At 38.0% G+C, this 228,291-nt stretch overlaps 10 protein-coding genes across 17 annotated transcripts; 4 read left to right on the top strand and 6 right to left on the bottom strand.

The window, feature by feature from the left end:
- The first annotated feature begins 37,922 nt into the window (after window positions 1-37,922).
- LOC120418266 (uncharacterized) lies at window positions 37,923-91,323 on the top strand. 4 transcript variants are annotated; one of them, XM_039580585.2, is made up of 8 exons: window positions 37,923-38,315; window positions 38,710-38,739; window positions 74,661-77,777; window positions 77,929-78,013; window positions 85,212-85,433; window positions 85,500-86,020; window positions 86,123-86,289; window positions 88,011-91,323. In XM_039580585.2, the coding sequence occupies exons 3-8, from the start codon at window positions 74,688-74,690 to the stop codon at window positions 90,142-90,144; spliced, it is 6,219 nt and encodes a 2,072-aa protein (XP_039436519.1). In that variant the 5' UTR covers window positions 37,923-38,315; window positions 38,710-38,739; window positions 74,661-74,687; the 3' UTR covers window positions 90,145-91,323. The 4 variants fall into 4 exon arrangements, with proteins under 4 accessions (XP_039436519.1, XP_039436517.1, XP_052565259.1 ...); XM_039580583.2 differs by lacking the exon at window positions 38,710-38,739 and having other exon boundaries at window positions 37,923-38,318; XM_052709299.1 differs by lacking the exons at window positions 37,923-38,315; window positions 38,710-38,739 and adding an exon at window positions 74,171-74,297.
- A 13,875-nt stretch (window positions 91,324-105,198) lies between these two features.
- LOC120418249 (ATP-binding cassette sub-family B member 10, mitochondrial) lies at window positions 105,199-110,294 on the top strand. Its single transcript, XM_039580563.2, has 7 exons — window positions 105,199-105,706; window positions 105,772-105,978; window positions 106,037-106,521; window positions 108,967-109,385; window positions 109,443-109,542; window positions 109,606-109,830; window positions 109,896-110,294. The coding sequence occupies exons 1-7, from the start codon at window positions 105,367-105,369 to the stop codon at window positions 110,163-110,165; spliced, it is 2,046 nt and encodes a 681-aa protein (XP_039436497.1). The 5' UTR covers window positions 105,199-105,366; the 3' UTR covers window positions 110,166-110,294.
- A 602-nt stretch (window positions 110,295-110,896) lies between these two features.
- LOC120418240 (uncharacterized) lies at window positions 110,897-130,340 on the bottom strand. Of its 2 annotated transcripts, none has more exons than XM_039580548.2 (5): window positions 130,182-130,340; window positions 116,712-117,098; window positions 114,175-114,385; window positions 112,392-112,580; window positions 110,897-112,333 (listed from the first exon to the last, which is right to left on the bottom strand). In XM_039580548.2, exons 2-5 carry the CDS (start codon window positions 116,964-116,966, stop codon window positions 111,207-111,209), a joined length of 1,782 nt encoding a protein of 593 aa, XP_039436482.1. In that variant the 5' UTR covers window positions 116,967-117,098; window positions 130,182-130,340; the 3' UTR covers window positions 110,897-111,206. The 2 variants fall into 2 exon arrangements, with proteins under 2 accessions (XP_039436482.1, XP_039436481.1); XM_039580547.2 differs by lacking the exon at window positions 130,182-130,340 and adding an exon at window positions 123,082-123,314.
- Window positions 130,341-132,264: 1,924 nt separating this feature from the next.
- Window positions 132,265-172,082, top strand: LOC120418241 (potassium voltage-gated channel protein eag). Of its 3 annotated transcripts, none has more exons than XM_039580552.2 (18): window positions 132,266-133,050; window positions 138,348-138,718; window positions 156,081-156,201; window positions 156,273-156,385; window positions 156,496-156,627; window positions 159,698-159,804; window positions 160,436-160,579; window positions 160,696-160,792; window positions 162,758-162,912; window positions 163,092-163,283; window positions 163,422-163,580; window positions 163,828-163,900; window positions 166,373-166,572; window positions 166,694-166,844; window positions 166,909-167,218; window positions 167,288-167,492; window positions 168,048-168,326; window positions 168,449-172,082. In XM_039580552.2, exons 2-18 carry the CDS (start codon window positions 138,640-138,642, stop codon window positions 169,280-169,282), a joined length of 3,351 nt encoding a protein of 1,116 aa, XP_039436486.1. In that variant the 5' UTR covers window positions 132,266-133,050; window positions 138,348-138,639; the 3' UTR covers window positions 169,283-172,082. The 3 variants fall into 3 exon arrangements, with proteins under 3 accessions (XP_052567063.1, XP_039436486.1, XP_052567062.1); XM_052711102.1 differs by having other exon boundaries at window positions 168,048-168,224; XM_052711103.1 differs by lacking the exon at window positions 168,048-168,326 and having other exon boundaries at window positions 132,265-133,050.
- On the top strand, window positions 149,480-150,845 carry LOC120418247 (uncharacterized). Its single transcript, XM_052711105.1, has 3 exons — window positions 149,480-149,871; window positions 149,944-150,405; window positions 150,471-150,845. The coding sequence occupies exons 2-3, from the start codon at window positions 150,243-150,245 to the stop codon at window positions 150,665-150,667; spliced, it is 360 nt and encodes a 119-aa protein (XP_052567065.1). The 5' UTR covers window positions 149,480-149,871; window positions 149,944-150,242; the 3' UTR covers window positions 150,668-150,845.
- On the bottom strand, window positions 172,065-173,431 carry LOC120418245 (cathepsin O-like). Its single transcript, XM_039580559.2, has 3 exons — window positions 172,866-173,431; window positions 172,457-172,804; window positions 172,065-172,403 (listed from the first exon to the last, which is right to left on the bottom strand). The coding sequence occupies exons 1-3, from the start codon at window positions 173,339-173,341 to the stop codon at window positions 172,097-172,099; spliced, it is 1,131 nt and encodes a 376-aa protein (XP_039436493.1). The 5' UTR covers window positions 173,342-173,431; the 3' UTR covers window positions 172,065-172,096.
- Window positions 173,432-174,408: 977 nt separating this feature from the next.
- On the bottom strand, window positions 174,409-176,968 carry LOC120418244 (tryptophan 2,3-dioxygenase). Its single transcript, XM_039580557.2, has 7 exons — window positions 176,760-176,968; window positions 176,294-176,448; window positions 176,098-176,231; window positions 175,175-175,534; window positions 174,866-175,115; window positions 174,715-174,808; window positions 174,409-174,656 (listed from the first exon to the last, which is right to left on the bottom strand). Exons 1-7 carry the CDS (start codon window positions 176,786-176,788, stop codon window positions 174,497-174,499), a joined length of 1,182 nt encoding a protein of 393 aa, XP_039436491.1. The 5' UTR covers window positions 176,789-176,968; the 3' UTR covers window positions 174,409-174,496.
- Window positions 176,969-183,005: 6,037 nt separating this feature from the next.
- On the bottom strand, window positions 183,006-184,213 carry LOC120418265 (uncharacterized). The gene is made up of 2 exons (XM_039580582.2): window positions 183,652-184,213; window positions 183,006-183,593 (listed from the first exon to the last, which is right to left on the bottom strand). The coding sequence occupies exons 1-2, from the start codon at window positions 184,114-184,116 to the stop codon at window positions 183,075-183,077; spliced, it is 984 nt and encodes a 327-aa protein (XP_039436516.1). The 5' UTR covers window positions 184,117-184,213; the 3' UTR covers window positions 183,006-183,074.
- A 2,176-nt stretch (window positions 184,214-186,389) lies between these two features.
- On the bottom strand, window positions 186,390-187,692 carry LOC120418246 (uncharacterized). The gene is made up of 3 exons (XM_039580560.2): window positions 187,414-187,692; window positions 187,237-187,338; window positions 186,390-187,184 (listed from the first exon to the last, which is right to left on the bottom strand). The coding sequence occupies exons 1-3, from the start codon at window positions 187,552-187,554 to the stop codon at window positions 186,879-186,881; spliced, it is 549 nt and encodes a 182-aa protein (XP_039436494.1). The 5' UTR covers window positions 187,555-187,692; the 3' UTR covers window positions 186,390-186,878.
- Window positions 187,693-187,837: 145 nt separating this feature from the next.
- Window positions 187,838-222,560, bottom strand: LOC120418243 (zinc finger CCCH domain-containing protein 13). Of its 2 annotated transcripts, none has more exons than XM_039580556.2 (6): window positions 221,837-222,560; window positions 199,859-200,112; window positions 197,308-197,534; window positions 190,510-190,848; window positions 190,302-190,435; window positions 187,838-189,651 (listed from the first exon to the last, which is right to left on the bottom strand). In XM_039580556.2, the coding sequence occupies exons 2-6, from the start codon at window positions 200,051-200,053 to the stop codon at window positions 188,108-188,110; spliced, it is 2,439 nt and encodes an 812-aa protein (XP_039436490.1). In that variant the 5' UTR covers window positions 200,054-200,112; window positions 221,837-222,560; the 3' UTR covers window positions 187,838-188,107. The 2 variants fall into 2 exon arrangements, with proteins under 2 accessions (XP_039436490.1, XP_052567064.1); XM_052711104.1 differs by lacking the exon at window positions 221,837-222,560 and adding an exon at window positions 208,005-208,020.
- Window positions 222,561-228,291: the final 5,731 nt, after the last annotated feature.

A 228,291-nucleotide genomic window follows, 5' to 3' on the forward strand; every position in this document is an offset into this window, starting at 1 on the left:
CAAGATTAATATTTCCTATACTTTTTCGTTGGGAGCAGATGGGAATCGAACCCAGGACCATTCGCTTAGAAACCGAACACCGTAACCAGTCAGCCACGGCCGCTCCTTTACTGAGGTAAGGCTATAATCCTGCTCTAAAAATGAACTTTTTATTAAAAGCTCGAAGACCCACCTTCATGTAATCGACTCAGAATCGAAAACTGAACAAATGTGTGTGTGTGTGTGTGTGTGTGTGTGTGTGTGTGTTTTTTTTTTTTTACAAGGTCGGAATCTGCTACCAGACACCTGAGAATTGATTTCTCAGGTAGTGTGGGGTTGGGAAAAATAATTTCCCGACCCACTAAACCAGTTCTTGAACGCCATGCCCTTTTCCCCCCGGGACCACCTTTCGGTATAACTTCGGGGGGAGGCGTTGCATTTTCTGCACTAGTCTACTTACAGGATCCATGCCGGGTGCTAGAACCATTTCCTGTTCTACATACATATGAGTCCATGCGAGGGTTTAACCGCGCCCAAGAATCACGTTGCTTTTGATCGGCTAGTCATATGCAGCCCTCTCCTTGGACCATCGAGACGTGTACCGATTTGGTAGACCCGACATCATAACGTGCTCTCCTTCACAGCCACACTCGTGGGTTTTCGACTAGGCTTCTAGTCGTTCCTCCTCTGATCGTCTCTCCATTTCTGCTGGAGAGCCGAAGTGATCTGCGTCACCGCTCCGACGACCGCATTTCACTTGGCAATGTCGCTGCACATTCTTTGCACCACATTATCTGGGCTGGTGTCTGCTCCGATAATGGCCAGCATTTCGCTTCGCGCTGCCTCGAAGCGAGGGCAGGCGAACACCACGTGCTCCGGTGTTTCCTCGCAATCGACGCAGTCCGGACAGAGAGGAGACTCTGCATGTCCGAACCTGTGCAGGTACTTCCTGAAGCAGCCATGGCCCGACAGGAACTGTGTGAGGATCATCTCCGTGACTTCTGATCACCCACGCGGATACAGACGGGATCAGCCGATGCGTCCATCTGCCTTTCTCCGTAGTGTCCCACTCGCGTTGCCACCTTGTCAGCGATTCGGCTCTCGCGGCTTCCCGGATACCTCTCGTGCCTCTTCGGGTGTAGCACACGGTGTCCTCCTCCAGTGTGATTCCGATGGGGATCATTCCGGCTATGACGCCAACTGCTTCCGACGAGATGGTCCTGTACGTGCTTGCAACCCGCATGGCCATCAGTCTCTGCGTTCTGTCGAGCAGCGCTCGATTTCGCTTCGTCCCCAGCACCGTCCACCATACCGGTCCGCCGTACCTAAGTATGGACGTCGCGACACTTGCCAAGAGGCGGCGCCTACTGCTCCTGGGTCCAGCGTTGTTCGGCATAATCCTCGACAGTGTCATGATCGCCTTAGCCGCCTTCTCGCAGGCGTAATCGACGTGACTGTTGAAGGTACTTGAGCGCTCTCTTCGAGTGCACTACGTGTTCCCCAACGTGTATCTGGGCCTGCTGCACCTTTTTGTGGTTACTAACCAATATCATCTCCGTCTTGTGGTGTATGCGATCTGCAGCTTCACCTCAAGCATCCAGTTCTCGATCATTGCAATGGCCTCCGTAGCCAGAATTTCGACCTCCTCGACATTTTCGCCGGTTACCGTCAGCACTATGTCGTCTGCAAAGCCAACAATCTCTACGCCGTTGGGTAGCCCCAGTGTCAACACTCCGTCATACATTCCGTTCCACAGTGCTGAACCCAGAATGGATCCCTGCGGAACTCCCGCGGTAACAACAACGGTTTTTTGTCCATCGGCAGTGTCGTAGACCAGCACGCGGTTCTCGAAGTAGCTCTTCAAGATCATGCACAAATAGTCAGGCACCTTCATTTTGTGCAGCGCTGCTGCTATGGCCGCCCAGCTCGCACTGTTGAACGCGTTCTTGACGTCAATCGTGACTATTGCGCAGCAACGGCCCCCTCTGCGTTTTTTTCTTCCGCGCTTCGTCGGCTTTCTCGACCACTTTCCGGATGGCGTCCACCGTGGATCTCCCTTTACGGAAGCCGAACTGCCTCGCTGCTAAGCCATGCTCGCTCTCCGTGTACTTGGTCAGCCGGTTAAGGATGATCCGTTCCAGAAGCTTTCCGAGGGTGTCCAGCAAACATATAGGCCTATACGATGATGGGTCCCCCGGTGGTTTGCCTGGCTTTGGCAGCAACACGAGCTTTTGAACCTTCTGCAGGACTGTTCGAAACCTGTCCGGGAATGCTTGAACCGCCGATTTCAGGGCGAAATTCGGGGTTCCATCCGGGCCGGGTGCTTTCTTCACCTTCAATCTCTTCGCTACTGCCACAAGTTCTTCGTTGGTGATCAGATGACCTTCGGCGTTACTACCCCCTTCGTCGTTGTATGGTGTAGGAGGCCGGGTCGTTGGATCATGTCTTGGGAAGAGCCCTTCCACAATGACCTTCAGCTTGTCGGTGTGTGTGTGTGTGTGTTTTTTTTTTTTTTTTTTTTTTACAAGGTCGGAATCTGCTATCAGACACCTGAGAATTCATTTCTCAGGTAGTGTGGGGTTGGGAAAACAAAAAGAGTTTTCCCGACCCACTAAACCAGTCCTTGAACGCCGTGCCCTTTTCCCCCCGGGACCACCTTTCGGTATAACTTCGGGGGGAGGCGTTGCATTTTCTGCACTAGTCTACTTACAGGATCCATGCCGGGTGCTAGAACCATTTCCTGTTCTACATACATATGAGTCCATGCGAGGGTTTAACCGCGCCCAAGAATCGCGTTGCTTTTGATCGGCTAGTCATATGCAGCCCTCTCCTTGGACCATCGAGACGTGTACCGATTTGGTAGACCCGACATCATAACGTGCTCTCCTTCACAGCCACACTCGTGGGTTTTCGACTAGGCTTCTAGTCGTTCCTCCTCTGATCGTCTCTCTATTTCTGCTGGAGAGCCGAAGTGATCTGCGTCACCGCTCCGACGACCGCATTCCACTTGGCAATGTCGCTGCACATTCTTTGCACCACATTATCTGGGCTGGTGTCTGCTCCGATAATGGCCAGCATTTCGCTTCGCGCTGCCTCGAAGCGAGGGCAGCCGAACACCACGTGCTCCGGTGTTTCCTCGCAATCGACGCAGTCCGGACAGAGAGGAGACTCTGCCTGTCCGAACCTGTGCAGGTACTTCCTGAAGCAGCCATGGCCCGACAGGAACTGTGTGAGGTGGAAGGTGACCTCTCCGTGCATTCTGTTCACCCACGCGGATACAGACGGGATCAGCCGATGCGTCCATCTGCCTTTCTCCGTAGTGTCCCACTCGCGTTGCCACCTTGTCAGCGATTCGGCTCTCGCGGCTTCCCGGATACCTCTCGTGCCTCTTCGGGTGTAGCACACGGTGTCCTCTTCTAGTGTGATTCCGATGGGGATCATTCCGGCTATGACACCAACTGCTTCCGACGAGATGGTCCTGTACGCGCTTGCAACCCGCATGGCCATCAGTCTCTGCGTTCTGTCGAGCAGCGCCCGATTTCGCTTCGTCCCCAGCGCCGTCCACCATACCGGTCCGCCGTACCTAAGTATGGACGTCGCGACACTTGCCAAGAGGCGGCGCCTACTGCTCCTGGGTCCAGCGTTGTTCGGCATAATCCTCGACAGTGCCATGATCGCCTTAGCCGCCTTCTCGCAGGCGTAATCGACGTGGCTGTTGAAGTTCAGCCGGTCATCCACCATCACCCCGAGGTACTTGAGCGCTCTCTTCGAGTGCACTACGTGTTCCCCAACGTGTATCTGGGCCTGCTGCACCTTTTTGTGGTTACTAACCAGTATCATCTCCGTCTTGTGGTGAGCGATCCGCAGCTTCATCTCGAGCATCCAGTTCTCGATCATGGCGATTGCCACCATAACCAGTACTTCGACCTCCTCGACATTTTCGCCGGTTACCGTCAGCACTATGTCGTCTGCAAAGCCAACAATCTTTACGCCGTTGGGTAGCCCCAGTGTCAACACTCCGTCATACATTCCGTTCCACAGTGCTGAACCCAGAATGGATCCCTGCGGAACTCCCGCGGTAACAACAACGGTTTTTTGTCCATCGGCAGTGTCGTAGACCAGCACGCGGTTCTCGAAGTAGCTCTTCAAGATCATGCACAAATAGTCAGAAACCTTCATTTTGTGCAGCGCTGCTGCTATGGCCGCCCAGCTCGCACTGTTGAACGCGTTCTTGACGTCAATCGTGACTATTGCGCAGCAACGGCCCCCTCTGCGTTTTTTTCTTCCGCGCTTCGTCGGCTTTCTCGACCACTTTCCGGATGGCGTCCACCGTGGATCTCCCTTTACGGAAGCCGAACTGCCTCGCTGCTAAGCCATGCTCGCTCTCCGTGTACTTGGTCAGCCGGTTAAGGATGATCCGTTCCAGAAGCTTTCCGAGGGTGTCCAGCAAACATATAGGCCTATACGATGATGGGTCCCCCGGTGGTTTGCCTGGCTTTGGCAGCAACACGAGCTTTTGAACCTTCCACGGGTCGGGGAAGTGTCCTTCGTCCAGGCATTTCTGCAGGACTGTTCGAAACCTGTCCGGGAATGCTTGAACCGCCGATTTCAGGGCGAAATTCGGGATTCCATCCTGGCCGGGAGCTTTCTTCACCTTCAATCTCTTCGCTACTGCCACAAGTTCTTCGTTGGTGATCAGATGACCTTCGGCGTTGCTACCCCCTTCGTCGTTGTACGGTGTAGGAGGCCATGTCGTTGGGTCATGTCTTGGGAAGAGCCCTTCCACAATGACCTTCAGCTTGTCGGGACACGTTTCAGCCACCATCGATGGGCCTCTGATCTTCGCCATCGCGACACGATATGCGCTCCCCCAAGGGTTTGCATCAGCGTCTTGGCATAACTCCTTGAAGCAGTTTGTTTTGCTGCATTTGATCGCTTTCTTGAGCGCGGCTTTTGCAGACCGGTACTCCTCTCTGCACTCCTCTCTAGTTGCTTCGGATCTTGCTCTCTGGACTCTTCTTCTGGCGCTGAGGCAACTTGCCCGAAGGGTACCGAGTTCTTCATTCCACCAGTAGGCTGGACGACGACAGTTCCTTGGCTCCAGTCTCCGCGGCATGGTTGTGTCGCATGCTGTCACTAGTTGTGCTGTTAGCACGTCGGCACTCAAGTTTTGGGGACCATCACACCAATGGAGCGCTTCCACGAAGAGGCCCTCGTCGAAGTACTGCAGCTTCCATTTCCTCCCGTAGGACCGGCTGCTCCTTTCTGGTACAGGGGCTCGTCTCCCGATGCTGTACCGGATCGCTTGGTGATCGCTATGGGTATAGTCTTCACTTACCCTCCAGTTCATGTCGGCCGCCAGCCGCGGGCTACAGAACGTAACGTCGATAATGGACTCACGACCGTCTTTGCGGAAGGTACTGCTGGTTCCGCGATTCGCCAGCCTAACGTCCAGCTTTGCCAGAGCTTCCATTAGGCTATGCCCCCTAGCATTGGTGCATCTGCTACCCCACTCGACTGCCCACGCGTTGAAGTCACCTCCGATGACGATCGGGCTTCGTCCGATCAGTTCGTCGGTCAGACTATCCAGCATCTGCTGAAACTGCTCCAAGGTCCATCTTGGGGGAGCATAGCAGCTACAGAAGAAGGTTCCGCTTACTTTGGCGATCACGAACCCTTCAAATGCTCTCGAGACCACTTCCTGTATGGGGTACCGCCCCATTACGTGTATCGCCGCCATTCTTGCTGTATCCGCTACCCAGTTTCCATTGTCGTGGGGAACTCGGTACGGTTCTGCAATAATTGCCACGTCGCAACCCGTCTCCGCGGTCGACTGCCACAGCAGTTGCTGTGCAGTGTCGCAGTGATTGAGGTTCACCTGGGACACCTCCATTACTTTTTGCCCGAGGCCAGCTTCTGATATACCGGGCAATTAAAGCCACCCGTCGTGTGACTATTGCCATCTCCTTCTTTACAGAGCATGCACTTCGGCTTATTTTTGCAGTCTCTTGCCATGTGGCCTTCTCTACCACACCTTCTGCAACTGCTGGTTCGATCGGGACCGTCGCAATTTCTCGCCTGGTGGCCGAAGCCCATACAGCGGAAACACCTCGTCATCTGCTGGGTCACTCGAGGAACAGGCTTCAGTGGGCATACCGACCACCCTACTTTGACCTTGCCGGTTTCCAGCAGCTTAGACGCCGAAGGCGTCGATAGTCGGATCGACGCAATTTGCGTGCCGCCGTAGGCTTTCCTCAACCGGATTGCCATCGGTGTCGTACGGTCATCCAGAAGAACGATCAGCGCATCTTCTAGCTCTTCCTCCGTCGTGATCTCGTCCAGGTTCCTGCACTCGATCGTTGTCTCCGGCGATAGCGCCCTTACCTTCGACTCGTAGCCTACGGCTTTCTCGACGAGGGACTTAAAAGCTGAGCTCTTGACCGCGGGATCATTCTTCAGCTCAAAAAGCATCGCGCCGGTCTGGGTGCGCCTGGTTTTAACCACTTTCTCGCCAAGCTCCTTGAGTTCCGGATCTGTTCGTACTTTCCGGAGGAGGTCTGCGTACGAAACACCTTCTTTCACCTCGACCACCAAAGCCTCGCCTTTTTTACGCTCCCTGCGAAACTTGGGTTTTTGGGTGTCCTCGTTCTGCTTCCCTTTTTTCTTCCGCTTCTTTTTCTTGACCTTCTCCCATTCCTCCTCCTTCCCTGGGTCTGGTTCTGGCTCCTTCGCTGGGTCCGGACTGTCTCCATTCCCCTGCTTCTGCTTCTTTGCATCCTCCTCCTCTCCAGGCGTTTCCCTGTCCCTTTTTGTGCTTGGGCCGGGCGGCGTTTTAGGTGCTTTCTCCCGTAGCGCTTCCTCCTCCAGTTTAGCCTCCAGCGCTTTTTCGGCTTTTTCAGCTATCAGCTTCAGTGAAGTTCTCGTCACCACCAGCGAACTGTTTTCGCGCTCTGCGGCATTCATGGCTGCCTTGACTCCATTCACCATCTGCTTGATTCTGGTGTGGACGTTGTTTTTGTCTTTGATGAAATCAAAGAGTTCGTTGACCCTCCTCCTGACCTCCTGCAACGCGGTCCTTCCGAGCAGGACTCCATCCTGAGGGGTACCGCCGGCGAAGTTCAATACGGAAGACTTGGGAGTTTCCCCTCCAATAACTCCTATCTGCTGACTCGAAGCAGCCGCCTGGTTCAACACTGGGGATCTCATCACCTTCCCGCTTCCACGGAACGCGCTCGCCCCTCCGCTTGCTGTGTCGCCGCCGTTTGACTCGCCTCCTGCCATTTCGACGTTTGCGTCCTCCTCTACCTCCGTGTTTTCCGATGCTTGGGGCGCATCGGGACCCTTTTGTTGGTTTGTTTCACTTGTCTTCATTTTGAATCCCACGAGTCGCTAGGGAAATACGGTCCGCTGCGCCAGTGCCCTGCCGTGACGCAGTAAGGGCAAATTACGTGTGGGGTGCGCCCCTGTGCCCCACAGGCTCCGTTATCGACTGGGAATTTGTTGAACCCCCCCAGCCATGCATCCCTCGACACGGGTCGCGTCACATCTTGGATTCGGGGTTTGGTGAGGTTTTGGGCTAAAACACTTATAGCGGCGTTCGATCGCTTGACAGAGGTGTTTACGGACCCATGTGGTTTTTTCGAAGAAATTAAACAGAGCCCTTGTTCAATTCCGCCACGTCCTAGACATTCTCCCGCTGCTGGTCCGGGGGCGATGCAATGAATGTATGCAATCGCCGACAGCTATCCGCCTACTGCAACCCGCCCGGTAGCTGGCAGCTAAGCTCCGCAGGGACCCTCACCTGTCCCCACGGTTCACGGGTGTGAGTGTGTGTGTGTGTGTGTGTGTGTGTGTGTGTGTGTGTGTGTGTGTGTGTGTGTGTGTGTGTGCCAAAATTCTTCCCAAGTTTTCTCAGCACTGGATGAACCGGTTTTGATCAAACCAGTTGCATTCAACTTGGTTTAGGGTCCCACACATCGCTATTGAATTGTTTGAATTTTCGATAAGAAGTTCAAAAGTTATGTATAAAAATGTTTTTTTCTACATATATTCGGATCTCAATCCAATGCATGTAAACAATGTCCAAATCTATCATCCAACCCATCGTTGACTAGGTAATTGAAAGACCTTTCCAACGAGTCCAAAACATTGAAGATCTGGCAACCCTGTCTTGAGTTATGACCTAAGTGGCCATAGTGATATTTATGTACCTTATTGAAGCCAGATCTCACTTAAATGTATATAATCGATGTACGGATCCATCATCTAACCCATCGTTGGTTAGGTAATTGAAAGACCTTTCCAACGACTCTAAAACCTTGAAGATCTGGCAACCCTGTCTTGAGTTATGACCACTTAAGTGATATTTATGTACCTTATTGAAGCCAGATCTCACTTAAATGTATGTAATCGATGTCCGGATCCTTCATCCAACTCATTGTTGGTTAGGTTATTGAAAGACCTTTCCAAGGACTCCAAAACCTTGAAGATCTGGCGACCCTGTCTCGAGTTTTGACCACTTAAGTGAGATTTATGTACTTTTTTAAAGCCGGATCTCACTGAATGTATGTTATTGATGTCCGGATCCACTATCTAACCCATCCTTTGTTAAGTCGACGCTGTCGTGCTAGCATGTCGCACCCGCCATTTCGACGTTCCGAGAAAAACGCGTTTCAATGTTTGACCTTGAATAAACAAAAACGAGAGCACGCAATGTAAACAACAAAAAATACGTTTTGTCTGGTTGACCATTATGTGCATTGCCCCTAAGTTTGGTTGTATTTGGTTACCGGAGTCCCGAGTTATAATTACAAATGACGGTAGTATCACTTGTACGTGCGTCAAACGCATCCTGTCCTGAAATCCCTTTGGCCAATTGTCGCACTGACATCAATTTTCAGAGAGTGACACGACAGCACGACAAGATTGAAACCTTTTTTCATATGAAAAGTGACAAAAATTTTCGGAGCTTTTTTGGTTTTCGTTGAATATCTTAGGATTGAAATCGAATTTTGGGCTCTGTGAAGGTCAAAAGGTAAGGCATTGTGGGCTGCACAAAATGGTGTTCTTAACTCAATTTGGCCCAAAATGCACGTACGACAAGTTAGCACGACGGCGACGAAGTAATCGAAGACCTTTCCAACGAGTCCGAAACATTGAAGATCTGGCAACCCTGTTTCGAGCTATGACCACTTAAATGATATTTATGTACTTTTTTTGGAGCTGGATCTCATTTAAATGTATGTAATCGATGTCCGGATCCACTATCTAACCCATCGTTGGTTATACAATCAAAAGACCTTTAAAACGAGTCCAAAACATTGAAAATCTGGCAACCCTATCTCGAGTTATGACCACTTATGTGATATTTATGTACTTTTTTGAAGCCGGATCTCACTTAAATGTATGTAATCAATGTCCGGAACCACTATCCAACCCATCGTTGGTTAGGTAATTGAAAGACCTTTCCAACGAGGCCAAAAATTGAAGATCTGGTAACCCTGTCTCGAGTTATTCCCACTTAAGTTATAAATGTACTTTTTTCTGGATCTAAAAAAATAGCTGAAATTTGTGTCCAAACCACTCATATTACCCATTGTTGGTAAAAAGTGAGGAAGGTATAAACCACATAGTTGGATTTAGTTAGTTTTATTTTTAAATTTCGAAAAGGAAAATTAAAATATCAGATTAACTAAATAAATTATGGATTATGGAAAAAATAGATTAATTTCATGAATTTCCTTTGTAAAAATATCGTAAAAAATCTTTGTATTGCAACGCCATTATTTTGTTTGAAAAATTTTCAAAATTGTGGGCAGTGATTTTTTCAACAATTTACTCATTTCTTTAATAAAAAGAAGCATAGTTAAAGAAAATAACAAATACCGTCATCAGGGGTGACATTGGGTCTGGGGGGTGAGATTGGGTCATAGAAATTTCAGAATTGTTGTATGACCCAATCTCAACCCTAGACCCAATGTCACCCCTGATGACGTTAATTGAGTTAAATGTTTTACATAAAACAATATATTTTTGTGGGATCTTGAACATTTTACTTTTAGATAACTTTTATTTGATTTTTAAGTAGAATTAGTTATTGATTCTTATTTCAGTATTTGTTATTAGCAACCCTATGATTTTTAGAGCGAGTTGTGGCGCTATAACCACGGCAAATAGTGTCCAGGGCATTTGTGGAAATACGATGCCCCATCCTCGAGGGTCCCGGAGCACCAAAACTTCTTAGCATGGTGGCTCCCAACGATTAATTGCCTAAATAAACAGGAACGTGAGCGGGGGATCCCCACGTTTCTTCCTCCCCTGTATATTCAGAAATGTATTGCTGTTTGAACATTCGTGTTCAAACTCAATCCAATTCAACGAATCATCTTCGCGGTTAACTTTACGCAGTTGGCCTGGCCGTTTCGACGTTTGTGATGTTTCAATGCATGTTAATGCAATGGCGCACTGCAAATGTTGATAATGACAAGAAGATGCTAGGCGTCAATCAACCTAAGGCATTCTCCAGGATGCCCTCGAAAGACTGGCTGCGCTAGGGTTTGATTAGATTAGATTAGATTAGCAACCCTATTATTTTCCACTAAAGCTTTCTAATAGTTATCATTTATTTAAAAAAATGCCAACAATTGCAGCACTTGCCTTGTGTTTAGAAATACATTTTAGAAATACATTTGAATGCACTCCATTTATGGTATTTTTATGTTTTTGGAAATGTGTACTCTATTTTCACGAGCACCATCTGGTAACAGAATCCCCATTCAATCCTTTGGACTCCTAGGTTCGAGCAGAAACTTGCATTAGAGACCACAAAACTCGAGTGAGTTTTAAAAAGTCGTAAGAGCCACCGTCACCTCCGACTCTAATATTCGGTTTTCCTCAAATTGTAACATAATTTCATTTATTTTTGGTTTGGGGCACTTGAAAGACGTGAACATGAACAATCCTTAGCATTTTTGAAATTGGGTTTTCGTATGAAGGTCAAATACCGAGGCAAAAAAGGGTTTGTTCACCCTTTGTTGGCTCTTTGGTCTTTTTGAAAACTAATCCGTGAAAAGACCTGGGGGTCGTTAAGTAGTTGGAATTGTCAGTTTTTGGTTTCAACTGGTTAAAGTTCCTCAGTGTAACATTAGGCCGTCCAAAAAAATGAAAAGTTGTCAAATCTTCGGTGCTCACCCCTAGAATATCTCCAAGCTGTGAACGTGATTTTTTATCAAACTTATTTTTTCAAAAAAAGAGTTACCCATTAGAGCTTTATTTGTTCATATCGAGAAGAGCACAGAGCAGTGCTTATAAATATGTCGTTTACGTCACATTGTGGGAAAATCTCATGTTTTTTCATGAAATGTTATTAACAAATATATTTTGAGCGAGCAAAATAAAAATTTCCAAAATATATGCCTTTCCGTTTGTAATCATTTTAGGCAATGTTTTATGCTAAAAACGATTATATACCAAGAATTTTGAAAATTCGTCACTTTTTGTTCACTAAAATGCAAATATCTCTGCTTTGCGTGCACATAAATTGAATCTTAAAAAAAGCAAAATGATCTCCGTAAAATTTCCTATAAGTTGAATGTAAATGTATTGGTGTATAATTTTTTGGCTCGTTTTGGGGAGTGATTTTTGAAATTTGTTGGCTAAAAAATTGTTTCAATTTTTTCTCCCTAAAACACCCTGCCATGCCCAAACACAAGCTTTTATGGACTATGTCTGTACAGGAATTTGTTCAGGGGACATTACACTGTAACTTGAAGCCCAAGGCGAACAAATTTGAATGACTTTAGTAAGATTGTTACTCTCATTTATGAAAAATACTCGAAAAATGCACTTTTTTCATGCAAGCTCCACGCGCGAGTTGTAAACCATTTTTGGGAATTTTTTGTTGTATGAAAACATTGTTCCTGCCATCCTAATCTATCATTCTAGGGGTGAGCACCGAAGATTTGACAACTTTTCATTTTTTTGGGACGGCCTACACGGAGAGACCGGCCAGGGCAAATCTAAGAAAATCTTGGTTAATTTAACTAAAAGTATGGGTTAATTTTTTACACAGCTTTTTTTCAACTATCGATTGTTGATTTTGTTAACTCGAAATTGCTGACCACCAGTTGCTAAAAGTAACTAAAAAAATAGTTAGAATTGCTATTTTTGTTGGTTAAATGGCCGAAAAAAATTCTAGCAGTCGACTGCTAGAATATTTTTTTCAGAAAATTAACTATTTTTTTTTTGTTTTCAGCTGAAATATTGTGGAATATTCTTTAAAAAAACAGGCTGGATCATATATTTCAACTATTTTTTAACTTTTTTTTCGTTGTATCAACTGAAATATTTTTGCATGCAGCATATTATTAGTGGTTTATAACAAAACATTTCTTAATTAAACATAATTTATGTTAGTGTCTACACATATTTTCTTAAATTATTTAACGATACAGGCTGGGCCGAATTTCTAGCTATATTTTTAACTAATGTCTAACTTGAATACAGAAAAATATTCGTACATGTAGTCGATAATTAGCTGTTGTTAGCAATATTTTTATTGAAGTTGCAGTAAATTTTATAATAATGCCACACAAATTTATTTGATGTACTTGTACGTATTTGTATTTTATTTTATTTTATTATTAGTTTAAAACATGTTAAGTTGTGTTAATGTTTTAAAAAATTATAATAAAAAAGCATTCTACAAATTTTGATAAACATATTTAAAAAAGATGTTTAATTTCTCGCGAGTACCTTTAAAGTAGAAACCGATCAAAATTTTAACCAAGTTTTAAGGTTATATTTTTGTTGTATACAATTAAGTGTTGTATTCACTTACCATCACTGTGAAATCATCCGATATGTCGTCATCATCTAAAACGGTCTCATGTTTAGTTATTTTTCTTGTGGTTTGACACAGAACCAAAGCGAACCTTTTGCTGCAAATAGACATATGAAATTCATCATTAATTTAATTAAAAAAATCTTAATTTCGGCTCTAAACTGATAAAAGGAACGTAAATAAATGTAATTATTATGAGGCAACAAGAAATATCAATAATGCTACTTTCCACGCTTGCATTAATTTAACAACTACTTTTGGCAACACACTTTCATTGCATTTGATTCAATTTATTCAACTTACTCCGATTCCTGAAAACAATATTTTGAGTTTTACTTACCAGTTTATTGAGCAGTCTTTTTCAACAGCATTTTTAAAATATTAATATCTTCACGAAGGTTTTTGATGATTCAGTTATCTAATTAAAATCACAATAGATAAATTGTTGTGTAAAATTAAAACCATACTTACTTAGATTAACCAACATTTTGTTAAATTTGCCCGTGCAAGTATTGTCGTGCAAGAGTTGGCCAGTCTCTTCCTTCCACTGCCCCTCTCTTTCCTCCAAACATTATCATAAAGTCCCCTGGCATCAGGGGTCCCCATTGCGAATGTCCTCATATTGCTCTTCATAGTTTATCACCTGCAAATAAATCATCAACAAACTTACTCACCAATTGCACCTCCACAGTTGCAGCAGTGTGCACTTCGATTTGCCGCTTCAACTTAGCCAAATAGTGTGATTTTCACCTTTCACTTCTTCTTACTTCACAATCAACAACACAAACTCAACAAATCGACCGCTCTCGTTCAAATTCTGACTTCAAATGACAGACGTAAACAAACCCAAGTTCATCTTTTAAATATTCAACCAATTGTTAATTATATTCAACCAACAAAATTTTTGATTTTCCTAAAACCAAAGCTAACAGTCGAGCACGTTCATTCGAGTTCGGGAAATCTGTTAGCTTTTTGCCTCTAGCATTTTCAACAAACAGGTTCTTAAATTAATACTGAATTTTAGTTATTTCAACGGAATATTGGCAGTAAGAAGTGCGTTTTTGTTAAAATTTACGAAAGTAAAATCAACAATTTTAATTGTTAAAATTTCTGAGCACAGTCTCTCCGTGTAGTGTAACATTATTGCGACATACTAAAGTGAAATAGTCAATCAACCAATGATCGAAAAGATAATTTATTTAAAAAATATATTACTGCTAAGCCATAGCTGAGTTCAGATATCAAACGCATATTCATATTTTTGTTACAACTTAACCTTAGGTTAGATTAGGGCCAACATTTGCTTTCCCATACGAAGGAAGGCGTGACCGGACAAATCTCGTATGGAAAAATGATAAATTTTACCTAAGAAAAATGATTAATTTTCATCAGAATATGATGAAATTTACCTAAAAAAAATGATGATTTATCGCAAAAATGTTGATTTTACAAGAGAATGTGTATTATTGAATTGAAAAATGTGTAATTTGCGGCTGAAAAGGTGGAAGGATAGGTATCGAACTGTCATCCATTTCAGAGAACGTAAATAAAACATTTCCAGAGTTTTTTTTAAAGGACCTATAAACTATTGTCTTTCATATGTTTATAGGACCTATTAAAAAAAAACTCTAGATTTGATTCAAACGAATATTCTTTTTCATTACTTTCAGGGTACTTCGTGGGCGGCAATCAGTTAGCGGCCAACTGCTTGATCGCTCTGAGGACCCAGGTTGTTTTTTTTCTAGCAAATATTACTTTAAAGGTTAGAAGGAACGCCAGTTCTTGGACAACTTTTGTTCAACTTAAATAAATTTATGAACTCGACAGGTTGCTCGCTATCGACCTATTTAGCGTCTGCAAAAAACGGATCATGTAAGTTACTGTATTTTTCCTAAAGGTGCTTCCAAAAACTCGAGTCATGGTGTGTAGCAGAACATGTTTATGTATATAATTCTAGTCGTAGTATCAATATGGTGCTGCTTTCCCGTTTAACCTTAAGTTATATCGTAGGAATTCAATAATTATTCAATTAATTATCTGTTTTTAAACATTGCACAAGATTGAAAATAATTTCACCAGTGCTGCTAAGTCAGAGCCTTCGTTGGTGGAATCAAACCTTTTTCACGCATTGCAGTCGGCAAATTTGGAGAAGCAGAAGTCTGAAAATTATTTAAGGCAGAGTAAATTAAATAGCATTAGCATTAGCATTTTAGGACGCCCTGTCCACGGATGGCTCCACAACGCTTATCCCACTGTTTGGTCTGGTTGTGTTAGACCCTCATCCGGAACAATAATCCAACACGAGAGATACCATGTCTTCATCTTTTGATGAGTGTGTAATACAGCCCAGGGCATAAGGGTCTAAGCTATCCTTTGGGGAACGGAAGGAATGTTAGTAAACACCTATCTAAAGTGCGCAAGGATCCCTGCGTCACCTTAGTGGTATAGATGTTTGTAGGGAGGTTTTGGACTCAATGTTAGTAGGAGAGGTAGGACCCTAGGATATACCCCGAAAGGTATTGCGGGCGAATCAAGTTAAGTTAGTTTTTTTAATTATTAAACATATACTTGTGACAGTATAGTGTAAAAGATGCATGATTTATATTTTTTATATTTAAAGCCACGGTAGATACAACGCGACGAAGGCGTGCATGATTAAATGGACTGTAGTATTACTAAACTAACCTTTCTCTCATGTAAAAGCAATGCTGATTAAACACAGTTTAACAAAAAAAAGCAAAGCAATCCACTTTAACGACCCCCGGGTCTTTTGTGGTCTCTGTTGCAAGTTTCTACTCATTTCTAGGCGTCCGAAGGTTATGTGTGGTGAGTCACCCAAAACCTCTTTTACACAAATGGACCGACGTTATACTTCCCCATCCGATAGAAGGCGTGGTCAGGCAAATTTCGTCTCGAAATATGCCACCGGGACCGTCTGGGATTGAACCCAGGCCATACTGGGGTGAGAGACTACCACGCTAGCCACTACACCACCGGACCCGGCACAGTTTGCTGTTAAACTCAAGCTACCAACTGTAAGAGTAAAGAGAAGTTTATATTTTCCATTAAATTATTGAGTGTTTAAGCGAAATTCGAGGTTATAAATGATTTAACGCCTAATTGGTATTTTGATTTTAAACTCGTACAGCGAACATTAATTATTTATTTGTTTTATTTAAATGTAGTAGTTAAGAGTTCATTTAAAACGACTGATTTGAAAAGCATGATTAGTTAATTTTTCAACTTTTTGTGTAAAGGGATTAATTAGCATATTTAATATTTTTAAATAAATACAATAACAATGGAAAGTCCTCACTAAGTTTTTAGCTCCATCATCTGTGAGATTCTTCTAGTTTAAAATGCAAAAGTTGAGAAAATTTCTGTCTAGGTATTAAAATATTGTTGATTTAGAATTGATTCAGTCTTAGACAGCCGGCTGTGGAAAGGCTGAATCACAGTTGAAACTTGTGTGAAAATTATTTTGGTTAAAAGGAGACAATTTAATTAAAAAAAAACCGCGTTAAGTCAGGCGGATTTCAGGCAAAGTAAATTAATTTTGCATAAACTGTACGACTTAGGATTGAGCCATTTCATTCATTAAATACAAAAAGTAAATGCACTGATATAGCTAGATATTAGATTGTGTGTTTGCTTAATGCCAATTTCGTTTTGAAATTGTATGCATTCCAACTGAATTGTTTTAACAGTTAAAGCAGAGAGAAGGGAATAAATTTGTGCGAGTGTAGAAAGTTTGATAGAAAATTCTGACAAATTTTTCATAATACGTGCATTTTAGATTCGTCTGAACCGAAATATGAGCGTTTGAAATCTGAAGCGTTGTTTTCTGCAAAATGGCACCTTCGAGTAAGCCGTTATTCAACGTCAGTACAACATTGAGTCCAAAAAGGAGAATAATACAATGAAATAATGAAAACAAGATACCATTGTTAGTTCAACTGCCTACCAGCGATTCCACCGAGACAGGACCCAGGGAGACGACTCCTACATCTGGACTAAGCTAACGACCTAACCTCTTGGTTAGACCAGGACCAACATTTACTTTCCCTTCTACCCGAGCAGGGGTAAATAACACGGGAATACCAAATTTTGGTATTACTTGGGCAAATAACAGGGACCAAAATGTGCCCTTGGTTGCCCAGTAATAGATGGTAAAATACCATGAAATCATACCAAAGTCTTGTATGTTGAAGGGCACAACAATACCAAACCATGTTATTCCAAGTGTAAAATAATACCTCAAAATAAAACCATTTCAATACCAAGTTGAGGTCTTCTGGATTTTTGAACATTGCTTGTATACCAAAACTTGGTATTGCCATGGTTTAATTTTTAGGTATTCCCGCGCCCTTGGAAAATCAGATTTTGGTATTCCTGTGGTCTTTCACATACATGATTTTGGTATGATTACATGGTATATTACCATCTATTACTAGGCAACCAAGAGCACATTTTGGTCGCTGGTATTTGCACAAGAAATACTAAAATTTGATTTTTTCATACCATTTTTAGTGCAACAGTTGCAGTTAATGAAAAAACGGAAATGATCCATATGCAACAGCCAAATCTACTCACCTGATGATTCCATGTTGTTCTTAGTGATATTCTTCACCACATTGAATGCATTTGTCATTGATGAACGGCTTGTGCTTGAAGTTCTTGAAGATTCTAAAAAATAACAAGATTGAAAAATAAGTGTTATTAAAATGAAACTGGATTGAAATTCAATAATCTTTCGATTAACTCGTTTTTCAAAGTATTTGGTTATCCCAACTTAGAGAAATTTCAACGTTTTTAAAAAAAATCTTAGGGGGTATATAAAAAAAATGAAAATCAGCTTTAACATTTTTGGGTTTCAAGTCATGTTAACGCAAAATTAATTATCTCATCGAAAAAAAATTCCCATAGTTTCAGAAGAATTTGATGAAACCTTTCAATACCAAAATAATACCAAAATGTGGCATCCTGACTTAGAATTTTTTTCACAATTTCATGTCATTTCTTTAGGGGGTATATCAAAAATGTTTAAAATCAAGTTTTAAATTTCCGGTTTTCAATGAAAACATTCGCTTTGAGATATCATTTTAGCGCAAAATAAATTATTTTGTCAAAATTGGTCAAAATTTTCTCATAGTTTCAGAGGAATTTGATAAAACACTGTAATACCAAAAGAATACCAATATGTGGTGTTCGACCATTGACAAATTCTGCAATTTTGCAATATCAAAACAATACCTTAAATTGGTATGATAGCACATTTTGCTCTTGCATAATCTTTAAGACAAATTTTAAAGGGTCCAGGAATACCAAAATTTGGTATTGATACCAGAGAAAGGTATTATTACGCATTTCCCTTGTTATTAACCCATGCTCGGGCTGACAGAAGGCGTGATCAGACAAATCTCGTCTCAAAATTTGGCTATGAAAACTGTGTCATAATATCTGGTTTAAATCGATTCAACATGTTTGAGTTTGAACACAAACTTCTGAAGTCAAAATTAGGAATTGTTTCAAAAATACATGTTTTCATAAAATCGGTCAAATTTCAAAAAATACCTTAAGAGCGAGTCCACGAGCAAAGAATACCCATCTCGCATCGACCTCACCAATCTGCCTGAAATTTCCAGGGGTTGTTTGTACATATAAAACTAGCATCTGGCCAAAATATGAGCACTCTAGGTAAACGTGAAGTGGGGCAAATCGGGACACAAAGTTTGAAAGTTCAAAAACGTCAGAAATCTTAAACATGCTATAACTTCGGCAAATGAAAGTTAAAAAAAAATTAAGAAGCTGCTTTGTTTCTGGTGCCATCTAGTATCCTTGGAAACGAACTTGATTTTTAATAAATGTGAATCGAAGATTTTTTTTAACTTTCATTTTTTAAAGGGTTAAAATGGATGAAAATAAACATTTTTATGCATGTTTCTATTGTGAAATTGTCTCAGAAACACGAATATGATAAAATTATCACCAGAAAATGGGATCTAAGGGGTCCCCTAGGCAAAAATGTACAACCAAAAAATTCACTAAAAGTAAAAGTGTCTATTTAATATGTTAAACTGCCTTACCCAAAGCATTCTCAGTCTCAGATGGTAGTCTCAGATGTCCCCTACAAGCTACAGGTCGAACCGAGTTGATATCTGAATGGAACACTTTTTTATTTGAGTTTGAAAATTATGCTATTTTTTCACTAAAATGCCAATAACTCCCTTTAAATTTAACCAATTGGGGTGCTTCTCCCTGCATTTTGTTGCATTTTTTAAGCCCTTTTAGATGCATTTTGAATTTTGAAATTATATAGAATTTTGCCAAATTTATAGCATTTTAAAGATTTTTGACGTTTTTGAACCTTCAAACTTTGTGTCCCGATTTGCCCCACTTCCCGTTGATCTAGAGTGCTCATATTTTGGCCAGATGCTAGTTTTATATGTACAAACAACCCCTGAAAATTTCAGGCAGATTGGTGAGATCCAAACGACGTCCCATACAAAGGGGTATGCCCTGTTCGTGGACTCGCTCTTAAAAAGCAGGTTAGCGACCTTTCTCGATTGAAAGTATCTGAATTGACAGCTCGTTCCACAGTTAATTCAGCCAAACACATTAATTTTTTATTTTTATTTTTTTTGAAAATCAAAGAAAGTGATAATAAATAGTTCTCTTGCAAGTCTTTTATTTTTCGCATGCTGAAATTAACAAAAAGTTTTAGGAACAAATTTTAGTCTTATTTTTTCTGAGTTCCAGGGGCACCAACTTGCCCAAAATATTGCAGGAAGAGTTGATACACTTTGTGTTTTAAGTCAGTACATTTGTTTATTTTCATTGTTCTGCTTTTTGCAAGATGACTTTAAAATGCAGTTTTCTCTCCAAATAATGGAGTATGGCGTCATCCAGATAAGCCAAAATGTACCTTCCCTCCCCCTATGTCACTTTTTGTTGGATTCCCCTTTCTTGATTTCAATGTTTTCAATTATTATGGTTTTAATACTTTTTTGAGTTTTATTTTTCAATGAGGTATCGTAAAACGGTACTCATTTAAAATGATCATAATAACTAGATTGTTTGAGCTAATCATTCTGATATCGTTGTATTACCTATTAAGGATAGTAGTCTCATGTAAAGTTTTTTATATATACGGACCAAAATACTTCATGCATTATAATGTTTAGAGAAACAGAAAAGGATCAACCCCTTTGTTCAGTGGACCCTGATTTTTTTTCTGGGAAAAAAAAGCATAGCAATCAATTTTGTGGTCTCTGTTGCAAGTTTCTGTTCATTTCTAGGCGTCCGAAGGTTATGTGTGGTGAGTCACTCAAAACCTCTTTTATGCTAATGGACCGACGTTTTACTTCCCCATCCGATAGAAGGCGTGATCAGGCAAATCTCGTCTCGAAAAATGCCACCGAGTCCGTCTGGGATTGAACCCAGGCCATACTGGGGTGAGAGGCTACCACGCTAACTTTTTCTGGGAAGCCCAGGCTAATTGCAAGAAAATACAACTGCATACAATTTTTGATAATTTAACTGAAAAGTTTACTTTAATTGTTAGCCCTCCCTCTTGTTTATGGGTCTTTTATAATTATTATTAAATTAAAATTAAAAGTCACAATTTTATTATAAAACATAATTATCTAAATAAAAATTTAGCATTACAAAATCTAGCGTAACACTATGGTCTAGCAAACACCCCTCCCCTCTTCGTCACATTTTTTCACACCTTTCGAAACCCCCTCCCCCTAAGAACGTACGTACTTTATGCATAACGCCAAGATAAATAAATCTGTAATTATTGATCCAAGACATTTCACTGTAGGTCATCTGTCAAATGGACATTTCACCGAAGAGAAAAATAACCACAAAGGCAGATTGGAAGATATCAATATGGCAAAAGCAATAGATTTTAAAAGTTCACTAGACTTTTATGTTTTTTTGTTATGTTTCCCGTTTATTAAAGCATGAGCAATCCTTTGTTTTATTTATTTTATAAAATGTGTGTGGAAACTAAATAGGGAAAACGAATAATTCCCGTAAATTGAAAGATACTTAAAAAGTGTGTAACAACAACCACAGAGCACCAGCCACTGCCTGTGCACTGTTCAACAGATTTTAAAATGTTTTTATTACTACCCCAAACGGCCACCTTTTAAGGTGAAACGGGACGCCAGTTCTCAGACAACTTCTGAAATTTAAATCAATATTTGCTATCGACCTATTTAGCGTCTGCAGAAAACAGAACTTCGAAAGTTATGGCATTTTCTTCAAATTACTCAATTTGTCAATGATCGCACACAATAGTTTGGTATTACTTTGGTATTATCGTGTTTTATAAAATTCCTGTGGGAAAATTTTGACCAATTTTGACAAAATAATTATTTTGCGCTAAAATGATGTCTTAAAGCGAATGCATTCATTAAAACCGAAAATTTCAAACTTGTTTTTTAAACATTAATGATATACCCCCTAAAGAAATGACTTGAAATTGTGGAAAATTTTCTAAGTCAGGTAATCACATTTTGGTATCAAAGTATTTAATCAAATTCCTCTGAAACTATGAGAAAGTTTTGACAAATTTTGACAAGAAAATTAATTTTGCGCTAAAATGACTTGAAAACCAAAAATGTTAAAGCTGATTTTTAAAATTTTTGATACACCCACTAAGAAAATTTGTAAAATCGTTTAATTTCTATAAGTCGGAATAATCAAATACTAACACGGGAATACCAAATGTTGGTTTTATTTGGGCCAATAACAGAGACCAAAATGTTGCCCAGTAATAGATGGTAAAATACCACGCAGTCATACCAAAACCTTGTTTGTTTTGTGTACCTAGGTCGTGCGAGCTGTCAGTTATGGTCAAGGTACTTAGAAAATTATGGTATGCCAGATATTAAATGATATCATGTAAATTTTGTCATACTTTATTTCAATGTTTTTTAACCCTCTTACGCCCATGGTTACTCCAGAGCACCACTAATTTTTGTCTTCAAAATTAATTTCTCTGCAACCATGCATTTTTTCAACCTGGTTCAATCTGCATTGATTTAAAGAGAATGTTAGCTTATTACGATTAAAATGTCATCCAAATTGGTTGATCCAGTAACGAGTAATAGTGAAAAACGTAAAAAATCTCGAATTTGCTCTGGGCGGAAAGTGGTTAAAAGGGCTGAATTTATTCACTATGAACTTATTTATGATCATATTTAAATGCTTTCACACAGTTGTTCTTTTGCTCCACCATTTACAACTGAATGAATTTCGCAAAATTAAAACCACGTTTAACGCAGATCGCGGCCATCAAGAATCTGAAACAAGTCCAGATTTGATTCACAAATTACAAAAGACTAAATAAAATTAAAATAACTCACAAAACATCGATTTTTTCAAACAATTTCTTTGATCGGTTTAGAATTGTCAAACGAAATAGTTCAAAGCTAGCTCGAACCCGGTACGCACACGAAGCTTGACATAAACAAATCTGACAACTTCCAATTTATAAAAATAACAATTTATTAAAAGCCTTAAAAGCTAATAAAATTTAAAAAAAATCAAAAAATAAATTTGGTTTGAAAATCTGCCATACCATGAGCGTTTAAAGCCTTGAAACGCTGGTGCAATTTTGACAGTTTGAGGTGGTGTGAAAACGGTGACAGAGCTCGCACAACTATACCAAACCGTGTAATATCAAGGGTAAAATAAGGTTGGTACAAATATTTTTAAAAGTTTTTGTCAACCCCCCCCCAACCCCCTTCAAAATTGGCTCGAAAAATCAAGGGGCAAAAAAATATTTTTACAATAAACTTCAAAATTTCAATGAAACTCAAGTGCAACCAGCTGAAATCAAATTATATTACATTCTTCTGCGTTTAAAATCATTTTAGCATGTTTGGGTTTGTTGAAAAATCTTAGGATTTTTTGAAAATTTTCGATGCAAAATCTTTTTTTTCGATACAATTTTTGTTTTTGTCAGATCTTAGATTTTTTTAAAACTAATGATTGCAAAATAACTGAACTAGTGTACTGTAAAATGCATTTTAAACCACTTTTTTCATTTAAATGTGAAGACTATGGCTTGTTATTTAAATTTTTATATTTATTTATTTTTTTATTTTTTTGCCCCCCATCCCTTGATCTCGGCCAGGGCCGAGCGACAAAAACTTTTTTAAATATTTGCATCGGCCTAATAGCACAAAAAAAAACAATTTCAATTCCAAGTTGAGGTCTTCTGGATTTTTGAATATTCTTTATGTAAACTAATGTCAAAAACATAAACAATGACTTTTACATCCCGCCGTTTGGCATGCATGATTTTTAAAACCCGCCAAACAAATCGCAGCAAACTGAGGGTTGCGAAGCGAAAAACTTGTATTTTTTTTTGTTTTTGACGGAAGTGATGCAGTATCGTCGGAGGATTTATTTTCCGGCTAATTCACATTTAGCCAGATCGGAGTTTGGAGGAAATTCTGCTGCCCGGAGGCCAGCCAGTGTCGCAGCATTAAGGTTAGTTGACAGAATTTTCCCTTTTAATTTTAATTTAATTTAATATTTTTAACAAATTGCTCATTTGGTTCACAGGCCGTCAAAAATCCGAAACGCAGAATAACCCGGACCCCAAATACGATTCGTTTTGGCTGTCCAGATAGGAGACTATTTGCATTCTAAAAAGTGAGAGTTGCTGTTCCACACAAAATGTTTATATAAAATTACTACTCAATTTAAAATATAAGAAAACAATACTACTTACTATTCAAGTTGTTTCTAAAAAGATCTCCTACGTAAAAGCGTTGTAACACCGTTCTATAATGTAATTAATCTTTGATTAACAAGAAAAACTCGTAGAATCCTATTATTTATGTGATTCTAAACCCTGAAATGAATCGCGTTCAGTTTTGAAAAAAATCCGTATTTATTTTTAATTTGAAGCCGTCAATCAGTTCTACGGAAATCTGAATGAATTCTCTGTATTCAATCCAGATTTACAAATATTTTCACCACAATTGATCAGCCAGTAAAGGATTATTTTTACCTAAACAAAATGTATCTCAAAATGTATATAACAATCATTGATTAATGACGATTTCAACAACGTTCACGTCACGTTAATGTAAAAATATATGTGGGTAAATCCAAGGTAAGTCCGTTAAATTGTCATCAGTTCCTTTTTTGTTTGGCGGCAGCCAAATAAAAGACAAAAACAGTATTTTTCATTTTTCAAGCATTTGCAACAAAGTTTCAAAGTTCTTAAAACGTGAATCTGCTAATTTTTGAGGGCATTATGCATCGCAAGCGAAATTAATTCATCACATGCGAAAAGAACATTTCCTGCGTCTCTCAGCCCCAATCCAATCATCTTGTGGGGCAAACCCTCTGCATTTTACAATTTTGCACCGGATTATTTTGCGTTTCGGATTTTTGACGGCCTGTGAACCAAATGAGCAATTTGTTAAAAATATATAAAAAAGGAAAATTCTGTCAACTAACCTTAACGCTGCGACACTGGCTGGCCTCCGGGCAGCAGAATTTCCTCCAAACTCCGATCTGGTTCACATTTAGCCGGAAAATAAATCCTCCGACAAAACTCCACCACTTCCGTCAAAAACAAAAAAGAAATTACAAGTTTTTCGCTTTGCAACCCCCAGTTTGCTGCGATTTGTTTGGCGGGTTTTAAAAATCATGCATGCCAAACGGCGGGATATAAAAGTCATTGTTTATGTTTTTGACATAAGTTTACATAAAGAATTGCTTGAATAACAAAACTTGGTATTGCCATGGTTTTATTTTTAAGGTATTCCCGCACCCTTGAAAAATCATATTTTGGTAAGATTTCATGGTATTTTACCATTTATTACTGGGCAATCAAAGGCACATTTTGGTCGCTGGTATTTGCACAAGTAACACCAAAATTTGGTATTTTCATGCCATTTTTTAGTGCAGCAGCCCGAGCATGGGTAAATAACAAAGGAAATGCGTAATAATGCCTATCTCTGGTATCAATACCAAGTTTTGGTATTTCTGGACCCTTTAAAATTTGTCTTAATGATTATGCAAGAGCAAAATGTGGTATCATACCAATTTAGGGTATTGTTTTGATATTGCAAAATTGCAGAATTTGTCAATGGTCGAACACTACATTTTGGTATTCTTTTTGTATTACAGTATTTTATAAAACACAACTAAAAAAGTAGTAATCCAGCTGCGTGTAAAAGGCTGGGGTGTAAAATAAATATTGCATTATTTTATGCAATTTTATGTGATTTTACACCCTGAAATATGTAGCCCATCAGTATCGGAAACCTACTTGACCGAAATGTCAAGCTCATATATGAGTTTATCCTTACAGATTTTCATCGGTCTGTTGGCCGAGTGGGCTAAGGCGCCAGTCCTTACTGTTGGTGCTGGGTTTGAATCCCGTCGGTTGCAACGTTTTTTTTGTGTTTGCAAAAATTGTACATGCAGTGTGTAATATTAAGTGTTTATTTTGACGAAGGTGATGTGCATGCTTTTGCATGCGATTTTACCATCGGATTTTTTGCTGTGAATTCCTCTGAAACTATGGGAAACTTTTGACCATTTTTTACAAAATAATCAATTTTGTGCTAAAATGATGTCTCAAAGCGAATGCCTTCATTGAAAACCGGAAATTAAAACTTGATTTGAAACATTTTTGATATACCCCCTAAAGAAATGACTTGAAGAAAAAGTGGTTCCGGAACTAATCAGTGCAGTGGTCAATTGTGTTGTTCGTGATGGAATTGCTCAAGTAGTGGTTCCAGTCAACCGGACGAAGCAGTTCGCGCCGCAAACGGCCAAGCTGTACCGATCGGCGTTCATGCTGCGACAAAAGATGCTGATTGCCATTCAGAACTTTGAGAACGCATGATCGAGCTGATCGGACCCAACTGGAAAATCTTCTACCAGAAGTGCTAAACTATCATCAGGACTTCCTGGACCAGTTTATCAAAAATTGCATGCTGACTGATCCGGACCTGCTCAAGAACATCATCAACCTGTGCAACATTTGGTGCTTCTTCCGGTTATCACCACGGTCAGCTTTCCCCAGCAGCAACAGGAGAAGCAAATCGTCGTTGGAAGCGATTAAAATCCTAAAACTGAGAATCTTTACATTGGAAGCCGGAAGAGAAGTTCGTGTTTAAAAATTTCTTGAAAAATGAAATGGACCAGGATTCGATTCCAAATTTGGTGAGCCCGTTCTTTTTTTCAACACAACCACTTTATCACTTATTCTATCATACTCTCATAACAATCAAGACAAATACGCCAACCTTATTATAACGTGGTAGGGTGTTCCCTCAGTCGTTCGCTGTGAGTTGTGGATTGCCTGCTTCTCTATAAAGGTTCGACTGGGGGGGCATGCTTATTAATTTCTCGTCGCTCCATACCCTCAGTGACGTGATGGGAGCAAGGGCGTCTATGCGAAGTGTCCCTACACCCGCTACAAATTTCCGGTGCTTGGGGAGGGAAACTGGAAACCATTTTGATTTATGCGCCGGTATTTGTAGCATTAAAATTCGTGCAAAAAAACTTATCATACATACATACATACATACCCCCTAAAGAAATGACTTGAAATTGTGGAAATTTTTCTAAGTCAGGATGCCACATTTTGGTATTATTTTGGTATTGAAGTGTTTCATCAAATTCCTCTGAAGCTATGGGAAATTTGACGAGATAATTAATTTTGCGCTTAAATTACTTGAAACTCAAAAATGTTAAAGGTGATTTTTTTTGATTTACCCACAAAGGTTTTTTTTTAAATCGTTGAAATATCTCTAAGTCGTGATAACCAAATACTTTGAAAAACGAGTCAATCGACAGATTATTAAATTTTGGTGAATTTCAATCCAATTTCATTTTAATAACACTTATTTTTCAATCTTGAAATTTTTCAGAAGCTTCAAGAACTTCAAGCACAGGCCGTTCATCAATGACAAATGCATTCGATGTGGTGAATAATATCACTAAGAACAACATGGAATCAGCAAGTGAGTAGATTTGGCTGTTGCATATGGATCATTTCTGTTTTTTCACTAACTGCAACTAAAATTAAATTATTCGCTCTACAGCATTGCCTTGGCGTTCTCGATTGCGAGATTCCTACTCAAAACTAGGTGTCCGAAGGCTTGATTGTTGAGGCAATTGCAAACCTTTTTTACACCTAAGCTTGCATCCATCCAGGGATTCGAACTGACGACATTTGGATTGTGAGTCCAACTGCCTACCAGCGACTCCACCGAGGCAGGACCCAGGGAGACGACTCCTACACCTGGACTGAGCTAACGACCTAACCTTTAGGTTAGTTCGGGACCAACATTTACTTCCCCTTCTGACAGAAGGCGTGATCAGACAAATCTCGTCTCGAAAAATGCCACCGGGACCTTCTGGGATCGAACCCAGGCCGACTGGGTGAGAAACAAAATGCCCAGCAAAATGAAGTCGATAAAGTAGTTCGATGAGAAAAAGTGGAAAACGTGGTCTAAAAATAGCGACGCCATCCCCAAAGAGTATTGAAAATAGAGCGCGGACTCGGAACAAATTCCCAACAAATTCATGGTACCACCCAAGGGTACAACCGTAACGCCTTTGATGAGGCGTTACGAGCTTGAGGCGTTATGGAAAATTTTGATTTTGGTCTCAGCAATCTCTCTTGATTTTTCAAGTTTACAGTTCGCTTTGACTTGAGAAAAAACATTGTTTTGTTTTGTTCGGTGGCACGGACCGGATCCGGGGGGAATCTTGCCGATTACAGCCTTTTGTGACTAAATTCTTGGGAGAACCGTTCAAATACCCGGAATAACGCTTTGAGCCCGGTGTCATCACGGTGCTGGGTCATACGCTGTGCCGCTCCAAGGCCCCAGGGATGATCACGGAGCAGAAATTGAACGGTATCTCGCGAGGTGTTTGCGAGGCGCCAGCTGCAGTAGATGATCAACCAGGAGGAAAAGGTGAGGTGTTGAGGGTGTTTCGAGAGTATTTTGATTATAGTTGTTCCGTTTCTTTAGCAGCTTCAGGTCAACACATTGAACGAGGCAATCTGCACATGAAGTTACCAAGTGCCACAGATGGCTTCGATATAAAGGCGCCGTTGTAATGGTAATTGGAACACCTGTATATTTCGGAGAAGTTTTTTGGAAAGCGAGTTCTAACGCTGTGTTCACATGCCGTTGTGCACAGTTCCGCCTGCTGAACCTCGGCGGAGGTCATGAAGGATACGATCTAAATCATGCAGACCGTGTTCTGTCATTCGTGTCCCTAATCTGCTTCCGAAATCGTGCCCGTGATGCACACCTCTAAAAGAAGCGAACAGATTTGTACACCGTAAATTCCGAAAAATCCGCTTGAAATATAGAAAATGCATTTGAAATCAACCGAGTTTTATTATTTTGTCTAAACTAAGCAATGATGTTCAACGTTGAATATCATGCCAAATCAATATTGTCTTTCTGGTCCGACTTGCTCATCAGCCAATTTGTGGTCAATGGTGCAGATTCCATCTGAACGAAAATCTAATTAGCTGCGAGCCAGTTTGTATATGATCTTAGGTCGATCCGTGGACTGCGAAATGTGGAATCGATTCCTGGATTCGATGTTCAGTCGGCAGAGGACTTTCAGAAGTTTAGGAAGAAGGACATTACGTGCTGACCACACGATCCTGAAAGCCAAATTACACACGGTTATTACGATCCGGCTGGTGCAGGCGCTGGTTGCGAGTGGTTTAGAACTAGTACGCAAATCCCCACATAGAGCTATCGTTTTCCAACTTCTTACAATGCCGGTTCTACGGGCTCGTGTTTTTCAAAACAGAGAAAACTTTTGACAGTAAGAAATGTCAGTCAGGAAAAGTAACGCCTCAAGTCACTGAACAAAAATTGAGCACCTCGATTTTTATTTTCCAGACTGCTGAGACGTGTACCGCGTGTACCACGTTACGGGGTCAAAAATGAATAGCCAGTGTACCCTCTCATTTCCCTTCTCTCTGCCATCCCTCTATAGGAAATCCAAAATCTGATTTTCCAAGGGCGCAGAAATACCTAAATATAAAACCATGGCAATACCAAGCAAAGCAATGTTCAAAAATTCAGAAGACCTCAACTTGGTATTGAAATGGTTTTATTTTGAGGTAATATTTTATCCTTGGAATAACATAATTTGCCCTTCCACATACAAGACTTTGGTATGATTTTATGGTATTTTACCATCTATTACTGGGCAACCAAGGGCACATTTTAGTCCCTGTTATTTGCCTAAGTAATACCAAAAAATGGTATTCCCGTGTTATTTACCCCTGCTAGGAAAGGCATATTCATAAGAAATTTGAGTGATATCAACTTGAATGCACCGATTTTCAGCGAATTTTCTGAAGAAGTATCCCATAAAATCGAGAAAAAAAATCTTCTAGGCAAAAGTTGCTCTAGACCCCCCGACGAAATATTTGCGTATACCCAGCGAAATGTCGGTAAAGAGCCCTTTTTCCAAAGTGCCAAATATCACACATACTGAATATTTATCTTATTTTTCTCGAAAAAATAAACTGTGCCTCGCCTTGGCAGGACTTGGCCATTACCATAATATGTTTGTTTTGTTAGTAACCAACTTCTATCATAACCCGAGCATGGGTAAATAACAAGGGAAATGCGTAATAATACCTTTCTCTGGTATCAATACCAAATTTTAGTATTTGGACCCTTTAAAATTTGTCTTAAGGATTATGCAAGAGCAAAATGTGGCATCATACCAATTTAAGGTATTGTTTTGATATTGCAAAATTGCAGAATTTGTTAATGGTCGAACACCACATTTTGGTATTCTTTTGGTATTACAGTATTTTATCAAATTCCTCTGAAACTATGGGAAAATTTTGACCAATTTTGACAAAATAATTAATTTTGCGCTAAAATGATGACTCAAAGCGAATGCCTTCATTGAAAACCGGAAATTTCAAACTTGATTTTAAACATTTTTGATATACCCCCTAAACACATTTTGGTATTATTTTGGTATTAAAGTGTTTTATCAAATTCCTCTGAAACTATGGGAAAATTTTGACCAATTTTGACAAAATAATTAATTTTGCGCTAAAATGATGTCTCAAAGCGAATGCTTTCATTGAAAACCGGAAATTTCAAACTTGATTTTAAACATTTTTGATATACCCCCTAAAGAAATGACTTGAAATTGTGGAAAATTTTCTAAGTCAGGATGGCACATTTTGGTATTATTTTGGTATTGAAAGTTTTCATGAAATTCCTCTGAAACTATGGAATTGTTTTTATAAATTTTGACGAGATAATTAATTTTTAATTCACTTGAAACCCAAAAATGCTAAAGCTGATTTTCATATTATTTTGATTTACAAACTAAGATTTTTTTTTTAAACGTTGAAATTTCTCTAAGTCGGGATAACCAAATACTTTGAAAAACGAGAAAAAAGATTATTGAATTTTGGTGAATTTCAATCCTTATTTTTCAATCTTGTTATTTTTCAGAATCTTCAAGAACTTCAAGCACAGGCCGTTCATCAATGACAAATGAATTCGATGTGGTGAAGAATATCACTAAGAACAACATGGAATCATCAGGTGAGTAGATTTGGCTGTTGCATATGGATCATTTCCGTTTTTTTTTACTAACTGCAACTGCTGCACTAAAAATGGTATGAAAATACCAAATTTAGGTATTTCTTGTGCAAATACCAGCGACCGAAATGTGCTCTTGGTTGCCCAGTAATAGATGGTAAAATACCATGCAATCAAAGCAAAATCATGTATGTGGAAGACCACAGGAATACCAAAATCTGATTTTCCAAGGGCGCGGGAAAACCTAAAAATAAAACCATGGCAAAACCAAGTTTTGGTATTCAAGCAATGTTCAAAAATCCAGAAGACCTCAACTTGGTATTGAAATGGTTTTAATTTGTGGTATTATTTTACCTTTGGAATAACATGGTTTGGTATTGTTGTGCCATTCCGCATACAAGACTTTGGTATGATTTCATGGTATTTTACCATCTATTACTGGGCAACCAACGGCACATTTTGGTCCCTGTTATTTGCCTAAGTAATACCAAAATTTGGTATTCCCGTGTTATTTACCCCTGCTCGGGAAGGAATATCATTCTCAATCCAACAATTTCTTATGAAATGATAAAGAACGACAATGGAATTCAAAATACTTTGTCAGGCAATCCACGACTCCCTCATCCAGTCCATGTATATTAGGGTGCCCAGAATATGAGACTTTTTCTCAAAACCTCGCTCCCCAAGCTGAATATTGTTCCTTGAGCTATTTTAGGACACTGGGTCAAATATGAGCAAAATCGGTCAACATTTATCGATTGATACTTGTAGGTGCTGTTTGTATGGGAAAAATCTACAGGGTGCGCTACACCCATCAAAATATTCTCAAATTTAATGCTCTACAACTTTACAACTACAACATTTAATTTTCAAACGTGCAAGTCGGTGCAAGTCCTATCAATGCTTAAGTAGAATTTGTAAGCTGTAAATACGACACAGTTTCTTATTTTTAAGTCCTAAATTCAAAATTTATCTAAATAGTTCCATAACAGTTTGTATTATAAAATGAGGTCATATCGGCAAAGTGTACGGATTTTTGCTCAGCAAGAGTTGGTAGCCTTAGGCATATCTGTACTCATTAACCTCGCCCTATTAGCTGAATATTGTTCCTTGATCATTTTAGGACTCTGGGCCAAATACAGTATGTAAAAAAGTATTTACACCCCTTGGGCACTATGCACATTTTGTGATGAAACATGTAAACAATTCCTAGTACTACGTTTTGTTCAGAAACTCATGCAGAACATTTTGCTATAAAAAGCTAATGAAAATATGATTTCAATAAAAAGTTATATAACAAATACTATTACAGGAATCAAAAAAGGTGCAAAAAAGTGTACACCTTTCGAAAAAATAACATAAATAAAGTTATTCCATAAATCCAGTCTCCCAACTCCAAATAGGCATCCTTGACTGATTAAAAAAATAATTTGGATTGAATATAAAGTATACTAACTACTTAGTGTAAAAGTTTATATAACTCTGGAAATTCTATATAAAACTTATCTAAACTTAATTTTGAAAACTTTCAATTCAACTAAATGTCAATATATTACCATAAAATTGCTAAATAAACATTCCGGAGTGGGTATAACACCGTTTTGGGGGTCTTTGTATCGATAGAATAGATTTTTCGTTGAAATATCGTACCAACCCGGAATTACGTCGTCAGAAAATCCTCCGGCTCCTGAACCGATCCACAATTCACAATTCAACCTATGTGGCATCGGAAAGGGCATAAAATTTCCGATCTTTTGATACCCATACATCTAGGTTTTCTATAAAACCCACGTTTTTAAATACAAAATGAGCAAAATCGATCATCATTTACCCATATATACCCCGAGGGGAAGTTTGTATGGAAAACCCAAGTTTCTTACGGTTTGTTCTGCAGGGTGCGTTACTTCCATCCAAAAATTCCTAACAGTGAGATTCTTAATGAAAATTCAATGCTCTACAACTTTGTACAACATATCTAAGCTATAACACTTGATCCTGAAAAGTTATTAGCGATTTAAAAAAGTCATTTTTGCATGAAAAACATTTTTTTCGCCAACTTTAGGCTCGGGTATCAGTGGGTTAATCTCATCCAATTTCGCTCAAAATTTACACAGATGTTTAAAATAACCCAATAAATAATTTCCCGCTTGTGGAGCAGGGGGTCATTTTTTCTGGGCACCCTAGTGCTTGAACCAAAACTTATGATTTTTTTAGGGAAATTGTTCTGAAAACCATTCTCTACAAACAGGTTGATTTGAAAAGGTTTAGAAAAAACACTTTTTAGTACTGTACAATCTGTAGATTGAAAATTCACTTAATACTAAAAATATTTTTAAATTAAATAGACATTTTTAAAATGGAATGGAGAATGCATTTTATATTGTTTTCAGCTGATTACACTTAAAATTTCATTGAAATTGTGAGGATTAAATAGATTGCCCCCAGATTTTTCTGAGTTCGTTTCTGAGAGGGGGAGGGGGGGAGACATAGATTTTAAAGAACAATTGCAATAGCCTAATCAATGTTGGAATATTCTAAAATAGAATACAAATATTTTTAAAAGTTTGTTTATGATTCTATGCTACTGTATTGACATCTGAGTGAATAAAAAGTTTGCAAAATAAAGTTCAGATAAGTTTTGTATACATTTTTGCTTGCTCATCTTTACAGTGTAAACTAACAGGTTTTCATTTCAATATATAAACTACTGTAAACAACTTAGTAAACTTTATATTCAAACTAAATTCTTTTCTGAGCCGCCATCTTGACACCAAGACTCGACTTTTTAAAGCAGTTTAATGAAAATTTACGTAAGGCCATTGCAAATAATTTTTAAGCTTTTTATTTTCTGGGGTCAACTTTGACTGTATTTCTTACTAACATTTCCTCTATATTATGTGAAAATAAGTATGCAGTAATGTTTGGTGTGTGCCAGGATTTTTCTACAAGATAAATGCAAATTAAAATACTAAATATGAAACAAGAAAAATATAAAACAAGAGAAGTAAAGTTTTTCGTAGAACAAAAGTTGCTCAAAATGACCTCCTGAACACGGGAGAAATTAAAAATTTTCGGAAAAATATTGGACAGGGAACAATGATAAAATTGCTTTCACAAGTCGTAGTTTCAACCAATCAGGCTCATATTTGGGAGAAAGGTGTGTCTACTGCCATGATAGTGGTTTGTGTTATGGACGCTCCCTTGCAAAGTTATTCATAAATGTTTGATTCTGGGATGTAAATGTAAATTATGGACAAAAATTACTTTTTCTCTCGTAGGCTGCCATTTACACCAAAACTAACATTTCTTCAAATTTCCTTCGACGTTCCATAGGGAATGAGTTGGGCTACAATGTCCTTTCATTAGGTTTGACCAAAATTAAGAATATACCCAGAATCCAGGGCTGTCTCATTGTTCCCCACTCCTTTCAGTTCATGGGTAACAATGAGACACTTTGATTTTTCTTCATTAAACTTATCAAAATCTATGTAAATCTTTCAAAACATGAAATGTAAGTGACTGGATTGGATGGATTGGATGAACTTTGAATTCAAAATAACGATCTGTGCATAAAACGTAAGTTTGAACATTCAAAATATTGTTTCCAGATTAGTCACTATTTTTCATATACATATTTTATTATTATTTGCTTATATTGGCAATTATCGGCAAGAAATATTACACAACCTAGGACATAAAGATGAGAGACAGAATTAAAGATCGCGACAACAGTTTTTTCAAACCTTTTGCACATGGTTGATAGATCCAGACAGGGCGCTGGCAGTTGTAAGGAGATAGTAGGTGAAGAAGCTGAGGGCCATTCATTCTAAGTGTAATATTTGGTTGAACTAGCTTGTTAGGGGTCTCCCATTAACCAACACAGAAAGTGTCGGAAAATGTTCCACATAGTTAACACACGATAATTTCTTTTCGTATTTCGTCATTTATGGGTCTCTCCTCTTTCTGTCCTCGGTTAGTTTAATATTTCTCGCCGAACGTTGCCAATATAAGGCGTCATCCATAAAGTATGTCACGCTCTAGGGGGGGGGGGGGGAGGGGGGTCTGGGCAAGTGTGACATTGCATGTTATAAGTATAGGAAAAGCGTGACAAAGGGGGGGAGGGGGGGGGGAGGTAAATTTTGGCTGATTTTTGCGTGACGTACTTTATGGATGAAGCCTTAAGCAAATAATTATAATTGCATTCCGGAGATCAAAAACAATATTGTATATACATATTTTGCGGCAATTTTTGGCAGAAGCGAAGAGTACACCAAAACCAACATTTTCAATTAGGTGTGCAAAATCTGAGTTTTTTTAGAAACCCTTGATGTTTATATATATATATCAAAAGATGGGGAGTTTTGTGCTCTGTGCGGAAAACTTTTTTATAATAGTCCTAGTTTTATGCGGTATCTAAAAAATCAGGCTCGTATGGAAATACCATATCTTTTTGCCTTTCTTACAATTTTTTATTTTAACCAATTACTTTCAAAACTGATGATCAAATCTTATTTGAATGAATAACCTGGACAAAATAATTAATTATTTAATTTTCGAGGATCTCTCTACAAAATGTTTAGAATTTATTAGAAAATCTTAATTGTATGTGCAGAATTTTCTTTAAACGCGTTGCGTTCAGCAGTTCCCGTAACTGCGTAATCGCGGAAAATTTCTAACCTAACGTCACGTTCCAAGTAGCTTTATTAAGCAACTAGTAGGTGTAGCCGGTACGGTAAAGAAGAGACGCTGCTGAAGCGATTTACTGCGAAAGAGAGCTCCACTGGCTGGGGAGAGCTTTCGGTTGGAATGTTCATAAACTCATGTCTTTCTTGCACACCATAAGAATGCTAATCATCAAAGTATCGGGGGAGACCGCGTAGTAAACGGGCAAGAATCTTCCGTTTTATGTTTTTCACTTCGGATTTCGCCGAACTGCGTCCGAATCCGAAGATGACGACAATGCTCAGAACGCTCACTGAGAGGGAGAGAGAGCTTTTTTTGTATTATTTGTAATTTGCTATTTAGCATACACAGACAGAAAGGAAACAGGTTTTTGGCATGTGATCAGAATGCAAAAAATATCAAATCTATCTTAAAATGGTCCATTGACAGTTGCAATGTCCACTGCGGAAGCTGCAAGAAGAAGAATCAACTTTTCATTTGTTATATTCATTTTCTTGACCGAACTAAACACAATCGCCGTGGTATCGAAATCACGAGAGAACAAAGAGAAAACGCGATTTGGAAACGGATATGGATGGGGACTCTTCGGTTTTCTTCGCAGTACCAGAGAATGTGTGTGTCGTTGTGCAGTGGAGTGCGTTTAGTACTGGCATCGTAAAATTTTAAAGTATCAAAATTGCTGTAAATCTATTTTTTAATAAAATGGGTAAATAAATGTGACACTTTTTCTTCTGACGTCTTATATATTTGTACGCTTTAAAACTCAACAATATCGAAATAATCCCAGAAGTAACCGTAAAAAAGTCTAGATATCGACTCAGAATCACATTCTGAGCAAATGTCTGTGTGTGTTGTTGGATGATGATCAAAATAATTGCGCTCGATTATTAAAGAGTGGTTTTTGTAAGAAAACCCGTCATGATATACATTTTTGGAATTATTATTAAGAGGCAGTATTAGTAGATTTTGTTCGGTTTGTCCTAGAGGTCGTATCGAGGTGCTCCGATTTGGATGAAACTCCCTAACTTTTCACCTATGGGAGTAAGAATGTTGGAGGCTGTTGCGAAAAGATATTTGAGTGTTAAAAAAATATTTTTAATAGTAAGGCCGTTGCAAATATTTTTCAAAGTTTATGTCACCCACCCCACCCCCCCCACCTTCAAAATCGGTTCGAAAAATCAGGGGGCAAAACAATATTTTTTTAAAAAACTTCAAAATTTTAAAGGAAATAGAAGTCTAACCAACTGAAAACAATTAGAAATGCATTTTCCTGCGTTTAAAATCATATTTAGCATGTCTGGGATCGATCAAAAATATTTTAAATTTTTGTGGAATTCCAATGTACAGCACCGCAAAAAGTTTTTTTGCGGCGAAACAAAAAAAAAATCTTTTCAATACTTGGATACTTTGAAAACTAATGAATGCAAAACAACTAGGCAGGTGTGAAATGCATTTTAAAACACTTTTTCATTCAAATGTTGAGACCATGGCTTGTTATTTAATTTTTCATTTTTTTTTGCCCCCCCCGCCCCCCCCCCCCCTCGACCCCGACCAGAGTCGAGGGACATAAACTTCAAACAATATTTGCAACGGCCCAATTTGCATAAGCTATGGGAAAAAGTCAAACCAATCTCGGATGTTGATGAAGTTCTACGAAAATGCGAGCAATTTTATGATCATCATCAGGTTCACATTTTTATACATTTTTTAGGTAATATTACTCAAAAAAGAGGTCCTAATATTCAACCTACCGAATTTTCAACATTCCAAAATTCAACTAATCGAGCATTTTTTTCTGATCAGCTTTTCAGTCGCCTGTTTATTTATCTGTCAAACTCATGAAAATCTCTAATAGCCACTATTGGAAAGTGTAGCGCTACTTTAAGAACAACTAGTTTTACTAGAGGTACGTGAAGACGTTCAGATAAAACCTTTTTTTTAATTTTAATATTAAACTTGGATTTCTCAGAAGCTTCAATAGCAACAAAGCTGTTAACAACAATTCTTGACTTTTTTTTGATAAGGTCCTATAAACAAATGTAAACATTGAGTGTATCCCGCTTACTCCGATGGACATTGACATAAGGTGTGAAAGGGATACACTCAATGTTTACATTTGTTTATAGGACCTTATCAAAAAAAAGTCAAGAATTAATAAAAAAAAAATGAGGTGAAATGGGTAGCTTGCCTCGAATAAAAAACTTCTTTTTGTTTTTATTCGTTCCTACCAAACTCCCTGTCACTAAAAATCCATTTCTGAACTCGACAGATAGCTTGCTTTCGTCCTATGTTTCGTCTGCAACACATAACTATCGTGAATTATGCTAATTTCCAAAAGTTCTCGTTTTGACTTAAAAATATGAAACCTCAAAGTTTCTTCTTTTGTCTTGTTGATTTTGTGCAACAATACGACAATTGAAAGATATTTTAAAAAGCATTTAAATAGAGAAAAAGCTTGTTTTTGCTATTATAATTTTTTAACATTAGGCAATCATAGATAGCCCGAATCGGGAATCAGAACTAGAACAACAAACAACAAAGGCTTTGAGGGGGAGCTTCTCCCTCGTTATCCTTTTCGATTACGGCTGGTGGCTGTACTGCTAAACGCGTCTTCCGCCTCTGTGGCAGTGTCAAAATGAAAATACAAACATACAAACACAAGCAAACGGCACAAGCCATTTTTGCTGGTATCAGTGGTTTCTCTCTTTTTCTCTCGCGTGCCGAACCCCTCACACACACCACACGAGGAAAATGTGAAAACGTCACTTTAATACAAATTTCGCTCGGCAGCATTAGCGTAGTGTTAAATGAGCGTTCTGTTGGTGTAGAGATCTCGCTCTGTTGCAGCACAAAATCGTCCGTTTTGTTGGATGGATTTTGTAGTACAAATTACGGTTTCGAACGGATACGGCCGTATTGCTTGTTTTCGCGATTCGCCTGTTCGCTAGTTGGACGTTTTATTTTCGAAAAGTTGGCTCTCGGAGTTTGTGCTGACGGCGATGGGATTTTTTCTTATGTACATGTGCCGTGCGTTGTTTGCATGTACATAAGCCAAGTGTGCCGAGTTGAGCACGTCGGGAGAGAGAGTGCGGTGAGAGACGATCGCGTCGCGCGGTGGCTTAGGGTGTGAGAGAGTGTTTTGGGCCATCCGCGGCACCAGCAACAGTGGCCAGTTAGCAGCACCTTTTGTACATAGCTGAAATATATCGGTATGTAAAACTTCCTTAGTTCAAACCTAGACAACCCAATAGAATAACAGGTTAATGAATTGAGTACTGATATCCACCAGCGATTTGATAACAACAAACACAAACACTAAGCCAACCAACTCGACCGAAAAGGAAAATGGGGTAGGACTTTCCTAACCTGCAACATTTCCTTTTTAGTCTTCATTTTCCCCGATTGCCCTTGAATCCTTTAGTACATCGAAAGAAACGCGTACCACGTAAGAGGTCTTATTGATTATTTATTTGTAGGTCAATACTAGGATCGCAATCCTAGTTAGTAGCTTTCATTATGTAACTTCGAACCCCCAAAGTCGCGTTTTCCTTTTATTATATTTTCTCAAAAGTTTTATTATGATTCTTGTTGTTATTCTTCTCGCTTCCCCGTTTCCTTTCGGCTGTGTAGGTAAGCTCTTCGATGGCTAGAGTGTATCGCAATTCATCGTGCTTATATACCACATAGTCGTCGTGTGTCATGTCATTAAAATGCCTCCATGTACCCCAATAGTAGTCATGCTTTTAGTAGACCACAACAACCAGTGCCAGAGCTGTATTTCATTGTATTGGAGGAGAGTCATGGTAGGCCGAGAAGTTTTCACTCGTCACCGTTGGTAGCCCTGCTGCTGCTGCTTCGCGTATGTGATTTTTTTGAAAGGTTGGCAGCGCCGATCTGTTAGCGCCGCCAGCTGAGATGTCCGTATTTAAGGGCCGGCTTTTCAGTGCTTCGCTGCAGACGGTTTTCCCAGCACTTGCGTAGTGGTAGCCGTGAATGCTAAAGCCTTTCCCAAACATAAGGGAAAGAGAGTTGCGGCTAAGCAACTTTGCCTGAACGGTGCTTACTTTTCCGATCGTGTGTGCCTGTGTGTATTGAGAGTGTTGTTCGTGTTCGGACGAGGTCGCTTTGTATGTGGAGCAGCATACTTCTTGTTCTTGCATCTTCGTTGTGCTGCATCTCTGCACTTTTTTTTTTCGTTGCACATTTTCATTCAGGTTGTGTTTTCTTCTCTGCGTTTGGTTTCGTTTTGCGTAGTTACGAATGGCAGATGAGAATAATTCTCCTCTCGAGGTCTGCATCTGTACTCTGTTGTTTGTATTTTCTCTTATGTTTTGGAGAAGTTTCTACAGCAATTATATGACGCCGAATGAAGTTTGATTTAAAATTCTGTTTAAGTGTTGTAGTTATGAAGAGATCGCACTTTTTTAGCACATGCCTATCAAAAAGAAATCTACCTTTCTTTGAGAGCGTTCTTTTATTACGTAACGCAGCGGTTGTCAACCTGGGGTACATGTACCTCTGTAGGTACCACGAGCGGTCTCAGGGGGTATTGGAAGACAAACCCTGTAATGGCATACATTTGAAAAATATCCACAACACATTTTTTAAATGAAGTGTTTGGTTCTCGAGTTTTCGCAAATCGACTTCTCATTGCACTTTTTGACTTGTAAAATTGCTTTCTGCTTACAAAATGGGGGCTATTCATACACAAGTGTCATGAAATTTTTCGAAAATCTGTCGGTATTATCATGAGATTAGATTTTCTGACCACCAAACTTTGGCATAGTTGTTAGTCAGGTTTGCATAGAAAATAATTTTTGTTTTTCATTGTTTTATTTTATTTTATATGTGTTCAAATTTAAGGTAGCTGGTTGTAGTGATAGACATACGAATTACTAAGATTTATTTTTTTAATAGCTAAAATGAAAAAAAAAACGAAAAAAAATAGCTCCGTTTTATGGTTTTTACATTTTTGCCTTCCTCGCTGAGGAAAGGATATAAGATCACTCGAAAATTGAACTTCCGAAATACACCTCTTAGATATACCTTCACGTATACATATCGACTCAGAATCATTTTCTGAGCAAATGTCTGTGGGGTTGTGTGTAGACATGAATTTCTTTCCACACGCATATCTCGAAACTGGCTGAATCGATTTTGGGCGGGTTTGTCTTAATATGACTGCTTTTAAAATTTATTCTGTTTAGTAATGTATTTAAAAAGTTATGCTAAGAAAAAGATTTTTGTATCAAAAAGCCGGCTCTTTTTGTTTACGTGCGAAAGTCGCGCCAGATGCAAAACGCCCGGTTGCCACATTGCTTCAAATGAGAGTCTGCATTTTTTCTGCAAAAGTCTGTAGCAGGTATATTTTTTTCATAAACTTATTTTCATTATTACTTTGTAAATGTGAGGAAGGCACCAACCACCTAATGGTGGATTGAGAAATGTTTTTTTTTTATTATTGATGTCTTTGAAACTGTTGATCCTTTTTTTTAGTGTTACGTAAATATAAATATTAATAATTTCCATAAATTGAATTCATATATTTTACTAAAAATATCAAAGATTACAATTCAAGTTCTTTTGATATAAGTCGTGGCCTGTACTTAAGCAATGAAAGAATGGACCAAAAATGTTTAGAAAAAGAAGCAAAATTTATTTAACTAACCTTTTTCTAAGGGTTAAAAAGGTCAGACTTTTTCTTCATTTATAAAATAACAAGCCTTACCCGTCAAACTTCGTTCTGCCTTTTTTTCGCTTGTTTACGTTTTTTTATTTTTTTATTATTCAGCCTCCTGTGATCAAAATATGATTATACGTAACATTCTCCATACAATTTGCCGATGCTCCGGAATCGGTTCAAGAGTGGCCAAAGTGTCAATTGGTTAGCGTAAGAACCTTCCTTGAACTTATACGAACCCAACGCAATAAAGAGCACCTCGATCCGACGCTCCGTGTTGAACTGATTCGCGTTCGAACAAACCCGTCGAAATTTTTTATATATATAGATTGAAAACAATTATAAGTAACTTGAAAACAAAGCACATCATTACAATTTCATAAGTACTTTTTGATGGCAATTTTAAATTAAAAATCAAAAAAGGGTTTTGAAATCTTTAAGTATGAATTTTTGACAGTTTCAAAAAAAAAAATATTTCAAAATGGGTAGAAACCTTCAAATTTATTGCCATTTTCAGTAGATGAAATATCTTATTAAATTGGATGTGATTTGGGTGTTGTGAAGAAGTGACACTTTGATGAGAAATCTCGGTCACCGAACGGAGTTTTTTGAAGCCATTTGTTAAATTTTGGTCAGAAATTTCCTTCAAGAGAAAAATGGGTGGATTTTTATTGTTGTAAAGTTGTGAAAATTGCTGAGGAAAATGTTGAAGGAATTGAGTAGTGAGTGAAGGGGGCGGGAGTAGGCAACGTTTGCTGAGATTGGCGGCTCGATTTCTGATCGGCTCAAAATACAGGCGGCTCGAAAAGTCGCCGGATTCGTGACGAAATAGTGAATGTAATCGCTGCCGGTTTGACGGATGATGCTGCTTTTCGGGTGAGAAACTTCCAATTGGAAATATGGAGCAGCCGTGACTGACTGGTTACGGTGTTCGCTTTGTAAGCGAATGATCCTGGGTTCGATTCCCATCTGCTCCAAACGAGAAAGATCAGGAAATATGAATTTTTGAAACTCTAAACATGAACGAAACATCAAAGTCGCTCGAACCGGGGTTCGATCCCCCTTCCTTTGGATTGGTAGAATTAGGAATACTACTACTACAAAATATATACGTGCTGGGTCTTTGTCCATTTGACAAGGACTCGGAAGTGCTAAATAACGTAAAAATAAAAAATATAAAAATTTAAATGACAACCCATAATTTCAATATTAGAATGAAAAAAGTGTTTTAAAATGCATTTTACACCTGTCCAGTTGTTTTGCAATCATTAGTTTTCGAAATATCAAAGTATCAAAGAGATTTTTTTTTCGCCGAAAAAGACAAATGACAAATCTTTTTCTTATGAATTTTTACCAACATTTTATCTTGTAAACTTCAAACAAAGTAAAGCCGATGCAAATATTTTTCAATGTTTTTGTCACTCGGCTCTGGCCGGGATCGAGGGGTGGGGCAAAAAAATAGAAAAAATTAAATAACAAGCCATAGTCTCAACATTTGAATGCAAAAAGTGTTTTAAAATGCATTTTACACTAGTTCAGTTGTTTTGAAATCATTAGTTTTCAAAAAAAAAATGCATTTTAAATCAATTTCAGCTGATTGCACTTATATTACCATTGCAATTTTGAAGTTTTTTGAAAAAAAATGTTTGCCCCCTGATTTTTCAGGCCAACTTTGAATGGGGGGATACAAAAACTTTAAATAAAATTTGTACCACCCTAATTGGGGATTTTCGAATAAAACATTAAACGCATTTTTGTTGAGATCCACTTCACGTAATAAAATTAAATTCGCACATATTCAATCTGAAATTCTGAATCACATTGTCACCCAAATATTTTCAGTAACAAATTTTAATGCAACTTTTTATAAAGATCCATTTGAAGAAAAAACTGATTCGATTTAAAATTTCTTATAATAAACAAGCCTAACCCGGCAAACTTCGTTCTGCCTTTTTTCGTTTGTTCCCGGGCAGACGGTAATAACAAAATCAATAATATTTCAATAACAAATCCTGTTAAAATAACAAAAAGTGTTATTATTTTATCCTGAAGTTCAACATAAAGAAGAACAAATAATAACAGTTTCTGATAAAATAACAAAATTTGGTATTGAAGTGATATTATATTGAAAATGTTTAATAACACGCTAATAAGAGGAAATGTTATACATTTCAAAAAATCTCCTAATAACAAAATTTGTTATTCGTTCGGTATACTGACTTAGGAATAAAATTACCATAAATCGCACAAATGGAAAAGTTTCCATAACACAATCTGTTATTATTTTTTCTTTTGTTAAATATGTTTAGATCTTTGGGATAATTTTGTCTAATTTCGTCGGGGTCATTATCTTGGCCATGAAATGGGGTCCTTAAGCTAAAATTATTTTAAAAAGTTGAAATTTTGAAAGTTGATTTTTTTAATTATTTGATATACCCCCTAAAGGACTTTGTTTAAAATGGTTAGAACTATGGGATAATTTTGACCAATTTCGTCGGGGTCATTATTTTGGCCATGAAATGGGGTCCTTAAGCTAAAATTATTCTAAAAAGTTGAAATTTTGAAAGTTGATATTTTTAATTATTTGATATACCCCCTAAGGGATTTTACTAAAATTGGCTAGAACTATGAAATAATTTTGACCAATTTCGTCTGGGTCATTATTTTGGCCAAGAAATGGGGTCCTTAAGCTAAAATTATTCTAAAAAGTTGAAATTTTAAAAGTTGATTTTTTTAATTATTTGATATACCCCCTAAAGGACTTTGTTTAAAATGGTTAGAACTATGGGATAATTTTGACTAATTTCGTCGGGGTCATTATTTTGGCCATGAAATGGTGCCCTTAAGCTAAAATTATTCTGAAAAGTTGAAATTTTGAAAGTTGATTTTTTTTAATTATTTGATATACCCCCTTAGGGACTTTGCTAAAATTGGCTAGAACTATGAAATAATTTTGACCAATTTCATCGGGGTCATTTATTTCACCATGAAATGGGGTTTCAAGTTAAAATTAATCCGATAAAATTAACTTTTGAGAGTTAATTTTTTTTTAAATTTTGTTATATCCCGAGCAGACGGTAATAACTTAGGAATAACATTTTTTGATATTTGAAAATACTAGGCCAATAACATTTTATGTTATTTATAACAAGATTTGTTATTCGTCGTTATGATTTTTTTTGTTATTGGATTGTTATTGTAATAACAGACCAATAACATTTTTCGTTATTCTTCGAACAAATCTTTGTTATTATTTTTTTGTTATTTTAACAACTAATCCGATCATCCCAATAACAGTTGGAGTTATTCTTCCATAACAAAAAATGTTATTCCCAAGTTGTTTTGGCTTCCAAACAATATCAGACCAATAACAAATCTTGTTATGATAACATAAACTGTTATTAAACCCTTATGCAAAAATGGATTTTTCAAGAAGATTCCATAACACTTTCTGTTATTTTAACAGTATTTGTTATTGAAATGGCATGAATTTTGTTATTACCGTCTGCCCGGGATTCCCTAACGGAATTGATTTATTTATTGAGAATTTTTGAAGTGTGAATAACAAAAACTGTTATTATTTTCACAGAGCCAGGAAGTCGGAGCTGACGTTGAAGTTCGAGCTGGAGTGAGACCTCGGAGACTGCATCGGATTCAGCAAATTTTCAGCAACTTTTACTTGGAGTCGGAGTCTCTGAAGTCGGGTATTTTTGGAGAGCTGAAGTCGTCGTTGACGTCATATCCTGCATCCAGAGTCGGAGTTGTCTTCAAGTATGGATTCAAAGTCGCTTGGAGGTACCCAACTCTGCAGCCCTGACTAGTACAGAGGAGTTATGGCAACTGCAGGTTTATTTGCAAATTACAAATAAACCAAAACAATAACTTTTTTAGTTATGGAGACATACCAGTTCAATAACATTTTTTGTTATTATGCTGCTCCACCTCTCCGCACAAAATAACAAATCTTGTTATTCCTTCATGATTCCTTCTGTGTTATTTGTTTGTTATTGCAATAACAACATAATAACAGTTTAAGTTATTCTTCGAACAAATCTTTGTTATTGATTTTTGTTATTTTAACAACTAATCCGATCATCCCAATAACATATTTCAATCTTCTCACAATATCAAAAACTGACCTTCCCAAGTTATTTCCGTCTGCTCGGGTTGACGTTTTTTGCTCATCCAGCCTCCTGTGATCAAAATTTGATTTTACGTAACCTTTTTCATACAATTTGCCGATGCTCCGGAATCGGTTCCAGAGTGGCCAAAGTGTCAATAAGTTAGCGTATAAACCTTCCTTGGGCTTATACGAACCCAACGCAACAAAGAACATTTCAATCCGACGCTCCGTATTGAACTGATTCGCGTTCGAACAAAACCGTCGAAATTTTTTATATATATAGAGATAGATATTTTGAAATTTAAAATGATAATAAAACTCTTTAGACGAAAAATGTTATGTATGAATACTAAGGGCCAAGGGGTAGCAGCAGCTTTAGTAAAACGAAAAGGGGTACTGGCCAAGATAAGGTTGAGAACCGCTGTTGTCGAATAATTACAGAATACAGGAATGTTACTGAAAAGTTAGCTTGACTTGAGACCATTTTTTCAATGTAAAAAATACGAATTATTTTTTTTAATTTGGAGAATTTTCGATAGATATTTCATCTACTGAAAATGGCAATAAATTGGAAGGTTTCAACCGATTTTTTTTACTATTCTGTCAAAAATTCATACTTAAAGATTTCAAAACTCTTTTTTGATTTTTTAATTAAAATTGCCATCAAAAAGTACTTATGAAATTGTAAGGATGTGCTTTGTTTTCAAGTTACATATAATTGTTTTCAATTATTTTATAACCCAAGTAGCATTTTTTTCCAGGAGTTCTACAAGAGCTCTTCAAGATAGCTACAGCATAGCAGTTTGGACCGCGGTAGGATAAAACTCTCTTCAAGTACTCTTCCAAACTCCTGAAGAAGTTTTGAAGAGAATTTTATCCTACCGCGGTCCAAACTGCTATGCTGTAGCTATCTTGAAGAGCTCTTGTAGAACTCCTGGAAAAAAATGTTACTTGGGAAATGAAGAAAAAGTCTAACCTTTTTAACCCTGAGAAAAAGGTTAGTTAAAAAAAATCACTTCTTTTTTTAAACATTTTTGGTCCATTCTTTCATTGCTTAAGTACAGGCCACGACTTATATCAAAAGAACATGAATTGTATTTGATATTTTTAGTAAAATACATGAATTCAAATTATGAAAATTATTTATATTTATACAAGCATAACGCGGCAAACTTCGTCCTGCCCTTTTTAGGTTTCCTGATGTTTCTTGCTTTTTTGCTTATTGAGCCTCCTGTGATCAAAATTTGATTTTACGAAACTTTTTCCATACAATTTGCTGATTCTCCGGAATCGGTCTCAGAGTGGCCAAAGTATCAATAAGTTAGCGTATAAACCTTCCTTGGGCTTATACGAACTCAACGCAACAAAGAGCACCTCGATCCGACGCTCCGTATTGAACTGATTCGCGTTCGAACAAAACCGTCAAAATTTTTTATATATATATAGATAATATAAGAAGATAGATATCTTGAAATTTTAAATGTTAATAAAACTCTTTAGACGAAAAATTTTATGTATGAATACTAAGGGCCAAGGGGTAGCAGCAGCTTTAGTAAAACGAAAAGGGGTACTGGCCAAGATAAGGTTGAGAACCGCTGTTGTCGAATAAAAAAAATAAAAAAAAGTTTAAAAATTTAAATAATAGGCCACGGTGTCAACATTTGAATGAAAAAAAAGCGTTTTAAAATGCATCATACACCTGTCCAGTTGTTTTGCAATCATTGATTTCCAAAATTTCTAAGTACTGACCAAAATTTTATTTTTGCGAGAAAAAAAAGTTTTTTGCAGTGCTGTACATTGTAATTTCATAAAAGTTCAAAATATGTTAAAACATGTTAAATATCAATGCAGAAAAGGGCGACTTAGATTGTTCTCAGTTGATTAGACTTCTATTTCCATTGAAATTTTGATATTTTTTTGAAAAAATATTTTTTTGCCCCCTGATTTTTCGGACCAATTTTGAACTTTGAAAAATAACAATCAAAAATCAAATTATTCGCTCTACAGCATTGCCTTGGCGTTCTCGATTGCGAGATTCCTACTCGAAACTAGGTGTTCGAAGGCTTGATTGTTGAGGCAATTGCAAACCTCTTTTTACACCTTAGCTTCCATCCACCCCGGGATTCGAACTGACGACCTTTGGATTGTTAGTCCAACTGCCTACCAGTGACTCCACCGAGGCAGGACCCAGGGAGACGACTCCTACACCTGGATTGAGCTAACGACCTAACCTTTAGGTTAGTCCGGGGCCAACATTTACTTCCCTTCCGACGGAAGGCGTGGTCAGGCAAATCTCGTCTCGAATAATGCCACCGGGACCGTCTGGGATCGAACCCAGGCCGACTGGGTGAGAGGCAATCACGCTTACCCCTACACCACGGTCCCGGAAAAATAACAACGACCTAAAACAAAAAAAAAATTGAAAAAAAATATATTTTTTTTCTATGCAAACCTGACTAACAACTTTGCCAAAGTTTGATGATCAGAAAATCTAATCTCAAGATAATACCGACAGTTTTTTTTTTAAATTTCATGGCACTTGTGTATGAATAGCTCCCATTTTGTATGCAGTGCAATGAGAAGGGACCATCCATAAACCACGTGGACACTTTAGGGGGGGGGGGGGTATATGGTGATTGTCCACGATCCATACAAAAAAGTTTTTTTTTGTATGGACAATTGTCCACGAGGGGGAGGGAGGGTAAAAGATTACCAAAAAAGTGTCCACGTGGTTTATGGATGGTCCCGAAGTCGATTTGCGAAAACTCGAGAATTAAACACTTCGTTTAAAAAATGAGTTGTGGATATTTTTCAAATGTCCGCCATTACAGGGTTTGTCTTCCGGTACCCCCTGAGACCGCTCGTTGTATCTCCAGGGGTACATGTACGTCAGGTTGAGAACCGCTGTTCAACAATAACAACTTTTTGGGTTTATTTTAAGAAGATTTTAGGGTACCGTGAAACTTCAACGTATTGTAATTGGCATGCCGCGAAATTTAAATTTTTCTGCCGTGAAAAATCACTAGCTTTACACATTACTGAAGTTTTCCTTTATGATAGAATCGTTTCTGACATTAAGGTCACACCTGACTTAAAAAAAAATATACAGAGAATTCATTAAATCCTAACTTTCTTAGCTTTTCTGCAACCAAGCAATTTCGTCAACATCTTTTGATATCCCGAAAGCTAGTTCCATAAGTGGTACTAAATGCATGATGATTTCAATTGGATTTTAATCACACTCCTTCGCATCTATCGCTGATCTACCTCGTTCAGCTATTTTCTATACTGCTTTCTATTTGCGTCGCGCGTCGCTTGCATAGCCATTTGCGAAAAATGCTCTTCCACTTGTCTGTCTGGGCGGTGGAGCTGCTGCTGATGGAGACCAACCTGGGAGAGAGATTTATTCGAAGTACTTTTTTTCGTCTCTCTGCTGTCGGGGGACGGTAGCGATAATCGCAATAATGCCAGCTCAACACCAACATGAAATCAGGAAAAAGTGTAATCTGCATGAATGAGGCGCTGTTGTTCTCTGCTGGAGAGAAAGAGAGTAATGTGTTTTAATTTCATTCCGTGCTACTAGCCGATTTTCATATTCTAAGTACATGCTAAAGTGAAGAGAAAGGGGGAGATTTTCAATGGCTCAGTTGAAAATGGCACACAGCAACTGTTTATAGGGGTCTCTGAGCATTTGCTCGTGTGTGAGCTCGTTGACACTAGGGTGATCCGTACTACAAAAAGTGTCGAGGATCGATCCGTGAATGTAAGGGTTCAACCAGAAATGACTTAAAATTCAACAGTAACGCAAGCATTCCAAATAACATCAAATATTTTTTTCGTGCAAATATTTGTGGATTTTTCGGAAGGACACTTAACATGTCAAACCAAATTTTAACACGAGTCGTACATTTATGGATAGACGAGTTCCTAAAAATAAGGTTTGCAACGAGTTGAACACTACATTTTTACAATTTTGAAAAAACATTCTTTGAGTTAGATTTTTTTTTCTAATGAAACGTATGTTTCCCCACTTTTATGTTATTTGCCGTCAAGATAAACTCCAAAACAGTATCGAATGCTTTTTCCCATACTAAATTTCCTACATTCCCATACTAATTTTAGGTTGACCTACTAGACCTTAGTCAAAAAGAGATCAAATTTTATCAGTGAAATGAAATTTAACATTTTTCCTGCTGATTGAATTTAAACTGCAGTATGTTGACGATTGTTTGTGTCATCAGGACAAAACTTCATAATAAATAGCGTGCAATTAAAAGTTTGATTTTAAGTTTCTTCAACATATTTTAAACAATTTTAGGCTTAATTATCTAAATTTTAAAGCTAAAAGTTTGTAAATCTCAAAAAGATAGAACCCACAACAACAAAAATTTAAGAAAAAAATGCCGGCAAATCAACACAAATGATTGCTGAAATTATTCCAGGACATCGTCCTCTAATTAAACAATAGAAACCGCTTTCACAATCAACGCGCAGAAGATCCACTTTCTTTGGTGCCACACAAAAAATAATTTCTCACAACGCGAGCGAGGGTTCCCGTATTGTTATTGTTGTTGCTTGGTGGTGCTTTTTGTTGTTTCGCCGTTAGTTGTTGTTGTTGCTGCTGCCGCAGCGAAGATGTGTGAGTGTATCGGTATATAACTCGTCAGGCACTCGTCAACCATATTGATTTGAAGCTCGTGGTCGCACGCCGTGAATGCAGCGTAGAAAATATTTTTGTGCAAACAGCGTACCGAAAACCAGACCGGCGATGGATTTGGTGATTTTTATTTTTTGCGGGTCTTCGTGTTCAAATGGAGCTGCAGGACTGACTGGAGGTCGTTTCGTTATCAATAGTGGAAGTGATCGTTTGATATTGAAAGGAGTTTTAAACGGAATGCGGCTGTAGTTGGGATCGGTAGAATGTTGCTGTACTGTTAGTTGTCATTTAAAAATAATATTTTCACTTTTTTCATTTCCTAAGACTATATCTGGAGCAACATGAGAAAATGGTGGATAAGCATTTCGACAATTGAACTATTTTGCTAATTCTCAAGCTTCAAGAAACTTTTTCACAAAACTTGAAGTGTAAAACAATAGCTGGTCTTCCCAGCTACCTATTAAAACTTCGAGGTTTGCTAAATTGTTGGAATTTGCATAATAGTTGCAGCTGTCAAAATGCTTATGCGCCCTTTTCAAATGTTGCTCCAGATATACGGAATTGTTAAATGTGTTATGTCTTTGATTTGACGTACCGTTAACTGGGGTGACTTTGATAGCCCGGGGTGACATTGATAGAAATTTGGTTTGGCCACTAATTTTGATACACCCAATGTAAGAGTCACATTTTTGCATATGTGTTCGATTATAAGCTATCCCTTAATGCTTACATACTCAAAATTCTCAAAAATGATTGGATATTAATTTTTTGCCGGGCATTTGAAAAACCTATCAAAGTCACCCCGGGCTACCAAAGTCACCCCAGTTTACGGTATTAAGATAAAATGGAATTTCCATTGGTTCCATTACTAGGTTTTTAGTTCTTCAATCCTTTGTCCACTTTAAGCAATTTTCTATCAAACTTTCGACTTTGGCAACCTAGTGTTTCTATCTATACAATTCAATGTTTCAAAATGCAGAAAATTTCAAGCTAAATGAGCACTCTCATCGAGTCTCATTTTTCCTAACCTTATTGTGGAATTCGATCAATTTGACCATTTGACCAAATTTGATCTAGTTCAGGGGTGCCCAACCTTTTGGCCCTGCGGGCCAGACCTGATTTCTCTGAAGCAGTGGCGGGCTGGAACTAATGTTGGTAAAAGTTCAAAAAAGTTTAAAAAAAATCATAACATTTATTTTATTAGGTTGTTTCAAGTTAACAATTAAATAAACTTTTGTTACACATAAAATTCATATACCTTGATTTTTAGTAAGAAAAATAAAGATTACTTTCAAAGATGTGTTAATCAAATTTATTTTTATTTTGTTTTGGTTAAAATTGTATTGTAATTGTTTTTGTCGATTGAAATTCAATACCCTGATATCATTAACTATAAAAACATTCAAATTGCGTCGTTGCAATTTTTTTTCAGTTTAAAAAATCAACGAGACAAGCTAAAATTGAAACGAAATTTGGATTCAAATCTTCTTTACGAAAAAAAAACAATTTTTGCGTTGTTGTTCACCTTTATTCAAATAATTTACAAAGCATTCCAAAATGATTTTAAATACACGAAATTAAAAAAAAAGTGTAGAAAAATATAAATCTGATAGTTTTTAATTCGTCATTCTTCAAATTTCATAGAATTAGTGAAGTTCATGAAAAAATAGCTATCTGATTTCTTGACTCATTTTGAAACATTTTGTAATATTTCTAAAATGTTTGCAGCGATCTTTATTTTTGATCTAAGCTTTTTTCCAGCAAAACTTTATCATTGAAAAGTTGTTCTGCAAAATATTCATTATTGTTGCTAACTCATTTATGAAACAACTATTTTAATAAAAATCCTCAAAAATATAACAATTCAATTAGAAGTTAAAACAGCCAAAATTTTAAGAAATTTAAATATAGTGTCTTTTGTAATCTTTTTGCACATTTTCAAGTATAATAAATATCAATATAGAAAAAATAAGAATTAAATTCAAACATAAAGAATTTTTAAATGTGAAATAAAATCTTTTAAAAAAATACAAAGGCAAATTACTTTTGATCATAAGATTAATTTTTAAATTTTTACACTACGGTCACGGTCATAGAACTAGAGGAGCGGCCGTGGCTGACTGGTTACGGTGTTCGCTTTCTAAGCGAATGGTCCTGGGTTCGATTCCCATCTGCTCCCAACGAGAAAGTATAGGAAATATTAATCTTGAAACTCTGAACATGAACGAAAAATCAAAGTCGCCCGAGTCGGGGTTCGATCCCCCGTCCTTTGGATTGGTAGGCAAAAATGCTAACCACGGCCATCACGGCTTGGTGAGCGATGCTTGGAATTAGGAATACTGTTACTATCAAACCATATACGCGCTGGGTCCTTGTCCATTTGATAAGGGTTCGGAAGTTCTAAATAATGTTTGAACCCGATTGGTGCAAACGTTCTTCAGGGCGGGGCTTGTCGATAAAAGCTGAGGGACCTCGCGCTCGGCTAGCCAGCGTAGAAATGGGTCACCGAAGCTCGGCAGAGCTAACACCTTCCAAATGCCTATGCGAGTTATTTGCATGTATAGAATGTTAAAATTTCAAAATACATGGAAACAACTCAATTTGTAAGGAGCGACCGCGTGGTCCCGTTTGATTGTTTGCACACACACACTTTACACTACAGTCATAGAACTATTTTGAAAAGCCGTCGCGGGCCGGACAAAATGGCTCCAAGGGCCGGATCCGGCCCGCGGGCCGGACGTTGGGCAGGCCTAATCTAGTTCAAACAACAGTGCTTCGTAATCGTCGCGTGTAGTTGTGATGGGTGGTCTGGAAGACGCCCTACACCATTACCAAAAATCATGATTTGTTGAGTTCCAAATCCCACTTTTCATACGATTTTTGCAGTTCAATCCATATAACCATTTTTATGGTTGTAGTACCTGAACTCAAAAAATCGTATGAAAAGGGGGATTTGGAACTCAAAAAATCATGATTTTTGGTAAGGGTGTAAGCAAGCGATACGGCCATTGACATAAGTCAGATTATAGGGTAGATTGTTATTCTCAAGGCAAACTATCGGGAGCATTGGTTCAATTTCATTCATTTTTCTATTGGATGTAGAAAACTTGAGTTCTGTATTCCTGAAATATTTTGGTTCGCCTATACGGGTTTTTTTTCTTCCGGTACCTCTTCAGAGAGCTTGTGGTACCCCCAGGGGCGCTAAGTGAATGCGACGAAAGCTTATTTTATAAAAAAAAAACTACTCATGAAATAAATTTGACATAATTGGCATTTATGCCATGTTCAACATGTATCGTACAAATCATTTACAGTATGTAAAAAAAAGTATTTACACCCCTTGGGCACTATGCACATTTTGTGATGTAACATGTAAAAAATTTAAAGTTTGACAGGAACCTAGTACTACGTTTTGTTCAGAAACTCATGCCAGACATTTTGCTACAAAAAGCTCCTGAAAAGATGATTTCTATAAAACGTTGTATAACAAATACTATTACGAAAATAAAAAAAGGTGCAAAAAAAGTTTGTACACCTTTCGAAAAATTAACATAAATAATGTTATTTGTTGACAAATCACCATAAATCCAGTCTCCCAACTCCAAATAGGCATCCTTGACTGATTAAAAAAATAATTTGGATTGAATATAAAGTTTACTAACTACTTAGTATAAAAGTTTATATAACTCTGGAAATTCTATATAAAACTTATCTCAACTTAATTTTGCAAACTTTTAATTCAACTAAATGTCAATATATTACCATAGAATTGCTAAATAAACATTTTGGAGTGGGTATAACACCGTTTTGGGGGTATTTGTATCGATAGAATAGATTTTTCGTTGGAATTTCGTACCAACCCGGAATTACGTCGTAGGTAAATCCGCCGGCATCCGAACCGGGACACGATTCACAAGTCAACAAAGGGCATAAAATTTCCGATCTTTTAATACCCAAACATCTAGGGTTTCTTTAAAACCTACGTTTTTAAATACCTGGGCAAAAAGTAAGTTTGATCCACGAGAACAAAAATTACGAAATTCCATACATTTTTGGCAGGTTGCTCAAACGAAACCATAACAACGTTTTTGCTTAGGTATTTAAAAACGTGGGTTTTATAGGAAACCTGGATGTATGGGTATCAAAAGATCGGAAATTTTATGCCCTTTCTGATGCCACATAGGTTGACTTGTGAATTGTGGACCGGTTCAGATGCAGGTGGATTTTCCGACGACGTAATTCCGGGTTGGTACGAAATTCCAACGAAACATCTATTCTATCGATACTAATACCCCCAAAACGGTGTTATACCCACTCCAAAATGTTTATTTAGCAATTCTATGGTAATATATTGACATTTAGTTGAATTAAAAGTTTGCAAAATTAAGTTTAGATAAGTTTTATATAGAATTTCCAGAGTTATATAAACTTTTGTACTAAGAAGTTAGTAAACTTTATATTCAATCCAAATTATTTTTTTAATCAGTCAAGGATGCCTATTTGGAGTTGGGAGACTGGATTTATGATGATTTGTCAAGAAATAACATTATTTATGTTAATTTTTCGAAAGGTGTACAAACTTTTTTTGCACCTTTTATATTTTCGTAATAGTATTTGTTATATAACTTTTTATAGAAATCATCTTTTCAGGAGCTTTTTGTAGCAAAATGTCTGGCATGAGTTTCTGAACAAAACGTAGTACTAGGTTTCGTGTCTTACCACTGGTCGTGGCCGGCGCTGTGATTGGCTAGCATGATAGGGACATTTGAAAGTTGCGAAGTGGTGATGATTGGTTCCTACTCTTCATCTGTGGTCCACGGAGCAATTCTTGGAGGTCCTGGTCAATAACAGAGTAGCAACTACGGGTAGACACCAATGCTATGCTATGCTATGCTAAAACGTAGTACTAGGTTTCTGTCAACATTAAATTGTTTAGATGTTTCATCACAATATGTGCCCAAGGGGTGTAAATACTTTTTTTACATACTGTATAAAACCGAAATGACCAGCCAAAGTGATAAGTAGGACCATTCCACAGTGGGCAAAAACGGGTGAAAAAACGGATCTTTTGATGCCGTCAGTTTCTGCCTATCGAAAGTATCATTTTTAATGTAAAAAATTACGAGGAATCGATTGGTGGTACTCTCGTTAGCGGCAAATTTCGGGAAGTGGTCCATTTTACCCCATTTTGCCTTTTTTAGGGTGTTTTTCTCGAATATCTTCAACTGCCGTGGTTTGCCGCACTTCTAAAGTATCTTATTTTATGTAAAATATCACGAGAAATCGATTGGTGACACTCTCAATGGCGGCAAGTGACGACAAGGGCCCATTTTGCCCCATTTACCCCTTTTGTATGTGTTTTTCTTTAATATCTTGAATTTCTGTTGTTTCCTACAGTTTTAAAGTATGTTATTTTACGTAGAAAATCGCGAGGAATCGATTTGTGACATTTTCATTGGCGGAAAATGACAGCAAGGGCCCATTTTGCCTCAGTTACCCCATTTTATGTGTTTTTTTGTCAATATCTTTAATTGCCGTTGTTTTTTCACTTTGAAAGTATACTATTTTATGTAAAAAATCACGAGAAATCGATTGGTGACACTCTCATTGATGGCAAATGACGGCAAGGGCCCATTTTGCCCCATGCAACCCTTATTTATGTGTTTTTCATCATTATCTTGAAATGACATAATTTCCTACAGTTTAAACGTTTATTATTTTATGTAGAAAATCACGAGAAATCGATTGGTGATGTTCTCATAAACGGCAAAGGCCCGTTTTGCCCCATCTACCCCATTTTATGTATTTTTTTTAATATCTTGAATTGCCGTGGTTTCCCAAAGTTAAAAAAAAGTTATTTTATACAGATAATCACGTAGAATCTATTGGTGGCGTTCTGATAAACGGCAAACGACGAGAAGGGCCTATTTTACCCCATTTACCCCTTATTTATGCGTTTTCTTTAGTATATTGAATGGTCGTGGTTTCCTAAACTTTAAATAAATGTTATTTGATGCAGAAAATCACGAGGAATCGATTGAGAACACTCTAATTTGTGGCAAATGGCGACAAGGTCCCATTTTGCCCCATTTATGTTTTTTCGTGAAGATGTTTTTTCGTGAATATCTTGAACGTACTGTGCATTGTACAATAACATTCTTGTAAACTTTATAGGAAAACACGTCACGTTTAATATATTGACTAAAAATACATGAAATGGGGCAAAAAAGGCCCTTGTCGCCATTTGCGTTAGTTAGTTAGAGTTGTTCCCAATTCCCAATCGATCTCACGCGATTTTTTGTATAAAATAACTTTTTTATAACTTTGGGAAACCACGGCAATTCAAGATATTAAATAAAACACATAAAATGGGGTAGATGGGGCAAAACGGGCCTTTGCCATCGTTTCCCGTTTATGAGAACATCACCAATCGTTTCCTCATGATTTCCTTCATAAAATAATATACGTTTAAACTGTAAGAAATAATGTAATTTCAAGATATTGATGAAAAACACATAAATAAGGGTTAAATGGGGCTAAATGGGCCCTTGTCGTCATTTGCCATCAATGAGAGTGTCACCAATCGATTTCTCGTGATTTTTTACATAAAATAGTATACTTTCAAAGTGAAAAAACAACGGCAATTAAAGATATTGACAAAAAAACACATAAAATGGGATAACTGGGGCAAAATGGGCCCTTGCTGTCATTTTCCGCCAATGAAAATGTCACAAATCGATTCCTCGCGATTTTCTACGTAAAATAACATACTTTAAAACTGTAGGAAACAACAGAAATTCAAGATATTAAAGAAAAACACATACAAAAGGGGTAAATGGGGCAAAATGGGCCCTTGCCGTCACTTGCCGCTATTGAGAGTGTCACCAATCGATTTCTCGTGATATTTTACATAAAATAAGATACTTTAGAAGTGCGGCAAACTACGGCAGTTGAAGATATTCGAGAAAAACACCCTAAAAAAGGCAAAATGGGGTAAAATGGACCACTTCCCGTCATTTGCCGCTAACGAGAGTACCACCAATCGAATCCTCGTATTTTTTTACATTAAAAATGATACTTTCGATAGCCAGAAACTGACGGCATCAAAAGATCCGTTTTTTCACCCGTTTTTGCCCACTGTGCATTCCTTCACTTAGTACTACTCCCTTCTGCAAAGTATTGTGCTTTATTATCACTTCAAACAGTTATCTGGGATTTTCTTATCACATGATACCGATAAGCACCGGAGCAAGTATTTTCCAACACCCGCTAGCAAATTGTTCATTTTACCACCCAGCATCCCAAATTGACACGTTGTAATCCTTGGTGTGATGTGCCAACCAGAAATGCCAATCATGGCATCATTGAAAGTATTTTCCTTCCGCAAAGCTTCACTGATTTTTGGTGCAAGCTCATCCTACCTGATATATCAATCATGGTTTCGTTAATTCGTGTCATAAATCGTTTAACCATGATGGTGTAGAGCTTTTTCGCATTAAAGGTAGAAGGTAATTTTGAACCGCATACTCCTTTGTTTGTGGAAATAGATGAAATTTTCATTTAATTGTAAAATATTAAATATCGCAAAATGAAAAATCTTTCGATCTCATCCAAACCTCAATCTCCTCACCGGTACGAAAACAGTGGATCCTTCCGTTTCCTCCGGCTGTCAAACAGGAAAAAACTTTTCCTTAATCGACCGTGAATTACCTGTTTGCGCTTCATCTTTATTAAAAAGTTTTTCTTCCCTGCTGTCCCTTCACTCCTGCTACTCCGCTTTATGTAGGTGGAAAGCCCAGACACTAATGGTACCTGTTGAATTAACAAATTGAAAAATGTTATCAAATATTTGCGCAAGCTGTATTCTTCCGACATGATCGCACGCCCTCGCCAGGAGGGGTGAAAATGTTGCTCGAAAATCCGAGAACAATAAGAATTAGGGGGGCGCGATGGAAATCAATCAATTTAATGGTATTTCAAACGGCGTGTCGCCCACCGTAAGAAAATGGAAGCTTTTTCCACTGGTGTTTTTTTTTCGCGTCTCGACGAAGGAAAGTATTGTAGCAAATTTATTTGTTTTTTATTCAAATTTTCCAGTTGCTGTTTTTCTGCGTTGGCAGCAACCCAACTTAGGGGACACACGATCCCTCTCATGGTTAGGGAAATATTTTCCTTCAAGTTTCGTTCTCTTGCGCTACCTTGAAATCCTTTTATTTGCACCAACAGTTTTATTGGTCTAATTTTTGATTACACCTTTTTTTCGCCGCCTGGCACCGGTTCTGATAATTTTGTCATAAATCGATGCTGTGCTGTGCTCTCTTGTACTAAGCTGGTTGGTTTTCCTATCTAGTTAGCATAATAGAGCACTGAGGCATCGAAATGTTGCCTCCTGAATAACATTATCTTAGTTTTTCACGTGATTATTTTAAGTCCAGAATAGCACAGAATCACAGAATGATAAACTCGGCGATACTATAACGATTAAAATATTTCGTATTTTTTTTTATTTGCAATCCTTTTTCACAGAGTTAAACAAAATACCAAAAATCTCGCGGCTGAGTTTTGCGAATATCTTTCCTATTGAATGCTAAGTGAAATTCTTTTGATGGAGATGATTGCATCGCTGGTCAGACCAAATTTTAAGAGAAAAGTGATTTTTTAAGCTCAAAAAGTCGAACATTTTTTTCAAGGAAATTTTACCTATCCTTTGCTGTCTTTGTGACGAACCTGATTTTCAACAAATTAATGTTCATTGGAGATTAAAGAATCTCTGAAGGCAAGAAACATTTTAAGCATGTCTCTACAGTCCATTGAAATTCCAATTCGATCAAGTTAAACCCAGATCTCAGGAGTCTCGCGAGCAAAACAAAACATTTAAAATGTTTTTTTTTTTATTTGCAAACCCGCTTTACCCAAACTTTTCTTGATCTCACATGGTAGTCCCAGATGCCCAATTTTTTATGTTCGGATTGATGCATTTGCTAAGGCTTCATCGGATGGGGAAGTAAAACGTCGGTCCCGGCCTTGGTTGTTGTTAGGCCGTTAAGGGGTTACATACATGTAAATCGGCAAAAAAAAATCACAGGTTGGTTTGAGCACACGCTTAAACTTTGTTTAAATCTGTTTTCAGGGCATTATGAAATACATTTTCAGCTATTAACAAAACAAATTTGAAAACATTTGGTTGTATCCTTGCCAAAATATAGCTATTTGAAGCAGTTTCAAAAAACAGGTGCCACGATATCTCAACACTGCTTTGACCAAATTGGCTCAAAATTTTGGTGAAGACTCATTAAACCGGTTCCGTGTGCATAACGAAAGCCGATTTAAAAAACGTTTATTTAAAAAAAAGATAAAAATATTTTTGTGTTTTTCATATAAAAATTCGTCAGTTTTTGATTTTTGTATTTAAAAAAAAACGAATTTTCAAAATCGGGCTTCGTCATGCACACGGAATACGTCTTGAGAGTCTTCACCCCAAATTTCAGCCAATTTGGTCTATCCCATCTCGAGATATTGTGGCACCCGGAAATCAACTCGGTGTTCCGAGAAAAACGCTCACAAAGTTCGACAGACCGCTTTGTACATGGCAAAAGTTTAATCTTAAATTGTCTTGTACTCACTTAAATCGTGGCATATCTCCATGAAACTTTCAGAGGTGATTGGAATTCATATTTGTAAAGGATTTAATAAATATTCGGAATCATGAAATATTGAGATTTTCTACATGTATGTAACCCCTTAGGTCATTCCAGGAGTGGGAGTCGTCTCCCTGGTATAAAGACAAACAACACACCTTACCAAGCCTGCTCCGGTGGCATCGCTGGCGGCGGTTGGACTCGCAATCCAAAGGTCGTCAGTTCGAACCCTGGGGTGGATGGTTTCTTGGAGTAGAAAGAGGTTTGAATGCCCTCCCCATTCAAGCCTTTGGACTCCTAGGTTCGAGCAGAAACTTGCAATAGAGACCACAAAAGACCTGGGAGTCGTGAATGTGGATGGTTTGATTTTTGGCTTCATCCATAAAGTACAAGATTTACCCCCTCCCCTTCCCCACCTTTGTCTAAAATTGAAATACATCAATTTACAGTCATGGAAATTCATCAGAAATTGCGTTTTAAACATTTGAAGACTAACGAAATAAGTTTCGGTTGATATTTTCATTAAATATTAATTTAATGAAGATTTTTTAAAGTCTGTGCACGTCAAAAAATTTCTAAAACAAGCACAAATGTCTGTAAAACACAGACAAATCTGTGCATCTGGCATCCTTGGGATGGCGCCTAAGTAGATCATACTTGAGGAACTTATCATTTTGAAGCAGAAACTTAAAACCGACTTATCTAAACATGTGTAAGTTTTTCCAACCTTGCAACACTGAGGAAAATCAGTTCCGAAAATCGTGAACAAGCGTTCATGAAAAAGGGAACCACATAAAAAAGTGATGAATTCCATTTTACGTTTTTCAAAACCAAAACCCATGAAATTTGAACTCTTTGTTCGTGGTTCCCAAATTTATGAACGCTTGTTCACGATTTTCGGAAGTTATTTTTTCCATGAAACTTAAAAATCAGTAGGGGAGTTTGGGGTAATATGGACAGTGGGGGTAATTTGGACACCCCTTTAAAAATCACCTTTTCTTCGGATATAAAGTTAAAATGGCAATTTAAGTGATAAGGCTAGTACTAGTAATGGCCTAGGAGTATGGACAAACCAAAATAGTTGAAATAGGTTAAGTAATTTCGTTATAATATGTAAAAGTTTCAAAAGGCTGGTTGGCACTGCCTTAAGTTCTAAAATTTGAGGGTTGGGAAATAAGGTTTTGCAGGGATTATTTAGCAAAAAAAGTGGACAATATTTGTTTAAAAGGGTTGCTTGGACGATGCCTGAGATATTTACGTATAAAAATTGTGCATTTTATCAATTTTTATCATCAAACATTGCAATTTTTGATAGAACATGCTATGGGGGTAATTTGGACATGGCTTGTGGGGTAATGAGATTTAATTCAATTTAGAGGGATTTAAAATGTCAAAACACTCAAAAAGGAATGTGAGCAATGAGACTTTCACAAAAACCCTATTATTTGAATGGACCCCTCAATATTTGAATTGATGAAAATCTGACTTTTGCACATTTGGCGTTCAACTAGAATCTAATGTTGATTGTTTTTAATTATTTTCTTTGACATTTCTAATTTCTATTCTGTTTTACAATAATATTTAAATTTGAAGGACTACGGAATGTAAAATTTAAAAAATTAATGGTTTCAGGTTAATTAGTTCCAAATAAAGATTGATTTAGATAAATCTAAACGATACCTATAATCACTAAAAACTAAACTTGTGCCTAATCCAGAATCAATGTTTAAATCATTACAGAATGAATGATTAAATTATGTATACTACACTGAACTATTTGTTATCTTCCTATTGAATTATAGTTCTATCACAAAATCATTATTTAAACCTTTGATGAAATATTGTGAGCAAAAAAACACTTAAAAATATAAAGCAATTGCAAAACCAGGTTGAAGGTTAAAAAACATGCTCCAAAAATCAAATGTTAAACTTATTCTTCAACATGTGTCCAAATTACCCCACAAAAGGTGTCAATAGTGGATCAATCGGACCGCGCACTGGACTCACAATCCAGAGGTTGCCGGTTCGAATCCCGCGGCGGGCGCTCTTAAATTCTTTGTGTAAATATGGGTATTCGGCGCCGTTGCTCCGTGCCATACTTTCATACACTAAGGAGCCCAGGGCGGCGAAGTCCTTGTAGATAAAAAGGAAGACACTACACGGAGAAAAAAGATTTCCCAAAATCGTGAACAAGCGTTCATGAAAATGGGAACCTCGAACAAAGTGTTCAAATCCCATGGTACGATTTTGAAAAACGTACCATGATATTTGAACACTTTGTTCGTGGTTTCCATTTCCATGAACGCTTGTTCACGATTTTGGGAACTCTTTTTTCTCCGTGTAGTGGTTGGTACTAGCAATGGTGGCCGACAGCTATAAAGTCAACTTCTTTTTAGGTGTCAATATTACCCCACAAGGCATGCCCAAATTACCCCACAAGGCATGTCCAAATTACCCCATAGGGGTGTTCATATTACCCCCACACAAAAATGTGGGGGTAATTAAATTTGGACACCTTTTAATTTTTGCGATAAAAATGGGTTTTTCTTCAAAATTTATCGAAATGAATGAAATTTTTCCATCAAATATGGTCTCTATTATCCTCTGGTGTCATCCACATTGCTTTAAAATATCCATACAGCCCGTGGCAGAGTTATTTCCTTAGGGTGTCCAAATTACCCCACACTCCCCTAACTGATGCACTTTTGTTCCTACCCTAGCAGACGGAAATAACTTGGGAATAACATTTTCTGAAATTTGAAAATACTAGGCCAATAACATTTTATGTTATTTATAACAATATTTGTTATTTGTCTTTATGAATTTTTTGTTATTGGATTGTTATTGTAATAACAGACTAATAACATTTTTAGTTATTCTTCGAACAAATCTTTGTTATTATTTTTTTGTTATTTTAACAACTAATCCGATCATCCCAATAACAGTTGGAGGTATTCTTCCATAACAAAAAATGTTATTTTTGGAATAAGATGTTTTGGCTTTCAACCAATATCAGACCAATAATAAATTTTGATATGATAACATAAACTGTTATTAAACTCTTATGCAAAAATGGATTTTGCAAGAATATTCCATAACACTTTCTGTTATTTTAACAGTATTTGTTATTGAAATGGCATGATTTTTTTTATTACCGTCTGCCCGGGTATAATTCATCTCCAGGAACAACAACAGGAAAGCATTTATAGAGTCACGTAATGCCAATGTTAACCACTTTTGGGATCATGACGGGTCAAATTGAACTGCTGAACCGAAGTTGCCACCTATATCCAAAAGCATGTCCTTCCTAAGACAAATGTGTGTACAAAGCCCCTCCGAAAGGCGTCATAAAATGACATTAAACCTCGTGTGCGAGCAACCGCCCCAACAAGTCACGCTCTACAGTTTGTCCTAGAACGACGACGACGCACATTCAGCTTCACCCCCTCCTGCCAAAAAGCTTACTCGAAAAATGCTGGAAAGAGCAGGGAGATGTGGGAAGGGGAGTCACGACCTTCCCAGGACGTGTTGCGTCGGCGATGACTCCGTCGCGTCCCCTCGTCGTGTCTGCTTCCCTCCCATGGACCATTGAGCAATACAGCACTGCCGTCATCCCCTTTTGGTTGGTCTCGGGCGGGATATTCCACCCTCTCTCCCTCTGTGTTGGCTAGACATACGTACGCCACTTTTAAGGGGATGCTCTTTTCGGCCTGGAAACACACAGGCAGCATCCATCCCATTCCCAACAGTACAAATTCAACTCGATTGATGGAAACGTAGGTCGGGTCGTGTGTGCAAGTAGTTGTGTACAAGCCTTGGGTTGTTTTCTGGGACTACGACACCCCTCTTCGTTTTGTGCGTCGCAGGGGTGGTGTGCAGTGCAGACTGTGTGGATTTTGCTGGTGTTGGTGCAAAGGCTGGTTGGGGATGATTCGATGGCAGGAGAAATTTATGCTTGGAAACAGGATGTACGTACTCGCTTTCTCCATCGGTTTGGATTTGTGTGCTTTTATGTGGTTCTAGTGGATTCAGGTAGATTAACATTCAAATCCATTCTATATTTTTTGTCAAGACTTTTTCAACCACCCTTATTGTGTTTATAAATACATTTTTATGTTTCAGGTTACATTTATGTTTTTTTTATCAAATTGGGGCAGTCGATTAAAAATTTTAATATGTAATAGTTATATAATTTATTATTATTTAAAAATGAAATCATGTGAGGAACGTTTAGACTTTAAGAAAAAAAAACAAAAATTAAACTTGTTTTAATTTTATAATTTTCTGATTTTTAAGGAAGCTGGCTTGAAGCTTTTAAACAATAAATTGCGGTTTTTTATCCCTAAATGTCATTAGACCAGTTTCATCCCCTTGTCTATGTTCAAGAAACCTTATGTTGCATTAAGTTTATGTCCCTCGACTCTGACCAAAGAGGAGTAAAAAATAAATAAATAAATAAGGAGCCATGGTTTCAACATTTTAATGAAAAAAGTGTTTTAAAGTGCATTATACACCTGTCTAGTTGTTTTGCAATCATTAGTTTCCAAAATATCTAAGCATTGGCGAAAAAAAAGTTTTTGCGGTACTGTACATCGGAATTTCCTAAAAATTCAAAACATTTTTAATCGAGCCAAATATCCTAAACATGATTATCAATGCAGAAAAGTGCATTTTAGATTGTTTTCAGTTGATTAGACTTCTATTTTGTCCCGCTCGTGCGGATCAATCGGACCGCGCACTGGACTCCCAATCCAGAGGTCGCCGGTTCGAATCTCGCGGCGGGCGCTCTAAAATTCTTTGTGTAAATATGGGTATTCGGCGCCGTCGCTCCGGTAGCCGACAGCTATAAAGTCAACTTCGTTTTTTGTAGACTTCTATTTTTAAGGAAAATTTGAAGTCTTTTGAAAAAAAAATGTTTTTTCGAACCAATTTTGAAGGGGGAAGGGGGGGGGAATAAGCTTTGAAAAATATTTGCAACGGCCTAATATAAAATAAATAAATTATTTTACGTAGATTCGGTCATAACTGCTATCCGATTGTGAGTTTCGAGGTTGTTTTTTAAACAATGTGAGGTCGTTGCAAATATTTTTCAAAGTTAATGTTATCTTTTGAATTTTTGTCAAATTCCGATGTACAAGTGCTTAGATATTTTCAAAACTAATGATTGAAAAACAACTGGACTGATGTAAGTGCATTTTAAAACACTTATTGTATCCTAATGTTGAAACCATGGCTTGAAACTACTGTTTGTTTCTGGCAAAAGAAGTCAAAAAGCAATGTATTTTTTTTTCTTCCGACGTTCGTGTCTTTTTAAAGATATGTATTCAAAATACAAATTTTGTTAATTGCTTAGAGCTTCCATTTTAATAAAAAAAATGCAATTTTAACATTAAATACTGTGTTCTATAAAGTTTTCGTTTATTTTAACTGTTTGTACAAGTTTTTTTCAATAAAAAAATTAAATAAAATTTGGATTAGCCTAATACCTTGAAAATGTTCAGTTCTTAACACTTGTAGCCCCAACGGGGTCAAAAAAGTGGGAAATGCAACTTCACTGGCTCATACAACCCTTGAAAAGTTTAGTTTATTTATTTATAAATAAAATAAAATAAAACTTGGAAAAAAAAGTTCGAAATGTCTTTATTATTATAACTTAAGGTAGACGCATCTGTTTTGGATCTACCTTGTTGGAGGTGATACTTGACATTCTTCCGGATAGATAGAGTTTTCGCCGAGATACAGCCGGTTGAAGTTGCATTTCCAACTTTGTTGACCCCCTTGGTGCTTCGCGTTAGTTTTTACCCCGTTGGTGCTACAAGTGTTAATTTATTTTTCGTCATATTTACATGACGAATGAGTCATTAAAAATTTTGACTGGAAATCCTTTGTGGTTGAAGATTCTAGTCATTGAGTTATGTAAAATTTTATTGAACAGAATAACAACCCCACAATATAAACTAGGTAAACTTAGGTTTCATTAAACGTATCCTAAATCTTAATCCCGCTAAAACTTATTTCAAAACAAGAAGTTTTTCTCGACAACTTCCCAACTTTCAATCTGTTCCCGTTGAATAAACCTACTCATTTTATTACGCGTTAAAGTGTCATTATGATCCCTCCTGGCTTTTAATACAATTACCGGCAGCTCTGTTCTGCCTGATTGATTCTACAATGACCGGAAGGTTCCCCAAGAAAGAAACACGAAGGACACCCATAACAATTACTGCAATCCCATGTTATCTTAATTAATTCTTGCAGCGGTACTTGACTCGTTGGTGGCGGTCGCAAGTAACTTTTTTTTTGGGACACCAGACAGAAAATAGCAGTTTCCCCCCAAAACAAACCAAGTACATCGTGGTGGGTAGAGAATAAAAAAAATGGGTAGAAAAGAAGGGGACAAACCCCATTCTACGGGAAAATGGGGCAAACGAAGAGAGAAAGTCATTAAGAGAAGCCATCTTCTTTTTTTCTCATTAACTGAATGCCCAGCCGGTTAATTTAAAATAATGAAATTCAAATCTTGGTTGGGGTCTCTACTTTTGCTCCACCATCTTGACAAGGACACCTTGCGAATGGTCATTCCGCGCACAGGACCACCACGCGGGAAAGCCATCACCGGAAGAGGAGGGAAAATGCCAACGTGTCGTGGATGGAGTCATGGCGGACGGTAGCTTTTTTTCTCTCTCTTTTTGGTTTTGTTTTCCCTCCGTGGCGCGTGGTAGAGGAAAAGATGTGCGTGCGTGGAAGCGACACGCAGCATAAAATATGTTCACCCTCTTCTTTTCCTCCACCAGTGGCTCACAATTGGTTACGGTGACATTATAAAGAGAAAGTTAGCATGACATTTTTAATACTAGACGTTTTTTTTACGTATATTTTTTTATTCTGCAAACGATTATTTTAAAACATGAACCAAACTAAAAATAAAATGTTGCAAATAAGTGGCTCCTATTTAATTTGGTTCGAGAAAATCATATTATTCCATCGGGCACCATATCGTCGCTTGTGTAATATCTTGTGACACGTCCTATCTTTTTACAGCAGACGTGTCACATGTTAGCACACAAGCCACGATATGTAGGCATATCAGCACCATGACGTTCAACTAAAGCTTGTGAAACCTGGTTTAATCTGAAATCAAGTAATAAAAAACATAATTAGATTAGAATTAGATAAACTCTATGAATCGTTGAGAGGCAGTTTATGTAGATTTTGATCGGTTTGTTGTAGAGGTCGTTTCAAGGCGAACATTTCTCGAGGATTCCGAATATTTCGAAATTGAACACAAAATTTACTGTCTTGATGGCAAAAATGGGCATAATAAGTTAACTAAGTCAAAAAAAATTTACAGAAAAATTAAGAGAAAATCTGCGATTGACCTAAAAGTTAACACCGTAGGCTTATAATTCACGAAATTACCTAACTTTTGTCTAAGAGAGTATGGGTATTGGAAGCAGTTGCAAACAAAAAAAAAGGCCGGATTTAAAAATATAAATTTTGAACCTTTCAAATGCAATAAAGAATATTGGATTTCACCAAGTTGTATAAAATGCGAGCAATTTTAAGATATTAAAGTGTTATTTGGATCTCAAACTTAAAGCAAATCCCGAGCAGGGGTAAATAACACGGGAATACCAAATTTTGGTATTACTTGAGCAAATAACAGCGACCAAAATGTGCCCTTGGTTGCCCAGTAGTAGATGGTAAAATACCATGAAATCATACCAAAGTCTAGTATGTGGAAGGGCACAACAATACCAAACCATGTTATTCCAAGGGTAAAATAATACCTCAAAATAAAACCATTTCAATACCAAGTTGAGGTCTTCTGAATTTTTGAACATCGCTTGAATACCAAAACTTGGTATTGCCATGGTTTAATTTTTAGGTATTCCCGCGCCCTTGGAAAATCATATTTTGGTATTCCTGTGGTCTTCCACATACATGATTTTGGTATGATTTCATGGTATTTTACCATCTATTACAGGGCAACCAAGATCACATTTTGATCGCTGATATTTGCACAAGTAATACCAAAATTTGGTATTTTCATACCATTTTTAGTGCAGCAGTTGCAGTTAGTGAAAAAACGGAAATGATCCATATGCAACAGCCAAATCTACTCACCTGATGTTTCCATGTTGTTCTTAGTGATATTCTTCACCACACCGAATGCATTTGTCATTGATGAACGGCCTGTGCATGAAGTTCTTGAGGATTCTGAAAAATAACAAGATTGAAAAATAAGTGTTATTAAAATAAAACTGGATTGAAATTAACCAAAATTCAATAATCTTTCGATTGACTCGTTTTTCAAAGTATTTGGTTTTTTTTTCAAGTCATTTTAGCGCAAAATTTATTATCTTGTCCAAATTGGTAAAAAAATCCCATAGTTTCAGAGAAAATTGATAAAACACTGTAATACCAAAAGAATACCAAAATGTGCCATCCTGACTTAGAAAATTTTCCACAATTTCAAGTCATTTCTGTAGGGGGTATATCAAAAATGTTTAAAATCAAGTTTGAAATTTCCGGTTTTCAATGAAAGCATTCGCTTTGAGACATCATTTTAGTGCAAAATTAATTATTTTGTCAAAATTGGTCAAAATTTTCCCATAGTTTCAGAGGAATTTGATAAAACACTTTAATACCAAAATAATACCAAAATGTGCCATCCTGACATAGAAAATTTTCAACAATTTCAAGTCATTTATTTAGGGGGTAAAGTATTTTAACCATTAGTGGACCCCCTAGTAGAGCCGAAGCACATTTTTCACAAATTTTCAATATTTTAAGCACTTTTTCATAACCCTTTGTACAAAATAATGGAATCTGGAGTGTTTTGAACAATTTTGAGAATTTGTTTCATCAGTTTTTTGTTTTTGAGCAGAAAAATATCCATTTGAAAAAAAGTTTTTTTTTGCCTGTTATGGACCCCCTTTCCCTATAGTGGACCCGGGTCCATAATCCGATTGTGGACCCGGGTCCACTATAGGCAAACTGTTATTTTTTATACCAAATTCAACTGATATTTGATGTTTTGATGCATGGTGTAGGTCTAATCATAGATATAATGAATAAATGTTGGATTTTGCTCACTTTCCATCATGAACAATTATGTTTTGTTAACAAATTTGGCTTTAAACAACAAAAAAACCTAACAGACATTCAAACACATTTATTTCCGAAAAAGATCAGAGAAACCGTTTCAAAAACCACTGTAAACATCCAAATAATTTAAAAAAGTAATTTTGATGCAATTTTTTCCATATTAATTACATAAATGATTGACCGAAACTAAACAATAGTTTTGTTTACAATTGCTGATAAAACCACGCATGTTTATTTAAAAATAATGTTTTGTTATTGATTTATTATTATAAAATATCATTTCAAACTGCAACTATGATGCTTTAGTCAAGTACCATTAACTAAAGTTTTGATTAATTATAAATTCTTTCGGCTTCAGCATATTTGGTACTTTTAACATAAAAACAGCTATATTTATACTCATAATTGAAAAAATATGCGTTTAGGTTAATTACAACAAGCATTCATTGTATGTTTAAGAGAAACTTTTGCTTAAATACACAGTTTTCTTTATTTTTGTAAGTTAAATTAACAGGGGTCCACTTTTGGAAAAGTTTGGCTTTTCGTTGTCCTATATTGGATCCCCCTAATTTTTGCTCGAAAATGAACAGTTCTTCGCTTTATTTTAGTAAAGTTCCTTAAACTTACATTATTTCGACCTGCTGAAGTTGAATAATCAGTCAAAAAATGATTGGATAGTTAATTCAATCATAAAATATAAATGCAGTTTTGTTGTGAAAATGCTAGTGGCCATGGCTGATTTCAGATGTCGAACTCAAAACACTTATTTTTTCTGAAAGGACACGTCAATGTCAGCCAACATTGTTTTAAATGATGCTGAACATGCCAAATAAAAGATTTGTAGACAAAAACACGCTTGAAATTGTGATTTTATTGAATTTTCATCAAAAACCCTTCAGAGGGTCCACTATAGGAAAGGGGTCCACTAATGGATAACGTACCCTATATCAAAAATGTTTAAAATCAAGTTTGAAATTTCCGGTTTTCAATTAAAGCATTCGCTTTGAGACATTATTTTAGCGCAAAATTAATTATTTTGTCAAAATTGGTCAAAATTTTCCTATAGTTTCAGAGGAATTTGATAAAACACTGTAATACCAAAAGAATACCAATATGTGGTGCTCGACCATTGACAAATTCTGCAATTTTGCAATATCAAAACAATACCTTTAATTGGTATGATAGCACATTTTGCTCTTGCATAATCCTTAAGACAAATTTTAATGGGTCCAGGAATACCAAAATTTGGTATTGATACCAGAGAAAGGTATTATTACGCATTTCCCTTGTTATTTACCCATGCTCGGGTTGTCGTAGAGGGCTGAAATCAAATTCTTTTTGTTGCATTTTAAGACAAAGTTGAAAGTATTATCCAAATCGAGGCATCTCGATACGACCTGTGACACACACTAGAAAAACTCGCTTTTGACCTGCCAAACATATGAGATTTGTCCAAAAATATCAAAATAACTGATTTCGTATAGCTCTCTCTGGTTTGAAAGTTTGTATTTTATTAATTAACACCCAATTCATATGATATTTTTGACTTATGTACTAAAAAAATAATCTTCGGTTTTGTATTGTTTTGTTGAAATTTGTAAGTAAATGTAACACCGACCAACAAAATTTCTGTGCAGGCTCAACTCGAGGGGAAGCTTGAAGTTTGGGGCCCCCAGAAATGCGTGCACTTTGAATTTTTCAAAAATATTTGGTCTGGGTCGAATGGCTTTTCTTCAAAGTTTGTATGGAGAATTAGTGCTGTTCGCTACTCCCACATATTGCATGCAATTTTTGAATTGTATGCAACAGCGACGAATCGCCTTAATTCTTCAAACAAACTTTGGAGAAAAACCATTCGGCCAAAACTAAGTATTTTTGAAAAATTCAAAGTACACGTGTTTCTGGGGACCCCAAAGTTCATGCTTCCCCTCGAGTTGTGCCTGCGCAGTCATTTTTGTAATTTTTTGTAGGTCAGTGTAATTTAAAATTTTTGTCCCTCATCAAAATTTTCCCAAAAATCAGGAACTTGAATTGATGAAATGTGACCGATATGACCAGTTATTAATATTTTGCAAAAAGCATCTAGAATTCAATGGCATCAGTTTTATTTTAATTAATTTCAGATAACTATTAAACTTAACATGACACCAGCTCCAGGTTCCAAAAAAAAGTTTATTATATTTTTTTGCGGAAAATTTTGTTTTTAGTGGCCAAAAAATCAGAGTTATGTCTACCTGATGTTTGAGTATATATTTCAATTATTCATAAATAAATCATCCAAGCCAAATCAATTAGCTTGCTATAATTTGTAACCTTTTAAATATTGTATATAATGTTAAGAAACAAAATATTATGAGTATATTTTCCGCAATGTTTCACGTGCGGCCTACGAATTATCTTAAAGTGGCGAATTATCTGCATTGATTGTCCTTATTCAATTTAATTGGTGTTTAATTAGCATTTAGTAGTTCTGCTGCAAGATGTTACATTTGCAGTTCAGAAATTTGGAAAACCTTTTAGCTCAAATAAATTCAAAAGCCAAGCAATTGCAACCAATTGTTGGAATCTTCCCGTAAACCGTTCATTTTCTATAACAAACTGATTTCAACAAAATAATTATAAAATATTTCATATTAAATTTTCATGAGTTGGGTGTAAATTAACGTTCACACCAGAATGCTACACCTTAAAATGTCAAAGGTTACTTGAGTTGATGCTTTAGCTTAAAATTCAATCAAACAAATTTTATTTATATTATTTTAATATCCAGGTGTTAGTTTTATGTTAATGCTCAAGCAATCGAATCTGAATGTTAAACTATGTTTAAAAAAACAAAAAAAAAAACATAAGAAAATCATGCAAAATCAAGTATTTGTGTACTATTCTGACTTCAGAGATCTTGAAATTCTAAAACAAAGTTCTCTGTTTATGCTCTTGCCTCCACCATTTTGAATGATCTACTGAAAATGTGGCAACACCGGGGGATCCGACTCCACCGAAAAAAAAGCAAACATCACCAAGGGATGAGGCTGTTGCTACTGCCGCGCTTGCTTTTCAGAACATTTTCCCCTCTGCTGCTGCAGAACCTTTCCATCCGCAGCTTTTCTTGCGTTGCTCGTGGTCGTGATCACAACATCGCTTAAGTGTTTGTGTTTATGTCTGCCGTCTGGCATGCAGCATAAAGCGGTCCAGTGAGCAACATATTGAGCATAAGTCAGTGTTCTGGGTGCATCAAACGCACTCTCTCTCTCTCCATTTCACACACACACACGCACACAATTGCACGCACCGGCATTGCGAGAGCATATCATTTCAAGCATAAGTAAGCAAATATGTTTTCAATGCTTCTCTCGGCTGCTGCGATTTGATTATTTTGACGCGACGCCGGTCAGAGTATGAGTGGAAGCGCCGCGCCGATGCCTGCTATGTTAAGCTCGCTTTATGATGAAGTGTGTGTGTGTGTTGCTTATGCTCTCTCACACCCGTGCCATTATCGTCAGCACCGTCGTCGTCAGATCGGGCATACATCATAAGCTCTCTCTCGGGCAGAGGTGTTTCGAGTGTGTACGTGTGACTTATGTTTATGCTCGAAAATTTGTACGTAGCAATCAATGAGCTTAAACGAGCGCGCGCGCGTGTGTGTGTGTGAGGCCAGGCCACCGAACCAAACCCAGCACAACAGTACAGAGTGGTTGTCTCACTGCAGTATAATTTTGATTTAAAGATGGGCAAAACTAAAAAGGCAGGAAAATAAAAAAATACACCGTGGCTATTTTTATTAATTTTCATTTATACTTTCACATGTAGTTAAGATTTCGTTCTAGACCAATGCAAATAAAATTTGAAAATGTATAAAACATTTCAATGAAAAAAGTTTTGCAAAATTTATATACACAAGTACAGTTGTCTTGCGTTCGTTAGTTTTCAAAAAATCTAAATATTTCATAGCTGCTTCAAACATGCTAAAAATTAGGAAAAATGCAGTTTTAATAGTTTTCAGATCATTGTACGTTTATTTCCATTGAAATTTTGAAGATTATTTGAGCCAATATTGATGTGAACATAAACTTTGAAAAATATTCACAACGGATTTGGGCCGTTGCAGATATTTTTTGAAGTTTATGTCCCTCTACTCTGGCCTGGGGAGGGCAAAACAAATAAATATTGAAATTACAAACCATGGTATTAACATTCGAATGAAAAAAAGTGTTTTAAAATGCACCTTTACACCTGTCCAGTTGTTTTGCAATCATGGGTTTTCAAAATATTCAAGTATTGAAGAGTTTTTTTTTGCGATTTTTGCGGCGCTGGAGTGGACATTGGAGTTCCACAAGAATTGAAAATATTTTTGATCGATCCCAGACGTGCTAAATATAATTTTAAACGCAGGAAAATGCATTTCGAATTATTTTCAATTCGTTAGAGTTCTATTTCCCTTGAAGTGTTTTAAACAAATATTTTTTTGAACCCTGACTTTTCGAGCCAATGTTGAAGTGGACATAAACTTTGAAAAATATTTACCACGGTTTTACTGAAAAGAAACTTTTTGCACTGTCAGATGAACCATACTTGAACATAATATTTCGATCTTTATCAAGTAATAAAATAAAATATAAAATCATGTTATGCAACCATACTCTCCTTTATTTTTGCTACCCTTCACAGATAAATGTGGGTGCACATGATTGCTCAATACGATTCCATACCAATTATACTCGAAATTTACTATTTTATTTGTTGGTCAGGAAATAAAAAAATCAATTCGATTAGAGTGTGTCTAGGAGGTCTAGGAGTCCAAATTTATCATACTTTGACAAACTGAAGCGTTTACTGACATCAACTTCTAGAGTGTAGAGTTGGAGCCTAACATTTTAAAAGAGCACTTAACTTTTTAAACAAGGGTGTATCCCTCTCACTCAAATGAAAGTTTACATAAGGTGTTAGAAGGATAGAATATTGTTTACAAAAGTGGTGCGCCTTAACACTGGAACGCCCAACGCATGTCCAACTTCCACGGACGCCCAAGCCTCCCAAAAAGGTGGAACGGTAACTTCAACTCGCTGGTTCTCGGGCATTACTGAACCAATCGGGACAATTCATGTTTCCAGTGATTTGTAATTTGATCACAAAAATGACAGATTTGATCAAATTAAATTCTGCAAAGTTCTAGAATCATCTAGATATCCTAACAAATCACTGGAAAGAAGAATCATCTTGATTGGTTGAGTTATGCCCGAGAAACATTGAGGTGAAGTTACCGTTCCAACTTTTTTGGAGCCTTGGGCGTTGGAATGTTAATGAAATGGAAGGCACGAGTTGTGCTATCACTTAAAGGAGAGAAATTCTAAAAAGGACTTGTCTCTCCTATGTCGACATATCAGTTAAAAGAATTACACCATTGAAAATTTTAACGTAGTCCGCTACGTGTTATTGGCCCTGAATGAGCATTTGAAAAATTGAAAATATTATTTCGATAAAACATGGGATACGCAATTTTCACATACTCATGAAGGCGCGCGGTAATCTATAAAAAAAAACATATTAAATATGTATTAGCTTTTCCAAAAGTGTATTATGATTGCTTTTACATATTCAGTATCAATTGAACAGAATTTTTTTTATGATTTTGCTCAAATTAGTGGCAATTCTCATATGTTCGGCAGGCAACAAAATCTTAATCTTATGTTTATGTTGAAACAAAACTTTTGCCCACTCGCCCCTTCCCACAGTGCGCCTCAGGCCTAGTCGTCCCCCACACCACCACCACTACCATTAAAGCCAGGTCGTCGTCGTGGTCACACCACACCACACTACACCATTCTATCCCGTTCCGTCCCGAACGGAGGCCAGCCGCGAATCGACTACGACTACGTCCCTTCAGTGTGGTGTGAGTGCACGTTCAGGTCGGAACGCGGCTCCGACGTCCCATAGCCGACCAAGAAGAGTAGAGAGTAGTACTACGTGAGGCAGGAAAATCAAGTACTGCCAACTTTTAAATTTATAATTTGCAAATTGTGGGATATTCACTGCTTCTCCTGTTGGACGAGCTTAGTGTTCGTGAGTGTGTGTGTTCGTGCATGCAACTTTGTTCGTGGCTTAGCATATGCTGCTGCTCGATTGTGGATCGTGGATTGTTGTGGCCCAAAAGGATAAGCGAGCGATTGGCTAAAGTTTCCCGATTATGCTTTCCTGCGCCACTTTAGTGCGAGTATGTTTATAAATTCATTAAACCTTGTTCCGTGGGGTTGAGTGTGTGTGTATGTGTGCGTGTGTGCGATGTACAACGCTGTGTGTAATATTCATTTTCCGTTTTCTCTCTTTCTCTCTGGCCTTTTTCCACAGATCTAGTGCCTAGCTGTGCTTCTCAAAATGGCAACCCGTGAAAAGAAGCCCAGATCAGTGAATTCGGACTCTCCCACCCCTTCCCTCGGAGGTAGCGACTCGGCCCCCTCGACTCCCACAAGCAAAGGCAAAGGTGCTACCAATACGAGTGCTGGTAGCATGGGCAACACGGGCAGTGGTAGCGGCAGCGGAAGTAGTCGCGCATCCTTGAGCAGGCAAAAGTCCAAACAGTTGCTTCAGAATGCATCGGAAGACACGGCGGTCCAGTCTGGGGCCGCAGCGACGGATGATGTCACAGATGCTGCTCCAAGCACGACAAACCGAACAACTCGGGCCACAAAGGACGATTCCGGTGAGCAAAGCTCGAAGGAAAAGTCGACCGCCGCCGATCCAAAGGACTCGCCCAAGGATTCAAAACCGGCGGCCAGCACTGCTCGGAAGGGCGCCGCGGGCAAGAAAAAGCCTATCCGGGGAGGAGGTAGAGGCACAGCCAAAACCACCATCACGGCACTCAAAAAGACCACCCTAATCAAACGCAAAACGAGACCAATCGTTGGCAAACCAGTACTGGGCAAGAAAGTGCTCGCTCGCAAGCAAATGAACGCCAAAGGCAAAAAGGAGGTGACCGTGACCGTGAAAGAGCAGGAAGACAACAAAAACACCAGCCTGCGCAACGGCAAACCGCGCGCCACCGACAGTCCCGTGTCCCAAAAGTCACGCAAAACGGTCGTCACACCCAAGGACAAATCGCCCAAGGATGCGACCTCGTCGACGCCAGAACCGACGTCCGCAATCAAGCTCGAACGTCGCCGGTCGGATTCCGTGTCCAAGTGTTCCGACGTGACGGATGCCAGCAGCATGCTGGAAACCAGCACCAAGGACAACGAAGACGACAAAAAGGACGACACCAGCCTGTCGGAGATCAAGCGTGAAATCATGGAAGAGCAGGAGACCAAGTCCAAGATCCTCGACAAGATGGCAGAGACGTTCAACGAACGCAAGACTCCCATCGCCGCCGTCGTGGGCAAGGACGAAAAAACGGTCCGCCGAAGTGCCCGCCAGCGAAAGAGCACCGCCCGCGATCGGGACGATTTCGTTACGCCGAAGCTCAAAGTTCCCGCGGAAATCAAAGCTGAACCAGTGGACGCGGACGAAACGACCGCAGCCGCAACCGCCGCGCCCCTTTCCATCGATACAACGGAGAGCCCAACCGGCACGAAAGAAAGCACCGTGCCCAGCGAAAAGGACGCCTCCCTGAGCCCGGAACTGGTCAGCGAGGGTGTGTCGGAGATCAGTGTTAAGGAGTTTTACAGTGAGCCCGCGTTTCTGGAAAACAATCTCGGCATCGAGCAGGACCCCAAACTGGGCGAAATTGTGCAAGTGCAGGAAAAGATCAAACTGGATAAGGGGGGAAGTGAAAGTGAGGTGGTGGCGACGGCGGCCAACGGTAGCGAAGAACCGCCCGCGGCAAGTGAAACGGTCGAACCAGCCATCGTTGTGGTCAAGGAAGAAAAGATGGAAGTTGAGGAAGAAGTTCCGACAAAGGACGATACAGTGAAAGCTAGTGAACCCATGGAAGTGGATAAAGTGAAGGAAATTATCGGTGCCGTCGTGGAATCGCCACCCGTGGCGAAGGAAGAAACATCCGGCAACGAATCGCCCGCGTCGGACTGGTCCAACGAAAAGGACACGACGACGTCGTCGACGCTGGGTGGTAAAGTGAAGAAGAACGATTCGCGCTCGGATTCGGACGGCGAACGGCCACCGTCGTCCAAACAGAATACTCCGCGTGCGACGGCCAAGGGGGGCACGGCAGCGCCTACTGCTGCTGGCGCAACCTCCAAGGAGCCAAAGCCCAAAACACGCAACGTCAAGGATAAGAGCAAAGAAGACGAGAAAGCAAAGGAAGAAAAGCTTCGCCAGGAAAAGCTCCGCGTCGAGGAGAAAGTTCGCGAGGAAAAGCTTCGAGCCGAACGGCTCAAGCAAGAGGAAGAAAAAGAAAAGAAGATGTTGGAGAGCAAAGTGGCGGATGTTGTTGAAGTGTCCGCAGCAGCACCGGAAGTGGACGGAAGTGACTCAGCTGGTAAGCAGGATCCGCCCAATCCCGTCGAGGAAGTGGTTTCGGTTGTGGAGAAGGTGCTCGCTCCGGTGACCGTCACGACCACCCTCAGTCTCACCTCGGCCGATTCTCACCTGGTTCTTTCGGTAAAATCTACCGAATCGATCGACATTGTCGACAAACCGGACGTGGCCAAACTTAACGCGCTCGCGCTGGAAAACCTTCCAGCCATCACGTTTGTCAAGAAAGAGGCGGTCAAGGACGACGCAAAGCTGGACAACGTACAGCTCAAAGCGGAGCTGGAAATTGTCCCCATCAAGGAAACTACGGTGGTCGTGGAGGAGATACCCGTGGAAAAGGAACCCGAAACGACGTTGCACATCATTTCGAAGAGTGAAAGCGCTGCAGCGGCCGTTACGGTTACGACAGTCGCGGCGGCGGCAGCAGAGGCCATCCCAGCGACCCCACCCGTAAGCATCATCAAAATACAGACTGAAAAAGATTCGACAAATTCCGCTGTTTTCAAAGAAAACCTGGCGGAAAAGCTCGAAGTGAAAGCCCCAGAAGCGGTTAAAAATCGCGATTCGATCGAAAAAGTTCCTCCCGTGAACGAAACCAAGACTGCAGAAGCTGTACTACGAGTGACGGAGGTGCTTCCGGCAGCGGTCGCGGCCGGTTCGTCGACGGTTCTCCAAGAATCGGAAGACATTGCAAAGCAAAAGGAATCCCATCTGAAGCATCTCGGCCTGCTGACCCACCAGGCGGCCAGCGAGGAAAAGCAACGGCGGAAGGAGCTGCAGGACCTGCAGAAGCCGGGCTCCGGTGGCAGCGGCTACAGCTCCTCGTCCAGCAGCGGCAAAGGTAGCGGAGGCAAGTCAAGCCGAAACTCCGAATCTACCGGAACGCTCAAAACTGTGATAAAACTTAATCGAGGTGAAAAGCGCAAACGACTGCCACTGAAGATGACCCTCCAGAAGGGCAAAGGCAAGGGCGCGGAAAAGGACGGAGCGAACGGTGGCGACGGAAACGGTGACGCGTTCTACATCATTCAGAACGAGGTGAGATAATGTTCCTTTCCCCCACATAACTGTGCACAAAGCAGGGTAATAAAGTGGGATGTTGCTCACCTGTTGCAAACCACCCCCCATTTCGCTATTCTCCTTACTTATGGCTTTTTCTTCTATTCTTTCTCCTTCTCCTCCCGCACAGACCGATCATCAGAACCAATCGATGACCGACTCGACGGGGGCGACCGCCCAGGGACGCAAGGGACATCACCGATCCCATACCACCGGTAAGTTTAGACAGCATCGCCGACAATCTTTTGCTTTTCTTTCGGTTAATCGGTAGGGCGTTGTGGGGCGAGAGATAATTAAAATAAAGCGACACCAATTTATTCAGTGCTATCGTTGGAAATCGTGGGCTTCGCAGGGGATTTGATAAGTTGGAAGCTGAGGGCATAAAACTTAACAATTATGCGGCTGATGTCGGGATGGATCATTCTATGATTGGATGTTTTACATAATTACTTCGGTGGAATGCACAGCCATACTCTTTTAAAAATTTAAAATTGGTTCAATCTATATACATAAAAAATTCGACTGTTTTGTTCGAACGCGAATCAGTTCAATACGGAGCGTCGGATCGAGGAGGCTGAATAAGCAAACAAGCTAAAAACGTCAAGAAACGAAAATAGAAAAGACGAATTTTGTCGGGTTTTGCTTGTAATGTATAAATCAATAAGTTCATCAAAACAGCGTAATATACCGCGCGTCTCCATCAAACAGTTTGAATTACGCACATTTGTAGAGACGCATAATACTGCACTCAAAAAGGATTTTTTAATTGGAAATTTATCTTTCATTAAACTATTTTGAGCCTAGTTTAATAAAGGAGGGAAAATGCCGTGTGATTCACTATACAGAGATTCCACGTCAAACCTTCGTTTTTTCGACTTTTAACAATATATTTATTATGAAATCAGATCAACATTTTTGTTTTGTTTAGATGGATGAATATAATTTCAATTACATTAATATTGTTTAAAGTAAAGTTCAAAAAATTCTCAGGAATCTACACTAAAATTCCCGAGAAGCGAGAGTTAAAAGAGTACTTTTTTAAAGTCCATATGCGCCATTGGGTGCAGATAGCATCTTTTGAAAAAAGTAAGCTAGTTTCATTCAATCTGCGTTGCACCTGTTTGAAGTTATGAAATAATGATCAAGTAAGGCCATTGCAAATATTTTTTGAAGTTTATGTCCCTTGCCTCTGACCGAAGTCGAGGGAGGTGGGGGCATTTAAAATTACTTAAATATTACCAAAATAAAAATATTAGCTGAGAGATTTTGGAAAAATCAGAATGTTGAAAAGAGTTCGCAGAATATTATCTCCAAATAAAATGTCAGCATTAGTAAAATTTTGGCAAAGATAAACGCAATTAAAGATTCATTTACATTGATTCAAAGTCCTAAACAATTTTCTAAGTTAAGTGGTTGTAGATATCCCATAACCAAAACAGCATCCCCCTTATTTTCTAATGCGAATTTCTCAGGAACTAATTTAACATTAGCAAAATTTTCTGATCTTTTCGAGAAACATATCAAAATGGCGTAATATTGAAAATTCTGTATAGTTCACAATTCTTTCCAAATATTTTTTTCAACCCTGAGATTTATTTATTTCAACCTAGAGATTTTTTTACGCCAATTTTTACTGACTTGACCAAATTGAATGAAATTTGAATTGGAATCAGTAAACATCATAAATAACACTGAGCAAGAAGAATAATTGCAATTCATTCAATAGTTTTCGAAAAATTTCTATTTGAAGTAAAAATTTAGTTGTGCTCTGGTGCAACCATCGGCGTTAATATTTTTAGCATTTTTTGCTTTCTGTTTTGTCTCCTCACCTCCAAAGGCTATAAAATCACTCGAAAAATGAACTTCTTTATTCAACCTCGTAGACCCACCTTCACGTATACCTATCGACTCAAATTCTGAACAAATGTCTGTGCGTGTCTAGATGTAAGGAGCGGCCGTGGCTGACTGGTTACGGTGTTCGCTTTATAAGCGAATGGTTCTGGGTTCGATGCCCATCTGCTCCCAACGAGAAAGTTAAGAACACATAAATTTGAAATGATGAATATGAACGAAGAATCAAAGTCGCTCGAGGCGGGGTTCGATCCTCCGTCCTTTGGAATGGTAAGCAAAAATGCTAACCACTAGGCCATGACGACAAGGTGAGCGTGGACTGGAATTAGGAATACTGTTACAGAGAGCGAGTTGTGGCGCTATAACCACGGCAATTAGTGTTCAGGGCATTCGTGGAAATACAATGTCCCATCCCAGAGGGTCCCGGAGTACCAAACCTTCTTAGCATGGTGCTCCCAACGAATACAACCAAATCTCGGAGCGTATGGTGGTGTGTCCCCACGCTTCTTCCTCCCCTGTCGATTCAGAATTGTGTTGTTGTTCGAACACTCAGTGCTCAAACTCAACCCAATGACGAGTCATCTCTGCGATACGGCTTTACGCAGTAGGCCTGGCCGCTTTAACGCTTGTGATGTTTCAATGCATTCCGATGCAATGGCGCACTACAAATGTTAATAAATGACAAGAAGAGTGCTAGGCGTCATCTAACCTAAGGCACTCTCCAGGATCCCTTCGAAAGATTGGCTGCGCTAGGGTCTGATTAGATTAGATTAGATTAGAAATGTCTGTGCGTGTCTAGATGTGAGTCCGTGCACCGAAAAATAAGCACACGATTATCTCCGGACTGGCTGAACCGATTTGGACCGTGTTGGTCTCATTCGATCCGTCTTGGGGTCCCAAAAGACCCTAGTTAATATTGTAAAGTTTTGTAAAGTACTTCAAAAGTAATGCTAAAAAAACGATTTTAGCCAAACTTCGGAAGATTGTAAAAAGGGTGGTTTTTGTCAGAAACCCCGTCATGCTATATATTGTTAGAAAGGTAATCAAAAGACCTTTCCAAAGATTGAAGATCTGACAATTCTATCAAAGGTTATAAGTACTTTAGTGTTTTGAATACACTTTTAATGAAGCCGGATCTCAGATATTTCGATAAAAATAAGTGTTATTTATACACTTTTTTAAGACTGTGTAGTGTATTCACTTTATAAATGTGAGGAAGACTCGTTATCGTAACTCGTAACGTTATCTTTTGTAAAATTTTGAAGGGAGAGAAAGGAATTTGCATTAGTCTAACAAGCCATAACGTAGCACACGCAAAACGGACATTAGGTATAAATTCCTAATTTTTAGTATTTTTTGAACTTATGTTCTAGCTTGTCAAATTATACCTAAAAATTAGTATTTTTTTCTTCCTAAAATGAAGTACTTCTTCAAAATTCCTAAATTTTAGGATTTTTTTAGTTCAAGAATTGTGATTCACGAATTGACATGTCAATGTCAAAATAATTTCGCGGCTGTAAGTTTGTGTTCCATGGTGCTGCTGTTAATTTTCAAATTGTGGGAAGTGGCAAGGTAAGTTTTGTGCTGGGAACCGATCGGGAATGCATTTTGAGTTGGCCGACGAAACTTTCCACGTGGCCACCCGGATCCGGTGCAGCCCCGGCTGGGTCGGCAGAAACGCAAAGCCGTACCCGACCGGCCAAAAGTTGTCGAACAAGTTCAAACAAGTCGAACCGCGCAGGGCAGATGCAAATCGAGCGGAGTTCCAAAGTGGGACCGCCGAGGATCGACGCGGGCCGTGTTGGCGACACTCTGTCCCTCGCAGTGTGCTGGACCCGAACTGGACGCTCCCCTTGCAGAACAGGTTCGGCTCTTCAAAATCCGACGCGTGGCACAGTTCTCCCAGGATGGGTTCCGCCGGGGCATCGCTGGATTTAGTTATGTAGCTTTTATTTTTGTTTAAGGGAACCACTTTTTGAGTGCCAAGGAGAACGGAACCCGGAGCATCTTAATTAGAGGAAGTGTGGCTCGCGTGTTTGTGGAAGAGGAGGAGGAGGACGGAACCTTCAACTCCCGGCGGGATTAAAAAAGCCGCGTTTTCCCTCTCGTGCCCTAGAGGACGGATGTTTGCGGAAGAGCTGGAAAGGGGAAGTATATAGGAACCCCAACCGGGGGAATTGTGCGACCCAAAATTGTATCCAGTTTGAGGTTGGCGGTTTGGTTGGGCGTTGCGGGTGTGTGTCTGTGCGTGTGGGTATGTATGCGTGTGTGAAAGTGCGTTTGTGCTCGTGTGTGTATGAGAGAGTGATAGGGTAGAGGAAGAGAAAGACAGAGAAAGTGGGAGAGAGAAGAGGAGAGGGAGAGAAAAAGGAGGGAAAGAGACAGAAAGTGGGAAAGGGAGAGAAGGAGAGAGAAAGAATGAGAGGGAGAGAGAAAGTGGGAGGGAAGATGGACAGAAAATGTGGGAGAGAGAGAGGGAGAGATAGGGTGAGGGTAGAGGAAGAAAGAGAGAGAGAGAGAGAGAGAGAGAGAGAGAGAGAGAGAGAGAGAGAGAGAGCAAGAGAAGGGGGAGGATAAAATGTGTTTATAAGAGAGAAAGAGAGAAATGGTGTTAGAGAGAGTAAAAGATAAAGAGAAGAGAGAGAGATAGAGAAATGGTGTTAGAGAGAGTAAAAGATATAGAGAAGAGAGAGAGAGATAGAAGAAGAGAAAAGAGAGGGAGGGGAAGAGAGAAGGAGAGAATATGTGGTAGAGGGAGAGAGAGGGAAGAGCGAGAGGAGAGGAAGAGAGAGGGTGTGAGAGAGAGAGAGTAAAAGTAGTATAGAGAAGAGAAGAGAAAGCAAGCGAGATATAGAGAGGAAGAGAAAGAGAGAAAGATAGAAGGGGGGGGGGGAATTTTTAGAAATCTTATATTTCAAACATTCTCAAACAAAAAAATCTAATATTCTGAAATTAAAAATAATTAAAGATTTTAATATTGAATAAATATGAAAATATTCAAAACCTTTTTTAGGTAAATTATTAAATTATTTAAAATATTAAAATATTTAGATATTAAAATATTAAAATATTAAAATATTAAAATATTAAAATATTAAAATATTAAAATAATAAAATATTAAAATATTAAAATATTAAAATATTAAATTATTAAAATATTAAAATATTAAAATATTAAAATATTAAAATATTAAAATATTAAAAAATTAAGATATCAAAATATTAAAATATTGAAACATAAAAATATTAAAATATTAAAATATAAAAATATTTAAATATTAAAATATTAAAAAATTTAAATATTGAAATATTAAAATATTAAAATAATAAAATATTAAAATAATAAAATATTAAAATATTAAAATATTAAAATATTAAAATATTAAAATATTAAAATATTAAAATATTAAAATATTAAAATATTAAAATATTAAAATATTAAAATATTAAAATATTAAAATATTAAAATATTAAAATATTAAAATATTAAAATATTAAAATATTAAAATATTGAAATATTAAAATATTAAAATATTAATATATTAAAATATTAAAATATTAAAATATTAAAATATTAAAATATTAAAATATTAAAATATTAAAATATTAAAATATTAAAATATTAAAATATTAAAATATTAAAATATTAAAATATTAAAATATTAAAATATTAAAATATTAAAATATTAAAATATTAAAATATTAAAATATTAAAATATTAAAATATTAAAATATTAAAATATTAAAATATTAAAATATTAAAATATTAAAATATTAAAATATTAAAATATTAAAATATTAAAATATTAAAATATTAAAATATTAAAATATTAAAATATTAAAATATTAAAATATTAAAATATTAATATATTCAAATATTAAAACATTATAATTTTAAAATATTAAAACATTATAATTTTAAAATATTTAAATATTATAATTTTAAAATATTCAAATCTTTAAAAAAATATTTTTAGGTAAGAGCATTTATAAAAAAGTTGAGTTTTATGTAAATAAAAATATTATTATATCATTTAAACTATTGTTTTCTTCTGCCTGCATATCTCTTGAATAATATCTAATTTGATCTTTGATTATTCCTAAATATAAGTTATTTTGGGTTCCTTACTTTTCTAGAAAATATCTAAAATTTAGGCATTTATGCCTAGAATTTAGTAATAATCATGGTCCGCCATCTTGAATTATACCTGAATATCAGTAATTTTTGATCCCTTACTTTTTCCAGAAAATACCTCAAATTTAGGTATTTATTCTTAGAAATAAGGAATATTCGTGGTCCGCCATCTTGGATTATACCTAAATATCAGTAATTTTGGATCCCTCACTTTTCCAGAAAATACTTCAAATTTAGGTATTTATGCCTAGAAATTAGGAATAATCGTGGTCCACCATCTTGGATTCTTCCTGAATATAAGTAATTTTTGATCTCTCACTTTTCTAGAAAATACCTGAATTTTAGGTTTTTATGCCTAGAATTTAGTAATAATCATGGTCCGCCATCTTGGATTATACCTAAAAATAAGTTATTTTGGATCCCTAACTTTTCCAGAAAATACCTGAATTTTAGGTTTTTATGCCTAGAATTTAGTAATAATCATGGTCCGCCATCTTGGATTATACCTAAAAATAAGTTATTTTGGATCCCTGACTTTTCCAGAAAATACCTGAATTTTAGGTTTTTATGCCTAGAATTTAGTAATAATCATGGTCCGCCATCTTGAATTATACCTAATTATAAGTAATTTTGGATCCCAAACTTTTCCAGAAAATACCTGAATTTTAGGTTTTTATGCCTAGAATTTAGTAATAATCATGGTCCGCCATCTTGAATTATACCTAATTATAAGTAATTTTGGATCCCAAACTTTTCCAGAAAATGCCTAAAATTTAGGTATATTGGTTCTTCAATTATACCTAAAATTTAGGAATTCTCGTACTAAAACGCGACTAGTAATTTTATTACTAATAGCCGATTAGTAATAAAATAACTTATTGCAGTCAGGTTCGATTATACCTAAAAATTAGGAATTTATACCTAGTGTCCGTTTTGCGTGCACGTCTCTGAGCGAATATTCCTTGTGGCAAATCAGCACCACCCCCAAAAACGACCGGATCTAACCTTTCGATCTTCGTCTACCGAGAAGAAACAATGCCACGAAGTGGAAAGCTTAATTTCCTATCAAAATATTGAATTTATAGGGTATTAAACGCTGACCTTTTCTTCCCTCGTCAGTTTCGTCCACTTTCCCCGAACTTGAGTTGTTGTCACGTGGAGCGATTTTCTTCGATTGCGCAAATATTCTTTCTAAAGGGGAAGAGTTTTAGAAAGCGTTTTCGAATGAGGGTGGTAAAAAACCTATAATGAGTGAGGTGGTCTGGCAGGAGAAATTTAAGAACAATGTTTCAAATCAGTTTCGGGGGAGGGGTTGAAAGTGGTGATGATTTGTTGATTTTTCATCCCCGTCTAGCTTGGCGGATGGTGCCTCTCATTAATTTATGTAATTGCCTAACTAAGTTGTTTTTCTCTTCCTGTTCCGACAGATGGTGTAAACCTACCGGAAGTGGTCACCGAAGCGGTTGTGGAAAAAGTTGTCCAAAAAGCCCCGCTGGTGATTCCCGAGAAGGCGTCCTCGTTCAACGTCCACCCGGAACGGCTATGCATGGACCAGTGTTTCTACTGCGGGGGCAAGTTTGGCCTGTACGACACACCGTGCCACATCCGGGCCATGAAGTCCACCGAGCGGCAGCAGAACATCCTTGCCAGTAAGTGTTTAGTTGTTTTGAGGATGTTTCCTAGTTTCTAACTGTTTTGTGATTTTTCAAAAACAGGCGAAACAAAAATCAAGATCGACAGCTGCCTGTGCGATGCCTGTTTCCGGCACGTGGACCGAAAGGCAAACTGTCCGTCCTACCGCAAAAAGACGGAAGCCAAGTCGCTGTCCCTGGCCAAGATGCAAAGCAGCTTGGAATCCGGAGCGGACCGGCAGAGCCAGTACGAATCCAACCAGAAGGCGGGAGAAAGCTCCGGAACTGCACAGCAGCAACCTTCCCCGCAAAAATCGGAAACCGGCGGCCAGGAACTGCTGGACCAAGCCGATGCAAATGTGGTCCAGGGAAGTTGCCACGTGGCAAACTGCGCCGCAAACGCGTGCCACACCATCCGCCGGAAGTGGCTGGTCAAGATGAAGAAGACCATCTGCAAGATACTCGAGATTAACCTGGACCAGTCGAACGCGGCAATGACGCTGATTCCGATCTGCGATGGGCACTACGAGCGGATAAGCCACCTTATGGTGTGCGCCATGTGCCAGCGGCGGCTACCCAAGAATCACATCTACTACATAGTTAATGTGAGTTTCCCCCCCCCGAAACCGACAAACTGTTGAACATTTCCAACTCTAACTGATACTCACTCGTTCTCTTTTCATCCCACCCACTTTAAAAAAAAACAGGAAATTCCACAATTAGAGCGACTCATCCAGGAGCAGGGAATCGCCATAAAGCTCGGCAACTCGACGCTGGTGGTGTGCAAATTATGCAGATACTATGCAAATTTACTGCTAAAGCCGCCGGATGCAAAGTCCCAGAAGGCGCAGTTTATCAAGAACTACAACCGAAGGTGAGTGCCGATGAAAGTTGCCGGGAAAGTTTTAATTGGTCGCTTAGCGGGCGTTTGGGGGGTGTTAATTTCGGGCAATGTTTTGGCTAACGGAACACGTTAAACGAAATCTGGTGCATCAAGGTTCTTAATTTTAAGCAAATAAAAATCTGTATATCTACGGAATCTTTCGATTTAATTTTTGATATTTTTTTTTACGAAACTTGCACACCAAAGTAAGAAATTTATTACAATCAAATAAATATTTTCAAAATTAAGCAGTTGTCAAGTTTTTTGCAAAAATGTCATTTTAATGTTTGTATAATTTTGCTTGAACGCAATTTTAGCCATCCATTTAAGACTGTCTATAGAAAAGTGCTTTGAAAATATTCGGAAATTTGTATTTTTTAAACATGCCCATTTATACCGAAAGAGATTATCTAAGCCGGAAAATGCAATTTAAACTGTTTTCAGTTTATTGCACTTCTATTTCAAATAAAGCTTTTTTTAAAATCATTTTTTTGCCTTCTGATTTTCGAGAAAATATTTTCAGTTTGCAAGGTTTTGCCCATGCTGAACTGTATCTAAAACGCATCTCAAAATTGAATCATCCACATCCACGACCCCCAGGTCTTTTGTGGTCTCTATTGCAAGTTTCTGCTCGAACCCAGGAGTACGAAGGCTCGAATGGGGAGGGCACCCAAACCTCTTTATACACCAAGGAACCTTCCACTCCCATTTTAGTCAAATTTGAATAATTTCATGGCCATCATGGTTTTAAAATTCTAAATCACTTTAGCGCAGTTTAGGGGTCATAATTAAGCGCGACAATCATAAATAAGGCAACGATTAAAAATGTTTTCCTGATTCGATTATCGGAAGTGAAATTTTTTCGAGGCTTTCGGATAATCGAGTCTTTAAATTTACCAAATAAAAAAAAATATTTAAAAAACCTTATCAAAAATCCATCAAACTTTGAACAAAGTTGAGGTGCACGAAAAAATTTTTGGCCGAAATTTTGGAATTTTTTTAGTATCATATTTTTGAAATATGTTGAGTTCAATATTTGGTCATATCAATGTTAGGGCCTTAAAGGAGACATCTGGAGCAACATTTGAAAGGGGCGGTACGACATTGCTCTTACGGCCTTTCGTCCCATTCAAACGCGTGTAATGAAAGGCCGTAAGCGCAATGTCGTACCGCCCATTTCAAATGTTGCTCCAGACGTTCTCCCGCTTTAATTGATGTTCATATCAAATTCGAAGCTTTACGATTACGATTTTTTATACACAGTATGTGATCAGTGTACGAGAAAGCTATATTTAGTGATTAGTAAATTAGTTTGGTTAGTTTGGTAAAGTAAAATTGCAATTGAGTTATAAAGTTATTACATAGTAAAACTCTACAATCGAAATGAGTTAACACCGTTACTGTTTACCGGCCGACAACGTTCCTTAAAACGTGATTGAGAATCTGACAATGCTCAAATGTACCTAACCTCAGAGCATTCTCTAAAATTTAATATCCTAGCTAGCCAGTGCATCATTTTGACGCGGAAACTTATTGACTTTGACGCGTCAGTGAAATTATGTGGTTTGTTTTCGTGTTTTCTCGGCTAACTAGACGATTTTCTTTAAGATACCACGCGTCTCCACCGCAGAAATGGAACGATGGAGACGCATGGCCTTGCACGTTCTCGAGTAGTGGTGTTAACATTCTATTTTTTTTTTTCCTTTTTTTAGGTTGCTACAGTTCTACGAGCGCGACATGGAGCCGCAAGAGCAGATCGTCACCAATCCCGACATCATCATATCGGACGGTGAAGAGGACGAACCACTCGAGGTGGTCACGGTGAACGATTCGATTTCGCTGCAGCGTCGAACCCGCCACGCACGCAAATCCACCGACCTCACCATCATCGATACCGGCAACTGCAGCAGTCAGGTGGGCGATCTGGACGAGGTTACGATCACGCCAGCTCCCAAGCTGTTGGCCAACATCAGCGGAAACAGTTCGATCGTACTCGACACGGATCTGTCCTTTGAGCAGCCACCGTCGGCGGAGAAGCGTCGCAAGAACGACGATGGGTTGGACATGACGAAAGCCCTCAAAGCCAACCCAAACATTTCCATGCGCGAGCTGTTCCCTGGCGAGGAAGAGTTGGGCATTCACATCAACATCCCGTTCAACACGGCCGCGACGCGGACGCCCGAAGGATGGGCCAAGGTGACGACGACGTTGCAGTACGACGACTCGACGCGGTCTATGTGGGAGGAGCTGCAGAAGCCGTACGGAAACCAGTCAAGCTTCCTGCGGCATTTGGTGCTTCTGGAAAAGTACTACCGAAATGGCGATCTGATCTTGTCGCCGCAAGCCAAAAACAATGCCGTTACGTACTCGGAGGCTGTGCAGAGCCGGTTGCGGTCGTTTGATAACGTTCCGACGCCTCCGCCAGTATCGGTCATCGACAAGAGCAGCATCATGCAACAGCAACTTGGAAACGCCCCGATCACCATCACCCCAGCGGCTAAAACGAGGACAAAGTCCTCAACGGAACCGGTCAGCTTGCTAAAGTCGAATAATCCTCACCTGACCGGAGGAGAGTCCTCAACGAGTTCCATGAAGCGAAAGCTTTCCACGGATGGTAAGCAAAAGTCCAGCAGCTCGGGCAGCGCTAAGACCGACTCCAAAGTGATCAAGCTAGATGAGACAAGTGTTGGGCCCAGCAACAAGGCGACCAATCTGGTCCCACCCGAACTGATAAGCATCAACGCAAAACAGAACGTCACAATCACCACAATTCCTGCAAACACAAAACCGTCGACGGCCCAATCGACTCAACCGCAGCAGCAATCGCTTCTTCAGCCACAACAGTCACTGTTGCAACCCCAACCCCAGGTTAAGAAGTCTCCGGGACCCGTCGGAACGCGAGAGATTATAAAGCTTCCGGATCAGCTGACCGAAGCCGAACGGCGAGAAACCTCAAAGCCTTGGCGCCCAACGCTCATTCCGATTACGCCCGGCAGTGCCGAGGCCATCAAGTCTGGTCCTCTGTACCAGACGGCGGACGGCCGCAGATTACCAAAACTTGTCCAGGTAATGTCCGGCGGCAAACCGTACCACATCTCAATAAACGACTACAACCGCATGTGCATCTTGCGGCGGGAAAAGCTGCTCCAGCAACAGCAGCAACTGTTCCTCCAACAGCACAAGCGACTCCAGCAGCAGTCACCGCCCAGTTTGACGGCGATCAAAACGACCAACCCAAAGCCCTCGGAGAACCCGCCGAAAATGGTTCAAATCCCCAACCAGATCCTGGAGCAAAACTCACTGATTCCGATCGCAAGCAACAACAACAACAATAACAGCTCGGCGAAAGCCAATGGACCCAGCAGCGAACTGCAGCAGCTGATCAAGACCCGCAAACCCAACAGCAACACCAACAGCGCACTGGTTCCACCTCCGTTGGCGGCCAACGCGGCGAGTGCCTTCTTCAAGAGCGCATTGGGCGGCGCCAAGCCAATTTCGTTGCCCAACAGCACCAGCGTATTCTCGATGCCCGCTCCGAACCAACAGCCGGTCCCCGGGGAAGCCCCGACGCCGCCCACTCCCTCCCAACTGGATCAGCTCATCAAGCTGAACAACTTTGTCAGCCAATCGCAGCTGAGTGCGTTTGTCGCAGCGGCGGCGGCGGCCAACACGGCACCCTCCCTCCTCGGCGGCGGTGGTGGCGGCGCAACCAGCGGCGGATCCATCCTGATGGACTCGGCTGCCGCCCAGCTGCTAAAAATACCAAAATCCCTTACTGTGATACCACAACAGAAACAAAGATCCTTGTCACGTGTCTCCTCGAACGAGGACCAAAGCAGTGCCTAAGCGAAACTGAAATCAATGATACAAGCAACAAAACAAAACTGCACACTAAACATTTATTACTAAAAAAAAAAAAACAAACAAAACAAACGTTAAAAATTACAACTAAAGCGAGGAGAAAGTCACTCGAGTTTTTTTCTAAGATATATCTTGTACTAAAACCAAGCAAAACCTTTACGAACTTACCTACTACAACTGGAAGCAAAGAATTTAATCAAAACAGCAGCAGCAGCAACCGGTTCCGGCGAGTCCCGGGACCAATCAATTGCTCTAGTCACTTTGGCTTGTCTTTAATTACACCCACACACAAACACGCGATAATTTTCCTTCCTGCGTTTTCGTTCCCAACATGATTGCAATTATTGATGGAAGAAGCACTGATCGAACGCCGGCCAACATTCCACCAACACCGTGTGTTCCGAGCATTCGCAGAACCGACGCCGCCAAAAGAAACACTCATTTCTACACCCAGCCAGTGCAGCAAAAGAGTAAATGATTTAAACATTTTCTTTCCGAAGAACAAGAGGAAGACAAAACAGACCTGCCCTCGCTGAGGGGGCAGACTTTGTACGGCTTAGTTGCGAAGATTTTAATTTAGTGTCACATGATTATTATTATAATTATACTATCACTACAAGATAACTTATTAGCGCGAGGATATTTTATTGTAACAGTAACAGCTAATGTACTACATACACACACATACCAACACACACTCATATAAACACCGCATCGCATTCAAAATAATTTGCAGTAGCGCGTAAGGTTTTTCTTCGTTTCCTATTCCTATTATCCCACTTTACGTTTTTCCTTTGGCACAAAGGAAAATGCAACACTTACTCTTAGGCAAACCCAAGTGGGGTCTACCTTAAAATTACTGCTAAATTATTGAAGGACTACACTACACACTTCTCATTTGGCCACACATTCATTTCTGCAAACTATTTTTGTAAGAATATAAACAACAACAAAAAAACATTGAAAAAGTAGAAATAATGCACTTATCTACGATGTAAGTACCTCCCGGTTGAAGATTACAAAAAAAATAATGTGTTGGATTTACAAACAAAGAGAGAGATACGATTAATGAAAAAAAAAAACGTTATAAAAAGAAACATATGAGATAGTTGACTATTATTTAAAGGATTTTAGGAATCAGAGAAATAAGGAAACATATTTTATCACACTTATCAGTCTAGAATAAGAAAAGTACATGAATAGACATACGCTTTGAATTAAACATGTATAAATTTGAAATAAACTTCAAGGTATTCACATGAAACATAATAGTGTATTTTTTGTGTTGATTTTGAAAGAACCCGGAAACAAAATAAATTAATGGATCTGGATGTTAATTTATAAATATTGATTTGATTTTTTTATTATTTTGAGCCAACATTTCTAGAATACAGTACTTGTTCGGTAACTGGGCTGAGAACGTAGCTCAGTCACCGAATGCTGCTCGCTAACTTGGCTGAACGAAAAATAAAGAGGGTACCACCGATGCATAATATTTCGCAAATAAAATATAAAATAAATTTTACTCACATTTATTTACAATGCTTACTTTTCATATTTCTCTAATTGTGACTTAAAGTTACATAAAAGTTTGATAAAAGTTTTTTTTTTAATTATTAAACATGCTTTTGCATCCATTAACCCCTCGGTCCTTTCGGTTTGTTTTGGTTTTTTGACGTTTGTCTGCCTTTTAACTGGGCTACGGCCCAGTTATCGAGCGTCCAGTTAAAAGCAGCCCAGTTAAACAACGCCCAGTTACCGAACAACTATTGTAGCTTTATTATGACATAGGGGAGTTTGGGGTAATATCGACAGGGGGGGTAATTTGGACACCCCTTTAAAAATCACCTTTTCTTCGGATATAAAGTTAAAATGGCAATTTAAGTGATAAGGCTAGTACTTGTAATGGCCTAGGAGTATGGACAAACCAAAAAAGTTGGAATAGGTTAAGTAGTTTTGGTGTAATATGTAAAAGTTTCCAAAGGCCGGTTGGCACTGCCTTAAATTCTAATATTTGAAGGTTAGGAAATAAGGTTTTGCAGGGGTTATATGGCAAAAAAGTGGACATTTTATGTTTAAGGGGGTTGCTTGGACGATGCCTGAGATATGTACGTATACAAATTGTGCATTTTATCCATTTTTATCATCAAAAATTGCAATTTATGATAGAATATGCTATGGGGGTAATTTGGACATGGCTTGTGGGGTAATTTGGACATACCTGAAAGTCTACCTGTCAGGCAACAAAAAAGTAGCTTTCATGGTTGGATGAGTTTTTAAAGCGATTTAGATAAATTTATAAATTGCTCACATTCCTTTTTGATTGTTTTGACATATTAAATCCCTCTATAGAGGGATTTAATATGTCAAAACAATCAAAAAGGAATGTGAGCAATGAGAACTTTCACAAAACCCCTATTCTTTAATTTAGATAAATTTATTCCAATATTCGAATTGATGAAAATCTGATTACTGTACATTTTGCGTTCAACAAGACTCTAATGTTGATTGCTTTTAATTAATTTCTTTGACATTTCTAATTTCTATGCTGGTTTACAATAATATTTAAATTTGAAGGGCTACACTGCCGTTCTACGCATAATTGTCCCATGTTCAAAAAAGTGCAACTGAGAAAAACGCGATTGAAATTTTTCGACCGATTTCTGTGTTTCTACGCATAATTGTCCCGTGGGTTCCTATTCGCCCTATGTGTCCCTAATCGCCCCAGTTAGCAGTTTATCACCCTTATTTGTGATCCTCTTGCTATACAACAGGTAAACAAGGCATAATGCTTAGTAAAACTAATGATTCCGTGTAAGAAAATACTTGGTGGGACAATTATGCGTAGAAGTTCAACGATGGGACAAACAGACTTGGTGTTGTTTTTGATGAGTTTCCGAACAAAGTACCAGATTTTATGTGTTTTTCTAAAAGTACACATCAGACTAAACTTAAAAATGGCATAAAGTCAAAATCGTCAAAAACTGACATGGGACAATTATGCGTAGAACGGCAGTACAGAATGTAAAATAAAATAAAATTTATTTTCAGTCTAATAAATTCTATATAAAGATTGATTTATATAAACATAAACGATACCTTAATCACTAAAATAAGTAAAGTGTGCCTGATCCAGAATCAATGTTTAAATCATTTCAGTATTAATGATTAAATTATGTATACTACACTGAACTATTTGTTATCTATTGAATTATAGTTCTATCACAAAATCATTATTTAAATTTTTGATGAAATATTGTGAACAAAACAACACTTCAAAATATAAAGCAATTACAAAACCAGGTTGAAGGATAAAAAACATGCTCAAAAATCAAATGTCAAACTTATTCTTCAACATGTGTCCAAATTACCCCACAAGTTATGTCCATATTACCCCACAAGGCATGTCCAAATTACCCCACAAGGCATGTCCAAATTACCCCATAGGGGTGTTCATATTACCCCCACATAAAAATATGGGGGTAATTTGGACACCTTTTAATATTTGCGATAAAAATGGGTTTTTCATCAAAATTTATCGAAATAAATGTCATTTTTCCATTAAATATGGTCTCTATTCTCCTCTGGTGTCATCCACATTCCTTTAAAATATCCATACAGCCCGTGACAGAGCAATTTCCTTAGGGTGTCCAAATTACCCCACACTCCCCTACAAACATAAAATTCAGGCTAAAACCATAGAATAGAGATAGGTAGAATTGCCACTTGCCGATTCCCCCTTGTAAACGTCAAGGGACACTGCCGACAGCGCCACCACTGCTCGAAACGGGGAACTTCAGTCGAAATGCGCACTGTGCACTTTGATGGAACTGCCCTGTGCATTCTGGAGGGTGCGTTTTGTTTGACAGTGACAGATGGAAAAAGGCTTGTTGACGTTCAGTTGGCGATCAAAAATGTGAAATGGTGCTTGGAAGCTGGGTGAAAAGACGAGACTAGTGAAGGCGGTTGAACGTTAGGATTGGGCGCAAATTGCGGTTTAAGTTGGAGTGCGGAGGCTTTGCTGGTCAGGTTGGTCGACGAGAACCGAGTGAGTGGAACAAAGTGGTGAAGAAGATGCCACTGAGAAACAAGATTTTAATCCGGAAGAAGACTGCGTCATACTGCGTACGTTCCGGAACACGGTGAAGACTTCTAGTACTTTCCGCCTAACCTGCCCGGGCGAATCTCGTGGGTGCCTGCTTAAAGGTTCTCGGCAATTTTTCAGTGCTACACGATTGAAAAATTCCTGAAGAAATACCCGGAAGCCACCCTGCTAGACGTTACCCGCAAGGAGAAGCGCCTGTCGAGCGCCATGACGAAAATTTGATGCAAATCATGGTCGAAACACGCAACAGGCAAGGCAAGGCGGACAACGAGCAAGAGGAGGAGCCCGTCGACGTCAAGCACAACTCGGGAACCGTTGCCGGCGTGGCCGGGTTTCTTCCTCAGAACCTTCAAGCTGGAACACCACGACCACTTTTCTTCACTCCGAACGGCAAAATAGTCTTTTCCTCTTCCGGTTCTTCACTTGGTTTGACAGCGACAACGAAATGTCAACGTGACAAAACAGATGTCTTGGAGAAGTGAAAACGGGTGTCAACATATTTGGCATAATCTTGGAATTTAGAAAAAAAGATGCTGATGCGAAATAAAAATCATTTAATCTTATTTAAAAAAAATCCTAGTTAAGGGATGCACTTATCTTGAATTTTCATAATTGTTTTGATTTGTTTTCCATGTTTTTTAAAATCATTTTACATTTTTAATGAATAATATATATGGGCCAACCAGTTCTCCACATTCTTGGCAGTATTATGCGCAGGGTGTTGTAGTTCCCCGTTTCGCCGCTGGCATCAGTTAGGCAGCACAGTTTTGTCCCCCAGTCGGTAAATGAGTGGCAATTCTATCTTTCTCTATTCTATGCTAAAACTCAAAATTTGAAGCTGTGATCCAGTGCTTTATCAGGAAAGATTAGCGACTTCTCGGAACTAGCTTATGGGCCAGTACGCAGCTCTTAAGAGCGAGTTTTTCACCAATGTGTCACAGGTCGTATCGGGGTGCTCCGATTTGGATGAAACTATCAACGTTTTTTTTGTTTATGGGGGTTATCATTGAGATACGGAGGTGAATCACTTAAATTTGAAGGCCACATGGTTTTTGTACGAACTCTTAATCAAACATTTTCAAATTTCGAATTCAACGTACAAGGGTTCGAAAGAAGGGTCCAAATGACTCGTACAATTATTTGTTGTTCATTCTTAAATACTTAGTGATTTTGCACAATTTCACGGAAAACTATCATTAATTGATATAAAACCAAAATTGCAATCAAAACGTACCTTCATCAGGGGTGACATTGGGTCTGGGGGGTGAGATTGGGTCATACAAATTTCAGCATTTTTGTATGAACCAATGTCATAACTGAATACGGTATTCAACCTTTTTTTCAAAATTGATTGATTTTGAAGGAAATTTAAATACATTTATTAATATCTCTTTTGTCAACGAAATGTTGAAATCTGGAATTTCATTTTTTTAGCATTCACTCTGAACGGTTCATTCAATAATACCACATACCACAACATCACAAATAAAACAAGCCATCAAATTTTTAAATGCTCTGTTCTTCTTTCCTCAACAAACCACTCTATCAACGCGTTTTCTCGAAAAGGACTGTTGACCAAAGAAAAATGAAGGTATAAAATCCCCACCAAATAATGCCATTGCATTTTAGTCGCAACAGATGTTACCTTACTGATTGTTCCCCTAGCGTCACCCACCGCAAGGGACAGGGAAAAAGAGCTTCCGGAGCCCGCCGCTTGTGATGTTTTCTGGCCTGTCGGCAAGACGTGCAGAGTAGGGTGCCCAGAAAAAATGACCCCCTGCTCCATTGATACCCGAGCCTAAAGTTGATGAGAAAAATGTTTTTCATACAAAAATGACTTTTTTAAATCGCTAATAACTTTTCAGGATCGTGTTTTACAGCTTTGGTATATTCTACAAAGTTGTAGAGCATTAAATTTCCAATGAGAATCTCACTTTTGGGAATATTTGGATGGAAGTAGCGCAAACCGTAAAAAAATGGGTTTTCCACACATTTTTTCGATTTTCCCATACAAACTTCACCTCCGAGTATCCGATTACCGATTTTGCTCATAAATCGAGTCCTAAAATAACTCAAGAAACAATATTCAGCTTGTGGAGCGAGGTTTTGAGAAAAAGTCCCATATTCTGGGCACCCTAGTGCAGAGCCAACTCCCCAACAATGATTGCTCTTATCTGGCTCTGCTCCGTCTGTGTGAAAGATAAAAATGAGAATATAACGATGTAATGTTTAAAGTTTCCAACGAAGATAATGTGGAAACGGAAGGACTTTGAAGGGATTGGAGAGGGTTGTAAAAGTTAATTTTAATGTACTCGAAAGTTTAAATGAACTCATAATTGGTAATAACATTAACTTAATATTTAAGTCTGACTATGCTAATCTTAAAATGAGCATAATGAGGGCCATATGCACTAGCGTTCACAGGGTGGGGCAACATGGGGCAACTGCCCCACCATCCTCAGATATTTGTTAGTCAGGGGGCGTCCATAAACGACGAAATTTTCTAAACGTCCATATAATTGCCCCACCTTCCTCGAGGGGCTAGGCACGCTACTGGTCATATGTTCGTATTTCCTTCACTGAAAAAATCCAACATGGCAATTTCATGTGCTTTTTCACGTGAGTGTCTCCAAAAATCAACACAGTAAATTCACATGCTTTTCATTTGACCTACACATGTTTTACACGTGGAATGGATGTGAAAACAACGTTAGTTCAACCCATCTTGATCCACTCTTTTTTCATGGGATTTTCATGTCTAATTCACACGAATGGAGCATTTCCATTCGAACAGTTTTTGTTTTTTTCTACAATGTATTTCTTATGGAGCAAACTGTCAAAAACTGCTCGACTGCGGGTGCTCCATTGCACTTCGATTCGCCCCAATTGACTTACTTACTTGCTTTACTTTTATTGGCGCTACACCATTAGCTTGGCCTGCTGCACGATTCTCCGCCAACAAGCTCGGTCCATGGCTGCATTTCTCCAATTTCGCGGCGCACCCACACTTTCTAAATCGCTCTCCACTTGGTCCACCCACCTCGCACGTTGCACCCCCCTACGTCTTGTTCCTACCGGCTCCGACACAAACACCAACTTTGCAGGATTGATCTTCTGGTTCCGTTGGCTCAATTGGTCGGCTCGTTCCGGCATCCTTGCAACATGACCCGCCCACTGCAACCGGCCAGCCTTCGCGACTTTCCGGATGCTTGGTTCGTTGTAGAGTTGTGCAAGTTCGTGGTTCATTCTCCGCCGCCATCCGTCGTTCTCATATACGCCGCCAAAGATGGTCCTTAGCACTCGACGTTCGAAGACGCTTAGCGGTCGTAAGTCCTCTTCGAGCATTGTCCACGTCTCGTGCCCGTAGAGGACGACCGGTCTTATCAGCGACTTGTAGATGGAACACTTCGTATGTAGGGAGAATTTTCGGGACCTTAGGCTCTTGTGAAGACCGAAATAGGCACGACTTCCAGTGATGATGCGCCTCCGAATTTCCCTGCTGCAGCTGTTGTCCGACGTCACCAACGATCCGAGGTATACAAACTCCTCCACCACCTCGAATTCGTCCCCGTCGATTGTAACGCTTGGTCCAATGCGAGCCCTAAGGGACTCGGTTCCTCCTGCCAGCAGGTACTTTGTCTTCGCCACATTCACCCTTAGCCCAACCTTCTCTGCTTCCCGCTTCAAGTCGGTGTACGCATCCGCAACCGCCTTGAACGTTCTGCCAACAATGTCCATGTCGTCGGCGAAGCAGATGAATTGGTTGGACTTGCTGAAGATCGTGCCCCGCATATTGAAGCCCGCTCGTCTCATAACACCTTCTAGCACGACATTGAAACAGAGACAAGAGATCCCATCGCCTTGCCGAAGCCCCCCAAGTGAAGTGAACGAGTCCGATTCCGCACCCGATATCTTCACACAGCACCTAGCCCCATCCATCGTCATCTTGATCAGTCTGATCAGCTTCCCGGGAAAACCGTTCTCGTCCATAATTTTCCATAGCTCTTCGCGATCGACTGAGTCGTACGCGGCTTTGAAGTCGATGAAAAGGTGGTGCGTGGGGACTTGGTACTCGCGACACTTTTGGAGGATTTGTCGCACAGTGAAGATTTGGTCGGTTGTTGATCTCCCCATGACGAATCCGGCTTGATAACTTCCAACAAAACCTTCCGCTATTGGCGATAGGCGGCTGAAGAGGATCTGGGAGAACACTTTGTAGGCCGCGTTGAGGATTGTGATGGCACGGTAGTTCTCACAATCTAACTTGTCCCCCTTCTTGTAGATCGGGCATATTACTCCCTCTTTCCACTCCTCCGGTAGCTGTTCTGACTCCCAGATCCTGACTATCAGTCGGTGCAGACAGGACGCCAGCTTCTCCGGGCCCATCTTGATGAGTTCAGCACCGATACCATCCTTACCCGCTGCTTTGTTGTTCTTCAGCTTCTTGATGGCATCCTTAACTTCCCTCATCGTGGGAACTGGCTCCTCTCCTTCTCCCGCTGTACCGATGAAGTCCTCTCTCCTGCCGCCTTGGGCCCCTGCCTCTGCTTCTGCGCTATTCAGGTGTTCATCGAAGTGCTGCTTCCACCTGTCAATCACCTCACGCTCGTTCGTCAAGATAGCTCCATTTTTATCCCGGCACATTTCGACTCGCGGCGTGAAGCCGTTGCGGGATCCGTTGAGCTTCTTGTAGAACTTGCGCGTTTCGTTTGAGCGATGCAGCTGCTCCATGTCCTCAAACTCCAACTCTTCCTGGTGGCGCACTTTTGCTCGGAAAAGCTGGTGCTGCTGCCTTCGCTTCTGTCCATACGCCACCTCGTAATCACGGAGATTGTACTGCAGCATTGCCCTCCGTGCTGCATTCTTCTCCTCCAAAATCGCTCGACACTCCTCGTCGAACCAATCGTTCCGTCGTCCTCGTTCCACAAATCCGATGGTGCTTTCTGCTGCGTTGGTGATGGCTGCCTTGACGCTCCTCCAGCAGTCCTCGAGGGGAGCTTCCAACAGCTCACCCTCCCCTGGCAACGCAGCCTCCAGCGAATGCGCGTACCGGGATGCGACTTCCGGTAACTTAAGCCGCTCCAGATCCAACCGCGGAGGGCGGCGGTACCGAACGCTTTTCGCCAGGGAAAGTCGTTGGCGCATTTTCACCATCACCAGATAGTGGTCCGAGTCGACGTTGGCGCCGCGATAGGTCCTGACGTCGATGATGTCGGAAAAGTGTCTACCGTCGATTACGACGTGGTCGATTTGTGATTCCGTTCCTTGTGGTGATCTCCAGGTGTACTTGTCTCGGAGGTTGTGCTGGAAGCAGGTACTTCGTACGGCCATGTTTTTGGAGGTGGCGAAGTCGATCAGTCGCAGGCCGTTTTCGTTCGTGCGTACGTGGGCGCTGAACTTTCCTATCACCGGTCTGAATTCCTCCTCCTGGCCAACCTGAGCGTTAAAATCTCCAATAACGATTTTGACGTCATGTTTTGGGCAGCTGTTGTACGTCCAGTTCAGCTGCTCGTAAAATGCGTCCTTGTCGTCATCTTCGCTTCCTGAGTGCGGGCTGTGCACGTTTATGATGCTGATGTTAAAGAAACGGCCTTTAATCCTCAACACGCACATTCGGTCGGTGAGCGGGGTCCACCCAATCACGCGATCGCGCATTTCGCCCAGCACTATAAAGGCTGTCCCCAGCCTCTTTTTTTCGCCGCGGCTCTGGTAGATTGTACAGTAGGGTGGGTACGGATTTTGAAGAGTTCTCAGATCAAGTTCTGGTGTGGTTCCCCTTGTAGGGCATACCCATAGGGACTCTCACGCCAAATTTCAGCTCATTTGGTTGAAAACTGGCTTGTCTCAAGCGGGTTCAAGTTAACATGGAAATTACTATGGGAAATTTTGAATTTTCGTTCATTCGCTCCTACAGGCCTGGGGAAAACATGTAGAAACTTCTAGGATGGTCATAAATGAGCGGAATCGTCTGGGGAACAACATTCCCGAAGAGACCAGGTCGATTCGTTCAACCCCCATCGGGCTCAACGGCAATACATCCGGGGTTTTCGGAACCAACGGTTTTCTCCAGAAAAGCATCAAATTTTCCTTAGCATGCTATGAATGCTAGATGAACACCGCGACGCCACATGTCAAACAGCTACCACGTGGACTAGCATCGCCTATAAAATATTACTTTTTATTACTTTTTGAACTATAGAATTATCATTTATGGTGATCCTGATACTATTTAGCTGTATTCTAAATCTCCAAATAAGAAAAAAAACTGTTATGGTGCAAATTGTACAACCACGTGGTAGCTGTTTGACATGTGGCGTCGCGATGTTCATCTAGCATTCATAGCATGCTAAGGAAAATTTGATGCTTTTCTGGGGAAAACCGTTGGTTCCGTAAACCCCGGATGTTTTGCCGTTGAGCTCGATGGGGGTTGAACGAATCGACCTGGTCTCTTCGGGAAAGTTGTTCTCCAGAAGATTTTGCTCATTTTTGGACATTCTAGAAGTTTCTACATGTTTTCCCCAGGCCTGTAGGAGCGAATGAACGAAAATTCAAAATTTCCCATAGTAAATCCCATGTAAACTTAAACTCGCTTGAGACAAGCCAGTTTTCAACCAAATGAGCTGAAATTTGGCGTGAGGGTCCCTATGCGTATGACCTACAAGGGGAACCACACCAGAACTTGATCTGAGAACTTTTCAAAATCCGTACCCACCCTATTGTACAGCCAATCCTTGGGTACGCTTGTACCTCTTCCGCGCCTATCCAGCCAACCTCCTGCAGCGCTACGATGCTGAACTTGCGGACCCTCAATATGTCGGAAAGTATGCGGATACTCCCGTCAAATTTGAGAGACCTGCAATTCCACGTCCCGAGCTTCCAATCGTGGGACCTCAAATGATGTCCAGTTCCGTGCCGATTGGTCCGGCTCGCATCGTGTGCTTCCTGCACACACTGACTTATCCTTTGATTTTCAAGTTGAATTCACGTTGATGTCAAATGTTATAGAGTTATCTACGTGCGCATGTATTGCGTGTACGTACACGAAAAAAAGTGAGGTTAAATTTTGTACCGGCCAGCAAAACAAATGGTGTGCTAGTGTGTGTGAGATCGGGCTTAGATAGCTCTATAGATATTGCAGTTGGAATGGTGAAAATTAGTTCCAAGCAAGATGGCTACATGAATAGTATGAGAAAAGAGCTCGCACCTTCAAATTATTTTTTTTGCTAGAAAAGTGTACTTTAATAGTTAAAACTATACTGCAAAACAGAGGTAATCATTTTCTATTTACATCTCTAACAAAATATACGCTAAGCAGAAAATTTTCTGATGTTTTCAGGTTCGGAATCAAAATTGATTGATGAGCCTGAAAGGTTAACTTGAATTCCTGGGAAACTTGCTGCGGACAGAACAGTTTCCATCGTCCGCATCCTGCCACCGCTGCTTATAGTGGCTTCCTAAAGATTACAGCGGATGACGACAAAGATCCAAAATTTATCAAGGTGTTCCGGAATGTGCACCGGAGCCAAGGTTCGCCAATCGCCCGAAAAGTGAATTTTAACGTGTGAAATGTGAAGTGAAAAAGTAAAATGTTGGTTTATTTGTGAAGGAGACCTAAAATGTAATTTGCATTTAAAAAATAAAAGCGAATAATATATGTAATGTATGAAACGTTTTTTTCTTCAAAAAAACAAGCCACTCTTTTTTAACTTTTCACTTGAAAAACAAAAGAAAATCATTTGATTTGAATGTGCAATCCATTTCATTTTCATCAGCTATTCATGCGATGACAAATGAAGCTAAAGTGTTTTTCACTTGGTTTGAATATGTATCATGGTTGAAATTTTATATGTGATTTGCACATGATATTCACATGCTAAACCGTATGGGGCAGATTCACGTGTGAGACATGTGATATTACTATGTGCCGTCAACTGGGGTGAATTGGGACACATGGGGCGAATTGGGACAGCAATTTTAACCATGTTAGAGCACAATATTTTGATTTTTCTGGATTTTTTAAACACTGCTGTCCCTATTCAGACTGTAGTCCCGAATCACCCCAGATGACGGTGCCTTTCTTTCAGTGATTAAGTAAATCAGCTTTTTTTTCTTCATAAAATTATTTTTATTAGGTCCTTTTCGGTACTGGGACCTGGTTAGGACCGAGTCGGCTTTTGTAATTACATTGTTCTTAATGCTAAGAGTAATTACAGAGGATCTTGTGTGTAAATGTTAGTGGGAGGGGAGCCGATTACCCGCGGCCTACTCGGGGTTAGTAGGGAAGGGATTGATGTTAAAAGACAAGTCGTGGGAAGGGAAGGGGGATTGTGTAGGGGTCTTGGTTGGCTCTGCTGGCCTTTGCTTTTGTCCTCAGCCGCAACTCGGTGTCCAGCTGCTGGGGCGATCTTGCTTTGCTTCCGGTGCAAACCAGAAACGACGGCTTTGTGTGAAGGCGAGTTATACTAACTGAAGGAAAACTAACTGGAAGAAAACTAAATAGATATTTTGGAATCTGAGAGGAACTGATAAAGTAAATCAACTTATAATCAGATATTTTTTTTATAAAATCATTGATTCATTGTACAAATTCTTCAATAATAAAATTTTCCGCAAACGCAACTTTTTGTTATTATTCTTAACTCTCTCCTATGTCTAACAAATATTCAAATGTATTCTAAAGTTCTGAATAATAAGTTCTCTGCACAGCAAAAAATCCGATGGTAAAATCGCATGCAAAAGCATGCACATCACCTTAGTCAAAAAAGACACTTAATATTACACGCTGCATGTACAATTTTTGTAAACACAAAAAAAAGTTGCAACCGACGGGACTCAAACCCAGCTTCAACAGTTAGGTCTGGCGCCTTAGCCCGCTCGGCTATCAGACCAATGAAAAATGGAAAGGATAAACGTATATGTGAGCTTGACATTTCGGTCAAGCAGGTTTCCCATACTGATGGGCTACATATTTCAGGGTGTAATATTGCACACAATTTCATAAAATAATGCAATATTTATTTTACACCCAGGCCTTTTACACGCAGCTGGATTACTACTTTATTTGATGTGTGTAGTTTCATTTATTTAAAATCCTTTTTTTGGAAAACGAACATAATAAAAACCGAAAACTCACCCACACATTAAGCGACCTTTAGTAGAGCCATACGTAGCCAAGCGGTAACGCTTCCGCCTCGTATGCGACAGATCGGGGTTCAAATCCTGGCTCGGACCAACACAACTGGTGATCGTTTCCCTTCTCAATTCGATTGCTCATTAAAGGGAAGGCTATCACAAGTTGGACCTTATTGATGGGACCGTGGTTTATTTTTTCAATGCATTCTTTACATTTAGATAATTCCTTAATTTGTTTTAATATTAGGAGGGAACTTTACAATTGATGTAACCTTATATTATTTTGTAGGTATTTTAAAAGTTTCGATAATATATAATAATATTGCAAATTTAATATTTAATAAAATTATGCTTGAAATACATTACACAACTGCTTTATGGTTTAAAACAGGAAAATTTCGTCAAAAATTTCATGAAAATTTTTTGGAAGGAACCTTGAATTTTGACCGTTTCACTCAAGTGGAAAACTGTAAAGATAGCAAAAATAAAGGAATTCCATATAAATTGAAAAGTCTTTTTTTGCACTCATAAACCACCCACCAACATTTATTGAACTGTTAGTAAAATTGGAGGAATAATTGTTGAAAAAGCTCTTTGCAAGGTTTTATAATTTAAGTTGCAATTTATTGAAAAATAACATTTCTTTTTCCAAGTTTTCATCACTTTTTTTTTAAATATTTTTACAAAATACATGTGTATTCCAATTTTTATTTTCAATAGGGGTTCGTGGCCTTATTTTTGTTTTTTTTTTATTTTGGGTGTAAATGCTATGGAGTAATCTTAAGCACCCATGCGTACCCACGTGTATCTTTGGGGGTAGCAAATATTATATATAAAAGGAGGTGCACATGGTAGGTATTTTTTTGACTGGCTCGTCGTTGTATGGGAAATTTTAAAAAAGATCAAATCAAACCAGAAAAAACTTTTTTTTGTGTCTTTTGGGCTTCAAAACAACCCCCTAAAATTTGGGAGCGAATGGTTGCGTCCACACTTTGCGCATGATTTCTAAGCATAAAACACGTTTTAGGCCAGTTTTGAGGACGCTGTATCTTTTTACAGGAGTAAGATAGCACAATACTTTCTTGGGGGAAAGTTTATGAGAATTTTCTCAATTTTAACGCTTTAACGATGGTTTAAAAATTTAGAGGAAAATGAAAATTATAGAAATCAGAATGTAAAACAGAAGATTTTCCATGATTTTCCCGTACAAAACTGAAATGCAATACTCTAAGTGTGGATGCAACCAATCGTTACCAAATTTTGGGGAGTTGTTTAGGGGCCTAAAAGTAACCGAAAACAACATGTCCTGAAAAATTGACCTTCTCGAGCCATCTTATTACCGTCGGTGGTGTAGTGGTAAGCGTAGTTGCCTCTCATCCCAGTTGGTCTGGGTTCGATCCCAAATGGTTTCGGTGGCATTTTTCGAGACGAGATTTGTTTGATTACGCCTTCCGTCGGGCGGGAAAGTAAACGTAGGTCCCGATCTAACTAGGTCGGGTATGGTCGTTTGCTCAGTTTAGGACGTCTCCTTGGGTCCTGTCTCGGTAGAATCGCTGGTAGGCAGTTGCAGAAGCTTAGGTGCTTAGTGTTTCATGTAGTAATCTCGCAATCGAGAACGTCAAGGCAATACTGTATAGCATACTTTGCGAGAATTTTTTTTATTTTTTTTTACTCTATAAAACAAGCTTAAAAAAAACTTTTTAACGAAATCCTTGCATTCATCTGCACCGCGGTCTATCATAAACAAATGCCCGTGTCTGACAGCTCTGTTTGTTGCGTCCACCCCCCGCCTCCTGCTTTTACCAGCCATCACCCACAGAACCAGTACCAAAACATTACAGCTCTCTTGCCTTGCTGCTGCACGAATATCACAACATTTCATCAGTGCGATTCTCGACGATGCACGGTCAACACGGTCCGGTTGTGCATGATTCTTGTTAGTTGTGATTCTAGTTAACCCGCGGACCAACATGATGAGCATAGTTATTCTGAATGGCCACCGCCAGCTGCTGCCGGGCCTGTGTCGCCGCTCCTTCCGAAATGTTCAGCTGGCGTTACGTCACTACGAATCCATGCCACGGCGGACCTCCGCTGGTCACTTGCGTGTGACACACACATTTCGTAACGCCACCCCGCTGAACCTGCGACGATTGGTACGGGGAGCAGCGACAAGTTCTTCCGCGGCAAGCGATAATGCACCATCATCACCACCTGTTGGGAAACAGGCAAAGGCCACAAAGGTCGCGTTGAAATCTACGGACGTGAAACGACTGCTGGAGTTTGCGAAACCGGAACGATGGAACATTGCGGGTAGGATGGTGATACGAGGCTTCTGGTTGTAGGTATATCTCGATGACCGATTTCGATACTTACAGGAGGAGTCAGCTGCCTCATGATTTCGTCTGCCATTACGATGTCCGTACCGTTTGGTTTGGGGAAGATTCTGGATATTATCTACTCGACGTCGGCTGAAACTGGCATAGCAAAGGAAAAGCTTGACCAATTTTGTCTTTTGCTGGGCGGAGTATTTCTTCTCGGAGGGTTGGCCAACTTTGGAAGAGTTTACCTGTTTAGTAACGCTTGTAAGACGTTTAATAGCTCGATAAACTAAGAATTGACATGCATTCTTTCATTAAACAGCTCTGCGAATAACGAAAAACATCCGTTCAAAAGTATACAGCTCCATGCTGAACCAGGAAGCGGGTTGGTTCGATCAACGAGGCACCGGTGAGCTGGTTAATCGATTGTCCTCGGACACATACCAGGTTGGAAATTCTCTCAGCATGAACCTCTCCGATGGACTGCGTTCCACGGCAATGATCCTGGCCGGGGCCGGCATGATGGTTTACACGTCACCCCAACTAGCCCTTGTCGGGATGTGCATTGTGCCGTGCGTGGCAGGAGTGGCCGTCGTTTACGGTCGTTTCGTGAGAAACATTACGAAGGAACTCACCGACAAGTTCGCCGACGTCATGAAAGTGGGCGAAGAAAGGCTGGGCAATATTAAGACGGTGAAGATGTTCTGCAAGGAAATGTACGAAAAGAAACTGTTTACGGAACAGCTGATTGATGCTCTGAACATTGGCTATCGGGAAACGAAAGCCAGAGCGACGTTTTATGGAATGGTGAGTAGAAATTCGATATTTGTTTACTTCAAAAACTTAGATACCAAGCGTCTCCACTGTAAATTACAACTGCTATAATATTAATGGAAACGCATTTTCACAACTATCGGGTGAGATTGCAAATGGTCCTAACCGTCTTTTATGAACAAAGTCGTTTCAAATCGGTATTCAATCAATTTACAAAAAGTATTAACTTTATTATCAAAAAAAAAAAAACAAATCATTTTTTTCGCTTTATAGCATTACCTTACCATTGTAGGGGAAGGTGGGGCAAGACGACCATATGGGGCAAGAGGAACAATCGCTCGTAGGGCCGTAATTTTTACAATTTTGATTATTTCCACTATGAGGAATTGTTGCTAGCAATGCAATTAGCTGATTCTACTACCACATAACCGCCAAAACGACGTAAACGCCACGGGGCATAAGATTGAATGAAGTTTTTTTTCAAAACCTTTGTTTCCTTATAATATTTGGAAAGTACAAAATAAAACTTTGGATTCGTTTTAAGGCTCATTTTATCAAAATGCTATTTTTCCTAGATCAGTAGTGTCCCTACCAATGACTTTCACGTATTATAAAGTATGATTTATGTTTTGGTTATTTTTGTAGAGAGCTTTTAAAAAATCTTGTTTAGGTGGGGCAAGTGTACCATATGGATTTTTAGTATGAAAAAAAAAACGAAATGCTGCAACCAAATATTTTATTGTGAAAAAAATACATAAAAGTACTTAAAAACTGATAAACAACTGTTAAATAAATTGTCCATACAAAAAATAGTGATATCATGAAAATTCACTATTTATCATCTAAGTAATATTTTTTTTTTTCGTAAAAACGGTAAAATTTTTAGAAAAATATTATTTTTTAATCTAAAAATGAAAGAAATGTTTCAAATACATCCTAATCTTATGTATCTAAGTGATAATAGTTCAATTGTTAGTAAATTAGCATGTTTTTACATGCATTGTTCCTCTTGCCCCAACGGGTTGTTCGTCTTGCCCCACTAGTTGAGTAGAACGTACGAAAAATCAAAATTTTTAAAATCATTTTTTTACTTTAAAAAAACAGATTTTTTTAAAACTTGTTCTATCAAAGTCTCAGTTAAGACCTAGAATAAGATGATTCTAAAAAATCCGACAGATTTTTAACGTTTTAATGGGTTATAACGAGCATTTCCTTAGCTTGTTACACTTGCCCCACTTTCCCCTATATTGCGAGATTCCTACTCGAAACTTGGTGTCCGAAGGCTTGAAACGGTGAGGCAATCCAAACCTCTTTTTTCAGTTCAACTACGATTACACTATTTTTTCGAACTGAAAAAATCGTATGAAAAAGTGTGAAAACGAACTCAGCAAAGTGCGATTTTCAGTTTTTACACCTAGGCTACCATCCACCCTAGGATTCGAACTGTTGACGTTTCGCTTGTGAGTCCAACTGCCGACTAGCAACTCTACCGAGCCAGGTTTTTGCTCCCAGTAAAAGTCTGCTTTGTAACGTCACAAATTGTCAAGAGCATTGCATTTATTTTTTCAAAATCCAATGGCGGCATTTGATTCAGCAGTCAATTTTACGTAAAAAAACTTGAAAAAAATCTAGTTCTATTGAGTAACAGAGCAGAATCATAGCCTGTTCAATGAAACATTGAAAAACACAAATTTCCTAGGTTGTAATTTCGCGATACATATTTTGTTGTTGAAAAGCAACCAAAAGGTTGTTCTTTCATAATCTGTAAAAAAAATAGTTACAGCCGAAAAAACTGAAAAGGAATCCATTGTATCGTCACGGCACGGAAGAATGTATCAACAACATTAAGGTGTGAATTTTATTCACGTTACTATGTATTTGAATTCCAGGACGCTTTGCAATCCGGACTTTTGAATTGTTCCACCTCTAATTTGAACTTTACTGCACTCAATAATTGTCAAATCTGCGTCATGAGATGAATTTTCACATCATCTTCCACATCTATTTTGTTTGGTTACTGTAAAATTTGTGAGATTTTTCGGTCTATCAACATGATAACGCTGATGTCCTAAGGGATTGCTCTGCAAAACATGCCAAACAAAAGTCATAAAAATTTTGTGATGAAACATGCGGGAAATTGACAATTTGACAAAAACCTAGTACTACGTTTTGTTCAAATACTCATGCCAAACATTTTGCAACAAAAAGCTCATAAAAGAATTATTTCTATAAAAACTTACATAACCAATTCAAAATGCAAAAAAAAAACAGTACAAACAAGTTTTTACACCTTTCAAAAATCAACAGCAAGCAAGTTTCTAACAAAAGTTTATTTAAACTTAATTTTGCAAACTTTTAATTCAATCGAATGTCAAAGTACTAGCATACATTTGCTAATATTTTTTTGGAGTGGATTCAAAAATGTATGAAAAAATTGGAAATTGACTTGAAAACATGCAAATGATAATATCATTTCAGACCGGCCTCTCTGGCAACATCATCATCCTTTCGGTGCTGTACTACGGCGGAACCATGGTCAGCAACAGTGAAATGACCGTTGGCGCGCTAACATCGTTTATCCTGTACGCGGGATACACTGCCATCTCCATTGGAGGCCTTAGCAACTTTTACACCGAACTGAACAAGGGCGTCGGATCGGCCACCAGGCTTTGGGAAATCATCGACCGGAAGCACACCATTCCAGTCGAGGGTGGACTCGAACTGCGGCAGGCACCCAGCGGAGAAATTGTGTTCAACAGTGTTCATTTTAACTATCCTAGCCGGCCCGATGCGGCCGTTCTGAGCGGGCTAAGTTTACGCATCGAACCGGCCACATCGACTGCGGTTGTGGGCAGAAGCGGTTCCGGCAAGTCGACGCTGGCTTCGCTCTTGCTACGGTATGCCTTTGGGTTGGGTTTAAAGTGTTGGATAAAAGAACTCTTTCCTATTTGCAGATTGTACGATCCCAATTCCGGAAGCATTCAATTGGACGGTCACGATCTTCGTGAACTCAATCCCATGTCTTTGCGGAGTTACATTGGTGCCGTAAATCAGGTCTTCAATAATATCGGATGAAATAGTTTAGCATAATTGTCACACACATTTTCCACTTTTCAGGAACCAATCCTGTTCAGTGGATCAATTCGCGAAAACATTCTGTACGGACTGAACATGGGCGATCGAGTTTCGGAAAGTACGTTCGAACGAGTTGTTCGCGAGGCCCACGTGCACGAGTTTGCGCAAGATTTTCCCCAAGGTCTGGACACGCTTGTCGGTCAACGGGGAGTCATGCTGAGCGGTGGACAGAAGCAGCGGGTGGCGATTGCGAGGGCAATCATAAGGGTAATGTCAATTTTGTGATCTACAATTAGTGCAGTATCCCTGATCAGATTGTACCCGTATTACAGAACCCCAAGATTCTAATCCTTGACGAGGCTACCAGCGCACTGGACGCAGTTTCGGAGCAGCTGATCCAGGATGCGTTGGAGAACTTGACGAAAAACCGAACGGTTCTGACGATAGCGCACCGGCTAAGTACGATTCGAAACGCGACCAACATTGCCGTGCTGCAGGATGGTAAAATCGTGGAGCACGGAAACTATCTCGACCTTATGGCGATGGAGAAGGGTATTTTTAAGGAGCTCGTCCAGCGGCAAACATTCTCGACGACGGCGTGAAAAATTGAAGGTTTTTTGGTATTTCTAGCGTAATAAAAGAGTCGTGTGCTATGTTAATTAGGGAAACGGTACTTGTTGTGTTTGTAATTATTACAATTTGTTTATAATAATAAAAGAATATTGCTAATACCTATTGACAATTGTTTTGTCTTTTAATTTTGAATGACAAAACAAATAAGGAATTACAATGAGATTAACACTGGATCATCCAATGCATGTCCAACGTACATGGACTCCAAGGCTATAAACGAAATGTTCAAACGGTAACTGCAACTCAAAATTTTGACGAACTTGTTTGGTCAAATCTCAAATTTTGGCGATCAAAAAATCGTGATTATTTATTTATTGGATCGATGTGTGAATTCAGTTATTTTTATTTTATTTTTTAAAATACTTTTCATTGAAAGCCATTCTTTTGCAATGCGGCGAGCTAAAATTAGTCCAGCCGTCCCGGAGATATGTTTTTTTTTCTAAAATTGCGTTTTTGCGAAAACCTTCTAAAAACGCCATTTTTTTAACCACTCTAATCGCCAACAACAACACAATAAACCTCAGGCCAAGTTTAGGTCAAATCGGGGCCATTTTGATTTTGACCCTGCTGGTTTAACATGGAATCGCTGTCGATTGTGCTCTGTGATGGATGGAATTTGAGTAAAATTAAACTACCAGTTTGTCAAATAAAATAGCACTGTTGTATACCTATAAAGTGAATAAAAGAAAAGTCAAGAGAGTTTGTATTTGAAAAGGTTCTTTAATGATATCTTAAGTTATTATTGCATTGAGAACATGAATGAGTAACAAAAACTTGTTCTACCTTGAAACTACCTTCAGTAATAGCTGTCGGTGAACGGGATACCATTATATCAGACTCAAAAACAATCTACAGGAAATAAAATATTACTGTGAATCTTATGCTAAAAATTATACTGAAGTAGGCTCACACAACCTTAAACAACAGATCAAAGGGCTACACGGATGCACAGAAATGTGAGGAATGATCTACAAACGTTCGAAACCTAACCATTAAACATAAGCGTTCATTCAGGAGCAGTACTCCTCCTTCAGTACGCGACGTAGAATCTTGCCGGAAGGATTTTTCGGGATTTCCTTGATGAACGTGACTCCTCCTTCCAACTTTTTGTACACAGCCACCTTGCCGGCGACAAACTGTTTCAGCTCTTCATCGGTTATTTTGGCGTTTTGTTTGGGAACAATGAACGCTCGTGGAACCTCTCCAGACACGGGGTGAGGTTGGCCCACCACTGCGGCATCCGCAACGGCCGGGTGGTCACGCAGAATTTCTTCTAATTCTGCCGGTGCCACTTGGAAGCCCTTGACCTTGATCAGTTCTTTCAGTCTATCGGTTATGTAGAACTCGGCGTTGTCGTCGTAATGAGCGATATCACCCGTTCGGAGCCATCCACCCTCGGTGAAGATATCGTCCGTGGCCTGTTTGTTGTTGTGGTAGCCCTTCATGACCTGCGGTCCACGAACCAGCAGCTCTCCACTTTGGTTGGGACCAAGTGCGGTGTTTGTGGGATCGTTCAAATCTACGATCTTTGCCTGAGTCCTAGGCGGAGGTGATCCCACGGAAGCGTAATTGTTGCTTCCCAGAGCGCCAATCAGAACCACCGGTGAGGTTTCGGTTAATCCGTACCCTTGAGCAAACACAATCTTTGGAGCCTTTGCAATGAGCTTTTCTGCATCCAGTGCCCCCATCGGAGCCGCCCCCGAGAAAATATTCCTCACTGTTTCCATGTGCTGCGGTTTCACCATATCGTGATTGCTCAGGAACATGATTATCGGAGGAACTGCGTGCAGAACCGTTCCCTTGTGTTCGGTCAGTGCTTTCAGGAAGGTATCTGGTCGAAAGGCGGGCAATGTGACCAGTTTGGTGCCTTTGGCAAGTTTCGAGATCATTGTCACCGTGAGGCCGTAGATGTGGAACATCGGAAGCACACAGGGCAACACATCCTGGAAGGAGTCGGTTGTCGGAAGCACCACCGAACTTTGGCCGGCCTTGACCGCCAACATTTCGCTGTTGGAGACGATGTTGGTGTGGGTTAGCTCTACTCCCTTTGGCAAACCCGTCGTGCCCGAGGAATACGGCATGAAAACCACATCGTCCGGATCTCGGCTGTGTCTCTGCAAGCTGCTAAAGTGAACACCTGAAACGAAGCATACGAATCAGTAGTTGAACTCATATGAAATTCAAAGGTCACTTACCGGAAGGATTAGCCAACTCGGCGAAATCGATTGCTCCTTCCGGCAGGCTTTCCTCGGTGCTTGTCTTCAAGCACACGATGGGAATGTTTCGCTGGGCCAGCTTGGTCGCTTCTTTTAGCACCGAGTAGTTTGATACGGTTCCAAACAAGATTTTGCTGTCGCTGTCCACCAGTTGACGGCTGATTTCCTCTATAAGAAAAAGAAAACAATTTTACTAATTTAGTAATTCATAGCGGATGAATACCAATTAACCCTCTACAACCCAACCCCGCCACTAGACGGGCTTCGATTTAAAAAATCGCCAAAAATCAATTTTTCAACCAATTTTTGATCTTCAAAAAGCATTGGAAAGAAGAACTTTTAAAATTTTGGAAAATTTTAGGGTTGGAAGTTTGACTTGTTTTATGTGACTTTGCCAATGTTTTTAAAAATGTAATTTTTTTAGGGGTCAACTTTGGCTGTGTTTTTTACGAACATTTCCTATATTTTAAGTAAAAAGAAGTATGCAGTAATTTTTCTAGTGCCCCAGACTATGCCTCTACGCATTTATTTACAATTTAAATGATAATGGTTCCATTTTATAGCAGAAAATGTGAAAAACATGCAAAAAATTGAAAAAGTTACTGTAAAAACATGAAAAAATTAGTTAGGCAAAATGTAATGATAGGAGGTGGTAGAGTAGGCCAAATACTACCAAATACAAACATAAACTAAACAAGATAAATGCGAATTAAAATACTAAAAATGAAACAAGAAAAACATAAAACAAGAAAAAAAAAATTTCGTATAACAAAAGTTGCTCAAAATGACCTCCTGAACACGGTAAAAATAAAAATTTTCGAAAAAAAAATTTGGGCAGTAGAGGGTTAAAGAGTCTTATTTTATTTAAAAGGAATGTCAGCGAAGTCTTAAATCTAAAGTCTCAACAAATTCAAAGCATAACAAAAAGTTGAAAATCGAATTCAAATCACCATGCGTTTCCAGTTATTCAACAAGTCACAACTTTTATGGAGACGCATAGTGTCGGAAGTTCAAGTGAATCATTCATCTGTAAGATTGCTTAAAATTATTAAGAATTATTAATTATTTTGAAAACTACGGGAACTATCGATATAATTTTGGTTCATCCCTTATAGAACAGTATTGTAAACCGAATAATTTACGACAACGTTTGACTTTTTTACAATCATATTGTTGCAAGATTGGGTCCGTAAGTTCGACAATTTGGAGCAATAAAACAACAACTTCTTTAGCTGATAATCTGGTTGACTAAAATTCAACTTTCTTGTGTTTTCTTTTGATTACACTGGTTCCCTATGGTACGTGTGATTTTTTGTTTCTAAGCAAAACCTTTTTTTTTCATTTAAACATCGAACAACAGCATTTACCAAGGCACAAAATAAAACAGAAACGTAATTTTATCATTCGAATACATTGAACGAAATCTAAGATTGCTAATTCGGCCAGCGTAATCAAAATACAAATTTTAGGTACATTTGGCTTTTGGAGCAATCTGATAAACAGTTCAACAACGCGTTATCTTTCATTGTACAAACTGTCTACGACGCCGGGTTTCCTTCTCGCGCTTTCTTATCGCTATCACTTTTTGACACACGTTTCACACCGAACTGATCTTTTCCTTATTTTGATTGTAAAATATTGTGCCGGGTTATTGTTTCTCCAATCATGTGTAGCTCCCCCCAAAAACGAGCAATCTAATCTCGAATTGCTAGGAATTAGTCAACTCTAACTGTATGGCATACGCTTAATTGCACAGTCTTACCGGCCGTGTAGATTGGGTTGATTGTCGTGATGACAAGTCCGGCTTCGATGGCCCCAAAACAAATCAGCGGAAATTCTGGAACATTCGGCAAGCATATAGCCAGTGTGTTTCCAAAGTTTAGCTTGCACTTTTGCTGCAATCGGATGGCCAGGGCGGCACAGTGGTCCCGAAGCGTTCCGTAGGTGTAGTTTCTGCCCGTTACGCCGCATACCTGTAATGGTTCAAATAAAATAAGTGATCAAATATATCAGTTGCCGTCATCAGGGGTGAATTAGGACAGTTGTTTTAGACTCGTTACTGTACAATTTTTGGATATTTTTGTATTTATTTCGGATGAACAAAAATACTGCATCGATTTTCAAATTTCAAGCTTATAAGTGACCTTAAACCTTTTGTCCCTATTTAGACTGTAGTACCGATTCACCCTAGGATTCACCCCAGATGACGGTGCTCTTCAATTAGATCATCAATAGCACAACACGACATTTTTGACATTGTCAGTAAACGCTTCAGTTTCGTCTTGGTATGTTATATTTGGGCTCCCTAAACACGCTCAAATCGACAGAATTGAATTTTAGTGAATTTTCTGTCAATAAATAAAATTGTAAAATTTGGAAATGGAATCATGTCAGCAAAGGCTCCCCCATGCGGACAGAATATACGTGTGTCTGTTGCTTAAGATATTTCATTCAATAGCATTCTCAAAATTTCATAAAAAAAATGACAGGAAATTCCATAAAATTCAATTCTGTAAATTTGAACGTGTTCAGGGAGCCCAAATGTAACATAAAAAGACGAAACTAAAGCGCTTAATGACATCAATTTAAAAAATCTCGAATTGTGCACACCCAGAACTGAGCAGCAATCGTTCGAGATAATAGTAGCCTCGAGCCGAGAGAATCGTGGAAACATTTACAGTCGCATAGAATAGTTAATAGTGAATTGCATAGAGTGTCCCAATGAGGCATTGTTACTGTTAAAATCAAAATTTTAAATATATTAGGCTGGTACAAATTTTATTTTAAGTTTTTGTCCCCCCCCCCCTTCAAAGTTGGCTCGAAAAATCAGGGGGCAAAAAAAATATTTTTTCAAAAAACTCTAATATTTCAATGAAAATTTAAGTGCAATCAGTTGAAATTAATTTTGAATGCATTCTTCTGCGCTTAGAATCATTTTTAGCATGTTTCGGTTGATTTAAAAATCATTTAAATTTTGGAAAATTTTTGATGTTTATTATCGCAAAAAGTTTTTTTTTCGCTAAAATTTTGGTTTTCGTCAAATTTTACATTTTTTGAAAACTAATGATTGCAAAACAACTGAACTAGTGTAAAATGCATTTTAAAAACACCTTTTCCGTGCAAATGTTGAAACTATGGCTTGTTATTTCAATATTTTTATTTTTTTGCCCCCCCCCCCCTCGAACCCGGCCCGAGCCGAGGGACAAAAACTTTGAAAAATATTTGCATCGGCCTTATAGACATGCAAAATTTTGTGCTCTATCATTCTGTATAAATGTTTAGGTGGAATTTTAACCCTCTACTGGCCAAATTTTTTTTTCGAAAATTTTTATTTTTCCCGTGTTCAGGAGGTCATTTTGAGCAACTTTTGTTCTACGAAAAACTTTACTTCTCTTGTTCTATGTTTTTCTTGTTTCATTTTTAGTATTTTAATTTGCATTTATCTTGTTTAGTTTATGTTTGTTTTTGGTAGTATTTGGCCTACTCTACCACCTCCTATCATTACATTTTGCCTATCTAATTTTTTCATGTTTTTACAGTAACTTTTTCAATTTTTTGCATATTTTTCACATTTTCTGCTATAAAATGGAACCATTATCATTTAAATTGTAAATAAATGCGTAGAGGCATAGTCTGGGGCACTAGAAAAATTACTGCATAATTCTTTTTACTTAAAATATAGGAAATGTTAGTAAAAAACACAGCCAAAGTTGACCCCTAAAAAAATTACATTTTTAAAAACATTGGCAAAGTCACATAAAACAAGTCAAACTTCAAACCCTAAAATTTTCCAAAATTTTAAAAGTTCTTCTTTCCAATGCTTTTTGAAGATCAAAAATTGGTTGAAAAATGGATTTTTGGCGATTTTTTTAAATCGAAGCCCGTCTAGAGGCGGGGTTGGGTTGTAGAGGGTTAAAGATGTGTTTTGTTCTGTTTTTAATGACTGTCTCATAAGCTAAGCAAGTATTTTATTTTTCCTTATCATCGCAAATAATTGTCGTGCAAATGACCAGTCATCTGTGTCAGCTTCAAACCTTTCCTGCACTGATAACTGAAATTTGTTTGAAGAAACGTCTGCAAAAAAAATGTGTCAAGATGAAAACAACACTTTTGTGCCTCCCAAACTGGGCAAAGCAAAACGGCAAAACGAGCGAGGATTGCGCTCTTTGCTCCGTGGCAATGAAAACAATCATGAGATTAAATTTTACCGCCTTGAAAGCGCGAGGGTCCAAAGTGCAACAACTGAAATATGTAGCCCCGCGATTTGCACATCACATCACCACAGTCTTCCACACTTACCACGGCCGTTTTGTTCGTCCACTGGCTGAAGCTGTCCCAGATGTAGTTTTCAACCGTGGTGTAGGGCACCTGTAGCGATTTTCCGTAAAGCGAATTTTGCTCCAAGCCGTTCTCCAGGGGAAAGGTAGATTCTTCTAAATATTTGATCTGACTTTTTGTACTGAGCAGTTGAACACATTGTTTGCGCCACGAGCTCTTCACTGCACTGGTTGCGTTGCTGAGCCGCGCCAGGTGAGAGGTTGCTCCGCGAATCATGATTTTATGAATGTTGTCTTTCACTGGTCGATATCACTTGTGTTTGTATATGCTTAGCACTATTGTTCGCGTTCAATATTGATATAAAATATTTGATATCTGATTTGGTCGTATTTGTTGTATGTGAAAGATCTGAAATGAAAGATAGAAAAGTCTTTATTAAGCAATCTTCGTCATATGCTTCAACAACAAAAGAAATGCGGCTTTCCTTCCCAGAGTTCTAAAAATAGCTTTAAGACGATCTTGTTTGTAAACATCCTTAATATTTGAAAGCTCTTCCTCCCTCCAGCGACGATGTCCTTTCCACCCCATCCAGAAAAGCGACCACAAGTGGCGTCGTATTTTTCCATTTCCCCTTCCCTTGCTTTTAACGCTTTTTTATACCTGATGCCTTTCCGGGTCGGATTTTCCGATTGGCCGTGAGTGCGAAATAAAATTTTAAATTATTTTCGCCAGTTGTCCTTGCTTATCTTTCCGCGCGTTACCTGGCTGAACAGAAGGTGGCATTGTTGGTTTTGATGTTTCCGTTGACCTATATTTCGAAAATATTTATATTTTATTTTAACCCTCTATTTCTCCGAAACCGAATGAGGTTTTTTTTCCGATTTTTCTTTGCTCGATTTTTTGCTAATATTTCCACATTTTAATAATATATTTTTCATCTACAAACTTTTTTCCTGTTTTAATTTTTTGTTTTATTTAAAGATTTACGAATAAGTCAAGTCATATCATGAAGAACGATGCCGAAAAAAGGATCGCTTCAAATATTTAAGAAAATATATTTTGTTATCCTTGGTGTAATTGATGTAAAAGTTGAAATGAAAACGACAAAAAGGCCAAGCTTTAAGAGCCTTAACAGAACCGCAGTAAGCTCCTCATAACATCAACTCAATTTTAAAACAAACTTATCGATAAGAATCTGGGTTACATATTTCTGACATTGAAGTAAATCTAATAAATTTCCAATGTACTCCAAATCGGTAACTTCCTAACTCTTTTACCACGCGATGAAAGCATCAGTCTTATCAGTCACCATTGAAGAGGTAACAGCACCATTGAACTCAATTTGACCTACTCACAGGAAAGTTCTTGCTGGCTATTGCCATTATAGCAGAGGCTGAGCACATCCTTGAAATCGAGCACTAACCAACGCAACAGGCTTCGAATAGGAGGACTTGTCGGTAATTTCTTGTTGGCGCCTCCGGGTCACGTTTCGCATCTTGTGGGCGGAGTATGTTTGTAAACGGTAGCCGTTCAACTTTTACAACAATGTATTGTGCATATTTAAGGATGAATCATTGAATTTAAAGCTGAAACGTTCAAATCACCACGACCAAAGAACGTGCTGAAACGGCACTAATTCGGTTTGTTTATTGTATCAGCAGATTAAAATAAAAGCTTTCCCAAAGCTAACAACCGTTGCACATGTGATGTGATGTGAACTTTGAAAACAGTGTGAACTTTATTTTTCATTTCTGAGTTAGATTAACACAAAATGAAATGCTCAAGATAACTTTTATCTGCACGAATTAAAAGTTTTTTTTTGTTTTGTTACGCCTTCAGCAATATTCTCAGCGTGTAAGCCGACTCTCATATTTGTTTTTGACAAATAAGAAACACTTCCATGATGGTCGTCAGGCTTGTTCTCCTTCGTTCAGATAATCAACAGCTTCCGAGGCAGAAAATGGCGGGTGCATTAAGCGATGAATGCTGCCAACTTTTGCCGACGCTAACATTTTTTGATGATTTGTTTATTCCTCTTAAATGTGCTTGGCTGTGCTGGTTCCGAGTAACGATGGCGCACGTTCCGAGCTTTAAAATGTGATGGAAAAATATCCTTAGGCCAGCGTTTTGGACTGGAAACATTGATTTTGTTTGTATTACTGTGAAAGAAATCGTTGATTTCTATTCAGGTTAATTTATATTGCACAATTAAATGGAAAATGGAGACGCATGGATTTTCATAACATTTAGTTCAATTACAAATACTGAGAAAAGATTAAAACTCAGCTATTTTTATCCTGATTTTTTTTTTAAATTCACATTGAAAACATCGTTCAAAAATCAAAAGAAAAAGAAAGTAAAAAAATCAACCTGTTTGAAAAATTGCAATGCGTGATTTAGTTTCTTTTATCGACGAATGTTTGCAAATATGATTTAAATAATAATGTTAAGGTTGTTCAGCATTATTATTTATTATTGATTTTTTATTCCCCCCCCCCCCCATTGGTCTGAAAAATCAGGAGGCAAAAAAATATTTTTCCAAAAAACTTAAAAATTTCCATGAAAATAGAAGTCTAATCAAGTGAAAACAATCTAAAATGCATTTTTCTGCATTGATGAGCATATTTAGCATGTTTGGGCTTGCTTAAAAATGTTTTGAATTTTTATGAAATTCCAATGTACAGCACCGCAAAAAAAAAATCGCAAAAAATAAAATTTTGGTCAATACTTAGTTTTTTTGGAAACTAATGATGGCAAACAACTGGACAGGTGTATAATACATTGTAAAAGACTTTTTTCATTAAAATGTTGAAACCATGGCTCGTAATTTAAATGTTTATACTTTTTTTGGTCTTTATATCTAAAGATCTTTAAAGATAAAAATGGTTGAAATCGACCGATTTTGTAGAGAATTGCTCATGTATCATTTCGTTAAGCACTGTCAAGCTCATCTCGATCCTTTGCATTGGTTCAAAGTTATTTACAATAGTGGTAATTACTGTTACTATTTTTTTTTGTGAGAAATTGAGTGACGCAAAGCACATTTCTAGACTTTTTGCCTTCCTCACCTCAATGAGGAAAGGCTTTAAAATCACTCGAAAAATGAACTTCTTTATTCGACCTCGTAGACCCACCTTCACGTATACCTATCGACTCAGAATCAAATTCAGAACAAATGTCTGTGCGTGTGTCTGGATGTGAGTCCGTGCACCGAAAAATATGCACACGATTATCTCCGGTCTGGCTGAACCGATTTGGACCGTTTTGGTCTCATTCGATCCGTCTTGGGGTCCCACAAGACCCTAGTTAATATTATGAAGTTTAGTAAAGTACTTTAAAAGTTATGCTTAAAAAACGATTTTAGCTAAACTTCTGAAGATTGTAAAAAGGGTGGTTTTTGTAAGAAACCCCGCCATGCGATACATTGTTAGAAAGGTATTTAAAAGACCTTTCCAACGCATTCAAAAGATTGAAGATCCGATAACCCCATCAAAAGTTATGGTCACTTAAGTGTTATTTATACACTTTTTTGAGGCCGGATCTCAAATATTTTGATGAAAAAGTTGTCCGGGTCTACAATGCGACCCATAGTTGGATAGCAAATCAAAAGACCTTTCCAACGAGCCCAAAAGATTGAAGATCTGACAACCCTATCGAAAGTTATAAGTACTTTAGTGTTTTCAATACACTTTTTTGAGGCCGGTTCTCAGATATTTTGATAAAAATAGTGTTATTTATACACTTTTTTGGCTGTGGCTGAGTAGTGTATTCACTTATATAAATGATAGGAAGGCACCAACCACCTAAAGGTGGATTAAGTAACGTTTTTTTATTAGATCCTAAAGACATATAAAACACAATAGCTTATTGGACTTTTCCAAAAACACTCTAGATTTGAACTCATACTTTCAGAAAATGGCCTGGATACGTTGGTTTGTTTACTGATCTAACTAATCTGTTTGGCACTGAATGAAATGAGAGTTTTCCAAATTAAAATAAACCAAAGCACTAATCTGGTAGATGCATGACTGATGAAACTATGGAGGTAATCATTTGATCGTAAATTATTGTTCGGACAAAATAATGTGTGCCACTGTTTATCACTGTAATCACGATACTGTGTCTACGACACGAGTCATGCCTGTTGCTCTTGACTGAATTGTGACTGAAAAAATATCTTACTTGAGCATCCAAAATTTAATGAAATAAAGGATAAGTATATATCAAAATCTTCAACAGTGGATTTGCTGCAGAAAATGTTACATTTTATAACAGTTTTTGCAGCAAGCTCATAGCTCATTTTTGCCCGCGTTTAAACATGTCAGCGATCTGCAGTTCTCCCCAAAACATATAATGCTGGCGCGTCACCGAGCAACACTCCAGAGAAATGAATGTGTTGGAGTTCTGTCCCATATCATCCAGTGTACATGGCGCGGTGGTAGCGTGTCGGATCAACAACAAAATGTTGATGGTTCAATCCTCGTTTTGTTCAGATTTTTTTTCTGCGATACAATCGAACAGTTTAAGAAATAACTCGAATGTTTTTAGAATTATCACGTTTAAAGATATTAGGGGGGCATGCTTATTAATTTCTCGTCGCTCCATACCCTCAGTGACGTGATGGGAGCAAGGGCGTCTATGCGAAGTGTCCCTGCACCCGCTACAAATTTCCGGCGCTTGGGGAGGGAAGAGGGAACCCATTTTGATCTATGCGCCGATATTTGTAGCACTAAAATTCGTGCAAAGAAACTTATGCACGTGGGTGTACAGATTACGGAGTAAAGATGATCGAATTGTTCACCTAGCGCTCACATGCAGGGTTACCAGGTCAAAATTTTAAAAATCTGGCGCAGTATCGATAAAAAATCTGGAAAATATCTGGCAGACGAAAATCTAACAGTTTTGAATGATAAAGGGAAAGGAATATATGGATTAATTAAAAAGTTTGAAGAATTTAGATGGTTTGACTGATTTTTTGGCTACAAAATTGGTGAATTGCCATTTTCTTTTAGAAAAACACATTTTTAATTTTTCGATTTTCATTTAAATTCATTCATTTTAATCAAAAAGTTGTTCAAAATGGCCATAAAGTGAAAAATCTGACAAAATCTGTCAATATCTGGCACTGAGAAGGATGAATCTTTCTTCTGGCTAACACTTGAAAAATCTGGCATTCCCAGATTTATCAGGCAACCTGGCAACCCTGCTCACATGTGTTTCGGGACCAAGTTGCCTGCGGGTATGGGGATCATACATACATACATACATACATACATACATACATACATACATACATACATACATACATACATACATACATACATCACGTTTAAAGATATTATACTTGATTTTTTAACACCTAAACGCCCAAGTTTTCAAGGGGGAATTTCCATACAAATTCCCTCTTTTTCTCGAGCTTGCGAGTTATTAATAAACCAGCTCATTAAAAATCTCAACTCAATCTCAAACTTCGGTAAGGCTAAAAATGATTCCGATATCAATCTTCATAACACTGATTGTTGTCCACTTTCCATAGAGCCACCCCTCCGATAATTGAGAATGTTGTTTTCTGCAACCATTGCCCCCTTTGCGATACAAGTGGTTATGGTCGGTTAACCAACTCAAGCTATGCGCTCGGCTGATATTGCCCTGTCCGGACCTATTAAAGGCGATGATAAGCGGTACACCGTACGGCAATGCAATGGACCGTCGCCGTCGTCGGTCGAGTCCAAAGTCCAAAGTTTTCTCTGGCTCTCCTCTGGTGTAGGCAGATGTCATCTCCTCCCGTATATTTACTGGCGTCAGAAACCGGTACGCAAGCGAGCAGCCTCACACGGGCACGGAGGGAAAAAGTAATGGTTGATGCAGACTTTCTTCTGCAGTAAGAACACATTCGTTTCTCTTGGTGTGAACGACGGCATCGAGAGTATTTTTTGCTGGTCGTCTCTTTTGCATCATTTTCATTCATTTTGCCGTAGTTTCGGTTCGGTTCCAAAGTCCATTCAAGAAGGAATCGCTACGCTCCGATGTTTACGAGTTGGTACACAAATCTTCGAGGTCGTTGGCGGTTTTATACTTATGAGAAAAAATCTTGCATTTGGGCCATATTTTCATACATGTGCTAAAAATAGCAAGATTTACTATAGCGCGCATAATCAGAATTCAGAACAATCCCACAGTGCAAAAAACTCGAAAATCGCGCCTTGCACAACTGGGAGTGGGTTGATGTAGGTCATTGCATTTTAGCTCGATTTATGCGGAATTAAACACTTCGATCTCTTCATCTTCTCTCTCCTTGTGTCCTATGTGTAATAGCAAAGTTTTCCAGCACTCTTTTAACTTAGTAAGTTTCCACAACTGGTGGTCGACACTAATTAAATCATCTATTCACCTTGTTACCAAACAGTCTGCCGAAGAAAGCTAGCTCAAACTTCCACAACACTGGAGAAAATTTAAAATAACGTCACACAGCTAATAACACAGCTAAAACCACCAGACGAAACACAAACGACTTTTTGGATCAAACCGAACAAATCCGATCGCTCGATCACCACTCTAGTAAACAAAAAAAAGCCGGTGAACTGATGGAAGACCGTCCGTGAACTAAGCCGACAGTCGCTCAGAAATGTACATATAAATATAACCCCCGTTGGTTGCACACATGACAGTCAGAGTAGCGGTCTAGTGTGGAGTACGGGCGCGCGCTCAAGAGAGAGCAATTCGCGCGCGCCAAGTAGTTTATCATCGGTGCTCAAGACGGTCGGTGACTTTATGATTTTGCTTGAATTTTCTTCTTAACCCTCCAACGCCCATTGTTACTCCAGAGCACCACTAATGTTTGTCTTTTAAATTAAATTTCTCTGTAGCCACACAGAAAAAAAAATGATGCTAATGATGCTAAATGATGAAATGGTGACAGATCTTGTGGCAAAAAAAATGTGTAATATTACATCAGGAATTGGTGAATTTTCATCAGTTTCTGATGAATATCCATCAGGTTCACATTTTTACACATTTTTTGAGTAATATTACTCAAATAATTCACTTGTCTGTGATATTAGTTTTAAGAAACCCCAAGTTTCGATCTCACTAGGTTTTTTGGCCAAATTTTCCCTAGTTTTTGTTTAATTGCATTTGAAGAACCTTCTGTTACCAAACGGTTATTGAAAAGGAAATAGTTGCAAGGAACACCAAACCAGTTATTCACACAAATTGTAAAATTGTTATTTCGGTAAATAAAATGAATTGAATTGAATTACTCAAAAAATGAGTTATATTCAACCTACCAAATTTTCAACATTCAAAAATTCAACTTTTGTTTGCTGTGCATGCATTTTTTCAATCTGCATTAGTTTATATAGAATGTTAACTTAAAACCATTAAAATTTCATCTGATTTGGTCGATCCAATTACGAGTAGTGCAGAAAAACGTAAAAAAAAGTTACGATTTTGCTCTGGGCGGGAAGAGGTTAATATTTTAAGCCTCCAAAGCTCTGAATAGTGGGGGCAAGACGACCAACTGTTTTGAGAAATGCACTACCAAAAATAAAATTTGAATGACTAGGATAGTCCAAATAAGACATTTGGCGTTGCTTTTAAAAGTACATTCAAACTCCATACGCAATGGACTCACAATCCAGAGGTCAACGGTTCGAATCCCGCGGCGGGCGCTCTAAAATTCTTTATGTAAATATGGGTATTCGGCGCCGTCGCTCCGTGCCATACTCTCGTACACTTAGGAGCCCAGGGCGGCGAAGTCCTTGTAGATAAAAAAGAAGACACTAGTGGTTGGTACTAGCAATGGTGGCCGACAGTTATGAAGTCAACTTTGTTTTTCGTAACTTGAAATTATGATTATAAAAATATCAATCTTTACACCAATTTGCCATTGTAATGAGAAAAAGTGAAACCAAACTAAGATCCTTTAACCCCTCTACAACCCAACCGCGCCTCTAGGCGGGCTTCGATCTAAAAATTCGCCAAAAATCCATTTTGAAACCAATTTTTGATCTTTAACATGCATTAAGCATGAGCATGAGCATGGTTGACTGCCAATGAGCTGCTACTCCGTTATTGACAGATCAGCTGAAGTTAAACAATAACTCGAAAATGATCAGTGGGAGCCAACCATCCGTTCACTGTTTAACCTCTGAAGATCCCTACTTTATTAGTCAATACCGGCGCCCTCCTAAGAAGCCTGCAGTTCAACGAAACGGAGGAATGTTAGTCCGATAGTTGAAGTTGCAGACTCATCAAACATACAGCTTATCGCTATATACCTGTTGATACCGCATGAGACCGTTGAATCCACAGCATCTCCTTCAAGCATCACGTGATTATTTTTTTTTGGTTAGTAGGATAAGGTATTGGCTTTTCGATGCCTCCCGAGCTACGATGCGGGGAGGGCTTTCATAACAGACCCGTCGGCGAGCCTTCCGAGCAACGATGCTATGGGAAGGTCTTTCTGGTTAACACACAAAATCACTCACACACAGTTATTTTACTCTCGACGATCCAAAATGTTAGCGCGTTTTTCGATCATATCATTACCCGACGCCGTGCCTTTCGATCAACGTTGATATAGAAAGGGCTTTGAAAATCACAAAACAATTGATTAAGATTACACAAGCACATAAAACACAAATTACTCCACGAAAATGATGCTCAAGACGCAAAAAATTCAGTAAGGCAAGCGCGTGGCCTCGTCGTAGCACACAATTCACGACAAAAAAAAGCGAAACAAAAGACACACAAAAAAAATCACTTTTCACTCCGAATATTTTTTACGACCACACGCTCCCTTTGCCAATTATGCACTCTGAACACGATTACTAATACAGCACAAGAAGAACACCACGAAAATTCATCATCCCGGCACTGCTGCTAACACGATACTCTTGATCTTTAACAAGCATTAAAAAGAAGAACTCTTAATATTTGAGAAAATTTTAGGGTTGAAAGTGTTACTTGATATGTGTGACTTTGCCATACACTTGAAAATGTTATTTTTCTGGGGTCAACTTTGGTTGTGTTTTTCACTAAAAATTCCTATATTATATGTGAAAATAAGTATGCAGTAATATTTGTAGTGTACCAGACTATACCTTTACACATGTTTAAACAATTCATATGATAATGGTATCATTCTATAGTAAAAATTGTAAAAAACAAGCAAAAAATGAAAAAGTGGCTGTAAAAACACGAAAAAACAATATAGACAAAAGGTAATGATAGGAGGTGATAGCATTAGCCAAATACTATCAGAAACTAACATAAACTAAACAAGATAAATGCAAATATGAATATATAAAATGAAACAAGAAAAACATAAAACAAGTAAAGTTTTTCATAGAACAAAAGTTGCATAAAATGACCTCCTGAACACGGGAAAACAATTTCGAAAAAAATTGGGCATTAGAGGGTTAATTCCTGTTCAAGTGCTCCAAAAGACCTTCAAAAGCAACAAATAGTATACATTTATATCAAGTTTGACATATAGACAACGCATAAGTTGGAGTCTACAACATGACAAACTTTTAAAATAAACAGAGAAAATTATTTTAAAACTCGCTTTTAAGCCATTTTCCTAAGTCAAAACAAATTCATAAATGCCAGTAGAATGACAGCACAACGATGACTTACTATCAGTTGCAATACTTCCCACCTATTCACTTCTTCACTAATGACGTGTGCTCAACTATCGCTGGTAGACTGTCCGCTCTTTACACATATAGTCAAACCAGAAGGTAGCAGCTTCATATAAAATGATTGAGCCCCCTATCACAGACACCGTTTGCTCTCGCGAGAAAAAGGGAACTTTGGCTTCCAAAACTGGCTGGTGGAGCGCAGTTTTGACTTGTAATCGGTTGAATGCGTTCGGTAACATGCTTATTAAAGGATGGTCCTCGTGCAGTACGTACAAAGATGTTTGCAACTTTTTATATAGTAGGACGAGGAGATGAGTGAAAAAAATTAAAAAAATGTTAAAAAATGCAATGAAAATATTCAATAATGTAGAAAAATGTGTAAATTAACCTTTGAAAATCAGTAATTTTACCACTTTTCTAGTGTAAAACCTTCCAAATTTACATTATTTTTGCTGTGTACGTGAAGGTGGTGGTGCCGGGTCCGGTGGCGCAGTGGTTAGCGTGGTAGCCTCTCACCCCAGTATGGCCTGGGTTCAATCCCGGACGGACCCGGTGGCATTTTTCGAGATGAGATTTGTCTGATCACGCCTTCTATCAGGTGGGGAAGTAAAACGTCGGTCTATTTGCGTAAAAGAGGTTTTGGGTGACTCACCACACATAACCTTCGGACGCCTAGTAATAAGCAGAAACTTGCAACAGAGACCACAAAAGACCCGGGGTCGTTAAAGTGGATTGCTTTGCTTTTTTTTATGAAGGTGGGTCTAGAAAGCTGAATTTAAGAGGCAGTTTTTGTAAATAGGGGAAAGTGGGGCAAGTGTAACAAGCTAAGCAAATGCTTGTTATAACCCATTAAAAACGTTGAAAAATCTGTCGGATTTGTTATAATCATCTTATTCCAGGTCTTGACAGAGACTTTGATAGAACAAGTTTTTAAAAAATCCTGTTTTTTAATGTAAAAAAATGATTTTAAAATTTTTGATTTTCCGTACGATCTACTCAGCTAGTGGGGCAAGACGAACAACCCGTTGGGACAAGAGGAACAATGCAATAAATGTTTATTTTCAACCATTTTAACCCTTTAAAAAACGAAAGTTAAAAAAATCAAGAAGCTGCTTTTTTCTGGTGTCATGTAGTATCCTTAGAAACGAGCTTGATTTTCAATAAATGTGAATCGAAGATTTTTTTTAACTTTTATTTTTTAAAGGGTCAAAATGGATCAAAATTTACTTTTTTATGCATGTTTCTATTGTGAAATTGTCTCAGGAACACGAACATGATAAAATTATCACCAGAAAATGGGATCTAAGGAGTCCCCCGAGCAAAAAATTCACTAAAAGTAAAAGTGTCTATTAAATATGTTAAACTGCCTTACCCAAAGCGTTCTCAGTCTCAGATGGTAGTCTCAGATGTCCCCTACAAGCTGCAGGTCAAACCAAGTTGATATCTGGATGGAACACTTTTTTATTTGAGTTTGAAAATTATGCTATTTTTTCACTAAAATGCCAATAACTCCCTTTAGATTTAACCAATTGGGATGCTTCTCCCTGCATTTGGTTGCATTTTTAAGCCCTTTACGAGAGCGTTTTGAATTTTGAAATTAAATTGAATTTTGCCGAAGTTATAGCCTTTTTAAGATTTTTGACGTTTTTGAACCTTTAAACTTTGTGTCCCGATTTGCCTCACTTCCCGTTGACCTAGAGAGCTCATATTTTGGCCAGATGCTAGTTTCATGTGTACAAACAACCCCTGAAAATTTCAGGCAGATTGCTGAGGTCGATGCGAGATGGGTATGCTTTGCTCGTGAACTCGCTCTTAAATGCTTTAAATTTGGAAAACGATGTACTTATTTTTTGTTTTGTGTCTGTTCTATCTGAAACCAATCAAAAATATCAAAAAATTGTGCGATAACCAATTCGCCCCATGTGTTCTGATTCACCTAGATGACGATACATTGATTGTTTACATTTGGTAGATCGGTCTATTTCAAGAAAAGCGCCAGATATTTATGAGATCACGCTATGAGAAATTTTTTCTAGAGACACGGATCTATCAGGTTGATTGTTCACAAGTGTAGTTCTAAGCTTTTTTTTAAGTTATTCCAAGTTGCAAATTTGATTTTTTGCTTACTTTTTCAAATGGTCATAGCACGGTGTATTTTTTCGAGTCCTCAAAGATAAAAAAAATCGGTATGTCTGATGTTTGGCACCGTGAAAGAAGGACTCTTTCCCGACATTTTGCGGGGTATACCGAAATATTTCGTCTGGGGGTCTAGAGCAATTTTTTTTGAAGATAATTTTTCGATTTTATGGGATATTTGGTCAAAAAAGTCACAGAAATCCGGTGCATTCGTGTTGATGTCACTCAATGCAATGTTACACGGTGTAATCAATTAGATTAGGCATTTATATAAATGTTAAACTGCACTTTAAAACAATTGGCACAGTTACTGTTGATAATCACCGGAAATGTTTGAGGTTGTTCATGCTAAAATAAATGATAGCCGTTTCATTCAGAAGCACAAAAAGCGCCTTTTTTCGGGAATCAATAAATACTCAGGCATCTTCTTCACTTACCTGTTCTTATGAATACGCCTTGGGGACTCTAACCAACTATATTTGACCAATATTTGACCTCCACCGAAAAAAATCGAACCAAATTTATCAGATTTCTAGCAATCTTTGTAATTACCCCAAAATCCAAGCTGGAAACCCCGATATGACCGAAAGTAAATCTTTTCTTTGAACAATTTGTCATGAAATTACAGCAACACATTTCCCGAATTAAACAATGCAAAACATAGATTATTTATTAAATAAACTGTTTATTACCCATAAGCAGAGATATGCTCAATTTCCTACTTCCTACTTGCCTAAGTAGCATGAACACTCAGATATGTTTTATGATGATAATATTTTATTGAAACATAAAAGTTATAGCCAGTTTTGTCGAAATTCATGAAAATTGTTCTATATCGTTCATTACAAAACTGAGTAGGCAGTGCCCATCGTGTGAAAGGTAATTAAATTCAGAAATTTTGGAGAAAGGCACTATTTATTTCAGGAAATTGGGCATATCTCTGCTTATATTGAACCAAAACTGATACTTTTTTATGGAACTTGTTCAGAAAACTGTTCTCCACAATGTGATTGATTCTGAAATGTTTTAAAATGTAATAGTGTAATGTGGCAGAGGATTGAAAAAATAATTTTCGGAGCTTATTGGGTAATAAATAGCTCATTTATTAAATAATCCATGTTTTGCATTGTTTAATGCTCAAATTCGTATCCGGGCAATGTGTTACTGTATTTTCATGACAAATTGTTCGTATCGGGGTTTCCAGCATGGATTTTGGAGTAATTTCGAAGAATGCTAGAAATCTGATAAATTTGGTTTGATTTTTTTTTGGTGGATTTCAAATATTGGTCAAATATACTTGGTTAGAGTCCCCAAGGCATATTTATAAGAAGTTTGAGTGATATCAACATGAATGCACCGGTTTTCTGTGACTTTTCTCCATAAAAAAGTGTTCTCCATAAAAAAGTGTATTATAGAATATATAAATTGGAGCCCAGCTAAAACTGATTACTTGAAAAATTAAAAAAAAAATAAGCTAAATAATCTGTTAACAATCTCAATGCAATGTTACACTGTGTAATCAATTAGATTAAGCATTTATATAAATGTTAAACTGCACTTAAAAACAATTGGCACAGTTACTGTTGATAATAACCGGAAATGTTTGAGGTTGTTCATGCTAAAATTAATGATAGCTTTTTCATTCAGAAGCACAAAAAAGCGCCTTTTTTCGGGAATCAACAAATACTCAGACATCTTCTTGACTTACCTGTTTCAAAAAAGAACAGTCAATAGTGTTTCAAAAATAATTATCACTAAACTTTATTTTAATTTTTGTTGAATGTTAAACAAAGTGAAAATTGTAAACTTGTAGAAATTGCACCATAAAAATGTAAACAAATAGTTTTAGCAAAATGTTATTATCCTTGAAAACGCGGCGTAATACTCGACTACCTTTGGCTGCAACGGCATCGATAAGGCAGAGAAGGGAGATGATCACTCTTTCAGGACATGCGTGTTTGCGTCGTTCCCCTAAAATAACCCACACACGTCAACAGCCCTTGCCAGTGTGTGCGTAGTCACATGTTTGCGTGGCATAGTTTCATTCACGTCGGGTTTTGGCGGCAGGATGATTGTAATTGTATGGACAGGTAGTGGTGGAAGGACGATGTTTTCGAAATTCCTTCTAGCCGTGTACTGTTATCCTGCTATGTTCAACAAATGGATGTCAACCGAGGAATGATGCTCCACTAGTACAAAGAAGCAACAATACAGAAACAGGGATGAGGGTTCTACTGTGTTTGCACGAGGGTTGTCCTATATATTTGAAATATATCGCGTACTTTTTTTTTATTTCAACATTTCAATCATTCATTTTTTTATAACTTTTTTTATTTGAAATGCTAATAAATGGTTTAAACAAGTTCCATAACAAGCTTTGTAAAAAAAATGCCTTATACAACCTAATTGACAAATAACCACAAAAATTTCCGAGTTTGTGTGTGTTCCAAGAATGTAGGCAACATAACTTTATTACAAATATTCAACAATTTGACAACATTTTGAAGGTTTATTTTTATAATATGCGACTTTTTTTTATTGACTGCCACTGAGTCACTGACCATGCACATTAGAGGCCCAGGGAAAAAACCTCTGGTCCACAAGCGGAAAACGGTTCTTTGGGTCATTTTAAGCATCTGTGCCAATTTTAAGCGAAATTGGTTAAGATTAACCCATTGATATCCGAGCCTAAATTTGGTGATTAAAATGTTTTTCACACAAAAATTACACTTTTAAAACTTATAAGGTGAGTTTTCCAGCTTTGGTATGCTCTACAAAGTTGTAGAGCATTGAATTTTCAAAAAGAATCTCACTTTTGAGGGTATTTGGATTAAAGTGGTGCACCCTGCAGACAAAACCGTAAGACAATTGGGTTTTTTCATACGTTTTTTTCGATTTTTTCCATACAAACTTCACCTTCGAGTATCAATGGGTAAATGTTGACCGATTTTGCTTATATTTGGCCCAGAGTCCTAAAATAGCTCAAGGAACAATATTCAGCTTGTGGAGCAAGGTTTTGAAAAAAGTCCCATATTCTGGGCACCCTAATGCAACTCCATTAGCACATGAGTAATGTTTTATTGTGAAAATCAATGTCCGATAGTAACACTACATTCAATATGTTTGGATGGGTCATCTCGGTTCATAATGTTTTCCATCACACCGTGTGGCTTCGCAATAATCGTCATGTATCTATATTTTTAGTCTTGAAAATCATCAAACAATCGACGTAATTCTTGAAGAGTCATTAGTGGCTTTGTGTACAATTCAATTTTATGAAAATTTACGAAGCGAAGCGAATTGCGTTTTATAAAAAATTACATTGTTCTGGCAGCGTTAATTATTGACATTGAGTATAACAGCAAGTTATAATTGACACGTAGATTTTAAGTTTCACTTCCAAGCTGTTCTAGTTCACAGCAATTTCAGTAAAATATTCAGATGTAAAGTGTAGGCGTTTAGCACTTTAGAAATTATCAATATTCCGTGCACAGTGGTTTCATTTTTTCATATATGATGTAAGATGAAATTTTAAAATATTTTTAGGCTTGTTTCAAGATGTAATTTGTGCAATCAACCGGTTACAAAACCCAACGTCCAGTTGAGCAATGTTGTCCAGTTACAACATTCAGTCAGCTGTCAAATGTGTGTACGGCTAAACTGTCATTACTTCGGCTGACGGGGGTCATGTGGGCATGCTCGCTAGCCGACGACCGCCACCGGATCCACCGTACTGCGCCTGTCTTCTCTATTCGCCCCCAAGAAAGGAGCAGTGCGAACAGTAGCAGCAGCAGTCTTGTGGTTACATCCGTGTAGTCTACGTTCAGGGCGCAGCAGTACTGGCCGAGGCGAAATTGGGAACGGTTAATCGTTTGAGTTGTACGCGGTTCGAAGGAAAAATGTAAAATTTATCATTTTCTTGGCTGACATTACTCTGATACTGCTGCTGCCTTTTACCTACTGCCAGTTGAGTGGCCCTCTATTGTTCAGGAAAAGTGCGGAAAAGGGTTCCTAAGTGCTAATGTAGGGCTTTTATTCGACTCGAGAGCCCGCTCCCAGTTCCATTATTGGATTTTCCTGCTTGACCAATTTTTCTCACACACACGCTGTTGATTGCTTCCTCCCTCTAGAATTTTTAAGTGTGTCCTTCAAACTAAAAGTATAGTAAAAACGAAATCATCGAAAAGTGCTGCAAAAATTTACGGTGCTCGAGGACGGCAAAGAAAACGGGAAAACCCACGGCTCATGGCGAAAATGTGTCCTCGTCGTCGTCGAAGATGTCGCTGAAGGGCAAAGAAAATTGAGTTGGTCTTGAGAATTAGTCCGCAGTGGTTGTGTGTGTTGAGTTGGAAGGAAGAAGAAAGGAAAAATTACCTTCAAGTGCTGGCTGCATAATGGAATGTGTGTAATGTGGAATGCGAAAAAACGTATAATCAGATTAGCAGTGGAAAGCTGTAGCTTAATGCGGTTATAAAACACCAAATCTCCCTCTCATCCAGGGAAGTCGGCGGCCTAGAGAAGCTTACACGTTTGACCAAACGGTGAGGTCTCTGCCGCTTGTGCGGTTCATCCTTAAGGTACATACAATACATACCTACGACTACCCAACACAGCCCACCTGTTTATTGCCAGTCAGTCATCGTCGTCGTCAGTCGCTGAGCTAATTAGTTTATTCTATGGATTTTTTCTTCTTCGTGCTGACTGGGACATTGCACGCATATTATACCTACTATCCTTGAAAATGTCCAAAGCCACGGGAGCATGCATACAAATGAAATATTCTCTTGAAATGCTTCACACTCTTCGCGGTTTCGGAGGCCACAACTAAACCTGCAGGTACCTATAGTACGAGCATGTGTTTGTGACACAAAAGTTGCCGTGTAATAAAAGTCGATAGAGCTCTTTTTTTACTACACGCGGTTTTCCTTTGTGCTACCCCCCATATCGTGAGTGAGTTTGGCAAAATGACCACACAGTGCAACCCTTCGTCGTTCTGGAAAATGAAGAACCTTCGTGGTAGTCAGTTTGGTGTACAAAACTAAATCATCAATTTTCATATGGAGTATCCGGTGGGTGTTATCGCGGTCCTTGGTCATTGTTTTAGTGCTATGTATCCTTAAACGCGGCTCTGAATAGAGGCGCGCTCCAGGCCACACAGCCAATTTATATGTAAATGAGTTTATTGGCTGGGTGACGCAGTCAGTGAGGTGTTATGGACAAATATCAAGAATATATAATCATCCTGGCGAAAAAAGATGAGAAAATACACTTATTAAAGTGAAATTTCCATGATTCAATTTATACTTTGAACGGTTTTTTACCAATTTATGAATTTTCAGAGAACACTTCCAAAATTCGTATCAATCGGTGATGGTATACAGATTTGAATTGAAATTTCGTCATAATTATTGAAGCCTTTGAACAGAATTAAGGATAAGCCACTTTTCAAATCTACAGGTTTAAAGATATTTTGAACTGGTACCATTTCTAAGATTAAATGCCTAAATTAATGGTTTGTAACATTTTTCCTACACCCAGAACTAAGCCCCAGCAGACAAGAGGATAAAGAGCACGGTTCGGTAGTAAAATGGTACTGTGAATGGACAGAGACGATAAATCCCGAAATTATCAAAAGTACTTTACTCATGGGTTCATTTTCTAAAAAGTTCACCCTTAAAAAAAAGTGTCGATACCGAGACTTGGAACTCAAGACCTTCGGCATATTGAACCGCACCTTTGCCGTATCGGCCACCATGTTTCGATAAATAAGTGGCGGTCATTTGTCCATATAAGCCACTCAATGGGATGAACTGTTTCAATGAACGAATGAACACGATTTGTTGTTGTTGTAAACGCGAGAGGTCTATACTGCCGTTCTACGCATAATTGTCCCATATTTCAAAAAGTACAACTGAGAAAAACGCAATTGAAATTTTTCGACCGATTTCTGTATTTCTACACAAAATTGTCCCGTGCGGTCCCTATTCACTCTATCTATCCCTAAACGCCCCCGTTATGTTGTTTTTAAACAAAGTACTCGATTTTATGTGATTTAAAAAATACATGGGTCAATTATGCGTAGAACGGCAGTATACTCTTGCAAAATGGTACTTTCCTCTCGTTTCAATTTGAAAGGACTATCCGCTTGGTCTTTAACTTTGGGTGTTTATTTAAAATATTTTTAATTCTTATTTTTAACTGATTGGGCTGCTTAAAATGATTTCATCACAGAACACCTCATACATAGTCAAAAGTAGAATATTGGAAGGTAGATTTTTTTTAAATAATTTTACCTAAATAATGTATAAGAAAGTAAAATTCATCAGGAATTGATGAACATTTCACCAGTTCCTGAATCCAAATTTAACTTTTATTTACACAAAATCTGTCACCACTCCTAGATGTAATAGTACCATCATTTTTTTTACTGTGTAGACCCACCATTATGTAAACCTATCAATTTAGAGATTGAACAAATTTTTGTTACAGATATTTTAGTATTTTGGAAACTACGGGACCTATCGATATAATTTTTTTATTCATCCCCTAAAGTACTGTATACTTAGTAATTTGCAACAAAATTAGCTATTTTTTTCAATCAGATTGATGCAGGGTTGGGTCCGTAAGTTTGTCAATTTTGGAATAAGAAGACAACAATTTCCTTGATTACTGTGAAACAGACTTTTCCAAGTAAAACTGGAAATTAACCCACCATCTTCCACTAACACACTTAGATTTTTTTTACCGAATTCGGTAAAGTTTACCGAATTTTCAACTGCTGAAAAGTTCGGTAATCTGAGGTTCATAATGGAATACCCGATTCGACTGGTAGTTTGACAGTTCGCTCCATAAGAAATACATTGCTCACTACCAATCGCGTCGGGTACTCCATTGTTAATCGTACAACCAAAATTCGTTAAAATTTTGTTCATGTTGACAGATGGTTTACTGAACCGAATCCGAATATCAAAAGTACACACACTTAGATTTTTTTTACCGAATTCGGTAAAGTTAAATTTTCAACTGCTGAAAAGTTCGGTAATCTGAAAATTACCGAATTATGTAAAAACTTACCGCAATTCGGCAATGAGGTTCATAATTGTTAGTCGTACAACCAAAATTCGTTAAAATTTTGTTCATGTTGACAGATGGTTTACAGAACCGAAATTTGGTAAAAAAATCTAAGTGTGTACAATGTGAAACCGGTAATCTTTGTCTTCCTATATTTGGTTATGAGGGTTATGACCACCTAAGTGTCAAAAATCAAGTCTGTCATTTAGAAATTGCAAAAAACCTATTTTTTATTTTTAAAACCGCTGTATCTTCACAAAGATTGGACATAGGACAATGGTCAATATGGAGACTTTTATGTAAAATTGTCTGGGGAATCGATTCTCACTATCGGTTTTTGAAAATTTAGACGTTTAGACCACTTTAAAAAAAAACAGTTTTAGTAAATGATTTTTGTATTTTTTTAGGAGAGACATACCATCCTGCATTTTTCGTGAGTCTTTTTGTAACATTTTAGGCTATTTCCTCAAAAAATTTGAACGAAAAAAAAATCGTGACATCACCTTCAAATTTAATTTTTAATCTTAAAAATTGAAAAATCTCATGGAAGTGGCGTGTATTTTTCATTCAGTTTTTTTTTCAGAAAGCCCGTCCAATTTGCTACAAGTTTGTCTTTGACCACTTTTTGATACGATGCAACGGCTTTGAGTTACAGTAATTTTTAAATTACGAGATAAATACAAAAATATTTAAATTACTTACGCCCTTCTCAAATGTCATTTTTGAGCACAATACTATACAATACAATACTCAAAAATGGCGTATTTAGGCCTAGAATAACATGTCTACAAAGTTTCATTGAAATCGGAGAGGGTCGGGTACAAAAGTACCAGACAAATTCATGATTTAAGCTGGAATTGCTCGATAATAGATTTTATTTCATTCAGATCCGTATTAAAAACTTCATCTGATGAAAATTATTGTCTAACAATATCCTGATATTCTATTGAAATTTGATTTTCAACAGGACTTAAAACATTTAAGTTGAAATTATAAGCACTCTCAAACTGCTGAGCAAGTTTTTGAGCTTTCTCCCCATTAGTTAATAAAATATTATCTAAAAAACTCCCTAATGTTTGGGAACGCATGGTCAAGTCCCCATATTGCGCAAAGCGATTTAATTTGGAAATTTGAGAGTTTTAGTATGGGGTAAACCATTTTTTTCGAATTTGATATTTCAAAAACAACGTTTCACGCCATATTAAAACCGTTCATATTCGGATGCTTTGTGCTCTACAACTTTGCCGAGTATGGTGCTAACTTGTTCCTAAAAAAAGATACGAAAAAAAACGAAGTTGACTTTATAGCTGTCAGCCACCATTGCTAGTACCAACCACTAGTGTCTTCCTTTTTATCTACAAGGACTTCGCCACCCTGGGCTCCTAAGGGTATGAAAGTATAGCACGGAGCGACGGCGCCGAATATCCATATTTACACAAAGAATTTTAGAGCGCCCTCCGCGGGATTCGAACCTCCGACCTCTGGATTGTGAGTCCAGTGCGCGGTCCGATTGATCCACACGGCGGGACGATAAAGCGATACAGCGTGTTCAAAACTCGTCGTTTTTGCTCGAAAATAACGTTTTAAACAAGTTTTGAGAACACTGCATCTTCTTTCAGGAGCAAGTTAGCACCATTCTTTCTTGTTCCATAAGAAAAGAACGACTAAAACAGTCAACATTTATGCTTAAATTTTCATGACAGGCTTCCAAAAGTCAGTTAGTATACATGAGCACATGCTTTCTTGATATTGTTTGCGTGATGTTACATTCCCACGAGACCGTACAGGCTAGCTTTGCTGTTGCGTTAACATATTCTGATCGACGCCTTTGTCGAGCGGAGAAATCTAATCGATAAAAGGTTCAACTTTCACAATTATAATAGCGCAAGAAAGCGATTCGAATTTATGATGGGAAATTTATCTTATGTTGGTTAAATAATGAAGAACATTTAACTTTTCGAAAAAAAAAATCGCTGCCGAAACATGAAATTGAAATTTCGAATATTTTAGCTCTTTTTGTAAATGTCTATTTTCCCAAACCTAATCGCGCTTGACGTGCGGAAAATGCATTTCAGAATTCCTAAAAATAAACCCGACTAAAAAATTGCATCCGTTCACCTTCAGCCTGCATTTAATTAAACCATACTTCTTGTTCTTAGCTTGGCTTGGCTCGGTTTGCTGTGCTGTTCAGAAAACGTATTCCCCCACTGCTCGCGTGGCAGATTCCACGTTGAAAGTCCTTGCAAGCAACTTCTGAAACGTTCACAGGTTTGTGTGGGCAACTTGAGCTTTTGCGCGTTCCTTGCCGTTTTCCGTAGCGGAAGTCGGGGCCTACAAGTACATTCGAAGCGGTTTGAGGAATGAAATCAAATTCTCTTTCACTTTCCCCAACCTTCATTGCCTTTATGAGCCGCGTGATGTTCTTACTGGAAAAAGCCAGCAACAACAAAAGTAAGGAAGGATAAGGTGCATTTGTGGCTGAGCCAAAGTGCAATTTCACGTGCGAAGGATAAGGACGTACAAGTTTTGCATAAATACAACAACCACATCAAGGTGTGCAGTTTCATAGACTGGAAGATTTATGAGAGCGCCACACTCACCTTGGATGTTTTCAAGTCGAGTTTAATGGGTTCAAGGATGGAACGAGTGCCAAATGGCCTGCCTTCCAAGGATAAGAATAATCACAAAACAATGTCACACGTTTTCACGAACAACTTCTTGGTTTGAAAATTTTTAGAAATGGTAGTGAAATGTTGATAAGAAAAGATGAATAAACTTATCAAAGTTTTCTCTTTCGTTTCAGGATCATCGATTAAAGTGAAGGTGATAAAAAGTGAATGCTAGCAGCTTGGGAAAAATTGAAGAAGAAAAAAGTGATGAAGGAGTTGGCTTGGTGTTTACCTATATTGATGGTTAGAAAGTGCTAGCTATAAGATAACATAATTGAAGAAATGCTCGTGATGAATGTATGGTGAATTGCTTGTTATGCATCAACAACAAGAAGCAGAGCAAAAAATGATCTTTAAAAGTGACGCAATGAACAAAAGAGTGCCGACACGGAATTAAAACCCCGCGGAGGATAAAATCGTCACAAAATGCCTGGTGGAAGGCGGGGGCTAGTTGCTCCACAAAACACATTCCTAGAGAACATCATTCGTCGATCAAACTCGCAACGTAAGTATTTACTGTTTGCTGATTTTTTCTTCTTTCTTTTGATTTTTTAACCCATTTGACCTAAAGATTTTAAAAATTATTTTTGATTTATTGAATGGTACAAATATGCCGAAAAGAAGTTTTTGCATTATCAGACTACTCTTCTCTCTCTCCCGCGTAAAAAAAATCATTACAAATTAAAATGTAATGGCAAGAATCAAACAAAGACGTCAATCATCCTTCCCGTAAATGTGATACGTAATCTTTGAATGAATCTATATTATGGTAGGGTAGTCATCAATGAGACACTTTTGGTTTTCAACTTTCAACGATTTTTCTAATTTTTTCATCAGCATGTTTTAATGAGCTTTTAGTTGCATTATCTTTCTTTTAATGTGTTCTAACATTGACCAAAATATGAGATCGATCCAACATCTACAGCCAGAGTTATTCAACTGTCTCATTGTAGACCCACTTGGCAGGAACAATGAGACAGCTGCCACGGTGCTCAAAATGTTATTATGAAAAAAAAAGGCAAACCGAGATTTTGGTGTCTATCGATTCCTTACACCATAACGCACCTCTGAACAAAAAATGAAAACATTCGCTGATGTAGTTTTCGAGATACAGCCCTTTTAAGATGTTATTTCCGACTTTTTCTAAGAAAATCTGTAAAATCAATAATATTTCAGCACTTTAAAGAATATGCATTTCGAGATAATGATGATTTTTGCATCATATGACAGTCAAGTATCTCTGGGTAAAGTTTCAGAAGGTTTGCTGATGTAGTTCTCGAGATATAGCCATTTTAAAATGTTATTTCCGACTTTTTCTAAGAAAATCTGTAAAATCAATACAATTTCAGCACTCTAAAGAATATGCATTTCAAGATAATGATAAATTTTGCTTCATATGACAGTCAAGTATCTCTGGGTAAAGTTTCAGAAGGTTTGCTGATGTAGTTCTCGGGATATAGCCATTTTAATATGTTATTTCCGACTTTTTCTAAGAAAATCTATTTAATCGGCGTTAAAAGTCGGAAATAGCAAATCAATTCGGCTGTTCCTAAAAAAACATCAGCAGCAGCTGAAACTTGGCCTAGAAATACTTGAAATGCATATTCTTTGAAATGCTGAAATTGCATTGATTTTATAGATTTTCTTAGAAAAAGTCGGAAATAACATTTTAAAATGGCTGTATCTCTAAAACTACATCAGCAAATTTTAAAATGGCTGTATCTCGAGAACTATATCAGCAAACCTTCTGAAACTTTGCCCAGAGATGCTTGACAGTCATATGAAGCGAAATTCATCATTATCTCGAAATGCATATTCTTAGAAATGCTGAAATTGTATTGATTTTATAGATTTTCTTAGAAAAAGTCGGAAATAACATTTTAAAATGGCTGTATCTCGAGAACTACATCAGCAAACCTTCTGAAACTTTGCCCAGAGATGCTTGACAGTCATATAAAGCGAAATTCATCATTATCTCGAAATGCATATTCTTAGAAATGCTGAAACTGTATTGATTTTATAGATTTTCTTAGAAAAAGTCGGAAATAACATTTTAAAATGGCTGTATCTCGAGAACTACATCAGCAAACCTTCTGAAACTTTGCCCAGAGATACTTGACAGTCATATGAAGCGAAATTCATCATTATCTCGAAATGCATATTCTTAGAAATGCTGAAATTGTATTGATTTTATAGATTTTCTTAGAAAAAGTCGGAAATAACATTTTAAAATGGCTGTATCTCGAGAACTACATAAGCAAACCTTCTGAAACTTTGGCCAGAGATGCTTGACAGTCATATGAAGCAAAATTCATCATTATCTCTGAATGCATATTCTTTGAACTGCCGAAATTGTATAGATTGTTTTGGTTTTCTTATTGAAAATCGGATGTATTATCTTAAAAGGGCTGTATCTCGAAAACTACATCAGCGAATGTTTTCATTTTTTGCTCAGAGGTGCGTTATGGTGTAAGGAATCGATAGACACCAAAATCTCGGATTGCATATTTTATTTCATAATAACGGTATTTTGGGCACCGTGAGCTGGGGAACAATGAGACACTCTACGAAAATAAACATTTTTCTAGCAAAACATCGTGTTTTTGTATTGTTTCATTGCAGGTGACTTGCCTTGAATATTTTAGAGTATTTTTGCCAGCATGAAACTTTTAATAACAAAAGTTACACTAAAAAGTATTTAAATTTTGTAAAATCCATATATTAATACCAAATAACTTTGTATTTTTGGTTAAATGAAGTTTTAACTCAATAAATATGCCAAAAATCACTTTTAATTCATGTTTTGAAATATTTCCATCGATTTTGAAAAGTTTATTGAAGAAAAATCAAAGTGTCTCATTGTTACCCATGGGCTGAAATGAGTGGGGAACAATGAGACAGCCCTGGATTCTGGGTATATTCTAAATGTTGGCCAAATCTAATGAAAGGACATTGTAGCCCAGCTTAATCCCTATGGAACGTCGAAAGAAATTTGAAAAAATATTAGTTTTGGTGTAAATGGCAGCCTACGAGCGAAATAGTTTTTTCTGTCCATAATTTACTTTCACACCCCAGAATCAAACATTTATGAATTACTTTTCAAGGGAGCGTCCATAACAAAAGCCACTAATATGGCAGACGTGTATCCAGTAGACACACCTTTCCTCCAAATATGAGCCTGATTGGTTGAAACTACGACTTGTGAGAGCCATTTTATCATTTGTCTCATTGATGACTACTCAACCATACTGCCAAATCTAAAATACACTCAAACCCCGATGGTTTGACACTAACTGTTGTCAAACGAACGGGGTCACATTTTAGTTTGACACCCCTTTTACACGGAGTTCACACACACTACCAAACGTTTGTTTTTGCTGAGATTGACTTAATGACTTGCCAAGTTCTTCCGAAGGGCAAAGCTTAAGAGCCTAGGCTTCATCCATAAATTACGTCACGTAAAAATCAGGCTTACCCCCCTCCCCCACTTTGTCACGCTTTTCCTATACTTATAACATGCAATGTCACACTTGCTCAGACCCCCCTCCTCTCCCTAGAGCGTGACATACTTTATGGATGACGCCCTATTTGTTTTTTTTACCCAAGGCTATAAAATCAATGTGTATTATTTCTAAGAAAAGCAGGGATTTTGTTAGAACAATCAATACGTATTAAAAACAATGCATTGTTTCAATAGTATAGCTTAGGTGCACTGCCCATCATTATCCACTATTGTCAAAATCGAGTTTTTAGCACCAAATGGTAGGGGATGTTCTAACGCATCTTCTAAAACTTGAATTTCGCAAAAATATTGTTTAGTTTTAGCTGCCGATGCAAAAAAAAAAACCAAACAACTAATATTTCATTCTAATGAGAAATTGCCTTGATGAAGATTTGACGACGAAGACTAAATCGAAGACTTGTCTCATAATTTCATTTGTCGCCGTTGAGTTTTAAAATGAACAATACTCATGTTGCGGCGAGTAACGTTTTACTTACAAATGCACTAGAGAAATTCATATTCGGATGCTCTGGAGGGTGCTAAGTTGCTTCTGAAAGAAGATGCAGTGTTTTCTTAAAAACTTGTTCAAAAAGTTATTTTCGAGCAAAAAACACGTTTACGACGAGTTTTGAACACGCTGTATCTTTTTATAGGAGCAAGTTAGCACCATACTATCTTCGGAAAAGTTGTAGAGCACATTTCAGAGCATCCGAATATGAGTCCCGTGTGGATATAGCGTTAAAAGTTATTTTTTTTAAATATCAAAATTAAACATGTAATCCCCATGCTAATTCCCATACAAAATAGAACCGTTTGCGCAAAGTGAGGACTTAACTAATCGTTTCCAAACTTTAGGGAGTTGTTTAGGACCCCAAAAGGTACCAAAAAGTTGCTGTGCTCACTAAATCTGGACAACTTTTTTTTTACCATACAACAATATTACACACTAATCACGGTTGGCTGGAACGAACTTATTATTGAACTTGAATGTACCTAAAATGTTTTGATGGGGAAAGTTAGTTTAAGATGTACCCTTTCAAGATTTCAAACTCCCAAAATATTCTATGCAGGGATTTTTAAATGCCGTCCACTTTTTTTTATTTCAAGGAGAAAAAAGTGAAATTCAGTACATTTACAGTGCAGTATTATCACACAAATCGGTTTTTATGTATAGGAACTCAATGGTTACTTTGATTGAGTCTTTGAGGGTTGTCCATAAACTACACGGATTGACTTAGGCCATCGTAGGACCCCTCCATCGCATCATATTTCATAAAAACTAAATAAATTATGTTAAATCTTCTTTTTTAACTGTAACAGCATTGAATTTACCGGTGTTACGTAATGTAAGGATGATCCACCTTTTGTAAAAGTTGACACGATGCCTCTTCGAACTTTTTCTTTCAAGCCCTACTGCATTTTGCTTCGTTTCTTCTTCCAAATTGCTTGTTTTAAAATTCTAATACACCAATTCCATATTAAAGTCGCCTGTCCATGAATCAAAATTGCTTCATCTAAGATACAACATGTTTTAAGAGTTCTTCAATTGACTTTAACATAGGTACTCTTATCTGCTGGTTGGTGCTAAGGATTGTTGTATGAAAATTAAGGTGGTTCCAAATTTGGTATTTTCGAATTTCCAGGAAACATATAAAAAAAAATCAAGGCCATATTAATTTGATTTTGAGCTCGTATCGACTTATTGTATTAGAAAAAAAAAACATTGGCAGGATTATAAGAAAACATAAATAGTGTTTTGCTCAGGCAATGCTATGTTCAGTATATTACATTCCATTTTGCTGATTTTGATAAATGAGCACATCTTAAAATGGACGGCATTTGAAAATCCCTGCATAGATTATTTTGGGAGTTAGAAATCTTGAAAGGGGACATCTTAAACTAACTTTCCCCAGCAAAATATTTTAGGTACCGTCATCTGGGGCGAATCGGGACTACAGTCTGTAACCAGTGGGTGTGTAGTGAGTGAATTCCAGTGACACAGGGGCAGGTTAGCGAGTGTGTTCGTTGAGAGTGAGACGGTTCGGTTTGTGTCACCCACGGAGAGCGAGCGCAACCACCCCGTATGAGATCGCCAATGAGAAGGAGTAAAGCCGCTAGCCACCACCAGAGGGCTGAAGAGGATCGCAAGGATTGATAGCCGTGGCGAAAAGGATGATGATGATGATGATGGGGCGAAATATGGGACTTCGCCGGATCAGAGGTTCGCGGTTCCAAGTCCTGCCGTAGATCGGCCATTTGCCCGGTGTATCGAATAGAGTACGCGTCATTACGATCGCGAAGAAAGCCGTCCGAGCTACGCTTAAAGCTCCGCGGCGTGATAAAGTGAAGTGCCGCGACTCACCAAGGAGAAGGACTTCACGGAGGACACGGAAAGACCGTGCAAGACACCCCAGGACATCCAGGTAAACCCGCGAACCCGTCAACAACCCTGATCCGTGCCCCGAAACCAACGCCCAGTGTAACCGCCATCTTGTTCCCCCATCTCATCACAGGACCCCGTAGTTTAGCTACAAAAGCCGGAATCCGCGACTTGGATCTTCCGGAACAACCCGTGGCTCGCCAGTGGTATCCCCAACCCGTCCACCGTGCACAATCGGTGTCGACCAGCGACCAGCCGCTCAAAGCTGAGTCGTGTGAGTCCTCCATCCGGGAACCACGAGCCACAACGAGAGGAGCCAGCCAGTTCCGAAGACCTGCCCTACACCATCAAACCCTGCGCCGGAAACCGGGCAAGACCAGCGGTACCTTCGGGGACAGCTGAAGCTCGAGTCCGTCAACACACTCGAGGACGCGCAGAGGGCAGGCAAACGAGGGTCCAGCGAAGGCTGCAGCAGCACCAACCCGTGCGTCGGAACGCCGACGGTCACGACAAGCCACCTCAGGCCAGCGAGCAGCGCGAGCAGGCCAAGGTCGGAGACAGCGATCGCGTCAGCAGATCCAGAAGCAGCGGCAGCAGTAGCTGAGGGGCCCCGAGCAGCAGGTTCGCCCACGGACAAGGAAGAAAGTGTCAAGGTAGGAGATAAGCAATAAGGAAGTGGGTTAGGACAGGAGGGAGAAGGTCAGGTTTAGGAGGAAGCCGTGACAAGAACGTGACAAACAGGACAATAAACCGAGGAGTTAAGCTTGATGCGACACCAGTGTTTTCCTGCCTCGTGAGCATAATTAAAACTCACCCCATTGAGTTTATGTTTCAATCCCCTTGCCTTGTAGCAGTAACTTAACTAAGAGGGTCACCCTAGTAGACCCGAAAGTTATAAGTCTGAATAGGGACAGCAGTGTTTAGAGCACTTAAAGGTTTTAAATTTGGAAATGGATGTACATATTTTGTTGGTCTGAGTCTGTTCTATCTGAAACCTACCAGAAAAATCAAAACATTGTGTTCTAACATGGTTAAAACTGCTGTCCCAATTCGCCCCATGTGTCCCAATTCGCCCCAGTTGATAGTACATCCAAATTCAATAATAAGTCCGTTCCAGCCAACCGTGTAATGTTGCATCGTTTGTATTGCTTCACAAATGTCAATGTTGAATAAAAATATATGCTTAAGTTGGTAAATCAATAATTTTAACACAAAAAATACTTTTTTGCATCGCTCATAATAACACCGGAATCTAGTCTAGTCCAGAATCTAGTCAAACCATGGCAACGCGCAGAGACGAGTGTTAGGGGTTTTGGAAACCCACAAGGACGCATCAAGTGCAAATTTTAATCAAATTATAGTGTAAATATACTGGGGTGAATCGGGACTACAGTCTGATCAAGGGCAGCACGTTTTACAGCAGAGCAGTTCTCTAAGATTTCGGTCATTCGTTTTTTTTTTTGTATTTTTTTAATCCGACTGAAACTTTTTTGGTGCCTTCGGTATGCCCAAAGAAGCCATTTTGCATCATTAGTTTGTCCATATAATTTTCCATACAAATTTGGCAGCTGTCCATACAAAAATGATATGTGAAAATTCAAAAATCTGTATCTTTTGAAGGAATTTTTTGATCGATTTGGTGTCTTGGGCAAAGTTGTAGGTATGGATACGGACTACACTGGAAAAAATAATACACAGTAAAAAAAATTGATGTTTTTTTATTTAACTTTTTATCACTAAAACTTGATTTACAAAAAAACACTATTTTTAATTTTTTTTATTTTTTGATATGTTTTAGAGGACATAAAATGCCAACTTTTCAAAAATTTACAGGTTGTGCAAAAAATCATTGACCGAGTTATGAATTTTTTAATCAATACTGATTTTTTCAAAAAATCAAAATTTTGGTCGCAAAAATGTTTCAACTTCATTTTTGTAAAATTGAATTTGCAATCAAAAAGTACTTTAGTGAAATTTTGATAAAGTGCGTCGTTTTCAAGTTATAGCCATTTTTATGTAACTTTTTTCAAAATAGTCGCAGTTTTTCATTTTTTTAAATTAGTGCACATGTTTGCCCACTTTTGAAAAAAATATTTTTGAAAAGCTGATAAAATTCTCTATATTTTGCTTCTTCGGACTTTGTTGATACGTTCTTTAGTTGTTGAGATATTACAATGCAAATGTTTAAAAACAGGAAAATTGATGTTTTCTAAGTCTCACCCAAACAGCCCACCATTTTTCAATGTCGATATCTCAGCAACTAATGGTCCGATTTTCAATGTTAAAACACAGACAAACAGACGTGACTCTCCATACAAATTATTTTTGAAATCCATCGTCCTTAATCAAACCACCAAATCACGACGACGCCAGCGCTGCCTGGTGAGCTGATGCCGAAGCGCAGCCCAAACATACCAATACAAACCCATTACTGTCATGTGTCATGTCAGTGTATGCGTGAGACAATCAAGCGTTAACGATTGTAAACATCAACAGCTGACCGAAATAATTTTGTTGTTGCTGATCGTCAGTACCCGATGCAAAAAATAAAAATCTATCGTTTCCAATGGCAGAACTTCATGAGCCAAATCATGCGGCAGCATCAGCAACGACAGAGACCAAAAAGCTGGTCCTCCCGTTGCTTCAAAGTTCTGTCGAAGATTCCTCCTCCACCGAAATCTCGATATCCCTGGTCATGAAAACACAATTCAAATCTACCAGAATTGGTCCCCGGGTCGGGCGTTTGGAAACATCCGCGGAGAACGTGTCGCCCACGATCGACGCAACAACGTAAAAAAGACGACCAGCAGCAGCAATCTGAGCAGCAGTCCACGAAGGATAAGCAGGTTGCTCCGAAGGAGATGACTCCACCACAGGATCCGGCTTCCTCCGCAGTAGCGGGCGCCTCAGCAGCAGCCTCGACATCGGCAGGCAGTTGAACAGGCCTACCGGGTTAATATTGGGGCAAGAGGCTATGGCCAAGGCTGGCCCAAGCTTTTCCTGCAATGCCTGGATTGTGATTCACCGTTAGATTAACTGAATTCCATAAAATTTTGTGTTCTCATTTGCTGCCTCGCACGTGCTCACGCTCAACTTAAAAACAAAAACACGCATCACACACACTGAGAAAATGCGGGTGAGCTGTCACGACAGCAGCGCCATAAGCGCCGGGTGAGTGGATGCCGAAACAAAATTGCATTTGAAATAACCGTTTTTGAAGGACGATGGTTCGGCACTCGAGTGTCCCGTCTGTTTGTCTGTGGTTAAAATATGAAACATTTGTGAAATTTTCCGATCTTTTCGAAAACAGTATTTTCAAAATTTTCAAATCAAGACTAACATTTTAAAAGGGCGTAATACTGAATGTTTGTTGCTGAGATATCGACATTGAAAAATGGTGGGCTGTTTGGGTGAGACTTAGAAAAATCAATTTTCCTGTTTTTAAACCTTTGCATTGCAATATCTCAGCAACTAAAGGTCGTATCAACAAAGTCCGAAGAAGCAAAATATAGAGAATTTTCTCAGCTTTTCAAAAATATTTTTTTCAAAAGTGGGCAAACATGTGCACTAATTAAAAAAAAATGAAAAACTGCGACTATTTTGAAAAAAAGTTACATAAAAATGTCTATAACTTGAAAACAATGCACTTTATCAAAATTTCACTAAAGTACTTTTGTTTGATAGTTTGGGTCACCGAGAATTTTTGTTTTTTGGCTTTAGTTGTTAGTGTTAGCTGACACGATCCAGACACTCCAGCAGGAGTAGCCTGGCCTGGAATAGTTTTTGTGTCTGAAGATGGCCGAAACCAAGAAGTAGGCCGAAACGTAACGAAGAAGAATTTTGTTTCATTTCTCACCGAAAAACATCAACTAAAGCCAAAAAACATAAAGTACTTTTTGATTGCAAATTCAATTTTACATCAAAAAAATGAAGTTAAAAATTTTTTGCGACAAAAATTTTGATTTTTTGAAAAAATCAGTAAAGATTAAAAAATTCATAACTCGGTCAATGATTTTTTGCACAACCTGTAAATTTCTGAAAAGTTGGCATTTTATGTCCTCTAAAACATATGAAAAAATAAAAAAAAATTAAAAATAGTGTTTTTTGCAAATCAAGTTTTAGTGATAAAAAGTTAAATAAAAAAATCACCAAATTTTTTTTACCGTGTATTATTTTTTTCCAGTGTAGTCCGTATCCATACCTACAACTTTGCCCAAGACACCAAATCGATCAAAAAAAAATCCTTCAAAAGATACAGATTTTTGAATTTTCACATATCATTTTTGTATGGACAGCTGCCAAATTTGTATGGAAAATTATATGGACAAACTATTGATGCAAAATGGCTTCTTTGGGCATACCGAAGGCACCAAAAAAGTTACAGCCGGATTAAAAAATACAAAAATTAAAATCAAAGAAAAACGACCGATTCCGTGGAGAACTGCTCAGCACTAAAAAGCTTCAAATTTGGAAATTAATGTAGGGTAGGGAGACATCAATAAGACACTTTTGGTTTTCAAAAATTCAACGATTTATGCATTTTTTTCAGTTTTATGCTTTAAAGAGCTTTTTGTTGCATTTTCTTTCTTTTAATTTGTTCTAACATTGACCAAAATATGAGATCGATCTGACGTCTACAGCCAGAGTTATTCAACTGTCTCATTGTAGACGAACTTGGCAGGAACAATGAGACAGCTGGGGAACAATGAGACGCTCTACAAAAATCAATACTTTTCAAGTAAATCATCATTTTTTATATTGTTCAATTGCAGGTGACTTGCTTTGAACATGTTCAAGCAAATTTTGTCAACATGAAACTTCAATTAACAAAAGTTATACTAAAAAGTATATAAATTTTGTAAAATTCATAAATTTTTCCAAATAACTTTATATTTTTTTATGAAGTTCAAACTCAATAAATATACCAAAAAACATTTCCAATTCATGATTTGAATGATTTCCCTAGATTTTGAAAAGTTTAATGAAGAAAAATTAAAGTGTCTCATTGTTACCCATGGACCGAAAAGAGTGGGGAACAATGAGACAGCACTGGATTCTGGGTATATTCTTAATTTTGTCAAACCTAATAAAAGGACATTGTAGCCCGACTCATACCCTGTGAAATGACGAAAGAAATTTGGAGAAATATTAGTTTTTGTGTTAATGGCAGCCTATGCGCGAAAATGTTATTTTTAGTCATAATTCACTTTTACACCCCAGAATCAAACATGTATGAATAACTTTGCAAGGGAGCTTCCATAAGCAAAGTCACACGGAACAAAATCCGGTCGGCGGATCCGAAAAATTTTCGCGATGAATTTGAAAACATTTGATGTTTGCAAAATCATGACAAATGTATTCGATATTGAAAGAATTGTTTTCGCCTTTGAAACAAAATGTTTGCGGAATCGCAAACCCCATGATTGCGGTACGAATTTCTGCGTCGTCCGACGCAGCCAATGCGTTACACTTTGACAGCTTGACGATCAGCTGCTCGCCCACAAATAAACAAACAGAAAATGTGCGAACATAACCTTCTCGCGGGAGGTTTGTTTTTTTCTGCGTTGCTGTTATTTTTGATTTTAAAATCGGGAGTGAAATTTGTCACCGGTCCGGTCATGTCCGGACGAGTGAACCAAGCATCGGGGATCTTATGCTTGACCACATTTGCCTCCCGGCTGTGGCGGGCAGATCTTTCAGGCTAGGCCGATTTTGGTCCGATCCAGAATCAGGAGGAGGAAACAACAAGGGACGGTTGCAGTTGAGTGCACAGAAGGTAAAGTTGCATGAAATTTCAGCGTCTTTTTACTATTTATAACATTAATGAGTAATCACTTTGTTTACACAGATGATTTTCCCCAGAGAGAAAACTTAGCAGGCACGACAACACGACAGCCAGCACCGGGCTGACGAATAGTCAGTACGCGGGGACAGGAAGAACGAACATCGCCTGCGAACAGTTGTAGTGCGTCCTGCCTGACCATCAACTCCACCCGCTAACCCGGTAAGATCGTGTCCCCGTTCCTGTGCTCACCGGACACGAAACCTGAGGCGCGGATACGAAACTGTAACGACATTCCGTGTTCACCGCGGTGGAACTGCTGGAAGTTTACGCGGTGCTCCAAGTCCTCTGGCTTCGGAATTCAGATGCATGAAGTGACCTGCATCCACGAGGCAACCCGCGACGGTGAGAACACCATGATCGTACCGAACAGCATGTGTACCACGAAGCCCCAGCCGGAACCGCAGTTCTGCAACATCAACGACTGTCCTCTGCGTGGGAGGTTTCCGAGTGGAGCAAGTGCTCGGAGTGAGTATCCATCTACGAACTAATCTGCATGCAATTGGTACTTACGAATTCTTCCAATCTTCCAGACCTTGTGGAGACGGCCTCAAGGAGCGTCGCGTCGAGTGCAAGCAGATCATGGCCAAGGAACACAAGGTCGAACGGCCGGCGTCAATGGGCCCGAGCAACAAACCTCCGGACAAGAAGCCTGCAACGGCAAAGCGTGCATCCTGGAATACCAGAACCCCCCGATCGCCGGAACCAACTCGACCTTCATCCAGCATGACCCCGAGAAGAACAAAATCACGCTCAAATTCGGCGGTGCAGCGACCGTGTTCTTTGGGAAGCAAATCAAAATCAAGTGCCCATTCAAGCGATTCAACCGAATCAATATTCTGTGGGCCAAGGTTGCCGACGCGCGTTGTGGGATCACCCGTACGTGGCGAACCAAATGGAGGATATAAAAAGGGGTGAGTGATTGAACTGTTACCAATGCAGAAATCAAAGAATATTTTATAACAACTATAAGTTTGGCTTTCTAAGACCATCTCCACCAGAGGCGTGCTTATCTGCTTGAAGTGAAAGGAGAATCGAGATTTTTCTTTTAAAATAGAACTTTTATGGTACCACGGGACTGAATATTGATGATGGACATTTTCATTGGACTGGCCACAATCTGGATTGGTCCAGGTTTCCCGGGGGATGTTCCGTTGAAAGGACATTGTTGGTGTCAAACTTCACAATTTTTTAAATCGCATATGAACATTTCAAAAATAGACATTACGAGTGGACTGGACACAACCCGAATTGTTCCGAGTTCCCCCAGGGATTTTCCGATGAGCGGACATTGGCGGCACCGTATGAATATGGGCAATATTGGTGTCAAACTTCACGATTTTCAAAATACATATGAAAATTACAAAACTTTCATTTTAAACGAACTGGCCATAACCAGGATGGTTCCGGTTTCCCCGGGGGATGTTCTGTTGGAGGGACATTGGCGGCGGAATATGGGCAACATTGGTGTCAAACTTCACAATTTTCAGAATCACATATGAAAATGACGAAAATGGACATATTCAACGGACTGGCCACAACCAGGATGGTTCCGGGTTCCCCTGGGGATGTTCCGATAGAGGGATCGTATTCTCAAATTTCTCAAAAATTAACAAAAATTCTCAAAAATCAGAATTTTTTTTCTAAAATTCTCAAAAAAAAAATCTAAAATTCTCAAAAAATCTCAAAAATTCCCAAAAATATACAAAATTCTCAAAAATTCTAAAAAAAATCTCAAAAATACTCTAAAATTCTCTTAAATTCTCTAAAATTCTCTAAAATTCTCTAAAATTCTCTAAAATTCTCTAAAATTATCTTAAAATATCTAAAAAATCTCTAAAATTCTCTGAAATTCTCTAAAATTCTCTAAAATTTTCTTAAAATCTCTAAAATTCTCTAAAATTCTCTTTTTTGATTTTTAAGAATTTTTTAAATTTTTTGTAAATTTTAGAGAATTTGAGAGAATTTAAGAAAATTTTAGAGAATTTCGAGAATTTAGAGAATTTTTAAAAAATTTAGAGACTTTTTTAAAATTTCAGAGAATTTTAAAGAATTTTAGAGATTTTGAAAAAAATTAAGAGAATTTTAGAAAATTTTAGAGAATTTTAGAGAATTTTAGAAAATTTTAGAGAATTTTTGAGAATTTTAGAAAATTTTAGAGAATTTTAGAGAATTTGTAGAGAATTTTAGAGAATGTTAGAGAATTTTAGAGTATTTTTGAGATTTTTTTTTTGAATTTTTGAGACATTTTTTTTAAATTTTGAGAGTTTTTGAGAATTATTGAGAATTTTAGATTTTTTGAGAATTTTTAAATTTTTTTTGAGAATTTTTGATTTTTTTTGAATTTTAGATAATTTTTGAAATTTTTTGAGAAATTTTGAGAATTTTAGAGTATTTAAGAGAATTTTAGAAAATTTTAGAGAATTTTAAAGAATTTTAGAGAATTTTCGAGAATTTTACAGAATTTTTGAGAATTTTAGAGAATTTTAGCGAATTTAAGAGAATTTTAGAAAATTTTAGAGAATTTAGATAATTTCAAAAAATTTAAGAGAATTTTTTAAAATTTTAGAGATTTTAAGAGAATTTTATAGATTATAGATATAGAAAATTTTATAGATTTATAGAATTTTAGAGAGTTTTGAAAATTTTAGAGAATTTAAGAGAATTTAAGAGAATTTTAGTAAATTTTAGAGAATTTCAGAGAATTCTAAGAGAATTTTAGAGAATTTCAGAGAATTTTAGAGAATTTTAGAGAAAATAAGAGAATTTTTAAAGTATTTTTGAGAATTTTTGAGATTTTTTTTAAGAATTTTAGATATTTTTTGAGAATTTTAGAGATTTTTAGAGAATTTTAGAGAATTTTAGAGAATTTTAGAGAATTTTAGAGAATTTAAGAGAATTTAAGAGAATTTTAGAAAATTTAAGAGAATTTTAGAGAATTTTATAGAATTAAAAAAAAATAGAAAATTTTAGAAAATTTAAGAAAATTTTAGAAAATTTTAGAGAATTTTAGAGAATATTAGAGAATATTAGAGAATTTTAGAGAGTTTTAGAGTAATTTTGAGAATTTTTGAGATTTTTTTTAGAATTTTTGAGATTTTTTGAGAATTTTTGAAAATTTTTGTTGATTTTTGAGATTTTTTCAGAATTTTTGTTAATTTTTGAGAATTTTAGAAAATTTTAGAGAATTTAAGAGAATTTTAGAAAATTTTAGAAAATTTTAGAGAATTCAGAGAATTTGGAGAATTTTAAAATTTTTTAGAGAATTTTTGAAAATTTTAGAGATTTTTAGAGATTTTTAAAAAATTAAAGAGAGTTCTAGAGAATTCTAGAGAATTTTAAGAGAATTTTAGAGAATTTTAGAGAGTTTTAGAGATTTTTGGAGAATTTTAGAGAATTTTAGTAAATTTTATAGAATTTCATAGAATTTTATAGAATTTTAGAGAATTTTAGATAATTTCAGAGAATTTTCGAGAATTTTAGAGAGTTTTAGAGTATTATTGAGAATTTTTGAGATTTTTTTGAGAATTTTAGATATTTTTTGAGAATTTTTGAAAATTTTAGAGAATTTTTGAGAATTTTTGAGAATTTTTGAGAATTTTTGAGAATTTTTGAGAATTTTAGAGAATTTTAGAGAATTTTAGAGAATTTTAGAGTATTTTAGAGAATTTTAGAGAATTTTAGAGAATTTTAGAGAATTTTAGAGAATTTTAGAAAATTTTAAAGAATATTCGAGAATTTTAGAGAGTTAGAGTAATTTTGAGATTTTTTAGAATTTTAGGAGAATTTTTGTGAATTTTTTATAATTTTTGATAATTTTTGAGAATTTTTGAGATTTTTTGAGAATTTTAGATATTTTTTGAAAATTTTTGCTGATTTTTGAGAATTTTTGTTAATTTTTGAGAATTTTTGAGATTTTTTGAGTTTTTTTTTTTTGAGAATTTTTGAGAATTGAAAATGTTAGGGCCCAATTCCGTTTTTTCAATAAAATTTTTAGAATTTCAGAGTTTTTTTTTATTCTAGAAAAGTCGAGGAATGATAATATTGAAATTTAATTTGGTGTTCTCTTTCGCAGTCTACAGCTCGCAGTTGCACCGTGAGTTCGGCTAACACCTTCACAGATCCGACTGCTGGCGGAGATTCTGGGGATTTGTTCCAGGCGGACGGTCTTCCAGTGGAGGCCACTCCGCTCAAGTCGATTCTCGAGGTAAAGGTCGGCGGTCAACCTCCAGGACCTCTGGCGGTACGCGAATCCGCTCAAGGGACGTTCCAGCTCGTTGCGCGACGCTGGAAATCAACCAGATCGACGACCCGAGCACGCTGCACCGGTCTCAGCACCTCTATCCGGGTGGCCCCGCCGCCGACGTCACCGAACACGAGAAGGACCTGTACAATCATTACCAAAAACATAGTTGCCGCGGTGCCGGCCACAAATACTTTCGCAAGTAGAGCAGCCACGAGTGCATTTCGGCCACGCCACCTTCTTTTAGCACCGGGACTCACGTCACGGGGAGTAACATGCCAACGGCGGCACCGACGCCCAGCAGTAACCTGCTGCCCCGCGGACATCCAGGACGACCAGATCAGAACAATCGACAACTGTAGAATTAAAATTCCGTAGTAAACCACTCACACAATTGCTTTGATTTTGTTTTGAAATTATGAATAAATAAATAAAAAAATTTAAACCGCTTCTTCTTCTTCTTATTTCCATCCAAAATTTGAAAAGCAACGGTCAATTCAAAACAGTAAATATTGTAGTGGCTGCGTGCTGCGTACTTTTGGCAGGCATGCGTTACGGCGTTACGTTTGCGATATCGAAAATCACCGTTTGCGATATTGGAAGCAATGCTTCCTGCTGACGGGTGTAAACGGAGGTTTGCGATTGGTAGAGCAAATCGGAAGCAAAGTTTGTGATTCCGCAAACCGGATTTTGTTCCGTGCACTAATATGGCAGACGTGTATCTAGTAGACACACCTTTCCTCCAAATATGATCCTGATTGGTTGAAACTACGTCTTGTAAGAGCCATTTTATCATTGTTGTCTCATAAAAAAATAGAACCAAGTTCCTAAATTCTAGGAATTTTGCCACTTTTCCTTATTTAGTAATCGGGTTTTCTAGATTACTTAATAAGGAAAGGAGGCAAAATTCCTAGAATTTAGGAATTTGGTACTTTTTTTTATTTCAGTGTACACAGCAAAAAAAATCATGGTAATATTTCATCTGGGGAGAGGTACATCTTTTATGTCAGAAAAAGGTGTAATTTTACCTCTGGAAATGTGTAATTTTACCACTTTTCTGGTGTAATGTCAGTTTTTCAGTCTAAATTGAGGTAAAATTACATCATAAAAGAGGTAATATTCAACTTTCCAAATTTACATTATTTTTACTGTGCACACATTTTGTTGCTCTCAACAATTTTAAATTTTAAAATATGTTAGTATAAAGACTGCCATATCGACGCCGTTGTGCTAACTTGACGTACGTCGCTTTTTGACGTTCCGAGAAAAACGCGTTTTAATGTTTGTAAACAATAACAAACACATTTTGTGTGGTTGATCATTGTGTGCATCGTCCTGAAGTTTTGTTGTATTGGTTGCTGGAGTCCCGAGTTATAACTCAAAATGTTTACAGTAGTTGAGCTCGTTCCTGTGTCAAACGCGTTTAGACCTGAAATCCCTTTGGCCAATTGTCGCACTTACATCAATTTTCAGACTGTGTCAAGATAGCACGACAAGATTGAAACTTCTTTCATATGAAAAGCGACAAAAATGCACGGAGTTTTTTTAGGTTTTTGTTGAATATCTCAGGATTGAAATCGAATTTTGGGGACCTGTGAAGATCAAAAGGCATTGTAAGCTGCACAAAATGGCGTTCTTAACTCAATCTGGCCAAAAATACACGTACGACAAGTTAGCACGACAGCAACGTTCTGTTATTTTGGCGGTTTATTTCCAAATGTGGATTTCTTATGGTTTGACTATACACTTTGAACTCGTATATTATCTATTTGTACAAAGTCAAAATCAAAATTGTTGTCAGCAATCTTCTTTTATAATTTGATGCCTTTTAATCTACCTTCAAAATATAATGCCTGTTTTTAAATCTTATTTACCTCATATTTTCTCAAATTCATTTCAGCGGACAGCTCGTTCCTGTTGGCAAATGCTCAAATAGTAGATTTCCCGATTGTTTACTGCAATGAGGCCTTTTGTAAGATTAGCGGCTACAACCGCGCTGAAGTTATGCAGAAGTCGTGCAGGTACGGCACAAATGCAATGGATTGGCATAGGTGGGATACCATTACCTTCATCTAAATGTTACTATTTTTAGATGTGGCTTCATGTATGGTGAGCTGACAGAGAAGGATACCGTTACGAGGGTAGAGTGCGCGTTGGAGCATCAACAGCATGACCAGTTTGAAGTTTTGCTCTACAAAAAGAACAGTAAGTAGCGTAGTTTAATGAAAAGAATTTATCGTAACATGTTTGATAGCACTTAAACGTTGAAACAAAACACAATGAAAATATGAATGGTATTTTTTTTAATTTTCCAGAAACGCCACTTTGGCTTTTGCTACAAGTGGCCCCGATCAGAAATGAACGGGATTTGGTGGTGCTGTTTTTGCTCACTTTTCGCGACATAACGGCACTGAAGCAACCAATTGACAGCGAGGACACCAAAGGAGGTAAGCCATATAATTCACTTACATGTTTGAGCAAGATAAAATATAAAAAACAGCGAAAAAATATCTAGTGATAAGATTGGATTGGAGTATAATTCGATAAGAGGAAATGATAGAACATTGGGCTGAATCGATTAAAAGATTTAATGCAATTGACATCCTTTTCTGAACAAAAGTCAAACTTTTCCTTTCACTGTATCATTATTGTTATAATTTTACCAATTTACTTTTTCGCTGCTTGGCTTCTCTATTTCCTAATACTTTTACACTAACAGTTCTTGGTAAGTTTACTGAACAAATAAACATTCACGCTATACATACTTTAAATCATTAGATTTAGTTATTACTGCTACAACTTATTCTTCTTTTATAAATTTCTTTAAATCATTTGATATAGTGTAAATTTTAAATCCATACATCATTAGCTTTTTCTAGAATTTGATCCCATTTCATAATGGTGACAGCTACAGGATTGCAAAATTTGTTTTCAAACTTCATAATTTTTATCTAACATATCTCCTTATAATGGAAACATGAGTGATTGATAATAGGATTACCTTTACTACGGGGTTCACTCGCCCTTCAGAGCAACAAGTATACTTAGTTTAAAATATTTCAATATAACTAAATATTAATATACACCAAGCTTAGCGTGACACTAGTGACGAAGAGTTAAATGCCTTTCTTGTGGATCGCCTACCAAAAGGTGACAGGCAAAAAGCATTCCCCTTTGGGGGGCTAAATATAACACACGGGGTGGGTAAGCCGTCTGACACGAAGAATTTTGTTGATGCGTCGTCGTTGGTGGCATGGGCAGAAATAGGGAATCGTGATTTTAACAAGGATTATTCAAATGTTTCCATCTAACGGATACAAATTTAAATTCATTTAACACTCAAACGCTCAGGTAGTCATTTGACCCCTATTTTTTATCTTAAAAATCTCATAACTTTTGGTAGAATTGACCAAATTGGATGCTTCCGGTTGCAAAAGATCCAGATTTGTCTATATTTTGAACTGTCAGATGGGGCACAAATATGGTCCAATTTTACCGGAGATATTCCGGATTCCGTTGGGGTACCTCGGCCCTCCTATTTGGGGTTTTGGTCAATAGAACAAAAACCATTGCATAGAAAAATGCCGGAAATGATGCAAAACTTCAAGGCATCATTCTAATACATCGTCCTGCGTAGAAACATGGCATGGCCAAGACCTTCGGGCACCGAAACAGGTTCCAACCGGAAACTGTTCACTGAGCTGATGTCGATTGGTGCCCAAATGGAACCGGTTCCGGTGCCCCGTAGGACTTAACCATGCCAATTATTTTTGATGGATGATGTATTAGAATGATGCCTTGAAGTTTTGCATCACTTCCGGCATTGTTCTGTGAAATAATTTTTGTTCTATTGACCAAAACCCCAAATAGGAGGGCTGAGGTACCCCAACGGAATCCGGAATATCTCCGGTAAAAGTGGACCATAATTGTCCCCCATCTGTCAGTTCAAAATATAGACAAATCTGGATCTTTTGCAACCAGAAGCATCCAATTTGGTCAATTCTACCAAAAGTTTTGAGATTTTTAAGAAAAAAAATAGGGGTCAAATGACTACCCGAGCGTTTGAGTGTTAAAAGAATGCTTGTTGTAATATTTTTGGAAATTCTACTGAAATTATAGCATCTTACCGATGCCCACTTCTAGATGTCTTTTTTTCTAAGTAATGGTTTATACCTGCTCTTAGATAAAAAAAACTGTCTTTTGATAAGGTATTTCTAAAGTATGATTCATCGCTTCAGTTTTAATGTTATCGCTGGTACAAGGTTGATTATTTCCACTATTGCGCTTGTGAAGTCAAACCCCCGTTTTTCACGGGGAATCCGATAAAAATATTTACAACAATAGGCTGTTGGGTCTACATTCAAAGCATTTTGAAGTTTCATACATCCTATTCATATAACAGGCAACTTTTTTGAAATCCATTCTGTTTCTACAATTACAATCTACAATCCATGTTTTCGCAATGCAGAGAGCAGTATTGTTGAAAAGGGTAAAAAAAAAACTATGATTTTTGATAAATGCGTGTGTGTGTGTGTTTTAGAAAATTATTCCAAATTGACATTGTTAGACCAGCAAACGAAAAATACGTGGAGAATTACTGTACGGTGGAATCTGTATTTTTTCTGACTTTTGTATTATTCAAAAGTCAAATAAAGCAATAAATTTCTTATCATTTGCGGGTTTAAACATCATTTCCCATAATTTTATAGGTAACCCACAAAATTGGAAGCGGTCTTACTGACACGTCGTCAACAGATATAAAAAATACCCCTTTTGCAAGATCAGGGATCAAATAACCCTTTAAAACGAAGGATCATAGAAGAGAGATCTTGACCGAGTATGGAATTTCTACTTATTCTGGGGATTATGAACATGTAGTGTCTTGAGTGAACACAATTTAGAATTGTTCGCAGAGAGAAAGTTTCTTTAACTAGAACCCAGTAAAACGGCATCACTCATGAATACTAAACATGCAACCTCGTTCCCGAATGATTTGCTACGATTCCGTTTATCTGGCCATAGTCAGATTGTGCTGTACATAGAACTGCGTGTTTGCCGGGTGGAGCAATTCTCTCCTTCGCAGGGGGTTGTATGAGTTGTGGGTCCACGTGTCTGGTCATTGGCGATGAATGTTTTATGTACCATCAGGGAGCAATGAAATCATCCTCGGTTTGATTTTGCATCCACCGGGACATTCGGGCGGTACGTGAAGCAAAAGCGTCGACAGCAACCGTCAGAACCTGGCCGGATGGAACAGAACAGAAACATAGGGTTGTGCTGTACAGATTTCTTGATTTCAGACGCCAAACGTGTCCGTATCCGGCGAGAAGGGACACTTTTTTATTATCATGACTCACGTTTATGCCCGCTTTCGTAGATGGAAGATGCCGTAGAGCCACTAACAATGCTTTCAATTTGGTTTTGTGATCTTTCTCCACTGGCTGTTAATTTACATTTTTAATCCATTGCTCTTGTCTTGTGTTCTACTTTTTTCGCTGTCATTTTTCTCTCCCAAAGGATTGTCCAAGTTTGCCAAACTGGCCCGGTCCGTAACCAGAAGCCGTCAATTCAGTGCGCACTTGCCTACCCTAAAGGATCCTACCAAGCAATCTAATCTAGCTCATGTGAGTATGCGAAAGACACAAATTAAGTGTGATGTATGACAATTTCAGCTCAAAACTATTTAAAAAATGTGATTTTTGTTTTGCCAACCAAGCTAATAAAGATCAGTACCCTGAATCGCAATGTTACGTTCAATAGGCTTTCCATAATCAATCCTATATTAAAAGATCAGGCTAATTAATATTGTTCTATAAGTTTATATTCCAATGTAGGAATCATCACCTTGTTTAACTTTTTTCATCTGCGTGTTTTTCAAACAATTTAGATGAACCTAAGTAAGAGTCAGCAGATTCAAGGTCCACAAGGTTTGCTTGCAAGTTTTCGCTGGAATCTATAACCCCTGTTATTAGAGAGACTCTTTCGAGCGGGTTATTGTCACCATCATTTATTATTCAGCGGTTATTACGGTGGCCTTATATCACAATTTTAATTTTAAATAACATTCCATTCTTTCTCACTCGCTCCTAATGCTTCTCGTCCGTCCTTTCTTTTATCTCTGCTTCTCACACCATGGACTAATTTCGGACTTGTATGCTGTGTGTCCTCACGAATTTCCGCTCGTCTCATCGCTACTGGCGCCACCCCACCCACGTGGCCCTCATGGAACAACAACGGGCGGCAAAATGTCCTCAGATGATGTCATTAAGTGCCGATGTTATGCCACAATATCGTCAGGAAGCGCCAAAAACACCGCCGCACATATTACTGCATTATTGTGCATTTAAAGCAATCTGGGATTGGGTGATACTGTGTTTAACATTTTATACTGCAATCATGGTGAGTAAACTGTGCTTGTTTACTTTTTATGCCACACTTTCCACGAGAATAATTAGCATAACTTGTAAAACTGTTTTATTCGACAAACGTGTCGTATCCTTTCTCTTTCCTACCAGGTACCATACAATGTAGCCTTCAAGAATAAAACATCCGAGGATGTTTCGCTCTTAGTAGTTGACTCGATAGTAGACGTAATATTTTTCATAGATATTGGTGAGTAGTAATTTTATTTATACTTGAAAAAAAATATTGAAGCACATAAGTGCACCCTATGATTATAATTTTAACTAAAGTTGGCAAACAAAATGTGATCATTTTTTTTAATGAACTATTTCTAAGAACGTTTTTAGAAACATCATCATTGAGATGCTCTTAGCAGCGAAACATTTCCAAAATCTGTTGGTATATTATAATACTTTAACAAGAATAACCAAAACTGTAGCACATATGGCTTTTGTTTTTTGTCGTTTTGGAGTGATCTGATTTATTGTATTTAATGTAAAAATAATAAATGTAAGATTATAATCATTTTTTAAAAATGTATCTCAACAAAAACGATGTTTAAAGCTAAGTTTCTGGAGAAAACATTGATTTTTTTTTTACAGAAACCATATCGTTTAATTAAAGATTTCCAAAGAATTTTCGAATATATAAAATAAAAATTACATGAAAAAAATTTGATATAAATTACGTTCGAAACAATTTTTTAAATTAAGTTTACATCAGACATTATTCAAAAGTTTAGCGGGCAACATTGAACTGCTGAATTTTGAATATATTGTAAATGCTGATAAAATTACTCTTGGACTCGCCTCTTTGGATAAATCTAGAGTTTTTTTTAAGTCTTATAAAATATTGTCTTTCATATATTTATAGGACCTATTCAAAAAAACTCTAGAAATATTCAAATGCCATAAAGTTTTCAAATGCCATTCAAATGCCATAAAGTTTACAAAGCAGGTTCAACTGAACAGAACTTTGGGGTCCCAAAAACACGTGCATTTTAATTTTTTCAAAAATATCTAAACAGGACCGAATGTTTTTTCTCCTAAGTTAACAGTATGTAGAAAAAGTATTTACACCCCTTGGCCACTATGCACATTTTGTGATGAAACATGTAAACAATTTAAAGTTTGACAGAAACCTAGTACTACGTTTTGTTTAGAAACTCATGCCGAACATTTTGTTATAAAAAGCTTATAAAAAGATGATTTCTATAAAAAGTTATAAAACAAATACTATTACAAAAATCAAAATAGGTGCAAAAAAGTTTGTACACGTTTCAAAAATTTACAAAAAATAGTGTTATTTGTTAAAAAATCACCATAAATCCAGTCTCCGAACCCCAAATAGGCATCCTTGACTGATAAAAAAACTAATTTGGATTGAATTTAAAGTTTACTAAATACTTAGTATAAAAGCATCCGAACCGGTCCACGATTCACAAGTCAACCCGGAATTTTTGAGCCCGATCCGAGCACTTTTGTTTTTTTCCATGCTGTTTTCATGGGGAATTGCTGTATTAGTACGCCCATCTTGGCAGAACATGGCCATGACCATAGTAAAAGTTATTCACACAATTGACAACATAATATTAACTAAAACTTGTGTGAAATAGTTTGCAACTGTGCAACTTGCAGATCCAGAGGTTCAAGTTGTTTACAGCCGTTTAGAAATTTGATGTTTTGCAGACTACTGTCTCTATTCAGACTTTATTTCAAATTAGCTCCCGTTGATGGTAGCATTATTCAATAAACTTTATTTAAAATTGTTTTTTTTTTTGCATTTTAAATAGAGCCACTTTTTGTTAAGATGTTGATTTATATAAACAAACAATGGACGTTATTAGGGCAATATCGATGCACCTATCTAGATTCATTCTGAATACTTTGAATAATTGAACACTCATTAGCAATAACAACCACAACTTCGACCATACCGGGAAGCAATACTTCGTCAGTTCTTCATATGTATACCGAATGATTTTTGAATATTTGAATCAAAATCAAATCAGTTATGCAGAGTACCCTTGGCATTTTGCCTTATGTTTGGAACTTCAGACTGTTTCAGCGTTGTTATTGTGATTGTTATGATTGCACGCAAAATTGTCTCTCCAGATTGTCATTATGGTTTTGTCCATCGTCTTGATGTCCGTCCCTCTTTCCGTTTTAATTGCAGTATTAAATTTCCATACAACGTTCGTCGGTCCCGGAGGGGAGGTGGTTAGCGACCCGAAGGTTATCCGCATGAATTATTTAAAGTCTTGGTTCATCATTGATTTGCTTAGCTGTCTGCCGTACGACGTCTTCAACGCCTTCGACCACGATGAAGATGTGAGTAGTGTTTCCCTTTTATGGGTGGATGGGGGGTTGTTTACTGTGTACATAGTTAAAGGGACATGATTATAATAGTTTGCAAAATAAGAGGGGATTTTTGTGATAGTGGTATTACAGAAGTCTGCGAAGCAATGTTTGCTGCAACGATGTTAAACTAATGCCATTATTTTTTACAGGGAATCGGATCATTGTTCAGTGCATTGAAAGTAGTTCGACTGTTGCGCTTGGGTCGTGTTGTTAGAAAATTGGATCGATATTTGGAGTACGGAGCCGCAATGTTGATACTCCTGTTGTGCTTTTACATGTTGGTTGCTCATTGGCTCGCGTGCATCTGGTACTCGATCGGACGGAGTGATGCTGACAATGGGGTATGTTCATTGGTGGCCACTAATTGGAGTTGTTAAATTTGCTGTAATTGTGAAAGAGGGTCGCTGTATGTGCGCGAAAATAGTTATACATAATTTGCCCTTCTCTCTGTTCTATTCTATCTACCGTTACCACAACAGGTTCAGTACAGCTGGTTGTGGAAGCTGGCAAACGTTACCCAAAGCCCGTACTCGTACATTTGGTCCAACGAGTCTAATGCACCAGAATTGGTCAATGGACCATCGCGGAAAACGATGTACGTTACAGCACTATACTTCACGATGACATGCATGACATCGGTAAGCATACATTGATATATTGATTCAATTTCGTGTCACTCTTCGCTTCAGCACGGTTCGTTCCATTCAAAATTGAACAACACGTCGCCAAACGAGCAATCTATTCACGGGGGACCTGTCCGTTACAACCATGCTAAATTAAGTTTTAAAATTTCAAACGACAGCAATCCCGAAGCACCATTTTCTATTTGATCAGTTTTTCCAAAGTATTTTTCATCGTCGTCTTTTTACTCCTGTTCCATTCTAGGTTGGATTCGGAAATGTGGCTGCCGAGACGGACAACGAGAAGGTATTCACTATCTGCATGATGATAATTGCAGGTGCAGTGTTCTACGTTCCGTTGCCACGTCCAGTTTTTTTGACACTGTTCTTATGCGTAGTGTTATTTTTAGCAAAAAAAAACTAAACCAAAACAAAACTTCACTATATGCGGCTCGTTCTGTCCACACTGTTGTATCGACTAAGCGCAAAACTTGTCTGTCGCTGCAAACCTCCTACTAGGTGTTGATTGGTTTTATCTATTCGGAAGCTAGAAACTGCCACAAGTGCCAAAATTCTGCTAAATTGTGTTCACACCGATCGCTAGGTCACTTTCACTCACACTCAAATGTCCTTTCATTTTCACGCTTTGATTTCCTGTTTTACACATTCTAATTTAAGTTCTTTTTTTTATCTGATTAACGTGTATCTTAATTTATGTTACTTTGTTATTGTCTTTTCTATTGTTTTCGTGTAAATGTTCGGACTCGCTTCAAAATTTTAGGGAGTAAGTGGTTCAATGCAATGCAACATTTATTAATGACGCTAGCGTAGAAATTGTTTTTTGACATCATACCTAAATGAATGACACATTTCCAATCATATTTTAAGAATATAATGATGGTGATTGGGGTTCTTCAAAAACATTATTTGAGTTGCCGTGTTCTATCTCGTGTGACGGCTTCTCTGAAAAATCTGTACATACTAGGACGTTACAAACTGACATTTGGTGAGCATTCAAGGGTTTGTTCCTTGATTAGTCGCCACATTTAAAGTTTAAGTTTGATCTAACTATAACATCAATTTTAGCTAGGGGAAATAGCCCCATTTTTGTCACAAACAACGTTTTGCGATGCAGTAACAATAGAATGTTGCTTGCTTTTTTTAATTTGAGCTGTTTCTTAATTTGGAATAGTCAAAAACACTTTATAATGTATTTCATGATCAAAGTGCTGATAGGTTGATAATAGAAATGGGCCGAGAAAGGGTATATTTCTCCCATTGATTACTTTTATACAGTGTTAAAAACTTTTTAGAAGCTGTATTTCAATTCCAAAGCTCTAGTAGGCTGAAACAGAACTTGATTAGAAGAGGGATATTTTCCCTACAGGTGACCGAGACTAAAATAGATTGAGAAGAATAGTACAGTGTCATCCCGTTTTTGGCAACATGATTGCAATAAACAACGTGTTTTTCTCAAGAATCAAATGATTTAATTACGTGGACTTTTTTTTGTTCCATTAATAATACATCAAATCGATAAGTCTTTGATGAATGGTCCCATGTATTTTTTCACATAAGTCTATATGATATGAGTGAGAATAAATAAACATATTTGTCATAAGCTTCAGAAGACTGCAAAATAACATAAATATTGGGGTGTTGCCAAAATCGGGAAGAAATGTTTGGAAGCGTTCTTTTATTACGTAAGGCAAAATTTGGGATTTTTGACCTCCCCCCCTCCCTTGGTAACAAATCGTAACAGATGAGCGATACCCTCTACCCCCCTGTAACGCGTAACATAAGTTCTTTTTGCTTATTTCTATAAAAGCATTCATGAAAACTTTGCGTAACATTTCGCAACAGACGTAACAGACACCCCCTCTCGCCTAACTGCATTACGTAATAAAAGAACGCTCCCTTTCCAATAACGGGTGTTGCCAAAATCGTAAGTTGATAAAATTAGGTGTTTCCAGCAACGTGATGGCACTGCATTCGTGAATCTATAAGTCCTCGGATTATTTACGAAAACCAACAATAAAGACTGTCCATTTATTTAATAACAAACATCATATCGCACTAATCGTCATACATCGTCTTGTGATGTGGTCAAAAAGAAGCAGTGGTCTAATTGAGATTTAAAAACCTGATTAATATACTGTTTTTTAGTTGTTCCATTCAATATTTCATCGGTAAATCGTTACTGATTTGCAATTTGCATCACTTCTGTTTAAAATTACGCCCTAAGTTCTGTTCCTTTTGTGTGACCGGAGTTAACCAAACAGAATTTTCACTGTCCAGTTGAAATATGCTAAAAACTTCGTTGGTCAGCGCGCCCGACGTCTGTGTAGCTTCCAGTAGATAAAATATGAACCGGACCGCATTCAACCTTTTTTTTTGCTAAAAATTACCCCCCTCAGCTATACGAGCAAATGTCACGTAATGTCACACACGAAAAATCTCAACCCACACCGATGCTGCTGGCTGAATGGCTGGCTGTGGTGAATGTGAAAAGTGTCTCAAACAGCATCTGCTCACGGCACGCTCGCCCGAAATGAATCGAGTTGTAGGGAAGCTTCACAGCCAGCGTGTGTTCTCGTGTTCAATGTCCATGTCTACATTTCCCGTTGAGCCAGCCAGTGATCGTCTCTTCTCTGTTTCCTTTACTCTCTTACTAATCACACAACTACATAATAGTATCATTTTCATTAGTTTGAGTTTCCCCTTTCGTTTTGTCGAAATTTTTACCATTTTCCAAAGCTCTCCAAATGTTAATGTATTTTGTTTAATTTCACTGTGGATGCCAACAACAGCGCTTCTGTACGCCACCATTTTCGGTCATGTAACCACAATCATCCAGCAGATGACATCTGCCACCGCAAAGTACCACGACATGTTGAACAACGTGCGGGAATTCATGAAGTTGCACGAAGTTCCTAAAGCGCTAAGCGAACGTGTGATGGATTACGTGGTGTCCACCTGGGCCATGACCAAAGGATTGGACACTGATAAGGTGGGAATGAAACGTTTCAGCTCCAGCAAAACTTTTGAATCATTACTGTTTGATGGAGACGCCTTGTTGCCGGTACAATGTTTTAGTCATTTTATTAAATTTTCAAATGGCTTCTTTACAGGTTCTCAACTACTGTCCCAAAGATATGAAGGCAGACATTTGTGTACATCTGAACCGGAAGGTATTCAACGAACATCCTGCGTTCCGACTTGCATCCGACGGTTGTTTACGGGCCTTGGCCATGCACTTTTGCATGTCTCACTCGGCACCAGGTACATTGCAAAATCAGTCTCACTTTCCCATCAGGATTCTCACTTTTCCCTCCCTGCTCAACAGGTGATTTGCTGTATCACACGGGCGAGAGCATCGACAGCTTGTGCTTCATTGTGACCGGAAGTCTGGAGGTGATCCAGGACGACGAGGTTGTGGCCATCCTTGGTAAGGGCGACGTCTTTGGTGACTCGTTCTGGAAGGATTCCGCGGTGGGGCAAAGTGCGGCCAACGTGCGAGCGTTAACTTACTGTGATTTACATGCGATAAAACGAGATAAGCTTCTCGAAGTATTAGATTTTTATCAAGCTTTTGCTAATAGTTTTGCACGGAACCTAATTTTAACGTATAATTTAAGACATCGATTGATATTCAGGTGAGCACGAACGATACTAGTTGAGGACATTGCGATCTTAAATTTTGGGATTTTTCTATTCCACCGCAGAAAAGTAGCAGATGTTCGAAGAGAGAAAGAGCTGGCTGAGCGTCGTAAGAACGAACCGCAGTTGGGCTCAAGCCAAGATCACCTGGTAAGAAAAATATTTTCAAAATTTAGAAGAGCTCAGCAAAATGCACAAGGAACAAAGGAACAAACTGGTTCCACTCAGAGCGACGTTGAGAAAGGAGACACTGATACAGACAAAGGAAAGGTGAATATTACAAACTCTAAATCAAAATTTTCCGATACCAAATCAATAGAACTCCTGCTCATTGTGAGCAAACGAGCAACATGTTTAGTAGTGGTGTACAGTATCAGTTGCTATTTAGAACCGTTATATCCTCCGTTGTTAGTGCAAATACCAGTGCGATGAAAGTGGAAGATAAATTGCAAAAATGTGTATCAAAATATTGATATTAGTCGTGAACAACCATATAGTATATAGCATTACCAAACCATTTATATGTTGGATTCTCAATTTGTTAGTCACCTTGTAGCACACATTGCCTTGATTGTCGTGTAGAGATATTATGACGAATGATCGACACCAAGTCCTGAACCATATAGTTTTATCACAACAGTCGATGTAACCCTTTTTATCGTTATATACATCAAGTCCTGAGTTTTTCGGTTTGTTTTGTGCACGTGCTTTGTTGCCTGACTTTGGAACCATTAAATGTGTGAAAAAAATATATACTAATTCAAACCATAACAAAAAACAAAAATAAAACGCCGTACAATCAAAATTATTCTCGCCTTATTTCAGCTGCCAGCCAAGCTAACGCTAACCGAAGATTCTCGCGTCCTTACAACCGTCCCATCGCCATCTCCATCGCCGTCGCCCTCGTCTGGACCCCCGTCGGCGAAAGGGGCCCGAGCAAGCAAATGGGGTCGTCTGCTCGGTAGTTCTAGTGTTGATTCGGCCAGCGATACAAGCACAAAGGTAGCCGTGTCTAGAAGCTTAAGTGCACGTGAAAGTTTGCGTGAAAGTGCACAAGTTAGAGCTAGTAGTAGCTCAAGTAGTAATGGCGGTCAAGGCAATAAGGTAGCTTTCAGTGTGATTGTTTGCACAGTGATGCACGTTGAGTCCCATTCTGTCACGCTGTTTCTTTATCTTTTTTTCTTTTTCCTGTCTTGCATGTGTGATTTTCCCCATCAACGGTTCAGATTTTCCCCAAAACTCCGAAACTCACACCAAATCCGGCCACGTTGGCCCGGCAAGACACAATTGACGAAGGTGGAGAGGCGGATCATGCTCCAAACCGAACTGAACGACCCAGCGTGGTGCACGTGGAGCGTGAAAGCTCCAAACCTCCAACCCTTGAACGGCAGCCCACCGAGAGGGATCGTCTGTTGGACACGACGAGCGTCAACAGGGATCGAGAGCGAGAGAGAGAACGGGAAAGGGAGCGAGAGCGAGAGAGAGACCGCCACATGGAACGAAACCTGTCTCTCGAGCGGGAACGACAAATAGAAATGGCACAATCCAGAGCTACGACATCCGACACGTACGACACCGGTCTCCGGGAGCAGCCTTCAACCCTGGCACAGCGCGATTTGATTGCAACAGTATTAGATATGAAGGTAGATGTGCGCTTGGAGATGCAACGCATGGCACAAAAGATGGCGAGGATCGAGGAACTGCTCGGCGATCTTCTTGGACGGATACAGATCGATTCGTCTGGACAAAGCTCGCCTGGGGACATGGCCGGTACCAGCATGGTTCCAACTTCAACTGCAAACGCAAATCCCTCCAGTTCCAGCAATCCACCGGGAACCCTCCTGAATTTGACCTCCACTACATCCGGTGCAACTGGAACCACCACGTCCACGGTGACCGCCATAAGTCCCGGTGGAAACGGTTTAGGACCAATCTTACTGCGCAAACGACGTTCCAAAAGTCGAAAAGCGCCTGCACCACCAAGGCAGACTCCCGAACAGACCAGACTTCTCGATGCGGAAGTACCATCATCCTCTACCCGGAAGCGCGAGTTCCTCTAGCCCCGGATTCTGCTGCGTCATCAATCAGACAACACCGAATAAACAGTGTTTTTTTTGTCCAGCTACTCTTTTCCACCTAAACGAGATCTGTTTGATGACGTCGTCATTTCCCGTCGCTGTGTAGTAATGTTTTGCTCAAAAGTGTAAATATTTTCAAAAAAAATTTGCGGTCTGTTTTATGCTTTTAGGAAAGACTTTCGAATTTATCTCAAGTTTAGCTGGTCCGACAAGATGTTGTCTTGTCGAAACCCGAATCTGTTTCCAAATATTCTACAATGTCGAGATGAGTACATTGAAATGACAATATTTGCGACACCGTCATCAGGGGTGACATTGGGTCTGAGGGGTGAGATTGGGTCATACAAAAATGCTGAAATTTGTATGACCCAATCTTACCCCCAGACCCAATGTCACCCTTGATAAAGGTATTGAGTTTGGGTTTGGAGTGCCTTTGCTTTTCATATCATGCTAAATTTTTTCACCTTTCCAAAATGGCTAAAGCCTAGTATACAATAGGAAACTTGCAGGATCGCAGATGCAAGCGCAAGTTCTAAACTCAATGCCAATGACAATGCTGCGGTGTTGCGGTTTTGTACTAAAATCGCAGACCGCAGGTTGCAAGTTCTAAATTTTTAAATTAAATGAAAATTTTCGCAGGATTTCTGCGTTGCACTTCAAACGCAACCCATTGCAGATTCCCGCAGGAAAGTCTGCGTATTTTGAACGATTTTTCTCCAATCCTGTCATCGCGGCGCAGTGCAGGATCGCAGCAGTTTCCCGATGTAGATCAGGCTTAAAACTAAAATTCTATTTCTATGGGGTGTAGAGTTAGGTAGCTTTCTTGCGACGACACTGACTTCAATTTTGTTTATTCAATATTGTATGCCCTCCATAAGTATATGACTCTACAAACTCTGACTCCAAAACCAAGTCCCAAAATCAATAGAAACACATCCTTTGGTATTAAAATGAGTTTTGAAGAAAAATGCTTTTTTAAATTCAAATCGATATTACTATATTGTGTCAGCGAATTGAAAAATTAACAACTGCAATACATTTTTGGACAGTATTTCGCATTGACAAACGAAGAACATAAATATTTCACTAAAAATCTGATCATCATGATCGAAAAATCTTACAGAAAAATCATCAAACCTAACCGTAACACACGTAACAGCATTTTTATACGACAAAATTATTAACTGAATCTTCCTAATCACTTTGATAAACTTTTCACATCTATTTGCTTTAGTATTATTGATCAATTCTAACGGGAATTGTACTTAGATTATGAACAAACATCACTTGAATTATTTACCACAGACAAACAGATAGATTATATGTTCCGAATGATGTAATCTCAATGATCAACGCTAAACTGCTGATCAGTGTAAGGGGCAATCATTACATTCTCGATATAAGCCGTATTTGTACACGATTTTTAAAATATTTAATATAATAATCAACCTTAAGTTCTATTCCAGCACAGCCATAAATGCTTTGGAATCAAAACATTATTTTAATCCTCTGGAGACTGATTTCGTAACAATCATTTCATAAGCTTGCAACCGTTTGCATTAGTTTGAGTTTTTATACAACAGACGTTTCGAACTTTCTACAAATAAATCAAAATGCTTAAAATTCGATAACGAAATTTAGTTTAGCGTGTAGGGGTTGAAAATGGTTTCGGTGCTCTTCTGATACGGTGGAGAGGACTTGGAATGAGTATAAAATAAATGTACTTGATTTGCGTAGTTGATGACGAGATGTGTACATAAAGACTTTTATAGAAAAATCGCGATAGGAACGGATAACAAGTAACAGTTTTTAAACTCGAAATCTTTGAGCGTATTAATGCGGGTGACGGTAGGATAATATTTGTTTTTTACTCTCGATAGCAAACACGTGTGATAGTATTTTAACGTCTTTTAGTTGGTTTTCAATTGTCAATAATCGAATGCAACCGCAGTGATATAAAAGAAAAAAAATCATGCTACTAACTTTAGTTGCAACTTAGGCTAAACAAATTTTAGTAATAAAATTGGAATTACAAACGCAGATATAGACATTTTGAATTTCACAACGCGTAGTTTAAAACCAAGTTTAATGATCGTAAGAAAACGATCTCTTGTTTGTAAAAAAAAACTACTTCGCCTTAAACCGCTGATCGGTTACATGCACTGCATAATCAATCATTGTTATAAAAATAACACACTTGCGTAGTGAACTCTTCATACAATTATAACATGATACGTTCTAAACTGATCGAAAGAGAGGATTCCTAAATCTGATAAGCGATGGAAAATATAAGAAGTTAGTGTAAGCCTTGAATCATTGTATTTAGTAACAAGAGAGAAATTAATTTCGTAGAATCTAGTTCATTCGCTCAATAAATTAACTTCACTTAAAAAATAGTATCAAGTATAAGAAAACTTATTTCCAATCAAATTTCAGTAGTTGTATGAGTTCATTAATTGCGTTCAGTTTAGATGAGAAATATTGGAAAACTTTATTCTGCATAAAAATTATTTAATATCTGAAATAACGTTCGTTTGTATCATACAACAAACTTCACGTTCATTAAACCATCTTGTACAAAATGAAATAAACATGATGATTGCCAGGCAAAACATAATAGGGCAATGCTAAAAGTAGATCAAAGCTATAGGTAATTATATAAAAAAAAAATCACAAAACATGTTGATGTATATAACACGAGAACACATTATACAAGTATATATATTAACAAAAAACTGAACAATTCTAAATAAAAGCAGTGACACAAAATTGCAACCAAAAAGTTGTTTTATTTACTTACATGAGTTCGATAAACGAAACTCGATTGGCAATGCCACACAAATTTTTGCCAATTTCAATTTTTATGTAACCATGATCTCCGAAACGCGGTCCCCACGAGTTTTTCACCAAATAGTACGGAATTGTGCCTTCCAGATTGTAGCCGACAATTTCCACCGCATGATTCAGGTCTTCGTAACTTCCGTCGCAGTGATACTGGACGACCCCTCCCAGATAGTACTGCCAGGAGGCGGCATTTACGGCCGCTACAATTGGTCCTCGCGTTGCCAAGTAACGCAGCATCAGGTGTTCACGATCAACTAGGCTGTGATGAATGTACATTGTTAAGGTGAAATTACATTTTGTTCTAGCTTTTACCTAACGCAGGAGAATTTTTCCACCGCCATATAATCACCCACTGTAGCATTTTGGAATGCACATTCGGTTCCATTTTTAAGTTGTTGTGTCGTTTCACAGTCTTTTAATGTGTTCAGCTTTACATTCGATTCCCTCATCCATTCGAGTAAACGACATGTATCTCCTCCCTCGCAACCATAGTTTCCATTGCCAGCACAGTTTATCACCTGTTCGATGCACAAATCTGTGGCATTGCTCTGAGCCTTCTTTATGGCCGAAATTGACGAAATCGTATCAACGACACTAATTGCCCAACACGCCCCACAACTTCCTTGGGATTTCACTGCCGGAATCACTCCTTTTTCTCGCCTAGAATTATGGATGTGTTTACTCAGACCAATTACTTAACAAGAAATTAAACTTAGTTTACCAATCAACGACCTTTGGCAGTAATTTTGGGATGCGAAGATCTCTTCGAGCTCGTGAAAATATAATATTATCTTTCATTTCAGCGCTTTTTGATTCGATTGTAAACTTGTCCAACAAACTAGACCCAGCAGATTCGAATCCTAGCGCAGGATGCTCATGCTTTAAATCGGCCAGATTGATCCGCAAAAACTCCTGGTCCGAAAGATCCGCGTACTGCGTGATGCCATAAATTGCGGTATCATTTTCAACGCGATGTGCGTTCAACGATGCTATCTTGTGCAGCGATGAGCGAAAGATCTGAAATCGGTGCTCGTACTCGCGCACGTTAAATCGATAAGGTTTCTCGTAGAGCCTAATAAAAATGTCAAACTTCCTTCGTGCTTCAATAACCGCGTTCGGTTGTAGATTGAACGGTATCATTAGAAAGCACAGCGTCACTATTATCAAAATCATAATCATTTCGATGACTTCAGACATTTTTGAACGCGGTTCAAATTTCACAACACTAACTAAGTAACACCGAACAGTAACGAACGTTCAATCCAAACTGTCTTATTCCGTGAGGACGCCTTTGGAAAGATGAGCTGTTTCGTTTGCCCTTATCACGTTTAACCCCTGATGCTTCCCTCAGTGAGAATCATTGCCAGCAGCAGATCACCTCGTAATCAGTACGAGTAGCGTGGTATTTGTGTACGCTACTCAAGATCAAAAGCAAAGAACAAATTATTCATTGAATTTCCTAACATTTCATCAATGGAAACCGTTTGAATAGGACATCATATTTGAAACAAAGCCATCTGCGCTACCAACACACAGGTTTTGAAGTCTCTGTTGCACTCAACTATTTACTGTTTTTCTTAATGTTGAGATTTAATCATGCACTTTAGTATTGACAAAAAAACAAATTTGAAGATTTTGTTAAGATTCCTTTTCTTTTTAGTAGCGATGATTTCAATTTCAATATGAAAAAAACCATACAAGGTTCTTTACCAAACTAGTTCTCCATACAATGTTGTGTGATATGTTGCTCGCCTCTTGTTCAATTTATTAGAAAAACAAGTGACCTAAAACATTTTGCATTTACATGAACCTTAATTAAATGCTTAAGTTTTAAAATGAGAAGTCCCTATGTAAATATGTTCAGTAGTCCTAAATTTCTCCAAAAGCATTAGAATAAAACCGATATTCCAATGGATTTTTTTAGTATTAAAATTACATATGTTTGATTAAAATGGCGATAACTTGTAACTATACCATATATTTGATCATTTGGGATGCTCAATTCTTTGTTTCATTACATTTTTTAACCCTTTCCAGTTATTTTTCAATGATAGAACAACTCCTGACAATTTCAGATAGATTGGCGTGGTTTGCATATTTTAATTTTAGTAAAAGTACACATGATTTAGACCAAACTGCATTACTAACTCATAGGTATGAACATGTATATGAGACATTTCTATAAATATCTGTTCATCGGACTTCTCAATAGCAGCAACAACTAGCATCTCTGGATTTTATTTGGTGTAAAATGTTGGAATCAATCTCGTGTTTTCAATTTATTTCAATTCAAACGAAAACGTAAGTAGACTGCTGCACTCTCCTCGCTAATCAGATTTCAAAATGATGCACTCAATGGAATGCTCCGTTGAGTTGTTTGGCTCGGTGAACAGGCGATCCCCAGGCAAGATTCAACGCTTTTTGCATCTCGTCCGTGAGAGGGGGAATGGAGCCACGTGGAATTAAGAACGTCGACAAGTTAAACAGATCTATAAACACTTTGTAGCGATCGCTATAAAGGAAACACGTTTGCTAATGAAATCATTTAAGCTTTATGTTTTGTCTTTTACCTTAAAGTAGAGCGAAGATATTGATACCCGGATGAGCCACCCGTTCCTAGCTGTTGAGAGCCGATCATTCGCTGTACCATAATCACGTGGTTGTCTGTAAAAAAGAAGCAGCATGGAGAGAGATAATTTCAAAGGACAATAAACTACATACATCTCCACTTGGTGATTAGAGAATCAATATCCATCAGTAGCATCAACAGCTGGTGCGGCTGGCTGAAACGTGGCTCATCACGATAGAACGTAATCATAATTGCCCCTTGCAAGGCACGATGGGTGAATCTACGATCACCACGTGCAACCAGCGCGTCATGCACACTGGCATCGAAGATAGATTTGTACACCTCACGACGCTTCTCAATGTCCATGAGTCGGTATGTCTTCACGTTCTCGTGTTCTTCCTCCTGCAATTTTACTTATGTAGGATTACAAATATTATTTAAATAACTTCAAACTAACTTACATTGGCACTAGCTTCTTGATCAGACAGCAGCTTTTCCACGCTTTCCTGAAACTTTCCCCAAAAGTTGAATCCATCTACTTCCAAACCGGGCGTTCGCTCCAACCATTTCTGTACCATATCTGCCAAAGAAGGTTCACTTTCGGTGGCGGCTAGTTTTTCGACAGCCTGAGGATCACTGGCGAAAACTTCCCAGTACTTTTGGTTGTACTTGACGCGATGTTCGGTTTTCACGCCCAGCTTGTTCTCCAGCAGTCGGAACTGCAGACTCTGGAAGCCAGATGCTGGCGAGAGGAAGTCACGGAAGTCCATGAAATCGAGCGGAGTCATCGTCTCCAGAATGGGAACCTGATCGACCAGAAGCTGAAACAAAGACAATTTATACTTTTTTTATATGTATTAGGGTGCCCAGAATATGGGACTTTATCTCAAAACCTCGCTCCACAAGCAAAATATTGTTCCTGGGGCTATTTTAGGTCTCTGGGCCAAATATGAGCAGAATCGGTCAACATTGATACTCGAAGGTGAAGTTTGTATGGAAAAAATCGAAAAAATGGAGCAGAGAGAAAACGCACGAAAATATCAACGAAGCCGACTTCCTGCGTCTTTTCAATTTTCCCTCCGTTTCTTTTTCAAGCCGGTAAGTTCTTATGTTACAACTGCTTCCGTGGAAGATACCTTACAAATGCGGTGCGTTTGTTCATGCTCATTGGGGTTGGGGATTTGTCGAGTTAAACTGTTAAATCCACAAATATATACCGTTATCAATGAAAGTTAACGCATAAAAAATACCTTGTTAAAACTAAATACAAAGAAATTTTTTTTATATTCAGACACAACTCTTGTTTTAAGGGTGCCATAATGCCCTATCCTTGTGGATTAAACAATTTATGCCAAATAAGTATGGCTTCTTGGTTGCTGCTTACCTTCAAAATCATCACAATTCGGTTGAGGCGTTTCAAAATTTCAAGCGTGCGTGATTCCTCCATGTGCTCCGTACTAAACAATTTTCTAATGGAGTCCAGTTCAAAAATGATTTGCTTGAACCATAGTTCATACGCTGGAATGATTTTAAAATCGATAAATTTGACTCGAACAAGATAACATAATAATCATAATAACCTTGATGCGTCACGATGAAAAGATGCTCATCGTGAACCGGCTTGTTGCTTTCACTGGAAAGCATCCTTTGAGCGCTCAGGACCTTATCTAACATCAGATATTCCCCGTACAACATTCCAGCTTCCGCTCCCAAACGTTCACCGCTCTGAGCATCCCTGTAAAGCATTCCATGGAAACCATATAAGCACTGAGTTGAGATTAAAGAGATGAAAAAAAGCCTCTGGGTTTTAGTTCTTTATTTGTTTTGTGTGCAAGTCGAAACACAACCAACCACATGACAAATTAAAATATTACTTTTATTTGCACGTGTATGCCATTATTTTTAAATCGTTAGTCTTCTGCTCAATTAATATTCGAGATAACGATGAATGAAATCTACTCTTCGAAAGCCAAAAAACAAATTACTACTGATAGCGGCTCATTTGAATTAGTTATTCTAAATTCAATTCACTTGAAAATACCTTACCCATTATGATTTCCGATAGGACAACTCATCTTGTCTTCAGTTCACTCAACAAACACTGTACAGCTACTGTTTCAAAGCAGGTTAGCAACTCGAAGCCGAACCGATCGCGCCAACGTCCGAAATTGTACTGACTGACGGAAACATAATCCTGTGCCGGCTGAGACGAGTAAAGTATAGCGGTGCAACTTGATAAGACACCACTACCGTTGGGTTTGTGTCTACCGAGGAGTTCCCTTCTGACTGCAATCGCCATGCAGGAGGCACGTCCCTGATATATGATGTGTACAAATAATGACGTCAAGCTTTATGGGGATGTTTTGAAGCTCGTCCGGAAAGATTCGCTTGGTTTAATCAGCAGCAGGCTTGGCCGAATGGTTAAGCTGTCCGCTTTGTAAGCGGATGATCATGGGTTCGATTCCCATCTGCTCCAACCATTCATCGGATGGGGAAGTAAAACGTCGGTCCCGGCCTTGGTTGTTGTTTAGGCCGTTAAGTCATTCGAGGTATGAGAGTCGTCTCCCTGCTATAAGTACAAACAACACACCAAACCAAACCTGCTCCGGTGGAATCGCTGGCAGCGGTTGGACTCGCAATCCAAAGTTCGTCAGTTCTCTAACCCTGGAGTGGAAGGTTCCTTGGAGTAGAAAGAGGTTTGGGTGCCCTCCCCATTCAAGCCTTCGGACTCCTAGGTTCGAGCAGAAACTTGCAATAGAGACCACAAAAGACCTGGGGGTCCGTGAATGTGGATGGTTCGATTTTTTTTTGAATCATCGTTTTTTTTTTAAAGATTAATCAGAAATTAATCTTTTTCTCACAAAATATCATTTCCAAATAAACAGAAATTACAAAAAAAAAAAAACAATATAAAAACGTGATAACGTTATTGAAAATCCGCCAACATTGTGGGTTTAACAACACGGCATTGGTATCCGGGTTTCGAAGCGTCCGGGAATTCGAAGCATGACTTTATTGCGACTGTAATTTCAGGATTTCGGATTCATCAACACATTAATGTTTTTTGGCATTTTATTTTATTGCATGTATGTGCATTCTTACACATTTCCTTGTGTATTGCACAAGTTTTGTTTGTGACACATTCTCCGGCACCTTACACCTTAGGATGAAATTTTGAAAAGCGTGTATGAGCTATTTGGATATTTTTCCTCAATTCTAGACTACTTGAAGCTTCAAAAATCATGGTTTTCATTAATTGAACTTTTGAATATCATTATGTACAAGTTGATTAAGTTATGCAACAATTTGTGATAAAATCAGCGTTTTAAAACATTTTTCTTAAAACTACTGGTTTTCAGCGAAATAAAATCCAAAAATTATTCTTTTAATTGCATTTTGTAGGTTTTTAGACGTACTAAACGGAAATGTCATGGATTTACAGTTTATCTTAAGGTAAGTATTTTTTCAAACTAGTGTAAGTTTACCATTTTATTGCGTTGCAACGTCACGAAAAAGGGACAGTTGTTTATGTCAATAGAAAACTAAACATTCAATCATTTTGATATTTCGGATGCTCTTTGTACTTGGAAAGAGCTTTCAAATGCAACCTAGAGCGACTAAATTGGTTGTCTAGATCCAAAGTTACAACAGGTTTAAGTTTGCGTTGCAACGTCACGAAATTTTAAATCATATTGGTCACATGGCAAAAAAGGTGTATGCGTAGTTGATTGTTGGAGATCAAAGGATAATAAATATTATATATGTTTTATATAATATTTCCGAGCCTATTTACAGAAAAATTGTACATGGGTCATTCACAAATTCCGTCACTTAGGTTTGTAGCTACTCAAAAAAAGTAGGTATTTTATAAAACTTGTTGAGTAAATCAAAATAGACCGATGTGGAATGGGGAAAAATTCTATAACTTTCAAAAAATAATCACGTGGTTACTGGATGGCCCCTTTATGATAAACTGATTTATGTGAGGGTTCATTCTAATACAACGCAACGATTTTTTTAATCGCACACCCTTATGTAGGCCAATTGGGTACTAAAGCCCTATGTAAATTTTTATGTACAACCGTAAAAAACACGAATAAAAACCATTTCTGATCACTTTTTTTCATTTTAAGCAAAATTTTTTTTTGACAGGACAACATTTTTTCTATGGATTAACTATGGTTCCCTTGGAACGAGCTGTCAAGTAGGAGCTTTTCTGTCAAAAAGGACCGCGAGGTTAATTTTTCAAAATTGATTTAAAAATCCATTTTAAACTCTTTGTGGTCGTACAAAGGGTCATTGTACTCAGAAAAATAAGCTTTATCGCTATAAACAATAATATCAGCAATCTAAGCTTCATTTTAGGACCCAATTTACGGTGAAATTCACCAAAACAAACACCAAACTGTCCTTCGTGATAATGGAATAATACAAATGTTTTTTTTACTTTGAAAATGCTTGGAAAACTTCGTATATCGTACTGCTACTGTGAAAGCGGTATAGGGGGAGGGGGGGGGGGGGTCTAACATGGGCGGGCCAATCAATTCACATGTCCTTGTACTGTCTATTAATGTCTTATAATAAAATCATAACCTGAAGTTGCTCAAACTAACAAAAACTATGATTTATTTTGAAACTAAAATTTCGTGACGTTGCAACGCAACGAAAAACCCTGTTTTCAAAAACAGTGCGTTGCAACGTCACGAAATGTTAATGGTCTTTAAGAATCGAGGTGTGATTTTTTCGAAAAACTAATGATTGCATTCGATTTGTTGGCCAATTTTACACTAAAAATGGAAGAAGAACTCCAAATTTGCCATTTAACAGAGCAGAGTTAATGGCGAAACATGAATTGGGTCAGGATTGAGAAAAAGTCACGCGTTGCAACGTCACGCTACATATTCCCCTCTCAAAAATAGAATATTCGCTTAAAATAATGTTTCAACATTGTTTCTTATAGGAAATTTAATGTACTTTCCGAATCGGTTCCGAATCTGTAATAGTTACAGCCGAAATACTGAAAAAAGAAAAGTCAAAGCGTTGCAACGTCACGGCGGAATGAGTCTTGTATTCATGATTACTTTTGATTCAAATCCATGTAAAGGCAACATCAATAACAACAATAACTAGCGCTACCAATAATAATTATGCACGTATACAGCAATTCCCCACGAAAACAGCATGATTCGAAAAAAAAGTTCTCCGATCGGGCTCAAAATTTTTCTGGGGGATCCTTGGCCGAAAGTTGCGTCTTTTAATTACGAAAATTTTAGTATCCTAACATGTATAGGTCATCGCTGAAATTTTAAAGTTATCGCAGTTTTAGTGAAAAAAGTCGATTTTTTCCCGTTTTCGTCATTTTCCAATTTTTGCGCGTGGCGCGTCGAAAAACACAGTTTTTATTTTCAAAAAATCGTATCTCAGAGTATCGAAAACATAACTTCACCATTTTTTGATATGTTATGTGAAATTTTCCGAGGAATCCGATAAAAATATTTTCAGACATAGGCTCTTTGGTCCCGAGACCTTCAAAACAGCATTTTAAGTTTTCATATGTTAAGCTAGATTTTCGAAACTTCTTACTATTTTTCCCAAATAGTCAAACTAATCACCTTTCTTTTGCGTCTAGGACAGCTAAAATCGGATGAAATGGCGCGGAGATATGATTTTTTGAAAAAAGTAGTTTTTGCGAAAATCGATGAAAATTGCCATTTTTCGGACCACCCTAACACGGCGTAGGTCACCCTAATGGCCAAACAAAAAAATACGGGTCTAATTATTTCGGCCAAGGATCCCCCAGAAAAGTTTTGAGCCCGATCGGAGAACTTTTTTTTCGAATCATGCTGTTTTCGTGGGGAATTGCTGTATAATAATATCTTTTTTTCGAATATATATCCATAGTTGCATAAGGGTGGGGGGGGGGGTCAAAGGCTGTATAACGCACCATACATTTTTAAAAATTTGTATGGAAACATTGTTACGAGTCTAAAATTTTTTTGTTTGCGTGACGTTATAAAAGAACGCTCCCCTTTGCTATTATTTGCTCTAGATAACATTTTATTTTTTGTACTTTTAAAGTATCTACTTTACACTTCTTTAATACAACATTTGACACGATGTTTCATGCAATGTTGTATGCAATGTCAAGGGTCATTTAATTACGTAGCAGAAACATGGGGACCATCCACAAACTACGTGGACACTTTTTTGGAAATCTCAAACCCCCCCCCCCCCCCCCCACATCGTGGACAATTTCCATACAAATAAAATCTTTCTTGTATGGAGCGTGGACAATCGCCAAAGCCCCCTCCCCCCCCCCAAGGTGTCCACATGGCTTATGGATGGTACCATATCCATTTTCAGCTTAATGACTTCCAGCATATACAGTAGGGTGGGTACGTTTTTCAAAAAGTTCTCGGATCAAGTTTTAGTATGGTTCCCCTTGTAGGGCATGCCCATAGGGACTTTCATGCCAAATATCAGCTCATTTGGTTGTAAACTGGCTGCGCGCATCAGGGTTAAAGTTTACATGGGAATTACTATGGGAAATTGGAACTTTTTGTTCAAACGCTCCTACAGGTCTGGGAAAATCACGCGCCAACTTCTGGTATGGGGTCTGGGTAACACTTTTCCCGAAGAGAGCATATGGATTCGTTGGCCCTAGACCTGGCGCATCGGCAAACAATCCGATGTCTCCGTAATCAACGGTTTTCCCTCAAAAAGCATCAAACTTTCCTTAGCATGCTATGAAAGCTTGATGAACACCGCGACGCCATACGTCAGGCAGCTACCACGTGGGTGAGAAACGGCTGGAATATTTAATTTCAAACCTTCTTTTATCTAGAAAATGATCATTTCGAGTAATCCTGATAGCTGCCTGACGTATGGCGTCGCGGTGTTCATCAAGCTTTCATAGCATGCTAAGGAAAGTTTGATGCTTTTTGAGGGAAAACCGTTGATTCCGGAGACATCGGATTGTTTGCCGATGCGCCAGGTCTAGGGCCAACGAATCCATATGCTCTCTTCGGGAAAAGTGTTACCCAGACCCCATACCAGAAGTTGGCGCGTGATTTTCCCAGACCTGTAGGAGCGTTTGAACAAAAAGTTCCAATTTCCCATAGTAATTCCCATGTAAACTTTAACCCTGATGCGCGCAGCCAGTTTACAACCAAATGAGCTGATATTTGGCATGAAAGTCCCTATGGGCATGCCCTACAAGGGGAACCATACTAAAACTTGATCCGAGAACTTTTTGAAAAACGTACCCACCCTAATATACAGTGAAACCTCTTTTTACGCGATACGTTATGTTTTTCAATTTTGTCAATTTCTCTGGAACAACGCAACATTTGTGCAATCCTTAAATACATTCTGTAGGTTTTGTTCAGATCTACAAAACGCTTTTTGAAGCTTGCAAAAATATTCTACGGTTTAAGAGAAATCGACGAAATAAAAAGCGTAACGCCTCCGCGTAAAAAGAGTTTTCCCTGTAATACAGTTAAACTTCGCATAGTGCGCAGGCGTTACGCTTTGTATTTTTTCGATTACTCTAAAACGACATAATATTTTTGCAATCTTTTAAAGCTATTTGTGGTTTGGAACAAGACGAACAAGTTGCTTCAAAAAAAATGTAAAAATATTATGTCGTTTTAGAGTAATCGATCAAATACAAAGTGAAACGCCTGCGCACTATGCGATGTTTAACTGTATTCCAATTTTAAAAATAAATTAATGTTTCAAATTTAAAAATTCAAATAGATGAGTAAAACATCTACTACCAGACTCAGTACATTATTTTGCCCGGCTAAAAACCTATCTTTAAACCAGAACATATCAAAGTATAAAACAGACATGCACAGAGTTTTTGATCAGTTTTCCATTAAAAAGTCGAATGTTATACATCAAAATTAAAGAGCCTACATCAAGCAGTGCAGTGTAACTCCCAGGAGTCTCAATTGAGCTATCAAGTCAGAGTTGCAATCGAGAAGCGAATTTGAAAAGACTATAAAATTCTTAAATAAAAAAAACTTTGCGAAACTGATGCTAATCTGATAATTTTCATTATTTTTTTCTTTCTTCTGTGAAAAAGAAGGAAAAAAACATTTTCATAAAAATTCATTACTATTTTTGTCAAAAAGATAGTAAGTGCACGGAGAAAAAAGAGTTCCCAAAATCGTGAACATGCGTTCATGAAAATTTGAACCACGAACAAAGTGTTTGATTTTGGGAACTCTTTTTTCTCCGTGTCACAAGCCAGTAGGTATACAATTGAAGAATATGGAAACGCATAAATTGAAATTTCTCATTGAATTTATAATTATGTCGTGTAAAAATTCATGTTTTTTTGACATATACATATAATCAATATTTCGATCGTTGCTGGTCGTGCTCTGTTTCTTGATATGAAGAGCTCTCTTTGTAATCTATTTTTTCTTCGTTTAAAATAATGTGTGCCTTCCGGAGATGATTACTTATCACATAAATGTAGATCAAACCAGCTGCTGCTAACATTAACAATGAACAAAAAAATGCTGCCAGAGATATCCATAACCAATTTAGAGAGTTATCATCCTGAATTATTGTTTGTGAAGGTGCTTTAGTTGATGCTGGTGTATTTTCTGTTTCCATTGAGCTTGACGTGTCAGTAGACGTTTCAATGCTTGCATCGGGTGATGCTATTTCCAAAGATGATGTTGTTTCTACAGTTGAAGGAGTGGATTCCTCTTCAGTGGTTGAAGTTTGTGGTTCAACATCTGTTGTAGTAACTGGAGCAAATTCATCAATTGCTTGACATTCGTTGGTCTCCACTTCATAGTTGAAAATTGTAAAGTATTCAATAGCTAAATCACTGCCCGTATTCATGTTGGCTTCAATTTGTATCTGTTTGAGGGTATATAATAGCAATTAAAGTAAACCTTAATGCAATCGCAAAAAATACCTTGGCACGCCGAACAGGATTGTCCATTCGCTCTCTGAAAAGTCCCCAATTTGAAGTTCCGTGTTCGGTTTTCCATCGAATAACAACAATCGGGTTCAAATTGTTGTCCAGCTTATCCAAATCAAGCACTCGGACTTCTAGTGTAGCACCAGTGTTTAGCATCAAACTATACACCATTCTCAACTCACTTTGACCGTTTAAACTAAATGTTTGTACAGTTTCCCCACAACTTAGACCTTCCCATTGCGTTGAAAGATAGTGTTCTGCGTTTGGCCGATATGGCCTAAATTTGAAAGATGGTGCGTATGATTTTACTACAAACTCTTGAATAAAGCTACATCTTGATAAGGTCGAAAGTGTTGCTGAGTCAAAATCCACTCTTGAACAGGATGCATCGTCAGTTGAGCACACTTGGAACATGAATATCATACTTAATAGAATTAACCACAAATGCTTTCCACACATTTTTCGAACGTTTTCCTGAAAGGAATGAATTTCAACTGCTTCCAAAACGGTGCAAACTCGAAAGGTTTCCCGGCGAAGGCCTGTCTATCAATCAAGCTGTCCGTCGAATTGATGGTATTATCAGCTGTTACACATTATTTCCCGTATATAACCAGGCTGGATTCGCCGATCCGTATTGCATTCTCGATAAAAGTCTTACCGGCAAGGTGCTTTACAAGCGATCTATGCAATTAGAAAAAAATCTTGTTTATAGTAGCAATTTGGACAGACTACTTCAATAAGACAATACAGTTTTTGATTCGAAACCAATTCAAATATACTTGTCAGCCAAGTTATAAAGTTGTATTGATACCCTGGTTACAATGACCTATAGCGAATAAAAATCATCATGATTGCCCTTATTTCGCAAACGCTTTTTGTGTTTGTGTTTGAATAGAAAAAAATTGTCAAAAATTGACCTGTGACAGCAAAGCACAATCATGACAAAATGATGGATATTTCCATCCAACAAATCTTTTGAATTAACATATTTCTTGTATTGAACATAAACTGATATGGAATACAACTTGGACAAAAATGTGTATCGATAATTCAGACAAATCAAGAAGTAATGATTTTTCTGATCTGCACTTTAAAAAAATTGTTATCCGACCGTAAATCCTGCTAGAGGAACGATAAAAAATCACATTTTTTCCAAGTTCAGTTAACATAGCTCACACAGTCATCGGTTTATCTATAACGAAGGTTGCTACATATATGTTATCAATTTTTATCAAAGTTTCTCACATTCAGTCACAAGTCACAACATCTCAGTGCCGGAGCGGCAGACTTTCCAATTCCCTATCGGTTCGATATTGCAAGCATCAAAGTGTCAAGAATACGAGCAAATTACATTCCTAGAACAAAAGTATGACACTATTGACGGCGAAACAAGTTTTTTTGGTAGCGCTAAATTTTCTGTGTGGAATTGGCGCCATTAGAGCCTCATCGAGACAGCTGAAGATGATTGCAGATCCCGATGAACGTGAAAATTTGATCGTCGGAGTGGATTCCAGTGTATCCCAGATCGAACCCTTGGCAGCCTCAACTACGCCGGAGGTCGCATGGATGGTGACGGCCATAATATTTATCGTGCTGTTTGCCCTCGCTATCATCCTAGTGATATACCTTTGGTATTTGCGAAATTCTAAGATTAAAGAGCTACGAGCATTGCAGACCTCGCGCGACGATAAAAATAATCGGAATGTGTGGTATGGAGGATCGTACATTTAGTGTTGCTCTCCTATGAGTTTAAATAGTTTTAATTCGACGGTTTGATAATAAAGTTTTGGTTCAATCATTAAATGCAAACTGCTTTTTTTTAAGTGATCAAAAAAAGCGCAAGTAAAAAAAAATTTCGCTGATTATTAATTTAATTTCGTCGAGATTTTAGAGATTTTGCTCTCAACATAAAGTTTCGGAAATTTTTTAACATGCTTCAGAAACACGTTTCATGCCAAACAACTATTCCAACAAATCAACAAACAAGAAGTGCATTCAAAGTTATGCTCTGATAACGTCATGATTCGAAATCCGGACACTTAGTAGCATATCATTTTTGTTATAGCTAGCATAAACTCATGTAATAAGTTGGAAATGTAGAAATATCATCAGGATGTAATATAAACAGTTATTTTTAAGAGAATGCGTGCAAAATATGTCTTTTCTAACCATATTTCATCAGAATTTTAAAAATCAAATGGCTTGTGCTTATAATCCAGGACACTGAAGAAGGTTGATTCTAAAAAAGCGTCCAAACAAATTTTAAATGAAAGTTGATGTTGAAATTCATCAAATATCACAGTTTTGACAATCATTATGTGAATGTGAATCCAAATAATTTGTAAATCAAGATGAGAGTTGCATTGTTAAACTTACAATTTTATTGGATTTTGTGGAAATATTTCATCGCACACATTTAATGACACATGTCAGGCTGACGTTTGGCGATGAAGTGTCAATCCTGTCCAAACTTTTTACCGACATGTCACGAGAAACCTTACCGATGAATTGTTTCGAAAAAAAATCCACCAACATTGTGGATTTAACAACACGGCTTTGGTATCCGGGATTCGAAGCGTCCGGGAATTCGAAGCATGACTTTATTGCGACTGTAATTTCAGGATTTCGGATTCATCAACACATTAATGTTTTTTGGCATTTTATTTTATTGCATGTATGTGCATTCTTACACATTTCCTTGTGTATTGCACAAGTTTTGTTTGTATTCATGATTCAAATCCATGTAAAGACAACATCAATAACAACAACAACTAGCGCTACCAATAATAATTATGCACGTATAATAATATCTATTTTTCGAATATATATCTGTACATGTGGTGCAAACTGATATCACATGCTGATTCGGTGTTTTTCATATCACTCTCCTGAAACTATTTTTCGCCGTCGCGATTTTCGTTGTAGAAGCATTATCGGACCGAAACTATAATTTCAATTCTCTGGAAGACAGCCACTTTGCAACGAGAAAAACTCTTATATAGTGATAGAGGGAAGCTTAAACGGGTTCTAATTTGTAAAGATAAACTCCTAAACTGGAATGTATAGTCAGCTAAATAGATAAAAATGGAAAACTTAACTGTAAGAAACATATTATAGGCGTACTTTAAACAGTAGTATTTTTGGAAAGATTAGAAATAGTTTACAAAAGCGTAGGCGTTATGTTTGATTGGTGTATGTTACGCATGATTACGTTCATGTTCTTACTTTGCTATCTTTTTCATTTGATCTGTTTGATGTTTCATAGAGTAGGTAGCATTGTCCGCTTTGTTAAGCAATGCATCGAGCTTACCAAGCTGACAGGTCATCTTTTGTCCCAAATCCGTGGCAGCCGTTTTGGCGACACTAGCATCCGAAGCGTTCTGAACTTCCTTCATGGAATCTAATGTTTCAAGAGCATCGTTGATCGAACTAGATGTAGCCTCATTAGCTTGATCGCCTGAAGCAGCCCCTTCGCTGGGAGTTGATGGCCGGAATTTAAGCAAAGTTGTTAAGCTTCCACAAGCAACCTACAAACTTAAGATTAGTTTTCAGCTTCTTTCACGTTCAAAGTTAAACTACCTTAAATTTGTTGATTCGTTGTTGAGTTATTGATAAAATACTGTTTAGTTCATCCATCTTTCCAGAAGTACTACCCATTTGTTCATCGTTAAGATCCACTTCCTGCTCCAAAAAAGAATGATATTTTCAGAATGTATAGCAAAAACAAATCAGGTTCACGCCCAGAACCATCATTACCGTCAACTGGTCGGCCAACATTTCCTCTTGTTCCGTCTCCTTGCGGAGTCTCATTTTTTCCTCAAACTCTTCGCGATTAGGCTTCTCAACGCCCAACAGTTCAGCCCGCATGCATTCGTACTCGTACGTTCCTTCAGCCATTGTTTTTTGTTTGCTAAAGTTTCTTTCACTGCCCAAAATGTGCTGCAAGACTAAGAAATCACTAGTTCTTGAGGGCACACGCTGTACGGTTCGGCACGTTCCTATCTACTAGACACGGACAACAGTTTTCACTCACGTATATAAATTGTCATCGCTATCGATTTTATTTAGCGTAAATGTCGCGTAAAGCAACTCAAGAAACATGCGCAATGACTCCGCTACGTTTGAATAAGTCGTTTGGGTACTGAAAGGAATTGTGATGTATGAATCAAATAAAACACGATTTTTCTTTAATTATTTATTATATTCGATTGCCAATTTACACAGAATGCTTACCAATTTAATCATTGCAAATTATTTCTATAAGGCACTTCAACACATGTTATTTGTAATTTGCATTCGCTTGAGCTATGGTTGTAAACTATTTCTTCTGCTATAGAGTATGATTTAAGCTATTGTTTTGCAACGCATCTGAATATGTTACAACCGCATTCAACAAAAAAAAAAACAATACACCAAAAGGTTTATACAAACAAAGAGCTAGTGGATTGCATCAATATGGATTAACTGCGGCGAGTCCAACTCGGCCGCTGCTCCGGGAGACTGGCGGCGGCCGTGGTTCAGCGTAGCTATGGCGATAGCCTTTGGCCAGATTACCGAGGCTCTTGGCTGGCGCCATGCGCGCTGCCATCTGTTCACGATCCAGTCCCGGGTAACGTTCGGTCGATTCTAGCTCGCGATAACCAGCACTGTTGGACGAACGCGGAGGTGGTCCTCTCGGTGGTGGGACATCCTCCTCTTCCTCCTCTTCCGAACTCCAACCGTTGCTTTCGTGTGAGCTGACCACCACTGGCTCCAACGAACTTCTTCTCGGTGCTTCGGAAATACGTTTTGCATGTATCATCTGTTCCCGCTCCTGGCGCTCCCTTTCAAGGCGTTCCTGCTCGTGGCGTTCCCGCTCCATCTGTTGGAACTTTTCTTTCGCGTTTTGAAAACGATCTTTCGGCGAAACCTTACGAATAGTTGATTCGGGTGAACTATTTTTCAACTCGATTGTCTTAGCACGGGCTTCAATTTTCTTCATTACAGGCGATTTCTTTATATCGTCTCGGTAACGGGCAGAATCATCTCTATATTTGCCACCAGAAGAATGTTCTTCTGGATACATTGCCTCTCGCTCCCATCGATCGTCGTACCTATCTCGGCTGTGTTTCGAATCGTCGGATGACTTGTAACGGGTCAGGGGAGCCTTGCTGACCTTCTCGACCGGAGGGTCGCGGTACATCATGGAATCACTTTCTTTGTAGGGCCTACGGTCATTGAATCCTCCCCGATACCGATCTTCCGGACTTTCATCGCGAACGTAATGATCTCTATTTCCCGACGATCTCGAGTGATCGCGATACTCTCGTTCAATCTTGAAATCACGATGATCATCGTATGAAGGCGAGTACTTGTTGCGACGAGTTCTTTCCGGTGAATACTCGGTATATCCAGCTACATACCCACCTTGTTTGGGAATTTCGTCGTGATATTTGCTAGTCTCTGATATAATTTCGCGGTACTTCTGGCGGTCTGTTAGATTTTCACGGTAACGAGCTTTTTCATTATCGTATCCATCGTAATATTTGCCGGACCCGGTCGACTTCTTATACATGAAATGTTCTTCACGGTCGTTTTCATGATGTCGCTCAGGTTGCGTGTTCCTACGACTTTCCTCATGCTCGTAGCGTTTATCTTCAATGGTGATTCGTTTCTTACGATCCTCGACACCAAACTCATCAGTATTGAACGCATCCCGGAATCGATTCTGCAGCGGAGTTGGTTTCGTGATAATCGGTTTAACTTCCTCCTCACGTGAGTTTACCGATCCTCGAAGGCTATTATCTTCCTCTCGACTGGAAGAGCGCTGGAATCGGCTATGTGGCTCCTGCCGCACGTTTGGATACAGATAGGCAGTGGGTGCTTCGCGGTACTTGCTTGACCGAGACGGGACGGGTTCCTCGGCGTACCGTTCTTTCGATCGGGTCTTGCCTGCTGGCTGCTGACGGGAAGTGCTGGCGAACGGTTGCGCCGCATCGTTGACCCATTCCTCCTCTGAAAAATCAGGAAGCATCATTCAATTGATTAACGTCCCAAATAGAGTGGCCAGAACTGATGCCCCCACGTCAGCCAGAAAACTGTTTGTTAATATAAATTTGTGCTATTGAGCAAGTTCAATTAGTGCTAATCCATTGTAACTCAATGTCTAGCTTTTGTGGTTTGGATGGGTTAACACACACACAACCCTACAAACAGATTTTAGCTTTATTGTCTGAATTCTGAAAAATAATCTCAAGCCATATTGACATTATCTGACCCTCAGGCTCAATGTCACCCCTACTGACGGTAGTTTTCTGGCAGGGTTTTCATTTTTTGTATGTCCTGGACACCCTATTCAAAGATAACTAAGTTACCGTAATCTGGGGTGAATCGGGACTACAGTCTGAATAGGGACAGCAGTTTTTAGAGCACTTAAAGCTTTTAAATTTGGATATGGATGTATACATTTTGTTGGCCTGAGTCTGTTCTAACCGAAACCAACCAGAAAAATCAAAATATTGTGCTCCAACATGGTAAAAACTGCTGTCCCAATTCGCCCCATGTGTCCCGATTAACCCCAGTTTACGGTATCTGATATTCTAACAGAATATTTAAATTCAAAGTTTTCATAGATCGCAAACCGAACTATATTCACGAACCCTTACCACTTGAACTGTGAGCATCCTGACGCTCTGGACTAGGCGCCAAGTCCGACCCAATGCCGGAAGAACCACGTGACGACACACCAAGCTTGTTGACCCCGGTCGTCACCGAACCGACAACGCACGGATTTCGACATCTGAAATTCGATTAATATTTTAACACTTACCGATCCGACACACCGCACGGTTGCCAACATCAAAATGTTCCTACCTTCGCGAGTCGTTGCCGTTCGCCTTATCGATGTCCTTGGCCGGCAGCAGTAGTGGCACCCCGCCGCTCAACTTCTCCCGCAGTTCGGCCGCCAACGAGTCGTACAGCTTGGATTGGCTCGAAATGGGCGAGACTGGACTAGTCGGCGAGTGTTGCTGCTCTTCGCTGCATTCCGATTCTCTGGTACTGGTCCCAGTGTCACTTCCGTGCGATGAGTCAAACCGACGTGGCGAATCGAATCTTCTCGGCATCTGCTGTTGTTGGTGGTGTTGCTGATGATGCTTTCTTTCCGGAGTCGCTGTTACTACCGATGCTGTTAATTGCGATGGTAAACCCAGTCTGAAACGCGAGAAAGACGTTTTTGGTTGAACAAGTTTTTATTCCACGAGAAATGTGAAAGTTGTAGATTCAAAATAAGCGAACAAAAAAAAACATACAAACAGCACTAACCGTCCAAATTGTCAACTGACTCATTCCGGGACACAGTTTAATTTATATATTTTCATTGTTGGAACCTATTTTGTAAACAGTTGTCAACCATGTTGATACGACCGCGAAGAGGTCACTCTCTATAAATATTAAACATAGGCCTCAGAGGTTATTACTATCCCTCCCTTGTTGTTCCCATAACCCGTTTCTTCGCGACGAGAAGTTCGCATCTAAAAAGTCTGTGCAAAATTCCAGTTTCCACGAGACAAGTGTCTCACCGTCATCATCCATCGGACCCTGCTTGAAAACACTCTTGCCCTGCCCCCGTCGGTTGACGGTTGACGGTTGAATGTCGTAAAGTCTTAAGCATAAAGCTCGCGCACCAACAGCCACACACACGCCTCAGTCTCAGCCAAAACAGCCTCGTTGACCTAAATCTCAGTGGCGCGCGGAGTGGTTTCGCTGGGCAGGGTGCAGCACCAGAGATACCGCCGTTGATGGTATGTGGAAAAATTCACTTTTAATATGAGAAATGACATTCGTTTTTTTTACTTCATTCGCCATGAACCATCATCCTCGCGCACCAAGAATGGCCAGGGCGAGTCCGTGGAAGGAAGAAAAGCTGGCTAGTATCGAGTGATATCGAAAGGGAGAGTGACCGTGCGGCCGTTTTCCGGACCGATATACAGGTTTATTTAATGGACGGCACTTTCGCTTTCGAACGATTTTACTATACTTTATCACTTGTTTGGTATGCCGCAAATTCGAATAAAACATTACAAAATTACAAGCAATTTTGCATTCAAAACAACGATTTGGCAAAATTCAGCAAAATTTTGCATCAAGTGCGTAATAAGTTTCATGTTGATTACTTTAAACTTAAGATTACTGTAAGCGATTCATACATAAAGAATTATATTTTGAATCAATAATGATTAGTTTTAAACCAATAAAAAACAATAACAATAAATTTAAGCAGTTGCCAAAAAATCTGTATTCGTGGCAAACCTTGCGAGAGTGAAGAAACAAGATCAAAGCATACTTTACAAACTCTACTCGAACCCAATTAATTTTTAAAGCTTTAGAACTTTTCTTAAAGATATCAACTGAAAACATTTTGGAGTAGGTATAACCCCGATTTAGGAGCCTTTTGATTGATAGAATGATTTTTCGTAGAAATTTCGTACTAATCAGGAATAGCATCGTTAGAAAATCTGCCGGCATCGAAATTGGTCCATGTTCTACAAGTCTCATAATGTGCCATAAGAATGGACATCGAATCCTCGACCTTATGATACACAAACATCTAGGTTTTCTATTTAATGTTATAACACTACGGGTTTTGCACTCCTGAATAAAAAAATTGAAGAATTGAGAGTTTTCTGCCAAAAATGTGGTGTTACGACCTCACCCCTCCGTCACAAAATATCGAACAATGAATGTTTTACGTACATTTGAGAAGAGTCGGTAAACTTTTTTTCTAAATTGACTCTAAAATACTTTTACATATGAAATAACTAAACCTTAAAATAAAGTGTTCCACATTTATTAGTACACTCATGAACCCTTTACACCAATTCGTATAAATATCTCGACAAATCTGTTATCATTGTTTCATTAAAAATCAAAACGGTTCGTGGGTAATTTTGATCAAAGAATGGCTTGAAGTAAACTTCATTGTAGCAGTTGAATAGAGGAACCTGAGCTAAAAACATGTCGCAGTCGCGCGAGCACTGCACTGAACCATGCTGCTTGCCAGGGGTTGCAATAATCCATTTGAATGTGAAATAATTACTCAAATGCTTTACCATGGATTGAGAAACGGAATGAAACACTGCTGCTGGTGTGAGGCTGGATGTTTTGTCTTTCTGGCAAGATGTCTGCGTGCGCGTGAAACGAAAAACGGCAATGAATTAATTCGGTCGCGCGCAGGCTCAGAGCTCCATTGTGTCTTATCCAATCTGCCTGACAAATCGAGGCCACCAACGCGGTCGACCAACATCAGCTCACTTGGGCTGCATATCTCTTAACTAATGCTCGACTTTACGTCGGATGACTTTTTGTGAGACCCTTCAAGTTCACACTCCATTGAAAGTGAACGAAACGGAGAGGGCGACCTTTAAACTGGCATCACATGCGGAACTCTGGGAATCTCACTTCATCATCTTTATCTTCATCAGTGAAAGCTGTTCTAACAACCAGTTTTCACTTGCAATCAGTCACAGCAGCATCAAAGCCAGTAGGAATCAAACCACTTCACGTTGATTTCATAATTCCAATCTGACCATTGGAGATGAAATGACGTTGGGTCGGGTGCGATATCGAAAACCTGTCCGTCTTTCGCAAAACCGGGTCATAGATTCTCTGTGTGGTCGCGACAGGCCACCCTTCTTTGTCATAGATTCCACCTGACGAAATTGGCACTCGAGTAGCTTTCGATCGCCATGTGACCCAGCAACAACATGTGACGAAGACACGGCATTGGCGCGGACGACAAAAGGCTCATTCACACGCACGATCTTTTTTGCTTGTAGGCAAACGATACCACACCAAATGTGTTTTGTTGTCGTTGATTGACCAGGTACAAATAACATAATTGCCGTTGGGTGGAATATGTATGTCACACGTTTTTTTGTAAATGTAGGCTATCCACTGATTACAACATTATTAAAGATATTTTTTGAGGGCAATGATGATTAATATTGTTTCTTGTTGTTTTTAAAATAATTTTTGCAATTCCGTCGTGAAACTACTTACTTTTCCTGTCATTCTTGAACGACGAAATAGCCTTCTTTTCTGTACCAAAAATAACAGAATCAAATAGCAACACATTTCAAAATAAATGCAGAAAACTTCAACTTTTCAGCACTGAAATGGGTGCTGAAAAGTTGAACTTTTCAGCACTTGTTTCAAAAAATAACACTTTTCAAAAAAAATTGATTTAAACGATTTATTTGACTAATTTGACTTAAAATTTCACTCAATGAGTATTTTTCGGAATTACAAAAATTGTTGTATGGAACTCGTTGCAAAACTTGATTTTTTCAGCACTCTTCGTATTTATCCAACTCGGTGAACCTCGTTGGATAAATGTACGACTCGTGCTGAAAAAATACTCTTTTTGCAACTTGTTGCATAAACTACTATAAGGTAATGAGCAATGGTAAAGTGTCTTTAATAAAACTAATAATAATAATTAGGTAATGAGATTTCAATACATGAACAAAAACCTAAAATTCGGTTCACTGTTAGCACGGCTATTATGCAGACTTGTATCAGAAGAAAGTGAGGCATTTTTGCTAGTTCACACTGTTCTGTGTTCTGCGTGGACGTCTGCAAACATCGACCGCATACATACTAACACAAAGCACCACCAAGAGGTAAAAGGTAATTACGAATATTTTTGGCACTTTCGTTAAAAAATATGCGGTTTTGCAAAACACAAATAACAAAACCAACTTATAAGTGTAGTTCGACTATCAAACTTGTATTTCGTTCCTGTTTTGTTCGAAAATTTGTTAAAAATAATAAGTTTTTTTGCAGCACCCCTTCTGATCGGACATTTCTGTTGTCACCTTTTGATTCCTTGGATTAACCATGAATCATTTCACAGTGTAATAAACAGGGCGCCACCGTTTTGAAGGAGGAAATGGTACATGTTTTTCAGACGAGTTTCAATCCTGTGCTGTTAGCAAGAACATACTATCGTAGACCAGGGATTTAGATTGATAGGTTGAAGATTTAAAAAAGAATAATAATAACAGAAAAGTATGTAATCGTATTGAGCTTCGTAAAGAGGAATAAAAAGTATACTATGGATCGGTTAAAAAATATCATGAAAAATTAAAAAAAAAATCTTTCTGCATGTTTTTGACCTTTTCAGTCACTTGAAAAATATACGCATTCTTTTATGCAGTTGGCCCTCATTATACAATTTCTGAATTATGAGTTTGAGCCAGACATCTCATGCAAAGTAAAGTTTCATCTTATATTTATACTCAGTTACCCATACTGAAAGACGGAGATCATCTGTGGTCAAAATCGTTTTATTATTAATTTCATTATTTCTTCTGGTGTTAATTAACATCGGCAAATTCCGCAGTAGAAGGCCGGCCCAGGTGAACCATCTGACTGAGCGATGGCGGCTACCTTGAGATGTTAGACCACACTTGAAGGCACAGAAGATCAATCTCATGAACAGATGTGATCATAGCCCGTATGGTGGCCACAACACTAGTGGGATTTTTCAACCACTGTACTAAAGCATAAAGCCAAAAACGCAAAATACTTTCACTCTCGAATGAGCCTCTGATGAGAAATGGAAAATCCAGAAGAAACGAAATAATTGAATAATTATTCGATTTTATGGCTTAAACGGATAATTTCCCATTTTGTTATTGCGCAAATTAGGCTAATTAATTTCAAATTGAAGAATTGCTCAGGTTTGAGGGATGGTTCAATCAATTCTGAAAACGTTTGATTTAGTATAACCTGCTTTTTTAAATCAAATTATTTTTGATTCATATAATCATTTCGCATAACAAGTTTTGAAATAGGACAGAAACTCAACACAAACGACAATCCTTCTAATCGTTTTGCATCATCTTAAGGTTACATGCCCTCGACTATGATCGCAGAAAATTTGCAATTCAAAGGCGAGGTATGGCTGTCATAACTGTTCACTGACATCATAAGCACATTCCTTTATGAATTTTTAATGACCGTGATGTCAACAAAAAAAAAAAAAGTCTGCTGAAGAGGTGATCTTCTGACGGCATGTTGTAGAACGACATTTAATTTTGCCGCTTAAAGTTTAATTGCAAGTGTATCTGCAAAACTATATTTTCGAATAAATTTGGATAAAACTTTTATTGTTAAGGAGGACTTTGATTTTATGCTCTATTTTAGCTTTTTTTCGAGTAGGAATCTTGCAATCGAGAACGCCTGTAGAGCGATTAATTTGTTAAGGTTTTTTTAAGCATTTTAAAACCAAGTAACCTTTCTACAACTAAATACAGTCATCCCTCATATTCGGAACAGTTTACAGATCGGCCAATGTTCAAAAAATCATAGCAAATCGATAATTCAACTTAATGATTCGCTTTTACCTTCATTTGAAAGCTTTTCTTGCGATCTTTCGAATGCAATATCGAACAACTGCAAATTTAACTTTTATATCAAATTATTGAAGAAAAACTTTGACCCTTGAAATCCACAAATTCGGAACACTTTTTTCTTACGGATGTAAACAAACTTTGGTTTTCTCCATGAGTACATATTTTTTACAAAATAATGACTTCACGCACTGAAACCAACGAAACTCAAGCTTAGTTATGTTTTATGAATGGTCTGATAACTTTTTTTGTGAAAATATCAGTAGAATTCAGGTGTTCCACAATTGTGGGAGGCACAATAACATCCCACAATTATGAAACAGGCAATTTCGAGGCAGTGTTTTGCTGCTCTGAATGAAATAGTCTTGAAATGAATAAAAAGTTCAAAAAGTACTTCTTTTACTAGTGAAATAGCAAGAGAATGTCCAAATAAAGGTCCTAAAAATAGTAGGGTCGACACAAAAGATGCATTTGGCATGTTATGACAAATTATCACAAAAGTGTTCCGAATTTGTGGGTGTTCCGAATATGTGGGATGACTGCACCATCAATAAGCGTTAATTACAAGCTTTCTATTCATAAAACGCATTTAAAATTCCCAAGTTTTGATCGTCTTTCAGTATATCGCCAAATGTAGGTCTTCATTCGTCGAAAATATGGCTGTAAGCCACGTGAAAAACAAAATAAAATCAATACTACACAATAGACCTGCTACCTGTTGAAATACATTGCTGGGCGTATAAATGTTGAATTAACCTATTTTCGGCTCTGTTCTTTCCTTTTCTACGAAACAACCAGTAACGATGACGGCGATTGTTCGCACCATAATGATTAATATATTTCCATCAGCACTGACATTTTGCCGCTACCCTATTTAGGGTAAATTGGCTGGAATTTAAGAAAAAAAATGCCATCAAGATGAACAATATCAACGTGGTCGAATCCCCAAGGTGAGAGATGTATTTATGTGCCGTGCACAGTTATAAAAGAATGCACAAGATCTGTAATCAAGCACATAAAACGGAATCACAGCGCTGAGTCGCGCTCAACTCTGCCATCGTGGATTGGCAAATAAGCCGCTTTACCAGATCACGAATCAGGAGCTTATATAATTAGCAGATTTCATCTCGTGGCTTAATTTGGCCAGGTTCGCAAGCCCTGGGAAGGGAGGGAACATTACAAATGGAGTGCTGAAAGGGTGGGGGGGGGGGTATATTGGGGCCAACCAGCCATCAGCAGAGTGACAAAAACTCACCTAGTTTCTAGTTCAGCGAATCTCTTCTGATTTTCGGCACGGTTTATCAGTATCTGGAGTTGCTCGTGCAGCGCTTGGGCGGTTGCTTCGGAATCGCATCGGTACGCGTGCACGTGGAGGGGACACTTGGTGGCTGGATTGTACAGCAGCAGAATGCAAGCTACAATATCCTCTGTCTGCACAGAACATGTTATAGCACCGTGCGGTATGAAATGCTTCGCTGAGCCCTGAGAATGTAAAACAAAAAATGATTTTTCTTATTATTTTTTTTTCACAAATATTTAAAGCATAAAAAATGTTGATTTTATTATGATTTTACATTACGATTTTTTCTTCAATTATTTTATCTAAAATAATCATTTGAACTTGATTTTTAAATTCCTCCTTTCATGCAAGGCCACCAGGAAAATTGGTTATAATCACCGTGGAATTTTTAATTGGTTAAATTCGCTTGGTTCTGTTCGGTAACAAGGAAAACACTATTTTCTTTTCTTTGCGACGTTTCGACCTACTATACTCCGTCGTGAGCAAGCAGCAACAGAAGAAAGCTGCGTTGCATTTTGCGTCTGAAGATGACCGAAGAATAGTAGGTCGAAACGTCGCAAGAAAAGAAAATAGTGTTTTCCATGGCACCGAACAGAACCAAGCGAATTTAACCAATTAAAAAAATCAAGGCTGATATTCAGAATTATAGGCATATAGTATTAAAAAAATACTTTTTTTATTTAACAACTTCATGATTTCAATGGATATAGGCAATTAACTGAAAACAATTTAAAATGCATTATCCTGCGTTGATTATTATTTCAAGCAGTGTTGAATCTGTGTGAAAATGTATTATCTTTTTTGCATAAAAGACAATTAACAAATATTCATACTTTTTATATCATATCAAATGTCCCATATTATGATGAGCATTTGTTTGTCTATTCATGAAATGGGTTATTCATATGAATATGTTTTTAAATATCCGTCAAAAGACATTTTAATTGCCTGATATACAGTATGTAAAAAAAGTATTTACACCCCTTGGGCACTATTCACATATAGTGATGAAACATCTAAACAATTAAATGTTGACAGAAACCTAGTACTACGTTTTGTTCAGAAACTCATGCCAGACATTTTGCTACAAAAAGCTCATGGAAAGATGATTTCTATAAAAAGTTATATAACAAACCCTATTACGAAAATAAAAAAGGTGCAAAAAAAGTTTGTACACCTTTCGAAAAATTAACAAAAATAATGTTATTTGTTGACAAATCACCATAAATCAAGTCTCCCAACTCCAAATAGGCATCCTTGACTGATTAAAAAAATAATTTGGATTGAATATAAAGTTTACTAACTACTTAGTATAAAAGTTTATAGAACTCTGGAAATTCTATATAAAACTTATCTAAACTTAATTTTGCAAACTTTTAATTCAACTAAATGTCAACATATTACCATAGAATTGCTAAATAAACATTTTGGAGTGGGTATAACACCGTTTTGCGGGTATTTGTATCGATAGAATAGATTTTTCGTTGGAATTTCGTACCAACCCGGAATTACGTCGTCGGAAAATCCGCCGGCATCCGAACCGGTCCACAATTCACAAGTCAACCTATGTGGCATCAGAAAGGGCATAAAATTTCCGATCTTTTGATACCCATACATCCAGGTTTTCTATAAAACCCACGTTTTTAAATACCTAAGCAAAAACGTTGTTATGGTTTCGTTTGAGCAACCTGCCAAAAATGTATGGAATTTTGTAATTTTTGTTCTCGTGGATCAAACTTACTTTTTGCCCAGGTATTTAAAAACGTAGGTTTTATAGAAAACCTGGGTGTATGGGTATCAAAAGATCGGAAATTTTATGCCCTTTTCGATTCCACATAGGTTGACTTGTGAATCGTGGACCGGTTCGGATGCCGGCGGATTTTCCTACGACGTAATTCCGGGTTGGTACGAAATTCCAACGAAAAATCTTTTCTATCGATACTAATACCCCCAAAACTGTGTTATACCCACTCCAAAATATTTATTTAGCAATTCTATGGTAATATGTTGACATTTAGTTGAATTAAAAGTTTGCAAAATTAAGTTTAGATAAGTTTTATATAGAATTTCCAGAGTTATATAAACTTTTATACTAAGTAGTTAGTAAACTTTATATTCAATCCAAATTATTTTTTTAATCAGTCAAGGATGCCTATTTGGAGTTGGGAGACTGGATTTATGGTGATTTGTCAACAAATAACATTATTTATGTTAATTTTTCGAAAGGTGTACATACTTTTTTTGCACCTTTTTTATTTTCGTAATAGTATTTGTTATATAACTTTTTATAGAAATCATCTTTTCATGAGCTTTTTCTAGCAAAATGTTTGGCATGAGTTTCTGAACAAAACGTAGTACTAGGTTCCTGTCAAACTTTAAATTTTTTACATGTTTCATCACAAAATGTGCATAGTGCCCAAGGGGTGTAAATACTTTTTTTACATACTGTATAAGTTAATAATTTTTTTTTCATGTTTCTTATGTAGAAAATGTTCTGTTCACTTACTTGAATTATTTTCAGCCCTTTATGGGATATCTGCAGTGTAACCTTGAGGGGCTCGTGTTCCTTGGACCGCTCGATAAGCCTCGGGATTACTGGCAACAGCACGCGCGATCCGCGCAATCCTTTCGCTTCCTGTGCTCCTAGGAACCAGACGTAGTAGGATGCCTTCTGGACATCCTTACGCAGTCGCAGTGCCATCTTTTGAACGCCTTCATACACCAATCGGTTCCGTGGAATCTAGTTGATCTTTACATGGTCTGTAATATAGAAATTAGTAATTGAGTATTAAATAATGATATTTAAATCAATTTAAGAAGGATAATCAACAGTGTGAGTTTTTATGCAGCCAATTCTTCAGTACGTCATTATACAACAATTGAATCAACTGTTCAGTTATGTTCTCTCTATAGCCAGTTACAATCTTTAATACTGCAATCCATTACATCATATCTAAAAGATGTCCTTAATTAGCAGGTTTAAAACAAGTTTAACATAAAAATGACGTAACGGTCACTGCGAAACTTGCACAAATTTAATATATCCAATTCATAGCATACGTATCGGAGAGCAGTGTATCGATATAAGGCAACACCGGCGTAAAAATATACAAAAACTGGTGTTGTTAGAAGCCGGCAGCTCAAATCGCATCCATATCGTGCAAAAAGGCTGACTTGGTCGGGTACACGGTGGATAGCAGAGCAAAACATGCGCAGCAAAAATGCGGCAAACAAAAAAACACCAAGGAATGGAATGTGTCCAGCGATCGCCGGACGGCTTCAGAAGACGGCGGTGGCGGCGGACTTGACCAAATGAGTTGCCAATTCAGGCCAAGCCAATCCCAAATACAACTCGCTCTGTAACGTCGAGGTGCGTTTCTACGACTACGGTTACATAATGTGAACTCCATTTTAATTTATATAGGCAATTAATGAATGTGACTGCGCGCAGCTCGGGCTCACCTATATGCGACTCTTGAGTTGTCACTCAATATTGAGCAATGCTTCTAGAATCCCTTTTTGCTTCAAGTACTTTGGGTTATGCGAGGCAACGATTGCATCAGTCTAGTGAACTGATAACGTGTTTGACGATTTACTCAGATTGACAGAAATCAGTATATCAGTAATAAAAAAGGAAATATATACAAATTTCGAATGGAATTCTAAAATAAATAGATTTTTTTTCAAATGTATGAATTTTTTTTTAATTTTCAACAAATCATTTATATCCAACATTGTCTCCAGACTGGGCATACATAAAAGACAAAGCAATAATATTATATTCCAAACTGTGCACAGTGGGCGAAATGGAACCCAAAATCGGATTTAATGTGTCAAACTATCAAATCGTGAAATCGTCATTCTTAAGTAAAATTGTGATCTTCACGATAAAAATATTTTCAGATTTTTAAAATCTGACCTAACATTTGAAAACGACCAAAAATGCTTTTATAGCGGAATTGGGGTTAAATGGACCCTAGATGATTTTTTCGGTGCAAGAGGTTATTTTTACTGGATTTCTGGGACATTTTTACATAAGTTAAGTGCATTTTGGAAGGCCGCATAAAGCCTCCGCTCTAAATACAGACCGATTTTCAAGAAAAAATGTAAAAAAATTGGGAATTGGGACAAAATGGACCCTTTGCCGTTTCGTGCGGTGGATGAAACCATCACCAATCGATTCCCTGGATTTTTTTACATAAGGAACACTATTATTCATACCAGGGAACCAGCCGCGTTCAATTAAGTCCGATTTTGGTTTCCATTTCGCCCACTGTGCAGTGTTTTAAAGAAGCTACTTTAAACATTAAAAATACAGTACCATTCCGATTTTGGCAAAATTATTTTTAAAAAATGAAAATTTTATGATTTACGGTAATCACGTAAATCAATCAAAAATCTGTCAATAAATCATAATGACATATTTATGGCTTGATATTTGAGAAAAATAATAATAAATTTTTGCTTGTAAAAAAAAGTATTCTATTTCGTTTAACATGTGATTTATGGATGATCCCAAACCCTAACCATAATTCTGAAGGATTTGCATTGTTTATAAATGCTTCCCCCAAAAACGGAATGGCACTGTACTATAGACATATTATATGAAAGAAAAAAAAATAGAAAAAATAGTAGAAAATATTCTGCCGTTGGAGCTAACACAATTTTTTCAAATAAAAAAATCGATATAGCATGAAATAAAACCAAATGGTTTTATTTTATTGGTTACCGATTAATTCACAAAACATTTCCAAAACATATCAAGTCGAGTTATTCTTAAGTATTTTGTTATAACCGAATTTAATGTTATATCAATTTACAATGATTGACAAGTTCTGGAGATCATCCCATAACCCATAAAATAATTTAGCAACTGTCGCTAACGATCAAATTTCAAATCATCTCTTAATAACGGTAAAATAGAAAAAAAAGACCAAAAACTTTGGGGCTCCCAAAAAAACATATTGAGGTCTTTTTATAGCTAAAAGATTCTCACCAAATTAAAGCTTGAAAATTAAAGCAGCTTAGATTTGGACGGAAACTAAACCAATCTAAACAAGATACAGTTTCTCGAGACTTGCATCGCGTGTTTGCGTGTTTTATTTAAGATGAAAATAAAAGAAGGAAAAACACTACAACAACTGATTTCCGCGATGCTGTCTGAAGTGTTTGTGCCACATTTACGAACACAAACAACATCTCAGGAAGGCGAATAAGACGAAAGGCATTGAATGTATTAGATTTTGTGTATGCCTACAGACTTGAAAGTGGGCTGTCAATCAAATACCCGTTTGCACATAAAATGTAGTTAATAATTACCGAATGCGAATTCCACACAATTCGGTTCAATCGTTTCCAGGTTTTGCTAACTTAATAAACATCAACAAGCTACGTTTTCGTATTGTCCGGGGTCTTACGAAACGGAACGCGTGCGATTATTCGAAAAGTGACAAATTTCATACATGATTTGCTTCACGATGTGACGATGAGTTCGATATTTAGCGACGGTGATGACGAGAGTTCCGTGATGGCCAGTCCGATTAAAACGAAGAGGATGTTACTGGCTGATAGCATTCCAATGTGATGCAAATCAGGTCCGGCGAGGAATGAATTATTGACAACCGGTTTGGCGGAGAAAATCGACCGGAAACTTTCCCTGCTGAACTGCGAGTTTGCACAAAACAACTCTCGGTTACAAAACTTTGCATAAGTATTCCGATGTTTGATTTATATATTAATTAACTATTATAAAATCTGAGAGCCCAACCATGTCTAATCATTTCTAGACAAACCGTCATCAGGGGTGATATTGGGTCTGGGGGTGACAACTGTACAACTACTTTAATCATATGTACTGGAAATATTGACAAGGTTTGTAGGAAACAATTGATGCATTACAAAAAGAAGATTTCGTCGAGATGGATCTCCTGATGGTTTAATTTTTTTTTTTACTTGTGCTCAGTTTGATTTGGATTTCCTAACTACAGAACATAATTATTTAAAAAAAACTAAACACATTTCGAAAAAAACACTATTATAATCAATCTTAATAAATAATCATTTCATTTCTGGTATCCATTTCATGTTATTACAAATAACTTTTACGGACGGCTGAGATCTAGTACAAATCCAATACCTTACACGATCTGCCTAGCATAACTGACGATGCTCTGCTGAGAGCCACAAATCACATGTATCGCTACACGGAGGGGGTATCCTTGGCCAATTCGACCACCAGCTTAGCCAACTTTGTGAGTCTAAGTAGTATCGACCTTCGACAGATCGCTAGCATCTCGTCGACCATTTGAACTTCTCGCCGCCGTTTTCGTCCGCAGTTTGGTACAAACAACAAGATTAAAGACGCAGCCTAAGGCTATTGAATTCCATTGAAAACATGAATATAAATTTCATTGGCAGAAGGTCTGCCGTGGAGCCTGCGGCGGTAAAATCTGGCGAGGAGTGAAACGGACGGACAAACTCTGTATGAAAACTGCTCGTCTCGTTGCGCATTTTCACCTTGCTGGGTATTCATAGTGCGTGTAAAAAAAGGCAACTCTGTAATCAATGCTCCAACACACCATCGTGGTCCCACCCCTTCTTATCGTCTTCCAACATTTTTTTTCTTCCATCGGATGAGCATCCGAGAAGAGACGAGCAAAAACAACACCAGAAAACGATGCGAAAATGGCAGGTTGAGGCGGTTGGCACAAGTCCAACCATCCCGGAGCCTATCGACCAGCACACACTCACACCTTAATGCCAGGGCTCGATAATGAGATTTAAATGACAACAGAGCCGGATTGAGTAGCAAATTAACGCAATGATAGTCATTACTCTTCTACCTGCTTACATCACACATGCACGTGTGTCCAATGTCATGTTCAGGGCTGGTTGTTTTGTCTGCAATTTGGTTTTATTTATACATAATTTATACCAAAGTCATTATCATAACTTAGGCGAAATTTCACTGGGTTCGGTGACCGGGTAGTGAGAGTAAAAGTAAAAATGAGATACTTGATTAAGCATATGAATTTGTCATCAGTAGGGCCGTACCTCAATAACAAACTGTTTGTGCACATTACATTTTTATTATTTCGTTCAATAAAAAAATTAAACAAAACTTTTTTTTTTTAATTGAAAGAATGAGTTTAACCTCTCCAACACAGCTAAAAAAGTGGTAATCCAGCTGCGTGTAAAAGGCCTAGGTGTTAAATAAATATTGCATTTTTTATGCAATTTTATGTGATTTTACACCCTGAAATATGTAGCCCATCAGTATGGGAAACCTACTTGACCGAAATGTCAAGCTCATATATGCGTTCATCCTATCCGTTCTTCATCGGTCTGATGGCCGAGCGGGTTAAGACGCCAGTCCTTACTGTTGGTGCTGGGTTTGAATCCCGTCGGTTGCAACTTTTTTTTAGTGTTTGCAAAAATTGTACATGCAGTGTGTAATATTAAGTGTTTATTTTGACGAAGGTGATGTGCATGCTGTTGCATGCGATTTTACCATCGGATTTTTTGCTGTGAATCTAAAAATAATCTCTTTTAGAAACAGTCAACTGAGACAATGAGGACTCAAGTCTGAATAAAGTTAACTATTTTTTTTATGAATATTAGAGGCTTCGATGCTTACATGCTATTTTAGAGGTTTTCAAACCAATAAAAATCATACCAATCAAAAATTTTAAAAACATCATCCACCACTGCACGTATCTGGATTGCAAAACTAAGTGGAAATAAGATTTTCCAAAATATGTATATTGCAGTTTTGGCACTTCGCAATAGTTGTTGCAACTTTTAGCTTGGTTGAATACAAGACAGGTTCAAGGTAAAGGTGTTTAAGCAAATTTAACATTTTAGAAATATTTGGAAATTTATCATTTTAATTTCAAACAAATCTGTACATCACGTTTAAATGCTTCGTATTCAATAATTAATTTTAAATGAATCAGCATGTGTCGGATTCACCTTTTTTGAAGCAAGTGAAAGAATGTTTCAAAATTTATATAACTTTGTGATGCCAAAAAATATAAACATTGAAATAACAATCCATAATCTCAACATTCGAATGAAAAAAATGTTTTAAAAAGCATTTTACACTAGTTGAGTTGTTTTGCAATCATTAGTCGTTAAAAATGTAAAATTTGACGAAAACAAAAATTTTAACGAAAAAAAACTTCGTGCATAAAGATCAAAAATTTTCAAAAAATCAAAAGGTTTTTAAATCAACCCAAACATGTTTAAAAATGATTCTAAACAAAAGGGAATGCATTTTAAATTGATTTCAGCTGATTGCACTTCAATTTCCATTGAAATTTTGATGCTTTTTGAAAAAAAAATTGACTCCTGATTTTTTGGGCCAACTTTGAAGGGGGGGGGACAAAACTTCAAATAAAATTTGTACCAGTCTTAAGCAATAATATTAAAAAGGTGTTGTTTAAAGCACTCCCAGAGTTTCAATAGTAAAACATGTTTGCTTTTTAAAACGTTGATGTTGGTCTTGTGAAAGGACAAAAAAGGCTCAATTTAAATTATTAAGTCACTCTCAAAAGTTTTTGAGTTTTCCAAAAACTAAATTTGTCGAACAGCTAAAACGCGAACAATGGCCATACAATTGTTTGAACTCGTAAATAATATCACGACATGCTACTCGATAAACTGTTTGTCTATGAATAAAATCAAACATTTTGTATTGATTCAAACAAAAGCGTGAATCACGACACAAACCAATTGCATTTCTTTCCACCCATGCATGTGCATGTCATGGGGCAATCAATTAAATCACCTCACCACTCGTTCAGGTCAATTATCTAAATGGCCACAGTAACGATCCGTCATAAGTGCGCATTAAACCATGGTCGAAGCCTAGCCAACGGAATCGTTAGTGTCGTTACGGTTGAACAAGCAACTGCTTGGGAAATGCAATTAGCAGTGACATTCAGCAGAGTGAAAAAGTTTAATGTCCTTCAGCTTTCACACTTGAAAATATAAAATTCAATATCAGAAAGGTCACCGTGGCACTTAATCACATGAAAAATGCATCGCGGCCTCCACATTGCTGCACCGAAATCATGATAAGCCTTTTTTCCTCAAGCAAGTTTTTTTTTTTTTTTCATTCAGTCCGGCCATCGTCGCAACACTTGGTTCCGGTCAATAAACGCTTGATGTGAAAAAGCGAAAACGCGCAGACAATCGAGCGCGCGGCCGCAGACCACGAGGGACCCGCCTCCGGAGAGAAGTCCTCGCGCCCAGAGGAGACCCCTGCTGGACAGTGCCATAGTGGCCAGAGTAGTATAGTAGACACCGAGAGTTGTCGCACACTTTCACGAGGGTTTCGTCGGGGCTACTGAATCGACAAGCAGGTGAAAGGCAGCAGGTACGGTTGTGAGGCGCGGTTCCACTTCAACTGATTTTTATGACAGTAAACTTTCATTCCGATGAGATGAGAAGGTAAATACGTTCAAGACCAAATTGTGACATCGGAAAAGGGAAATGATTTGAAAATCTAAGAGCAACGTGTTGATAGAACAAAGTTTTTGAAATGATAAAGTTGTTGCAGTTATAGGGCCAGATTACGTTTGTAAGTAGCACGTAGGGATTTTCTCATTCTATGGTACTGTGTACCCTACTCTTGATGTAAATATTTCAAAAAAATTGTGGTTTAACGGTACACATCAACCATAGCTTTTGCACCCAGATTTTTGTTACAGACATTTTAGTATCTTCAAAACTACGGGAACTATCGATATGATTTTTTATTCATCCCCTAAATTACTGTCTTCAAAGTTATTTACAACAAAGTTTGACTATTTTTATAATCAGATTTTTGCAGGATTGAGTCCGTAAGTTTAACAAATTTGGAATAAGAAGATAACAACTTCCTTGGCTGCTGTGCACCCTTAAGCATAAAATCTTTAAAAAAAAACGAAAAAGTGTCAAACCACCTGATACTGAGCACATTAGATAAAATAAATGCCTCGGGCAGGTGGGAATAACAAAAAGTAATTCATCTCAATAACAAGTCCTGTAAAATTTCTGATTTTATTATCATGACTATCGGTAATTAGACAAAAAAATAGTAACATTACCATAGCCTAGGTTGAAAATTGCTATTGATTAGATCGTATGAGATAATTTCAAAGATTAAGATAACAACTCAAAATCTGGCACATGGAAAATAATTCAATCTTTGATCGCGTTGTTCATGTGATATTCCAACTTAAAAAAACAACAGTCATAATCAAATTTGTATTTTTATTTTCATTTTCTCTGGCTGTAGAAGTCGGATTGACCCCATGTTTTGGTCAATGATAGAACACTTTATTAAAAGAAAAATCTAGAAAAAGCTCATTATAAAATGCCGATGACAAAACACAAAAACCATTTAATGTTAAACACCAAAAGTGTCTCATCGATGATTTCTCTACCCTACCCCCCAAAGAAATCAAATATAAGTTCGAATTTTTTTCCAATGTCCATAACCCAATTTGTTATTACTTTTTATTTTGCTTGATCAATTAATTTTGAACAATTTTGTCAACGCAATTATTATGGCCAAAACATTTTGCAAAAAAAAATATGTTCGCCAATACTTAGATATTTTGAAAACTACTGATTGCAAATCAACTGGACAGTGAGCACTTACTTACCTTTGTCATAGAGGGCGCATATTTGGCATTAGTTTATCTCATGTATAGACAAACAAACGCTGAAAGTTTCATCAACATCTGAGCATCTTGATACGACCTGTGAAACACTGATGAAAAACTCGCTTTTAAAATAGTTTAAAAAAACTAAATTTTAAATAGAGCAATTCTCTACGAAATCGGTCTTTTTTCTTCAATTTTAATTTTTGTATTTTTTAATCCGACTGAAACTTTTTTGGTGGCTTCGGTATGCCCAAAGAAGCCATTTTGCATCATTAGTTTGTCCATATAATTTTCCATACAAATTTGGCAGCTGTCCATACAAAAATGATATGTGAAAATTCAAAAATCTGTATCTTTTGAAGGAATTTTTTGATCGATTTGGTGTCTTCGGCAAAGTTGTAGGTATGGATATGGACTACACTGGAAAAAAATGATACACGGTAAAAAAAAATTGGTGATTTTTTTATTTAACTTTTTATCACTAAAACTTGATTTGCAAAAAAACACTATTTTTAATTTTTTTTATTTTTTGATATGTTTTAGAGGACATAAAATGCCAACTTTTCAGAAATTTTCAGGTTGTGCAAAAAATCTTTGAGCGAGTTATGAATTTTTTAATCAATACTGATTTTTTCAAAAAATCGAAATATTGGTCGCAAAAAATTTTCAACTTCATTTTTCGATGTAAAATCAAATTTGCAATCGAAAAGTACTTTAGTAAAATTTTGATAAAGTGCACCGTTTTCAGGTTAAATCCATTTTTAGGTGACTTTTTTGAAAATAGTCGCAGTTTTTCATTTTTTAAAATTAGTGCACATGTTTGCACACTTTTGGAAAATATATTTTTGAAAAGCTGAGAAAATTCTCTATATTTTGCTTCTTCGGACTTTGTTGATACGACCTTTAGTTGCTGAGATATTGCAATGCAAAGGTTTAAAAACAGGAAAATTGCTGTTTTCTAAGTTTCACCCAAACAACCCACCATTTTCTAATGTCGATATCTCAGCAACTAATGGTCCGATTTTCAATGTTAATATATGAAACATTTGTGAAATTTTCCGATCTTTTCGAAAAAAATATTTTTAAAAATTTCTAATCAAGACTAACATTTCAAAAGGGCCAAACATTCAATATTACGCCCTTGTAAAATGTTAGTCTTGAATTGAAAATTTTGAAAATATTGTTTTCGAAAAGATCGGAAAATTTTACAAATGTTTCATATATTAACATTGAAAATCGGACCATTAGTTGCTGAGATATCGACATTGAAAAATGGCGGGCTGTTTGGGTGAGACTTAAAAAACATCAATTTTCCTGTTTTTAAACCTTTGCATTGCAATATCTCAGCAACTAAAGATCGTATCAACAAAGTCCGAAGAAGCAAAATATAGAGAATTTTCTCAGCTTTTCAAAAATATTTTTTCCAAAAGTGTGCAAACATGTGCACTAATTTAAAAAAATGAAAAACTGCGACTATTTTCAAAAAAGTTACCTAAATATGGATTTATCTTGAAAACGGTGCACTTTATCAAAATTTTACTAAAGTACTTTTCGATTGCAAATTTGATTTTACATCGAAAAATGAAGTTGAAAAATTTTTGCGACCAATTTTCGATTTTTTGAAAAAATCAGTATTGATTAAAAAATTCATAACTCGTTCAAAGATTTTTTGCACAACCTGAAAATTTCTGAAAAGTTGGCATTTTATGTCCTCTAAAACATATCAAAAAATAAAAAAAATTAAAAATAGTGTTTTTTTGCAAATCAAGTTTTAGTGATAAAAAGTTAAATAAAAAAATCACCAAATTTTTTTTACCGTGTATCATTTTTTTCCAGTGTAGTCCATATCCATACCTACAACTTTGCCGAAGATACCAAATCGATCAAAAAATTCCTTCAAAAGATACAGATTTTTGAATTTTCACATATCATTTTTGTATGGACAGCTGCCAAATTTGTATGGAAAATTATATGGACAAACTAATGATGCAAAATGGCTTCTTTGGGCATACCGAAGCCACCAAAAAAGTTTCAGTCGGATTAAAAAATACAAAAAAAATCGCATGACCGAAATTCTAGAGAACTGCTCAATACAAACAATGTTAAGGAAACGTATTTTTTTTCGTTTCAAAGAGATTATCATATTATTCGAATGAATACGCATAGAAAAAGAAACAAATGATCCGTTACCCTTCACTAAATCCAATCGGAAGGGAAAAGTCCCCATCATTGACGCCGGTTGCCTCAAATCATCACATTCATCAAAACACTTTCAACAGTGACGACCCCAATTAGGCCTCTGCTGACATTGTTTTTTTTTTCCGCGCGCCGCGGGGTTGGTTAGTCTCCATCGGACAGGGTGGTGCAACCAAGTCGTGCGACGATGGCATCGGATCGAGAGTTAGTTTTCCCCAAGTGCTGCCGCCGATTAGGGGCGACGATTGTGTCTGTGAAGTGGTTGAGAAATTCCCCAGCCCACCGCTAAACCGAGGTGCTGCAAATGAAGTGTTGATAACAAAAAAAGTGCCGTCAGACAATGCGGCAAAATCACACCGATCCAACCGGTTTCTTGGTGAAAAATATCTTTCTCCGCTGGAGGTCATCCCATGATTCATCTCTATTTCTATTTTGCTGTAGGCGACCTAATTTTACAGGGAAAACTGTAACAAATTCGTTAAACGATTTATTTGACACGAAATCAATGTCACAGATTAATTACACTGCACGACTGAAATTGAGTTTTTTTTAAGTATATTTTAGGAATAAAACAATGATTGTATAATGACTTTTAAGAGTAAATTTCAGATTTTTATTCATTTCTTGTTAAAATGAAAAGTTTAGCTTAATTAGGAAGTGCATACTGAAAGCGAAATTCAATGAAGCAACACTGCATCGCGTCCGTAACTTTCATTTATGGTAAGTCTTACTTTTAGTTTCAACAGCTCTAAGAGAACTTCTCCAATTACTGCTGATGGTGCGTGCCAACAGCAGATCAGCCTAGTTTAAAAAGGCAAATGTGTTGCGTTTCAGTATGGTCCTCCTGTTCAGGAACTTGTTCCACAAGTGGCTAGACTGTGCACCGCACTTGAAGAAAGTATACTTCCCCTCACTTGACTTAGCGCTGATACCTACTCTAACTGTCGGTTGTAGTAGGGTGGTATTTTGGGTTTTTGACAATATTTTCCTGCTCATTCAAGAAATGTATTGTTACTCTCGATGTTTTAGTTTTCATTGAAAAAACTGAAAAGTGAAAAAAGCATATGGATTGTAAAATCTATTATGCAAAATTAACTTCTAGCAACCCTCATAAATACTCAAAAGCAGATCGTGTCTCTTCCCATAGTACAAACTATTCACATGAATGAAGGGTAACAGCACACTGCAGAAAGTAGTTAGTTTTACTGAAAAAAGCCCAACACGTTGCGTGAAAAACGAAAAAGAAAACAGTAGGTAAAAGCTGCTTATCAACAGAGAAGACAACAGTCTAGTACGAAAGCGGAATTGCGACGAACGGCAAGTTGAAGGGTACTTGTCACCAGGTTTGACTTCCGGTGAAGCAAATTTTAAGATTTACCCACCAAAATTTGTGTGAGTGTTTTGACTGGTTAAGCGATGTTGTTTACGAAAAAAGAAACGACATTTCGGAGCTAAAAATCCGCCTAGTGTGAATGGAAAAATATGAATAATATTTTATTTTTATTTTCATGAAACTTTATTCATCCATTTCTCATCTCAAAACAAGATTTTCTGTCATTTTTGTTTTTTTTTTTCATTCATGAACTTTTTGGGCCTGCCACACAATGAGTGTGTAAGTATGTAAAAAATATCTTTTTAGAAGTGAATTCAGGATTCTTTTAATTTAATTTTGTTTTATTTTTTTATATTCATAACCTGTCAGACACTCTCATGCAGTGGTCACCAAAGTGCGGCCTGCGAATTGCACATGAGCGCTGGAAAACCATATTCTGCATGATTTTTTGTTCTACCAATGTGATAACCCTTTAGAAAATCCCCGAATCTGATATTGACATTCAAATTTCGGTTAGACGCTCTACAGCACTTGGAAACAAGGGACCATGATAGGAGTCCTAAAGCCACGGGTCCCCCACAGACCATTATTATGAAAAAAAAAATTCGACCCAAACCAATGATTGGACATGGTTCCTGGGACCATTCTGCACCTCTGGGCTGAGTTTCAAAATATTTGCAGGCAGAAATTTCGAATACGGTCAGTTTTAGTGTTTCGAGTAGAAATTAAGGTGAAATCACATGAGCAATTCTCTACGAAATCGGTCTTTTTTCTTCAATTTTAATTTTTGTATTTTTTAATCCGACTGAAACTTTTTTGGTGCCTTCGGTATGCCCAAAGAAGCCATTTTGCATCATTAGTTTGTCCATTTAATTTTCCATACAAATTTGGCAGCTGTCCATACAAAAATGATGTATGAAAATTCAAAAATCTGTATCTTTTGAAGGAATTTTTTGATCGATTTGGTGTCTTCGGCAAAGTTGTAGGTATGGATACGGACTACACTGGAAAAAAATAATACACGGTAAAAAAAATTTGGTGATTTTTTTATTTAACTTTTTATCACTAAAACTTGATTTACAAAAAAACACTATTTTTATTTTTTTTTATTTTTTGATATGTTTTAGAGGACATAAAATGGCAACTTTTCAGAAATTTCCAGGTTGTGCAAAAAATCATTGAACGAGTTATGAATTTTTTAATCAGTACTGATTTTTTCAAAAAATCGAAATTTTGGTCGTAAAATTTTTCAACTTCATTTTTCGATGTAAAATTAAATTTGCAATCAAAAAGTACTTTAGTGAAATTTTGATAAAGTGCACCGTTTTCAAGTTATAGCCATATTTAAGTGACTTTTTTGAAAATAGTCGCAGTTTTTCATTTTTTAAAATTAGTGCACATGTTTGCCCAGTTTTGAAAAAAATATTTTTGAAAAGCTGAGAAAATTCTCTATATTTTGCTTATTCGGACTTTGTTGATACGACCTTTAGTTGCTGAGATATTGCAATGCAAAGGTTTAAAAACAGGAAAATTGATGTTTTCTAAGTTTCACCCAAACAACCCACCATTTTCTATCGTCAATATCTCAGCAACTAATGGTCCGATTTTCAATGTTAATACATCAAACAATTGTGAAATTTTCCGATCTTTTCGAAAAAAATATTTTCAAAATTTTCAAATCAAGACTAACATTTTAAAAGGGCGTAATATTGAATGTTTGGCCTTTTTGAAATGTTAGTCTTGATTTGAAAATTCCGAAAAAATTGTTTTCGAAAAGATCGGAAAATTTCACAAATGTTTCATATATTAACATTGAAAATCGGACCATTAGTTGCTAAGATATTGACGATAGAAAATGGTGGGTTGTTTGGGTGAGACTTAGAAAACATCAATTTTCCTGTTTTTAAACCTTTGCATTGCAATATCTCAGCAACTAAAGGTCGTATCAACAAAGTCCGAATAAGCAAAATATAGAGAATTTTCTCAGCTTTTCAAAAATATTTTTTTCAAAACTGGGCAAACATGTGCACTAATTTTAAAAAATGAAAAACTGCGACTATTTTCAAAAAAGTCACTTAAATATGGCTATAACTTGAAAACGGTGCACTTTATCAAAATTTCACTAAAGTACTTTTTGATTGCAAATTTAATTTTACATCAAAAAATGAAGTTGAAAAATTTTTACGACCAAAATTTCGATTTTTTGAAAAAATCAGTATTGATTAAAAAATTCATAACTCGGTCAATGATTTTTTGCACAACCTGGAAATTTCTGAAAAGTTGGCATTTTATGTCTACTAAAACATATCAAAAAATAAAAAAAAATAAAAATAGTGTTTTTTTGTAAATCAAGTTTTAGTGACAAAAAGTTAAATAAAAAAATCACCAAATTTTTTTTACCGTGTATTATTTTTTTCCAGTGTAGTCCGTATCCATACCTACAACTTTGCCGAAGACACCAAATCGATCAAAAAATTCCTTCAAAAGATACAGATTTTTGAATTTTCATACATCATTTTTGTATGGACAGCTGCCAAATTTGTATGGAAAATTATATGGACAAACTAATGATGCAAAATGGCTTCTTTGGGCATACCGAAGGCACCAAAAAAGTTTCAGTCGGATTAAAAAATACAAAAAAAATCGAATGACCGAAATCCTAGAGAACTGCTCACATGTAAGGTGCGTAGGAAAAGATCAAAGTTTCAATGTTCTAACTCCAAAACATTACTGGTTATGGTTTTAAATTGTATTAACATGTAGCAGAATGATATAAAACGATTTACAGCTCTGACTTAGCTGGATTAAACCTAAGTGAAGTGACTTAAGTATATTATTTACAAGTTTATGCCTTAATATCTAAAAAAAACTCCTACATCAAGTGATTTTAAGTCAAGGAAAACTAGATTGCACAAAAATAACTTAAAATGGGGTGACATTGTACCAAATTTTACGATATTATAATAGCCAGATAGCTTAACAACAAGCTCGATAAGCTTGAATTGCAAAGTATAATCGTTGCAAATATTGTTCTTAGATTATGTTGTCCTCTGCCATAAAAAGTTCAATAAGTACGAAACACAAAAAAAATAGATAGATAGATTTTACGAAAAAAAAGTTTTGAAAAAGTTGGTCGTCATCGATCATGGCCGTTCATGGTCACCCGCGACAGACACGGACGACGAAACAAAGAGAAACGCAAAAAGTAACTTTTTCAAAACTTTTTTTCGTAAAATCGCGATAACTCGTGATGTTTATAAGCAAACCCCTTATGTCTATATATCAAAATTTTTGTTATTGTCAGTTCTACAACTTTGTAGAACATTTTTACACTCTAAAAAATAACCCTGCAAAGTTAGAAAAACACGAAATTTTAAAATGAAAAATTTTGTTCTAAATGAAAAAATGACCCTTCTGGGTCAATGTAGATTCAAAAAGTACATTAAATTTCCCATAAAATGACACATTCCAAAAAATTTTACAGTCGAGTAACGAAAAATGGGAGAATTTTTAATACTTTTTTAGTGTTTTTTTCGATGAAAAATACGTTTTTTTCGGAATTCTGAGTACGCCATCAAATCGGGCGTCTAATTTTACATAAAAGTCCCTTTGACACCAAATTTCTATCTCATCACCGTTTCAGGCTGCAAATTATTGAAAAACACCTCTTTTTTCGCATGTTCAAAAATGGAAGGGGTCGTACCGCCCCTCCGTCACAAGATATCAAAAACCGGACCTCGGATTCGTGATCAGGGACAAAAGTTACCCCTTAGGACAAAGTTTCACGCAAATCGAAGAGGGGTCGGGGCAACTTTTCCCGATTTCGTGTGAGTTGGTAGAGAATTACCCATATCAGAAAATAATGATGGATCTTGCGTAAAAAAAGATTTTATCAGGAACTGGTGAGATTTTTATGCAGTTTGTGTTGAATTTCACATTATTACAGATTATATAGGAAAAATACTTTAAATAGATGTAACCAACCACACCAGCACATGTGACAGTCAAGTTTGCATTTTATTTAATGTTTTGGTGCAAAAAAGTAAAAAAAAAATAAACTTTCGCCCAAATTTCTTGAATTCTCGAAAAAAAAGAAAAAGATTTTTTCTATGTACTGAAATTTGGACACCTTACTACTCAACTCCTTTGACATGGAAGAAGGGATAAGCCAAATAGCCATGCCATTTTAAACAATCCAGGGGAAAAGAAAAGTTGAAAAGTTGTGCTCAAAGCAAGACATGCCCACAGTTCAAACATGAGTTCAACAAACTAACCAAGAATCATCAGCCTGGAAAGCATAATCATTCTTGATTCTTGACAATGCTCATCTTTATTTAAACTCAACTATTTGCGACGTATCGCCCTTTTCAATGCCGTCCGACGAACGGCAGGTTACGTGAGCTGAACACCAAATAGTAATGGTGAATTAATCAGCAAAAGCCTCACACATCCACACGTTTTTGCAGTTTAATCAAGTTATTTTTTTTTTATTTTCGATTCCGGCTTTCTACAAACTTTCTGCTTACAACATTCGTAAACGGGTTTTGTGTTTTTGTTTTCCTTACTTATTTATCTGTGCCTTTTTTTCATTCGCACGCCGCACGCAGACCTTTGGCTTTATAACGTATCGCCATTTCTTCGCACACGATACACAGCTAAAGGCTAAAGAAGCTTTGCATGTAATTATTTCTTTATTTGCTAACATCGCAATAACACCTCCAAGAAAACGCAGCCACTTTGGTCACAATGTGTGTACCACAAACTACGATCGGTGGCAATTGGGAGGCATCCAGTAATTCCACCACAAAACAAATTTAGTACTTAATCACTTTCATTCAAATAAACATTGTGTCATAAGGAATGGTCGGTCCCCACATGGGCTCACCTTCAGGCAAGTCAGGGTTCAGTTTTAGTGTAATGTGGCAAGTCAGGGTCTCTTTATTTCTTCCCGCTCGATACCTCTAGCCCGGACGATTTTTTCTACGATGCCGTGGCTCCGCACCTACGTGATCATTGAACTCTCTTGATTCATTTTTTTCCTTGGCCGTGCACCATTGCTTTCTCATATTTTGTACCAAATTTTTTTTTGCACCACAGTTTAGAGGTTTGCACCCCACTGTATGGGGAGTGGATGGGAGAGGAGGGGTGGCTACTACTAATACTGCCTCTTATACTGTATGATCGTACACCGAAAGCGACCAATGAGAAGAGAAGAAAAAAGGCCGCAACGGAACAATGCCGTAATATCCGCAAGAAGCTGGCTGGCTAGCTGCTGCTTTCATGATGAGTAATTGTTACCAAAGTTCGGAAAATTAGCTCGCAACATCCTATTAAGAAATTGGCCAAACAATCCGTCAATGAAAGGTATAAATCTGTGAATATATTGCAGTACAAAGAAAGTGTTGATCCAAAGTACTTATACATTTACAGCCTTTGCTGTTGTAATTCGTACTAATTTTAAGGATGTGTTATGCAACCTAATGTTGGCAGTTTCATCATGCTACATCTTAAACTACCATCATCTGGGGCGAATCGGGATCCATGAAGGAAATGAGTACAGCTGTTTTAGACATGTTATTGCCCTATTTTTTGCAATGCTTTCCAAAACATCTAAAAAAACTGTACCTATTCATACTTCTCTTTTATTTCAAAACAGTTTGTTTCGTTTGAATATTGAAACTGAACCTTGTTTAAGTTTTTTCATTCATTACTTGATTAAAGAGTTATTTAAAATCTCGATCGCACCCACGCCATTTGTTTGACTGGACGGTACAAAATTTAACCTTACTTTTTTCGTGTATACGTACATGTGCATACGTAGAAACTCTATGTAAGCTTTATTTTCAGATAGTCCATGGCCAAACCTTGAAACTTAATTCATCAGAATAAAGCTTTTATCTGAAGCACGGACTCGACCCAAGACAGCCTAGATTATTAGCATTAGGGTTATAATTATTTTTCAATTTTGGTTATCCTCAAGGCAATATTTCATATATGCTTGTAAACTGATTTCGGAGCCTTTCTTCAATGCTAGTAGAAGTTGTCAACTGAGTGCGGTTCTGATTAGTATCATGCTAATCATATGTTTATGGTAAGAGTTGTTTGTCAGAGAGATTTTTTTTTTCAGGAATATGTGGAATAATATAGTCGCAAATCGCAAATGAAAGAGCGGACTTTGTCATAAGGGGTAATTTTGGTCCGTGATCACGAATCCGAGGTCCATTTTTCGATATCTCGTAACGGGGGTGGTACGACTCCTTTATTTTTAATGATTCGAAAAAAGATGTGTTTTTTTATAATTTGCTGCCTGAAATGGTGAAGATTTGGAAAAATGGTATCAAATGGACTTTTGTATAAAATTGGACGTAAACATAAATATTTCCCAGTTCCCCTAAAAGGAAAATTCTTCTCAAATAATGTTAACATGTTTTAGTGTGAATGCTAACATTCAATAGGTCACCTTCCCTAAGGAGTCTTGATAAGGTCACCTTAAGCAATCGAATTCAAAAGGGAAATTATCACCAGTTGTGTTGGTCCGAGCCGGGGTTATGACGCTACGTGGCTTGGTCAAATTCCCGTGATGGTTACAAGAAAACTTCTTATGTTTTTAAACCACTATTTTTTTTTGTTTACATTGTGTGCTCTACAACTTTTTACATAATTGATACACTCTAAACTTGAACCTGCAAAGTTACAATAACACAAAAATTTTAAAAATGCAGATTCATAAAGTACATTAAATTTCCCAGAGGTTTTAGAGTGTTTTAATAGGGTTTTTTTCTGAATTTGAGTCTTTGGGCCTCTAATTTTACATGAAAATCCATTTGACAACAAATTTCCAAATCATCACTAGTAAATGCTGCAAATTATTCAATGTTCAAAAATAAAAGGACTCGTACTGCCCCTCCACCACGAGATATGAAAAAACTAACTTAATCCACCAATGTGGTTGAAGCCTTCCTCACTCATTACCATCAATGGCTGTACACAAATTTCATCTATTTTTTAGATCTGGATTGAAAAAGAACATAAATATCACTTAAGTGGCCATATCTCGAGACAGGGTTGCCAGATCTTCAATGTTTTGGACTCGTTGGAAAGGTATTTTGATAACCTAACCAACGATGGGTTGGATGGTGGATCCGGACATAGTTTACATACATTTAAGTGAGATCCGGCTTCCAAAAAGTACATAAATATCACTTAAGTGGCCATATCTCGAGACAGGGTTGCCAGATCTTCAATGTTGTGGACTCGATGGAAAGGCCATTTGATAACCTAACCAACGATGGGTCGGAAGGTGGATCCGGACATAGTTTACATACATTTAAGTGAGATCCGGCTTCCAATAAGTACATAAATATCACTTAAGTGGCCATATCTCGAGACAGGGTTGCCAGATCTTCAATGTTTTGGACTCGATGGAAAGATCATTTGATAACCTAACCAACGATGGGTCGGATAGTGGATCCGGACATAGTTTACATACATTTAAGTGAGATCCGGCTTCCAAAAAGTACATAAATATCACTTAAGTGGCCATATCTCGAGACAGGGTTGCCAGATCTTCAATGTTGTGGACTCGATGGAAAGGTCATTTGATAACCTAACCAACGATGGGTCGGAAGGTGGATCCGGACATAGTTTACATACATTTAAGTGAGATCCGGCTTCCAAAAAGTACATAAATATCACTTATGTGGCCATATCTCGTGACAGGGTTGCCAGATCTTCAATGTTTTGGACTCGTTGGAAAGGTCTTTTGATAACCTAACCAACGATGGGTCGGATGATGGACCCGGACATAGTTTACATACATTTAAGTGAGATCCGGCTTCCAAAAAGTACATCAATATCACTTAAGTGGCCATATCTCGAGACAGGGTTGCCAGATCTTCAATGTTTTGGACTCGTTGGAAAGGTCTTTTGATAACCTAACCAACGATGGGTCGGATGATGGACCCGAACATAGTTTACATACATTTAAGTGAGATCCGGCTTCCAAAAAGTACATCAATATCACTAAAGTGGCCATATCTCGAGACAGGGTTGCCAGATCTTCAATGTTTTGGACTCGTTGGAAAGGTCTTTTGATAACCTAACCAACGATGGGTCGTATGATGGACCCGGACATAGTTTACATACATTTAAGTGAGATCCGGCTTCCAAAAAGTACATAAATATCACTTAAGTGGCCATATCTCGAGACAGGGTTACCAGATCTTCAATGTTTTGGACTCGTTGGAAAGGTCTTTTGATAACCTAACCAACGATGGGTCGGATGATGGACCCGGACATAGTTTACATACATTTAAGTGAGATCCGGCTTCCAAAAAGTACATAAATATCACTTAAGTGGCCATATCTCGAGACAGGGTTACCAGATCTTCAATGTTTTGGACTCGTTGGAAAGGTCTTTTGATAACCTAACCAACGATGGGTCGGATGATGGACCCGGACATAGTTTACATACATTTAAGTGAGATCCGGATATATGTGAAAACACATTTTTATACATAACTTTTGAACTACTTATCGAAACTTCAATCTGTATAAAACTCGATCTATGGGACCCTAAACCAAGTCGAATGCAACAAGTTCGGGTCAAATCGGTTCAGCCAGTGCCGAGAAACATGAGCTAGTTTGTTGGTCACATACATACATACACACACATACACACACACATACACACACACATACACACACACATACACACACACAAACACACAGACATTTGTTCAGTTTTCGATTCTGAGTCGATATGTATACATGAAGGTGGGTCTACGACGTTTTTATACAAAGTTCATTTTTAGAGCAGGATTATAGCCTTACCTCAGTGAGGAAGGCAAAATAGACATCGGATTCGTGATTCACTCAAATCAAAGAAGGGGTTTCATACCTTCAATCTTCTGAACTCGTAGGAAAGTTCTTTTGATAACCTATCCAACGACAGGTCGCATGATAGATCCGAAAATCATTTCATCAAAATATCTGAGATCCGGCCTCCAAAAAGTGCATAAATTACACTTAAGTGCTTATAACTTTTGATATGGTTGTCAGATCTTCAATCTTTTGAACTCGTTGGAAAGGTTTCCTTTCTAAAAATGTATAATATGGTGGATTGTCTCACAAAAAGCACCCTTTTTACAATCTTTCGGACTTTTGTTCAAATCGTTTTTTAGCATAACTTTTGAAGCACTTTACTAAACTTTATAATTTTCAATAGCGACTTATGGGACCCCAAGACGGATCGAATGAGGCCAAAACAGACAAAAGCCAGTGCCGAGATAAACTAGTGCAAATTTTTTGATCATCATCCCACCACACACTCTGACATTTGCTCAGAATTTGATTCTAAGTGGATATGTATATGTGAAGGTGGGTCTAGGAGGTAAAATTAAGAATTTCATTTTCCGAGTGATTTTGTAGCCTTTCCTCAGTTAGGTGATGCAGCTTATGGTACTTTTTATCAGTATTAGAAGTTCCCCAACTGATTGCGGCTCCCCATTTCAATTTGGAGACCACGTGGTTTATGAACGAGCCCTTAGGGTTTTAGCTTATGTTATTCGCCAGTCACCAGTGAACGTTCATTAAAAAAATATAGTACAGTACAGCAATTTTCCACACCAAAATCAGGTTTCACACTTGTTCACAACACCGACAGAAGGTACTTCCGATCGGCTTGGGCCCCAAACGCAACGCCTTTCCTGTACCGTTTAAAACCATCTGTTGCACGGTGGCATATTTGCCGCGCGCCGACTGGAAATTGGGCCGCAGCTAAATCCGAAACAGACTGTAATTAACTCCAAAGGAACTAACTGCGGTGGCAGGTGAAGGCAAAGAGGCGCACGCCGAAAAAAAATGAATCGTCTTGCCTAAATCGAGAGCGGTAATTGCAGAAGCAACAAGGTCATCTTCCCAGAGATTGTCACGCACCGTAGCGCAGCGTCGTGACGGTGGTGTGAAATCATCCACCGTGAAACCAACGCGTTTTCAACTATATCCGAAACCAAGTCGTCTTCCAAAACTAACCAACTGTTGCTGAAGACAGGCGGAAATGTAAAGGTTTTTCGAAAATGACAATTTGGCTCATCGTTTTGCTGGACAGGAAAATTAAATGCAATCGTTTCTTCACTTTTTTGCAACTCAATCAACTTCGATCTATTCTAAAGCCATTAGGGTCCTACACATTAAGGCCACGGAGCATTCAGAGTATAATCCACCGTAGAGCGGAATGTATTCAAAAGGCCATTGAGGTCTGCGCGCTCCACTAAAACGGTTGCAATCTCGTCGTATACGTTACCTTCGAGAGATCTGCGCTCTACAGCATCATAGTTCGGCTGGCGGCATACACTACGACAGACAGATTAACAGAAATTCCAACTGTTGAGAAAAATCCTTCGCACGGTCACTTTTATGGTGTTTGTAAAGTAATCCACTATGCCAATCTCGTTATACAGCTTGTTGCTTGAACCACTCTCTTGCAGCACGGCGTTCTCTTCACCTTTAGCTCGCACGGACCATTCCAGGACTAGCAAATTGGCGACGATCACCTTTTTACACGAATTACCGTGCCACTCAACCGTAATTCTTCTATACAGTAATTATACACCATGGATCACTGCCAATAAATGCTACCAAGGACACTAAAACTTTTCCTGTTTCTTCATTACTGATTCCGAATCACTTCCTTGCGTGATCACCACCGATTCTGCCAATTTTATCGAATCAAACTGGTTGAGCAAATTGCGCAATTGCACAGTAATCCCAATGAGAATATACGAGCCACCCTCTCCAGATGCTAATTAGACACAGCAAACGTCCATCTTCCGAGGTGAGATCACAAAGATGAGATGATCGTTCATTCACTGCAATAGACGACACACGACCCCCGACGTAGAAACGTGCCTTCACCGTCCAACAACCACTCGATGACTGCCGCCAGCTCGAAAAGAATCAAGATGGAAAGGCAGGCATGAAAGATATTTTCTTACATTTCGATTTTTTTTATTTCTTTAGTGGAAGTGTAAAAACAGCAAGACTTCTTTAACCCAACCTTAAGAAAACTGGTTTTACGTTCCAACTGTATTGGTACCATCATGTGGTCAGCGCTGGTGTGGTTGTTGGAGTGCGGTTTTCCTTTGCCGAAAGGTGTCGAGTAACTTGTATTCGTGAAACACGGGTGAACGCAGGCTCAACGAGTGCACAGGTGAGTTGGTGCCGTTAGCTTGCCGCTAACCTGTGTGAGCCTCACGATCGCGCAGGAATGAACCACAGCAAGCACACAGCCTGGCAGTTTGTTGGCGGAGGACGCAGCCAGTTTATTGTCATAGACTGGTTTTAATTTAAAATATGGACAAAAATCAACTTAACTTTTAACATACACTTATGTGGGTGATATTTTTACAATATATTAAGGACTTTTGGTTGTCAGGTGGGTCAATAATGTGGGCATTTTGTAAATTACATCGTTTAATGGCACCCCCTGACCAAATTTTAAACACATTTCTGTCCGCTTGTGATCTTGCCATAAAAATGATCAATTATGTGACCATTACGATAGAAGAATTTATCAAATTTCAAACGTTGAGCACCGAAAACCTGCAAACACAAGACATTTGTTAGATTTATGGTACATGCAAGCAGAGCAATTCTCTACGAAATCGGTATTTTTTCTTCAATTTTAATTTTTGTATTTTTTAATCCGACTGAAACTTTTTTGGTGCCTTCGGTATGCCCAAAGAAGCCATTTTGCATCATTAGTTTGTCCATATAATTTTCCATACAAATTTGGCAGCTGTCCATACAAAAATGATGTATGAAAATTCAAAAATCTGTATCTTTTGAAGGAATTTTTTGATCGATTTGGTGTCTTCGGCAAAGTTGTAGGTATGGATACGGACTACACTGGAAAAAAATAATACACGGTAAAAAAATTTGGTGATTTTTTTATTTAATTTTTTATCACTAAAACTTGATTTACAAAAAAACACTATTTTTAATTTTTTTTATTTTTTGATATGTTTTAGAGGACATAAAATGGCAACTTTTCAGAAATTTCCAGGTTGTGCAAAAAATCATTGACCGAGTTATGAATTTTTTAATCAATACTGATTTTTTCAAAAAATCGAAATTTTGGTCGTAAAAATTTTTTAACTTCATTTTTCGATGTAAAATCAAATTTGCAATAAAAAAGTACTCTACTGAAATTTTGATAAAGTGCACCGTTTTCAAGTTATAGCCATATTTAAGTGACTTTTTTGAAAATAGTCGCAGTTTTTCATTTTTTTTAAATTAGTGCACATGTTTGCCCAGTTTTGAAAAAAATATTTTTGAAAAGCTGAGAAAATTCTCTATATTTTGCTTATTCGGACTTTGTTGATACGACCTTTAGTTGCTGAGATATTGCAATGCAAAGGTTTAAAATCAGGAAAATTGATGTTTTTTAAGTTTCACCCAAACAACCCACCATTTTTTATCGTCAATATCTCAGCAATTAATGGTCCGATTTTCAATGTTAATATATGAAACAATTGTGAAATTTTCCGATCTTTTCGAAAAAAATATTTTTGGAATTTTCAAATCAAGACTAACATTTTAAAAGGGCGTAATATTGAATGTTTGGCCTTTTTGAAATTTTGATCAATTTTGAAAAGGTAAATTATTTTGCGCTAAAATGATGTCTCAAAGCGAATGCTTTCATTGAAAACCGAAAATTAAAATCTTGATTTTTTTTTATTATTGATATAGAGCAATTCCAGCTCAAATCAGGAATATTTCTGGAACTTTTGTACCCGACCCTCTCCGATTTCAATGAAACTTTTTTGACATGTTATCCTAGGCCTATATAAGCCAGTTTTGTGTATATGGAGCCCATTGTACTCAAAAATGACATTTGAGAAGGGCGTGAGCGTTTTGAATATTTTTGCATTTCGTAATTTAAATATCGCTGTATCTCGAAGCCGTTGCATTGTACCAAAAAGTGGTCAAAGACAAACTTGTAGGAAATTGGACGGGCTTTCTGAAAAAAATACACTGAAACAAAAATACACGCCACTTCTATGAGATTTTTTGATTTTTAAGTTTAAAAGTGATATTTGAAGGTGATGTCACGATTTTTTTTCGTTCAAAATTTTTGAGGAAATAGCCTAAGATGTTACAAAAAGACTGACGAAAAATGCAGGATGGTATGTCTCTCCTAAAAAAATACAAAAATCATTTACTAAAACTGTTTTTTTGAAAAGTGCTCTAAACGTCAAAATTTTCAAAAACCGGTAGTGGGAATCGATTTCGTAGACAATTTTACATAAAAGTCTTCATATTGACCATTATCCTATGTCCAATCCTTGGGAAGATACAGCGGTTTTAAAATTAAAAATATCGAAAAAATAGGTTTTTTGGTGGTTTTTTGCAATTTCTATATGACAGACTTGATTTTTCAGTCTCGTAAATATTTTTACCGAAAAGCTCGTCTAATTTCCCATAAGTTTGCCTTTGACAGCTTTTTGATTTGACTCGTTTCAATATTTGCGTGTGCTTATTTAGTATTCAGGTTTCTACCACACTGAAAAAAATATTCTATTTTCAGTTATGAGCATTGTAATTAAACTTATATCTGTAAGCCCATACATCCAATTGAAAAGCTGTCAAAGGCAAACTTATGGGAAATTGGACGAGCTTTCCGGTAAAAATATTTACGAGACTGAAAAATCAAGTCTGTCATATAGAAATTGCCAAAAACCACTAAAAAACCTATTTTTTCAGCATTTTTATTTTTAAAGCCGCTGTATCTTCACAAGGATTGGACATAGGTCAATGGTCAATATTGAGGCTTTTATGTAAAATTGTCTAGGAAATCGATTCCCACTACCGGTTTTTGAAAATTTTGACGTTTAGACCACTTTTCAAAAAACAGTTTTAGTAAATGATTTTTGTATTTTTTTAGGAGAGACATACCATCCTGCATTTTTCGTCAGTCTTTTTGTAACATCTTAGGCTATTTCCTCAAAAATTTTGAACGAAAAAAAATCGTGACATCACCTTCAAATATCACTTTTAAACTTAAAAATCAAAAAATCTCATAGAAGTGGCGTGTATTTTTGTTTCAGTGTATTTTTTTCAGAAAGCCCGTCCAATTTCCTACAAGTTTGTCTTTGACCACTTTTTGGTACAATGCAACGGCTTCGAGATACAGCGATATTTAAATTACGAAATGCAAAAATATTCAAAACGCTCACGCCCATCTCAAATGTCATTTTTGAGTACAATTGGCTCCATATACACAAAAATGGCTTATATAGGCCTAGGATAACATGTCAAAAAAGTTTCATTGAAATCGGAGAGGGTCGGGTACAAAAGTTCCAGAAAAATTCCTGATTTGAGCTGGAATTGCTCTATACCCCCTAAGCAAATGACTTGAAATTGTAGAAAGTAAGGATACCACATTTTGGTGTTATTTTAGTATTACACAAAAAAAAATCAAACCATCCACATTAACGACCCCCGGGTCTTTTGTGGTCTCTATTGCAAGTTTCTGCTCGAACCTAGGAGTCCGAAGGCTTGAATGGGGAGAGCACCCAAACCTCTTTCTACTCCAAGGAACCTTCCACCTCAGTGTTTGAACTGACGACCTTTGGATTGCGAGTCCAACCGCCGCCAGCGATTCCACCGATGTAGGCTTGGTTTGGTGTGTTGTTTGTACTTATGGCATGGAGACGACACCTACACCTGGAATGACTTAACGGCCTAACAACCAAGGCCGGGACCGACATTTTACTTCCTCATCCGATGGAAGGTTGGAGCAGATGGGAATCGAACCCAGAATCATCCGCTTACAAAGCGGACAGCGTAACCATTCGGCCACGCACTGCCACACATTATTACAGTATTACACTATTTAATCAAATTCTTAGACTATGGGCAAATTTTGACCAATTTTGACAAGGTCATTAATTTTGCGCTAACATGACTTGAAAACCGAATTTTTTAAAGTTGATTTTTTTAAATCATTGATAAAAACGAAACTATTGGCACTACGCCCCCCGGGGCATGGCCTTCCTCTAACGTGGGATTTCTGCTCCAGCGCCTCTGACGAGACAGGAGAAACCGGGACCGACGTTTTACTTCACCATCCGATAGAAGCTCAGTGGATAAGGCGGGAATCGAACCCGCGTCTCATAGCATCATCGGGATCGGCAGCCGAAGCCGCTACCCCTGCGCCACGAGACCCCCCTCATTGATATACTAAGAAAATTTGTAAAATTGTTGAAATTTCTGTATGTCGGGATAATCAAATACTTTTGTTAACGGTTCAATTCATAGTTTCATTGAATGTTTTGAGGAACTTTGTAACCACTCGTTACAAGTCCTTCATTCTTCAACATTAGTAGGGAATTAGGGAATAAATAAATAAATGTAATTTTGTTAGTAGGGTTAGTAAAAAGGTAAAAAGTAAATAAAAACACAACTTGTTAATACACTATAACAACACACAAACGGTGGGACAAACCAACAACCAGCGACAGTATTGTCTTCGTCTTAAAACATCGCAAAGGGGGTGGTAGACAACGCCCAAAAGTGATGGGTGTCACGTGACGTAATGTCGTGTCACCGACCAAAAGGCTTGAAGGGACGAGAATTAGACCGCCAACGGTCACATTCTCCCAGGCAAGTGAGCGATCTGTACCGTTAGAAAAAGTAGAGCGAAGGACTAGAAGTGAAAGTGGTCGAAATTTGTGCGAGTGCACCTCTAGTCGTTCAGGTATGTTCTAAACCCCGTATTCGCCTATGTGGAAAGACGACTTAAGCTAAACTACCCTACCTAGTAGTACGGCTAAAGTTAATCTCTTCTCCCCATTGTCCTCCAGGACCTTTTGTCCTTTGGCGTAAACGCCATTTTGCGAGTTAAGCACGCCGCTTGACCGCCAGATCGCTCGCTCTTCGGCCCAGTTTGCGTAAGCGCGGAGGAGCCGGCTTACTGCGTCTAATCGTCAAAGACCATCAGTTGCTCTGGTCCGTGGACCATAATTTCCAAGGAGCACGCTCGGGCCCTCGTGGCTCTCATTCCAAAGGAGCGTAAATTACCCCTCTCGGTTTGGTCAACGTGGGCAGGTCCCCGGTCGATTCAGTCAAGGAGGGAAGGCCTGGTCCCTAAGCCGTGCTCTACCTTCCAAGTAACAATTTTAGTTTTACTGTAGTTTTGGAGAAGTTATGTAGAATTCCTGAGAAAATATAAGCGAGATGCCTTTTAGTCCCACATGCTGTGTTAAATTAGTGTTAAATCAGCAATAAAGCTAAAATGGACTACCTTAGGAGGTTAGCCAGAGTAAAAATTAAGAGTATCGTAAGACATTAAAATTTTATTGTGTACCTAATAAATACTTTATAAAGCTCTTCAATGCTCGAGTAAAACTTTCTAGTTTAGAAAAGATTTTTGTAGCAACCTATAGGAACTCCTGAAAGTTATAACAAAGCACGAAGCATTTATGAATGTTCTCTCAAAGAGAACCAAAAGCCTGTACAAAAAGGGAACAGCATGCTGATTTACTTGATTAAAGACAAATATTCTTATGCGAAATGGAATTCTAAAAGGCTTATGGTAGTTGATTATTCATTTCATTGTATAAATATATTTAAGCACTTGCATTTTTCCAATGAAATGTACCGCTACAGTAGTGCCAAAAAAAATTACCGAACATTTTTTTCAAGATAGCTTGAAAAAATGGAACGCGCCTTTAAAATTATCACAAAAAAACTAAA

The sequence above is a fragment of the Culex pipiens genome, chromosome 3 (assembly GCF_016801865.2).
Source record: "Culex pipiens pallens isolate TS chromosome 3, TS_CPP_V2, whole genome shotgun sequence".
NCBI classification, from domain to species: domain Eukaryota; kingdom Metazoa; phylum Arthropoda; class Insecta; order Diptera; family Culicidae; genus Culex; species Culex pipiens.

Excerpts from the sequence above, each read along its gene's own strand:
- LOC120418246 (XM_039580560.2), bottom strand. The coding sequence starts at position 187,554 with ATGGCTGAAGGAACGTACGAGTACGAATGCATGCGGGCTGAACTGTTG. Across the intron at positions 187,339-187,413 it reads TGTTGGCCGACCAGTTGACG|GAAGTGGATCTTAACGATGA; the intron begins GTAATGATGGTT and ends TTTTTGGAGCAG. Across the intron at positions 187,185-187,236 it reads AACGAATCAACAAATTTAAG|GTTGCTTGTGGAAGCTTAAC; the intron begins GTAGTTTAACTT and ends TTAAGTTTGTAG.
- LOC120418241 (XM_039580552.2), top strand. The coding sequence starts at position 138,640 with ATGCCTGGTGGAAGGCGGGGGCTAGTTGCTCCACAAAACACATTCCTA. Across the intron at positions 156,628-159,697 it reads CAGCGAGGACACCAAAGGAG|GATTGTCCAAGTTTGCCAAA; the intron begins GTAAGCCATATA and ends TCTCTCCCAAAG. Across the intron at positions 160,580-160,695 it reads CATTTTATACTGCAATCATG|GTACCATACAATGTAGCCTT; the intron begins GTGAGTAAACTG and ends CTTTCCTACCAG.
- LOC120418245 (XM_039580559.2), bottom strand. The coding sequence starts at position 173,341 with ATGTCTGAAGTCATCGAAATGATTATGATTTTGATAATAGTGACGCTG. Across the intron at positions 172,805-172,865 it reads CTGCCAAAGGTCGTTGATTG|GCGAGAAAAAGGAGTGATTC; the intron begins GTAAACTAAGTT and ends CCATAATTCTAG. Across the intron at positions 172,404-172,456 it reads GAAAAATTCTCCTGCGTTAG|CCTAGTTGATCGTGAACACC; the intron begins GTAAAAGCTAGA and ends CATTCATCACAG.
- LOC120418266 (XM_039580583.2), top strand. The coding sequence starts at position 74,688 with ATGGCAACCCGTGAAAAGAAGCCCAGATCAGTGAATTCGGACTCTCCC. Across the intron at positions 78,014-85,211 it reads TCACCGATCCCATACCACCG|ATGGTGTAAACCTACCGGAA; the intron begins GTAAGTTTAGAC and ends CTGTTCCGACAG. Across the intron at positions 85,434-85,499 it reads GCAGCAGAACATCCTTGCCA|GCGAAACAAAAATCAAGATC; the intron begins GTAAGTGTTTAG and ends TTTCAAAAACAG.
- LOC120418247 (XM_052711105.1), top strand. The coding sequence starts at position 150,243 with ATGCATGAAGTGACCTGCATCCACGAGGCAACCCGCGACGGTGAGAAC. Across the intron at positions 150,406-150,470 it reads GAGTGGAGCAAGTGCTCGGA|ACCTTGTGGAGACGGCCTCA; the intron begins GTGAGTATCCAT and ends CCAATCTTCCAG.
- LOC120418244 (XM_039580557.2), bottom strand. The coding sequence starts at position 176,788 with ATGAGTTGTCCTATCGGAAATCATAATGG. Across the intron at positions 176,449-176,759 it reads CCTATCGGAAATCATAATGG|GGATGCTCAGAGCGGTGAAC; the intron begins GTAAGGTATTTT and ends AATGCTTTACAG. Across the intron at positions 175,116-175,174 it reads ATCAAGAAGCTAGTGCCAAT|GAGGAAGAACACGAGAACGT; the intron begins GTAAGTTAGTTT and ends GTAAAATTGCAG.
- LOC120418243 (XM_039580556.2), bottom strand. The coding sequence starts at position 200,053 with ATGGCACTGCGACTGCGTAAGGATGTCCAGAAGGCATCCTACTACGTC. Across the intron at positions 197,535-199,858 it reads AAGGGCTGAAAATAATTCAA|GGCTCAGCGAAGCATTTCAT; the intron begins GTAAGTGAACAG and ends TTACATTCTCAG. Across the intron at positions 189,652-190,301 it reads GGATGCTCACAGTTCAAGTG|AGGAGGAATGGGTCAACGAT; the intron begins GTAAGGGTTCGT and ends CTGATTTTTCAG.
- LOC120418265 (XM_039580582.2), bottom strand. The coding sequence starts at position 184,116 with ATGTGTGGAAAGCATTTGTGGTTAATTCTATTAAGTATGATATTCATG. Across the intron at positions 183,594-183,651 it reads ATCCTGTTCGGCGTGCCAAG|ATACAAATTGAAGCCAACAT; the intron begins GTATTTTTTGCG and ends ACCCTCAAACAG.
- LOC120418240 (XM_039580548.2), bottom strand. The coding sequence starts at position 116,966 with ATGATTCGCGGAGCAACCTCTCACCTGGCGCGGCTCAGCAACGCAACC. Across the intron at positions 114,386-116,711 it reads GGACGAACAAAACGGCCGTG|GTATGCGGCGTAACGGGCAG; the intron begins GTAAGTGTGGAA and ends GAACCATTACAG. Across the intron at positions 112,581-114,174 it reads CAACCCAATCTACACGGCCG|AGGAAATCAGCCGTCAACTG; the intron begins GTAAGACTGTGC and ends TTTTTCTTATAG.
- LOC120418249 (XM_039580563.2), top strand. The coding sequence starts at position 105,367 with ATGATGAGCATAGTTATTCTGAATGGCCACCGCCAGCTGCTGCCGGGC. Across the intron at positions 109,543-109,605 it reads ACATTGGTGCCGTAAATCAG|GAACCAATCCTGTTCAGTGG; the intron begins GTCTTCAATAAT and ends TCCACTTTTCAG. Across the intron at positions 109,831-109,895 it reads TTGCGAGGGCAATCATAAGG|AACCCCAAGATTCTAATCCT; the intron begins GTAATGTCAATT and ends CCCGTATTACAG.